This window comes from Monodon monoceros, unplaced genomic scaffold, assembly GCF_005190385.1.
Source record: "Monodon monoceros isolate NGI ecotype Baffin Bay Population unplaced genomic scaffold, NGI_Narwhal_1 Super_Scaffold_11, whole genome shotgun sequence".
NCBI classification, from domain to species: domain Eukaryota; kingdom Metazoa; phylum Chordata; class Mammalia; order Artiodactyla; family Monodontidae; genus Monodon; species Monodon monoceros.
The window spans coordinates 131,628,388-131,916,745 of NW_021703767.1; the positions used below are offsets into that span (position 1 = coordinate 131,628,388).

Sequence of the window (288,358 nt, forward strand, 5' to 3'; positions counted from 1 at the left end):
AGACTTGATCCCCTGTGTGTCAGTTCCAGAGTAGTGTGTCTCTTCTTGGTCATCATTACTGTTTTTTATAGGCTCTACTATAAATTCTGAAACTTGGCCCATCAGCTTGCTTTTGTCCAGTGTATATTATTTATTAAATGCATGAAAAGAGAAAAATAAAAAGATTAAGCTGTTAAAAACATGCCCCAAATTTATATTTTTAAAAGACCAAAATTTGGTCTCTACCACTAAAATAAACCCTTCAAAATTATCGATTATTGTTCACACAGGAACTTCTCATCCACATTTAATTGTCATCTGCTTGCAGAAGTGTTTATGGTGTTCAAAATATTTTAGTTTGAAATTAGCTATAGGAGTCTGTAAAACCAAGAAGTTGAACAGATAATCTGAGTCTAGGGAAAATACTTAATACTCCAAAAATTTAATTTGTATAATTACATAACTTAGTATGAGACATGACAGTTGCAGTGCATAGGATTCAACACACTTAGTGTTTAGACAAGTAAACAATAAAACTATCAGAAAACCCCATCATTCAGAGAGGTCCAGGTCAGGAGTGATGGACTCTGATGGGCTGGGGAGCTCAGTGGATCCATAGAATATGCAAATTTGACATTGGCGTTTTCATGTTGTAGTGCCTCTGTTTCCCTTAATGTGTGCTAAGACCATATTTATAGAGGTTCTAGCTACTAGGTCAGATTTAGAGTCTGCAGAGGTTGGGGGAAGTTTTTTGAGACATAAACTTGTTCTGAAAATGGGCCCCAAGCCTGGAGCCATTAGATAAGCCACAGACTGATAAACGTGGGGAATGCTGAGGGAAGAGATGGAGTATGCTGATGGAGCTGTAATCCTTTTCCCCTTATCTTCCTACCACTCATTCTCCCCACTTAAAAATCCTCCCCCCCCCCCAGCTTTATGAAGGTCATTTGGTTGAATTGTTACTGAGTATTACAATCTGACGCCACATTGAGTTTGCATTTCTTTTTGAATTCTAGGGGTTTTCTTTAACACGTTTGATTCATAGTTCAGTGCAGAGATAATAGAATAAATTGTCCTTTATAGTCAATTAATTTATAATTCTATATCAAGAACATCACTGCTTATTTGTGTGATTCTTGGTTTAAACAGGGTTTTGTTTAATTTACACTCAATTTATGGTACTTTCCCCTTTAAGAGGAAGAGGTAAATCATGGAAAATGCTAATATTAGCGATTAATATTTTTAAAAGGAACTTACTATTTACACTATGCTTCAGACCCCTCACCTACTAATGACTAAAACGATGACCCAAAATGCTAAAATAATCTCAATCACCAAGGAAATATTTGTTTGGTGTACTTTACTTAGCAATGCTGAAAAGATAGACAAATAACATTTTAAAAGTATTTCCAACAATAAACAGAAGAAAGGAATTTTTGCTTAATCCAGAGTTAACCAGAAAAATCCCTTTTATTAAAATACCTCTTAAATATTGCTCATCAATTTCCTGTACTTGAAACAAATTTTTCCTGAACTCCTAAGCACCATTTAGGATACATGAAGAAAGCTGATGTGCTTTATTCTTCTGTGTTACCTGAGTATGGATACAACCTTTTAACTCCTTGCTCTTTGGAGACATTGGGAGCTATTTCTATGGAGTTGCCTGGGTAAGGATGGCAGAAGTGATTTGTAAAAACACTGCAGATGGCTCTTCCTTCCCAGGTTTTATGAAGAAAGGTGTAGAAAAGAAAGTCAGATGATACCTGCTGGTATTTGGTGTCCATAACCCTGTGCCCCATGCATCCGCGCAGGGCCTCCCTCCTTTTCTGGAGAGTATGGCCATCTGTGCAGCCAGGCCACTACCACCAACTGTGGAGCCAGCTCTTAAAATTTGCCATTATGTCTAAATTAAGTATTGCTTCTTTGGTGTCTAGTTGTTGAAAACATTAGCCCTATCATAAGATTAAAAATCAGTTACGTGATCTGGGTGGGAGTGAGGAGAAAGAGCTACCAGAGATGCACTTTGAAGACCTTTCCTGGTTTCACTCTGATCTCTTTTCGCATCTCTGGCGCCCCCGCCCCCCCACCAATAAGGATTTGTAGATTAAGACATGGACACCTTTATCTTTTCCAAACTCGCTGTGCATTTAAGCTCTTTTTAGAGCTCTGCCCGTCCTCTTTGCTGCTGCTCACTATTTACTAAAGAGCTACCTGATGGGTAACTCAGAGCTTCACCCATGACATGTTGTGTCTTTACTATTCTTGTCTAAAGAATACATGGATTAGTAAAAGTAATAATAATAATAATAATAATGGGAAAGAAAGAATAAAAGTCTATCAAAATGGCCAGGCAGGAGGCTCTACATAATTTATGTTCTGGGGAAATATGAGTTTCTCAGTGAGTTAAGGAGGATTTGGAGCTGGGAAAAATTACCCTGTGTTTCTCACCTGTCCAAGCAAGCAAACAACTGCACAAGGTGGAGGAAAGCTTCCTGCACAAGCCCATTGGCGGTCCAGTCAGTCCAGACAGAGACCGGGGTGTGTTGAAATGGAGTCGTCGAGGAAGGTCAAATTTTCAAAGTTACGACATACAAACGGCATCAATTTCTAGGGTTAATGTTAGGATCTCCCAAAACATTAACCTTTGGTTAAATAGATGAGCATTAATCAGTCCTAAGCTGAGAAAGAAGGCTTGGTTTATAGAAAGTGGATTGGATGGAGACCTACAATTTAAAACTCAAGAGTGTTGGCCCATGTATATACACATATACACGTTATAACATTTAGCTTCAAATTACATCGCCATTAGACTTTTGAAAAGACTCCTTTTATTCTTCCATCTTTTAATGATAACAGTTCTTGAACATACCAGTCTCGGAATTATCAGGAATGGTCAAATAAATGGACAAGATATATCTTAATACCAGAGAGTGCAAGGGGTCAAGTTCTCTGATGACCCACCACTTGTGGCCACAAGGTCCTCCAAAGCGGACCTCGGATGCAGACAGACAGAAATCCAAGTAAAAGTCGTCCAACGTTGTGTTCATGAATTTAGTCATTTAAGCCCAGAGTCTTACCATGCTTCCTGAGGCTAAACTCTTCGAGCACCTTTATCATGTCGTTTGGGAGCCGTTTTTATCACTCCTTTCCCACTTTTAAAGGTATGGGATGTGTTTCTCGTAAAATTTTGAACAGTATCATCTCTGCTGCCTCTTGCTATTCTTGACAGATATTTTTTATGTTGAAAGAATTTTGCCTTCTGTAATACATCTTCTTTGAGGGTAGCTTTCTGTGGTCCAGGAAGGAAGCTATACAATGAAAGAAAAGAAACCCCATAGAAGATAAATACCATTTCAACTGTAACAGATTCTATGTTAACCCATCTTCCTAAATAATTGTGCACCCATACCTTGTTGCATCCTTCCTTCAGGGTAAGTTTATTGAGATGATTCAATTGGGGATTTACACTGAACAGGTATATTAGAAGCTGATGAATAAGATACCTTGTCAAAATATGCAAAAGTATAATTTTAATAGGGAAGTTTCTTCTTCATGGAGTATATTTCACTCAGAACTTCATATGGTTGGCTCCTGTTTATTCAGATGTTGGATCAGATGGTACCTCCTTAGAGACCACCAGATGTATAGTTTTCCCAGTCCCAGTCACGCAGCACAACATGCTCTTATATTTTTCCTAACACTTATCACTATCTGATTTTTATTTACTTGTAAACTTTGTGATTTGTTCCCCCTCTTCCACCATCCCAGACAGAAAGTGTCATGAGACCATGTCTTGTCACCATAGTAACCCCAGGAACCTAGAGGAGTGCTTAGCACATGGTAGATACAAGTATTTGTTTAGTGAAAGCATCAATGAATGCCCCTTCTTCCCTCCCTTCCTCCCATCCATCCATCCGTCCATCCAAATGTTCATGCTTTATGGAAGGCACTGTGTTAGGTACAGTGGGGGACGCAGAAATAGCGCCCAGTTTGGCAGGCACACAAGGCGTTTGGTTGGGAGTCGAGAGTAACCCAACAATAAAGGGAAGCTGGGGTCAGACTCTGGGAGGCCTTGAATGCCAGACTGATGGCAGGGAATCAGAAGCCAAGTGCTGACCAGAAGTCCTAGCCTGTTCAATCAAACTTTCTGTATTGATGGAAATGTCCTATGATCTGCACTGGCCAGTATGGCAGCCACTGGTCACATGCGGCTGCCGAGCACTTGAAACGTGGCTAGTGTGACCAAGAAGCTGAATTTTTAGTTTCATTTAGCTGAAAGCTAGTGGCTACTGTAGTGGACAGCACGGAAAGGGAGCCATTTCAGACCTCATCTCACAGGGAGGCAGTGGAAAGAGCCTTGGGTCCTGGAACATTCTTACATTCTAGGTCCTCTATTACTAGCTGAGCAGCTCTGAGCGGATCACTTAACTAGAGGGAACCTTGTTTCTTCAGGTGTAAAATGAGGATGACAACCACCAATGTTGCTGTGAGCGACAATCGAAGTCCCATGGTGTCTGCTGGTTACAGATGAGGAAACTGAGTGTGAGGCTGCAGGAGAGGCAGAGCTGAGGCTACAATCAACTCTTCTGAGAGTCCCGTGTGACTTCCACTCAACTAGGTTTTTATCCAGGACACTATAGAGACCTATCAAGATATTTGGAATAAGAAAGTGAAATGATAAATGTCATGCTGTCAGAAGCACCTGGATATGGGTGCAGAACCACAGGAGGGCAGGCGGCCTGGGGCAGAGGTTAAGAAGCTATGTGGAGCCTGGCACATAAGCTCTTCATAAAATTTTTAGAATAAGTGAGAGCCTGGTGGCATAAGAGAAACTAACTGAATTGTGGTCACGGGAAGAGTCATGAGAACTCCAAAATGTTGAGACCAGGAGGACAGTGGCAACATTCACCATATTCACCATGATCCATTCCTTTGCATTTGGATTTTTCTGCTTTATCCAGCTATAAATCTGATCTGTCTCACAAAAACATCACTATTTAGAAAATGAGTAAGTAGAGGATGTAAAAAGAATTTAAAGTTACTCTGCTTTCCCCTTTCTCTCTCTGTCTTTGTCTCTGTCTCACAAACACTCACTGCATATTCTTCTTTCGTGTATAATGAGAGCTGAGGGTAAGGGAGACATCAAACCAACCGAGAAGCCTAGCATTCACGTCACACAGACCCTGAGGCCTCCACACCTTATGTACTGTATGTCTGGGCTTCTGTCAGTGCTACCAGAGATGCACTACATTGATCAACAAACTCCTCCCAATCACCAAGAACAGCGGCCACGGCTAAATTCCAGTGCAAATACAATTTCCTTACACCTTCCCCATTTTGCTCTTCTCTATATTTTCTTGTTAATTTCCAGACTAAATATTACGAACTCAAATCCTCCAGAGTTGTAACTGTATGCACAAGCTACGGCCCCACAGATCGTGAGGGGACATTCTTTCAGGTCTGGAACATACTGTTTCCATGGCTTGAGTTTATCTTGTCTATACTGGTCTCTCTCCTCCACCCTCATTCTCTTTCCCTTTGCATTGGCTCCTTTTTATATTAAATTTAGTTAACTTTGTTGTCTTCCTCCCTCTTTGTTAAGAAGAAGTTGTTAAATTGGTAATTGCTTCTATAGCATTGTGTTGCTATTTTTTCCCCTCAAATATTTTTATTCTTAAAAGGGTTGAAGATGATAAACACCACATCTCTGAATTTTCACCTTTTCCACTGTGTCATACGTGGAGTTGGTATTGGAGAAGCATTTGATAAGAATCATTTGATTACTCTGGGAATCATACAGACTTTCTGCTTTTCTTTCTCTCATTCTATATTGTTCAGATACTTCTTTGCTGATGGGTAACTTCGACAATATGTAATCAAGATAAAGAAACAGGAGTGAAATACCGTCCATTCATTTTGCAACGTGTGCCCAGCACCAGTAAAGTTTCTAGAAAGAAAGATGTGTCAACTCGGTAAAATGTGGTGGGTGGAACTAATTGTAGATTTCAATCCTCTGTGATCACAGATTCCTTCAACCATGCAGACAACCAGGAGTCAGCCCAGCTGCATTTATTAGTTGACTGGATGCACTGGAGTGGAAAATGCAGACAAGAGTACTTTTATTTCGAGAATTCTTTTTATCTTAATATACATTTTTGTGTGTCTAGAAAACACACTTTGGAAAGCAGAATTACAACAGATGTATATTCATATGGCACTGGCGACTGTGTCCATTTTTACAATTCAATTGTTCCGGTTCTGGCCTGTCATCGCTTTCAAGTCTGGCACGAGTGCTTATCTGCCTGGATGAATAGGCAGGTGGCTTTCAGTCTTTCACTGTCTCTGAGTGGATCTAAGTGCTTACATAGAGGCTGCCCTGCAGTCTCTCCTTCGTGGGCATGTCTCTTGCTTGTGGTTTGGTTCAGTGTCTTTTACCAGAGAAGAACAAGCTTTTACCTGTATATCTCAGAATCTGACAGCGGAATGATCTAATTCTCACGTGGCAAGTCATCCTATGTCCAGGCCTCTTGCCTCTGCATCCCTTCTGTTGAAGAGCTCAGGCAGGCAGTTTCAGAAGAAGCTGTGTGCTTGTTACCTTTTATTATAGTCTTTGGTTACTTAGAGAAGGCCTGGGGAGTCCCAGCCTAACACATGGTCAGGGAGTCACTGATGGCAGTGTGGATTTCATGACTCAATTCCTTATGCCCCAGCATTTCCTGACATTTCACCATTCCAGGTATGTGGGAGAATCTGAGCCTCCAGTGTATCTTAGGGCAATGTGCAGAAGCGGGAAGAAACACAGGGCGGGAATGGTTTCCAAAAAAGTCTTTAATTTCTATAGGCTGGCTCCCGCACCTGCCCTTGCAATTATCTATAATATGTGGAGCCTGATCCACGTGCAAATTCGAAGCCTCTTTCCACGCTACCAGACACCTGCAGCAGGGGGAGCCCTGCTCCTCCTGGACTGACCGCACAGGCCGGTTTAGGCCTGACTTCAGAAGCATTTGCTGCTGGACAGTTCCCCTGCTTCCCAGCAAGGTGAGAGGCTTCTCGGAGCTTCTGAAGCTGGGGCTTCCGGGCCGGGGGGAGGGCCTTGGGCCCCATCACCACACAGGAATGCACACACTGCACAGTAGGAGGAGCCACACTGTCAGAAGCATCTGTCTAAGTGTGATTCTCAGGGGCTGGGGCACTCTGATTTCAGTCAGATGTGGGGCACGTATGCACGTGTTAGCATGATTTACGCTGAAACAAACAACCACCAAAAAAAACCCACTCTCCTAACTGATTTCAATTATTTTTAATTAAAAAATAAGTAATATTCATACATGCAAAGGCTATGATATATATGTATATTATTATTTTAAAATAACTTCTGCCTTTGTTGCTGATAAATTTTTTTTAATTAAGATATTTTAAAAAGTAAATTCTACTCTTATTCCATTCTTTGGGTATATTCTATTTTTTTCTATAACATTGCTTTAAAATATTTATTTTTTTAAATTAAAAAGCAGTTTTTACATCTTTAAATAAAATTGAAGTATAGTTAACTTACAATATTGTGTTAATTTCTGTTTTTTTAATTGTATTTTTTTATTGAAGTATTTAAAAAATTTTAGTATATATTTTTTTTCTATTACACCTTAAGAGCAATGTTTAGCTCATTAGCTTTTAGAGTTTAAAAAATTTCCCTAACGTACTATGGAAAACACTATGGAGGTTCCTCAAAAAATTAAAAATAGAACTGCTATATGATCCAGCAATTCCACTTCTGGGTATTTGCCTGAAGAAAATGAAAACACTAATTTGAAAAGATATATGCACCCCTATGTTCACTGCAGCAAAATTCACAATAACCAAGATATAGAAGCAAACTATGTATCCATCGACAGATGAATGGATAAAGAAGATGTGGTGGAATCTTGGAATACTACTCAGCCACAAAAAAGAATGAAATAATGCTATTTATAATATGGATGGACCTAGAGGGTATTATGCTAAGTGAAATATGTCAGACAAACACCATATGATTTCACTTATATGTGGAATCTAAAATAACAAACAAAACCTGCAGAAACAGATTCCTTGATACAGAGAACAAACTGGTGGTTGCTAGAGAGGAAGGGAAGGGAGGATGGGCGAAACAGGTGAAGGGGATTAAGAGGCGCACACTTCCAGTTATAAAATAAATAAGTCACGGGGATGAAATATATAGAATAAGCAATATAGTCAGTAACAGTGTAACAATTTTAAATGGGGACAGATGGTAACTAGACTTATGGTGATCATCTAGTAATGTATATAAATGTTGACTCACTATGTTGTACACTTGAAACTAATATAACATTGTATGCCAATTAAAAAAATTTCCCTAACATAAGAAATAAAACTATAAACTTTCCTAAACTATGAATTCTGAAGCATCCCACAAGTTTTGGCATGTAATATTTTGATTATTATACAGTTCTAAGTATTTTTAAGTTTTCACTATGATTTTTGTCTCATTAGTTATTTAGAAATGTGATTTTGATTAAAAAACATATGGGCTTAAAAAATATTGTTTGTATTAATTTCTAACTTAATTGCACTGTGATCAATTGGACTGTATGGGGCCAGTTCTTAGAAATTTGTTGACACTTGATTTATAAGCTAAAAACTGCACAGTGAACCCCTGTACACCCTCCACGCTGATGCAACAGTTGTTAATGTTCCGTGTGTTCAGAAGAATGTCTCATTCTTCTGTGCAGGATTCTATACGAGTCTATTAAATCAAGCTTGTTACTTATGATTAAATCTTTATATCTTTAATTTTTGTCTGCTTGACCTAACAGTATTCAAACTGATGTAGCGAAATCTCCAACTCTGATGATTTTTTTTTTTTTTTTTTGGCAGTACGCGGGCCTCTCACTGTTGTGGCCTCTCCCGTTGTGGAGCACAGGGTCCGGATGCGCAGGCTCAGCGGCCGTGGCTCACGGGCCCAGCCGCTCCGCGGCATAGGGGATCTTCCCAGACCGGGGCATGAACCTGTGTCCCCCACATCGGCAGGCGGACTCTCAACCACTGCGCCACCAGGGAAGCCCTCTGATGATATTTTAATGCCAATTTCTCCCTTTTCAATTTCCACATTGTATATTTCAAAATTATTTTATGACCCTCTTATAAATTTAGAATTGTTGTATCTTCTTCATGAATTAAATAAACACTTATCATCATGTGCTGATCTCTACAAAATGGTGTTGTTTAAGAGCATATTTTATAGGACTCACTTCACTTAGAAACTAATACAACATTGTAAATCAACTATACTTCAATAAAATAAAAAAATTAGGTATATTTTATCTGATATTAATATAGCTTTTCCAGTTTTCTTTTTAAAATATTTGCCTGTTACACTTTTTTCCCATGATTTTACTTTCAACTTTTCCATGTCCTCATTTTGTAGCTGTGTCTCTTGAAAACAGTTATACCTGGATTTTATTTTGTTTTCTTAAATCCGTCACTCTCTAACTGGAACTGGCATGCTTAGTCTGTACATTTTTGTTATAATTACTGAGATATAGAAGTGGATTGGATTCTGCTGTCTTACTTTGTGTCTATCACTTGTCCTTTTTTTCCTTTCTTGCTTTTTTATTAAAAAAATATTACGTTGTTGTTTGCTTTTATTCCATTTTCCCTTACTACATTTCGGGAAGTTAGCTACTTTTTATGTTTTTTCATGTGTGCCCCCCAAATTTTAATGTATTTTTTTAACATCTATATTGGAGTATAATTGTTTTACAATGGTGTATTCATTTCTGCTTTATAACAAAGAGAATCAGTTATACATATACATATATCGCCACATCTCTTCCCTCTTGCGTCTCCCTCTAACCCTCCCTAACCCACCCCTCTGGGTGGTCACAAAGCACCAAGCTGATCTCCCTGTGCTATGCGGCTGCTTCCCACTAGCTATCTATTTTACGTTTGGTAGTGTATATATGTCCATGCCACTCTCTCACTTTGTCCCAGCTTACTCTTCCCCCTCCCCATATCCTCAAGTCCATTCTCTAGTAGCTCTGTGTCTTTATTCCCATCTTACCCCAAGGTTCTTCATGACCTTTTTTTTTTTTTCTTAGATTCCATATATATGTGTTAGCATACGGTATTTGTTTTTCTCTTTCTGACTTACTTCACTCTGTATGACAGACTCTAGGTCCATCCACCTCACTACAAATAACTTAATTTCGTTTCTTTTTATGGCTGAGTAATATTCCATTGTATATCTGTGCCTCATCTTCTTTATCCATTCATCTGTTGATGGACACTTAGGTTGCTTCCATGTCTGGCTATTGTAAGTAGAGCTGCAATGAACATTGTGGTGCATGACTCTTTTTGAATTATGATTTTCTCAGGGTATATGCCCAGTAGTGGTATTGCTAGGTCATACGGTAGTTCTATTTTTAGTTTTTTGAGGAACCTCCATAATGTTCTCCATAGTGGCTGTATCAATTTACATTCCCACCAACAGTGCAAGAGGGTTCCCTTTTCTCCACACCCTCTCCAGCATTTATTGTTTGTAGACTTTTTGATGATGGCCATTCTGTCTGGTGTGAGGTGACACCTCATTGTAGTTTTGATTTGCATTTCTCTAAAGATTAGTGATGTTGAGCATCCTTTCATGTGTTTGTTGTCAATCTGTATATCTTCTTTGGAGAAATGTCTATTTAGGTCTTCTGCCCATTTTGGGTTTGGGATTTTTGTTTTTCTGATATTGAGCTGCATGAGCTGCTTGTAAATTTTGGAGATTAGTCCTTTGTCAGTTGCTTCCTTTGCAAATGTTTTCTCCCATTCTGAGGGTTGTCTTTTCACCTTGTTTATGTTTTTCTTTGCAAAAGCTTTTAAGTTTCATTAGGTCCCATTTGTTTATTTTTGTTTTTATTTCCATTTCTCTAGGAGGTGGGTCAGAAAGGATCTTGCTGTGATTTATGTCATAGAGTGTTCTGCCTATGTTATCCTCTAAGAGTCTGATAGTGTCTGGCCTTACATTTAGATCTTTAATCCATTTTGAGTTTTTTTCTATATGATGTTAGGGAGCGTTCTAACTTCATTCTTTTACATGTAGCTGTCCAGTTTTCCCAGCACAACTTATTGAAGAGGCTGTCTTTCTCCATTGTATATCCTTGCCTCCTTTATCAAAGATAAGGTGACCATATGTGCATGGGTTTATCTCTGTGCTTTTATCCTGTTCCATTGATCTATATTTCTGTTTTTGTGCCCGTACCATGCTGTCTTGATTACTTTAGCTCTGTATAATAGTCTGAAGTCTGGGAACCTGATTCCTCCAGCTCCGTTTTTCTTTCTCAAGATTGCTTTTTCTATTCGGGGTCTTTTATGTTTCCATACAACTTCTGAAATTTTTTGTTTTAGTTCTGTGGAAAATGCCATTGGTACTTTGATAGGGATTGCATTGAATCTGTAGGTTGCTCGGGGTAGTATAGTCATTTTCACAATATTGATTCTTTCAATCCAAGAACATGGTATATCTCTCCATCTGTTTGTATCATCTTTATTTTCTTTCATCAGTGTCTTATAGTTTTCTCCATACAGGTCTTTTGTGTCCTTAGGTAGGTTTATTCCTAGGTATTTTATTCTTTTGGTTGCAGTGGTAAATGGGAGTGTTTCCTTAATTTCTCTTTCAGATTGTTCATCATTAGTGTATAGGAATGCAAGAGATTTCTGTGCATTAATTTTGTATCCTGCTATTTTACCAGATTCATTGATTAGCTCTAGTAGTTTTCTGGTGGCATCTTTAGGATTCTCTATGTATAATATCATGTCATCTGCAAACAGTGACAGCTTTACTTCTTCTTTTCAGATTTGGATTCCTTTTGTTTCTTTTTCTTCTCTGATTGCTGTGGCTAAAACTTCCAAAACTATGTTGAATAAGAGTGGTGAGAGTGGGCAACCTTTTCTTGTTCCTGATCTTAGAGGAATTGGTTTCAGTTTCCACCATTGAGAACGATGTTGGCTGTGGGTTTGTCATATATGGCCTTTATTATGTTGAGGTAGCTTCCCTCTATGCCTGCTTTTTGGGGAGTTTTTTATCATAAATGGGTGTTGAATTTTGTCAAAAGCTTTTTCTGCATCTATTGAGATGATCATATGTTTTTTCACCTTCAGTTTGTTAATATGGTGTATCACATTGATTGATTTGCATATATTGAAGAATTCTTTCATTCCTGAGATAAATCCCACTTGATCATGGTGTATGATCCTTTTAATGTGCTGTTGGATTCTGTTTGCCAGTATTTTGTTGAGGATTTTTGCGTCTATGTTCATCAGTGATATCGGCCTGTAGTTTTCTTTTTTTGTGGCATCTTGGTCTGGTTTTGGTATCAGGGTGATGGTGGCCTCCTAGAATGCTTGGGAGAATTCCTCCCTCTGCTATATTTTGGAAGAATTTGAGAAGGATAGGTGTTAGCTCTTCTCTAAATGTTTGATAGAATTCGCCTGTGAAGTCATTTGGTCCTGGGCTTTTGTTTGTTGGAAGATTTTTAATCACAGTTTCAATTTCAGTGCTTGTGATTGGTCTGTTTATATTTTCTCTTTCTTCCTGGTTCAGTCCCGGAAGGTTGTGCTTTTCTAAGAATTTTTCCATTTCTTCCAAATTGTCCATTTTATTGGCATATAGTTGCTTATAGTAATCTCTCATGCCCCTTTGTATTTCTGCAGTGTCAGTTGTTACTTCTCCTTTGTTATTTCTAATTCTATTGGTTTGAGTCTTCTCCCTTTTTTTTTTGATCAGTCTGGCTAATGGTTTATCAATTTTGTTTATCTTCTCAAAGAACCACCTTTTAGTTTTATTAATCTTTGCTATTGTTTCCTTCATTTCTTTTTCAGTTATTTCTGATCTGATCTTTATGATTTTTTTCCTTCTGCTAAGTTTGGGGGTTTTTTGTCCTTCTTTCTCTAATTTTTTTAGGTGTAAGGTTAGGTTGTTTATTTGATATGTTTCTTGTTTCTTGGGTAGGCTTGTATTGCTGTACTTCCCTCTTAGAACTGCTTTTGCTGCGTCCCGTAGGTTTTCGGTTGCCGTGTTTTCATTGTCATTTGTTTCTGGGTATTTTTTGATTTCCTCTTTCATTTCTTCACTGATCCCTTGGTTATTTAGTAGTGTACTGTTTAGCCTTCATGTGTTTGTATTTTTTACAGAATTTTTCCTGTAACTGATATCTAGTCTCATAGAATTGTGGTCAAAAAAGATACTTGATATGATTTCAATTTTCTTAAATTTACCAAGGCTTGACTTGTGACCCAAGGTATGATCTATCCTGGTCAATGTTCCATGAGCACTTGAGAAGAAAGTGTATTCTATTGTTTTGGGATGGAATGTCCTGTAAATGTCAATTAAGTCCATCTTGTTTAATGTGTCATTTAAAGCTTGTGTTTCCTTATATATTTCATTTTGGAGGATCTGTCCATTGGTGAAAATGGGGTGTTAATGTCCCCTAGTACGATTGTGTTACTGTCGATTTCCCGTTTTATGGCTGTTTGCATTTGCCTTATGTGTTGAGGTGCTCTTATGTTGGGTGCATAAATATTTACAATTGTTATATATTCTTCTTGGATTGATCCCTTGATCATTATGTAGTGTCCTTCTTTGTCTCTTGTAATAGTCTTTATTTTAAAGTCTATTTTGTCTCATGAAAATTGCCACTCCAGCTTTCTTTTGATTTCCATTTTCATGAATATCTTTTCCATCCCCTCACTTTCAGTCTGTATGTGTCCCTAGGTCTGAAGGGCGTCTCTTGTAGACAGCATGTATACAGGTCTTGTTTTTGTATTTAGGTCTTGTATACAGGTCTTGTATTCAGCCAGTTTGTGTCTTTTGGTTAGATCATTTAATCCATTTACATTTAGGGTAGTTATCGATATGTATGTTCTTAATGTATTTTTAAAAGAGTCTTCAACAGCCTAACCACCAGCACAAACAACACAAATTCCTAGAACACTTTAAGTCCATTCATTTTCCATGACATATTATTGCCCCTTTTTTCAATGCTGTCTTTTTTCCCTTTAAAACTCAAGGCTTCATTTTTTAATAACAAAAGATAATTTTATTGTTCACTGTCTTTTCTCATGTTTAAATAATTAATACTTATTAATACTTATATTTATAGTCTTAGTACAACTTGTTTTTTCTGTTAAAGCCACCAAGGGCCAAATGTTTTATTTTCATAGCTTTTTAAACAAGTACAGCTTTTTGGTAACCCTACAAATTTGATATGACTATAATTTAAAAGTACAACACTTATTTAGATTTACCTAAATATTGACAATTTTTTTATCATCTACTATTCTTGCATCACAGTCCTTCCTTCTGTGGTCTTTATTTTCCTTAAAGTACTTTTTTTTTTTTAACCTGGGCCCCCTGCATTAGGAGTGCAGAGTCTTTTTAAAAATCAATTAATTAATTAGGCTGCGTTGGGTCTTAGTTGCGGCATGCGGGACCTTCGCTGTGGCGCCTGGGCTTCTCTCTAGTTGTGGTGCACGGGCTCCAGAGTGCATGGGCTCAGTAGTTGCGGTGTGTGGGCTTAGTTGCCCCATGGCCTGTGGGATCTTAGTTCCCCTACCAGGGATCTAACCCATGTCCTCTGCATTGGAAGGCAATTCTTAACCACTTGACCACCAGGGAAGTCCCTGAAGTACATACTTTAGAAGTTCCTTTAGCAAAGGTCTTTTTGTGATGAACTATTGTTTTTGTCTTTCTAAATTGTCTTTGTTTCACCATTTTTATTTTTTATAAATTTATTTATTTATTTTTGGCTGCATTGGGTCTTTGTTGCTGCATGCAGGCTTTCTTTAGTTGCAGTGAGCTGGGGCTACTCTTCGTTGTGGTGTGCAGGCTTCTCATTGTGGTGGCTTCTCTTATTGCAGTGCACGGGCTCTAGGTGCGAGGGCTTCAGTAGTTGTGGTGCATGGGCTCAGTAGTGGTGTGTGGGCTTAGTTTCTCCACAGCATGTGGGATCTTCCTGGACCAGGGCTCGAACCTGTGTCCCCTGCATTGGTAGGCAGATTCTTAACCACTGCACCACCAGGGAAACCCTCATTATTTTTGAAAGACAGTTTTTCTAAGTTGGCAAATTTTTTTTCCCACTATTTAAAATGTTCTCAATAGTTTTGTGGCTTCTACTACTGCTACTGATTATTCAGCTGCCAGCCTAATTATAGTTTCTCTGCAGATGTCCTACTCTTTATTTCTGGCTGCTTTTAAGTTTTCTTCATCCTGGTGTTCTGCATTCCCCTACACCATTCCAACTGCTGTTTCTTTCTATTTATCCTGACTGTTATACCTTGTCTTTTCTTCATCTTTTAATTCATGTCTCTAATAAGTTCTTGAAAATGATCTTCCCTTTATGTCTTTGAATACTGTCTCTGATTTGTTATTTCTATTTCATCTTTCTAGAATTCCACTTAGCTATAGGTTAGATCTTTCCAATCTGTTCTGTCTCTAAACTTCTTATATTTATTTATCTTCTTTGCATTCTGAGTAATTTCTTCAGCTTTATTTTTCCAGTTCATTATGTTTCTCTTCAGATGTGTCTATTGCTCTGTTTAATCCATCCACTGAGTTTTACAAGTTATCTTTTTACTTTGAAAATTGTCAAATTCACAGAATATTATAAAGATCAGAGAACCATGAATAAATACTGGTATATCTTTCATCTAGATCAGTGGTCCCCAGCCTTTCACCAGGGACTGGTTTTGTAGAAGACAATTTTTCCATGGACGGGGTGTGTGGGAGAATGGTTCAGGTGGTAATGCGGGCAATGGGGAGCAGCAGATGAAGCTTCGCTGGCTCTCCCGCTGCTCACCTCCTGCTGTGCAGCCCTGTTCCTAACAGGTGCTGGTCCTCGGCCCAGCGGTTAGGGACCCCTGATCTAGATGGTTCTCCACCTGTTACCATCTTGCTACTCTGTGTGAATGTACACATATATACATATATATATATCTATATACACACATATATACATATATATGCATATACACATATATACTTATATATGCATATACACACACTTTACTTCCTTTTAGGAAACCATCTGAAAGTAGGTTGCAGCCACCATGCATGTTACTCTTAAATACTTCAGCATACCTCTCTCAAGAAAAAAGACATTCTATTACACAAACATGATACTATTACCACACATAAGGAAATTCACATGAATCAATAATATTACCCAACATATTGTTCATACTCAAATTTCCCCAATTATCCCCCAGATGTCATTAATATAAGCTCTTTTTTCTAATCTAGGATCCAATCAAGGTTCACACCACTACATTTGGCTGTTATGTCTCTGTAGTTTCTCCAATTCTAGGACACTACCTCACGTCCCTCTGCTGTTCAAGACATTGAAACCTAGGGAGAATATAGGCCGGCTGTTCTGAAGAACATCCCATATTCTGGAATTGTCCAGTGGTTTCCTCATTATTAGACTTGGGTCAAACATCTTCAGCCAGAGTCCCACATGGGTGATACTGTATCTCCCCCTGCCTCCCTCATGAGACACATAGTGTCAGATCCTGGTTACAGTGGGTAGGGCCAGACCTCACCATGTAAAGGCACATTTCCCCTCTGTCATTAATAAATATGTGAGGGGTTCTGTGGGACTGTAAATAGCCTGCCCCCCAACTTGTCACCCACTGGTTTTAGCATTCCTTGATCCTTGCCTGACTCAGTTATTACAATAGGGATTACAAATTGGTAATTTTCTAATTCTACCACTTTTTCTATATTTATTAGCTAGCATACTTCTATAAAAAAGAAATTTTCCTCCCCTTCTCTCTTTTTGGGTCTCTAGATAGACTTGTGGATTTTTTTTGTGTGTGTGTGGTACGCAGTCCTCTCACTGTTGTGGCCTCTCCCGTTGCAGAGCACAGGCTCCGGACGCGCAGGCTCAGCGGCCATGGCTCACGGGCCCAGCCGCTCCGCGGCATGTGGGATCTTCCTGGACCGGGGCACGAACCCGTGTCCCCTGCATTGGCAGGCGGACCCTCAACCACTGCGCCACCAGGGAAGCCCAGACTTGTGGATTTTTAAACTTCAGTGTTGTAATCCATTACCATCATTAGTCTTTCTGATGTTCAAATTGTTCAAAATTGGGCCAGTGGGAACCCTTTCAAGACAACTCCTTTGTCCTTTTGACATGACAGTTTTTGCTACTTTCTTGCTTTCTGGCATAACAAATGTTCCAGGCTCACATTGTACTTTCCCTGTTACAGGTTAGGATTAGTTATTTCTCCAAGAAACCTGGTTCCTTTTAGTGGAGAATGATACTTAGAAACCAAGATCTGGTTATCAGGTCTGCTCATTGCCACTGGGGTGTCCCATTGGTTGTTTTAGTTCAACAATTAGATTTTCTATTTTAAAAAACTCTTATTTGATTGTTTTCAGATCAACCTGGTCATCTTTTTAGTATCTCTCGTTCCCTCAAATTATATTTTATTATCATGTAGTGGTAGATTTTGTCCAAATAGGATAAAGAAGGAGAAAAGGAGGAGGAAGGGGACACATTCATTTATCAAGTAATACCAAGCAGGTAATACCTTCGCAACTGGCGTGTGGGCTGCCGCAGATCTGCAGAGCTGAGTCTGTAGCACTTTGCTTTGATGTTTATTGGTGGATATTTGTTGATTGCACCTAGGAAGAAAAGAAATCTGTGAGGGGACTCTTATTCACAGCAATTAACATTACAGCAATCTGCTCTGCATGCAAAGTGTCCCTTCACTGTTTTCAACATCCATCAAAGGAAGACACCAACTAAGGTGGCCATATGAGATGAAAGCAGATTTCTCAGGGTGGTCTCTAAAATTGGGTTTAGAAAATGCATGACTGTCAAATTTATAAGTGGAAAAGTCAACTTACTTTTCAATAAGGTGCCCTTAGCTGCTAAAGTCCATCAAACATTAGAGGAGAAATCACAAGCCCATCCTAACAGTCTGGTCTCTGACATGAACTAATTAGAATAGTTATTTTTTACTTGCTCCTTTGGAATATTAAAATGCAAAGGGAAAAGGATATTTCCTTTATGGTCTCCATATCAATAACAACAACAGTAACCACAGTGCCATCTTGGGTTTAATTCATTATAATTCATTTCATCTGAAGTATATTAATTTTTCATAATATGAAAGCATGCCTCTTCCCACACCATTTAAACATTAAAAAAACATTTTTTGATGAGAAACTTTAAAAAATGCATTATTATTTCCGTGAAACAATTTGTGTGTTAAACACAATTAAATCTCTTCCTGATGGTCTCAGGTCGTCTAAGTAGCAAGTTGGTCCTGGGCTGTGATCCAGCACTACCTTCTGAGCTGCTATTGTAGACTGGGCTGTGTGTTTCTAGACTGAATGGCCAAGACTGTGATGTTTCCTTTATGTATATCTGATCTTTAATTATCTGTCTTAACTCTAAGGTTGTCAGTCAGTAGTTTTGCATAGAAAATATGTCGATTCTGATGTGAACTGTGTCTGATAGCCAATTCTGTCACAGCAGTGTGATAAAAAAGAGTCACTTAGAGAGGGAGCTGGACTGGGATGCCTAGGAGCGTGAGGACCACATCTGTTTTGGTCCCTGCTTGATACCCCATACCTCAACAGTGAGTGGCTCAGAGTAGGTACCTAATACATACATGTTAATGTTGAGGGGTGAGTGTGGGTCTGGGGGCCTGCTATTGAATGGAGCATGTAGGATTGAATATGATTATGTTAAAATCTTTTCAACTTTTTGTACTTTCACAGCTATCGTTTAAAGATTGGAGATTTCTAGATACTTAAAGTTTTAGAAAACTTTAAACACCAAGTAATTCTTCTTAAAACATCTCTTCCACTTCCCCTGGGTGATGGAGGTCGGTGTCATTTATCTAATCGTACAGTTTGACTAGTTACCATGAAACACCATTAAGAATTTTGCTGAGCTGGGGAAGGAAATTCCATCTTAACTTCCTTTCAACTTTCTGCCTCATAAGGAGTGTTTCTTTACAAGTTGCTGAGAGTCTTTCAAGGTGTTCTTTTGTTTCACCCTTACAAATGCCTTGTGATTTCTTTTTTCAGAATGACCCCTGGCCTTCATTTATTTTTTCCCTTATTTTTTTCCAGCTCCTCTTTCTGGATCCTATTCCAGAAACCATCCACACAAATTTCATTCTGGGAGCAACTGCTCCTATACCAGTGTCTCTCAAACTATAATGTACATATGAATCACATGGGGATCTTGATAAAATGCAGATTCATAACAAAATGTCTGGGGCAGGGCCTGTGATTCTGCATTTTTCACAAGCTCCCAGGTGATGCTGGGATGTTGGTCCTAGACTCACACCTAGAGTAGCAGAGGACCAGAGGACATGACATTAGCCCTGCCGACCATTTCCCAAGGCTCCTCAGATCTCACTGACCCTGACTAGTCAGTGTCTTTGCAGCCTTAACTGGTCTCACCATGAATGTCAGTGACAAGTTTGAGACACAGTCAGAATTTTCCTTAAGCTACACTGGGTGCCCTTTAGCCTGTGTGTTCACTTTCCTTTATCTGTACTCCAAAAGTAAATTCACCACAAAAATGATCAGAAATCTGACAGTGCTTTTCTTCAACCTCCAGAGTCATATCAGGACATAGCTTCTCTTAATCCATCCTGTTGCATTCAAAATGAATTGCATACTTTCAAGGCAAGCTCACTCCAAGAAATACAGCCCACGTTTCTTTTTCATGGGCACCAGTTACACTAATACTGGCATCATAAAAACTCATTAACAAAGCTAAGAAAGTTTTGCAGGGCTGTATCTTTTATTCTGACAGGTAAAATGGTATCTCCTAATACTTCAAACTCTGCCTTTGGAACTTGTAAAAGCAAAGCCAAGGATTGTTGAATTTTTCTCTGGCTCTCTCTTTTGGGGTGTTAACCAGTCAAACTTTCCATCAAAGGGCAGCGTGATAATGTTACATGCCAAGGGTTTCTACTTTGTAGCTAACAGTCCAGGCTGTGACTTCACACCCCCAGACTGTGCTGCTCCATGTAGACTGCAAGCAACTGCTTGTTATGATTGTTTCTCCATAGGAACCAGAAGCATAAAAAAGATGAGCCAGAAAATTCAATGCTTAGAAATCAGAGGCTTCCTCCCTCCACATCCATAATTACATATTTTCCTTGCTGAGCCTGCAGTGCCCTTGAAGACAGAGGTTTCCAAGAATCCATGTTAACTCATCAACCCTTCTTTGGGGAGTACCAAGAATACTCTTAAGGTGCAAGAAAGAACAGATTTTATGACTTACGCCTGACTGAGCTTATAAAGGCCTTCACAAACTTCACACCATATCTGTGGTCAGGCTTATGAATGCGGCCAAGCTGGACCAAGTGGTGATCCAAAGGGTAGCTGGCTAGATCTTCCAGTTCCTGGTCGTTCCAAGAAGGGCCAAGGGAAAACACAAATAAGGCATAACCTTGACACTTGGCTCTCAAGGATTCTTTCTTTAAGGTTTCCCTATCCAAGTGACTGGTTTCCCCAGCAGATATCACAAAAATGACTTTATTTCTTCTCAGATTGGGTGTACTCAAGAAGACATTGTTCAGAGTCCACTGTAAGGCATGACCAATAAAAGCATCTCCATTGAGCTGCTGAACTGATTCTTCCACGTGCCTCTTCATGAGGCGTTTACTCTTGTAGGTGGTAAGGTTGAATTCACTTCTAACGGGACTCCTCTGAGTGTTGGGTAGGAAGTGGGGGGGAGCATGGCTTAATAGGGCCACCCGGTCTCCAGTGACAGAGGTCTCAGGCTCTGGGGTGATGTCAAAGTGATCTAACAGTGCTCCCAGGAAGCCTCTTATGTCTTCAAATTCTGCACTTCCCACGTGCCGGGAGCCATCCAGAAGGAAAGCAGCGTCCATGTAAGATTGCACAGCTGGTGGTCTGGCTTGGTCGCAAGAAGCATCTGGCTTGCAGGCATCTGCAGACCAAAAGTCACTTAGGGTTACTAAACAGAAACGGACAGAAAAGGAAGAGATAGCATCTCAAACATTTCGACATTTGGAAGCTGCATAATCTTTGATGTTAAAGTAGTAACTAAATGATTTTGAGGTCAGCAACAGGAAGATTTCCTAGTACGTGGTTTGCATTTTGATCCCCAAAATACAGATTTTTATACACAGCCCGTGTCTTGAGTTCCATTCACTAATACTATCTGACTTTTTAAAATTAGGTTGTTTTCAACAGAAGTTTCATCTTGGCTCTGCTTTAAGTTTATAAAGATTGAAGTGGACAATTCATCTCATGATTGTACATGATATACTGTATCATGACATAAAAACTAATGATCTCTCTAACTGACAATATACAGGTTAAACCAATGGCCCCTATCATCCCACGCACACTGCTTTACTCTGAAAAGTAATCTGCTTAAAAAGTAAGAGTGAAAAAAGCAATGCATCTTTTATTTCAATTTAAATAAAGGTTTATAACTCTATCTATGTAGAGACATTAAGGACAAAACTACTGCTCATGTCTTATGTTCAAAGTACCTATTAGTTGAAAGCTCAGTATGTGTTTGTTAAATAAACGAATATAAATACTACATGTTAACGGACTTTCATAAAATATGAGGTCATTTTAATAATTATGCATATCTCATTTAAAAAAAGGTATAGTAATAAAAACAGTGCATTAATTTATTGAACCTGACCACAATGAATATTCAGAGGAATAAAATTAACTTTGGAATGAAAGGATCTTAGAGGTCACCTAATCTTCTAATTTTACTGAAGAGTCTGAGGGCGGGAGAATAGTTATTTTGCTAGAGGAGACACCAGCATCTCTAGAAGGGTCTGCGTATGAAGTCAGTGTGGTACTGTTTGAGGCAAGGCCACATAGTACAGCAGAGGGGAGGCCCCTTGGCCTGAGACCCAGGATGCCTGGGTTCTGGTCTAGCTGTCCCCAGTAACAAACATGCTGTGTGCCCCCATCCAAGCCAAGACTGGGCCTTAATTCTGCACAACTCGGTGCTTGGATTGGATTCACCCAGAGAGCCCTTTCAGGGTTGATATTCTGCAATCCTAGATTTCCAATAACAGTTGATGGTTAAGGATGAGCATTAAAGAGAATTTTCTCTTTAAAAACTAAAGAGAAATGGAAAAACACACGTGTGGACAGCCAGTACTTAGATATGGGCCTGGCCATGAACAAAAGCTGTCAGATGAAAGGTTAATAACCAGAGTGCAGATCCTTAGGGGATGGAGCAGACTTCAGAACTTCAGTCTTACTCATGGACTCAATAAAGATATAAGCTCTGAACAAGTTATGATTCCCTTCTTAAAATTCAATAAAATTTGATGACGCTGTTTAACAGTCAGATGATAGCACAGTCACCTGTGTGCAAGGCAGTTTCTAAAATCAGGGACAGTAGCCTGCCCATTTATTCAATTTTGTGGGGTTTCTTAATTGCAGGAAACAACAGCCAAAGTACCTTCCATTATATGCCTCAGAGACAAAACAAGGATTTAAGCTGAGAAATGGAGCCAAAATATATCCCCAGACACACACTGGCAACTTCTGACCATGCATCAGACCAGCACAATGCATCACTGATGTGTCTACGCACAGCTGAGAACTCTAGGGGGATGTATTTGCCCATGGTGTGGTGAGCTCTTCGGGAGGCAGGGGGAGGAAATGATCAGAGGGCAGCAGAGGGGAAGACAGAAGGAAGAGAGGGTTATTAGGAGAAATCCCACTTCTCCCTTGGAGTCGCCACCTCCCTATGAAGTCACTCACATGACCAGGATGAGCATCTCATTGACACACATGCAGAAGGAGAGGAATTAAGCATTTTCTTCAAGGCCAAATACAGAGTTTCAGGGAACAGCATAATAAGATCTGTGTTTCTCATAAATTGCAGGTGTCTTAACGCCAGCTTTCTCCGGTTTGATCTGGCTGTGAGCAAACTGTTTCATCTCATCTGTAAAATGGAGCTAATAACCTTTCAAACATTTTAGGGTGATTATAAGGATCAAATGAAACAATGAGAAGGGTGCTTAGAACACAATAAACCCAACAGCCTAAGCATTAAGTATCATCATCACCATCAGTGTTATATAGAGCAATTAGAACAGCGTGTGTCTAATAATGAATGTCTGATAACTGGAAGTTATCACACCCACCAGTAACCTCAGTGGGTCCCACTCTCTTTGTAATTATTAGAACATTCAAATTATTAGAATACTCAAATACAGGTCTGTCTGGTTCTCCAGCTAGACCTATAGATTGCGTATAAAACACAACCACAGACAAACCAGCATTGCACATCTTTCTGATGCTTAACATTTGGGAGTCTGAGAAAACCTCTTTCTGAATTTCTGCTAATTTCCACTCCCACTGTAAAGCATTTCTTTGGGGTTGTGAACATTTGAGATTTAGAAAACTCATAAATATACAGCATGAAAAAGTTGGCAATGGGACAGGCTAAGTTTTTCTAAAAATGATTCCTGTTTCCTAGAAGCTGCATGAGCTGAGAGGCTCCATCTGTGGATGAGGCTGTGTGGCGAGATGAGGCCGGAGCCCCAGAGAGATTCTCTCAAGGCCACTAGCGTCTCTGCTGCCAAGTTCTAGCCGCTCCTGCCAATGGTGACTCACTGCATTGCTTAACGGGCCTGATCAAGTTATGTTCTCCCTGTGGGTCTCACCGTAGCAGAAAGTGCACCGCTGGAGTCCCTCTAGTGCTGGTGAAGAGTCAATCCTGTGTGGAACCATGATGACTTGGAATCTGCCAGTGTCGTCAATCTGCAAGAAGCAGAAGCAAGAGGGAGAAGAGCTTCATGGGTGGGGCTGCAGGAACCTCCCAGGATGGTCCAGAGAGCTGAGATCTGCAGAGGGAAGTGGGGGGCCCTCCCTCTAAGAGGGTCCCAGGGAGGCTGAAGGGCAGAGGGGCTAAGAGCACTCTCTGGGTTTAACCCACGACTTTCTCTTTAGCTGGATGACAAGTGGTTTTGCCTCTGTTTCCACATCTGTGAACAGAATAGTCATACTACTCCCTAAGAGGGCTACCGTGGGCACTAAATGAATTCATAATTGAGAAGCACTTACTGGCACCAGGTAGGTGCCACGTGGGTCATCAGAGACAGCAAAGCACTTCCACTCACAGCCCAGTGAGTTCGTTCTTATGTTCATCATTCCCATTTTACAGACGAGGAAACTGAAGCTCAGAGAAAGGTTAAAGGACTGATCAAAAGACACTGGACATGGAAACCATTTAAGGAAAAGGACCAGAGACACCCCTCTTCCCAAGTCCAGACAAGTGTGTGAAATCACAGATATGCTTTAGAACTGGCTTTGAGTTCCCACCACGAACAAGGCATTGACCCTGGCTTTGAAGTGCAGAGCCAGATTCACGACCAGGCAGCTCTCCTCTGAACAACTTCCACCCTTTCCAATTTGGCCCTATTATTAGTAACCTCCCCGAGGAATTTGAGGCTGGAGAGAGGCAGACAATATGGAGGCTCCAAATAATGAAGAATAATTAGCTTGTCAGTTAACTGACTCAGAGATCACTGACAGTTGAAAGCGTATTGTGGGTGTGATCCTACCCAATGCCTCAGAGATGTGTCACACATTTAGTCTCTCCTGTGAACCCATCTGGCTAACCCCCTCCCCTCCTTCTCAGGGAAGCTTCCTTCCCATACTTGATCCACAGAGGTGCGACTCAGGCAGCTGTGTTGGTGTGGGGTGACCCCATCTCTCAGCAGAGCGGATTGCATCAGGGATGGACACCTGAGCCGATCAGAAACCCAGAACTGGGGTTCTGAGGGCAGTGCGTCTCCCCGTCTTAGTGCTGAGCACGGACAGGGCTGCAGGCTGGTCATCTTCTATGTTGTTCACTGAGGAGCAAGGGACATGGGAAGGGGTGGGTCGGGGCTTTCCTGAGAGTTATCTCTGTTTCTTCCCATCTTTTATTCTCCCGTGTATAAGAGATGGAGAAATCAGCACTCCCCTGAATTCCTCCTTGGGAGACCACTGTGTTTGCCTTCTTAAGCCATCTGGGTGAGAGGGGGAGGCTCGGAGGGAATAAGCGGTAACTGAAGCTTTTAGCTAAATTTCTAGGCACAAATGCATAGAGAAAGGAAGGTATGGTGTCTGACAAAGACTGAGAGGGAAGAAACAGAGTGAGAGTGAGCATCGTGTGGTTTAAGAGAAGAGAGAAATAGAAAATACCCTGTGATGAAATTCCACATATAAGCAAGTTTTAAAAAATGGTACAAATGAACTTATTTACAAAACAGAAGTAGAGTTACAGATGTGGAAAACAAACTTATAATTACCAAGGGGTAGGAGGGATAAACTGGGAGATTGGGATTTACATATACACATCACTGTATATAAAATAGATAACTAATAAGAACCTACTGTATAGCACAGGGAACTCTACTCAATACTCTGTAATGACCTATATGGGAAAAGAATCTAAAAAAGAGTGGATATATGTATATGTATAACTGATTCACTTTGCTGTACACCTGAAACTAACAACATTGTAAAGCAACTATACTCCAATAAAAATTAATTAAAAAAAGAAAAGACCCTGTGATAGTCGGGTGGCAGAAAAGGGACAGGTGGTGGGGACATAAATGGGGACAATTTGTGAATGGGGACCTGTAAACACAGTCTTGACTTTTGATTCTTGTCCACCAGAAGACACAATTAGCCTGAATTATTAACGGCTTTTAATAGGTGTCTGGGCAATATTTCCAGTGAATCATGCCATTGCTTCATCTGGACTGTGATGAGGGACCAGGAAACCAAATCCAGAGAGCATGGATCGGTCCATCTGATAGGGGCAAAGTAATTTCTTATTGCCAACTATCAGGGTCTGGGAAAAAAAAGTCACAGAAGGCTTGGGCTAGAAGAAATTTTAGAAGCCAATCCCACCATTTCATAGATGAGGAAAGTTAGCCCAGAGTGGGGAGGAATACAGATGCCTCCAGTTTAAACTTTGCCTCCTGCACTGTTGGTGGGAATGTAAATTGATACAGCCACTGTGGAGAACAGTATGGAGGTTCCTTAAAAAACTAAAAATAGAACTACCATATGACCCAGCAATCCCACTACTGGGCATATACCCTGAGAAAACCATAATTCAAAAAGAGTCATGTACCACAATGTTCATTGCAGCTCTATTTACAATAGCTAGGACATGGAAACAACCTAAGTGTCCATTGACAGATGAATGGATAAAGAAGATGTGGCACATATATACAATGGAATATTACTCAGCCATAAAAAGAAATGAAATTGAGTTATTTGTAGTGAGGTGGATGGATCTAGAGTCTGCCATACAGAGTGAAGTAAGTCAGAAAGAGAAAAACAAATACCGTATGCTAACACATATATATGGAATAAAAAAAAATGGTACTAATGAACCGAGTGGCAGGGCAGGAATAAAGGCACAGAGGTAGAGAATGGACTTGAGGACACAAGGGTTGGAAGGGGAAGCTTGGGTGAAGTGAGAGTAGCATCGACATATATACACTACCAAATGTAAAACAGATAGATAGTGGGAAGCAGCAACATAGCACAGGGAGATCAGCTCCATGCTTTGCGATGACCTAGAGGGGTGGGAAAGGGAGGGTGGGAGGGAGACGCAAGAGGGAGGAGATATGGGGATATATGTACACATATAGCTGATTCACTTTGTTGTAAACAGAAACTAACACAGTACTGTGAAGCAATTATACTCCAATAAAGGTGTATTAAAAAACAAAACAAAACAAAACAAAAACTTTGCTCTCCCCACATAAGACCTACCTTCCACCCTCTGCCTGAGCTACTTTGACTATAGTTTTGTATCAGGGGGTTCTAACTTGATTTGGAACAGTGTTCTCACCATGTCACCCAGAGATTGCTGCCCTTTGTTCACTAGTTTGTGTTCTGTGTGTCTACCACGTGGCAACTTCCATCCTTCTGGCAGTGGTACTAGTTGATAACTTAGGCTTCACATTTAACCGTGTATCAACATGTTGGTGTCAACCTAAAGCCATACTTTCCACTCATTGATTCTAGTGTGTCTTTTTTTTTTTTTTTTTTTACTGGGAGAGACCTCAGGGGGTCTGTTCTCTCCACTCCCCTTCCCCCAAGTAATTTCCTAATCAATAAAGTTTGGCAGATGTGGTCTTAGAGATCACTCATTCTACCACACGTCATTGGAGCAACTGTAATTACCATATCACAGAAAAATTCCCCAAGATGAATGTGAGTTGGGGATTTAAAATAAAAGGGTCCTATGGGTCACTTTTCTTATTGCTCACTTTCCTGTGGATTCAAAGATGCACCAGCTTGGATGATCCACAGATGGGTAAAATGAGCCTTCAGTACATCATTCTGGATGATATCCTGCTCTTTGCTTTCTCAACATCATGGGGCTCCATGAATTGGTGCATTCGAAAAAGACACCATTAACACTCTTTAGACAATTCTCTATTAACAAAGGAAATCCATATAAAAATAAAAGGGCAGGGTGCTCAGAGTGCTAAAGTTTCCCATTAACCTTCTCTCCCCCCAATTTCAGCTCTGTTTCATCACTAGAATAATCTGTAATGTCAACTATTACACCTAATGTTTCTCTCACCTGCAAAGCTAAACAGCAGAGTAAAGGGAAGAAAATAAGGCTAGCTATAAAGGACACATTTCTTATACATATATTAGAAAGGGAGACCCAGCCCACATTAGAATTCTTCACGGGCAGCAAATAAAATTTCACCAGAATTAAGAGGTAATTGCCCAACAAATTTAAAGGAAAAGCCCTACGGACAAAACAAAGCTGAGATTGAGGTTTTTCCAATCAAAAATGGTCTTCCATTCCAGAAGGATGAACAGCTCATCACTTGGCTTCAGACCATCATGAAAAATTTCCAAGATGGTGATCACACAACACGTTTGCTCAGAAACATAGGGAAATGAGCCCATGTTTTCAGAGCAGCTGCTTCTGAGACCTGCCACATGTGTCTACACAGGTTCCAAATTTCAGTTGGATTCTACTGAACTCTCAGATGAATCAAGATATAGAAAAGTCACAATGGTTATGAAACGAACAAGGGGCTTTGTGATATGGCCTCCAAATAAAAATTTATTGTGTCATTAAAACTTTGAGCTCTGTTCTTAAAGTACTAATAAATGACAGTTTAAGAGCAAGCAAAGAGATGGATAGAAGAAAGAAACAGAAGGGAAATGGAGAAGTAGTAACATCATCTCTCTTCTGCAATGTCAGGTATTGGGTTCTCATCAATTTGTTTTGAGCCCTTCTAGACAACCCTGCATAGCTCCATCCTCTAATAGGTGAGGTCTTTTGGTTTTCTACTTACTCTTTTGTCCTCAGAGCCTAGGATGGCACCTGGTATATATGAGCTGCTCACTCAACATCTGTTGGATGAATGAACCTTGGGACCAAGTCTGACTTCTGTCTGCAACTTTAACTCTTTTTCTACCCAAGGGATATTGGGGCCAATACTGCTCCAATCTGTGAGGGTCATTGTCAAGAATCTGAACCTTCATTGGTGCTCTTTTGAGATCAATTCCTTCAAGAAAGGAACAAGGAGTCTCTAGGTGATGTGGGTAGAATCTCTAAGTGGGACTGTTAACACTCTAAAGTTTAAAAGAAAAACTCTACAAAATATATTTTCTAAAGTTATACGCTATGCATATACCTTTGAGAGGGTAGGTGGAATTGCATCTGTTTAAATTTGTATCGCAAGTACCATCAATCATTTGTGTCAGGATATTAAGCTGTCTCCTATTTTGTGACTAAATAAAGCCAAGGAACAATGGTTGTTCCCAATAAACAGAGGGAATTAGGAGGACTCTGTGTGTAACCAAATCCACTTACAGAATCTTTGAGCCTCTGCCTCTCAAAGCAGCTTCATTAGCATAGGCGGGCCCCAGTCTTCTAATTTATGTGCATTTTCTTTTCTGAGCCTCATAGGTCAGGCTGCTCATTTGCATAATTCTGAGTTAGTTTCAATGATGCTAATAGCAGTTTCAGCTTCTTTACAACCCAGACTTTAATACAGTTAAACAGATTTTAGTTCACCATCAAGAAACTGATAACAATAATAATTAAAGCAAGAGCTACCATTCTTGAGTGTTTGCTATGTCCTAGGCACTGGTGCATGGAGTTACATCATTTCTTCTTCACACCAATGCTAGGAAACAAGCACCACTTTCTGCATTCTACAGAGGAGTACTATATTTCAATTCTGGTCTGCTTAGTTTAGCACTTTCACAGAAAATTAGGAAGCTGGAGAGGGTCTCAAAAAAGCCACTTAATCCTAGTTCTCCAGGAAAGACAGAAGTCACCTTTGCCAGGTGAGTGACCACCCCTACAAAAGGCCTTCAGAGAAAGGTGGTGTCTTGACCACCTACATTTAGCCATCTGGCCCATGGCAACGTTAAGTCAATCTTGCCTTCAGAAAGCTCTTACTCAAATCTAAACTGGAGTTTCCACGCTATGATTCCCAGTTTCTCTAATAAGAGATTTTGCTAACTTGGAGTTGGCTGGCTAGTTTTCTCCAGTAATAATCCTGCACACACCTGAAGGCAGTGACTCGGTCACTTCTCACTTTCCTTTCTCTACATGAATTAATTTTTAAACGCTTGTCCTTCTGGTTCAGGTTGCATTTTCCAATACCCTTTGCAGATGCATGGGGTCTCTCCTCATGGCTTCCCCATGAATGGAGAACAAAGCAGCATGTTGGGTGGTCACAGATGACGAGAAGAACACTCTGCCAGGTCCAGCAGGTGTTTTGTAAGGAACCCCTGCCACTGAGGCTCTATTGATAGAGTGTTTTAAAGGTTGCCGTGATCCTAGGTGGTTTATTTAGAAATGCTACACGTAAGATTTTTTTAAATTAATTAATTAATTAATTATTGGTTGCGTTGGGTCTTTGTTGCTGTGTGTGGTCTTTCTCTAGTTGCAGCGAGCAGGGGCTACTCTTTGCTGCGGTGCATGGGCTTCTCGTTGCTGTGGCTTGTCTTTGTTGTGGAGCACGGGCTCTAGAGCGCAGGCTTCAGTAGTTGTGGCGCACGTGCTTAGTTGCTCCGTGGCATGTGGGATCTTCCGGGAGCAGGGCTTGAACCCATGTCCCCTGTGTTGGCAGTTGGATTCTTAACCACTGTGCCACCCAGGATGTCCCCACAGTAAGATTTTAATCTTCAACCTAAGAAGCTATAACTGGAATGGCTTTTCCTTTATAAAGTATGGATATTTACATGATTGGTGAAGTTATAAAATCAGTCCGTTGGTTTCCATTCCATGACCACATCAGTGACATCCACGAATATTTACTGGCTACCCAGATTTAGTATCTTTAGATCTGGAGCCAACTCAGAGAGTCCCTTGGAGAAGCATTAGAATAGAGGCCTGGATTCAAGCCCTGACATTGCCACTTGTCAGCTATGTGAACCTGGGCATAGGGTCCACCCCTCCAGACTCAGTGTTCTTACCCGTACAATGGGAATAACAATGATTCCCATCTCATACACACTGCTTGTGGGAACTAAACAGGATGATGCCTATCAAGGGCTTGGCATGTTCCTGGTACATAGTAATAAACACTTAGTACAGCTCCATGCTTTCTTGTAAATGCCCCTGAATACAGGCAAAAAAGAGAGAGAAGAGTTATGAGGCAGCTTGCCTTTCTTACCACAAGCGAGCGCTCGATGGCGGGCACCTGGCCAAAGGCGATCACCACCAGGATGATGTCCAGGGCGCTGAACTCCAGGCCAGCCGTCGTGATGGTCTGGGCATCTGCAGATGGGCCGCCACTGAAGAACGTGGCGATTCTTCTGGCGTGAGCCCCTGGAAGCATCCGCTTGAAGACATTCCTGGAGACAAACCTCATGGCCTTGCCAATGTCCCTGCTGGACGTGGACTGCTCGTAAGGAAGGGCCTTGATCTCTCTGAGGAGTCTGTCCTTCCCGTAGGCGTCGGAGAAGCGGATGAGGAGCCTGGTGTGGGAGTCGTAGGCGAGCACGGCCACGCGCGCGCCCGCAGGGCAGTGGTTCTCCCGGACCCGGAGACCGCCCAACAGCGAGGTCATCATCTCCTTCATCCGTGCGAACTCTGGCTCCGTGACGCCCTGGGACTGGTCCAGCGCGAATACCAGCTCCGTGGGATGCACAGGGCACCGCGGGGCTCCTAAAAGGCCAGAACATGTGCCTTACCACAAGAACACTTGCTTAAAAATGAAAAAAAGATATGCACATAGAAGGCAAAGTAATTTAGATGTTAAATATTAAAATATGGAAACACAATCATTAAATATAAATAACTTAAATAGTAAAACAAACACTTAAATATTTAAATCTTTAATAATTAAAATGGTATTATAAAAACTGACTTTGATCTTTTAAATAAAGCAAAAGATGAACTCATTTATGAAACAGAAACAGACTCATAGACATAGAAAACAAGCTTATGGTTACCAAAGGGGATAGGGGTGGAGATATATTAGGAGTTTGGGATTAGCAGATACATATTATATATAGAATAGATAAACAAGGTCCTACTGTATAGCACAGGGAACTATATTCAATATCCTGTAATAAACCATAATGGAAAAGAATCTGAAAAAGAGTATGTGGGTGTGTGTGTGTTAATTTCTGCTGTACACCAGAAACTAACACAACATTGTAAATCAACTATACTTCAATTTAAAAAATACAAGAAAAGTCTATAATTCAATCTGAGTTTTAATGAAATTTGTAAGTTCATTACTAAAACTCCTAAATAATAAAGTGCTCATGGACATGCCCTTTTACCTACAGAGATTGGATGGATGGTATCATGTTTGTCCCTGAAACTTTGTTAAACAAACTAAAACATACATTCTTTACTTAATAAGGAAATTTAACAGGGGTTAAAAAGGGATGGATGTGAAAGCTCTGTTGATAATTTCAGACAGATTGGGATTTATCCTCTCTGTGCCTCAGTTTGCTCATCTGTAAAATGACAGTCCTAACCGCACCCACTGCCTAGGCCTGTGCTGGGGATTAAGTGAATCAACACAGGTAAAGAAAGCACTTAGGACCACAGTGCCTGGTACACAGCAGGTGCTCAACTAATTTTCACCATTACTTTTATTATTACAGACTTACTCATTGTGAAAAAGAACAGCTATATTACTTAAAAGAATGAGGAAACCTTCAACTGATAAATTTTTATTTAACAGTTAGAAATGCAAGTTTAACCAATAAATATGCCTTATTACTTAGAGAAACTCTGAATTAGGATGGTTAAACACGAATGTAAGTGTTAAGATTTATTCATTGATCCCAATTCACTCATTCTAATCCCAGTATCCTGCACTTATCACAGTCGGAGATTTATATATGTCTAATTATCTGATTAATGCTTGCCTCTCCCACTACTTTATGAAGTGTGGAGACAGGGATGATCTCTCTCTTGAATGCCAGATTCTTAGTCCCTGCCATATAGCTGGGATCTCATAAATGTTGAGTGAAAAAGAACCAAACAAAGGACAGTTCTTTGCAACAGGTACAGGAAAAACAGAATTTTCTGGATAGGTGAGATGCCTGGTGTTGAGATACATGCTGGTAAGAGGAAATCTGGCTGATGTGCTCCCCTTGGAGGGGGCTGTCTCCTCTCATTCAGAGGCCAGCAACTCAGCTCTTTCCAGGTGAGCTCAGGACTCAGACCCACCGGGACTGGCTAGGTTGGCCAGGCTGGCCCAGGAGGGGTCCCCCTCTCAGCTGGGCTTCATCACCTTAGTGCTAGATTATCATCTCCTCTGGTCCTAGACTCTGTGACCTTCACAGGCAAAAGGACCAGTAAGAATAAATGTTCAAACCCAATCAAACTGTGTATCTCAGTGGAGACAGGACAGGATTTATTAGCCTCTGAGTCTAATTTAGTGGGCTGAGCAGATATTAAAAAAATCAAGGTCACGTCAATTTTACAATAAAAAATGGGTAAAATTATGACCAAACATGACAGTGGTCTGCTAACTCTTTGTCTGGGCTGCTATTTCATATGGGAACAACAGCAGTGATAACAACAATGCAGCTTCAGCTGTAATTTAGAGGTAAGGGGAAAAAAAAGATATAAACACTGTTTTCTGGAAAAAAACACCTACGGGCTAACTCAGCTTGTTGCCAGGACCCCGAGGATCTTGAGGAAGGCTGGGCTGGACTGTGGAGGCACCGAGGAGGCCCCCCCTCAGACGTGGACCCCCCCATGGAGACCCAACTTACTGCCCGGAGCAGGTGACAATGAGTAATGAGGAAGGCAAACACAACACCCGCCACGTGACTACCACCCAGCAGTGGCGGCCCATCCAGGCCGCCGCCATATTTGCCTGGAATAGCTCCATGTGGCCCCCTCCCCCCAACACTAGCCCTCTGGCTTTTGTGCTTCTCCTCCCTACAATCCACTCTCCCACAATGGCCCAAATAAGCTTTAAAAAATTGTTCATCAGTTCACGTTTATACCTTCAATACTTTTAATAAGCTCTTTAATACCCTTCCATTCCAATCTGAATAAAATCTGGCCTCCTGATTATAACCTACAAAACTCAGTGCAATCTGGTCCCACTTCCTTCTCCATTTTTGCACATGCCATGACCCCTCCTCACCGTGTCTCAGTCACACTGGGCTTCCGTCAGCAGCTAGAAAACACCTGGGTCTGTTTTGTATCATGGCCTTTGCACTTGCAGGATTCCCTGCCTGGATCTTGCAAAGCTGGCTTCTTTTTATTCTTCAGCCAAACTTCAATGTCATTGTCTCAAAGAGGAGCCCTCCATTCAAAGGCATTTCTCCCCTCCCCTAGTGTCATTTTGTGACAGGACCTTCCATTATTTATCTCTTTCACAGCAACTAAAATATTCTGTAATTCTTTCCTTTGTTTACTTACTACCTGGATCCCTCCATTAAGATGGAAGCTTCTGAAGACAGGAATTATGTCCATCTTATTCAGCCCTCTGTCCCCAGTGTCTGGGACAGAGACTGGAACATAACAGGCTTCCAAAACACATTTGTTGAATGAGTGAACAAGCAATCAGAAGGCATGGATTGATGGATTTATACAAAAGGTATAAGGGTATAAAAGTATAAGAGGGTGATGATGGGTTTATACAGAAACATCATGTAATAAGCTTTTGTAATATTCCTGAAAGATGGCCCAGAAAGATATTAAGCCAACTTGGTAATTAACATCAGCCAAGTGCTCCACAGATTTTAGCACTATGTGAGCTGCACATGCAGCTTATTTGCTATCTGATCATCCCTACCTTTGTTCCACACACTTCTGCCCTTTGCATCTTAATCCCTAACCACAAGACTACAGAGACAGGATAACAAATGGAGAGAGAAAATGGAGGGAGGGAGAAATGTTTTTGAAATTACAAAAAAATCTCTTGGTAAGGTAAATGGTAATGTTAGTCATTAAAATATAAGTAATTAAAAAAATCAAACCACTTCGTTGGCAAAGAGCTATGAGATACAGCTTAAACTCAAGTGATTTATTGGAGGCAGAGGTGTGCTACCAGTATGAGGCAGCAAGGAAGTCCAGATAAAATTTTTATCATTTGGCAGGCAACACATTGTTCTAACTCATCTTTCCAGATGTACCACATTTTGGAGCTTGATTATAATATGCTATAAATAAAGATTACTCACCATGTCTGCCAGCTGGGGAAGAAGAACAAAGGAGGTTGGGTTATTATTTGGTAGGGTAACAGTGTTCTGTATTGTGTAAGAAATCAAGGCAGCCAAGGCTCCGCCTTGTGAGCTTTTTGTAGATGACTCAAAAACCAAGGCAACAAATAGGGTTTGGAGAAATGCAGACGGATCCAACATGTTGGTAAAAGCACAGGTCCTTCCATAGGGAACGGGATGGGAGAAATAGGAGGGCCATAAATCAGCGGCGTATAGCCAGCTGTCAGAGGGAAAGGATTTCTGCCTGGGAGGGAACATTATGTTGCAGAGAGGTGCAGTGAATTTAGAAAGTTAAAAGGTCCTAACCACTCTTTACTCTAGATTTTCCCCATGTAGATATCTATAGCTATCAATTACATATATGTATACATATATGTGTACATATATGTAATGTGTGTGTATATATACATATATATATATATATATATAAAAACATCAGAGATGGATTTAGTCATAAGTAAATGAAGCTTAAACTTTAGGACCGTACTGTCCAATATGAAAGCCACTAGCCTCATGTGACTATTTACATTTGAATCAATTAAAATTAAATGAGGGACTTCCCTGGTGGTCCAGTGGTTAAGAATCTGTCCTGAAATGCAGGGGACACCAGTTCGATCACTGTTTGGGGAACTAAGATCCCACGTGCTGCGGAGCAACTAAGCTTGCGCACCGCAACTACTGAGCCTGTGAGCCACAACTAGAGAGCCTGTGTGCTGCAACTACAGAGCCCACATGCTCTGGAGCCTGTGAGCTACAACTAGAGAGAAGCCCGTGCACAGCAACAAGAGATCCTGCATCCTGCAACGAAGACACGATGCATCCAAAAAAAAAAAATTAAAAAAAAGGAAATAAATTCAGCTTCTCAGTTACACTAACTATCTATCAAGGCTCAAAGTCCCATGTGGCTAGTGGCTACATATTTAATAGTGCAGTGGATACTTCCATCATTGCAGAGAGTTCTGGACAGCACTGCTCTTGACCTCTCACCCACGGGGCCCCTTGCAAGGCCTTGAGAAGGGCCTTAGCCACGTGTTCACATGATCATGTGATTTTATAATAGATGTCAGTGGTTGTGATTTCCTTTCTTGTCCTAAAGGACACTTTTGAAGTAGTTTTGTACCTACTTTTGGATTTATGATTTTGTATTGAACACCTCAAATTTTAAAAGATCAGGCTTCATCATACTTGGATTTATCCTTGAGTCATCGTAGTTCACACGGCTCCCATGTCAGAAGCCCACTCTGCTAATCCAGCCCCAGAGCAACCAGTCTTCATGACCCAATGCATAGATTTTGATTCCCACATACGGATGGCTCCGTTCTGCTACAAAAAGGCAGAGTAAGATCAGCACTGCATTCAAAGCTTTGAAAAGTCTGTGTCTTTGAGACTGATGCTCTCTACAGAAATGGGCTCTAATTTGTCTATCTTCTCCCTTCAAATACACTTTCATTTTAGAAAATTGAGATATTTCCAAAAAGCCTGGAGGGAACTGTGACATTCTTTTGAGTCCTAGTGTTTATCTGGGAAGTTGTTACGCATTTGTAGGTGAACATTAAATAGCCGACTCTCTCCTCACCTTGTCCGTGTCTTTTGATGCTGCTAACACGTATTTTGATAGAAGATGCTGCTATAAGGGTCTCAAAGCAAATTCAAAAGAGCCTTTGCCAAATCAAAACGCCTTTTTGCTTTTAAAATTTTGAGAGTAAAGAAAATACAGGCAGAATGAGTAATTTTAAAAGCAAATAAGTCTAACTCAAGGTAGTCAAGCACACCTTCTCAGGGAAGGAGTAACAAATGATAAACAGAAGTCAGGGCTCCCACCCACTAGGACACCCCTTTGGCATGGCTGGCTCTTTTACACCAGCTGAATTCAACACTTAGTTATTGTCAGGGGTTAATCATTTTAAAAACTTTAATGTGACTCCCCACTGATTGATTTCACCATCAGGGGAGTTCTGATCTTGTGTCTCCATTTTCCCCTGATTAAAAGCACCAGATATAGCCTGACTTAGTGCTTGGAAGCATTTCAATAGACATGCTGGCCGCCAGAGAGGGAGTCAATAGTCACCAGTGTATGCTGCCTCAAAATATACACAGTGACATCTCTAATTTTAAGAAATTGGCTGGTAAATTGTCTCAATTTTGAGTGCAGAATTTGCTGCTTTTCCTCTATGAATGCTGACACCCCGGGTGATCATTCTAAGTGGGGTACTTACGACTGTGGTCCTGCACATGCTGGATGAGCTCACATGTCTGCTCAAAAATAAAACAGAAGGAATTAACCAACAGACTTCAAGGTCCTAGAGTTGAGAAATAAATGTCACAGGGCGCTCAGGCTCCTTTGGAGTTAGCAGGTACGTACGGAGAAGGAAGGCAATCCTTTGGCCCCTTTCACACCCTAGAGAAACAAAAAGAGTGTGGTTTCAGGGCTTTGGACACACACATCAGGAACCAGAATGTGCATCAACATTACTCTAAGAAAAAAATCACTTCTTAACGTTTTTATTCTAAGTTCAAGGGAGAAAAGAATTCATGTAGGATACTCATCACCTAATTAACAATAACATTCTAAGGGGAAGAAACTGTAAGCAGCGAGCGTCCAATGGCCACTTTCCCCTAGCTGCATCTCTGGGTGATAAAGGTTGTCCAGAAGCTAAGGATGGAGCTGACAGTGAGACACTGGCAGGGAGACTCTGGAGCAGGTCCTCAGACTAGAACTAAATAAGCCTGAACCATCCCCTGTGCCTGCCCCTCCTTAAGGCAGAGGTATAGAGTTCCCCAATGCTTGGCCTTGGCCACTGGGCAGCCGCTGAGCAGAACCTAAATCTATTCCCGCCACTGGTTGGATGACAAAAGGACCAGACTCAAACTGAACTTCTGGAAAGGTAATCCCTATTGTCTTCCCAAAATGAATAGATATACCTCTTGGTTGGGGATAGAAAGAACAAAGTGGAATTGGTTTGAATTTCATGTGTTCAGTCTCATCTTTGGAACAGGAAGAGTCTGGCTGCTCTCACACAGAGACAGGGAAAAATGCGATGGCGCCCCTCCCAAACTCCCAAAGAAAATAAGTTCCATGTGAATGCAGCATTAGTAACTTATTTATTAATTTCCTCTCACTTTCTTTCATTCACTGATAACTTACTGACTGTGAGAAAAGGGTAAGGATTGGCCAGATAAATAAAATTCACTGATCATTGAGAAATCTCATTCTAGATGAAACGAGAAATCTCTTTTCATTTCCTCCTTCAATTCCCCCCACCACCCAAGAAATGGCAACTGATATTTAATCGGCATTTTATTCCCTCCTCTCTCTGAGCACATTAAAGGTGGAAAAATAGTGAAAATCGTTGCCAAACTGCAAAGACTGAAAGCACACACATTTGGATAATGAAGACTTCAGGCACTGACTTTTTATTTGGAAAAGGAGCTGATGTGATTTATGGGTTTTCAATTTACCTTGCGTCCAGGAGGTCCCAGCTCCCCAGGGGATCCCGGCTCTCCTGGAAGCCCAGCAGACACCTCAAAGCAGAATTTATTTACTTTAGAATTATACATACATGTTTGTGTGTTTGTGGGTGTGGGTGTTTTACATTTCAAAAGCAATACACTTTCATTTTAGAAAATTGAGAGATTTCCAAAAGGCACACAGAAGGAAAAAATCCTCAGCAACCTCTTCTCCCCCAAATAATCCTTGTTGACATTTTGGTGTCTTTTCCTCTGGTCTTTTATTTGTTTATCCTTTTTTTATTAATCTATGCATATTTTAATATATTTTTATACTTTTTCCTGTTGCCTTTTAAACTAAATATATACCTTGGGACATTTTCATGTTACTAAATATTCTTTCACAAAAATCACCTTTCATGGCTGCCATAGTATTCGATTACATGGATATACCATAATTTATTTAATCAGTCCATTATGGTTGGCATTTAAGTTTGCTGTTGTTGTAATAAGCATGCCACTATAAAGTCATATGCGCAATTCTGATTATTTCCTTAGGGAACATTGTTAGAACTAGAATTGCTGGGTCAAGGGAGAAATTTTTATCTAAATAAATTTTTATCTCAACTTATCTAAATTTAGTAGGTGACTAAACTGAAAAACAAACACATGAACAAAACCCCAGAAAAATAAAAATTTAAGTATAAAAACCTTTGAAGTAACTACAACAAAAATATATTTAGCCGTTGGCTGGAAATATTTGTAGTAAAATGGGGAATAACAGCAGTAAATAAAAAGAACATTTGTTGACTATTTATTCATGTGCATTCAACAGTATAATTTATCATAAAGAAAGCTAGAATTTAGTTTAAGAATTAGGAAAAATTCCTTTGCTCATTCACAATGTCATGTTTTTTATAAGAATAAAAAACAAATTTGGGGCTTCCCTGGTGGCGCAGTGGTTGGGAGCCCGCCTGCTGATGCAGGGGACGTGGGTTCGTGCCCCAGTCCGGGAAGATCCCGCATGCCGTGGAGCGGCTGGGCCCGTGAGCCATGGCGGCTGGGCCTGCGCGTCCGGAGCCTGTGCTCCACAGCGGGAGAGGCCACAGCAGTGAGAGGCCCGCGTACCGCAAAAAAAAAAAAAAACAAAAAAAAACAAAGTTGTCTAAAACCAACTTAATTTGTAAAAGCATTGCCTATGGAACAAAAAATAATTATTGATGTCCTTTGGATCTTCCAATGATATTTACAGCATGCTGGGTTGAGTAAAAATACAAAACAAAACAACAACCTTACTGATCATATTTTATTTAACCTCCAGGGTTAAATGTATTTAACCTCCAGGGCAAAAAAAAAGCAGATTGAACACTGGCATTTACTTTTGCTCCCTCCAGTGTCTACTAAAATAATAGTAAGCAGATTTTATTAAAAGGCAAAAATATGACAAGCATGGGGAGAATGAGAAAGGAGACAGCAGCCATCAAACTTCGGAGGCTGGAAAGCAGAAGTACCAGTGTTAAATGACTTAGAGCTGAAAAAGCTGAAGCCTAGGCCAGCAGCAGGGAAAGCCAAGAATCTGTGTGTTTTATAACACACTCTCAGAAGGTACCTCCAGAAGTGGAGGTAAAGGAGAGAGGGAGAGGCTTAATAAGGCAGATTGGTTGAAGATCATTTTAGGAATCCCCAAGCCTCCTCCCCATTCTCTACCGTTGGGTGAATGTCTCTTCTTCCTCCTCAGTGACAGAGGTAAAACCGAGGTGTCTGCACTAGGAAACCCCAGGCAGAGCTGAGGGCCAGTGGTACCATCCAGAAAATAGGGTGATCAAATGAAGATGTGGAATAGATGTGAGACCCCTAGAAAGCTGGGGTTCCCAGAAAGCTGGCAGCCAGAACTTCACCCTCAGGCAGGAGGTTGAAAGAATCTTCTCAGGGGAATCTGACTAGATTTGAGAAGAAAGACCCAAAGATGCTGATATTAGACGTTTGCTAAGTAACAGCTCAGATCACTCTGTGACACTTGTAGTTGACGAGCCCCACCCATCTCCTCGGGGTTTCCAATCGGAATTTTTGTCCTCAACTCTTCAATACAGAGTTAGCCCATTCCCTGGAAACACGAGAACTAGAGAGCAGGACAGAAAAAAACACACGGCAGGGAACAGACTATGTTGGGCAAAGAAGACTCCAAAAATACTAATTTATATCCTCAGGGAGATGAGATGTTTCAACCATAAAACAAGAGCAGGATAGTATAAAAAAGCAAAAAAAAAATGAGTGCTTGAAAATTAAACTATGAGAGAAGCATTGTAAGATAAAGTCAAAGAAATCTCCCAGAAAGTAGAGCAAAAAGACAACTTTCAGAGAAATCGGAGCTAAGTGGCAGAGGGATTGCCAGGTTTTCCTAACAAACCTTGTGAAATCAGTTGACTCTCTAAACAAGTAGTCCTTAACTGGGGCGGGGGGGGGGGGGATTTTGTGTCCCTCAACCCTGACTCCTGTGGGGACATTTGGTAATGTCTGGAGACATTGATGGCTGTCATAATGGTGGGGTAAATGTGGATGATGCTGACTCTAGTGGGTAGAGGCCAGGGATGCTGCTAAACATCCTGCAATGCACGGAGCAGCCCCACAGCAATTATCCAGCACAAAATGTCAGCAGTGCTGTGGCTGAGGAACCCTGCCTTGAAGTATGTGCATGTGTGTCAAGTTGATAAAAAGTATAAATAAATACAAACAAACCTCTATACCCAAAATAAGATAGGTTCAAAATCATGGCAAAATTTTTAAAACATCCTTCAGTTGGAGGAAAAAGGTGAAGATTTAGAAAACTGAAACTAGGAATGTAATCATTCCAAGAGAACTAAAGAGACACTCAAAGCTTTATCACTAAAACCTTCCAATGGGAACTTCTGATCTTTCAAAGGGAAAACCTGGAAGTTTTCAGTGTCTAAACTTCAAATTCAAAAATACAGAGATGTAGAGAAAGCAGCATGGCAGGTGAAATAAGCAAGTTAAGAAACAGTCATGAAGGGCTTCCCTGGTGGCGTAGTGGTTAAGAATCCACCTGCCAATGCAGGGGGCACGGGTTCAAGCCCTGGTCCAGGATGATCCCACATGCTGTGGAGCAACTAAGCTTGTGTGCCACAACTACTGAGCCTGCACTCTAGAGCTCGCGAGCCACAACTACAGAGCCTGTGTGTCACAACTACTGAGCCTGCGCTCTAGAGCCCACGAGCCAAAACTACTGAGCCTGAATGCCTAGAGACCGTGCTCTGCAACAAGAGAAGCCACTGCAATGAGAAGCATGCACACCGCAATGAAGAGTAGCTCCCACTCGCCGCAACTAGAGGAAGCCCGCACGCAGCAACAAAGACCCAATGCAGCCAAAAATAAATAAAAATAAAAAGTAAATTTATATTAAAAAAAAAACAGTGATGAATTGTCCAATGTGGGAAAAAAATTCAAGTAACCAAAGGCCAAGAGAAAAAGATGATATATTTATTCCCCATTAGTTTATTGCTTTTTAAAAATGATTAACGTGCCATTGGGCAGCAAGGGAACCCAAGAAACTGCTGACCATGTTTGCATGCCTCCAACGTTCAAGGGTAAACTACCTCATTAACAAGTAGAGGGAAAAGATCCAGAGATCTGGATTAATTTGAAAGTCTTTTCAAATTATCTTTCTTTTATTGGTCTTCTTCTTCTTCTTTTTTTTGAGAACAAAAATGTTAAAGGATAGTTATCCAAAAACATGTATGAAGAAAAGAATTATATCCAGGAAACAGTCCTCTTGGGAAAAGCAGGATGGATGGAAAGAAATTTCTTTATTTTGTACCCCTAAAACCCACATAAATAATCTCTTCACATAAAGTTTTTGTTATACTTTCCAGGAAAAAAACAGATCAGAGTAAAACTAACTATGGTGACAAAACTGAAAAATCACCTCAAATAATAGTTTTATCAGACTTTGTGTTTTTCTTGTCCAGCAATTGACATGGTATCAAGGTCAGTTTACCTGATCAGTGCTGTTCTGAAGAAAAGAGATAAAGATGGTCTCAGGAGATAATTGTCATAAGATTTTGTTTTTTATAAAGCCACCATCTCAGTTTTGCAGCTTATGATATAGAAAGAGTCAGCAAAGGCAAAATCCATTCTTAGCACACGAGAACCCAAGACAAGCTCGGGATGCTGATGCTTCTGAGGGTGCCGGAGATGGGTGTTTATTCTGAGTGGTCCAAAGCATTAGGCAACGTCTAGGTCCTCCAGGGAATAAAAAGGACGCATTCATTACAGTATATTATTTTACATAATAAATGGAAACTTTCTCCTAGAGCTCAAGAGATACTTTCTTGAGCTAAATTGGGAGAGGACCACCTCATTAAAGTAGTTTAACGAGACCTTAACAGGGGAGACAAGATGCCAGTGGGCATTATATTACACGAGATCTGCGGGGGGGATGGGATTAAACTGGCCATATTTTGTGGTGCAAAAACAGTTTTGACCACAAGGATTCCTTAAGAAACAACACACAACTTATTTCCAGTGTTAAGAATGGTACCTTGTCAACCAGATCAGGTGAACTTGGTCACTACGAGCCTTATTGCTGGCAATGAAGGATGAGTAAAATATCATTTCCCTTCCCCAAGTTTGCCTTAACAAAAACCACACGTTTTACAAGTCTTTGGGACCAAATGACAACTCAAATGACTGTAAAAGCATGAAAAAGGACTTCCCTGGTGGCGCAGTGGTTAAGAGTCTGCCTGCCAATGCAGGGCACACGGGTTCAAGCCCTGGTCCGGGAAGATCCCACATGCCACGGAGCAACAAAGTCCATGCGCTAAAACTACTGAGCCTGCGCTCTAGAGCCCGTGTGCCACAACTACTGAGCCCACGTGCCACATCTACTGAAGCCTGCATGCCTAGAGCCCGTGCTCTGCAACAAGAGAAGCCACCACAATGAGAAGCCTGAGCACTGCAACGAAGAGTAATGCCCGCTCACCGCAACTAGAGAAAGCCCGTGCACGGCAATGAAGACCCAACACAGCCAAAAATAATAAAATAAATAAATAAATAAATAAATAAACAAAAAAGGACTTCCCAAAGTAGCTGAGGTTGTAAGGCTTTGCAGCCTGAGAAACTTACCATCTTGCCTCTAGTGCCCTTGGGTCCAGTTTCTCCTGGACCACCAGGGTCCCCAACCTCACCCTAAATAAGTTCAGAGAAATAAAATAAAATGGTTAGTAAAATCAAAGGGATATATCTCATTGTATTTTTATACTGATTCCAACATGAAGACATTTTTCACATATATTTTTATTTTTAATAGTCTTCTTTGAAGTGCCTTCCCCCCAATAACCCCTCATTTTTAAATTCTCAACACAGTACACTGGAGCCTCACTATTTTATTTCTCTGTCTCTCCAGCCAGAACACTGCCTCCTTGGAGATATGAACTGTGCTTTTCATTTTGTCCCCTGATCCAATCACAGGACCTAGCATTTACTGAGCTCAGAATCTTTCCAGCAGAAGTGAAAGCCTTAAGGTAGAGGACAGCATCGCTAACTTATTATCTGAAGGTGCCTTATAAACACGTTGGGAGAATTGAGGCAGGTGAGATCAGGTAATTTTGGTTTTCCTTACATTTTACTTCCCTTTGAGCAAAGAGGAAAATATATATGGTAGAGGGGAAGGAGTACACGTGAGGAGAAAAATAAGGATGATTTCTTCCTTTACTTATGAATTAAAAACTAGAAATGAAATATTATTTTTAAAAGTCTGCTTCCTCCTTCTCCCCTTTCCCCATAAAGTTTTCTTTTTATTCATTTATAATTAACTATCCTTCTATTATCCTATAATACATTTCATAAGCCCAGGAGTATCTCTGATTGATCCCTAGTTAGTATGAAGTACACGGTACCTTAGGTCCAATTTCTCCAGGGAATCCTTCTTGCCCCTATAATCGACAGTGGAGAAAATTAATATATGCACATATCAGCAGGGTAGGCTTATATTGACTTTAATTTTGCCTGCTGCCTTATTTAGTTTAAGTGCCTCTGAACCAAGGAAGGGCCAGAACAATTGAAAATGAAACTGTATGGCACGATTTGAGAAACTAACTCCAATTTCTAAATTAAACTATTTACTGGTCTCACCAAAATATCATGACAACCTAAGACAAATGGGTAAATGCACACATCTGAGGAATTACACATCAGCTCTCCTTCAAATGTAGACATTCGACAGGATAGCTGGCCATCTGGCCAAGTGTTTCTGAAACAGTCTTCTCAAATGGATTTCAATTTTGGGGAAGAAATTGGGGAAGCCTGCCGTCTAAATTTGATCATTGGTTTTCTGGTCCTCTGTTTACCTTCTTTGGCCACAGACTATAGTTGAAGAGGTATGATAATCCTCATTTGATGAAAAACGTATTTTATTTAAGATAAAGTTTATTTTCTGATCATTAAAAGTAAGATCTCCTCAAATATATTTAAAATATAAAAGGATAGAAAGAAGAAAAATCACCCAAATCTCACTTCCCAGAACAGTTACTATAAATATTTTGTCATATTTTCTTTAATCTTTCTAAATGCATTTCTAAAATGCATTTTAGCACAATTGGGATAAATGTTTTTTCTTATTACATTCTGATTTTTACTTGACATTGTCACAGAAGTTCTATACAATTATGTATAAACATTTACATTCATTTTAAAGAGTGGCTAATATTTCAATGTTATAAGCTACTTAATAGTTCCATTTTTAACAAATATTAAGGTTGTTTTCAATTATTCTCTATTCTAATGAAAATTTCACTGGAAATCCTTCATTCATTAGGTTTTTTTTTAAAGAAATTTTAGCTGTTTGGGGTTTGTTTATTCTTCCAGACAGCCTCTTGCATCATTCCCATTGAGATTTCATTTAGAATTACATTGATCCTTTATAATGTTTTAGACTTTCCAACAGAACTTGGTATGTCTCCATTTATTGAAATTTTATATCTCAGTAATTTTGGTCATAGGTCTTGAACATTTTTGTAGAAAGGATGTTCTTAACTATATTATGTTTTTGTGGATGTTATTATGATTTCTAAGTGGTTATTGTTGGTATATAGCAATCACTGCTTTTGATAAATTTATCTTACTTCCAGACACTTAAATATTCAGTGACAATATAAAGTTATAATTCTGATATAAAGTTACAAGGTTTAATTTTGAAGTTACTGCTTGGCCCAATGCATTTGGAAAGACCCTGTAAAACTTCTCACTAATGATTAGAGTAAACATAGTCAGAGGACAAATTTTGGAATGCCTCCCTAAGGCTTTAGATTAGATGTAATGTTCAGGCTGGAACCAGTCAGGCCCTGGCTGTGCATCTCTGCAAAGAACAGAAAATTAATTTCAGGTTTCACTTGTTGCCTAGCCCTTAGGTTTAAGTTGTTTTCTTTTTTTCTACCATATTCCCCACAAGATATCAGCAAATAAATGATCAAAATCTATCTATGAAGGTCCAAGTTTACCTTGTTCACTACTTTCTTTTTTCTCTTAAATGTGGCCATAAAGAGCAATAAAAAATAAATGGAAAATGACCAGCTTTCAGTCGATGTGTCTTACCTTTGCTCCTTTACTTCCAATACTACCATAACCTGGGTTACCATCATCACCCTGTAAACAAAGCAATTATTTACAAACATCCCCTACTGCAGACAGAGGCAGGCTTATTCACAAGAGAACTAGACAGCCAGTTTTTTGGTTTGATTAGGAAAAATTAGGCAGCAGGATTCTCCCTCTGGGGCAGGCCACTGACATAGTGGCACTAAAGGAAACTCTCAATAACAGGCACAGAAAACGCACTGTCACTTAATCTCACTTGTCTCATCTGTAAAGACGAATAATAATTGTACCTGTTCATCATGTTATGAGGATTAAATGAGAAAATTTCAGGTGTATAATAATCTTAATAAAAGAAGGTAGAAGTGTTATCTCTCCTGGATAACATTTGTATTTTAATACCTTAGCTCTAAACCATTTTCAGTTTTCTGGATAAAAGTAAGATCTCCTAAATGTCTGGGCACTAGCTACTGTTGGATCCTTGTAGAGGTCTTAGTGAGAAGCCCTGAGCACTGGGGGAAATGTGGGCTTAGTTTCCCATGAACGGGTTTGGATGAGAGGAAAGAATGCAAGAAAGGTTATGGGGTTGTTAAACACAAGTTTTGTCCATTTTATCATTTGGCTTCAAGAGCATCCAGCCAGGATGCTTGGTACCTGGAAAGTTGCTACCTTGGAAAAGCTGGTCAAGATGAGAATGAAATCTCAATCACTAGAAAGCTCTACAGCTAGATTAGGATGTTATCTTCAACACGCTCTTCAGAGAACCACACCTGATATCTATTGAACTAAAAGGATTCCAAGAGCCAGATCAAAAGTAGGAATAAAATGCAAACCGGCAAGCCTCGAGGACCCCAAAGGCCAACGGCTCCCTTTTCTCCCACATCGCCAGGTTCTCCCTGTCAAACAGAACAATGAAATGTGTCCTTATTAGGTTGTTTTTGTAAAGGAAATTAGAAATGATGGCACTAAGACAAGAATTTTCAACTGCATCCATGTGTATCACAGTGACAATGAGTTTGTGGCCAGGACTGTGTCTGTAAGCAATACAAGAGGAACTGCTGTTGTTGGTGAGTGAAGTCTCCTCCATTGATAAATGAAGCCCCAGCAAGTCTGATGTATTGTTTAGTGCAAGCTGCCATCTTAGCAGCTCAGTGCTATGAGCCGCACCCTTGGAAATGTCTTACCATGAGTCAAAGAGGAGGCTCTGTACTGTCTTAAAAAATTAACAAAACAGTTTTCCATGATGATCCATGCAAATCTTCTGGCTGCTGCAGAAACAAGAGGCCTATTAATCTACTTTTAATCAAGATAGCCAAGGTAGCACGACATCCCTGGCAATAGTTTCTGACTTCTGACTAACAGAACACCTACTGTGGATTATAAATCAATCTCAGTGTTACGGTGAGGAAATCCAGCTACGTGGGAAAGTTAACATAGGTTTACAAAAGAAGGTTAACTCCTCTTCTTAAAAAAAAAAAAGCTTTTAAAGTTTAGATTTTAAATGTACAAAATGTTGTGAAGACAGTACAGAGAGTTCCTATACATTCCACATTTAGCCGCCTCTATTGTTAATATCACATTAGTTATATTAGTAGGAACATTTGTCACAGCAAATACATGGATATTAACTCATTAACTAAACCCCATACTTTATTCAGATTTCCTTAGCTTTTACCACTTAATCTCCTTTTCCTGTTCCAGGACCCCATGTCTCTGTAGGCCTCTAGATGGGGACAGTTTATCTGGTTTTCTGGTTTCTGATGACCTTGACAGTTTTGAAAAGCATTGACCAGATATTTTGTAGAATGTCCCTCAGTTGGAGTTTGATTGATGTTGTGCTCATGATTATGCTGTGTTTTATGAGTTTGGGGAGAAAAGACCACAGAGGTGAATTGCCCTTTTTATCACATTGTATCAAGATTATATCCTATCAACATGGCTGGCACTATTGATGGTAACCTTGACCATCTGACTGAGGGAGGCTTGGCTAAGTTTCTCCACTGTCTAGTTATTCCCCCTGCCCTTTCCACAAAGCTCTCTCTGGGAGAAAGAGTGTTGGAAGGGTGCCCAGCCCATGCTGAAGGAGTGGGAGTGGTTTACTCATTGTTAAGGACAGAATGACAACACAGTACATGTGAGGAGTCCAAATGAACAAATGTCCACCAGCACTGACTGACCCCGGGGGGCGGGCGGTGGGAAGAGATAGTGTTCCATGGAGAGGCAGAAGATCACCTGCCCTGAAGCCTTTCTTTCAGGGCGGTGTCCCCCACAGTGTGCTCTGGGGGCCACCTGCCTCCAAATTACCTGGGGTCCACGGGAAAAAGGAAATTCCAGGACCCCATCAGTATCAGTCTCTGGTGGTGGAGCCCAAGGATATGCCTTTATAAATAAGCTTCTCAGTGGATTCTTACGCACACTGAAATTTGAGAACATCTGCTTTAAGGCAGGAAGACAAGGGAAGCCATGAGGCTTGTCCAGGGTCAAACACTTTATTATTGGTTACAGCCAGATGTTGAGCTCAGTATTAATTGCTGGGTCGTTTGCCTCCCTGGGAACTTGAGCTTAATGGAGTAAGGCAGGAGTAAGTGTCTGGGACTCATCTCAGTTAATTATGAGTCTAGAAGACTTGGTCCACCTTGGGGCTGCCCAAAGGGTTTGGGTTTGCTTTGAGGGCACTTACCCCCCAAATTCTTGCCTGTCCCATTCAAAAGTCCCTCTTATTAATAATGATATTCTTTGGCACAACTACCCTGCTCCTGTCTATCTCCTTCCACACTTCTTTCTACACGCTCAGCTACATCCCCCTCTAGGCTCCCTCCATCCCTGTCTTGGTCCCTTCCAACACACCCTATGGAGTGCCTTCATTTCACATGCAAACCTTCACTATACACCCATGATGTCTGCTCACACACATCCTCACTGTAAGATAAACTGTGTTCTTACCAGTGACACCACTTCCCCTCGAGCCCTCTCCAGGACAAGAAGGCAGCAATGTATCTCCAAACTTTCCTTTCCAGACCATTATTTCTACACCACATGCTCTAGTAATCCCTTCCTTTTCGAGCTGATTATCCTTGTCATCCATGGATCGCATTTCATCCTGCAGTCAGCTGTCTTTGTAACACTCGGCTGCTGGCTCCATCATGTCCGCCCTTCTTAGCAGTTCTCCATTCCAATGCTCGCCCCTCTTCTTATGCCCTCAAGAAATTTCTCCATTAATTATCTACACTTTCTCACATCTTCAACTTCCTCCTTTCTCTCTGTTTTTCTTTTCTCTGTTTATAAAAGTAAACTACAGCCTCTTCTATCATTGAAAACAAATAAATAGCCTGCTCCAATCTGTTCTAGACCTTGCCAGTACTAGCAGTTAATGTCCCATCTCACCCCCAAAGCCTAGTTTCTCCAAAGAGTAGTTTACTGCCCAGCATCCATTTCCTCCTCATGAACACATTGTTCAGTCCTCCGCAGCCAGTCAATTGTTACATTTTGGAATCTATTCTTTGGCTCATTTAGCCATCAGATGTGGTGGCTTCTCCAGTCCTCTCTTTCTTACCTGCTCGATGCCAGCTGAGACTCCTGACCTCCCTTTCTAGGACTCTCCTTCTCAGCATCCAGTGTACTTTTCTGCTTCTTTCCCATCCTCCACTTACCCTTCTTACAAATGGTCATCACCAAGAGTCCTTTTAAACTCCAAATGATTCTGAAACCTCCATCTCCAACCAGTCCTAGACCCTCTCCTCTATTCCCCAAACCAAGCATTTTTCCTCACTCTTATTCCTCACTCTGACTTTCCCACTTCTATGATGGGGTTCCTGCTCATGCTGGAAGCCCAGAGCCATCCAGCCCTCTTCTCTCTGCCTCAGTTCCCTCTTGGGAGAGCCCTACAGAGTCATCATGGGTCCCTCCTGTCCTCACCCTGTTAAGTCATCCAATCACTGCTTGTCTTGGAGACTGTGAGAGGACACCAACCTGCCTCCTAGTTTCTAATCTCTCATCCTTCAAAATATTCCCACATTGAGTTGCCTATTTAAAACCTTCCAAAGTCTGGCTGTGCTTGTACACGCCAATCACAAATTGTAAATAACACTGTGCTGGCTACCTAGTCAAGTCAGTCACCACAGACTTTCTTGTTCTTTATGGTCCCCCAAACAGGATCATTTTTCATCCCCCAAATACCGGCTCATGGGTTTTTTTCCAGTCCTGTGTTTTCCTTCACATTATTTCTTCAACTTAAATTCCTCATGCCCCCTCTGCTTGCCAAATACTTCTTACCTTCCAAAGTCTACTCAAAATCTGCATCCTTATGATGCCTCTTTTCCCAGCCCAGAAATACTTCTATTAACACTATGTTTAAACCTCTGTTTCAGTCCACTATCCCTGACTAGTGTTTTATGTCACAGATTCTTGTCTTATTTATCATTACACAACCCAGAAATTCTTTCATGAAACAAATATTTTCTAAGCACTTATGACATGCCAGGTACTGTTCGAAGCTCTAGGGATACATCAGTGAGCAAAACAGACAAAGATCTCTGCTCTCCTGGAACTGACTTTAGTCCAGCTGAATGGCAGTGTAGTGTCTTGGTCTTTAAAGGTATTCAGCGAGAGTTTGTATTAATGGAGGAAAGAAATAAAGGAAGAATAAATGAAGAGAAGGAAGGGTGGAAGGTGGGGGAAAGAAAAGAAGGCCTGCCCTAGAACGGTCCCCCTTCCCTGAGATCCTCAGCTGAGATTGGGTGTAGCCCCTTGTGAGATGAGGCTGAGCTGGATTCCCTGACTTCATCTGGGTCCACACCCACGTCCTTAAATGCTGCTGGCTCTCTAAGAACCAAGCCAGGGTATAGGAGCAATGAGATATGTTCTCTTTTGTGTTGAAAGGGCTCTGGCTAATATAACCAGACACACTTCCCTTGAGGAGAAAACCTCAGCTTTGGTGTGTATAAAAGAATGTGACTTACTTTATTTCCTTGGCTTCCCACACGGCCTTGACTCCCTGCCTCTCCTGCTGGTCCTGGAAGCCCCTGGAACAAAACAAGGGTTGCAAGTATAGCTGAACATAAAGCAGCTTTCCTTGAAACATTCTGTGTCTCTTCTAAGAGGAAAATGAACCACAGAGGGAAAAGAGTTATGGCTTTGGAAAAAAGTGTCACAGCTTTCAAGTGAAGACTAGTAAATAAAAGAAAATTAATAAAGTAATTCAGGCCAGATGTTGCCTAAATGATTGTATTTCCCTGTGAGTCTTCTCTTCGAAAGAGATTTTAGTTTCTCACTGTTTTGCTGTTATAGCAGATGTTGCTAAAATGTCTAAAATTTGAAGAAGGCATTTCAGATGACGTTTGCCTTGGACTGTATTATTCCTGTTTCCTTGTTTTGAAAAAGCATGTTGTTGTTAAGGTCAGCTTATCTTTATTTGAAAATAATATGATTAATACAATAGAAAACTCAAGAAACTTTACTAAAAATAATTAGCACTCATAAGATATGTTCAGGTGGTACAAGATAAATATTCTGACATCATTTTCTCTTTCCTAGAAAAGTTAGAAAAGTAAATGTAAATAAATTTCCATTTATCAATATGAGAAGAAAACTGTAAAATACTCAGAATAAATTTAACAAGAAAGATAAAAGACCTACATAAAGAAAGTTTTAAGATTTTACTGAAGAACATAACAAAATTTAAACAAATGGATAAATATACCATGCATCAATATGGAAAGTCTATATGATATAATAGAAGTCTCTAATATTCTAGAAAGCATGCTTTCTTGGAACAGCTTTAGAGCTGAACATTAAAAAATTCCAATTCAGAGGCAGCCCAACTGCCTTCCTATGCTATTGACACTTGGGATCGGATTTTTTCTTTGGGATATCCAAACATATGGCAACAGATATCTCTTTTGGTTAAACTGTTTACAGTTACTTGTAAATAGTCCAAACACCAGTGAATTGAAATCATTTTCACATTTTTTTTGCCATGGTTACTATAATTTAAAAATAAATAAACCAAATCTGTGTAATAAGCATGATACTTAGTAAATTAATTTTATGAGAAAAAAATTAACATTAACCTTTTCATCTTTTAAAGAATTAAAGATGTAATAAGTTGGACATAAAAAATTTCCTAATAGGAAAGATTGTTGAACAATGAGTTAGCTACTAGGAAAGATAATAATGATCTTCCCACAACCTTCCATTTTCCCCTCTTCTTCATCTTAAAAAAGAAGTCTCAATTTCTTCATCCTCCAAAGCTCTTAACCCTTTCCCTTCTAACTTTTACTTCCATCACTGCATGGAGCTCCCATGACCTGCATGTTCAATGCAGTTGACTTTTTTTTGCTCTTACCTTACTTGAATTTGATCATGTGTTCTTTGAAGCTTTTCCATTAACTTCTGTAACACCAAGTTACCATGGTCTTCCTGGCCCCTTTCTGGTCTCTTCTCAGTAAACTTTGAAGATTCTCTGTCTTCTATTTGCCTCTTAAATCTCCATGTACCCCAGCGCTCCTCTAACCTTATTTTCTCACTTCATCCCCTCTTCCTGAGTGACACCACATATATTTTCACATACCACTTCCACAAAATGATTCCTAAATATATGACTCTGGTCCAAACCACTCAACTGAACAGCAGAATCATCTATTAAAATGCCTATTGGGTATTTCATAGGAACTGGTTACCAAAGAAAATCATATTTGCCTCCAGTCACACTCAGTCCTATTCTTTTCATAAGGAATGGTGCCACACTTTACTTCTCTTGAAACCCAATCCAGAAACCTAAGAATCATCCTAGACCCCTCCCTCTAGTTCATCTCTCAAAATCAATCAGCTACAAGTCCTACAGGTTCTATTCCCTTTCTGTATCCATCTCTCTTCCATTCCCATGGCCATCACCTACGTTCAGGCCCTTCTTGCATTCTTGCCTAAATTCCAGGCTTCCCTGAACGTAGCCTGGCCTCATTCTAATCCATTCTCCTTTCTTTTTCTCTTTTGATTTAAAATGTCAGGCTGATGATGCTATCGCTTTGTCTGAAATTCTGAATTCTGAGTAGATTTCAGAATAAAATTGAAGGTCTTTATTGATATGTAAAATCCCTCAAAATGTGGGTATTGCATGCCTCTGCAGTCATCAATCACTCTATGGTCATGCTCATCAAACCATCTGAAGTCCCCAAATTCTTCCCATTGTCTTATGTCTCCACACTTACACAAGATGTTCCCTTAGCTCTTCCATTTTCCCATCTAGGGAGAGGTACAGTCTCCCTTTCTTGAAAATCTTACTTTTAGCATCACTGTTTCAAGAAGAAGACCTGAACTCCCTGGCTGAGTTGGGCCACATAATTGTCCCACAGATTCTTCTACTCTGTAGGTAGTTGTTCATTTATTTCTCTCATCCACTAGATGCCAGCCTGTACACTCCTTGAAAGAAGGGGCACATCTTATTGACTTCATATCTCTGGAACTTAGTATTGTATGTAGAACCAATCAATCCACCCATCCATTTCTCTATCTATCCATCCACCTATCCAGGAATGGTCCCCAAGAGGGATGAAATAGTGTGTTTAGCTTGTTGGTCTTCCATATGAAATTTTCATGTACTTCACATGTACATGAAATGTACTTCTGAAGTAGAGAGATTTTAATTGTCCTTGACAATAAGAGGTATATTGGAAATCTTGCTTAAGAACTCACTTTTTGTGCTTCCTTCAGACATAATGAGTTCTATGAGATGAAGGAGATTTCTCAGAGATTACTTCCTGTATAGTCCCCACAAGCACACACAAGCACAATGAGAGATAATCCTGTTTGAAAGTCCTTCAAAATAAAAGATTTCTTAGATGGATGGATGGAAATGGACAGTCTTGTAATTAGAACATCAGAAAACCTGATCCTGTTTCCTGTGCAGAATCACACCAAGTACCAAACCAGGGTTTGTGACTGCTTGAATGGGGCTTAAACTTCAGTGAATTGTTACCCAGATATATTACCTCCTCAAATACAGCTGGTTGTAAAAGGGACTATGTTTGTAAAGGAAAGAAGGAAAATTCCCTGCCACCCCTAAGATACCAAGAGTCAAAAATTTGCCTGGATCTGAGATCAAGAGCAGTTGTGGAGTATAAAAAGGAGCTCAGGGCATCTAAAGGGAAAGAGAATTAGCCAAATCTCCATTGGCTTTGTTGTAATGACAGCCTTTTATTGAGCATTGATTTTGTGGAAGGCACCGTACTAAGAGGTATATATTTATATATAGGCGTCTTCAATCCTTACAACAACACAATGAGATACATATTCTTTTTTTTTTAACATCTTTATTGGAGTATAGCTGCTTCACAATGGTGTGTTAATTTCTGCTGTATAACAAAGTGAATCAGCTATACATATACATTTATACCTATTTCTCCTCCCTCTTGCATCTCCCTCCCACCCTCTCTATCCCACCCCTCTAGGTGGACACAAAGCACTGAGCCACGAGGCTGCTTCCCACTAGCTATCTATTTTACATTTGGTAGTTCAGATACATATTCTTAACACCATTTTACCACTCAAAAACAGGTTCTCAAAGCATTTAACCACAAATCAATCAGTTAATAAGAGGATGAGATGGGAACGCAACCTGATTCTGACTCTAAAGACTGAACTCCCAGCCACTCTGTCTGCTGTTCTGAGGCCCATGTCTGGGACAGGATTCCAAAACTCTTACCATCCGTGCACCAGCTGAGACTGGAGTTTTAAAAATGTGAATTGCCAAGCTTGATGCAGGAGGCTGGGGCCAGATCTAACCTCCAACATGGGGACTTGGGCTGGGGATCACGTTCCCTTTGAGACTCTGACACAGAGTCCTTGGCAATCACAACTGCTTAAGTGAGGATAGAAAGGTGTTTAGAGGAGGCGTAAATGTTTTAAAAATGTCCTCAGGTAGCATCTTATCACAAGGGATTGTAGGAGTTTGGGATAAATGGCCGGGGCACTGCCAAGAACACTTTGACTTTGGGTGAGATATGGCAGGGCAGGGGCAAGAGGTGTGGGTTCTTCCCATACTTAAAAGGAATCTGGATCAGTTTTATGGGGGTAAAATCTTTTCTACACTCACAACCAGCAAATATCATGCTGGGATGGAACAACTCAAGGAGATTAAATGCTCAGCTTCTGTAAGAGTCAGATATGAGCTAAGTCTGAGAAATAAAAATCAAAAGACCAGCAAGGGGTGAGCTAATGCAAGAGCAAACCCCAAGACACCTGTGAAGATGCTGCCCTGGATGGTGCTAGTGTAGGAGATGGCCCCCAACCTCAACTTCTGATCCTTTTGCATGCACCCTACACTCCATCCACATTGAACCATTTATGGTTTCCCAAACTCACCTTGATCTTTTTTCAGACAACCTGGTTCCTTTCCTGTGCCTGCTTCTCCCTTGGTCACCTGGAAAACACCTCCTTATCCTGCAAAAGCTAAGCCACTCTCTTCCTCCTTTAACTTCATCCATTCTCCCACCACTCTACCTTGGGTATAATTCTATTTTAACATTCAGTACGTCACATCTCAATTATTTGTTTGCATGAGTTTCCTTTATGAGACTGGGAGTACTTGAGGCTAGGGTCTATGTTTCATTCACCCTTTTATTTTACTACAGGGCCTGACACACAGGAAGTGCTCAGTACATGTTTGTCAAGTGAGTAAAATAAATGGTTGATGGATCATCCAATCTGGATTATGCAGAATGATGAAATTCAATGACTGCAATATAGATTATATATTGTTATAGTGTTACTATTATTATGGCCTTCCTTGGATTGGCATTAGCATGCTTTGGGCATAAAATGAGCCTGTTAACTTAGGTAATGTTGATGCAATATAGTAGTAAAAACATTTATATGATGCGTATTATATTGCAGGCACTGTTCTAAGCTCTTATATATATTAAACCATTTAATTTTCACAACAATTCAATGTGGTAGCTATTATTACTATTCTCAGTTTACAGCAGGGAAAACTGAGGCACAGAGAGGCTAAATAATTTGCCCAAGGCCACATGGCTAGGAAGATACAAACCTGGCAATCTAACCCAGGCAGGCTGGCTCCAGACTCTGTGCCCTTGACTACTATGCTATGCTTTAGAAAAATAACAACAGAAACTATACTTTGTATCCCAAATTTGCACTGAATAATTTCAACCTTTCTTGATATTTCATATGATGCTTGATATTTCATATGATATTTCTAAGTATTTAAAGAATAATTCCAGCTCTAACTGGAATTAGTATTTTACATCTTATTTTCCATTTCTTTTCTAAGCATTGGTTATATTAGTGTAGGACTTGAAGGTAAACCAAACAAGAAAGGAACAAAGGAAGGTACAAAAGAATATGCCATTCCTTTCAAAGTTCTTTCTTCTTTCTCATTGTATCATGGACTGTACTTCTTTTATCTCATAGCTATATACTTGGCTGGATTAGCACGTTTGATCTAAGCAGAATTCCCCAACAGTGCATAAATTAATAAGTCTTCAGAACACTGTCAACAGAAATCACATCCCTTTTTCTAAATGTACATCCTAAGAAACACTTTAAAGCCTGCAGTTAGAAAACACTCATGTAATTCCATTCAAGAGGCTGGTCCTTGTGCTGTAAAACATTATGAAGCCTACGTCAGTGAATTTATAGAGCCAATAAAGAATAATACTCTTTTGTCTATCTGATTGTGTTTGTCTCCCATGGTTTTCCTTTGAAAGCAACAATGTTGAGATCTAATTCATCACCTCCTAAGCACAGAAAATTCTATACATCTTTGAAATGGCACTTTCACTGTTTTGACAAGGGTATTTCCAGAAAAGCAATCAAAGAAAGAAACACATTTTCCAGCCAGTTAAACAGAAGAGCTGGGCTAGAGGGAAGTGGTGCCTTCTGACTAACTCTGGTGATGCCAAGAGGCTGGATGATTTATGACTATGACCATTCCTGCCAAGGTGAGATTAAAGGGGACCCTCTCATAGAAGTATGCTACAGGGCAAATGGAATACCTTATTTGAGTAATAGCCACTTGGATACAATTTTGGATTCTAGAGCAAGGGAATTACCGAGCTCTTTGGATTTCAAACCTTTTACATCTCAATATTTCATATAAACAGATGAGATAATCACCACATATATGTTTCCTTTGGCATTTACTGTTTTTTTTTTTTAAATCCCGATTTGTGGTGCCAGCAATGATTCAAGGTTGTGAATCCAAAATAGCTACATTTCATCAGTTTAGTCCTACGTGAAATTTTAAAGTTGTCATGCTTTTTGAAGGGGCACATTCATCAAAATTAGGAACAAATATCATTATGAGCAGGAATTAATATGCTTTAAAATATTGGGTCATGAGATACAAGTTTATGCAAATAGCTTCTAAAAAATTTTGATGATGAACATATCCACTTAAGCATTGGACCACTGCCCAGTTTAACTAATGGACACAGAGTAATGGATTCCCTTTACCTTCATGTTAGCCCAGAGCACAAGTCCCAACTGAGACTCATTCATTCATTTACTGATTAATTCATTATACAAATGTGTGTGGAAGCACTCTTATTCTGGGCTCTGGGACAAAGTCCTAGCCATCACAGAGCTTACAGTCTAGAAGGGAAGACACACAGCTAAACAAATAAGTATATTCTATGATAGCAGGTAGTCAAGGACCAGATCATGTACAGGGACTTGCTGCTCAGAGTGTGGTCTCAGGACCAGCAGCATCAGCATCACCTAGGAGCTTGATGGAAATGTAGCATCTCAAGCCCCATCCCACAACTACTCAATCAGAATCTGCATTAAAAAAAAAATAATTTTATTTATTTATTTATGGCCATGTTGGGTCTTCGTTGTGGTGTGTGGGCTTTTCATTGTGGTGGCTTCCCTTGTTGGGGAGCACGGCCCCCTAGGTGCATGGGCTTCAGCAGTTGTGGCTTGTGGGCTCTAGAGCGTAGGCTCAGTAGTTGTGGCACACGGGCTTAGTTGCTTTGCAGCATGTGGGATCTTCCCAGACCAGGGCTCGAACCCATGCCCCCTGCATTGGCAGGCGGATTCTTAACCACTGCGCCACCAGGGAAGTCCCCAGAATCTGCATTTTAACAAGTTCTCTATGTGATTATTATGCACTTTGAAGGTAGAGACGTGCTGATATTGGACAGTTCATTCCCAATGCTGGGTGTGTATATTAGAACCACCTGGAGAGAATTAAGATTTAAGTGGTCTGGGGAGAGTTCCAGGTGGTAGAGTATTTTACAGTCGTCCTGGGAGATTCTCATGTGTGGTTAGTTGAGAACCACTGAAGTAGGCTGTATTCTGGGTGCAAAGGGAAGCCCCTGAGGACGGGGATAAGGAAGTCACGTGACCTGATTTACATAGAGGAGGAATTCTTAACCTCATAGTAATGGCTGTGCTGCCATCTTCTACCTCTGTGTCTGATTCTGACATAACGACACCCACTCCGTAAGGTAGGGAACAGAATGTGATGTGGCCACCACATCGACCCCCAAAGTCAAACTTCATACACTTTGCTGGTTCACAGGCAGTAGATAACTCCATCTGCAGGAGGAAACCATAAGGACATCCACATTCAAGCCAAGATCAAAGCCAGATGCAGTCACTGTCTCTCATTACATACCTGGGGACCTTTACTTCCCAGACCTCCTTTTTCTCCTTTCATACCAGCCTCTCCTCTTGGGCCCTACAACAGAGAATTAAAGCATTATTCTCTCCCTAAAAGAGAATACTAGATTATTAACTTGAATATTAAAAATGGAAATGCGAAGTCAGTAACGTGGACAGAAATTGGAAAGAGAACTTCACTCATGGTTTTGGTTCTGTCTTGATCGGCCGAGCTCTCCCTCTCTGCAAGGATACAGGGTCCAACCTAGCCCTTAAATGGTTGGGCATTTGTAGTCAAAGTGAAGAAATACTGAACAGCCGAATTTTCCAGTATTGCTTTCTAATTATCCTAAGCATGTCTGTACTCAAAATAAATGTATTTCTTAAGTTAAAAAAATAATCCTTACTTATGTAAATCTGAAACTGGGATAATTAAGTGGATTTTCTATTTAATGACCACACTGAATACTGGTCATAAATAAGACATGGCACATGGTAAGATGAAATTTAGATAATTCTACTTCTGTAATATTATGTTGACTATTAACTTTGGCTTCATATGTTATGTGGAGGAACCTTCATGCTGTGCTTGGTTTTTGCATCTCCTTTTAAATTATGTCATAAAAAAGTAAGAGTCTATAAAATGGAAGAAGAGATGTAGTATTACTTGTTTAGTATGAAGTAAAGCCAGCCAATCTATTGAAATGCTTCCCCATGATCTCAGTGGCAAATATTTCTCACTTGAAGGTAAGAAAAGTGAACATTCCTCGGCTGCCAAGTAAGACAAAGAAAAGCCATTGAGTCAGAAAGAGACAGAGGTCCCAGGGGCAGACTGTTTACTGCTCTGAAATCTTGGTAAAATGTGGATTAAGTTTCTCCTCTGATGTCTAAGGATATTTTGCCCAACTTCAGTGCAGCAGGCTGTTAACATATAATAGTTACTTCAATTTTTTTAATCTACGTGAACTAAAACTTTGAAAAATTGCAGGACCATTGCTTATCCTGCATTTGCCAAAGAGCAAATTTACTTCTCAAGATTTCAAAAGTAAAAGTTTGGAGAGAAAAAAAAAATGTTCTAACTTTCTTATATCTGACCTTTCTTTCACCTCAGCATTTTTGAGGACTTCCCTTCCCTTCTCATGATTATTTTAGGCTACATTTTGCTCTTTCTGGCACATGCTTCTTTTCCCCTCATATAATCAGGGTAAGAGCCAACCATGGCTTGTTCCTTGCAAAGGAAAAAGTGCTTGAGGCAGCTCCCTGGAGAAGTGAGCTAGAAAGATGACTATAGATAACCCCACTGAAGATCTCAGCTCTATTTGGAACAATTCTTTCCTAGGCTAGAGTCACTTTTTCTACATCACAGGCATCCAGATATATAACACTGAGCTCTTACTGTGCTAAATTGACCAAAATTTCCAGTTTTGAGGCTCAGTATTTTCCTTGGTTTGTCTCCCTATGATACACTAGCCAGCCTGGACCCTGTCCTGGACTAGCCAGCACAGGGACCACTACCCAGCGTGTTCATTCCCTTTCCACCTCTTGACTGGGACAAAACTCAGATAAAGGAGACCAAATGCTGTACAAATCAAGACTGTGTTGCTTCCTTACTTTACTACCCTGAAAACACTTGAAACATCTGTACTTCTGCAAGGGGGTTGGAGGTATTCTATCAAGGCTTCAGATTCTCCTTTCCATTCTCAAAGCCTGACTAGTCTTTTTTTTTTTCTTTTTGAACATCATTATTGGAGTATAATTGCTTTAAAATGGTGTGTTAGTTTCTGCTGTATAACAAAGTGAATCAGCTATACATACATATATATCCCCATATCTCCTCCCTCTTGTGTCTCCCTCCCACACTCCCTATCCCACGCCTCTAGATGGTCACAAAGCACTGAGCTGATCTCCCTGTGCTATGCGGCTGCTTCCCACTAGCTATCCATTTTACATTTGGTAGTATATATATGTCCATGCCACTCTCTCACTTTGACCCATCTTACCCTTCCCCCTCCCCGTGTCCTCAAGTCCATTCTCTACGTCTGTGTCTTTATTCCTGTCTTGCCTCTAGGTTCTTCAGAACCATTTTTTCAAAGCCTGATTAGTCTTGATACGTACCTGAGGACCCTTAAGTCCCAGTGACCCTGCAAGTCCATCTGGGCCTGGGATGCCTGTTTTCCCCTGTGGGGAGAGAGAAATCAAACTGTTAACATTGTTTCCTGAGAAATTTTATCTTCTTTATGTGCAAGATTCTAAATATTTTTCCAATCACAATGTAAGTGCAGAATCTTTGCAAAAAATATGAAAAATAAAGGTAAATACAACAAGGGAAATAAAAATCTTCTAGGGGCTTCCCTGGTGGTGCAGTGGTTGAGTGTCCGCCTGCCGATGCAGGGGACATGGGTTCGTGCCCTGGTCCAGGAAGATCCCACATGCCGCGGAGCGGCTGGGCCTGTAAGCCATGGCTGCTGAGCCTGAATGTCTGGAGCCTGTGCTCCGCAACGGGAGAGGCCACAACAGTGAGAGGCCCGTGTACCGCAAAAAAAAAAAATCTTCTATAACCTCATCAAGCTGAGATAACCACAGCTAATATATTGGTGTATTTGCTTTCATTCTTTATACACATGCATGTGTGTGTGCGCACACACACACACACACACACACATCCCTTCTTTTCCTATAATACTTGTTATATACTGTATCAAACTTGGGTGTTGGCCTGAAAAAACTCACAATTTACTCCATATTTTCTTAAAAAATCTCCAGGCATCTTACACTGTATTTATATTCAAATAGATTGAATATCTAGGGACCAAAAGTTGAGCATTCCCTTCATATTGCCCTTGAACTCTGCCACAGATAAGAATTCCAAATAAGATTAAAAAGTTTAATTTAGACTATTGGATAGCTTAAGTTTACATCTCAGTTGTTACACAGTTAGATGAGATTAAATGTCCCTCACTGATGCTTTTCCTAGAAATCATAAAGAGGAAATTTCTCAACACTTTCTCTTCCCAATCTCATTTCATTCATTTCACGCCATTTTTCTGGATCCACTCTCCATCTTGTTGCAGTCTAACCTTGAAAAAAGTGTGTGCAAGTGTGTGTGTATGTGTGTGTGTGTGTAACATCTGTGGATGGTAAATTCTTAGTCTTTGTCTATCTGAAAATGTCTGTTTTACATTCATTCATAGTTTAACTAGGTATAAAACTCTAGGTTAACAGTTATTTTTCTTCTGCACCTGCAAAACATTACTTTGTTGTTTTTGGTATGTTTTATTGTTGAACAGAAGCCTGCTGCAATCTAATTGGTTATTCCTCTCATGGGTAAAAGTGTCTTTTCTCTCTGGTAGTGTTTAAGATGTTTTCTTAACATTCTGGAGTTTTACCATGATGTGATGTGAGTGAATTTGTTATTTATCCTCATTGTATTTTCAAGCTGAAGATGTGTGGTTCCTCAATTTTGTAAAATCTTAGTCACTGCTCTTTCAAAAATATTGCAGTTTCATGTATTTATTTATTAATTATTTATTCATGATACATTTATCACCAATATGTACAAAGGGGATATGATATGACAGTTGGTATGGTCAAATTTTGAACAAAACCTTCAGATTATCTAATTTGTATTAAGGTTTTACTGTACTCTCAGTTAAAAAGGGGTTTGTGCAAATTATAAGTAAGGTTAAGAGTTAACTGAACAAAAATCTAAAAGAAAGATCACTCACTGAATTACTAGAGTTTGTATCAATACTTGAAATCCAGACAAAGTTAAATTTAATGATAATTGGGCCAAGTATTGTCTCTTAACTTTAATTTTTAGAGTTTTTAATTAAAGTGCTCAAATTTTAATTTTCTTTTAAGGTTTGAATTCTTTAAATTGTAGCCTAAAAGTTTTCCAAAATTTGATTCCACAACCATTATTATCAAAAAGCGAAAGAAATTTCGGCTTGGAAAGACTTTCCAGAGTCTATTCAGGCTCCTTGACTAGACACAGAATATTTATCATTTACAGTTAAGAAAAAAAAAAAAATCACTGTACCTGTGGGCCTGTATGTCCCCTCTGGCCATGAACTGCCTACAATAGGGAAAAAAAAGGTAGATATCTTTAACTCTGAAAAAATGCTTTTTTATATTTAATTTAAATTAGTAATGGACACCTTAAGTCATTGACATTAAAAGAAAAATTCCCACATATTGCTTTAAATTATCCACTTCACCATGAAAGCAAAATGTTGCCAACTCTGAATTTCTATCCTCAGGCAATAGGTAATTAAGACTATAGATAATGTAAATCTATAAATACTTGTGAGAATAGACTGTGGTCAATAATTTATCCTCCACTAAACTACTACTAGAACTTGTCACAAGCACCAAAATTGGCTGATTTGAATTGTACTTTTCATTTTTCCAAAGTACTACCAAGTAAGCCAGAAATCAGGAGTAGAAGTGGTCAAAAGGCAGGAAGCCAGAGGAAACACTGCGAGAATTAACTTTATGAACTTTATTATAGATTAATTTCAGAAGCTAACGATAGCCAAACTAATTTTATCCCCCTCCCCTTCAAGAAGCCAAATATGCTTACCTGTCAAAAATGAAAGAATCATCTTAAGCAATCAAGAGTTACTCAATTCAATATGTTAATAAAATATTCAATCAAAAAAATGGATTTTTCCTACTACTCTCATATATAAGGTTAAGGTCTGAGTATATTCTAGATCAATATTTCATAAATCTGGGAATCAAGAGACAAAGATATTTTATTGTCTAACTTAGGATCTCTCAATAAGGTTATAACATCCAGGATTTACAAAAGTCAATAAATATCAGACAACATCTTCTTGATGGAAATTTGAGATATTCAGGTCAAATTTCTGTGTGAGGTCAGTATTGCAGACTTTAAATTCTTCTAATCATATTTCAGTCAAAATCTATTGTTTTTTCGGAAATAGACTATGTGTCTGGGGAAATGGTTGGAGGCCTATTTCTTTAAAACCTGAAGAGTTATCTTGAGATGAAAGTCTAAACCTCCCTATCAGAGAGATGAAGAGCAGCTCTCTCTACTCTTTTTACACAAGGGTTTATCTTTTCTAGTTCAATTCACTGCAGTTTCATTCAGAGAAATATATACCTAAGATCTACTATCTACAAAGCATAGAGGATGGGAACCATAGGAGCATAAATATGACACACAGTTCTTGACCTCAGAGGACCCTCACTCTCTGGGTTAGTGGGTAGGAGATAAATATTACAAATATTTATGAGGCAGAATATGTCAAACAGCATAAGAAAGGGGAAGACAGAATTATGGGTTTCTCCCAATCGAAAAATGGGCAGAAGATCAAAATAGACATTTCTCTAAAGAAGACATCCAGATGGCCAACAGGCACATGAAAAGATGCTCAACATTGTTAATTATTAGAGAATTCAAATAATTAGCAAATCTAAATTAAAATGAGGTACCACCTAACACTGGTCAGAAAGGCCATCATTAAAAAATCTACAAATAACAAATGCTGGAGAGGGTGTGGAGAAAAGGGTACCATCCTACACTGTTGGTGGGAATGTAAATTGGTGCAGCCCCTAGGAGAGGTTTCTCAAAAAACTAAAAATAGAGCTGTCATATGATCCAGCAATCACACTCCTGGGCATATATCCAGACAAAACTATAATTCAAAAAGATACATGCACCCCTAAGTTCATAGCAGTAATGTTCATAATAGCCAAGACATGGAAGCAACCTAAATGTCTATCAACAGATGAATGGATAAAGAAGCTGTGGCACATATATACGATGGAATATTACTCAGCCATAAAAAAGAATGAAATAATGCCATTTTCAGCAACATGGATGGACTTAGATATTATCATATTAAGTAAAGTAAGTCAGAAAGAGAAAGACAAATACCATATGATATCACATGTGGAATCTAAAATTGGAGACAAATGAACATATCTATGAAACAAGCAGACTCACAGACATAGAGAACAGACTTGTGGTTGCCAAGAGGGAGGGCAGGTGGGGGAAGGATGGATTGGAAGTTTGGGATTAGCAGACGCAAACTATTATATATCGAATTGATAGACAACAAGGTCCTACTGTATAGCATGGGGAACTATATTCAATATCCTGTTATAAACCATAAGGAAAAAGAACATATATATATGTATGTATATATATATGTATATATATATACACATATATGTATATATATCTGAATCACTTTTCTGCACAGCAGAAATTAACATAACATTGTAAATCAACTATACCTCAATAAAATAAATTATAAAACAAAGAAATATGGGTTTCAAAAAAAGCAATCATATCCACTTGGTCATTTCAGGAAAATCTTCCTAGAGAAAGAGATTTTTGAGATGGGTTTCACAGGATGTGTAGGAGTTTTACAGGTAGAGAATGAAAGAAGTCTTTCTAACAGAGACTACAGCCTAAGTAATGAAGCAGAGGCTGGAAACTAGGAAGAGTGTTTGATAGTCTGGGTCAAAGGTTGAGAGAAAAGGGGAGTAACAGGGTTACTAGGCTGAAAATAGTAAGCTGAAGGGTTCATACTCCATTTAACAGAAACCACGGGGCTTCTTGGAGCAGGAAGTATATGTGCTTAGACTTGGGCTTTAGGTGGATACATCCAGTTGTGGTAGGAGAAACCGAATGCAACCCTATATTCAGGCAAAGTAAGGGACGTGGAACTTGTTTTTACATCCAAAATCTTTCTCTGGTTCACTGTCACAGTGTTTGAAACACTATCAATAAACATTTGTTCTCTGTGTCTTTCACTTGTATTTAATAAAAGAAAAAACAAAACAAAGAATTGGAAATGTGAGGTGGTAATATTTCTTGACAGTAAGAGATATATAATTCTCAAAGAGGAAAGAATGATTATTAAAAAAAAATTAAAAATTAGGAGGTTAGGGTATGTTTGTGATACATATTTTAGCTTATGATGATGTTTAGACATTGACTCCCTGCAATGAAAGATGAGGACATAGTATTTTGGAACTTTCCCCATACCTTTTCCCACTTTTCTATTTGCAGATGGTTTTTAGATGGTCAAATGTATAACATTTACATTTTTTCCTGTAATCATTATTTCTATGGTTTAGTCTTATTTCTACACAAAGGATCATGGGGGTTATATTGCTTGAGTTTTTGAAGGCTTGATCATATTGATTACTTATATGCTTAAAGGACATCTTAGGTAGGTATAAAGATCTTGGACCACTTTATTTCCATCAGAACTCTGTAGCCATTGTACTGCTCCCTATTGGCCCTGAATGTTGAGAAGGCTGAAGACAGACTGAGTTTTCTATCTCTATTGCTTGGAAATCCTTGATTCTTCTTTTCCATAATAAGTTTGGGAATTTCACTGCAATGTGGCTCAGTGTTGATATTTTTGTATCAGTGTTTTTTGCTGAGTCAGAGTATGCCTTTTCTTTCTGCATATTTGAGTGTTTGTTTCAAGAAGTTATCTTTTATTACATTTTTGAAGATTTTTACATTACATTTGGTGTGTTTAATAACACAAATTGTACATTTATTGGCTCTCCATTGTCAGTATTCCATCTCTAGCACTGCTTTTGTGGCTTCCTGATTACCATATGCCTGGATATATTTTCAGTCATCCTTGTTCTAATTTTTTGTTGCTTCTAATATATCATAGTTCTACATGTATTTCCTTTTCCATTGCTCCCCAAGCACTACCAGTTTGCTTTCTTCACTTTCTATTGTCTTGTCAGATCTTTAGACTCTTAGAGCAATCATTTGTCTTAATTTTTTTGGAGAGCTATTTGCCAGTTATTCTTCCTTATCATTGAATACTTCCTCTTCTAATGAGGGTTTATCTGTCCTTTGCTCATATAGTTTTCCTCCTCTTCTCTTGCAATTTCTATGCATAGGTCCTGATTAATAATCATCCAATTAATTCATAATAAAGCCTATTAATATTTCTGATTATTAATCACTTTTGAATAGGGCTACCCATTTACTGAATAACTGTATGGGGTGTAGCCGGACTTGTGACAGTAAACTTGATACAGATATGTTGTTTCAAACACTTTGTCATTGTGAATTATTTCTTTTACTTATGGCTACCTCTTCCTTCAAATTTTGGCCTTTAAGAGACATGAACTCACACAAAGCCCCTTAAGTCATAGTTTCTTTGAGTTGTAACCGTTACTGTTTCTTCTGTCTTTGCAGCCTCCCTGGCCTAGGCTACTAAGTTGTAATTTTAAAAATGGGACAGTCTTCAGTTTCTCATTATTTCTGCCTCCTCTGCTAAACCGTATTTGTATCAGTATATTCCCATATCTTCTCAAAATCTACAGTATCCCTGGATTTTGTTCATCAGCTTTTTCAGGACTAGAGCAGCTATTTTTAGATACATCTGATCCCTGATTCAGGTTTGAGTTGGTATGCGTCAGCTTCCAAAGCCTGCCTTATTAGGATCCAGATTTTAAAACAGTTGGCCAAACATGAAAAGATGTTCAACAACACTAATCATTAGAGAAAGTCAAATCAAAACTACAATGATGTATCACCTCACACAGGTCAGAATGGCTATCATTAAAAAGTCTACAAATAACTAATGCTAAAGAGGGTGTGGAGAAAAGAGAACCCTCCTACACTGTTGGTGGGAATGTAAGTTGGTGCAGCCACTATGGAGAACAGTATGGAGGTTCCTCAGAAAATTAGAAATACAGTTGCCATATATGATCCAGCAATCTCGCTCCTGGGCATATATCCAGACAAAAGAAAAGACACATGCACCTCTATGTTCATAGCAGCACCATTCATAATAGCCAAGACATGGAAGCAACCTAAACATCCATCAACAGATGAATGGATAAAGAAGATGTTGTATATATGTACAATGGAATATTACTCAGCCATAAAAAAGAATGAAGTAATGCCATTTGCAGCTACATGGATGGACCTAGAGATTATCATATTAAGTAAAGTAAATCAGAAAGAGAAAAATACCATAGGGTATCACTTATATGTGGAATCTAAAATAGGACATAAATGAACTTATCTATGAAACAGAAACAGACTCAGACATAGAGAATAGACTTGTGATTGCTAAGTGGGAGGGTGGGTAGGGAAGGAATGGATTGGGAGTTTGGGGTTAGCAGATGCAAACTATTATATATAGAATGGGTAAACAACAAGGTGCTAATGTATAACACAGGGGACTATATCCAACATCCTGTAATAAACCATAATGGAAAAGAATATGAAAAAGAATGTGCATATGTGTATAACTGAATCACTTTGCTGTACAGCAGAAATTAACATAACATTGTAAGTCAACTATATTTCAGTAAAATAAAGTAAAATAAAACCTCTAAAAAATAAAATAAAATAGTTGGCCAATACCGTCACCATGCATGGCTTGAAGCTGTAGTCATTCTTTGTTAATTTATTTTAAATTTCTTTTGTTGTTTTTGGTGAGTTGCACAGAAGGGGAACAGTATTAAAAAAACCCTTGACTGTGCCATCTTTAGCTGGAATTTACTTTTACTCAATGACACTGCTGAATCTATAACCCAAGAAAGGGCCATATTTCTCAGGAGTTGTGTGATTTAAATAATACATGGTGTCACTGACTTAGCCTGTAGAGAGATTGTAGCCTCTATGAAACAAGAAAAGTATATCTCCCATGCCAGGATTTTTTGGATGATATTCCTTAAGTTCAAAATATTTTCCTGGGGTATGTAAACTGGCTACACCCTTTCAGAAAGTAAAATAAATAGCAAATGTATTTTTTAAATCTTTAGATGCATTAAAAAGGGCTTTCCCAACAATTAAATTCTACACATTTTAAACATAATCCCTGTTCTTATTTCCATTTTCTGTGCCTTGCAAAGAAGAATGTGTTCCAAGACAAAAAAATATTTTCCCGATGGAGTATAATATAGCTGGTTCTATGAACTTCTTCTTTGAAAATACAATGCATAATAAATGAAATGTATTAAACTACTCTTTATTTGTGCTCAGTTTTAAAACATTATATATATATATATTTTGGGAGTGGTGGAGGAAGTTGGAAAAGGCTGGATAACTAAATAAAGAATGGAAAGAAAATGTTGCACAATGAGAAGAGACAGGTCTAATTTAGAACCCAATGCAGGCATTTAAGTGTATTTTATTAAAGTTATCTCTTCTTAATGGATAAAGATTTTGTTTTATAATGTCAGTACTTTCCCAAGAAGTCAAGCACAGAATCTTTTTAAAAAAGTACTTAGTGGGGGCTTCCCTGGTGGCGCAGTGGTTGAGAATCTGCCTGCTAATGCAGGGGACACGGGTTCGAGCCCTGGTCTGGGAGGATCCCACATGCCGTGGAGCAACTAGGCCCATGAACCACAACTGCTGAGCCTGTGCGTCTGGAGCCTGTGCTCTGCAACAAGAGAGGCCGCGATAGTGAGAGGCCCACGCACCGCGATGAAGAGTGGCCCCCACTTGCCACAACTAGAGAAAGCCCTCACACAGAAACGAAGACCCAACACAGCAAAAATAAATAAATTAATTAATAAACTCCTACCCCCAACATCTTAAAAAAAAAAAGTACTTAGTGAAAAAAATAACAACAAATGAAAAAGACCCCAAAAGGTTTCGTAAGCAAGTGACTTAATTTTGCTCTCAGATATATTTTTATAGGCATACATTACATATAATCTTTTTAGCAGTATGGAGGTTCCTCAAAAAATTTAAACACAGAACTACCATATCATCCAGAAATTTCATTTCTGGGTATTTATCCAAAGAAACAAAAACACTAACTCAAAAAGATATATCCCCATGTTCATTGCAGCATTATTTACAATAGCCAAGACATGGGAGCAACCTAGGTCTCCACTGATGTATGAATGAAGAAAGAAAATGTGATACACACACACACAATGGAATATTATTCAGCCATTAAAAAGATGGAAATCTTGCCATTTGTGACAACATAGATGGACCTTGAAGGCATTATGCTAAGTGAAATAAGTCAGAGAAAGACAAATACCCTATGAGCTCACTTATATGTGGAATCTTAAAAAACCCAAAAAACCCCAAAAATCAAACTCATAGATACAGAGACTAGATTAGTGGTTGTCAGGCGTGAGGGATGGGGGTGGGGGTGAAATGGGTGGAAGGGGTCAAAAGGTATAAACTTCCAGTTATAAAATAAATGGTCATGGGATGGAATATACAGCATGGCAACTATAGTTAATAATACTATATTGTATATTTAAAAGTTGCTAAGAGAGTAGATCTTAAAAGGTTTTCATCACAAGAAAAAAAATTCGTAACAACATGTGGTGATGGATGTTAATTAGACTTACTAGCTGAATGGTGGTCATCTTTAATATATACATATATGGAATCATTATGTTGTACATCTGAAACTAATACAATATTATCTATCAATTATATCTCAGTAAAATATATATATTTTAAAATTTAGCACAAATAAAAACCAGTTTAATATATTGCATTTATTATGCATTCTATTTTCTGAGCAGGAGCTCACATAACCATATATTGTAGTCCACCCAAGAAACTATTTTTATATCTTGGAACACACTCTTCTTTGCGAGTCAGAGAAAATGGAAGTAAGAACAGAGGACTCACACCAGGACTGACCTAAGCAGTCATAAAACTGGGCAGAGGAATGGAGTCTTGGACTTTAAGCCTCAGCTGGCCTAGTGAATAGGCCAAACTTTGACCACTCTTCCCCTAGTCAGCTGCTCTTGTGTTCTCTTTGCCCAGGTCTTTCCTCTGATTGGTAACTTCCCCTGCAGCCAGCACCTTCCTGCCTCAGCTTCAGGGCCCTTCCAGAGTCCTTTGCCAGCTCTGTCCCAAGTCAATTTCCCTAAGGTAGTGAGTCCCAGTGGAACCATCCTGCCCACTCCCACCATCAACCATTTCATCCCAATACAGGCTCCTCTGCAGTGGGCTGACTTGTCTATGGGGGTTCTTACTGTCTTTCTTCTGGAGCCTGGGGTTCCAGGGGGGCCTGGCCAGCCTCTTCTTCCCTGTCAAAGGAACAGACAGATGTATGACAATAATGACACAACATTGACATGTGTGCTCCAACATTGACTTGTTGTGCTCCTGGGAGGGTGGATGGGGACACACCAATTAGAGTTATCCTCCCTATGGGATGTGGCCTTAATCCACTGGTCACAAATCATATCTCTCTGTGGGTATGACTTCATCTGTTCATCACCACTGTCTAACTTGTGTTTGGGCTATAAGTTAGAGTATTCAAATCAAACTGTCCATACTGTGTTGCCACAGAGTGGATAATTGAAGCATCCGTGTGTCAGCGATGGCTACAACTTGTTTGGATTTCTACCTTTGGACTCCTTGCTCTGTCTGGCTAAACTTTGTAGATTAACACCCTAACGTGAGTAAAATCTCACAATACACACAAGTCTTCCCAAGGTAGAAAAGGGGGGAATGACTATGAGTCTATAACAAGACTTACATTTATCCCTTAATAAAAATGGCAGGTAACATTTACTGAAGGTTTATGATGTAGCAGGGTCTGTCATCGAATTCCCACCATCCCCTTTAAAAGTAAGCTATTTGTCCTATTTTGAAGATGAGAAAATTGAGGTTTACAGAGAGTACCTTGAGGTCACAGAGCTGGTAAGGAACAGAGCATGAAATATGACCTAGGCCTTTTCCCAAACCAAAGATCTTTCTACCATATCAGACCTCTCCCACAGGTGGAGTCATCAAAGAACTTCCTTACCAAGAAGATCCAGAGACACACATTTTCCAGATAATTATTTTTTTAAATTCTGAAAAATCTCATATTTCATGAGATTAATAGATCTACCAGACCTTGTTCTTGTTCTTTTTTTTAAAGATTTAATTTTATTTATTTTTGGCTGTGTTGGGTCTTTGTTGCTTCACGTGCGCTTTCTCTAGTTGTGGCAAGGGGGGCTACTCTTTGTTGCGGTGCACAGGCTTCTCCTTGTGGTGGCTTCTCTTGTTGTGGAGCATGGGCTCTAGGCACATGGGCTTCAGTACTTGTGGCTCGCGGGGTCTAGAGTGCAGGCTCAGTAGTTGTGGCACACAGGCTTGGTTGCTTCGTGGCATGTGGGATCTTCCCAGGCCAGGGATCGAACCTGTGTCCCCTGCATTGGTGGGTGGATTCTTATCTATTGTGCCACCAGGGAAGTCCTGATCTTGTTCTTTTTTTATCATGTACTATGTATAACATGACATCTTTTTAGGCTATGTGTCCTCTGGATCCTGGGAAGGCCAAAAACTTTTTTGCTAGTGCTTTCTATCAGCTACCTTACAGTTTAAGTTAGAGTTTAGATGTTTGCATTCATAAATTGAGACCTCAGTGGTATGGCTTGGTGAAGAAAGTCACCCCAAATTCAGAAGAAGAGAATGTGTCTTAAATCCCAGGGTAGTAGATAAAGAGGAATAAAAGGTCATTCTGCTCCTAAAAATAGTTTTTCTGTATTAAGTATATTCACTCTGATTCCAAAATCTTTATATGCCTTTCGTATTCTACCACTAAAACTCTAAGCCCCACAGTTGTCACATCATCACATGTTTACTTCCAAAAGCCCACACTGTTACCAGTCTTCCGTGTTCCCCTTTCAAGCCATTGGGTCCTTCTATGCTATTGTCAAATCCAGGAACTCCCTAAAAAATAGAGAATAAAGAGAAAAATTGATAGGCTTTGAAATTTTTTCCTTAAAAATGTAATTTGTGTGTAATACACCTGGTCACCCCCCAAAAAGGTGACGAGAAGGTCAACCCATTTGAAAGCAGAAATAGGCTAAATTATAAATGGTTTACAAATGTTTTCTTTTCCTTCCATGCTTTGCATTATCAGAGGAGAGAGAAGACCTAAGATGAGTGCGTGGGGTTGAAGTGAGAGCTCATGATGGAAGGCAGAGCCCAGGGAAGCAAGGGTGACATGACTTGTGTTTAGGTATTTCTTTCTTGCTACTACCATCTTTCTCTTAACTTCTGGTCTTCTTTCTTGAGGCCTCGGCAAGTTTGTACTCGAAGGTTGGTAGATTTTACTCTCCCCAGCCCTTGGGAGAAGGCAAAGTTTTTTTGTTTCGTTTGCTTTTATTGAAGTATAGTTGATTTACAATGGTGTGTTAGTTTCAGGTGTACAGCAAAGTGATTCAGTTATATATACATATATATCTATTGTTTTTCAGATTCTTTTCCCTTATAGATTATTACAAAATATTGAGTTCTCTGTGCTATACAGTAGGTCTTTGTTGGTTATCTATTCTATATATAATAGTGTGTATATGTTAATCCCAAACTCTTAATTTGTCCGTCCCCCACCTTTCTCCTTTGGTAGCCATAAGTTTGTTTTCTATATCTGTGGGTCAAATGTAACTAAATTCATTTATATCATTTTTTTTAAGATTCCACATATAAGTGATATCATATGATATTTGTCTTCTCTTTCTGACTTACTTCACTTAGTATGATAATCTCTAGGTCCATCCATGTTGCTGCAAATGGCATTATTTTATTCTTTTTTGTGGCTGAGTAATACTGAAGGCAAAGGTCTGTAACGGGTTCCACCACAAGAACAAGAGGACCCTGAACAGCGCTGAGGACTGTACCTGCCGCCCACCCTCTCTTTCTCCTCCTGGGTCCTTGGCCGCCTTCTAACCTCATTTGCTCATTCCTACTTTTCTGGTTTTCAGAAAATCCTGTAATCTTGAGTTTTTCTCAATATTTATACAAATGTTCCAGCAGGAACTCATTGAAAACAGGCACACATTATGGGATGTTATCCTTGGCAGGCCAAACTGAAAGCTTTCTATCTTGGGTAGTTAGGACCACAAACAGAGCAGCCATGATGCCTGGACGATCAATTGAGCCAGTCAACTCGTCAAAGCTCTAGTAAATGGAGAGAGAATGGCAATTATCCAGTCCTGATGAGAGCCAGCTGCCTGGCTGTTTGGCTGATAGCAGATTAGATGACCTTCATCAATCAATAAGTAATTTGAGATCACCAACAGGGACACAGCATCATTCCAGATACATCAGAAACTTTTTAAACAAGCAGTTCCTACACTCACAGAGCTTATAGGCTAACAGAGTGAAAAAGATGGGCTTAGAATTTACTTTATAACTGACAGCACTAAAACTTACATGAATAAGTATTTCTCTCCCCCACATACCAAAGCCAAAGATTATTTTCTTATGTCTTCTGTTTTACCCTTAGGTTTAAATATTTGTTAAGTTTTCCAGGCAGGTATACCTAAATTACAATATTAAAGAATTGTATTTTCATGAGAAAAGTGAGGAAGAAAAAGGAAGGTAAAGTCCAAAATTTTCTTTCACTGGGTGTATACACTTCTTACTATAGTCCAACTCTGCACTATTTAATTGAAGAGATGACATAAAAAATCATATAGCAGCACATTGTACAGAACAGAATGTTTCACTTTCTATACGGACCAGCTGTGTGGTCAGTCTGAATATGATCTGGCCAATTTTATGAAATTGGACAAAAGAGCATCATCTAATACAAAGTTTTGATTAAACACGGGCTTCTAATAATAATATGCTTTAGAATTATGAACCTTACTAAGCTCTGTAGCTCAGACAAATGAGCTAGCTCAGTTTTCCCCCAAGATTACATGAGATTTAACCATACCAATGCTTTCTTAGGTCAGCTCCCAAGGCGATAGAAATAAAAGCAAAAGTAAACAAATGGGACCTAATCAAACTTATAAGCTTTTGCACAGCAAAGGAAACTATTGACAAAATGAGAAGAAAACCTACGGACTGGGAGAAAATATTTGCAAATGATGTGACTGACAAGGGCTTAATTTCCAAAATATATCAACAGCTCATACAACTCAATAACAAAGAAACAAACAACCCAATCAGGAAATGGGCAGAAGACCTAAATAGACATTTCTCCAAAGAAGACATACAGATGGCCAACAGGCACATGAAAAGATGTTCGACATTGCTAATTATTAGAGAAAGGCAAATCAAAACTACAATAAGGTATCACCTGACACTGGTCAGAATGACCATCATTAAAAAGTCTACAAATAACAAATGCTGGAGAGGGTGTGGAGAAAAGGGAACCCTCCTACACTGTTGGTGGACATGTAAACTGGTGCAGCCACTATGGAGAACAGTGTGGAGGCTCCACAGAAACTAAAAATACAGTTGCCATATGATCCTGAAATCCCACTCCTGGGCATAAATTAGGCATAATTCAAAAAGATACATGCACCCTAATGTTCATTGTGGCACACTTTTTAATAGCAAAGACGTGGAAGTAACCTAAATGTCTATCCACAGATGAATGGATAAAGAAGATGTAGGATATATACACACAATGGAATAACCACTCAGTCATAAAAGAGAATGAAATAATGCCATTTGCAGCAACATGGATAGACCTAGAGGTTATCATACTAAGTAAAGTAAGTCAGAAAGAAAAAGAGAAATATCATATGATACCACCTATATGTGGAATCTAAAATATGATACAAATGAACTTATCTATGAAACAGAAACAGACTCACAGACATAGAGAACAGACTTGTGCTTGCCAAGTGGCGGGGGGTGGGGTGGTGGTGCTGGGCGGGGGATGGAGTGGGAGTTTGGGATTAGCAGATGCAAACTATTATATACAGAATGGATAAACAACAGGATTCTACTGTCTAGCACAGGGAACTATATTCAATATCCTGTGACAAACCATAATGGAAAACAATATGAAAAAGAATGTGTGTGTGTGTGTGTGTGTAAATATATATATATATAATAATATATATATATAAATCATTTTTCTGTACAGCAGAAAGTAACACATTATAAATCAACTATAATTCAATAACATACATTTAAAAATACATTTAAAAATTTAGGTCAAAATGGGAAATTTCAAACAAACAAGCTAGCTTTTACGTGATCAAAAATTCTCTCTGAATAAGCACAGATTTTTAAGAATTTGTGCCATTTGTGCGTGTTCTATTGATTCTATCAGCCTTGTTGTCCCCAATTTTTTTCCGCAATGGTAACCCACCAAAAAACACACAGAAAAAAGCAGATTTGTCTTTGATTTGAGATATATATTCCCAAGTGTCTGGGAAGAGTTATTATGCATTGAAAAACCATCTGAAGTAAGTATATAGTGACAACACATCACAGGGAAGATACAGTGAGTTGAATTTTCAGCCATCTCAAAGTCATAGAACACTTCTCTTTAGATAAAAATACTTTTACAGGGCTTCCCTGGTGGCGCAGTGGTTGAGAGTCTGCCTGCTGATTCAGGGGACACGGGTTCGTGCCCCGGTCCGGGAAGATCCCACATGCCGCGGAGCGGCTGGGCCCGTGAGCCATGGCCGCTGAGCCTGCGCGTCCAGAGCCTGTGCTCCGCAACGGGAGAGGCCCCCGCAACGGGAGAGGCCCCCGCAACGGGAGAGGCCACAACAGTGAGAGGCCCACATACCGAAAAAAAAAAATGCTTTTACATTATTCAGATTCTTTTAAAGGTGTTACACAATCATCCAGACAACTAGGGGGAATTCTGATTAAAGTGAATTACAATTTTATGGCAATACTCCAAGTGAATTTTTAGCCATCATATACCAATGACTGAAATGACTTTATGTTTGAACTACTATTTCTTAATTATACTTATTTGTGGATAGATTTTTGTTTCTGATTAGACACTTTGAAGTTGTTTGAAACTCTCAGGTCACCAGATTATTATCAGATGTCATTTAGTAAACAATGTTGTCTTCAAGTGAAAATTCTTCTGCTTTTTAAACAAAGTTATCTTCAATGTATACATAACATTTATATTTGTCAATATATTTTGTACCAAATTCTTTCTCTGATCAACCCACTGTATACTGGAGGAGGAGTTATTAAAGACAAAGTCCTGTGACATTCCCAGTTGCCTTTCATCCTTATCAGCACTTGGTATTGTCAGTTTTATAAATTTTAGGCTTTCTAATGAGTGTGGTACACTGCTCTGGTACATTGATGGCGAGAGTGTAAATTAGTACAAAAATTTTGGAAAACTGTTTGGCTGTAAAGAAGCTGAACATAGGCGTACAAGTTATCATCCAGACGTTCTACTCTTAGAGTATAGACCCAACAGAAATGTGTACAAAAGACATGTACAAGAATGTTCATAGCAGCACTATTTATAAAAGCTATATCTGGAAACAACTCAAATATCTATCAATAGCATAATGGAGAAATAGATCACAATATATTCATACAATGGAATATTATACAGCAATGAGATTGAATGAACTACTGATATTCACAACATGGATTCATCTCACAAGCATATACTTGAGCAAAAGAAGCCAGAAACTGAAGAGTGTATCCTATATGATTCCACTGAAAAGTTCAATAGCAGGCAAAACTAATTTATGGTCCTGGGATAGTGATTACCTTAGGGAGGGCTGGTAGTGATTGGAGTAGACCTGAGAGGGTTTCTGGGATGCTCTACTGTTGTCTAATGTTCCATTTCTTTACCTGAGTGGTGAGTGCACAGGTGTATTTATATTCATTCAAGCTATGCATTTATAATTTGTGTACTTTTCTGATGCATGTTACAGCTTAACAATAAGTTTGAGAGATTTAACAAATAGCATGGTGATTATAGACAGCAATACTGTATCATATACTTCAAAGCTGCTAAAAGACTAGATCTGCCCATATCCTCAAGTCCATTCTCTAGTAGGTCTGTGTCTTTATGGAAGGGTAAGATGTGACAAAGTGAGAGAGTGGCATGGACATATATACACTACCAAACATAAAATAGATAGCTAGCAGCCACATAGCACAGGGAGATCAGCTCGGTGCTTTGTGACCACCTAGAGGGGTGGGATAGGGAGGGTGGGAGGGAGGAGACGCAAGAGGGAAGAGATATGGGAACATATGTATATGTATAACTGATTCACTTTGTTATAAAGCAGAAACTAACACCATTGTAAAGCAATTATACTCCAATAAAGATGTTAAAAAAATAAAAGACTAGATCTGGCATGTTCTCACCAGAAAAAAGAAATGATAATTATATGACATGCTAGAGGACTTAGCTAACACTATGGTGATAATCATAATATATAAATGTATCAAACCAACCCATTATATACTTAAACTTACACAATGTTATATGTATATAACATTGTACATGCAAATATATCTCAATTTCTAAAACTTTAATAAATGTTTTAAAAAACGCTAAATCCTAATTCATTGAGGTTTTGGAGACTGATGTGTGGGCATAGTGATCAAAGTCCTGTAGTACTGAGGTCTAATTGGACTCTGCATATCCCCTAGGTTGGCGTGGGTCCTGCTTCTTTTGGTGTAGGTCATGCCTACTCAACTGGGTTGCATCCCCATGACAGCAGGTGTTTCTGGGTCATAAGTTTTGCTTAATGTACTTTTAGTTGGCTTAGACTCAAGGAAATGAAGCTAATATTTTTAATTGAGAAAGACTCTTGGGGAATAGAAAAAAGAGATGGCTTTGTTTCTTTCATTCTGTCCATATTTCAAGATACCCAGAGGAAGATAATGGAATGGAGAATTCCTTCATAGCTCTGAAGCACAAGGACAGTTCTGAATATGTAGTCTCAAAAAATACATGTGCAAACAATGTGCAAGGTCTTCTCACTATCCATACTCATACTGTATATAAATAGGATCAGGCACAAGAAACCTACTTTTAAAATTCTAAACAGTTGTGCCCATGATGATTTCATTTCAGGACTGCTATTGTAGTACCTTCAAGTGGGCTCTCTTTCCCTATCAGAAGTGCTGATGGGAAACAAGCCCTGATGTGACGTTAGTTTGCAGCCCCCCAGTCCCAGCACTTACAGGGTCTCCGCACAGGCCCTTTGCTCCATGGTCACCAGGAATCCCTCTCTCTCCTGGGATTCCCTAAAGTTAACATAAATCAGAAAAAGGACAAGATAAGAATTTTAAATAACATTAATAAAAACGAAGAGCTTATCTTCTCCCTGATTTGAATTATTAAATATTTTCCTGCTAAAGTTACTTTGAAACTAGAAAGAGGAACAACTGATAGTTTCAGGCATCGTACAAATACTTTAAAAGTGACCTCAAGTATTTGCCACAGTGGTAAACGCTGTGTTCCAGACACATTTGTTGTCTTGTTCAGTTTTTACAACTACTTTATGTGGCAGGTATTGTTTTTTATCTTTCTTTTGATGAGGCAGCTGAGATTCAGAGAGATTATCCATTTTCCCCAAAGGGGTTGCATCAGCTAGAAAGTGGGTTCTTGACTCAGCTGTTCACACTCTCAAGACAGATAAAGTGGACGGCGGAAGCATGGCTGCTGCTGGGATTTGTTCCAGATGGAAAGGGGTGACAGACACCTTCAGCGTGCTGCCGATCCCAAGGCTCTCACAAACACCCTGTGACTGTTCTTAGTATGGTAGCTTCTTTTCAAGATTACCCCCAGTTCTTCACTCTTCTCTGTATCTATTCCCTTTGCCGTGAAACTCTACAGTGCCTTCCAACTGTGGTGGGGTAAGATTCCCTACCCCTGAGTTTGGCTGTGACTTGATCTGGCCAACAGAAAGAGATGCAAATGTCGCCATGAGAGCTCCAAGCCTAGGCCCCAAGAAGCCTTGAGAGAGCTTGTGTGTTTCTACTTGCTCCCTTGTTCTTCTGCCACAGCCATGAAAAGGTCATGGTCAACATGGCCAGGCAGCTCTCCAGTCCCAGAAAGAGGATAAGAGACAAGTGAAACAAAGCCCCCAGCCAACCTAGAGACACATGAGCGAAGGTCAGCCATACTCAGCCTTGATCAGCTGAACTTCTCAGACACAAAATAAATAAATGTTTACTGTTGCATGTGATTGAGGTCTTGTGATCATCACAAAGCAATTTTGTGGCCCTAGCTGACTGATATACCTGGGGTAGCTGTTTTACTGTTAATCACACCTTTAATTCCCAGCACAGTTTTCACGTTGTCCCTTTATTGAATACCTACCTGGGCTCCTTCATCTCCTTTTTCTCCTTTTGCTCCTGGAAGACCATTTTCACCCTAAAGACAGAGAAGAATAAACTCAAATTCCCATTTTCTTAGTGAGAAATAGCTCAGAACGGTTTTCATGGTACAAAGAGAAGGCTCTACCTGTTCTCCACTTAACCCATCAATTCCACTTTCCCCAGCTTCTCCCTGAAAATACAGATGCGATCAGAATAGAGTGCATTGCATTTATGTGGAAAGAAGCCAGACACCAAACAAAAAGTCTAATTTTGTGTTCCATATACAGGCTCTTTGGGGGCCCTGGGTTCTATCAAAGATTACTGAGTCACAGAAACTCAACAAATAATATACATTGCCTGCAATAAAAGGCAAGAGTAAACAAAATGAAATGGTTAGCAATAAAAAAGAAAGGTCAACAGAAACTTCATTTGTGCAATCTACTGGTCAATCATCTCAAAAATAAAAACATTTCTAGATAACAGATGGGAAGATAAATGATATTTGGTACGATACCTCCTGTCCATTTAGTCCCCTGTTTCCCTGAAAATAGAAATGACAGTAGGGGTTAGCGTAGGAAGAAGAAATTAATGTTGGGAAGACTTCACAGTGTCTTACGTGACCCTTACCTTAGGACCTTTGGCACCATAGCATCCTTTAGTACCTTGCTCTCCCATTGGTCCGGTGGCTCCTCTTTCCCCCTGAGAAAGAGCACATATTCAGGTAAGCTTTTTCTATTGTCATCTGGAATCTGTCTTGGAGATTTGACAGCTTTTGTGTTGGAAAAAAAATTTGCAACTACTCATGGTTTACAACCCAGAATTCATGCTTATAAAAACTGAGAATGCAAGTGAATCAGAGCCACTCTGATGACAGCTGTTTGTGTTGGATCCCACCTGGATACTTCCCAGGGTGGGGTAGTATCTAAATAAAACAGACATGCAAACAACTGGCTGCTAAAATGCATTCTCAAGGTTTCAGGAGATATTCCAGGAACAGATAATGAATAATTGGTGAGACATCAGAACAGGATGCTCTAGGTATGGTCTAAGCAAGAGGCAGATTTTTAGACCAAATTCCATCTCCCTTCTCTCTTTCTCCCTTAAACCAAGAACTGCTCCTGCAATCCTTGTCTTGGTAACCCCACCAGTCTGTGCAGTCTTGTGAGCCGGAAACAAAGATGTCATCCTCAGCATCTCTCTCTCCAAGTCGTCACCAAGTTACGTCCACTCAACCTCCTTAACATATCTATTCATACTGCCCTAAACTAAGATTGGGACCTCTTTGTCTTGCACCTACTACTGCAAGACTTCTACCTGTAATCCTTACCTTATCATCCTCCGTGATGTTGCCTGATCATGCTTTCTAAACCCATACCCTAACCATTTTTAGTCCTGTGCTTAACATCATTGAATTATGCCCATCAATTGGAAGACACCTTCTAAGTCTTCCACAGGGTATTCAAGACACCCAGTACTCTGGGTCTTGCTTGCCATACAACCTCCTCTCATGGTCCTGGGCTCTGGCCATGTTGACCATATGTTGTTCTGCAAATACACAGTTCTCAGTTACACACACTTGATCACACTATTCTCCCTGTAGTAGAATGTTCTTCCCACAAACTTTGCCTAGAGAAAGTTCTATCTGTGCTTCAGATGCCTGCCCAACCATCAACCCCTGTCTACAGTCTTCCTCTCCCAAGCCCTAACTGTCACCAGGGCTGTTACCTGACTCTGTTAGGTATTTGCACGGCCACACTCTATCACACTGCATCGCATTATATCTCTAGTAGAGTCCTTGTGTATAAGGACTGGAACTACTGTTGTCTCATTTGCCTTTCCACTACTCTGGAAATTACCTGAGATAGGAGCCATAGTTTTTTTTCTCTTTCTTTACTTTTATTTCTAGGGCCTGGCACATGGTAAGGCATCTTAATATATATTTGTTAAATGAATGATGAGTGCATTTATGAGTGAGGTCTTTGATAAATAATGTGGTAAATTGTAAGATACTTAATATACACTTGTTAAATGGATGGATGGATGGAAGGAAGGAAGGAAGGAAAGAAGGAAAGATAGATGGATGAACAGATGCAAGAAAGGGCGAAGTCTTTGACAAGCAGTGTGGTGAGTTGGTTTACGCAAGCAAAATGGATCAGAAAGGGGGAAATGGCAGTGATTTGACTCCCTCAGTGAAAAAGATAACTTTTGCATTGAGTTTATTATACAATGTTGGTGGATAGTCAAAGAGGAGACAGTAGGTTAATAAAACACTTGTGACCACCAGAAGCCTGATGAAGATTAGGAAAGACCTCAGACTTTGCCTACGAATCCTTAGAACTTGACTTTTCTTGCTTCCTTCTGAATTGACACAAAGATTTCATATTATAGATATGTTTTTAGGAATAAATGGAGCTGGAAAAAACCTTGACTTACAGCAATGCCCTCCTCTCCCAGGTAGCCTTCACTGCCTTTAAAACCTGGGGGTCCCTGGAAATAAGGAAAGGAAGGATACATTAGCACTCCATAGACCAAAACCCAGAGGTAATCAAGCAAAATTCTTCAACTTTACAGTTTTACTTTATGTAGAATAGTATGATTTTGAAAAAAACAGTTCCCCCTCCATAACCTAAGCTGCATTTATACACATAAAAATAAATGGAATTTTGAGACAAGTATCCAGATAACTCAAAGGGGTGTGTGTGTGTGTGTGTGTGTGTGTGTGTGTGCGCGTGTGTGTGTGAATCATAATATTTTCCATAACTCTCTCAGGTGTTATATATAGAGCTGGAGTTTTTTTTTCTAGACAAGCATTCAAATGAATACAGCTATAGTTGCTTCTGACAGACTAGAATTATCCTCTTTTCATTAAAAAGTTCTTTTTGAGGATTTATGCTACACATAAAATAGACCACACACATTTCTTTCCATTGTTTTTTACTGAGACCTGTTTTAAAAAAATTCTACCATTCTTGGGACTTCCCTGTTGGTGCAATGGGTAAGATGGTGTGCTCCCAATGCAGGGGGACCCGGGTTTGATCCCTGGTCAGGGAACTAGATCCCACATGCATGTCGCAACTAAGAGTCCGCATGCCACAGCTAAGGGGCCCACCTGCTGCAAATAAGACCCGGTGCAACGAAATGAATAAATATTAAATAAATAAATAATTTTAAAATTCTGTCATTCTCTTTACATGAAATCAAAGCATTCAGGAAATAATTAGCCCAAAAACTTTCTTCAGAGAGATAGCCATGGTGATTTGAAACTTATAGTGCTATCTATAAATTATTCAAAAAGCAAACACACATGTAAATAAGCAGTATTGAAATTGTTAAACATACTCATAGTATTTTTATACATATTTGAACATTTCCTCAAGCCCCAAATCATATTTTTACATACACGAATCTGTTGTTAGTTATTGTTTTTATGCTTGGCCTGTTTTACTTGGCAACATTTTGGTCTGGCTAGAGCTGAATGAAACATCTTAGTGTCTCTTGCTATGACAGGGTGATCTGATCTAGCTTTTCAGCAGGCTGTACAACCTCTTCCCTACTTTATTTAAATTCCTCTGCTTCCATTAAAAGTGGAAATTGAAATAACTCGTCAGTATTCAGGAGGTTTTCATTATTCAACATGAGAGATCACAGTTTATTTTTCTGCATCATGGTCATCACTGCCAGAACACGGGATAATCAATGATCTCTGCAGTTTTTCTCTTGATACTTGTATAGAAAGGTTTTTTAAAGTATTCAATTTAGAAAGCCAAGAAAAAGCTATCTAATTTGACATATAAGAAGAGGAGTATGACATATAAGAAGAGGAGCTTCTACCTAGAAGCTAAAAACATCCCTTATTTCTACCTAAACTTGGGTCTGAAAAACATATTGTATTCAAATAAAGTAAGCCATGATCGTAACTAAAATCACCTCTTTCCCTGCTGGTCCAGGGTCTCCCACTGTGCCATCTCCTCCAATGCACTTGCAGAATAAACAGCAGCATGTCCTTTCTGCAACACTGACCTTGGGGAAGGTAGGAATACATTACATTTGGTGGCATCGCTTCCCAAAATCACACACCACACAAGCTCAGGGATGTGATTTGAGAAGCCTGTTCACCACTCAAGTGACAGTGCTCTGGAGAGGATGCAGGAGACATTCTTTACCTTCCATCTTTCCTTCTGTGATCTGCACCATACGAGGAATTCAGAATCAACTCAAAGACGTTTTGTGTTCTCAAAAAGGCATCAGTTTAGCCACGGCCAATTCATTGCACACTGATTTATTAATGAGATCTCCTGTGCCCACACCATCCCAGCACTGACCATTGTATTGTTAATTACCCTATATAATTCTGCCCCTAATATTTTGTTCAATAGAATGAATACATGCTGTTTTCTCCTTTTCCTGTTTTATGAAATCTTTGTATGCCGGAGGATATAGACAGTGTCCAATGTCACACTGCTTGGCATGGAGTTCAATGATCAACACTTCCAGAACAGTTTGTGTGGGACAGGATTTCAAAGACACCAATTACATGTCCAACATTTCAGAAGCACTTGCTGTAGAGGGTGGGCACGTGAAGAGATTTTATACTCTGGTCACATTTTATAGTCTGGCCAAAACAAAATGTTTTTTTGGCAAAAAAATTTGAGTGAATTTCATCCTGCACCTAGTTAGTCATCCCCTAAAAAATGGACATATTCCATTGCATTTTTACAATTAACCCACAAGATTTATTTTTATGAAAATTCTGCTTGCAATAAATACTATGCTTTGCCTTAGTGGGGTAGAATCAATCTTTGTGCTGAGAAGTTTCCTATCAAAATTCTAGTGTGATGAAAAATGAAAATCTTTTGTTATAATCACTTAGCAACTTCCCCTCTTTAATTGTTTCTTATTATATAACGTTTCTTTTCTGACATTAGAAAACTCTCTGTTTTTTTCCCCTGAAAACCCAATAAAACTTTAAATGTGTGAAACCAAATAACAATAACAAAATGGATTCTGTGATTTCATGTTAGATGATATCAATTTTCTTTGCATCACTAAAATCCTACAGCATCAACTCTTTTACTATTAACATTAAAACTGGCTATTTCTAAAATTAAAATTTTCTTATACAGTGTTGCATTTATGTGATATCTAAAAAGTGATAGGCTTGTTTGAAGAATAACTTCCTCCCTCTATGGATTACCAATTTGAAATTACACATTTCAAAGAGTAGTAGACACAAAAATTTTTTTGTAAAGTAGACACCGTCTTCCCATGTAGAAAGGAATTACAACAAAAATTCCATATTCTCTAAGTAATTATTTTTACATAATTACTATACTGAACACACTGTCATATATCTATATACAAACTCTATAGGCAGAAAGTAGCAGGAGCTAGAACCTTATTGGAAAGTATCTTGATATGCTGATTACAGATTTTATAAATTATAAGCAAATTACAAATTATCAGCCATTCATTAAAGGTGAAAGTAGTGCTAGATATCTTGGTAATATTTCACCAAGCTAGTTGAATTCTTGTATGTTTCTGAAAGAAATAGGATTGCGATGCATCTTATCTAGGTGTTAGGTTCTAAAAATAGATCATAAAGCAAAAATCTCTGTCAGTCAAGACAACCTTTAAAAAACTTTTCATTCTAAAGTACATCATAGGAGGTCTGTCATCACATCACTCGTTTTTCTTCCAAGATTGGATGAGATGCTCTTTTCTTAGTTGAACTCTCAATGGATTTGGCTCTCGTTCACAGGTCATGTTGCAGAGAAAACACACATCTTTTTTTTTTTTTAATTTTTATTGGAGTATAGTTGATTTACAATGTTGTGTTAGTTTCAGGTGTACAGCAAAGTGAATCAGTTATACATATACATATATCCATTCCTTTTAAGATTCTTTTCCCATAGAAAAGAATCTTCAGAGTAGAGTTCCCTGTGCTATACAGCAGGCTCTTATTAGGTATCTATTTTATATAGAAAACACACATCTTAAACAGAAGAATGATATTCAGTGTGGTGAGTCATGGCACTAAGGATCTGCAAGGGATGTGAAAACTGGCTGGCTGAGGGAGCAGCCGAGTCACCCCTACTGGTCAGACACTCTTGGGCACTTATGTTTATTGACTGTAATTTGGGCAGGACTGTAGGTGCTATTTAGTTTCTTCTTCTTTTTTTTTTTTTTTTTTGCCAAGCATATAAATTAAACATGCTTTCAGACATAGGAAACCAACTTATGGTTACCAAAGGGGAAGGTGGGGGGAGGGAGGATAAATTATGAGTTTGAGATTAACATATACATACTATATATAAAATAGATAACCAACAAGGACCTACTGTATAGCACAGGGAACTATACTCAATACTTTGTAATAACCTATAAGGGAAAAGAATCTGAAAAGAATATATATATATATATATATATATATATATATATATATATATATATATAAATAAAACTGAATCACTTTGCTGTAACCTGAAATTAATACAACATTGTAAATAAACTATATTTCAATAAATAAATAAATAACAACAACAAAAAGAAACATGCTTTGACATCTGTCTACTATATTACATTTCTTTCAAAACACCCTCTTATTTGGGCTTTGCACGAAATCAGAAAAGCCTGACTTCACTCCCAAATGAACAAAATTATTTCAAATTCATAAGCCTAAATATGAAGCCTATATACAAAACAAATAGAAAGTTTAAACTCACCAGCTTTTTCTGAATAACTTACCAGGTGCTTTGACAGTCGGCTCCCAAGATCCCTCATCCCAAGAGTGAGCTGTGTCCTGTATTCAAATCCTTTCCCAAATTCAATGTAGAGAAGGTCAGCCAGGTCATTGGAATTGGTGGCTCCATCCAGAGCAACTGTGATGAGGGCATTCAGGCCTAGCCAACACAGTTGACAATTCTCCAGGTGAGGGGACTTTGGTTACTTTAATCTTTTTGCATAAGTATCTAAGTTGTTATTCCAGGAAACCAGTTGCAAGAGGAACACTCATTTTACTGTCCACTTCCCCCAACCACACACTGTAAAACTGTCAAGTGACAAGACCATCATCAGAGAACAAAATGAATTCCATTTTTCAAAATAAACTAAATTGGAGAATAATTTATATAATAAATTATAACAGATCCTTGAGTTCTCTGATGATATGAAGTAAGATAGTGAGTTTAAAAGAGTCCACAGAGAAAAGGGAACCCTCCTACAGTGTTGGTTGGAATGTACATTGATGCAGCCACTATGGAAAACAATATGGAGGTTCCTCAAAATACTAAAAATAGAGCTAACATATGATCCAACAATCCCACTCCTTGGCATATTTCTGGAGAAAACTCTAATTCAAAAAGATACATGCACCCCAATGTTCATAGCAGCACTATTCACAATAGCCAAGACATGGAAGCATGGAAGTAAATGTCCATCAACAGATGAATGGATATAAAGAAGATGTGGTACATATATATATATATATATATATATATATATACACACACACACACACACACACACACACAATGGAATATTATTCAGCCACAAAAAAGAATGAAGTAATGCCATTTGCAGCAACATGGATGGACCTAGAGATTATCATACTAAGTGAAGTCAGAAAGAGAAAGACAAATACCATATGCTATCACTTATATGTGGAATCTAAAATATGATACAAATGAACTTATTTACAAAACAGAAACAGACTCGCAGACATAGAAAACAAATTTATGGTTACCAAAAGGGAAAGGGTGTGGGGGAGGGATAAATTAGGAGTTTGGGATTAACAGATTAAAAACTTCTATATATAAAATAGATAAACATTAAGGTCCTACTGTATAGCACAGGGAATTATATCCAATATCCTGTAATAAACCATGACGGAAAAGAATCTGAAAAAGAATATATCTATATATATCTAAATCACTTTGCTGTACACCAGAGACTAACACATTGTAAATCAACTATACTTCAATAATAATAAAATAATAATGAAGAGTCCATAGAGCATGCTAAAGCACAGAGGAATTCATATGTCAAGAAAGGGAGTGTTCTAAATTTTTGCCACTTGAAGGGGAGATCCTTGGAGCAGCAGCACTGCCTTCACCCAGAAGCTCATCAGAAGTGCAGAATCTCAGGCCCCACTCTAGACCCACAGAATCAGAATCTGTATTTTAATAAAATCCCCAGGTGATTCACATGCACATTAAAGTTTGAGAAGCATAGCTCTAAATGACAATCCAGTTGGAATTATAGGTACAAGAGACAGTAAAGGACCCCTTGTCAGGCAATCAAGAACAAATGTCATATAAGCAACCAGAGCTGTGGCTCATAGGCTTGGAAGTTTATAGAATACTTCAAATAAAACTTTTAGAGACTAACAAAAGGTTGACTTATTTTGCAAAGTAAGGACATTAAATGATGATAGTAATAAACCTGGCAATCATTAGGGTGGAGGTAACCATGGCAACAACTGTGCTCTCATTTATTAATAATTACTATGTGCCTGGAAGTTGCCTAAGTGCTTTACATGCATTATCTTATTTGTAAGATACAAGCACAACATTATAGGTAAGTGCGATTACAGCTCTATTTTACAAACAAGCAAAGGTTTACCCCAGACAGCCTGACTCCAAAGCCTACACTCAGAGTGCATTTTAATAACAAAAATGTACCAAGGACATAATCATAAAGAGCAGTCCTAAAGTTGAATAAATTTAGTTTTATGAAAACATGACTATATTGGCATAACTTTTCTCATTTTATTAGGGATAGGTGAAGAATTCTTTGGATGGGACCTAAAAACCAATGGCTCAGAATAGATAAAGAATGTTCAAGGGCTTGGCAGAGTTAAGAGTGCGTTCTTATATGATAGAAGTATGATTCTGAGAGGAAGAGGAGAATGAAGAGAACACAGTTTCAGGGACAGAGTGGGAGGCTCAAGTTCTAAGAGATGCAAACAGTGTGGTTGCTGAAGTGGAATAAAGGAAGAATCACCAAAGAGTAAGGTGACCAACTTGTCCTGGTTGGCCCGAACTTTCCTGGTTTTAGTGCTGACAGTCTCTGACTTGTCTCAAGCAAACAAAGACAGCTTGTCACTCTTCCAAGAGTGAGAAGGATGGGGAGAAGGGCGATGAGGGCTGGGAGAGGCAATGAAGAATGCTGAGTTCATCAACTGGCGTTTAATGATGAAAAGAAGGCATGCCAGTGGGTCTATCTATAAGGGAAAAAGATCTCACATCTGATTTTTCTTATAAGTTCCAGGAAATGTAAAAGTTTAATAAGAGTTATGAGAACCATGGGATTGTTTATTTGCAGAAAATATGCATATAACTATAATTTGTAACTGCTTTTCTCAGGATGGAGGACTTGATCCTTTCAGACTCATCCAGTACATGAGTCATATGATCCTAAATAGTATCTTCAATTCCTAAAAAATGAATTAAGAAAGAAAAGATTTCAAAAATTGGGAGAATAAAGAATCACTGAGAAGATTCTAGAGTACTGGATTTTTTAAAATGAAGAAACTGGTTCATACCCCAATCCACATGGATTAAAGTGATATCCATCATTGAGGATACTTTTCTCCTGGTCTCCTCTTGTTCCACGGTGATGGCACAGTTTACATGTATAGATTCTGGGCCTCAAGTTAGAGAGGATCTCCTGGGTTAACAGGTCATAGGGCCCAGCATCAACTGAAATCGTCTATATTTAGATAAGGGAAGCCAGAGCCAGAGGTGCTCTTTGTTCCTATTGAGAGACATTCGACACTTTTCAAAGAACATTATGGCCCCCACCCCCTTATCTTTCCCATTCAAAGATTGTAGCTAGTGTGAGTCCTCCAACTTTTGCCTCTTTTTCAAAGTTGTTTCGGCTATTTTGGCTCCTTTGCATTTCCACATACATTTTGAACCAGCTTTTCTAGATCAACAAATATCCTGCTATGATTCTGACTGCGAGTTAACTGAATCTATAGATTTGTTTGGAGAAAATTGAAATTTAACCATATTGAGTCTTTATATCATTGTTTAGTAATTTCAGCAAACAAACAACTATATTTTGTTAAATGTATACCTCAGTATTTCACATTGTGTGTACATTGTAAATGGCTTTTTAAATTTTCTTTTCCAGTTTTTCGTTAGCATTTGGAAATATAATTGATTTTTGAATATTGAAAAAAAGATTCTAAATTTCTGAGGATATTCAAAATCTACCGTCTGAAGTTGAAACTCATTTACTAGTTTTTCCTTGGGAGTTGGAAGAAAGAAGATTGGTCTTAGAAATCTGGGTGTTCCGAGAGAAACTTCCTGGAGAAAACTCTGATGTTGTCTGTAAGAGAAACATCTTTCCCCCACAAAAGAAAAGCTGAAATTGAGAAAACCCTACCCACCCACTCTAGGGTCCCGTTCTCAGTCTTCATTAACATCTCCACCTCAGATCAGGAAAAAAGGCCAAGACTTGACAGAATAAAGGGAAGCAGATTTAGTAAATAAAATAAAAATTCTTACTCTTCAGTTGTGAATTCAGCAATTTGTTTAAGATGGAGGAAAGAGAACCAGACAGAAAAGACAAAATCTAATCAGCCTCTAATAGTTAACCTGGGAGACAGATGTCTTAGGCTAAGTTCCCTAGAAGCAGAGCCTGAGATAGCAATTTGGACACACACAATTTATTGAGGAAGCACTCTCTGAAAGAAGGGGACAAAGGTAAGCAGGGTAGGACTGGGGAAGGATCTGAGCAAGACAGTGTTTCAGCTAACATCTAGCGTCAACCTGATCCCTTGGGAACTCTGGAGCATGAGTTACACTACAAAACTGGCGCCACTTTGAGGCAAAGGTCCAAGTCTCTGAACTCTACCTGCTGCCCAGGTGTGGGATGGGGAGTAACATTCCAGGTAAGGTGGCTCCCACTGGCAAAGGGCAGTTCTTCAGAGAAAGGGGAACCTGTGGGTAATGTGTTAGCAGCTGGAGGATGGGGGAACCTGTCTGTAAAGGGGTCTGGGTGGAGTACCAATTACATCCACTTATAAGTATTTCTATTTTCAGTCAAAATGGAACATGTGAATGCATTTTTCTTCCACTGATCCATATTTTAGTATGAACTGACAATGAGTCAGAATAGGCATTGGTTTCTAAAGTCGAAAGCCTGGTGCCAGAGCTTTACAAACTCATAAACACCATAGTTGGTCCATCTGTTATCTGAAGGAAGGAACTGATTATGAAATCCCGAAACATGAGTAAACTTGTCCAACACTGCTTGTAACTCTGGAAACTTTAAGAGTGTTAGAAGAAAATAATCCAACTCTCCCATTCCTTAGTCAAGGAGAAATATACGTGGTTCACTTCTGCTGACACTAAAGACATAGCAATATTAGATAATGAGGGGCAAGGGAGACAGGAACATCTTCCAGGATAGCTTAGGAAGAAGAAATAAAGTAATATGAGAGAAAGGATAGGACACCGTATTCAGTGCTGTTTCATATGGGGAGAGGAAAACGTAGGTGCCAAAATGCTGTGAGAGCTCATTTGCTCTGCCAAGTGCATCCAGAGTGGAGAGGCTGGCAAATTCAGTGCTATTTGAGTGTTTGGAAATGTAAGAGTTAGAAATGAGTTTTGAGATTATAAAGTTCATCAACACTCCTTTCCCAGTCCTCCCCATGCTTGGTACCTTCTTTTCTAAGTTCATCAGATTTTTGTTCAAGTTTTTCAACATCATCATCCAATCCATCTGAAAATAAGAGAACCACCTAAGAAAGTATTCAAAAAAGAAAAATGAGTAAAAAGGAAGTCATTGCACCAAAGACCAATAAATAAAATAAAACCAAGTTACCTTTCCCTGAGCAGCTGATTTATTCTGAAATGCACCCCACAGAGAACTCAAGAGGTTTGCGTTGAGAAGAGATGGTCTTTTAACTGTTACATCCTTCAAGCTGTTCAGTATGCTTTCACTGTAGATCTCAAACTTGGGGGAATATTTTTCCATGGCATTGGTCACTTGAAAAGCCACACTAACCTGAGTCTCCGTGCCCACCTCACAGCTTACCCCACTGAGGGACCTGATGGCACGTAAGATGTCTTGAAGGTAAGTTTCCATCCAAGACTGACCTTCAAGCAAATTCTGCCCATTCTGCTGAGTTGAGATGTCAAATCCCACCACAATGTCCACAAAGCAATCTAGGATTCAAGGGAAAAGCATATCTTATTAGACTAACAAATAGCTTTATTTGACTTGGATGTCATATCTGAATCATGGGACTTGGAATTCTTGTTTCTGTCCCAGTTATAAAGTTGGAAAAAATGAAAGAGCATGAGTGAATAATGGAAGAGGCTCAGAATCACTCTTTCACAAGCTGTTAAAGTGTTACTTTTTTAGCATCTATAAAATCTAGATGATTCTATAATGAAGTTCTGAAAGATTTCATTGTGTCCATTGAGAAAGCTATGTAGTCCCTTAAACAGCTGAAATATGTTGTGGAAATGTTAACAGTCTAAAATAGGAAATTCATATCATGCTATTTATAACTGAGGTCATTCAACAAATATTAAATTATAATTATAAGGGAAATATATAAAACATTTGAATAGAGAAAGTAATTTAGAAAAAATAAATCACAAAAGACTCCTAAGGGAATGATTTTGATGATTTATCTTTCTGAAAAGAATCTTTGATTCCTCTTTTTGTCTCCTAACATCCACTCAGAAAAGAAAAAGTAGAAAGAAAAATAGAGACTCTGTGAGACCCTTTGAGATCTTGCTTGGTTGGAGTCCTTCAAGTGAAGAAACTGGGTACCGAATTACCCATATTCAACCGTGTCAAAGATGGCTTTGTGCCCAGAGCTCAGCCACTCAGGAAGCCAAAGCCACTGCTATTTTGGAGTTTAAGAAATACTTAGAGAAGCATTGCATTTAAAGTGCTTTGCTCTCATCCTTATTAACTCTAGAGACATTTAAGCACTGGAGAAACTACAAGGGCTTGAAATTTTAAGCTGAGCCTCCTAACAGGAAGATAATGAGAAGGGTAAAATCCTATGACATATACACTCTTTTTTCAAGAGCTTTTAGGTTGACTAGAAACTTCAACCTTTTCCAGCAAATTCCACACACACACAGCTTGCTTGATAAAATAAGGCATAGGGATGTTTATTTTTAATTTGCATTATTTAGAGAAGGCAGTTTTTCAGATATTTGTTGTGTAGACAAACGCCCGCCTTCCAGACACACTGGTCAGTTGGGCATTTGCAAGTCTTTGAAACCAAAACAACAGTTTCAGTTCTTAAAACAAGGGACAGGAACTTGATTCACTTTTAATGATAAAAGAGTTGGGTGAGGGAGAAGAAACCTTATTTGATAATCAATTTTCACCATGACATTCAAGGTAAATCAAAGTCATCAAAACATCTGAAAGGTGAGTTTTCTTATTTTACTGTACTTAATTGGAAAATGTCTTCTCCGATACTCAGAAAGTGAGATAAAAAGAAAGGAACTAGTCAGAAGGAAGCACTCGAATATGTCCCTTCCAAACTTCCTCTTAAATCTATATCCTTTCATTTCTATTTTGAGATTGAAAGTTTCACTCTTGGATGAACATTGCTTTAATCCCTGAACAGAAAACCATTCATTCACCAAAACACATTACTGCCTTCAAGGAAAACAGTCTCTTGTGAAAAAACAAACATTGGCAAATATGCCAAAATGTCATTGAGTGTTCCTGGGAACTGTCCCCTTTAAAAATAAAGTGTTTTAACTTTTTGTCTAGATTACTGAGATTATAAACTCTAGTAAACAAGTTCCTGGTGTTTGTTTAACTAATTCAAATTGACAAATGAGTCCATGATAATGTGATCAAAGGAACAGAATTTGGGGGACAAGTCCAGAGGTGGCAGTCATATGTCTACAATTACATACAATTAGAGAGAGTGGGCCATGCAAATCATGGAATGGCCTTGCAGACTCTGCAGGACATCTGCCCTCAACTCAAGAGGCCTTTGAAGAGGCAGGGATGATTTTGGAAGTGGGCTAGGAAAAAGGCTAAAAGTGGATTTCCAAAGAGAAATAATGAAGGATTGTAGTTATCAATAGGATAACAGGAGTGGGAATCAAAAGGGGGTAATAAATGCAAGGGAAATTAAGAAGGTAGTCCATGGGACTGGCTACAGAGGGTGATAAACACAAGTAAACTAGTACTCTGAGAATTTGCCAAATAGCAGTGTGGAACCCTGGATTGGGGAGGCAGAGTTTAGTTTTAGTCCTGTACAGGTCACTTCTGTGTTACTACCAAATAACTTCTGCCAAATCTCTTAACCTCTCCGGGCATTAATTTTCTTGTCTATAAAAATAAGAAGATTATATATTTCAAAATAAAAATACAAAAGAACAGAAAAAAAAAAGGATTGAACTAGACAGTAATGGTCTCCTGCTAAACCCCAAAGCTGATTTTAATTATCTGACTTATAAAGAAAGTCCTTAATTGGAGTTAATGATGGCAGACTTTTAGTATTAAGAAATACTGTCAAACAAATGAACATATTTATGAAACAGACTCACAGACACAGAGAACAAACTTATGGTTACCAAAGGGGGAACGGGATGGGGGAGGGATAAATTGGATTAGCAGATACAAACTACTATATATAAAGTAGATAAACAACAAGGACCTACTGTACAGCACACGGAACTATATTTAATGTCCTGTAATAAACCATAATGGAAAAGAATATGAAAAAGAATATATATATATATGTATGTATGACTGAATCACTTTGCTGTATAGCAGAAATTAACACAACATTGTAAAGCAACTATACTTCAATAAAAGTTTTAAGAAAAGAAAGAAATACTGTCAAGATGGTAGGGTATATTTTTAAGATTAGAAGACAGATTTTTGAGATTTTTTTCCCTTTTCTCAAAAGTTTTTGAGCAAAGGGCAAAGTCGGGCTGTTGACTGTTACTAGCTGGGTTAAGAGAAAAATTTCTTTGGAGATTTGAAAGAAGGGGATATCTTAGATGAAAAAAAGAGAAAGAACGATCTAGCAAATATAGTTAGGTGAAGACCTAGTTTATATACCTCCCAGATTGCTTCTGCCCTCCCCCTCCCTCGGTCCCGGCCGCGCACACACACACTCAGGAGTTGGACATTTGTCCACTGGAGAGCCTTGGCAGCCGCCATCGCTGGGTCTCCCACACTATGGGGGATGGGCAGGCTTTGACACGGCCTCCATCATTCTCACTGCTGTAGTTCCTCAATGACTCTGGTGCCCACGTCCAACCCAGCTAAACTCACGGGATCTCTGGCCCCTTCCACTACTTCAGCCACAGATACAACGCACTGCTGGCCCCGTATCTGGTTTTCCAAAGGGCTGATAGCACGATGCAGTAGGGTGGGAGAGTAAGTCTCCGTGGGGTGAACTCTGACCAGTGAGAGGCAGTAGATAGGAAGGAACCGGCAGATAACCAGCCTTTATTTCCCCTGATAGGCTGGTCTGTGCAGTGGTTCTGAGGCTTCCCTGGGTGATGTTCTGCAGGACCAACGCACCAGTGATGCTTTCTCAAAAGCTGTAGCTAGCTTGGTGATGTACATCTTGTATGTACTTTTCTCTTTTCTGTATCACTTCCCTCCACTCACTCTTGCTTCCCTGGGACTGTACTCCCACTGGAGTATTAGCACATAAACTGTGCTTTAAGCTCTGCTTTCTAGAGAATGCTATTAAGACAGGAACATAAAGAGATTCTTGTCAAGAAAAGTTGGAAATGACCATCTACTTTTTCCTTATATTTCCCACATTCCTTGAGTCAATTCCTGAGGGTGTGTCTACATCATCTTCATCAGACTGGCCTTTTGCTGAATCTCCTTTTTGACTCATCTTCCATGATGATGAAAAAGATGAGAGGTACTCTCGATTTTTTGCTACCCAGTCATGGCTCCACACCAGAAAAGGCAGCAAGTTCATACCCTGAAAACTGCCTGGGGTCTCCTTTGGGTGGTCAGAATAGGTAGACTCCAAAAAAATCAGGAGAATAAGCATGGATGAAGATAAGAAAACAGACTTTGGAGTTGTTTAGGGGAATGTGATGCATGTTGAGGCATTAAATTGGAATATGGCTCTGAAATGTTGCTAAACTACTAAAGTTCCTGAACCAAGGAACTCTTGGTACATTGTCCTTCTGTGAACTAAACTACTGCATCACTCCATGTACCTGTGTTAATGAGATCACTTCAAGATACCCTCTGTAATACGCTGTGAGAGTTACCAAGACATGCTGAACATTTATACACACTTCCCATGCATTCCTCATGTGTCCTTATGAAACACAGAATAAGTAGAAATGCTTCTAATTCTCATTTTGCAGAAGGGGAAGCTGTGACTTAGAGAAGCTGGCCTGAGGTCTCATAGTTATTATGGTGGATCTCGCACGTGGGAATCAGATCCAGGCATGTCTGGAGCTCCTATGCTGAACGACCTTATTTCACCACCTCCAGGGTATCCAGTGATGCCAGATCATGCAGGTTACAAGTGTTAGATTGTGCTGTTGGAAGTGACAGCTTAGCAGTCAGTGGCTTCCTTAGGGAGCAGCAGCTTTTGAGATATAAACTCATGATGTCTTGATAAGTTTCAGCTATTAATTGTTGAAGCACATCACTTATAATGTAAGCATCAGATAACCTAGACAGCGATTATATCAAGAGAACTGGCAGCTTATTTAACAACCCACAAATGGGTTGGAATCAGACAGACCTAGGTTTCAAAATTTGCTTACTTTGTTGCCTCCTGTATGATCTGGGTCAGGTTACCAATATTCCTTAGAGCCCCAGTTTCTCATTTATAAATGGGAATGAAACCAAACCACAGAGGGTTTGGGAGTTTAATGAGATAATGCATTTAAAACACTTTAAAATGCTTGACCCTACACAGATGTACAAGAAATACTGATTCTTCCCTCATATCTCCATGCAGCTGACCATCCTTTCCCATAAATTGAATCCTAAGTACAATCAGAGAAACAGAGATGATTTAACTGCACAAATGTGAAAAGAAAGGCGAGTGACCTCTCCAAAGTGGTGCATATTTTAATAAGAAGCAAAGCTGGATGTTCAGGCTCTGAATCTGGTTTGCTTTGAGACACACCAAGCTACTGTCTGATTTCCTTGATTTGGGGGTTTATCATTTAAGAGGAGCTAGTATCCTCTGCTATGTTTGCACAGGCGTTTGAAGCTTTATCAGCTTTATCATTCTAGCCTCATTATTCCTCAGCCCAGGCTTGGCTACAAAGGCCTCATACATTCTTGTTTGCTACAGTAATCACTTCAAGTTTACCTTTATAGGGTACTTTCCTTATTTGTTTATTTATTTATTTATTTATTTATTTATTTATACATTCATGACTGCTGTTTTGACTTTCCACATGGTCTTCTTTCATCCTCTCTAGGAAAGACTAGATGGTTCTGGGATCATTTTCTGCCTAATAATTGGAAATGGGTATTTCATGTGAAAAAGGAAAGTCATGTGGAAGGTTTGGCTGAGGTCACCAGGCACATTCCAAAGTATGGGGGGAAAGTAGAGTGGGATTTACAAAGGTGATAATTCCTGACAAATGACAGGACTCTTAACCTTTGGCTCACACACTGGGTCTTATAAAAGGTTTGAGCTTGGAGTTTAGAGGAGCACTTTTGGAGACAATGGTTGGTGTGCCATGAGGTCTCTCCCCGCAAGCACACACACACACAAGGAGAGGAGGTAACGTCCTCTTTAAGTCAAGAGAGAGGAGATTTGAGAGGTAACTTGGAGATGACACAGCCTAGAAATTCTAAGGAATGAGACAGGATGGCACGCTGCTCTCTGCAAAGGAGAGGCACCCACACCAGGGGGCTGGAACTTCCAGTATTTACTGGGGAAATTGACATGTAATTGTTTCCCATGGAGGTGATACGGCTGCATGTAAGAAAGAGCTGTGTTGGGCTCCTCTGACCTCCCATCCAAGAAGGCCACCTGGAGGGGCAAAGAGCTGGCAGCATATAAAGCTGGAGGCATCACTAGATGCCCGGTGGCTGAGAAAGGCATAAGGGAACATCTGGAATTGAGAGATGCTCACCATCCTCAGGGGAGCTATGGTGGAGAGACAGCGATGCTCTGACAAATGTGGTTTGGTAGGGGTGGAGGGGGTGGGGGGCAGGAGGGGAAGTCTTTGAAACATTCATGAATGGGCCTAGCTTTAGACATGGGCTACTGAGAAAACGAAGTCCTGAAAAGTGCCATCAAGTAGGAACTTTCCTGAATCTCTTTGGCTCCTCTCTCTTCCCCAGCCCATTCTGGAGAGGCCAGAAACCATGGTCAGTAAGAAGAGGGCAGGGCCTGGGAGAAGGAGGCAGAAGTGGGAGGTTGGGAACAATGGATAGAATGCCAACCGTGTGTAGTCGCTTCTGTCATGGTGAGTGGCCTGTGGCAGGGAAAGCACAGTAACCTTCACGCAGTAACCTTCACGTGAAATTTGAATAGTTCCACGGGGATGGACATATTCATCACCAAGAAGAGGTTCACTTATTTCCTGAAAGTGACTGAGGGCAAGGGAAGAGATGACCCCCATGAATAAACTGAATGGGTCAATGGTAGACAAGAGTGAAGTGACTTTATAATGGCATCCCATGTGTCATGTTTATTCAAAGTAACGTTACATATGCATTTTCTCATTTCATCTTCACAGTGACCTTCTGAACTAGGTGTTCTGTCGTTCACATTTTACAGAGGAGAAAATTTTAAACTTAGAAAAGTTAAGCCACTTGTCCAAGAAAAAATAGCCATGGAGTGGGGATTTGCAGCCCAGTTAACTGTCCATTTCCAGAGCTGCCTCTTAGCAACCCCGTAGCCTTCCTCTCCCAAGTGGAAATCCAGGGTTAGTTATAATCCACAGGTAGTTATACAGAATCACAGCTAACCCAGTCAGAACTTTTAGAAAAATAGAAAAAGCTATTTATCCTTGAAGACCTTTCTTTCCATCTATTGGAAAAATGTCAAAATGTGCTAATTTTTAAGAAGATATTTACCAACTTCCGCAGTGAAGTTTCATAACAAAGCTCTAAACCTCTACAGATGTTGCCTCCCTACCTGTGGCAGCACTTGGCAGCCCGGTTGCCAGGCAACCCAAGTCTGTCAAATAGTTCATTTCTTTGGGACACATTCCTCAGCCTCTATAACCAACCAGAGTGTAAACAACGGCCTTCTCCTCACACCTTCTGAAGCTGAGGCATTCCCATTCACAGAGGGGGCATGTACTCCCAGCAGAAGGGGAGAGAAAATGACAGAGTCTCTCCAATATCCTGTTTCTTAATCCACAAGTCACAAAAAATACTTGATAACTGAAAAGCTTAATTTGAAATCCGGAGGCACAAAGCTACGTTTTCCCACCAGCCCCAGGGAAGGAACAAACACGAAGGACACTTTCAATACTCACTGCTCTCACCCCCCGAGGTACAGATGTTGCGAACGATCCTCTTCTTGACCTTTTTCAGTTCATCAAAGTTGTGAACTGTCAGTTTTTTATCGGCGGTCCCGGTGATCTGAACGAGCTGCTGGTCATCCACATCCCCGATGCCCACGGAGTAAATGTTGATCCCTCTGTGTCTCAGCTCTTCAGCGGCCTGAGCCACTTCGTCTTGGGACTGGCCATCTGTGAGGACCAGCAGCACCTGCGGGGTACCTGTGTTGATCCGGCTGCCCATGTCCGGCTGGAAGTAGTGCCCTACCTGCCGGAGAGCAGAGCCAATGTGCGTGTATCCAAAGATCTGCTGGATGTTTTCAATCTGAAAGGAGATCTCCTTTTTGCCGATGAAAGTTCCCAGTGGAAACTCCGGCCGGTAGGTGTGGCTGAACTGGGCAGCTCCTATATGCACTCTGTTGACGCTGACATCGAAGTCTTGAACGACAGATGCCAAGAATTTCTTCATCTTCTTGAAGTCATCTGGATGAATGCTATTCGAACCATCCATGAGGAACACGAGGTCTACTTTTTCAATTTCACAATCTACAAAGTACACAGCAACAAAATCAGATTTTTATTCTTTCTCTAACCCAGCAGAAGTCAAACGTTTCCAGCTACAGAGAAATGCTATTTCTGAAGGTGGTTTCTTAGCTTAAGCCACCCTGTGGTCCCATTAACTGGAGAGGAAACAAAAACAAACAATTGGGCATAAAGGCAGCATGAGGCATATACAATTCCCACGTCCTTTTAGGCTTCTCTTGACTTTTCTGTTTGGTCTCACACCGAGATGTCAAAGAAATGGGTGTGGTGCCACAGAAATATTGTTCTCACCTGCAATCTAGCTTTAACTCTTCCAGAAAGCTCAGTGACAGTAGCAGCATAGCAAGAAAAAACACACCTCCATTTAGGGATGCAAACAGGAGACAGATGGTCTGTATTATTGGCTTGGCCTTGCTGGCCAGTTGAGCCAATAAGTGCTTTTCTAGTTTCTTAGGGCAAATTGAGCTTTGAGAATCATGACTTCCAGCCTGTATCTAGTCAGTTTGTTTCTTAATCAGCCCATTTTCTGGTGTATACAGGCAAAAATGTCTACTTCAGAAAAATGTTTTTGAACAACGCACTATGGCTTAGAGATGCTTCCCTTGTCTTAACACAGCAAACTAACAAAAAGAATGTGAAAGGCTGTTGCCAGTGAATGAGTTATGCTTGGCACGAGCTCATGTGTGTTCCTTAGCCTTCTGGAAAGCATTATCATTTCCTTGAATTCCCCAGAGAGGTTACCATTGAACTAACTTTATTAATTCTCATTTTAACCTCAGAAAATGTTAAAGGTGTCTGAGATTCCTGTAGCCGAGATAAGCAAGGAAGAGATAAAATATAGAGTAAACAGATCCTTCGGGAATTGGTTAGTTCATTAAATTCCTTTGTTTCAGTGCCCAAGGGAAAACTTCCAGTATAAAAATTCAGTTTCAACTTCTACAGTGGACTTGAAAGGGGCAGATTGATTTTTAGACATTGGCCAACAGAAAGTAAGAGATTCATCCTGGTTTTCAGTGAGATCCAGATGGAATTTTTTAGTTTTGTGAAAGAAAAAGACAGTAGCTGCATTCTCAGGAGGCAAGGCATATGAAAAACAGGAAAGTTAAATAAGTTTTAAAAGCAACTGCACCAAGATATTGAAATCCTTGATTAATATTAATTCATCTAATAAAAAATACTTGGTATTTTTGGTAAAACACATCCTGATAGAAATACTAAGGAATTTTAATAAACCACAATCTTCCTTTGAAACAAAAGTGTAAAGTGGCAGCTGAATGAATGAATGAATGAATGCATACATACATACATACATACGTACATACAGCAAAGCAATTTCCAGCTGCCAGAATAGAAACACAGCATCTAGGGCAAAAGAAGTCCTGCTCACAATCTTCTCTGGAAACATCTGAGGCTAAAACTGAGGGCTTAACATTGGGCTCCATATTGCAAATGAATTTGTGCCATAACAGAAACGGGTGAAGGCACAGGGGACTTCCAGAATGGAGGAGAGAGGACTTCAAGCAGTGGTTGCTGGTTCTTAGGAAGAGAGGGATTTGATTTCTTGTGTAAAGAACAGGAAGGAGAACTAGAGGGTGAAAGTGGCATGTAAACACAGTTGTGTTGCAATAAATAAAGCCTGTTTGAAATGGCAAATTTCCCATCATTGGAAGAGTTTAGGCAGAAGTGAGTGGGAATGTTGTGGAAGGCCAAATGGAACATCCTTGAGGTCTTTCCAATTTGAGATTCCACAGTGTGGGAACTTCTGCAGAACACTCAGTGCCCCTTCTCTTTGGTTTCTCCCTTATTTGGACCTCTGCTGATAATTAAAAACTTAATGGATGAATCTTACCTACTTTTGAAGAGTTACACACACTGGCGGACACATCTGAAAATATCCCCTTCAGGCCTCCAAAAGTTTCCACAAAGAAGTACTTGTCACTTGATCCTGCCATGGCCAGCAGCTCCACGGGGTTGGCACCAGCGATCCCCACGGCCAGGACAAGGATGCCCTTGTCCCGTAAGGCCTTGGCTGTGGCATTGAGCTTATCGGCATCATGGGATTCCCCATCGGTGATTACGATGAGGACCTGGGGGACCCCCTTGTGCAGGCGGCTGCCCCAGGCTTCAGTGAACATGTGGTCTGAGAAGTCCAGGGCCTCGGCGGTGTAAGTGTTGCCCCCCATGGGCTGGTCATTTTGGAGCACCGAGATCACCTCCCGTTTTGTGCCAAGGTTATCCAGATAAAACAGCACCTCTGGGTCATCTGCATACTTCAGAGCCCCAAACTGGACGTGATTCTTGCCCACATCAGCTTTTTTCACCAAGTCAATCATGAAGTCCTTCATGATATTATACTCATCATGGTCAATGCTGCCAGAGCTGTCAATTACAAACACGACATCTAAAACTTCAATGCGCTTGCATTCTGAAGGAGGAGAAAGGAAAACTGGATGAGATTAGCTTGCACATCATGCAGGACTCCCCTCCCCCACCTGTTTTTTAAATGCCAGTGTCTCGTCTCCATAGGATCAAGCTGTACATTGGAATGTCCTCTCCCTGGACAACAGACACAACACACATGCATTTGTGCTGCCAGTACATAGTAATGCTCATTTAGGTGGCTTTTAGGACAAGGCAAATGTGACGTGAAGCCTACTGCAGGGGTTAGGAAGGGGGTGGGAAGGTGGGTCACAGGATCATCAGGGATAAACAAGTCAAGTGCTTTTGGACCAAAAAAAAAAAAAATTCAAAATTCTGAGGAAATTTTCCTGTGTTTAAGTGGTACCTTCAACATGTGCTTTCACTTACACTAATTTGTTTATTTTTTTTAAGCCACAGGGACCATGAGATTTTATTCTTAAAATGAACCCTGGGGAAATGACCAGATGAAAATGAATTTGGCAACACTGCATATTTTTTCATGTTTAACTTTTCAAGGTTACATTTTCTCCCTTTTTGACTTTCTTAAGACATTATCTGTTTTCATGATTGGGCCTCGTCATAAAAATAAACCCATTTCACACCTGGACCAACCAAGTGGTCCTAGCATGACTTCTCGTTAACTTTTTAAATGTAGGGTCAATGCCATGGAAAAGTAAAGCAGGAAAGACCCAATTAGTCCATGTGTGTATCACATTCTAACTCAAGGTACAGAGTTCCAAACTCCAATTCTGGAGAAGTGGAATTGTAAGATGGTGAATGATTTAGTCTCTATGCAGCACCATCCCTCTACAGGCCTTAGGAAGGTGTGTTCCAAATGTTAACTCATCCATTCTGGAGAAATGGAACTGTGAGAAGATTCCCCCTGCCCCCTCCGAGGCTCACCACATTCCCTTCCTTGACAGTCACTTTATTGCTCCGTGGTAGGGCTGTTGCAAATCCTAAAGCCAATGCACTTCCCCCCCTAACTAGAGGCCATGTGTACAGAGCCGTAACCAAATTCTCCAGAAAGTCTGGGTCCTCACAAGGAGAAACTATGTCCCTCTGGCCTTTGGCTGCCCAGGGGACCTGCTTGGATTACCCAGGGGGCTGGGGGGTAGACTGCTCAGTGCTGGCACCCTTCAAAAAGGTCAGATTTGTTCTGGGTGGAGTTACCAGGACATGTAATCCAGGTGTATTCCTCTTGCCACAAAACATAGACCGCAGTCACCAAGACTTCTAGTGGGGGTTGACAAGAACTGTTATTTGAACAACAGAACAATGTCCCTCTTTTCCTTCAAAATTCCATTAAGATCCATCTCCTCCATAGAGGATTTTCAGAATGCCTCTGTCATCAAGTCCCATGGGTCGCAGTATAAATCAGCCCCTTATTTCTGCTGAACCTAAGTTTTATCACTTCCCTTACTCTGCATTCTCCTAGGAACATGTGGGTGACTACCCTATTTATTTCCTTGGAAGCATCCATTGCTCAAGTTCCTATATTATATTCCTCCTTTATAGGATTTAATAAATAACAACACGTTTTTATAAAGATTATCTCATTTTATGTAAGTATTGATTTTTAAAAATTGTAAAATGAACAAACATGTATAGCGGATATTAGGTCAAAGGGGAGACACCTTGCCCAGGACGTTATACCCCTCTATCACCTGTCTCAGTGGACCACACATAGCCCCCAAACTCAGATTATACAAGGCTGGGCCCCTGCCTCAAGGTGAAACCGACCCTGTGATGTAATTCATGCTCCAGTGCTCCCTGGAAGATGAGGCTGAAGCCAGACTCTAGCTGAGACCACCTCCTTGCTTAACTCTTACCCATGCCCTGTCCTGCCCTCCTTACTTCTCTTCTGAAAACACCTCCTCAATAAATCAAAAAGTCTACAAATAATGAATGCTGGAGAGGTGTGGAGAAAAGGGAACCCTCCTACATTGTTGGTGGCAATGTAAATTGGTGAAGCCACTATGGAGAACAGTATAGAGGTTCCTTAAAAAACTACAAATAGAGCTACTGTATGATGCTGCAATCCCACTCCTGGGCATAAATCCAGAGGTAACCATAATTCAAAAACATACATGCACCCCAATGTTCATAGCAGCACTGTTTACAATAGCTGAGGCAAGAAACAACCTAAATGTCCATATATATAACGGAATATTACTCAGCCATAAAAAGAATGAAATAATACCATTTGCAGCAACATGCATGGGCCTAGAGATTATCATACTAAGTGAAGTAAGCCAGATAGAGAAAGACAAATATAATATGATATCACTTATACTGTGGAATCTAAAAAGAAAAAGATACAAATGAACTTATTTACAAAACAAACTCAGAGACAGAAAACAAACTTATGGTCACCAAAGGGGAGGAGGGGGGGAAGGGATAAATTAGGAGGTTGGGATTAACATATATACACTACTATATATAAAATAGATAACCAACAAGGACCTACGGTATAGGACAGGGAACTCTACTCAATATTTTATAATAACCTATATGGGAAAAGAAACTGAAAAAGAACATATATATGTATGTATGTATAACTGAATCACTTTGCTGTACACCTGAAACTAACACGACATTAATCAACTATACTCCAATAAAATTTTTTAAAAAGGAAAAGCAATAGATAAATAAATAAATAAATCACTTCCACAAGAACTCCTGACTCAGCTTCTGCTTCTAGGGAACCAGACCTAAAATCCGGTACGATACTATTTTCCTTAGAGGATTCATCACCCTAGTGCTTTGTCTACGAAAGGGAAAGCATCTAGGTGGATCAGAATTGTTCCTTACTGTCTAATTTAACAGTTCTGTTGAGGAAACTTTCATTTCTATAAGCAAGTCAAAGCCACTAGGATACAATGTTCAAATAGTAGTCTGCTTAGTTCAAGAAACAATGACTAACATGTATTTGTGGCATTTGGATAATCCCCCTATAGTGAATATGCCCACGCCTACCTTCACGGGGGCTGCATATTCCAAAAACAAGGTCGTCTTCAATGTGTTGCAGAATGTCAAAATTCTCAACATAAAAAACCATCTCCGGCCTCCCACTGATCTCCTCAAGCTGGGTGACATTGGAGCCAAACACCCCCACGGAGTAGATAATTATGCCTTCTTGCCGAAGTGCCACTGCTGGGTCCTTGACTGTGTCCTGAGCCTCACCGTCCGTGATGAGAATGAGGAACTTCCTGACGTTGGGCCGGGCCCCCTTGGCAGGGCTGAAGTACTGAGACACGAAGGTCAGGGCGCTACCGGTCAAGGTAGTTTCTCCAATGTGAGCCATTCGGTCTATTGCATCTGAAATTTCCCCCTGGGACATATATCTGTTGAGCTGAAACTCCTCCTTATTGATGTCACTGAACTGGACTACACCGATTTGCACCCTATCTCCCCCAATCTGAGATTTTCTCACCAGGTTTTTCATAAATGTTTTCATTTTGATGAAGTTTTCAGGTCCTATACTGCCAGAACTGTCCACCAGAAACATGATGTCGGCCTTCTTCTCTTTGCAGGCTACACAAGAGAAAGGAGATGGGTTATTCAAGTTGGCTTCGTGTAAAAAGATTAAGAGTGAACAGAAAAACCCAAAACACAAATAATTCTATATGTAAGTTAAGCATGTACTTGGTAAGGGCTGTTATCAGGTAAATAATGCATTGAAGGCAATGAGAGGGAGCCTATTCTCTTTGTTATTTAGTAATTTGCTTTAATATGTAACTCAGGGTTTCTCAGCCTCAGCACTACTGACATTGTGGGCTGGAAAATTTGTATTGTGGAGGGCAATCCATGCACTGTAGGATACTGTAGGATGTTTAGCAGTATCCCTGCCCTCTACCTGTTAGATGCCAGTAGTGCTGCCCCAATTATGACCACCAAAAATGTCTCTAGACATTGCCAACTCTTCCCTAAGGGGGCAAAATCACCCCTGGTTGAAAACTATTGATCTAACTCTAGAAGATTTCATACATGTTTTATCAAAAAGCAATTTAAATAAACCTGTAGTACTCCTTAAAATCAGAAATCATTTGATCATATTACACAGGCAGTGTCTAATCATAGATCTATCCTCACAGGGATTTGTGGGGAGAAGCTAATTAATACTTATTAGAAGCTAATTAATTAACACTCCCCTAGTTATCACCACCAAAATTGTCTCTAGACATTGCCAACCATCCCCTGAGGGGGAAAAATCACCCCTAGTTGAAAATTACTTATCTAGCTCTAGAAGATTTCATACAAATTTTATTAAAAAGCAACTGAAATAAACCTGAAATATTCTTTTTATGCTTCAGGTAATAATAATTAGAGCAACACTATAATGGGCCCTTCATTTTGTTCTGGATAATAAACAGCTCCACGAGTCAATGAATCTCAGCTTGGTCATTTATGCTGTTTCTGCACACCTGCAGTGTCAAACACTGCAGAAAGCAGATGCAAATTGTTATGTATAGGATGGATAAAGAAAAAGGTCCTACTGTACAGCACAGGAAACTATATTCAATATCCTGTGATAAACCGTAATGGAAAAGAATATGAAAAAGAATGTGTATATATGTATAACTATACAGCAGAAGTTAACACAGCATTGTAAATCAACTATATTTCAATTAAAAAATGAAAAATAAATACTGCAGGAAAGCAATTTGGGAGCTGAAGTCCAAAGGCAAGGAGTCCTACCTTCTTCAGCACAGATTTCTTGAACAACCTGGTTTCTTATGTCTTTCAAGGCATCAAAGTCATGCACATAGTACACCCGCTTCTCCTCGCCTGCGATTTCTCGCAGCTGTGTCTCGTTGGCCTCCTTGACCCCAATGGCATAGACGTGGATGAGCTCCTCTCTCAGTCTGTTTGCAGGCCCCAAGATGCTGTCCTGGGACACACCGTTGGTCAGGACAACAAGATGGCTTGGCACTCTGTTTTCCCGCTGCCTCTTTGCTTTCTGCAGCAGCCCCAGGGTGAAGTTCAAGGCTGCGCCTGTGTTTGTGTTCCCGCCCAGCTGCCTGATGTTCTCAATGGCCTTTCCCACATCATGCTTGTTGGTGTATTTACTGATCTCAAATTCCAAGTCCCAGCGGTCAGCATACTGGACAGCCCCAACTCGCACCTTCTGGGGAGCGATGTTGAACATCCCTACAACCTCCGACAGGAAGGTCTTCATTTCCTGGAAGTCCGTGGCCTGGGTGCTCCCAGAGCCATCGATGAGCAGATAGATGTCTGCTTCCTCAGTGTCCACACAACCTAAAATGCAACACGAAAACTGAGTGTGGCATTGGGGCAAGTGGGACAGAGACACAGGGGCAGGTGGGAGGAAGGGCAAACACCAGCCTCGTCAGACAGAAAAATGGGAAACAGTTTCTCCATGTTAAAGACCCAAATGAATTATCTGTGACAGTTTGAGATGATTTGCATCAAGAATCAGAGTCAATCTGGATGTAGTAAAAGATTAGAAAGAAAACATGAAGATGCTTTTTACAAGTCACTTCTCTTAGCAGGGAGTAACTGCTTAGCAAAATGTTAAGTGGTGATTTGCGAGCTAGAGAAGGTAGCATTTAACTGGACATGGTGGACAAAGTGCTGTCTTTCTTGAAAGCTTGAACAAAGTATTTACTCTTCATCCACTCCTGGTCAGTTAACACAACCAGGGGTATTGTCAGTGGCCTTATTTATGCCAGGCAGTGACACTTCTGCAGTCGTCATGCTGTAAATATTTGTTGAAGGATGCAGATATATATACGTATTGCGTGCAAACACATAATTTATGAAAAATACATGTGTATGTATGAAATATATGAAATACATTGCTCTCTGTCTCTCTCTAAACTCACTGATACTAGAATAGTACCTCCCAATAAATTCATTACTCTGTCCTCAATCCAAATCATGCTTCCTGTTTATTCTCTAAATTGGAATTTGAGGCTGAGGGAAGAAGAGGAGGGAGAGAAAAGTACTCACACAAAAAAAAAGAAAGGAAAGAGCAAGGAAACATGAGAGGCAAAGGTGAGAAAGGAAAAAGTGCAGAGTGGGAAATAACAAAGGAAGGTATTCTGGAGTGTTGAGAAGTAACAAAGAATCCAAGTAAAGCTGTGCAAAAGAGCAAATAAAAAAAGAAATCCTTTCTTCCCATTCCAACACCTCAATAGCTTTTATTCTCCCCCAATTTACGTTTCCTATTATCAAGTTAAATTAAAAAGTCAGGAACTCACTCTCCCTCCCTACATCATGCCTGCCAAGCCCTTTTGTACACAGAACACCTGCAAGACAAGAAAAAGGCAAAACGATGGGAATAATCCTTCTCTCAGCAAAAGGCTTTACCAGATTTGAGGGTTTCAGTCCTTTCGGAAATGACAGAGACTGTGTGTGTGATCTGGTTCCGCAGTTTCTTTAGAAACGTCTGGTTGTGGGCAGCCAGGTCGGAGAAGGTTTTCAGTTTGGAGACATACTGCTTGGCAGGGTGAGATGCGATCTTCTCCAGCTGGGCGTCGCTGGCCCTGTCTATGCCCATGGTGAAGATGGTCACCCCCTGGCGCCGGAGGTTCACAGCAGCCTTGGTCACGTTGTCCTCAGACGGGCTGTGGGTCACCAGCACAGCTATCTGTGGCACCCCCTGATTCTTCCGACTGCCGTGCTGCACGCTGAAGACCTCCTTCCTGACCTTTCTCAAGGCAGCTCCAGTGTAGGCCTTCCCAGCCTGGGGAGAGAGGCTCTGTATATCCTGGAGAACCTCCGACTTGTTTATGCCACTGCTCAGTGGGTTAATCACCTTCGTCTCATTGCTATAGGCCACAAGGCCAACCCTCATGCAGTTTTCCTTGATGTCCAGAGCAGATACACTTTCTTCCAGGAATTCTTTAAGATAGTCAAAGTCCTCCCAGCTGCCGCTGATGGACATATCCAACAGGAACACAACATCTGCCACAGAAGGGCCTTGGCAAACTGTGGGCAAGGAATGAACAGGCAGAGTTTCAATTCAGCATCTCTGCTCAGCATTAAAAGACACGGAGAACTCAACCAGAACTTAGTTATGCCCTTAAAGATGGAAGGAGGTGTACAAAATGATTATGAAGCTGAGATCAGAGAGTCCTGGGTTCAAAGGTGGGAGCTTAGCTAACCTCCCAGCTCCAATTTCCACATCTGTAAAATATAGGTAACCATAACATTGATCTCATAGAGTTGTTATGGGGATTAAATGAGATCATGTGTTTAGCATGGGGCCTGGCACATAAAAGTCACTCGGTGAACAGAAGCTACTGCTATTGTATTAAAATCACTAATAAAATCAGTATTTATAGTCCAAACATTCTTAAAGCATGGTAATGGAATAGCAATTGACATTCCAATATTTTATTTGGGAAAGATGCTAGTAATAGGATTCCCATATTTTCATAGATTGCTACAAGAAAAGCAGCATTCTCCAGTATCAATAGACAGTTTTATATGTCATCTCACTCAAACTGACTTAACCAGACATAATGTGAGTTTCTTACATCACTTGTTTGGACTTGTACACTTTGAGCAAATTGTTTTTTTACTGGCTCTCTCCTGCCCCTCTCTTGGATGATGTTCATAAACTCTTGGCCATTCTTGCTAATAGGAGAACACAAGGGGACAGACCAGGACAGCAGGTTGGAGTTGGAGCAGAACACGGGGAAGCTAATTTAGAACAGAGCTGCAGGAAGGGGCAGCACGGGACTGAAACCACACAGGTGTGGCTCTGACTCCAGACTGCAGCCTCGTCCAGGGCCAGGTCACATCATCTCTAAGAAGGCCCGCAAGTACCTCTCTGTGGAACAGAGGTTTTGGACTTCCTGAAGTTGTTTCAAGCTCTAACATCCTGTGATGACATTATACGGCTTCTGGAGTCAAGGATTTTTTTAGGAGCAAATCGACCTTTTAAATGAACCAGGAATAAAACTACATAGCAACTGAAGCCCAGGAAGAAAGCTCAGGCAGCTGGGAGCAGGGTGGAGGCAGCCTGTGAATGATGAGCAATAAGTGAAGCATGGAAAACCAAGGCTCACCAAGTTCACTGGATTTAAAAAGGCCACAATCATTCCAGAATGATTTATGCAGAATTTAACATCTGAAAATGCAGCCCAGCTTTTGGGGAAGGGGATGTTCATAGAGTCTCCATCCTCTCCTCTTGTTGATCTTCCAAAAGCATTTTATCATCATCCCTACACACGCACCCTGAACCCACCTTCCACAAGAATGTCATTGACTGCTCCTTCCTTGTACTGAGCCGCATCCTTGAGAATCTGCGTCATGTTTTGGGAGAACGTGCTGAGGTCTCGGACCGTCCGGAGGCTGTAGTGGAACTGGCCTGTGGCCATGGCCTTCAGGGTCTCCTCGGACGCCCCCTGCATACCCACGGAGATGATCCTCACCCCGTCGTTGCGCAGCGCCTTGGAGGCCTCTTCCACGGCATCCTCAGACTCGGCTGAAGCCAGGACCACCAGGATCGGGGGAAACTGTCTCCTGTCCCTCCCGTTTGAGAAGTAGGTTGTGTGTACCTCCTGGAGAGTGTTACCAATCCTCAGGGAGCCACCCAGGAACCTGAAGTTCTTCTTGAGGTGGTTCAACATGGGGCCTCTGCTCTTGAAGGTGCTGAGCTGGAATTCTCTGTGGAGCCCATCGCTGTACTGGGCCAGGCCCACACGGTACTTGTGGGCCTCTATGGGGAGGCTGGTGATCATTTTGTTGATGAATGTCTTTACAAACGGGAAGGATTTAATTCCCATGTGGTCAGAGCTGTCCACCAGAAACACCACATCGGCATACTCAGGGCCTACAAACCCATAGACAAACAGAAACAAAGCAAACTTCAAAAATTTACTACCAAGTTTAATGCCAACCATATGGGAAAAACATTACTTCCCTCTTTTGTTTGTATTTGTAATATCTTTCCAATGCGCTGAAAATAATACACATTCTCTCAAGAAAAATATTGTTTCTTGGGCTGATTCTTTATACACCCTCTCATTTGAACTGATCATGAAATAAAGCATCACTTTTGCAAGGAATTAAGTAGAAATAGGTAAATGTAAACAAGTTAAAAATCATGGGTTTTTATATGTTTAGTGGATAATTTCCCCGTGTCTTATTTTCTTTCAGAATTTGACCTCAATTTATATCAACACGATAAACATTTTCATTGAGAATCTAATCAAATCAAATTTGAATGGAGAAATCTAAAAAATAGCCTTTCATTGTGATTTCCACTTAAGCAAAGCAACAAGTGATCTGATTAACTTATAAACATATTAGTTTTGTATTCAAAGTGTCAAATTGGTGAAGTTTAAAAAGAATCCTAAAAACCATAAATATGAGATTGCATTAATCTATCTTAAAGTTATTTACAATATTTTTTGATGAGTGGGCATTATAATTGATAAATTTATTCTCACAAATGTAAAATGTGATAGAAACATTAGCATTCCTACCTTAAGCTAGGAATAGGATTATACTTTTAATTTCTATTAAGAATATAATTTTTATAGAGAAATACAATACTTTACTGAGCTTTCAAGGCTTCATTTGATGCCAGATTCAATGCTAGGTATGTAAAATTATATTTTGATGTGATAGAGAGTTATTTGGTTCAAGCACAAAATATCATTTGCTCATGATCTGTCTGCTGGTTTGAATTCAGAGCTCTTACAACTGTTCTGTAAGCTCCATTTCTGGTCCAGGGAAGGGAGGGAAATATTTGTGTGTGTCTGGATGGTGTATGTTTAAGAAAATACAGTGTAATTGAACAAGCAATGTGAGTCCTGACTTTGTTATCAGCTAATTCTTCCAGCTCTGTCAAGCCATTCAATATACTTGGGCCTCAGTTTCCTCATATTTAAAATGAGTAGATTCAACTAGAAAATATCTCCTCACTCTGAGTTTCTGATTATCTGAAATAGTCACAAGATAAATTCTAATCAAATTAAAAGAACTTCAATCTTTTCTTGTCTACAACTGTGAGGAAATCAGCTTTGGCACCCCAGCATGTTACTTCATTCTCTTTAGAGCAGTCTGATCAAGGCATAGTGGATAAAATCATTCTTTCTTTTCTTCTAAACAACATGATTTCAACCAGTTTGAGATTTCTTTGATGATCATATAGCCAGCAGAATCTCAGGGGAAAAACTAATTGAGGGAATCAACATCTTCCTCCAAGAGAAGTCTGGAACCCCTCTGAGGACTGTCAGGTGAGTACTGCGTAGGATGGCTTGACTTGTGACCAAAAGTGACCTTTCTATTCATGGACAAATCCCCACATTTTGTATGGAGAAAAGAAATGTAGCCACTGGCACAGGAGGCATATTTAGGTTCTAACCAGGCCCATCACTATATGTGAACCACAGAACAACTGGGGAAAAAGCACTGTCTTTCTTTAAAAAGCTTAATAATAGGCCTAGTGAGACATCAAAGGAAGATGTTTTCAGGGCAAAGTCTAATCTGTCTCTCCAGAAAACTTGCTTCCAAGGTCAGAGTCCTTCAGAAAACTGTAAAAGCCAATCTAGGTGGCCCTGGACATGAAGCGACCAGTATAAGAACTGATTATTTAGGAGGTGGTAGAGGTTGTGAAGGCTTGGCCAGTATTTTGACTTCAAGTCCACTGGACATAGATTGCTGACAGTGGATGGCTCTGGAGCTCTCTCTTCAGAGTAAAAGCACTTTCTTTACAATAATCAGACACTCAGTTTAAATTGGAGCCAAATCTGGATGCTTAACCAAGACAAATGTTTTGGCACAAACGAATTAGGAAGATACATTTCAAATTTTCCAGGCCTGAAACTAATGTTAAAAGAGAATTTTCATGCAACCTCCCAGAAGACCTAGAAGTAGTTGAAACTGAGGACAAGAAAATAGTTCTCATATCTTCCTATTGTGAACAAGGAATAAGATCCAGAAACAAATGATCTTCAAAGGAACACAGGGTGACATCAAAAGAAACTGAGCTGCCACTCCCACCCTTACTATCATCAAAATCAAAACAAAGCAAAACAAAACACTTAACTTTTAAGCAAGTCAAACTCATATATTATTTTCCATAATGAAAATTAAGGAAAAGAATTCTTTTCATTTTTTTCCTTACCAGAATGTTGGTTGACAGAAACATGGGAACAAATTATCATAAGGAGCAAAGTGAGCAGCATTTTCATATTATAACCTGAAAAATCACCAACTTGAAATCTGAAAAGGCAAAAATATAAACATCTAAAATTGTTGTGGATATTATTTGGAAATCAAGACTCAAACACATATGAGCACACAAAATTATATAATAAATTGGGTGAAGACAAGGAATTTCTGAGGTTCCCTGACCTTTGGCTCTGTGAAGTACCTTGGAGAAAAATGAACCGTCAACATTTACAGAATCACAAAAGCTTCTCCTGGTCCCCAGACCCTGTAGAAACATGAGATTTTAGATTGTCAATGGAAGCAGCCAGATGCATTCTAGTTCCACCAATATTATGTGTCCCTACTAATCAATTTTCCTATAGCCTCATGTCACCCTCTGTCCACTCATTGCCAAGACAATTCAGAGTTCACAGTTTGGACACAGTCTAAGAGCTGATTTGCAATTTTTCCATCATGAACATGTAGGTGTGTTTCATACTTGAGAAGTATTTCTAGATGTGGTCAAAATTCTCTTTTCTCCTTTTCCTACGTGATTAGAAAGGTAACTATGTCCCTTTATTCTTAAATTTGAGAGAAGACATAAAGAAATAAGTAGTGACCCTCCATATTGCATACGATGTCTTGGTCCTCAGAATGACGCAATTGGTACCATTTTTCTTCCAACAACCTAGAACCACATGAAGCAAAGTTTTCCAATTCTGGTTTGGCCTAAAGCATTTTCAGCCACCTTGAATTATTCGTTTCATGGGATAAAATAGGATATTGAAGATATTGACAATAAATATTTCAATTAAACAGGTTGGGCTCATTCATTCACTCATTCATCCACTGAATAAAAAATGAATTGATCCGTGTTAATAAACTAGTATTTCTGTTTCTTGCTTAATTCGTAACCAAATGTGTATTTGATACAAATGGCTGTCTCATTCCTTGTCAGGCAGGCTCCTATTGTTTAATATTTCACCCTTTCAGAAAAGGGACCTTTGCCATGAAAAATTCCATCCCCACTCCCTCATCTACTCCATCATCCCTCTGACATTCTGGAATTTGGGACTCTGTTCTGTTCCTTCATAGGAAGACTAGATGATTTAAACTTTTCAGGCTGTGAGTCAATTTATCCATTCTATTTCAGAGGAAATCAATAAGCTGGAAGGGGCCTTTAAGAGGTTGTTTTTAGTCCAACCTTTCATTTTAGAGGAACTTTGGTCCCAAAGTGGATTGTCCAAAGTGAAAACCAAGTCATACTATGTGTACAAATTTTCTACTAATGTGTATAACAATAATAACAAAGTCTACCATTTGGTCAGTCTTGACCATGTTCCGTGTCCTGTGCTAGCAGCTTTATACTTGTTCTCCTGTTTCATATCGATAGGAAACCTAGAAGCAGGTCATATTATTGTTCCTATTTTGCAGATAAGGAAACAGATTCATAAAGGGGAATGTGATTCAAGGTCACACAGATAAAATGGGCCACAGTTCAGACTAGAGCCCACATATATCCAATTTTAAAATCTGGACTCTCAAACTTAGTTCCTCTGCATCCCAAACTCAGCATTATTTTTAAAATTTATTTTATTGAAGTATAGCTGATTTACAATGTTGTGTTAATTTCTGCTATATAACAAAGTGATTCAGTTATACATATATATTCTTTTTCTTATTCTTTTCCATTATGGTTTATTACAGGATATTGAATATATTTCCCTGTGCTATACAGTAGGACCTTGTTGTTTATCCATTCTATACATAATACCAAACTCAACATTATGAACACAAAAAGTGTCTCCAAGTTTTTTGGTTCTATGTCTCTTTTTCAAAGTATTAGGGGTTACTGGTACTTGTTTTCATGCCTTTTTATTTTTGCTTTTCAAACCAGGGCTTTACCCTCTTCACTTCTTTTCTGTCTATATTATGAACTTTATAAATGAGTGCTATCTTTAGGAGTTATGAGAGATAAGAGACTTTAGTTTACTCCATAGGATAAATGCCAAAGACTGGAAGAAATTAGTACTGAATGGAAGTTAAAACCTGGAGAGAAAAGTGAGGGTTACCTAAGGCCACAATAGTCTCAAACAGTATGCAGCATCTGGAAATTTCGCCATGCAGGTGGTCAATACTACTGATACATTAAAAGTTGAGTTCCTTGGGATAGCATTTTGTAAAACAATTTTCTTTTTTTAACATCTTTACTGGAGTATAATTGCTATACAATGGGGCGTTAGTTTCTGCTCTATAACAAAGTGAATCAGCTATACATATACATACATCCTCATATCCCCTCCCTCTTGCGTCTCCCTCCTACCCTCCCTATCCCACACCTCTAGTTGGTCAAAACGCACCGAGCTGATCTCCCTGTGCTATGCGGCTGCTTCCCACTAGCTATCTATTTTATATATGGTAGTGTATATATGTCCATACACTCTCTCACTTCGTCCCAGCTCCCTCTTCCCCCTCCCTGTGCCTCAAGTCCATCCTCTATGTCTGCGTCTTAGTTCCTGTCCTACCTCTAGGTTCTTCAGAACTTTTTTTTTTTAGATTCCGTATATAGGTGTTAGCCTACGGCATTTGTTTTGTGCTTTCTGACTTACTTCACTATGTATGACAGTCTCTAGGTCCACCCACCTCACTACAAAAAACTCAATTTCGTTTCTTTTTATGGCTGAGTAATATTCCATTGTATATATGTGCCACATCTTCTTTTTCTTTTTAATAATACTTTCTGTATTTAATTACTTATCAAATCCTATGTAGTTTTTTTAAACATCTTTATTGGAGTATAATTGCTTTAAAATAGTGTGTTAGTTTCTGCCTTATAGCAAAGTGAATCAGCTATGCATATACATATATACCCATATCTCCTCCCTCTTGCGTCTCCCTCCCACCTTCCCTAACCCACCCCTCTAGGTGGTCAAAAAGCACCGAGCTGATCTCCCTGTGCTATGCGGCTGCTTCCCACTAGCTATCTATTTTATATTTGGTAGTGTATATATGTCCATGCCACTCTCTCAATTCGTCCCAGCTTACCCTTCCCCCTCCCCGTGTCCTCAAGTCCATTCTCTACGTCTGCGTCTTTATTCCTGTCCTGCCCCTATGTTCTTCAGAACCATTTTTTTTTTTTAGATTCCACATATTTGTGTTAGCATACGGTATTTGTTTTTCTTTCTGACTTACTTCACTCTGTATGACAGATTCTAGGTCCATCCACCTCACTACAAATAACTCAGTTTCGTTTTTTATTATGGCTGAGTAGTATTCCATTGTATATATGTGCCACATCTTCCTTATCCATTCATCTGTTGATGGACACTTAGGTTGCTTCCATGTCCTGGCTATTGTAAATAGAGCTACAATGAAAAATGTGGTACATGACTTTTTTTGAATTATGGTTTTCTTAGGGTATATGCCCAGTAGTGGGATTGCTGGGTCATATGGTAGTTCTATTTTTAGTTTTTTGAGACACCTCCATAGTGTTCTCCATAGTGCCTGTATCAATTTATACTGCCACCAACAGTGCAAGAGGGTTCCCTTTTCTCCACACCCTCTCCAGCATTTATTATTTGTAGATTTTTGGATAATGGCCATTTTGACCAGTGTGAGGTGATACCTCATTGTAGTTGTGATGTGCATTTCTCTAAAGATTAGTGATGTTCAGCATCCTTTCATGTGTTTGTTGTCAATCTGTATATCTTCTTTGGAGAAATGTCTATTTAGGTCTTCTGCCCATTTTTGGATTGGGTTGTTTTTGTTTTTGATATTGAGCTGCTTGTAAGTTTTGGAGATTAATCCTTTGTTAGTTGCTTCATTTGCTAATATTTTTTCCCATTCTGAGGGTTGCCTTTTCGTCTTCTTTATGGTTTCCTTTGCTGTACAAAACGTTTTAAGTTTTATTAGGTCCCATTTGTTTATATTTCCATTTCTCTAGGAGGTGGGTCAAAAAGGATCTTTCTGTGATTTATGTGATGGAGTGTTCTGCCTATGTTTTCCTCTAAGAGTTTGACAGTGTCTGGCCTTAGATTTAGGTCTTTAATCCATTTTGAGTTTATTTTTGTGTATGGTGTTAGGGAGTGTTCTAATTTCATTCTTTTACCTGTAGCTGTCCAGTTTTCCCAGCACCACTTATTGAAGAGGTTGTCTTTTCTCCACTGTACATTCCTGCCTCCTTTATCAAAGATAAGGTGACCATATGTGCGTGGGTTTATCTCTGGGCTTTCTATCCTGTTCCATTGATCTATTTTTCTGTTTTTGTGCCAGTAACATACTGTCTTGATTACTGTAGCTTTGTAGTATAGTCTGAAGTGCAGGAGCTTGATTCCTCCAGCTCCGTTTTTCTTTCTCAGGATTGCTTTGGCTATTCAGGGTCCCTTGTGTTTCCATACAAATTGTGAAATGTTTTACTCTAGTTCTGTGAAAAATGCCATTGGTAGTTTGATAGGGATTGCATTGAATCTGTAGATTGCTTTGGGTAGTAGAGTCATTTTCACAATGTTGATAATCCAAGAACATGGTATATCTTTCCATCTGTTTGTATCATCTTTAATTTCTTTCATCAGTGTCTTATAGTTTTCTGCATAAAGGTCTTTTGACTCCTTAGGTAGGTTTATTCCTAGGCCTTTTATTCTTTTTGTTGTAATGGTAAATGGAAGTGTTTCCTTAGTTTCTCTTTCAGGTTTTTCATCATTAGTGTATAGGCATGCAAGAGATTTCTGTGCATAAATTTTGTAGGCTGCTACTTTACCAAATTCATTGATTAGCTCTAGTAGTTTCCTGGTAGCATCTTTAGGATTCTCTATGTATAGTATCATGTCAGCTGCAAACAGTGACAGGTTTACTTCTTCTATTCAAATTTGGATTCCTTTTATTTCTTCTCTGATTTCTGTGGCTAAAACTTCCAAAAATATGTTGAGTAACAGTGGTAAGAGTGGGAAACCTTGTCTTGTTCCTGATCTTAATGGAAATGGTTTCAGTTTCTCACCACTGAGAACGATGTTGGCTGTGGATCTGTCATATATGGTCTTTATTATGTTGAGGTAAGTTCCCACTATGCCTACTTTCTGGAGAGTTTTTATCATAAATGGGCATTGAATTTTGTTAAAAGCTTTTTCTGCATCTATTGAGATGACCATATGGTTTTTCTCCTTCAGTTTAATATGGTATATCACATTGATTTATTTGCATATATTGAAGAATCCTTGCATTCCTGGGATAAATCCCACTTGATCATTTTGTATGAATCTTTTAATGTGCTGTTGGATTCTGTTTCCTAGTATTTTGTTGAGGATTTTTGCATCTATGTTCAGCAGTGATATCAGCCTGTAGTTTCCTTTTTTTGTGGCATCTTTGTCTGGTTTTGGTATTAGGGTGATGGTGGCCTCATAGAATGAGTTTGGGAGTGTTCCTCCCTCTGCTATATTTTGGAAGAGTTTGAGAAGGATAGGTGTTAACTTTTCTCTAAATGTTTGATAGTCTTCACCTGTGAAGCCGTCTGATCCTGGGCTTTTGTTTGTTGGAAGATTTTTAATCACAGTTTCAATTTCAGTGCTTGTGATTGGTCTGTTTATATTTTCGGTTTCTTCCGGGTTCAGTCTTAGAAGGCTATGCTTTTCTAAGAATTTGTCCATTTTTTCCAGGTTGTCCATTTTATTGGCATATAGTAATATGCAGTTTCAGCTGTTACTTCTTTTTCATTTCTAATTCTATTGATTTGAGTGTTCTCCCTTTTATTCTGGATGAGTCTGGCTAATGGTTTATCAATTTTGTTTATCTTCTCAAAGAACAAGATTTTAGTTTTATTGGTCTTTGCTATTATTTCCTTCATTTCTTTTTCATTTACTTATTTCTGATCTGATCTTTATAATTTCTTTCCTTCTGCTAACTTTGTAAAACAATTTTCTTGAAGCCTTTAAATGGAATGCAAAATCTGGTGTGCTGTATGGCTATACAATGTGGAAGCCCAGTGGAAGGGGCTCTTGAAGTGCTTATGTGCCTTGTTTTGTGTGTGTGCCAAACCACACAAAGGACTAGTATGGAGAGAGGGGGCACTAAATCTCTTAGTTAATGCTGGGGAGGCTTTGGTTCATTTTTACCACATCAAAACATGGATGGATTGCCTATGGATTTACATACCAAAAATTTTAAAATATCTAAATATTTGAAATAAAAATTGTAAATACTCAGAGACATTAGGGGAGAATGAAGGAGATATATAAAGTAACAACATAAAACTTAAATTCATGGCACACCCCAGCTTAATATAGCAACAGTCAGATTGATTGCTTCTTTTTATAGAAACACTCTCACTCTCAATGGTACAGATCTGTTTAATCAGAATTTTTAGTACTCCATTCACTCTTTAATCAGAATTTTTAGTACTCCATTCATTCTGATTCAAGCAAGCTGAGGCTAATACACTTTTCCCAGAAGTTATACGCTATAAAAAGCCTTTAAAAATATTTGAATCTCTTAGCATAATACCCTCAAGGTCCATCCATGTTGTTGCAAATGTCAAGATTTCATTATTTTTTATGGCTTAGTAATATTTCATTGTGTATATACATCTTGTTTATCCATTCTTCTATGGATGGAATAAGACAGAGAAAAACAAATACTGTCTGATTTCACTTATATGTGGAATCTAAAGAACAAAACAAATGAAAAAACAAAACAAAATTGAAACAGACCCATAGGTACAGAGAGCAAACTGGTTATCGCCAGAGGAGACCTGGGGGATGGGGAATGGATGACACAGGTGAAGTAGATTAAGTGGTACAAACTTCCAGGGGTGTAATGTACACACACATAGGGTATATAGTCAATAATAGTGTAACAACTTTGGTACAGTGATGATCATTTCATAATGTATAAAAACATCAAATCACTATGTTGTACACCTGAAGCTAACATAATATTGTATGTTAATAATAATTCAATTAAAAAAAGAAAGTGAAAAATATCTGGATCTCTGTAAACTTTCTGTCAAGAAGGAAGAATGTTTCTAATTTAAGCTACAGCTGCAAAAGCAATACAGCCACCCAATACTTGGCTTCAAACCCAGAATGTTTAGAACTTGTGCAACACCTCTCTTAAGGCTATTAACAACCAGGGGCTTCGGGGAGACCTCTGCCCCATGAGCCAATTCATAATCTAGGACATGTCTTTGAAAAAATATTAAAAGCCCAGAAGGGATACAGAAAAGACCTCAGCAGAATTAAGATAAACGCTATTTCTTTCCTTTGAAATGAGCATGCAGGAAACATCATTTCTAAGCACCGATTTTACCTTGCTTCAGAAACATGAATATTGTCAGCTTTTGTATTGTAAGAAGCAACACGGGATCTGTGCCACAAAGTTCAAGATAAATGGTTGTTTGCTTAGTAAACCCCTCATCTCTTTACTGTTTCCCTTCCTCCCTTCACGGAAGTCAAAAGGTAAAAAGAAAAATGTTCAAAGTGAGACTTCATTTCATATTGAAATGCTGCAGGATAAATCCTTGGCACACAATGGTAACAAATAAAGATTGGATCAATGATGGTGAGCAAAACAAAACACATGAGCAAGCACTCGCCAGCCAAGCCAGTTTCATAATTTTACTGTTCATGTCACACTTTCCCCCAAATGCATTTTCTGGAACCACAAAAAGAGGCTGTATGGGGATCATATTTGAACAAGGTCATGCAGGTGACCTTGACACTGTAAAATGCACACTCTTCTGTGCTGAGGGGTGCTTGGCTCAGCAGGAAGAGCACAGGCTATACAGTCTCATGACCTGGCCTTCACGTGGTTCCTAAACTGTTGTGTGACTTTAGGTAACACCACTTCACTTCTGTATGATTCTCATCTGAAGCACAAGGACTACATTCTCTCTGAATTCTAGCAGCTCCACACAGTTAACAGTTCTGTGATCTAACAAATAGTACTAGAAGAAAAAAAAAAAAAAGAATAATTAAGCCAAGAGCACATTGAAATACTGAACTCACATTTTGAAACAACCCCCAGATAGAGTCCCTGCTGGTCCTTTGTGGGAGGGGCCCACACCAGCCACAGCAGGAGCCTGTCTTGACTATTGATCCTTTCCATGTCTGAAACTGCTGGAATCCTCCCAGAGCCAATGACATAAACTTAAGAGAACTAAAATTCCAACAAGGCAAATCCACTAGGAACGAAGTGCCCAACTTAAAAATTAGAAAAATTACAGAATAAATCTAAAAGTACTTTAGGGATACTGAAGTACTAAAACTTTGAGCAGAAATCAGCAAATTAAAAAACAAAGGTAAAATATTTTTGGGATCATTTGTATATTTCGCTATTAGACAAGTTTCTCTGAATGTGTAGAGCATCCAAAACCACAAGGAAGAGGTACAGCATTCTCTCCTGAGCATGAAGCCAGCTCTAGGTGTTGCAACTGCCATTAGCCAGTGATAATCCTTCTTCTCTTCCTTTGGGAGAGTAAGAGGGAGAGAATGCTGTCTGAGTGGTTTTGAATGAGAAAACAAACAAACAAAAAACAAAGATAAAGAGGGAGGGATAAATTAGGAGTTTGGGATTAACATAAACACACTACTATATATAAAATAAACAACAAGCACCAACTGTATAGCACAGGGAACTCTACTCAATATCTTGAAATAACCTATAATGGGAAAGAATCTGAAAAAGAAATATATACATATCTGAATCACTTTGCTGTACACCTGAAAAAAACACAACATTGTAAATGAACTATACTTCAATTAAAAAAAGAAAGATAAAGAAAATTAAGTTTTGAAAACACCAACCTCACAATAGACTGATCAAAAAAAAAAAAAGAGAGAGAGAAGACATAAGTTGGTAACTGTATAAAAGAAAACATAACTATACGTAAGGCAAAGACTCTTTAAAAAATTGAAGCATTAGTTTAAAATATTCACAGGAAGAAAACCCCAGGACAAGATGGATTTATTGGCAAGTTCCACCAAACTTTTAAGGAACAGATCATCTGAATCTTTTACAAATTATTTCAGAGACTAGAAAAAGATGAATATTAGCCTTTTCATTTATATGGAGCCAGTAAAATCTTGATAGGCAAACCAGTTAAGGACTGTATGAGAAAGGGAAATTAAAGGTCCATTTTACTCATGAATATAAATACAAAAAAATCCTAAATAAAACATTAGCAACTCAACTCCTTTAGTGTATAAAAAAGATAATACACCATTATCAAGTTGGGTTTATCTCAGGTATGCAAGGATTTTTTTTGTTTGTTTTGTTTTTTGCGGTACGCGGGCCTCTCACTGTTGTGGCCTCTCCCGTTGTGGAGGAGCACAGGCTCCGGATGCGCAGGCTCAGCGGCCATGGCTCACGGGCCCAGCCGCTCTGCGGCATGTAGGATCTTCCCGGACCGGGGCATGAACCCGTGTCCCCTGCATCGGCAGGCGGACTCTCAACTACTGCGCCACCTGGGAAGCCCTGCAAGGATGTTTTAAAATTAGAAAATATATTTTTCCAAAGAAGAAATGCAGATGGCCACCAGGCATATGAAAGGATGTTCAACATTGCTAATCATCAAGGAAATGCAAATCAAAACTACAATGATATATCACCTCACACTTGTTTAGAACAGCTATCATCAAAGAGAACACAAATAACAAATATTGGTGAGGATGTGGAGAAAAGGGAACCCTTGTACACTGTTAGTAGGAAGGTAAATTGGTTCAGCCACTATGGAAAAGAGTATGGAGGATTCTCAAAACACTATAAATAGAGCTACCATATGACTCAGCAATTCCAGTCCTGGATATATATCCAAAAAGCAAAAACAAAAACAAAAACCCCCAAAAAACACTAATTCAAAAAGATACACCCCAATGTTCATGGCAGAATTATTTACAATTGCCAAGACATGGAAGCGACCTAAGTGTCCATCAACAGATGAATGGATAAGGAAGATGTGGTGTATATGTACAATGGAATACTACTCAGCCATAAGAAAGAATGAAATTTTGCCATTTGTAGCAACATGGATGGACTTGGAGGGCATTATGATAAGTGAAATAAGTCAGACAGAGAAAGATAAGTACTGTATGATATCACTTGTATGTGGAATCTAAAAAATACAACAAACTAGTGAATATAACAAAAAAAGATGCAGACTCACAGAATAAACTAGTGGTTACCAGTGGTGGGGGGGCAATATATGGATGGGGGAGTGGGAGGCACAAGCTATTGGGTGTAAGACAGGCTCAAGGATGTGTTACACAACACGGGAATAGAGTCAATATTTTGTAATGACTGTAAATGAAAGTAACTTTTAAAATTGTATAAAAAATACAGTATTGAGGGAAAATAAATTTAAAGATTTAAAAAAATGAATATGGTCAGAAAAATTAGAAAATACATAAATATTACCACATCAACACACTAAAAGAGATATACTATAAATATGAAAGGAAAACCACTCCATTAATCCATAATTAAAAAAAAGAATTAGCAAACTAGGAGTAGAAGGAAACTTAACTTGATAAAGGATATATTTTTAAAATCTGAAATATATACCATCCTAATAGGAAAATATTAGAAGTGCTCTTTAAAATGAAGAATCAGAAAGGTGGTCCTCTTTCACTCCAAGGTTCTTGAAAAATTAAAGCCACAAGGATAAAAAAAAGAATAACAAGATGGCGGAAGAGTAAGACGCGGAGATCATCCTCCTCCCCACAGATACACCAGAAATACATCTACACATGGAACAGCTCCTACAGAACACCTACTGAACACTGGCAGAAGACCTCAGACCTCCCAAAAGGCAAGAATGAGCAGAGACAAAAGGATAGGGACGGGACCTGCACCAGTGGGAGAAAGCTGTGAAGGAGGAAAGGTTTCCACACGCTAGGAAGCCCCTTCTCGGGCAGAGACTGTGGGTGGCGCAGGGGGAAAGCTTCGGAGCCGCGGCAGAGAGCACAGCAACAGGGGTGCGGAGGGCAAAGCAGAGAGATTCCCGCACAGAGGATCAGGGCCGGCCAGCACTCACCAGCCCGAGAGGCTTGTCTCCTCACCCGCCAGGGCGAGCGGGGGTGGGAGCTGAGGCTCGGGATTGGGTCGGAGCGCAGGGAGAGGACTGGGGTTGGCGGCGTGAACACAGCCTGCAGGGGGTTAGTGCACCATGGCTAGCTGGGAGGGAGTCTGGGAAAAGGTCTGGAGCTGCCGAAGAGGCAAGAGACTTTTTCTTCCCTCTTTGTTTCCTGGTGCGCGAGGAGAGGGTTGATTAAGAGCGCTGCTTAAAGGAGCTCAAGAGACCGGCGCGAGCAGCGGCTAACAGCGCGGACCCCAGAGACGGGCACGAGAAGCCAGTGTGCAAGCACAGGTTACTATCCACACCCCCTTTCTGGGGAGCCTGTGCAGCCTGCCACGGCCAGGATCCCGGGATCCAGGTACAACTCCCCCGGGAGAACGCACGGCGCGCCTCAGGCTGCTGCAACGTCACGCTGACCTCTGTCGCCGCAGGCTCACCACGCACTCCGTGCCCCTCCCTCCCCGCGGCCTGAGTGAGCCAGAGCCCCCGAATCAGCGGCTCCTTTAACCCCGTCCTGTCTGAGCGAAGAGCAGACGCCTTCCGGCGACCTACATGCAGAGGCAGGGCCAAATCCAAAGCTGAGCCCCTGGGAGCTGTGAGAACAAAGAAGAGAAAGGGAAATGTCTCCCAGCAGCCTCAGAAGCCGCAGATTAAAGCTCCACAATCAACTTGAAGTACCCTGCATCTGTGGAATACATGAATAGACAACGAATCATCCCAAATTGAGGGGGTGGACTTTGAGAGCAAGATTTATGACTTTTTCCTCTTATCCTCTTTTTGTGAGTGTGTATGTGTATGCTTCTGTGTGGGATTTTGTCTGTATACCTTTGTGTCCACCATTTGTCCTAGGGTTCTATCCTTCCTTCCTTTTTTTTTTTTTTTAAATTTTTTTCCTTAATAATTATTTTTTATTTTAATAACTTCATTTTACTTTATCTTCTTTCTTTCTTTCTTTCTTTCTTTCTTTCTTTCTTTCTTTCTTTCTTTCTTTCTTTCTTTCCTTCCTTCCTTCCTTCCTTCCTTCCCTCCTTTAGACAACGAATCATCCCAAATTGAGGAGGTGGACTTTGAGAGCAACATTTATGATTTTTTTCCCCTTTTCCTCTTTTTGTGAGTGTGTATGTGTATGCTTCTGTGTGAGATTATGTCTGTACAGCTTTGCTTCCACCATTTCTCCTAGGGTTCTATCCGTCCATTTTTTGTGGTTTTTTTTCTTAATAATTTTTTTAAATTTTAATAATTTTATTATATTTTATCTTACTTTATTTTACTTTATCTTCTTTCTTACTTTTTTCTTCCTTCCTTCCTTCCTTCCTTCCTCCCTCCCTCCTTCCCTCTTTTCCTCCTTTCTTTCTTTCTTACGACTTCTACTAATTCTTTCTTTCTATTTTTTTCTCCCTTTTATTCTGAGCCATGTGGATGAAAGGCTCTTGGTGCTGCAGTCAGGAGTCAGTGCTGTGCCTCTGAGGTGGGAGAGCCAACTTCAGGACACTGGTGCACAAGAGACCTCCCAGCTCCACATAATATCAAACGGCAAAAATCTCCCAGAGATCTCCATCTCAACACCAGCACCCAGCTTCACTCAACGACCAGCAAGCTACAGTGCTGGACATCCTATGCCAAACAACTAGCAAGACAGGAACACAACCCCACCCATTAGCAGAGAGGCTGCCTAAAATCATAATAAGTCCAAAGACACCCCAAAACACACCACCAGATGTGGACCTTCCCACCAGAAAGACAAGATCCAGCCTCATCCACCAGAACACAGGCACTAGTCCCCTCCACCAGGAAGCCTACACAACCCACTGAACGAACCTTAGCCTCTGGGGACAGACACCAAAACAACGGGAACTATGAACCTGCAGCCTGCAAAAAGGAGACTCCAAACACAGTAAGATAAGCAAAATGAGAAGACAGAAAACACACAGAAGATGAAGGAGCAAGGTAAAAACACACCAGACCTAACAAATGAAGAGGAAATAGGCAGTCTACCTGAAAAAAAATTCAAAATAATGATAGTAAGGATGATCCAAAATCTTGGAAATAGAATGGAGAAAATACAAGAAACATTTAACAAGGATCTAGAAGAAATAAGAGCAAACAAACAGTGATGAACAACACAATAAATGAAAATAAAAATTCTCTAGAAGGGATCAATAGCAGAATAACTGAGGCAGAAGAACGGATAAGTGACCTGGAAGAAAAGACAGTGGAAAAAACTACTGCAGAGCAGAATAAAGAAAAAAGAACTGAGGACAGTCTCAGAGACCTCTGGGACAACATTGAACACACCAACATTCGAATTATAGGGGTCCCAGAAGAAGAAGGGAAAAAGAAAGGGACTGAGAAAGTATTTGAAGAGATTATAGTTGAAAACTTCCTTAATATGGGAAAGGAAGTAGTTAATCAAGTCCAGGAAGCACAGAGAGTCCCATACAGGATAAATCCAAGGAGAAACATGCCAAGATACATATTAATCGAACTATCAAAAGTTAAATACAAAGAAAATATATTAAAAGCAGCGAGGGAAAAACAACAAATAACATACAAGGGAATCCTCATAAGGGTAACAGCTGATTTTTCAGCAGAAACTCTTCAAACCAGAAGGGAGTGGCAGGATATATTTAAAGTGATGAAGGGGAAAAACCTACAACCAAGATTACTGTACCCAGCAAAGATCTTGGAGAAATTAAAAGCTTTACAGGCAAGGAAATGCTAAGAGAATTCAGCACCACCAAACAAGCTTTACAACAAATGCTAAAGGAACTTCTCTAGGCAGGAAACACAAGAGAAGGAAAAGACCTACAATAACAAACCCAAAACAATTAAGAAAATGGGAATAGGGACATACATATCGATAATTACTTCAAATGTAAATGGATTAAATGATCCAACCAAAAGACATAGACTGGCTGAATGGATACAAAAACAAGACTCGTATATATGCTGTCTATAAGAGACCCACTTCAGACCTAGCGACACATACAGACGCAAAGTGAGGGGATGGAAAAAGGCCTTCCATGCAAATGGAAATCAAAAGAAAGCTGGAGTAGCAATTCTCATATCAGAAAAAATAGACTTTAAAACAAAGACTATTACAAGAGACAAAGAAGGACATTACATAATGATCAAGGGATCAATCCAAAAAGAAGATCTAACAAGTGTAAATATTTATGCACCCAACATAGGAGCATCTCAATACATAAGGCAAACACTAACAGCCATAAAAGGGGAAATCGACAGTAACACAGTCATAGTAGGGGACTTTAACACCCCACTTTCACCAATGGACGGATCATCCAAAATGAAAATAAATAAGGAAACACAAGCTTTAATTGATACATTAAAGAAGATGGTCTTAATTGATATTTATAGGACATTCCAACCAAAAACAACAGAATACACTTTCTTCTCAAGTGCTCATGGAACATTCTCCAGGATAGATCATATCTTGGGTCACAAATCAAGCCTCGGTAAATTTAAGAAAATTGAAATCATATCAAGTATCTTTTCGAACTACAACGCTATGAGACTAGATATCAATTACAGGAAAAAAGTCTGTAAAAAATACAAACACATGGAGCCTAAACAATACACTACTTAATAACCAAGAGATCAGTGAATAAATCAAAGAGGAAATCAAAAAATACCTAGAAACAAATGACAATGAAAATACGATGACCCAAAACCCATGAGATGGAGCAAAAGCAGTTCTAACAGGGAAGTTTATAGCAATACTATCCTACCTTAAGAAACAAGAAACATGTCAAATAAACAACCTAACCTTACACCTAAAGCAATTAGAGAAAGAACAGAAAACCCAAAAGTTAGCAGAAGGAAAGAAATAATAAAGATCAGATCAGAAATAAATGGAAAAGAAATGAAGGAAACAATAGCAAAGATAAATAAAATTAAAAGCTGGTTCTTTGAGAAGATAAACAAAATTGATAAACCATTAGTCAGGCTCATCAAGAAAAAAAGGGAGAATACTCAAATCAATAGAATTAGAAATGAAAAAGGGGAAGTAACAACTGACACTGCAGAAATACAAAGGATCATGAGAGATTACTACAAGCAACTCTATGCCAATAAAATGGACAACCTGGAAGAAATGGAAAAATTCTTAGAAATGTACAACCTTCGGAAACTGAACCAGGAGGAAATAGAAAATATGAACAGACCAATCACAAGCACTGAAATTGAAATCGTGATTAAAAATATTCCAACAAACCAAAGCCCAGGACCAGATGGCTTCACAGGTGAATTTTATCAAACATTTAGAGAAGAGCTAACACCTATCCTTCTCAAACTCTTCCAAAATATAGCAGAGGGAGGAACACTCCCAAACTCTTTCTACAAGGCCACCATCACCCTGATACCAAAACCAAAGATGTCACGAAGAAAGAAAACTACAGGCCAATATCACTGATGAACATAGATGCAAAAATCCTCAACAAAATACTAGCAAACAGAATCCAACAGCACCTTCAAAGGATCATACACCATGATCAAGTGGAGTTTATTCCAGGAATGCAAGGATTCTTCAATATACGCAAATCAATCAATGTGATACACCATATTAACAAATTGAAGGAGAAAAACCATATGATCATCTCAATAGATGCAGAGAAAGCTTGCGACAAAATTCAACACCTATTTATGATAATAACCCTCCAGAAAGCAGGCATAGAGGGAACCTACCTCAACATAGTAAAGGTCATATATGACAAACCCACAGCCAACATCATTCTTAATGGTGAAAAACTGAAACCATTTCCACTAAGATCAGGAACAGGACAAGGTTGCCCACTCTCACCACTATTATTCAACATAGTTTTGGAAGTTTTATCCACAGCAATCAGAGAAGAAAAAGAAATAAAAGGAATCCAAATCAGAAAAGAAGAAGTAAAGCTGTCACTGTTTGCAGACGACATGATACTATACATAGAGAATCCTAAAGATACTACCAGAAAACTACTAGAGCTAATCAATGAATTTGGTAAACTAGCAGCCTACAAAATTTATGCACAGAAGTCTCTTGCATTCCTATACACTAATGATGAAAAATCTGAAAGTGAAATTAGGAAAACACCCCCATTTACCACTGCAAAAAAAAGAATAAAATATCTAGGAATAAACCTACATAAGGAGAAAAAAGAACTGTATGCAGAAAATTTTAAGACACTGATGAAAGAAATTAAAGATGATACAAATAGATGGAGAGATATACCATGTTCTTGGATGGGAAGAATCAACATTGTGAAAATGACTCTACTACCCAAAGCAATCTACAGATTCAGCGCAATCCCTATCAAACTACCAATGGCATTTTTCACAGAACTAGAACAAATAATTTCACAATTTGTATGGAAACACAAAAGACCCCAAATAGCCAAAGCAATCTTGAGAACGAAAAACGGAGCTGGAGGAATCAGGTTCCCTGACTTCAGGCTATAAGTAATCAAGACAGTATGGTACTGGCACAAAAACAGAAATATAGATCAATGGAACAGGACAGAAAGCCCAGAGATAAACCCACGCACATATGGTGACCTTATCTTTGATAAAGGAGGCAAGAATATACAATGGAGAAAAGACAACCTCTTCAATAAGTGGTGCTGGGAAAACTGGACAGCTACATGTAAAAGAATGAAATTAGAACACTCCCTAACACCATACACAAAAATAAACTCAAAATGGATTAAAGACCTAAATGTAAGGCCAGACACTGTCAAACTCTTAGAGGAAAACATAGGCAGAACACTCCATCACATAAATCACAGAAAGATCCTTTTTGACCCACCTCCTAGAGAAATGGAAATAAAAACAAAAATAAACAAATGGGACCTAATGAAACTTAAAACGTTTTGCACAGCAAAGGAGACCATAAACATAAACAAGACAAAATCCCCAAAATGGGAGAAAATATTAGCAAATGAAGCAACTAACAAAGGATTAATCTCCAAAATTTACAAGCAGTTCCATGTAGCTCAATATCAAAAACACAAGCAACCAAATCCAAAAATGGTCAGAAGACCTAAATAGACATTTCTCCAAAGAAGATATACAGATTGCCAACAAACACATGAAAGGATGCTGAACATCACTGATCTTTAGAGAAATGCAAAGCTCAACTACAATGAGGTATCACTTCACAGTGGTCAAAATGGCCATCATCCAAAAATCTACAAATAATAAATGCTGGAGAGGGTGTGGAGAAAAGGGTATCCTCTTGCACTGTTGGTGGGCATGTAAATAGATACAGCCACTATGGAGAACACTATGGAGATGTCTTAAAAAACTAAAAATAGAACTACCAGACGACCCAGCAATCCCACTACTGGGCATATACTCTGAGAAAACCATAATCCAAAAAGAGTCATGTAGCACAATGTTCATTACAGCTCTATTTACAATAGACAGGGTATGGAAGAAATCTAACTGTCCGTCAACAGATCAATGGATAAAGAAGATGTGGCACATATTATTACTCAGCCATAAAAAGAAACGAAATTGAGTTATTTGTAGTGAGGTGGATGGACCTAGAATATGTTATACAGAGTGAAGTAAGTGAGAAAGAGAAAAACAAATACCGTATGCTAACACATATACACGGAATCAAAAAAAAAAAAAAAGGTTATGAAGAACCTAGCAGCAGGACAGGAATAAAGTCGCAGATGTAGAGAATGGGCTTGAGGATACGGGGAGGAGGAAGAGTAGGCTGGGACAAAGTGAGAGAGTAGCATGGACATATATACACTACCAAATGTAAAATAGATAGCTAGTGGGAAGCAGCCACGTAGCACAGGTAGATCAGCTTGGTGCTTTTTGACCACCTAGAGGGGTGAGATAGGGAGGGTGGGAGGGAGGGAGACGCAAGAGATATGGGGATATATGTATATGTATAACTGATTCACTTTGTTATAAAGCAGAAACTAACACACCATTGTAAAGCAATTATAGTCCAATAAAGATGTTAAAAAAAAAGTCAGTTGCGGGTTTCCCTGGTGGCGCAGTGGTTGGGAGTCCGCCTGCCGGTGCAGGGGGGTGCGGTTTCATGCCCCGGTCCGGGGGGATCCTGCGTGCCACGGGGCGGCTGGCCCGTGGGCCCAGGCCTCTGGGCCTGCGCATCCGGAGCCTGTGCTCCGCAGCGGGGGAGGCCACAGCGGTGAGAGGCCCACGTATGGCAAAAAAGTCAGTTGCATTTCCATACATACACAATAAACAACTAGAAAACTTGACCATCTTCTTAGAAGAGTCACATTAACATAGCATCAACATGTCAAATACCAAAAAATAAACATTAAAATATGTAAAAGACTGATACCAAAATTTATAAAACTTTACTGAAGCACAATACGCCAAGGGAATGGAATAGACAGTCCAGAAATGCCCATGCATAGTTGTTATGGTAGACAAGTGGGTGGGAGGGGAATGGTTATTCACGTGGAAATAGGTGAAATTGGATCTCTCTTTAACACTGTACACAAAAGTCAACTACAGAGGGCTAAAGTTCTTAAATGTTAAAAGCAAAACTTTAAAATATTAAGTAAAATCCATAGGTGGATATATTTCCAACCTCAGTTAGGGTTAGGGAAGCATTTCTTAAACAAGACACAGAAAGTACCAAAAAAAAAAAAAAAAGAATAAATTTTATTACATTATTATGAGAACTTCTGATCAAAGATATCTGAAAGAAAAGGGAAAGATAGTTTACATATTGGAAAAAGATTTTCACAATACTGACAGAGAATTGGTATCAAAAATATATAATATTCCTAGAATTTCTAGGAATAAATAATCAAAAAGAAAATGGGCAAAAAACATGAATGAAAAACATAGAACTCAAAAACATATGGGCACTAACCATATGAAGAAATATTAAAATTCATTTGTGCTCAGGGAAATACAAATCAGGATCACATTGAGATATAATTTTACAATCAGCAAAAATTAAAAAGTCTGACAAAATCTAGTACCAAAGAGGATGTGGATGAGCAGGTCCTCAGTTTATACTGTTGGTGGAAGTGCAAATTGGTACTACCACTTTGGAAAACAGTTTGGCATTATCTTATAAAACTGAACATTCTCAAGCCCTGTAACCTTGCAATTCTACTCTTGGGGAAGCTCTTGCACATATGTGTGAGGTGATGTATTTAGAAACCATCAACAAAATGAAAAGGCAACTTACCCAATGGGAGAAAATATTTGTGAATCATGTATCTAATAAGGGGTTAATATCCAAAATATATAAAGAACTCATGCAACACCAAAAAACCAAACAATTCAGATTAAAAATGGTCAGAAGATCTGAATAGACATTTTTCCAAAGAAGACATACAGATAGCCAACAGGCATGTGAAAAGATGTTCAATATTATTAATTATCAGGGAAATGAAAATCAAAACCACAATGAGATCACCTCACTCCTGTCAGAACGGCTATTATCAAAAAGACAAGCAATGACAAATTGTTGATGTGGGGAAAAGGGAACCCTTGTGCACTGTTGGTGGGAATATAAATTGGTGTAGCCACTATGGAAAACAGTATGGAGGTTCCTCAAAACATTAAACATAGAACTACCATACAATCCAGCAATTCCACTTTTGGGTATTTAACTGAAGACAATGAAAACACTAACTTGAAAAGATATATGCACCCCCGTGTTCATTGCAGCACTATTCACAATAGCCAAGATATGGAAACAACCTAAGTGTCCACTGATGGATGAATGAATGATGAATTTTGGAGTACACACACACACACACACACACACACACAATGGAATATTATTCAGTCATAAAAAAGTAAAACCTTGCCATTTGCAGCAATAATATGGATGAAACTTGAGGGCATTATACTAAGTGAAAGAAGTCATATACAGACAGACAAATACTGTATGATCTCTCCTATATGAGGTATCTAAAAAAGCAAACAAACAAAAAACAACCAGCCAAACAAACAAACAAAACCCAAACAAAAAATAACCAACCTCATACAGAGAAAGATTGGTGGTTGCCAGAGTTCGGGGGTGGGGGTTTGGAGAAATGGGTATTATCTTTTAAGAATTTTAAAAGCTAATCAAAGATAAGAAAAGAAAATTTAAAATATAAATATTGGGAAGGAAGAAATCAACGGTCTTTGTTCATACATGACATAATCATCTATGTAGGAAATCTAAAAGAATCAACAAAACACTTCTGAAACTAATAAGCAATTATAGCAAGGTTGCAGGATACAAGGTTAATATACAAAAGTCACTTTCCTATATAACCAGCAACGAATAAGTGAACTTTGAAATTAAAAACATGATACCATTTACATTAGCACATCCTAAAATTAAATAGTAATAAGTCTAACAAAATATGTACAAGATCTGTATGAGGAAAATGTCAAAATTCTGATGAAAGAAATCTCAGAAGAACTAAATAAATGGAGAGATGTTTCATGTTCAGGGATAGGAAGATTCAATATTGTCAAGACATCAGTTCTTCCTAACTTGATTCATAAATTCAACACAGCCACAATCAAAACCCCAGCAAGTTATTTTGTGGATATTGACAAACTGATTCTAAAGTTTATATGGAAAGGCAAAAGATCCAGAACAGCCAATACAATACTGAAGGAGAAGAACAGAGTTACATGACTGACACCATCTGACTTCAAGACTTACTATAAACTACAATAATCAGAAAACATGGTACAGGTATACCTCAGAGATATCGTGTGTTCAATTCCAGACCACCACAATAAAGCGAATACCACAATAAAGAAAGTCACATAAATTTTCTGGTTTCCCAGTGCATATAAATGTTGTATTTACACTGTACTGTAGTCTGTAAAGTGTGCAATATGTCTAAAAAAACAATGTAAGTGCCTTAATAAAAACCACTTTATTGCTGAAAAATGCTAACCATCATCTGAACCTTCAGGGAGTCATAATCTTTTTGCTGCTGGAGGATTTGAAATATTGTGAGAATTATCACAATGTGACACAGAGACATGATGTGAGCAAACGCTCCTAGAAAAATAGCTGATGGGCTTGCTTGATGCAGGGTTGCCACAGACTTTCAAAATTTGTGAAAAACTTAGTATCTGTGACGTGAAATAAAGTGAAGTGCAACAAAATGAGGTTTGCCTATACTGGTGAAAAGATAAACAGATCTATGGCACAGAGTACAGAGCTCAGAAATAGACCCACATAAATATTGTCAACTGATCTCTAGCAAAGGATCAAAAGCAATACAATGGAGAAAAGATAATCTTTTTAACAAATGGTGCTGGAACAACTGGACATTCACACACACAAAAAAAGTTAAAAAAAATCTAGACATAGACTTTTTACCCTTCACCAAAAAGTAACTCAAAATGAATCACAAATTTACTTATTTATTTATTAACATCTTTATTGGAGTATAATTGCTTTACAATGTTGTGTTAGTTTCTGCTGTATAACAAAGTGAATCAGCTATATGCATACATATATCCCCATATCCCCACCCTCTTGCATCTCCCTCCCACCCTCCTTATCCCACCCCTCTAGGTGGTTGCAAAGCACCTAGCTGATCTCCCTATGCTATGCAGCTGCTTCCCACTAGCTATCTATTATACATTTGGTAGTGTATATATGTCAATGTTACTCTCTCATTTCATCCCATCTTACCCTTCTCCTTCCCTGTGTCCTCAAGTCCATTCTCTATGTCTGCGTCTTTATTCCTGTTCTGCCCCTAGGTTCATCAGAACCATTTTTTTTCCTTTTAGATTCCATATATATGTGTTAGCATACAGTATTTGTTTTTCTCTTTCTGACTTACTTCACTCTGTATGACAGACTCTAGGTGCATCCACCTCATTACAAATAACTCAATTTCGTTTCTTTTTATGGCTGAGTAATATTCCATTGTATATAAGTGCCACATCTTTATCCATTCATCTGTTGATGGACACTTAGGTTGCTTCCATGTCCTGGCAAATAGAGCTTCAATGAATATTGTGGTACATGACTCTTTTTGAATTATGGTTTTCTCAGGGTATATGCCCAGTAGTGGGGTTGCTGGGTTGTATGGTAGTTCTATTTTTAGTTTTTTAAGGAAACTCCATAGTGTTCTCCATAGTTGCTGTATCAATTTACATTCCCACCAGCAGTGCAAGAGGCTTCCCTTTTCTCCATGCCCTCTAGAGCATTTATTCTTTGTAGATTTTTTGATGATGGCCATTCTGACTGGTGTGAGGTGATATGGCATTGTAGTTTTGTGAATCACAAATTTAAATGTAAATGCAAAACTATAAAACACTAGAAGACAACACAGAATAAAATTGAGATGACCTTGGATTTGCCAGTGACTTATTAGATACAACACCAAAAGTATGACCCATGAAAGAAATAATGGAGAGGCTGGACATTCTTAGAATAAAAACTTCTGATCTGTGAAAGACAATATCAAGAGAATAAGACAAGCCGAAGACTGATAGAAAATATTTGATAAAGGACTGTCATCCAAAGTATACAAAGAACTCTTAAAACTCAACAGTAAGGAAACAAACAACTTGATTAAAAAGTAGTACAAAGACCTTAACAGACACCTCAAAGAAGATTTACAGATGACAAATAAGCATATGAAAAGATGTTCCCCATCACCTATCATTAGGGAATTGCAAATGAAAATAGCTAGATACTACTAGCTGTTTATTAAAATAGCCAAAATCCAAAACAGTGACAACATCAAATGCTGGTAAGGATGTGGAGCAGCAGGAACTCTCACAAACTGTAGTGGGAGTGCAAAATGGCACAGTCTCTTCGGAAGATGGTTTGGTGGTTTCTGACAAAGCTAAACATACCCTTACCAAACAATCCAGCAATCCTGTTCCTTGGTGTTTACCCAAAGGAATTGAAAACTTATGTCCATACAAAAACCTGCAAATGGATGTTTATAGCAGCTTTATTTATAATTACTATAACCTGGAAGCAACCAAGATGTCCATCAGCAGGTGAATGAATAAGTAAACTGTGGGACATCCAGACAATGGAATATCATTCAGCACTAAAAAGAATGAGCTATCAAGCCATGAAAAGCCATGGAGAAAACTTAGATACATATTATTAAGTGAATGAAGCCAATCTGAAATGGCTACATACTTTATGATTCCAACTATATAACATTCTGGAAAAGGCAAAACTATGAAGATGGTAAAAAGATTAGTGGTTGCCAAGGGGTAGGGGGGAAGAAGGGATGAATTGGCAGAGTACAGATGATTTTTAGGGCAGTGAAAATATTCTCTATGATACGATAATGGGGGATACCTGTCATTATAAATTTATCCAAATCCATAGAATGTTCAACATCAGAGTGAACCATAACATAAACTATAGACTTTGGGTGGTAATAAGGTGTCAATGTAGATTCATCAGTTGTAACCAATGTACCACTCTGGTCGGGGATGTTGATAATGGGAGAGCCTCTGTATGCGTGTGTGGCAGGGGCAGCGGGGAGCATATAAGAAATCTCTGTACCTTCTGCTCAATTTTGCTATGAATCTAAAACTCCTCTAAAAAAATAGTCTATTAAAAGAAAAAGCAAAGGAATAATAAACATAAGATCCAGGATAGTGGTTACATAGGATATGGGAGGAAGAGTAATGGGATTGACAGGGAACTTATTATAGATATGTTATTGTTAATATTCCAGTTTTCATATGCGTAGAGTTTCATGGGTTTGTTGTATTAACAGTAAGCAAGCAAATAAAGAGAAAGTCTTACAAGGAACCATGGATAAATGTGTGTAATGAACTACAGTTTAGAATTAATCTAATTCTGTGTATCTGAGGTCCAATAAATGTATAGAAAAAGAATAGCCAATTTTTAAAAATAAATAGAGGAAATAAAAAATTCAGGCAATTAAGCCAAGAGCCCAGTGACATGTTGAGGGCAGATATGGAACAGTTGCAGGAAGAAACTTCTCCCCCTGAGACTGTCATCTGTGATAAGTTTTATATTAGTGGTATGAGAAACAGGGAAACAAGAACATGTTTTGACCAAAAAACTTTCCCCAAATTCATAACTCCCCCTGGCATCCTGCAGGACCCAATTAAAGGAACTGAAATCAATAAACTTTCACCCATGATAAACCATCTAGCATCATCATGATTCTGGTAGCAGACACCTCTACCTGTTCACCAAGAATCTGTGCTGCCCGCTCTGCATTGCAGAGATGTCACCAAGCTATGGCTGCCTGTTGGGATCTGCGTGTCCCAGACTCATTTGCAGTAGCGAACGACGGAGTCCTGGCCGGTGGAATGCGAGCAGAAGTGACGTCACCAACTTCCAGCTGGCCTTATGCCTCCCACAGGGTGGCCCTCCGCCCCTTTTCCCCTTCCAGTCGGCTGGAATGGAGATGACCTCAAAGCCAAATGTTGAAGATGGCGGAGCTATGCTCAGCCCGGGGATGGAATGACTGTGTGCAGAGGGGCTGCCCCATGATTGTGTGTATCCACTTGCTTTTGTTACATCAGTAATAGTGTAACTTATCATTGTGTTTTCCAGTATACATTTTTGGGGTGTATTTGCTACAGCAGGTAGTATCACCCAAACCAATGCAGCCCCCAACACCTATTTCCTGTGTGCAGGAAAAAGCAGGGACAGGAGAGGCTGTGACCAGGGCATAGGAGGACGAGAACAAATTCCTGAGGCACAGAGGGACTCATGCCACTAAAGATGACTCAGCACCCCCAACACTGAGGTCACAGTCCAGTTACACCACGATTCAGCTATAGAATGTGTAGCCTAGTAGTTACACTTGCAGGTTCTGGCAACAGGCTGCTCGATTAAAATCCTGCTCGTGTGACCCACTAACTGCACGACAGGCAGGTAATAAATCCCTGTGAACCCGTTTCTCATCCATAAAACGGTGTTTGTAGCCACACCCACTTCAAGGAACTGTTGTTGCCCTTAAATGAACTGATAACGTGCAAAGGAGTTGGCGTAGCATTGCTTTGCTGTCGATATTAAATAAATGTTAGCTGTTGTCATTATTTTTACTCTTGTTATTGCCATCTTTACAATGGCTTGTAAGTAGAGCAATCTAGAAAAGACACTGGCTAAGGAATACCCTGGAAGGGAAATGTATTTACTTCCTCTCCCTTCTCCCCCCCATATTTTCAAATCTTAACACTTGTATAGGCTTGTATAGGTGTAACAATTGCTGAGGAATAATATTCTGCACCTTTTCAAGTCCTGTCATAGCCATTATCTCCATGAATCTTGATAGCAACCCCATGAGGTTGATAGGAATTATATTCCCACTTTACAAAGGAAACATCCCCAGGTGCCAGCCAGTCCCTGTGTTCTCAGTCCAGGACTTTTTCCACTACCTCACAGTGCTTTCCTTGAGGCAAAGCCTTGAATGCTATCCAGTTCTCTAAGGATGGAGGAATTTTATCTCGTGTGTTAGAATGTACCAGATCATCTGTTTGTAATTATTTTTTTACAAATTTCTTTAAATCATCTTCTTTCTCAATGAATATCAACTGCTGTGAATTTCTGCTGTTTACAGCTGATCCCATTAACTCTGAATAAGGGCTCTTCATCTCCAAGTTGCTGTTTTTCTCTCTTTGGCTAAAGCTGCAAAAGGGCAGCCACACTGACACAACTCACAAAAGCCAACAATGACATCAGCTAGTCGGAGATCTGTCCAGCAATACCCAGAAGGACCAGAGAGGCAATGAAATATATTGGGTCACTGATAAAATATTTTTATTCATTGCAGCTAAATCAAAAGCATACATGGCTTAGGATGGCAGGAAGTAGGAATTAGGCCTAACTGCTCCTCTTTAATATCCTAGCAGTTTGGACTTCCCTGGTGGCGCAGTGGTTAAGAATCCACTAATCCACTAACCTGCTAATGCAGGGGACACAGGTTTAAGCCCTGGTCCGGGAAGATTCCCACATGCCGTGGAGCAACTAAGCCCGTGTGCCACAACTACTGAGCCTGTGCTCTAGAGCCCGTGAGCCACAACTACTGAGCTTGTGTGCCGCAACTACTGAAGCCCGTGCGCCTAGAGCCCGTGCTCCACAAGAGAAGCCACCGCAATGAGAAGCCTGTGCACTGCAACAAAGAGTAGTCCCCGCCCGCCGCAACTAGAGAAAGCCCGCATGCAGCAACAAAGACCCAACGCAGCCAAAAATAAATGAATAAAATATATATATATCCTAGCAGTTAAATATCTATACATTTTTGGCCTCCTAAGTTTGAGGTTTTGAAAATCAAGAGGTAACCAAAGAGATTCAGACACAGTAACATTCTAAAGTTGGCATGGATTTTCTCTATCAGCTCTGCAAAATATTAGGTACCTTTGAAAAATATTCTGATCTTGCATTGAGCAAATACAGTAAAGGGTAACTCCTAAGATCCTGGTTTGACTGACTGTAGTTGGTGAGAGGATTCCCAAAATGAATAAGAAGAGCTAGTATTTACTGAGCACTTACTATGTGCCAGGCATTGTTCTAAGGGCTACACTTAACTCTCTCAATAACCCAATGAGCATCAATAAATACTACACTCATTTTACCGATGAGATTGAGTCAGAGGATTACGAAGCTTGCCAAAAGTCACACTGCTATCAACTAATCTATCAAATGTGAATACAGTATTTGCCTATGTTGAGGGACACAGGCCTACAATCTGATTGCTGAGCTCTAACAAGTACAATAATTAAAGAACAATTAACTGTTAAATGATGCACATTGACTATAGCTGCCATCTCTGTAAAGGGCACGACTTCCACAAAGTTGCCCAGGCTAGAACCATGGGAGTTATCATTGATTCCTCTCTTTCACACCCATAAGCAAGAGTGTTTTTATTTTAAAAAGTAGATCTCAGATCCAGCCATGTTTCAACACCGTTTTTACTTCTACCCTAATCTAAGATCCCATTGTCTCACCTGGATTATAGCAAAAGCCTCCTAATTGGATTCCCTGCTTCCACTTTTGCCCAACTACAGATTCTTCTAGAGTGATTTATTTTAAACTAAAAAATGAGATCACATCTACTCAAAATCCTTACCATGTCCATCAAGGTCCTACAGTGTCTGAGTCCTATAAATCCTTTGACCCCAACTCCTTCTTACCCCCTCTCCCCACACCAATCCAGCTGAAACAAACATTTCATGGTGTTAGTATTAAATCTGGGTCAGGAATATTTATTACATTATTCTTTTCTGTATATTTCAAAGAAATCACCAATAAGAAAGGAAAAAAGAATGCTTAACAATGGAATGTAGGAATTAAGAAGGAACCAGCAGGCTCTTGAAAAGGGACTGCTCATGTCTTATGAAAACCAATCTGGTAAGAAAATTTAGTATCCCAAAATAGTGAATAAATGAATTTCTATTTTCATTCCACTACAAAAGAAATCATTGCCAGGGACAAGAAACTGCACTTGTTAGAAACATGGTAGAATTCTTTGCTACTGCTCCCACTGACAGAGGGTTCTAATTTCCCTCCCCTTGAACCTGGGTTGGCCTTATGACTTATTTGATCAGTAGAATGTGGCAGAAGTGATGTCTTGAGACTTTCAGTATTGTGTCTACAAAGCCTGCAGCTTCCATCCAGGCTCATGGAGCTCTTGGAGAAGCAGCCGCCAATCACCATGTAAGAAGTTCTGCTGGGCTTCCCTGGTGGCGCAGTGGTTGAGAGTCCGCCTGCCGATGCAGGGAACACAGGTTCGCGCCCCGGTCCGGGAAGATCCCACATGCTGCGGAGCGGCTGGGCCCGTGAGCCATGGCCGCTGAGCCTGCGCGTCCGGAGCCTGTGCTCCGCAACGGGAGAGAGGCCACAACAGTGAGAGGCCCATGTACTGCAAAAAAAAAAAAAAAAAAAAGTTCTGCTAATCTGGGACCACCATGTTATGAGGAAGCCAAAGCTTGCCCCATGGAGGTGTTAAGTGGGGGAAAAAAAGAGACACCTGGCCAGCCCTCAGATGATCCAGCCCAGGTGTCAGATGTGTGATTGAAAAAGCTTTCTGATGGCTCTAGCCCCAACCACCACCTGACTGAGACTCTGAGCAAGAACTGCCCAGGAGAGCCCAGTCAACCCACAGAACGATGAGAGGTAAATTGTTGTTTTTAGGCCACAGTGTTTTGGAATGGTTTGTTTTGCAAAATTAAATAACTGGTTTAGGAAGGAAGATCTAGACTTAGCTTTTCTGAGAAGCTGAGCTGCCGTTGTCCACAAATCGTGGACGTGGAGACATCCTGCAGGCAGTGGGCACATGGTATTGGAGCCTAATGAGTCATCGTCATACACATGAGTGTGGTCACCTGCTTTGGCACACAGTGCACCAGCCCCTGGGAATGCATAATCCAGTAAGCGCAGCCTTCCACCTTGTGAGCTCATAGTCTGATAGGGGAAGCAGGGAGGCAGATCTGTGCTATGATGATGCAAGTGGGCAAGCCCCGAAGGCTGTGGGAAGTCAGAAAAGCATCATCTGGATGCCTTGGCAGGGGAGAAGGCTGAAGGGTGCAGAGATGATTTTTCTGGAAGAGGACTGCTTCAGTCATTCTGACGGACAAATATTTGGTCTCAAGTATGGGTGCTCCCTAAGGAAATAAAGACATAGACAATGGGGGTAGGTAGAATTATGGATGAACGCCCTCATTTCCAGGGACTTGAGGTCAATAACTAGGCAAATTGTATTGCCTTGGCAACTGCCCAATTAGGTAATTTATATATTAATCTCAGAAGGACACAGAAAGGACCCTGCCTACATTACTTTAAAAGCTATCAGAAGAAGAAAGTAAAACAAAAGCAAAATATGACATGCAAATTCATGTATTTATTTGTTCATTTAGCATTTTTCAAGGTCATATTTCATCCTAAACCCCCCTGAACTGGCTGTTTTCTTACAAAAAAAATATAAAAGCCATGGTTTTGCTTTTTTGATGGAAAAGCCTACATTTTTATAGTTCAAAAGTGCTTGTACTTTATAACTACTCTATGAAGACACTCAACTCTTCCAGTTTTATAGATACTAATACTGAAACTCAGGAAGAATGAGTAGCTATCCCAAGGTCATAAGGTGAGAAACAGCAGGATTTGGACTTGGATACAATTATTTACTCGTCTTACCAGGGCTGCCCCTTCCTTCGAGGAGGTTTGGTGGAAGTGGGCAAAGTACACATATATGAGGCTACGGAAAGACCACTGGAAAAAAGTGTGATCAAGTGAAATGTGCACAAGGGAAAGACAGGCACAGAAGTGGGATCTGCAGGAGGAGGGAGGACATTAGGCCCACCTTTGGTGGCAGTGGGTTTTGAGCCTGATTTTGTGGAAAGTGATTAACTTGTTTTGATGGCAGCTACATGGGCAACAGTGCAGCACTGGTTTAGTTGGAGCAATGGTGCCTGCATTTCACAGTTATTTATAGCAGTGGTTCTCAGCTGAAGGAGATTTTGTTGCCAGGGGACGCTTAGCCATGTCTAGAGAGATTTTTTCTTTTTACTGATAGGAGAGGGGGCAGTGCTTCTGGCATCTAGTGGGTAGAGGCTGGGGATACTGCTAAACATCCTACAATACACAGGATGGTCCTCCACAACGAAGAATCATCTGGCTCAAATGTCAATAGTTGAGAAACGATATAGGTTGAGAATTCCTGACCTACACATATATAACACATTGTATTAGAACTTTCAAAAGAAATACAACAAATAGGGTGTGTGTGTGTGTATCTGTATATCTAGAGAGAGAGAGAGAGAGAGAAGGAGAAGGAGAGAGATTGAGAGATGAAAAGAACAGGCTCTTTTGATTGTGAGGCAGGCTGGAGATTCTGGTTGCAGTTTTGAGACTGAAGGCAGTCTTCTCTGGAGACTTGGGAGACCTCAGTCCTGTCTTATAGTTACCAAATCCAAGCTCTGTCTGCTCGCCGCATGACAGACCAATAATCGGGAGATAGGTGTTGAGGCAACGAATAGTGATTTTATTCAGGACACGGGGCATCCGAGAAGATGGTGGACTAGCATGGTAGAGTCCCATCTTAAGGGGGTCTGGATGCCAGTTTCTTTTACAGAACAGAGGGGGAGGAGGTGAGGAAGTAAAGCAAAAAGCCCATAAGTTTTGCAAAATATCTCCTCATTTTGGCCAGCCTCAGGGAGGGATGTGTTTATTTTCTGTAGCCATTCACCTGTGGGCAGGGGCAGGGTGTTTCCCTGTGAGCTGAGTGAAGGCACTTTAGATTAACATTCAGGCAGAGGGGCAGGGTTACCCGAGGCAGGCCATTATGTATGCCTATAGCTATAGACAGAACAAAAGCAATGGAAAGCAAAGGTTAAAGTAAAAGAAACAGATCGAACATGGAGTCATATTTTGTTCTTCCCTGTTACATTATAGTCTTTAAGTGGCTGGATGAGGCCCCGCACATCATGGAGGGTGATCTGCTTTATTCAACGTCTACTGATTTAAATTCTAGTCACTTATTAAAAAATCCCTTCCCAGCAACATCTTGATTTGTTGGTTGTCCAAATAAAGGACACCATAGATCAGCCAAGTTGACACATACAATTCATCATGACAGACATTTAACTTTCAAAACCATGAGAGGCAAAGATTTTATTCTTACTTCAAAGATAAGGGAAGTAAAATTCAGAGAAGTTAATGAGTTTTCCCATGGTTGCACAGTTAACACTACTAACAGTTAACTTATTGGAGCACTTACTGTGAGCAGATGCTGTGTTAACAGCTCTATGTTGTTAATCCAATTGAGGCAGCTAACATTATTTTTATTATCTCCATTTTATAGATGAGAGCACTGAGACACAGAAAGGTATTGTAAATATCCCAGAGCCAAACAATTTTTAAGCAACAGAGCCAGAATTTGAAGCCAGGCAGGCTGCCTCGGAGCCCATACGCTAACCTGTGGTCCTCACACAGAATCATTAGGAGGGCTAACTGAAACCAATTGCTGGGCCCCATCTAGTAAGCTGGGGATGGGCCCAAGGATTTGCATTTCTAACAATCTCCCAGGTGATGCTAATGTGACAGGCCTGGGGACCACACTTTGGGAATCCATGCTCTAAACCACAGTGCTGCTCTCTGCTTCCAGCATCCATGAGCAGGACTGGCCCAAAGTGCATACATGCCAAGCACAGATATTCCTGAGCCCCTTCAATAAATCAGGCGTAGTGGTTCTAGTCACCGATTCTGGTGTGTCAGGGGTTCTACATCTCTAAACAATGATCTAACACCACTGGGTGGCCTACAATCCAACTCAGTTCTGACACCATCTAACTGTAGACGTGTCAGGTCCCACAGGTTAAGGGCTCAGTCCCTCAACCCCCTACTCTTACTTCAAAGCCCAACCACAATTCCAGGTTGTCACCTGTGCTTGTGACCGAACAGCTACAAATCAGAGGTTCTCACTACCCTCTCCTCAGGCTTGATGAATTTTCTAGAGTGGCAGAGTTCAGAGAAACATTTTACTTATTAGATGACTGGCCTATTATAAAAGTATATAACTCAGGAACAGCCAGATGGAAGAGATGCACAGGGCAAGGTGTAGAGAAAGGGTGTGGAGCTTCCATGTCTTCCCCAAGCATGTGCACACCACTCTCCCAGCATCTCCACCTGGTCACCAACCCGGAAGCTCTCCAAACCCTGGGGGTTTTTATGGAGGCTTCATTATACAGGCATGATGGATAAAGTCATTAGCCAGGGCTGATTGATTCAACCTCCAACCCCCTTTCCCCTCCCAGGAAATCAGGGAGTGGGACTGAAATTTCCAGCTCTCTATTTGCAGTTGGTTCCCCTGGCAACCAGCCCTCATCTCTAGGTGTTTTCCAAAAGTCACCTCATTAACGTAAACCCATTTGTGATGAAAAGGGGCTTATTATGAATAACACGACACCCATCTCACATTGATGGCTCCAAAGCCATTTCAGGAACTGAGGACCAGATACCAAATATTGTAACAAAAGATTCTCCCATTGATCTTATTTCTCAGGAAATTCCCAGAGTTTTGGTAGCTGTGAGCCAGGAACCATGGACCAAAATATATATCCATTATAAATCATAGTATCGCACCAGGTGATAGAGATAAAATGATGACCAGGCAGTCATGGTCCTGTCCTCATGAATTCTCCAGGGTATGGAGAATAAGTCTGTTAAAAAGAAAGAGACCACGTTGTGATGGGGAACCACTAGGGATGGTAGATGCTCCCAGCGGGGGCCCCTCCCCTGGGCATGGGCCAGGGAAGACACCCCAGAAGAGGCAGAGGGCTAAACTGGGACCTGAGGGAGAAGCAGGAATTAGACAGAGGATTCTAAGGAGGAGAGGAAGCATGTCCTGGGCAGGGAGACTACCAGGTACCCGCAAGGGCCCAGAGGGGAAGGAGAGGCTTCACATTTGGGGAACTGAAGGCAGTTCAGAAGCTGTCACAGTATTTTGCCTGTAGCTCCTTGGCACATCATCACACCATCTGCACAATACATCTTCAGGGGCCTCATCTTCCTTGTCTGAATAACAGGAATGAAAATACCATATTTCCTGGATTCAAACTGTACTTACCCCCTCCCCCCATTTTAACATTCGTATAATCAGGATGGGTGTTACTATAGATTTGTACTTTTCCTGCTGTTTTTTTTTTTCTCTTCCTTGAAAGCTATTGGGCAACTGATGGCGTTCCAGAATTAAGGACATTGAAATCATTTTTGCCTTACCTTTCTCCTAGGGTCACAAGAATATGGGACTATCAAATAAGCTTAAGGCCCATATTGGCTCTCAGAATCACCTTGGCAGCTTTTCAACTCTATCAGTTCCTTGGCTCTGTCCCCAGAGATTCTGATGTCATTGATCTGGAGGAGGAACCTGGTGGGATTTTTTTGGAAACCCAGGTGATTCTAATGCACAGCCAAGGTTGACAACTGATACCACCTGATCCTGCAGCAGGGGTCAGAGCTCTACCACCTGTGAGCCAAATCTGACTCTATTTTGCTAGATAAGGTTTTACTGAAACACAGCCACACCCATACATCTACATACTATCTATGGCTGCTTTTTCATCACAATGGTACAGTGGAGTAGTTGCAGCAGAGACAGTAGGACCCACAAAGTCTAACAATTTCATCGTCTGACTCTACAGAAAAACCTTGCCAAACTTTGCCAGATACTGTTGCTACTCAGTGTGGTTCTCAGCTCAGCACCTGCAGCACCAGCAGAGCACCATCAAAGCCTGCTGGAAATGCAGAATCCTCAGTCTTAGTGAATCAGCCTGTGACAAGATTTCTAGGCGGTGTGTGTGCACATCAAAGTTTGAGAAGTCCTGCCCGGTGCCCTCTGACCACTGCTATTCTCTCTGGACACTTTTTTTTTTCTTTTTTGCAGTACGTGGGCCTCTCACTGTTGTGGCCTCTCCCGTTGCGGAGCACAGGCTCCGGATGCGCAGGGTCAGCGGCCATGGCTCACGGGCCTAGCCGCTCCGCGGCATGTGGGATCCTCCCAGACCGGGGCACGAACCCGCGTCCCCTGCATCGGCTGGCGGACTCTCAACCACTGTGCCACCAGGGAAGCCCTCTCTGGCCACATTTTTGCCCTCTACCCTTCCTCCTGCTCAGTCCTCATCCTCCAGGTCTTTACTGCAATGCTCTTTTCTCAGGGAGGTCCTCTCCTGTCCTCATAAATTCGATTTTTCTCCCATGGCACCTTATTATTTTTCTTCATAGCATGTCACAAGTCTGTGATTAAATCTTCGTTTGAGTGTTTATCTCATTAATGTCTATCCCACCGCTAGACTAGAAGCTTCCCAAGGGTGGAGGCTGGGTCTCAGGGCATGAGAAAGAGCTCAGAAAGGTACAAATCACTCTGGGTGGTGGCAATGGAAAGAGGAATGCAGACAATGTTGGAAGTGACCTGGTGGGTGTAAACCAGAGGAATGTCACTCACCGTCTGGTTCTATAAGGGTTAAGCCGTTAGCCACTGCAGTTGCTGACCTACAGTACACTCTGAAAGGAGTTCAAGAACAAAGAATAGAATGAGGCACTCTGTGCTTTAGGAAAACAGGCCAAACAGGCCCTTAGATATTAGGTATATTTCAGGAGGAATTTTTATGAACCCAGATCCTTGCATCTTCCCATACTTCGAAAAGCACTAAGATCATTAACTGAAATATCTGTTCCTTGTGACTAGCAGTGACTTTCTACCAAAGTGCACGCTGGATCGTACATATTCTTTAGCCAAAATCACACATATACTGGCCTCCACCTCAACACTCACCTCTTCAAAGCAGTTCCTCAGAGCTATTGAGAGGCTACCTCCCAGGCTACAGTCCTCAGTAAGACACTGAATAAAACCCAACTCTCAGTTCTTACTGTGTGTGTGTGTGTGTGTGTGTGTATGTGTGTGTTTGTGTGTTGTGTGTATGTGTGTTTTTTCCAGTCAGCATGGAAACAGAACCAATCACTATGCAGATCAGGAAGGGTGCAGTGTAGAAGCTCTCAGATGATGAGCAGTTAGGTAGGATCTAATTTCCTCTTTTTGTATTCCAGGGTTAAATATTAGTATTCAATCACACAGAAACACTGAAGTGCTTTGGTAAAGCTCTGCAGAGTAAGGATCCAAATTTACCAGCTGTTCATTAAATCACACACACACACATATATATATATATATATATATATATAATCTCAGGAATTTAATTAGAAAGGCAGAGGTCCAAGCATGTCATCATTGCTTGAGAAAGTCACATTTCAGGCAGCTTCTCCCTTCCAAGTGAACCAAGGAAACGCTTAATTGCATTTTATTCTTTTTCTCCCTCTTAATCACAGCTTGCCTCAACTGATTTTTTTTTCCAAAATGCCCTTGGGGAGTGAACATTTTTGAATGGCAAACTTCTTGTATGAAGATTAAGCACACCAGCTGCTCTTGTCTGAAGCTGTAGCGTCTTTTAAAACAGAGCATAAATCAGATGGCTTAGGCTGACCTCCTTTGGGTCCTAGGCATAACACTCACCAACAGTGAGATAAAAAGATACAAATGAACTTATTTACAGAACAGAAATAGACTCGCAGACATAGAAAAGAAATTTGTGGTTACCAAAGGGGAAGGGGGGGGTAAATTAGGAAGTTGGGATGAACATACACACACCACTACATATAAAATAGGTAACCAACAAAGACCTACTGTATAGCCCAGGGAATTATACTCAATATTTTGTAATAACCTATAAGGGAAAAGAATCTGAAAATGAATATGCATACATATATCTGAATCACTTTGCTGTACACCTGAAACTAACACAACATTGTAAATCAACTATACTTCAATGAAAATAAAATAAATAAAAACAAAAAATAGTGAGATAAGATCAATGTTTTTTTCTGGAGAAGAAAACAAGCTCAAAGAAAGAAAGAAGAAATGTCACAGACTCAGGTTACCTCAACAGAGCCTCACCAAGGGGATTAGAACAATGCTGGCTGCTGTTTGTGTTGAGTCTCCCATTAGGAGTATTTGACGTACATTTTGGTAATCCCCTCCTCTCTCAAATAAATGAGGCTCCACTGCAAAAGGGAAAGTAGCTTGTATGAAGAGTGTGGAGACAAGGGTTCTAGTCCAGACTGAGAGGCCTTAGACCAATCTTTTAACTTAAATTCTCAGAGACTCATTTTCCTCACCCGTAAACTAGGTGGTTTTAAAATACGTATTTATCCATTCATATATTTATCTGAGGCCCTGTGTAGGCAGCAGGTGGGCGATGAAGAGTAAAACCAGATGTGGTCATTGTCCTTATGGATCTTCCAATCCACTGAGGGAGCAACATATTTTCGAAAGAATGACATCAATAAGTGTGACAATAAGCAGTGTCACAGGCTGTAAAGAAGAGGTTTCTCTAAGGCTCCCCAGGCCATCCATCAGTGAGTCTGGGCAACAGTACCTGCTAATCTAACCTCTTCTCACCACTTCCCACCCACGTCCACGCCACCACTGCCTCTTGCCTGGTTTATGCCACTAACAGATCTCCACGTTTTGACTCTTGCCCTTAATATATTCTTCAGGCATTAGTCAGACTGATCTTTGAAGACCATACATTAGATCAATATCCCCACGTTCAAAACCTCCAGTGACTTTCCATCAGGCTTAGATTAAATTCCCATATCGTGTGCATGGCCCACAAGCCTCTCTAGGCCACTGGCTGTGCCCCATGACCTGATCTCATCTTCTTTACACTCCCTCTCACTCCCCCACTCCAGCCATACTGGCCTCCTTGCTTTTCTCATGCCAACATTGCTCCTGCCTGGAAATGTCCTCTCCCCCCAAGCAGCCTCGTTTTGCTCCCAAGTTCACTCAGGTTTCTGCTCAAATGTCAGCTCCTCAGAAATGCCTTCCTGACCACTCCATCCAAAATAACTTCCCACTTCCTTATCATCAGCCACTACCCCATTAAATACCTCTGTATTTTCCCCTAGCATTTAACACACATTTGTTGACTTTATTATTTATGTCCTCCCTGGAGGTGGGAACTTTTCCCATCTTGTTTCCCAGCACCTAAAATAAGGCTTACACATAAAAAGATACTCAATAACTATTTGTTGAATTATTATATACTGGGATGACATGTAATACAGAGAACTGATTAACTCAGAGGTCAGGAAAGGTTCCCTTACGGGACTGTTATTTAAGGTGATATTTGGAGGAATGGTGAGAGTTAACCAGGCCAAAAGGAGTGTGGAGTGCCAGGAGGGAGGAGAGCTCTTGTCAAGGTCCTGTGGCAGGAAGGAGAGCAGAGTGGTCCTGGAAGCAAAGGAAGCCCAGTATGACTAGAACACAGAGCGAAGGGGAGCATGGCACTTGTTTAGGCTGGAAAAGAAGTAGCCAGGCCATGCATGGCTTTGCAGGATCTATTAATGATTTCTGTCTTTATTCCAAGACTAGTGGGAAGTCATTAAAAGATTTTAATTGTGGAGAAGGATGGGGGAAAGAATCAATCACTTTTGTTTATAAAACATACTTGAAATGATTCGTAAGACCCATTTTTGCTCTGAAATTCTTGAACCCTACAAAAAGTCAAACAGCAAAATGAGAATGAAAATTTGAAAATATTAATCAAAATCAATTTCAGTGACAGAGATTCAGTCCCTTGAGCTTTGTAGCGACTCCACATCACTACTTTGAGACTTTATGTTCATGTTGAGTTTAGCACTCTCTCTTTCTTCCCTCTCCCATATAATAGTGAGTCAAAATTTCCTTGTACTCTGAGAAACCGGACTTCTGTACAATTATTCTGACCATGCAGGATCTAAGTTGAGCGTCAGCATTAGAAGCTTCTAGGCTTTAGAAGCACATACTTTCTAGCTGACCCAAGCAGAATAGACAGGTAGCAGTGTCAAGGCCTGGGTTTTACCACATCATGAATTCAAATCCCCCACGGGCCAGCGGTGATTTTGAGCACTTGATGCATATTGAAACCTCAGACCCTCATCTGTGAAAAGGGGATAATGATAGTACCACTTTCCTCATTGGGTTGTTGTGGATTAAATGTGATGATATATATAAAGTGCTTAATAAGTGATGAGGTAATTGACATAGAGTATTGGAGTATTCAAAGATCCACTGTGTGAAAAAAATCTGGAGTCAACCATCTCTTTCTACCTGGGTGGTTCTAGCTCAGTCACCTATTGCTCCTGGCTGCAGCTGGTGGCATGGCTACCGCTCTGCACACAGGGCACAATCTCCTTTCTCAGTGGGGAGTTACAGATCTGCAAATATGGAATCACAACCTCTCCTTTGGTGTCCACTGTGCTACCCTACTCAATCCCTTTGATAGCTGCTGATTGAGGTGACAATGGAATATCTATTCCTAATTGCAACTTTCTCCATGAAGAAATTGAAAGAACTGATGGAGCAATAAACAAATAAAATAAATGAAGAGATAAATGAAAACCCTCAAGCTCTGGGGAGAAAAAAGTCATCTATCTAAAGTATTTTGCATCTAGGACTACATAACTATGGATTTATGAGGTGAGTCTCGAACATAGACAATGCTGTCAACTACCAATTTACCTATTTATATTAGTAAAATGATTGCTAATTACACATGACTAAGTGTGCCCAAATTTGGGGGATATGTAGAAACAAAGGGCAACAAACTTTGTGTATCAGAGTGGGGTGGGCATCCCTGGCCCAGTGAACTTGAAAACTGGATTGCCATAGACTTAGGTAGGTGTGCCAAAGCAGTAAGTTACCAAATAATACCTAAAAGTCTTTCCTAAAAAACTAAAAATATAGGTACCATAATATATATATATTGTTCAAATTATAGTTTTCTCCAAATATATGCCCAGGAGTGGGACTATAGGATCCCACTCCTGGGCATATATTTGGAGAAAACTGTAATTTGAAAAGATACATCACCCCTATGTTCATAGCACACTATTTACAATAGCCAAGATATGGAAGCAACCTAGATGTTAATCGATAGATGAATGGATAAAGAAGATGTGGTACATATATACAATGGAACACTATGCAGCCATAAAAAATAATGAAATAATGCCATTTGCAGCTACATGGATGGACCTAGAGATTATCATACTAAGTGAAGTAAGCCAGCCAAACACAAATATCGTATGATATTGCTTATATGTGGAATCTAAAACAATGATACAAATGAACTTATTTACAAAACAGAAATAAAGACATAGAAAACAAATGTATGGTTACCAAAGGGGAAAGTCAGGGGGGGGAGGGATAAATTAGGAGTTTGGGATTAAAATATACAAACTATATTTTTAAATAGATAAACAACAAGAACCTACTGTATAGCACAGGGAACTATACTCCATATCCTGTAGTAACCTATAATGGAAAAGAATCTAAAAATATCTATATATAGGCATGTATGACTGAATCACTTTGCTGTACACCTGAAACTAACACAACATTGTAAATCAACTATATTTCAATGAAAATTTAAAAAATTAAAAATAATAAAAATCTTGAACATGTGCAGACAGCTCTTGGAGGTGCTATTATCCTAATTTCCATCCAAATTATGTGCTTAACCTGCTCCTCATTACTAAAATCTAAAAAGTTTTTTGCCTTAATCATTGACCAGTACAGGTCTGTTAATTTGTTTAGTGCTTGCCTCCACCCAGTTAAATCACCTGCAAATGTGCCCCTGGGTTTGTCAGCATTTTCACGACAAGTTCCTGGAATCCCAAGAATGAGGTGCTTAATGGTGTGTTTCAGAATGATGACAGCAATCCTGGAGAAGGAGGGAAACTGAGGAGGAATTGCAGTTGAGAATAATTTAAGGCAAAACTCTTGGAAAAATCTCCTCAGTTTAGAAACTGGATTCATGGCATTAACCCAGGAAATGCAGATGTTGAAGCTGGAGGATTATTTGGAAGAAATTGTGTGAGAGAATTAGACACAATTATATGTTATTATATCACTTACATTTCCAAACACACACTCCACGCAAGGTTTGAAAGCAGGATACTTCTAGCTACATGGCACTTTCCTCCCTCTTGGTTCTGCCCAAAGTCCCTCTATTAGAGTGCCCTTTAAACTTAGACACCCTGGAATGTGGGCTTTACTATCTCATAATATCACAGGGTCAAGTCAAGCATAATACTCATCTTGATGACTCTAAAAGAAAAATCATTTATTCAGCACCAACTAACCAAAACCTCTCAATCTCTGTGTTTGGATATGATTTCTACTTCAGATGTGAAAATGAAAGTTCAGAGAGCTTATGTGACTTGCCCTTGGTCATCAGTTAGTAAGGAAGCTGATTTCAGTTCATTTATTCTACAGCAGATATTTATTGAGCATCTACTAAGTGGTTAGCACTGAAGATGCCTGGTGAACATGAAAGACAAAGCAACCACGCTTCAGTGGGAACTGTGGGAGCCCAGGGTACAGTGGGGACTCAGGGCAAATACCTTACCTAGTAGACAGGGCTCAGTAATAATTTCCCAAGGAATGGACATGTTAGCTGAGCCCTAAAGGGAGAGAAAGAGTCAGCCAGATTGAGAGTCCAGAGAATACTATTCTAGGTAGAGGAAATTCCAAATGCAAATGGCAGGAGGGAGAGGGCAAAGTCTGCTTAAAGACCCAAAGGATTGGCAGTGGTGGCAAAGAAATAGAAAAGCAGGAGAGGTGGATAAAGATTGGATGGTGGGAGGATTTTCAACCATGATAAGGATTTTGGATTTTACCCAAAGGCATTGGAGAATATTTAATTAATTAATTAATTAATTAACTTATGGCTGTGTTGGGTCTTTGTTGCTGTGCTCAGGCTTTCTCTAGTTGCGGTGAGTGGGGGCGACTCTTCATTGCAGTGCATGGGCTTCTCATTGTGGTGGCTTCTCTTGTTGCAGAGCTCTAGTCACGCGGGCTTCAGTATTTGTGGCACACGGGCTCAGTAGTTGTGGCTTGCAGGCTCTAGAGCGCAGGCTCAGTAGTTGCGGTGCATGGGCTTAGTTGCTCAGTGGCATGTGGGATCTTCCCAGACCAGGGCTCGAACCCGTGTCCTCTGCATTGGCAGGCAGATTCTTAACCACTATGCCACCTGGGAAGTCCCAGCATTGGAGAATTTTAAGCAGAGGAAAGTATGAGCAGACAGTTTTAGGGAACTCACTCAAAGCTGAACTATGGAAAATGCTAGAAGAGGAGCAAGACTAGAGCAGAAAGGTGGTCTAGGTTGCAGCTGTCGTCTGGGTGAAAAAGAGAATGGTGTTTGGGGACCAGGAGCAGAGATGATGGAGAGGAGTTTGCAGAAATCAGTAGGAAATATAATCATAGGATGTGGAGACCGATTAGATAGGATTCTTGATAAGGGCTGGGGAGGACAGGGCTTCAAGGCTACGTTGGTGGAAGATGTTCCGGTGCCTTGTGAGCAGTTAGATGTCTGGGTTTGAGTTCCGAGGAGAGGTCTGGTTTGGGGTGAGGGGTGGATTAGGAAGTAATTGGTAAATGTGATGGTAAATTTTATGTGTCAAATTGACTGAACTAAGGGGTGGTAAAACATTATTTCTGGGTGTGCCTGTGAGGGTGCCTGTTTGAATTGACAGAATGAATAAAGAAGATGACCTTCACCAAGGCAAGTAGGCATCATCCAATCCATTGATGGCCTGATTAGAGCACAAAGGCAAAGGAAAGGTGAATCTTCTTTCTCTGCTTAAGCTGGAAAGTCCGTTTGCTTCTGCCCTTTGAAACTGGGGTTTTGATTGTCAGGCCTTCAGACTCAGATTGATGACACCACTGGCTTTCCTGGTCCCCTGGCTTGCAAGCGGCAGATCAGAGGACTTCTCAGCCCCCATAATGATGTGAGCCAGTTCCTATAATAATATCCTCTTATACATATCTCTCTATAGCCTATTGGAGAACCCTACTACAGTAAAAGAAATTGTGACCAAAGCAGTGGGGGGATAGGAACATCCACCAGAAATATTGTGAGACTGGTTCCATCCTTACGGAGCATGTGTTTGAGCCACTTCTCATAACCTGCGGAAGGTGCTATTTCTCTAACGATGGAGTCATAACTGAGCCCTCCCCGATACCTCCCTCCCCTTCTTCCTGATACATTGTCAGAGAGCTGATGGGAATTCAGGATCAGGTCACAACCAACAAGCCAACTGACCCAGACACAAGTGAAACAGCACTGGCTGGGGACAAAATTCTGTTCTCCAGTGTGGAAAGCAAGAATTCCATTCTTGATTCACTTTTTGGCCAGAATGGAATCTACAGGATACTTAGAGCTAAAGCACTGCCTTAACTGAAATAGTTAACAAGCTCATGGTAGATTGGGTTCCCCCAAAGCAGACTCTAGACAAGAATTTGTGCAATCAGATTACTGAGGAGAGGATCCCTGGAAGCACTAGTAGAGCGTCAGGGGAGTGAGACAGGGAACCAGGTAGAATTGTTAATGAGCAAGTGGGTTAGCATTCTGGGCAGCTGGAGCTCATCCCCTTGGGCACCTCTGGAAAAATGTAAAGATGAGACCTCAAGAGTGGCCTTCCCCAAGGTGTGAGAAGTCTGAGGATACTTATTCACCGGCTTTCATCTGTTATTGGGCGAGGGGTTGCTCACAGTGGTGTTAACTCCCAGGGCCCTCTGGCCTACTCCACTTGAGTCTGCCATGCTCCCAAGGCCAGAGAAAGCCCTCAGGCCTCCACTGGTGCTTGAAGTAAGAAGCCTGCAGTGAGAACTGGAACTGAATGCAGAAGGGACGCAGACAGGGCTCTGATATCCTCTGGTAGCCAGCAGAGAAGAGAAAAGCCTGGGCATTAGGGAAATCTATTACAACATATAACACCATCTGCCCTGTATTATAGTCCCAGAGAAATATGTAAGTAAATGTTATTGATTATATCGTTATCCACACCTGCTGGCTTATGGTGAGTTAAGGGTACCAAAAGATGGTATATGGGCCATTTGATACATTGCGGAAATTTTTTCCACCAAACAAAAATAGCCAAATGTGACTCTGACTCGCTCATGATCTTCAGAGTTCTATTGTATTTGGACTCATGCAATGGAGAATTTCAGTCACAATGTCTTGTCAGACGTTAATCACGTTGTTTTTAAAGGACTCGATACGTGATTAACTTATGGGTTTTCAAGCCAACACAAATGCCTTTGCCAACTAACTCTGGCAAAATCTTTACCCTCTAAAGTTTAGGATACAGTACTTAAAGCATTACAAAAACATGTTCAAGTCAAATCAATACCCCATCCTTAATTATAAATGGTTAAGAAATGGTTAAATGTATATTTATTATCTCTTTGTGCCTTGAGGGGAATGCTGAGGCTTAAGATGGAGTTGTATGCTTTATTTTTCTTCCCTCCACTCCACCTTTTGAACATTTGGGGGAAAACTTTCTCTTCCTGGCAAAATTAAATCAGCAAATTTCCTGGGGCTTGTTATTTAGAATCATAAAAACTGTTAGCTTTTAGGGTTATCTCAGTCAATCAAGATGAGTCATAAAGGTAAGATTTAGAGTCTATTTCTTCCTTTAGCAAAAGCAAGCAAGAGGTGATATCACCTCTTTTATCTTGTCTGGATTTTCTAAGTACAACTGCTCCAGATTTACATGAAAAGCATACTTCAGCCAGAATTTTGCAATTTTAAGTCATTCATTTATCAAATATTTATTGAGTACCTACTAAGTGCCAGGTACTATGGGAAACACTAGGGATGCAAGAGCCACAGGAGGTCTTTTCTTCTGCACATGGTTTATGTTAGCCAAACAGTATCCATTTTTATTCATGGTAACCTTGTCCAAATTTTCCTGTCATTGCCTTGGGGTCACCCCAAGAAAAGACAAGTTTGGAAGGAGGGTGAGGAATCTGGAGAGCAAGTGACACCGAGTCTCTAACTACTACTATTTCTTCATTTAAAAAGTTTGGCCTTTACTGTTCTGTAAAGTATTCTCTATGCCTTCTAAATTCTCCATTCCCTTGAAGAACTGAAGTTTGCTTTGCGGGCCTTTATTTTAAAATTCTGAAAATATAAATCTATTACTTTTCTGCTGAAGGCAGAAAGATATTTTTGTTACCACAAAACCATTATACAAAGAAACTAAAACCCTGAGTGCACTTTTCAAAGCTTTTGACCTGAAGTAACCATTTGGCTTCTTTAGAATGAGAAGCACATTAGCACCAGTACAAAAACTCAGTAGGTACGTATTGTGATCATCGTGATCATAATGGACAGCACGTGTACAAAATATTCTCCCCAAACTGTAAAACAAAATATATGAAGAGACACAGAGTGAAATTAGAATAGCCATAACTCCCAAACATCTCTTCCAGGATGGCAGCATGCCTGAGTGATGGGTCTTTCCTTAAATGCCCTCCAGGAACTGGAACACTTGCAGGGGAAAAGGGAGATTACAACGTTGGGCGAGTTATACATTTCTTGGTATCATGTTCTACTCCATGGAGACAAGGTATTTCTTTCAGTGAGGTCAAAACATGGACTAAAATTGGACTCTATGATGGAGACCTTCAAGATGGCAAAGGAGTGAGACCTGGAGATTGCCTTCCTCCCCCAAAATACATCATAAATACATCTACACATGGAACAACTCCTACAGAACACCTACTGAATGCTGGCAGAAGACCTCAGACCTCCCAAAAGACAAGAAACTCCCCACATACCTGGGTAGGGCAAAAGAAAAAAGAAAAAACAGAGACAAAAGAATAGGGATGGGACCTGCACCAGTGGGAGGGAGCCGTGAAGGAGGAAAGGTTTCCACACACTAGGAAGGCCCTTCACGGGCAGAGACTGAGGGTGGCGGAGGGGGGAAGCTTCGGAGCCATGGAGGAGGGTGCAGCAACAGGGGTGGGGAGGGCAAAGCGGAGAGATTCCCGCACAGAGGATCGGTGCCAACCGTCACTCACCAGCCTGAGAGGCTTGTCTGCTCACCCGCCAGGGCGGGCGGGGGCTGGGAGCTGAGGCTCAGGCTTCGGTGGTCAGACCCCAGGGAGAGGACTGGGGTTGGCTGCGTGAACACAGCCTGAAGGGGGCTAGTGTGCCACGACTAGCTGGGAGGGAGTCCGGGAAAAAGTCTGCACCTGCCTAAGAGGCAAGAGACCATTGTTTCGGGGTGCACAAGGAGAGGGGATTCAGAGCACCGCCTAAACGAGCTCTAGAGATGGGCGCGAGCTGCAGCTATCAGCACGGACACCAGAGACAGGCATGAAATGCTAAGGCTGCTGCTGCAGCCACCAAGAAGCTTGTGTGCAAGCACAGGTCACTATCCACACCTCCCCTCCCGGGAGCCTGTGGAGCCCGCCACTGCCAGGGTCCCGGGATCCAGGGACAACTTCCCCGGGAGAACACACGGCACGCCTCAGGCTGGTGCAACGTCTTGCTGGCCTCTGCTGCCACAGGCTCGCCCAGCATCCAGACCCCTCCCTCCTCCTGGCCTGAGTGAGCCAGAGCCCCCTAATCAGCTGCTCCTTTAACCCCGTCCTGTCTGAGCGAAGAACAGACGCCCTCAGGCGCCCTACACACAGAGGCGGGGCCATATCCAAAGCTGAACCCCGGGAGCTGTGCGAACAAAGAAGAGAAAGGGAAATCTCTCTCAGCAGCCTCAGCAGCAGTAGATTAAAGCTCCACAATCAACTTGATGTATCCTGCATCTGTGGAATACCTGAATAGAAAATGAATCATCCCAAAATGGATGCGGTGGACTTCGGGAGCAACGATACATACATATTTTTCCTTTTTCTCTTGTTGTGAGTGTGTATGTGTATGCTTCTTTGTGTGATTTGTCTGCATAGCTTTGCTTTTACCATTTGTCCTAGGGTTCTGTCTGCCCATTTTTCTTTGTTTCTTTTTTCTTTGTATAGTTTTTAGCGCTTGTTATGATTGGTGGATTTGTTTTTTGGTGTGGTTGCTCTCTTCTTTCTTCCTTTTTTAAATTATTTTTTAATTGTTTTATTTTAATAATTATTATTTTAATAACTTTATTTTATTTTATTGTTTTCTTTCTTTCTTTTGTCTCCCTTTTCTTCTGAGCTGTGTGGCTGACAGGATCTTGGTGCTCTGGCCAGGTGTCAGGACTGTGCCTCTGAGGTGGGAGAGCCAACTTCAGGACATTGGTCCACCAGAGACCTCCCAGCTCCATGTAATATCAAATGGCAAAAGCTCTCCCAGAGATCTCCATCTCAACACTAGGACCCAGTTCCACTCAACGACCAGCAAGCTACAGTGCTGGACACCCTAGGCCAAACAACTAGCAAGGCAGGACCACAACCCCACCCGTTAGCAGAGAGGCGCCTAAAATCATAATAAGGTCACAGACACCCCAAAACACACCACCAGACGTGGTCCTGCCCACCAGAAAGACAAGATCCAGCTTCATCCACCAGAACACAGGCACTAGTCCCCTCCACCAGGAAGCCTACACAACCCACTGATCCAAACCTAGCCACTGGGGGCAGACACCAAAAAACAACGGGAACTACGAACCGGCAGCCTGCGAAAAGGAGACCTCAAACACAGTAAGTTAAGCAAAATGAGAAGACAGACAAATACATAGCAGATGAAGGAAAAAGGTAAAAACCCACCAGACCAAACAAATGACGAGGAAATAGGCAGTCTACCTGAAAAACAATTCAGAGTAATGATAGTAAAGATGATCCAAAGTCTTGGAAAGAGAATGTAGAAAATACAAGAAATGGTTAACAAGGACCTAGAAGAAGTAAAGAGCAAACAATGATGAACAACACAATAAATGAAATTAAAAATTCTCTAGAAGGAATCAACAGCAGTGTAACTGAGGCAGAAGAATGGATAAGTGACCTGGAAGATAAAATAGTGGAAATAACTACTGCAGAGCAGAATAAAGAAAAAAGAATGAAAAGAATTGAGGACAGTCTCAGAGACCTCTGGGACAACATTAAACACACCAAAATTCGAATTATAGGGGTCCCAGAAGAAGAAGAGAAAAACTAAGGGAATGAGAAAATATTTGAAAACATTATAATTGAAAACTTCCCTAACATGTGAAAGGATTAGTCAATCAAGTCCAGGAAGCACAGAGAATTCCATACAGGATAAATGCAAGGAGAAACACGAAAAGACACATATTAATCAAACTATCAAAAATTAAATACAAAGAAAAAATATTGAAAACACCAAGGAAAAAACAACAAATAATATACAAGGGAATCCCCATAAGGTTAACAGCTGATCTTTCAGCAGAAACTCTGCAAACCAGAAGGGAGTGGCAGGACATATTTAAGTGATGAAAGGGAAAAACCTAAAACCAAGATTATTCTACCCACCAAGGATCTCATTCAGATACGACAGAGAAATTAAAAGCTTTATGGATAAGCAAAAGCCAAGAGAATTCAGCATCACCAAACTAGCTCTACAACAAATGCTAAAGGAAGTTCCTTAGGTGGGAAACACAAGAGAAGGAAAAGACCTACAATAACAAACCCCAAACAATTAAGAAAATGGTAATAGGAACATACATATCGATAATTACCTTAAATGTAAATGGATTAAAAGCTCCAACCAAAAGACATAGACTGGCTGAATGGATACAAAAACAAGACCCGTATATGTCTACAAGAGACCCACTTTAGACCTAGGGACACATACAGACTGAAAATGAGGGGATGGAAAAAGATATGCAATGCAATGGAAATCGAAAGAAACCTGGAGTAGCAATTCTCATATCAGACAAAATAGGCTTTAAAATAAAGACTATTACAAGACAAAGAAGGACAGTATATAATGATCAAGGGATCAATCCAAGAAGAATAACTAACAATTGTAAATACTCTTGCACCCAACATAGGAGCACCTCAATACATAAGGCAAACGCTAACAGCCATAAAAGGGGAAATCAACAGTAACACAATCATAGCAGGAGACTTTAACACCCCACTTTCACCAATGGACAGATCATCCAAAATGAAAATAAATAAGGAAACACAAGCTTTAAATGATACATTACACAAGATGGACTTAATTGATATTTATAGGACATTCCATCCAAAAACAACAAAATACACTTTCTTCTCAAGTGCTCATGGAACATTCTCCAGGATAGATATATCTTGGGTCAAAAATCAAGCCTTGGTAAATTTAAGAAAATTGAAATCACATCAAGTATCTTTTCCAACCACAACACTATGAGACTAGATATCAATCACAGGAAAAAAATCTGTAAAAAATACAAACACATGGAGCCTAAATGATACACTACTTAATAAACAAGAGATCACTGAAGAAATCAAAGAGGAAATCAAAAAATACCTCGAAACAAATGAGAGTGAAAACACAATGACCCAAAACCTATGGGAAGCAGCAAAAGCAGTTCTAAAGGGAAGTTTATAGCAAAAAAATCCTACCTCAAGAAACAAGAAACATCTGAAATAAACAACCTCACCTTATACCTAAATCAATTAGGGAAAAAAGAACAAAAAAACCCCCAAAGTTAGCAGAAGGAAAGAAATCATAAAGATCAGATCAGAAATAAATGAGAAAAAGAGATGAAGGAAACAATAGCAAAGATAAACAAAACCAAAATCTGGCTCTTTGAGAAGATAAACAAAATTGATAAACCATTAGCCAAACTCATCAAGAAAAAAGGGAGAAGACTCAAATCAATAGAATTAGAAATCAAAAAGGAGAAGTAACAACTAACACTGCAGAAATACAAAGGATCATGAGACATTACTACAAGCAACTATATGCCAATAAAATGGAAACCCTGGAAGAAATGGACACGTTCTTAGAAAAATACAACCTTCCAAGACTGAACCAGGAAGAAATAGAAAATATAAACAGACCAATCACAAGCACTGAAATTGAGACTGTTATTAAAAATCTTCCAACAAACCAAAGCCCAGGACCAGATGGCTTCACAGGCAAATTCTATCAAACTTTAGATAAGAGCTAACACCTACCCTTCTCAAACTCTTCCAAAATAGAGCAGAGGAAGGAACACTCCCAAACTCATTCTATGAGGCTACCATCACCCTGATACCAAAACGAGACAAAGATGTCACCAAGAAAGAATACTACAGGCCAATATCACTGATGAACATAGATGCAAAAATCCTCAACAAAGTACTAGCAAACAGAATCCAACAGCACCTTCAAAGGATCATACATCATGATCAAGTGGGATTTATCCCAGGAATGTAAGGATTCTTCAATGTATGCAAATCAATCAATGTGATATACCATATTAACAAACTGAAGGATAAATACCATATGATCATCGCAATAGATGCAGAGAAAGCTTTTGACAAAATTCAACACCCATTTATGATAAAAACTCTCCAGAAAGTAGGCATAGAGGGAACTTACCTCAACATAATAAACACCATATATGACAAACCTACAGCCAACATACTTCTCAATGGTGAAAAACTGAAACCATTTCCACTAAGATCAGAAACAGGACAAGGCTGCCCACTCTCACCACTATCATTCAACATGGTTTTGGAAGTTTTAGCCACAGCAATCAGAGAAGAAAAAGAAATAAAGGAAGCTGAATTGGAAAAGAAGAAGTAAAGCTGTCACTGTTTGCAGATGACATGATACTGTACATAGAGAATTATAAAGATGCTACCAGAAAACTACTAGAGCTAGTCAATGAATCTGGTAAAGTAGCAGGATATAAAATTAATGAACAGAAATCTCTTGCATTCCTATACATTAATGATGAAAAATCTGAAAGAGAAATTAAGGAAATACTCCCATTTACCATTGCAACAAAAAGAATAAAATATCTAGGAATAAACCTACCTAAGGAGACAAAAGACCTGTATGCAGAAAATTATAAGACACTGATGAAAGAAATTAAAGATGATACAAATAGATGGAGAGATATACCATGTACTTGGATTGGAAGAATCAACATTGTGAAAATGACTCTACTACCCAAAGCAATCTACAGATTCAATGCAATCCCTATCAAACTACCAATGTCACTTTTCACAGAACTAGAACAAAAAATTTCACAATTTGTATGGAAACACAAAAGACCCCAAATAGCCAAAGCAATCTTGAGAAAGAAAAACGGAGCTGGAGGAATCAGGCTCCCTGACTTCAGATTACACTACAAAGCTACAGTAATCAAGACAGTATGGGATTGGCAAAAAAACAGAAATATAGGTCAATGGAACAGGATAGAAACCCCAGAGATAAACCCATGCACATATGGTCACCTTATCTTTGATAAAGGAGGGAAGAATATACAGTGGAGAAAAGATATCCTCTTCAATAAGTGGTGCTGGGAAAACTGGACAGCTACATGGAAAAGAAAGAAATTAGAACACTCCCTAACACCATTCATAAAAATAAACTCAAAATTGATTAAAGACTTAAATGTAAGGCCAGGCACTACCATACTCTTAGAGGAAAACATAGGCAGAACACTCTATGACATAAATCACAGCAAGAGCCTTTTTGACCCACCTCCTAGAGAAATGGAAATAAAAACAAAAATAAACAAATGGGACCTAATGTAAGTTAAAAGCTTTTTCACAGCAAAGGAAACCAGAAACAAGACGAAAATACAACCCTCAGAATGGGAGAGAATATTTGCAAATGAAGCAGCTGACAAAGGATTAATCTCCAAAATTTACAAGCAGCTCATGCAGCTCAATATCAAAAAAACAAACAACCCAATCCAAAAATGGGCAGAAGACCTAAATAGGCATTTCTCCAAAGAAGATATACAGATAGCCAACAAACACATGAAAGGATGGTCAACATCACTAATCATTAGAGAAATGCAAATCACAACTACAATGAGGCATCATCTCACACCAGACAGAATGGCCATCATCAAAAAATCTACAAACAATAAATGCTGGAGAGGGTGTGGAGATAAGGGAACCCTCTTGCATTGCTCGTGGGAATGTAAATTGATTCAGCCACTATGGAGAACACTATGGAGGTTCCTCTAAAAATTAAAAATAGAACTACCATACGACCCAGCAATCCCACTACTGGCATATACCCTGAGAAAACCATAATTTAAAAAGAGTCATGTACCACAATGTTCATTGCAGCTCTATTTACAATAGCCAGGACATGGAAGCAAACTAAGTGTCCATCAATAGATGAGTGGATAAAGAATATGTGGCAGATATATACAATGGAATATTAGCCATAAAAAGAAACGAAACTGAGTTATTTGTAGTGAGGTGGATGGACCTAGATACTGTCACACAGAGTGAAGTAAGTCAGAAAGAGATAAACAAATATCGTATGCTAACACATATATATGGAATTAAAAAAAAAGTTTATGAAGAACCTAGGGGCAGGACAGGAATAAAGTCACAGATGTAGAGAATGGGCTTGAGGACACGGGGAGGGGCAAGGGTAAGCTGGGACGAAGTGAGAAAGTGGCATAGACTAATATATACTACCAAATTTAAAATAGATAGCTAGTGGGACGCAGCCGCATAGCACAGGGAGATCAGCTGGGTGCTTTGTGATCAGCTAAAGGGGTGGAATGGGGAGCGTGGGAGGCAGATGCAAGAGGGAGGAGATATGGGGATATATGTATATGTATATTCACTTTGTTATAGAGCAGAAACTACCACGCCATTGTAAAGCAATTATACTCCAATAAAGATGTTTAAAAAAAAATTGGACTCTACGCTAAATGAATTTTGGGGAACACTTCTATGTGCCTTGACCCTTAAGAATTACCACCACCATGACTATCACCCTCGTTTATTGAGCACGTATGCCTGCCATTTTATAAGGATCTTATTTTTTCTCCCACATCCCTGTGAGGTAGGTAGGTACCACTGCTCCCTGTGACAGGTGAGAAAAGACTCAAGACAGGTTAAGCAAAAGTCCAAGCTCCTGTGTAATCTGACCTAGACCCATTTCAGAGCAAAGCTACCGGACTTCCTACTTTAAATAACAGTGACAACAAACAACTACAAAAAGGTCAGGACAGGAGATTTTGGCCAACTTTTGATCACTCTGGAGAAGTCATATTCATGACACTTATAAAAGTAGAAGTGTAGAAAATCTAATCTTCGTACTTATTTCTTGGGACTGTAAGAGTGAGTGATTTTTGGTTACAAATACACCATCATTAGTTGTGACCACTTTTCTTTATTTGCAGGTGGTATATCTGGCAATCAGATATTTTTGAGAAATTCCAGATACAGTAGGTATTTACTGACAGGGAAGATACTTTCAATCATTTTTAATACCATTATATTAGCAGGACTACATAGTATACTGTGTATATAGATGAATAAATAATGCACCAACTTTTATTCACAATGCTATAATCTGACCTTCGTTTGGTGACTTAATTAGCTGCTCTTGGCACTGTCCATGCAAATAGGTAAATAAAGAAATTCTTTCTTGATAAACATTCCAAGTACTCAAACTTTCCTGAAATTTGGACTATCTGAAGGGGATGTGAAAAGTGGAAGTTGCAAGTATATTATATTTAACAACGGTGTTTTTTGAGAATTGTTTCACAAAAAGATTTAGTAAAGGTAGATTTTTTTTAACATCTTTATTGGACTATAATTGCTTTACAATGGTGTGTTAGTTTCTGCTGTATAACAAAGTGAATCAGCTATACATAAAAAATATGGAACGCTTCACAAATTTGTGTGTCATCCTGGCACAGGGGCCATGCTAATCTCTGTATCGTTCCAATTTTAGTATATGTGCTGCCGAAGCGAGCACAGGTAGATGGTTTTTATTACTAAAAAAAGGCTAAAGATGATTCTCCAAGGAGTGGTTCCCATAAAGTCTTTTATGTACATCATAAAATTTGATTTCACATGTCCAAAACACATGGACTTTTGAGTGGAAGGTAAGCTTTCTTTTCAGGTTTCCCTCTGCACTTCTAATATTTTGGAATAAAATGAGGGAGGGTGGAGGGAGAAAGCTGATAACTTCTTTTATAAAGGAAAAACCTTTAAGGCCATCCATGTATTTTAAAACACTTTATTTAGATAAGGTCATACTGCAAAGTTTTATATTAAAAATAGTACTCATCAAATAGATCCTTCTTTTAAAAAGCAGTGTGATTGCAGATTCTGTAACTGTAGAAATTCTTAACAAAAGACTTCTAATATCCTTCCTATCTTAAGTCTTATGATTTTCATAGACATCTCAGTTATTCCCAATCAACATCACCACCCTTTTCCCCTATGGAAAATTTCCCCCCAACTGGCAAAGATCATCTTTAAAATCTCCATAGAGTAGACTTCTAAAAAGAGAAATGAGAAATCTTTATCACTAAAGGACACAGAAGAGAAGAAATCACTTCCTAGTGCCAGTTTTTTTTCCTCTTCCCACCGGCCTCCCCGGCTCATCGAAATTATTTGCACAGTTGACACTGAGCCAGGTAGCTGGGGTTCTACTCATTGCAGAAAATTACTGGGCATTCATAAAAGGGTGGATTTTTTCTGCCTTCTCCTCTCCCTTCAGCTAACAATAAAACTCCAACCATCTTTAATAAATTTGGGTGATTGCAGTAGCAAAAGTACAGGCTGGGTCTGGACCGGCCTGGCAGGGACTTTTCCTGACCCCGGCTGGTTAACCTCATTCATCCACTCCCCATGCCATCCTGGGTGCCTGCCACGCTCCAGGCCCTGTGCTGGGCATGGGGACACGGTGTTGAGTGAGGCACCTCTCAGCCTTCGAAGCTCTCAGGAGTGCAGTGGGGGACACGGAGCCCGGAGCAGAGAGTGACCAGAGTGTACTCTGGGCTCTCCAAGAGGAGAATGCGGGGAACTCACAGAAAGACACAGTGAGGTCAGCTAACCCTGCCTGGAGGAGTTGAAAAACAGAACGAGGCGGTTTTGAGATTTTGACATCCCTTCTTCCCTTTACCGGGATTCTCAAGCAGCCCCGTCCATCCGGCGCGTCCTTCCCGGGCAGTCACTCACCACTTGCAAACCTCGTTCTGGCTCTGGCCGGCCCAGCCAACAGCGGCTCTAGCACTTACCTCGGGGAAAAGTCCATGCGGCTCCCGGCCCCGCACTTCCGAAGCCCCCGGCGGGTCTCCTCGCAAAGCACGGATCAGAGCGCAGCGCAGCGCACCGCTGGGAGCGCAGCGCCGAGTGCCGCCGACCGGGGAGACCGTGGGGCCAAAGGGGACCGTGGGAGGGACGTGAGGCGGCGAGGGCAGCCTCTGGCTTCCTGGTGTCCTGCAGGCGGGCGGCAACTCCCAACCCTCCTCACCGCTATATAAACGCTTCTCCCCGCCCCGCGCCGACCCTTCCCCGCCCCGGCGGCCCCCCTCTCAGTGCGCGTCCCCCAGGAAGCGGTATGGGGGGTTCTTGGGGCTGTCACTGCCCTGCCAGCTTCTTCCCTACATGGAACCTGTGCCTACGGCTGCGGACTAGGGAGTAAAACTGAGGGCGGGGAAATTGGGGCGTTCGACGTGCGCGCTTTCTCTGCGCCCAACAGACGGGCAGCGTGCGCGCTCTGAGGCATAGCGAAGATCAAGCTGTGCTCCGACTGTTGGAACTGCAGTCTCTTGGTGGCTTTGTCTGTGTTCTAGAATCTTCGTGCAAGGGACCCCGAGAGTCCTCGGTGGTGGGAACTGCTCCCTCTTGCCTGTGAACACCCCAGGAACTGCACGCCTCAGGATGGAGGCCAAGCGCCATTGGGGTCCCCACTTGGAATTCAGGGTCCACAGGAAAGTATTCTTGGCTCTACCGTCTACTGACCTTTTTTCGCTGACTGTCCATTCATTTGTCTGTCCGTGTACTTGTTTCACAAATATTTGAGCACCTAGTATGTGCTACTAATTAGGTGCTTGGGATGCAAGTAGACCTCTCAGCTCGCAGTCTCATTCGGGAAACAAGTGGAAACAGGAACCAGGGTGGTAGTTGCGAGACGGGGTAAACGCGGCCATGAGAACATAGAAGAAGTTATCCTAATTCAACCTTGGAAAGCCAAAAGAAGCTTCCCTGAGGAAATTAAATTCAAACTAAAATCTAAAGAGTGAGATAGGCAGGAAAATGGGGAAAATGGAACAGACAGCTGCAAAGACTGGGAAGACAGAGGAAGCACTGTCCCTCTTCACGGGAACTGTTTGTTTTTAAAAACTTGCTATTTACTGTCATCCTAAGTAAAGGAAAAAAGTTTTAAATGCAAAGAAAGACAAACTTCTAACTGGTAGAATTAGGATTGAATGCAGGCAGTCTAGCCCAGGAGGGTGCTTTTACAGCATGGAGTGTCAACTTGGCAAGTTGACAAGTTCAAAACAGAGATGGTTCCCATAGAGTGGGGATTCCTCCGGAATCTGAGGCATAACTTCAAGACTCAGACCATCACCAACTGTAATTTTGGCCAGGTCGTTCATTTTAGTTTCTGCCCCAGTGGAATGTAAATAATAAAGACACTTCTTATGCCCCCCATTGAGTGTTCATGCTCTGGTCCATAGGCTTGGTACAGCAGGTGGCTTCAGAATGGTGACTGTTCTCTGGGTCCCTTGGCTTTGGTACAAGGGAAAGTGCGATAACATTGGAAGCCCGCCCCCCCCCCCATGCAAGCAAACTTTGGAATATCTTAAATTACTGCTTCTTTTACCTAAAATTACTAAGATTCAGTAATTCAACTTTTCATATTCTCATATAGCATTAATATTGTTTAAAATACTCTTCAAAACACAAAAATCATCCCAGGATCATTATTGAAAGAGGCAGATGTGATTCCAGCTAGCAGGGTTTCTAGCCAGCTGCTAGCTCACCCAAAGCTCATTGTAAAATGTACCACACATACAAACAGTACCCATTTTATTATAGCCTCGTAGGAAATACCAGTCTGATAGAATGGCTTCTGGGATTCATAAGCCTCTGACTTATGGCCCAGCCAGAACCAATGATCATGTCTGTTCAATAATGTGAAGACTTGATAGCATTGCCTTAACAAAAAGTCAAGTTCCCCCAACATATTGCTTTCGGGTATCTCAAAACACTATCTTATATCCTGGATCTTTTGATGCCCAAACCAGTTTTCACAACTGGATCAAACTTTGACCAGCACCCAAAGAATAAGGCTTCCTTTCACTTAGACTAGAGCAAAAAGACAGAGAAAGAAGAAAGGTCCTTGGATCTTGTCAATGCAAGTGGTTGCTGAAAATGACCCCAGTTTTTCCCATTGTGCAACCCTTGATTTCTGAACCAGAGAAATGATGGGCAAGTAGCCAGTGTTCTTTGCTGGATTTCCAGAGCTTTTTAAGTAACCTAAGTGGAAGTGTGGGTAGCATATGTGCTTGAATGGGTTTTTGGAACCCATGACAACTTCATCAAACTGGTCAGGAATTTCATTAGAAGACATGGACAACACTTCACCTAACCCACAGACTTGAGTGGTCTACCATGACAGTGCTGGGACCATGGGGACCTTGTCCATTTATAGTTCAGTCTTTGGGAGAAGGTCAACGACTTTCCCCTTAGCTTGGGAAGATCCTTGTGGACTTCTCACATGTCTCCAGAACTCAATCCAGCTAGACTTTCACAGCTTAAACCCTGAAGTACTAAAGTTGCCTTCTATTTAATCTTTCAAAGTCCAATCTTCTCCTTCACCACTCCACCCCATCCAATTCATGCCAATTCATCTTTTATTCTTCTGACAGAGGGATCTTTCTAAACCACACATCTGATCAATCACTGCTGACTTAACACCGTAAAGGGCTCCCCACTGCTTGCAGATCTGAACCCAAACTCAAGGCCCTTTATCTCTCTTCCTATTCTTCCTTCTGGCTTCCTCTCCTGCCCTCCTGCTCCACTCCCACCACTAACTAAGAACTTCGGTGCCCTAGAAATGATCCCCATTGCTTGATATCATGCTGCTTTCCTGTTTCCTTGCCATTGCCAAGGCTGTTTGCTCTGCATTTATTTCCCCATTCATTCAGCAAAATATGTATTGAATATTTACTATGGGTCAGGCACTGTGAAGGATTGGAATCAGTTTTGTAATGATAATCTATAGTTTTTCATCATACATTAAAATAATATACTTAATGCAGGCATCTTAGTTTACTAAGATCTATTTATTTATGAAACATTTTTTGTTTTTGTTTTGGGTTTTTTGTTTGTTTGTTTTTTGGCTGCACTGTGTGGCTTGTGGGATCTTAGTTCCCTGACCAGGGTTTGAACGTGGGCCCTTGGCAGTGAAAGCACAGAGGTCTAATCACTGGATCACCAGGGAATTCCCAAACATGTTTTAAATACCTACTATGTGGTAGATACTGTATTAGTCATCAGGAAGCAATTAGCCATGGTCTCCACACTTAGGACCTCAGAGCCTAGTATTGGAGATGAATAAGTAAGCTAATTATTAGTGTGATAGGGGTCTGTATGCACTGGACACTACAGGAGGAATCCTGGGAAGAAGGTGATACTTGGGATAAATGTTGGATCTGGGGTTGAGTGAGGAAGACTGAGGGAGCAGCATGTATGAAAGCACGGAAGTCAATGGTGGCTGGACAATGGAGGGGCCTGGTATGAAGTGAGGATGGAGAAGGAGGTGGGGCAGGTGATGGACTGGATATGAGTGACTGCACAAGGAGTCTAGGATAACTCTCAGGTTTCTGGCTTGCAAATATACGGGGTCAACACCATTTACTGAGATAGTAAACACAGGAGGAGGAGGAGGCTTGAGTGGGAGGGGGGGGAGAAAATAATTCTATTTTTGGTATTTTGAGTTTGAGATGCCTGAGAGCTGTCCCAGTGGTGATGCTCAATGGCCAGATGGATACATATAGGTCTGGGGCTTAGAAGTGAGGCCTCAACTGGAGACATGGATTTGGGTTCATCGTAAAATTGGTAGTTGAAGCCACAGGAGTGTATGAGGTGATATATGAACAGTTCATTCATTCATCACTCATTGCAGAAAGAGCCATTGAGTACCTATTATGTAGGAGGCCCTGTTCTACCTAAGGATACACCAGGGACCAAAGCAAAAAGATTCCTGCTGTCCTGGTGTTTGAGAAAAGAAGATTGGGAGCACTTTATTGGATGGCAGGGGAAGATTACAATTTTAATAAAGTCACCTACTTTGGGCCTTGAATGAAGATGAGAAATAAGTCCTGTGTGATATCTGAAGGAAGGGTGTTCCACACAGAAGGAACAGGCAATGCAGGAGCATTGGTTGGTGCAGGAGCATGGTTGGTGCATTGGAGCAAAGGGAAGGAACCAGTGTGGATGAAACAGGGTGAGTGAAAGGAGGAGAAGGAGGATGATGTCAGAAAGGTAATGGGAGGGGGACAGTTAGTGGGGAGCAATGGAGGGTTTTGAGCAGAGGAGTGACATAGTATAATGCCTGTTTATGAAGGATGATAGACTGTAAGGCTACAGGGATTGAGAGCAGAGCCCTGGGAAATAACTGACATTGAAGGGATAAGCAGAAGCAAAGGTTGTTTGGGGCAGTGAGAATGTTGTTGAAGGGTCAAATTCAGGTGAGCTTAAGGATGTTAAGATCTTAAGACTCTTCAGGAAAAGGTGACTAGTTGTGGAAGAATGGCCAGCAAGGCAAGAGGGGACCAGGGAGGAGCCCTGTCTCAAAGCCAGGGGAGGATAGCTGTGTAGGAAGAGACTTGTGGATGGTGCCGTGGGTCGCAGAGGTCAGGAAGGAGAAGGCATAGGAGCATCTCTGGGATTTGGCAGTGCAGGGAGCCCTGTGACTGCTGTCATAGCAACGCGGGTGGGAGTGGAGTCAGAACTCGGTGGCCCATAGAGTGAATGGGAGACAAGGGGTTGCAGGAGAGTGGAATCTTTCAAGAAGAAGGCGGCAAAAGAAGAGCTAGGGCAGTAACTTCCCCAAGGCCTGGTACTGAGGGGATGTTCATCTTGTTGATGGTAGCATGGCTTTTCTCACCTGGAGACAAGTGGAGGAGAATTTTTGTGTTCGTCAAAGGGACCAGGAATGGGATCACATTACAGGCATTTTGAGTCCACAGTTTTCAGAGTTTGCTACCTTTTTTTTTTTTTTAATCTTTCAAATGAAATCTAAGAATAAGCGCACACTTATTAGGCTTACAGCAAACAGTCAGGAAGTGGGGTGAATTCTAGGACAATCTCTAATTGTACCTCAGGGATTCTAAAGCTGTACAGTAAAACCCCAAGGGGGGTAGGCAATTTTGCTTCTATCATCACTGGTGACTAGCTCTTGTCCCCCACCCATCCTGACTCTCAGACAAGTGCAGGCTCAGATTCTCTTGATGGGGATGAGATGGAGGGAGAAGCCAGTTGGAAATGACTGTTTTGTGGTCACTGGGTTCCAGTTACATGGTCAGTTGAAAACAATATCATTTTCACTGTCTTTACTTTTGTGCCCTCTGAGACCACATAGAATGCCTAGAAACACTGGTTTTCATTAACTTCGCCATAATGTAACCCTGAATTTTATGCAGTTAGTTTTCAGACCCCACTTACCATGTCATGGCAGATGTTTACTGGTATGATTACTTACTTAGGGTGTGTGTTGAACCAGACAAAGAGATTTTTTTCCAAGCCTGGAGGTTTTGAATCAGCTGTGAAGTCACACTAGAGGAAGACTTTTCTCCTTATCCAGCCTCAATGCTTAGAAGCTGGAACCATTAATCCAGATTCTCTCATTGTTTGATTTCCTCCTCTGGTACAATTCTGTGAGACGTGATTTCACTCTTATAGGCCATTAGGATAGAAAAAGGATTCAGCAGAAATTTTCTAAATCCTCTTCCCAAGACTGAATGGTATGTTATACATCTTTAAAGGAATAGAAAACAAAACTCACAATGGAGGAAAATTTCTCTCATCTTCCTGAAGAAAACGCAGTAGCTCCTCTAATCAAGACAAACCATAATTCTCCAAGGATGGCAAGGGAGGAGCAGCTGGGCTTTGTGAATCTGACCACTGACCCCAACATTTATCTTGTGGCAACTTTCCCTTATAGATGTAGCTGTTACCAACAAGTGCCTCACATTAACCCTTTGACCCAGGAAGAGAGCCAAATTAATTTCTGGATCACATTCAAGAAAGGCCAAGACAGCCCTTCGGGGCTGTCTAAAGACTCAGGAGAAATAACATCAACAAGTAGTCAACCCCAGGTGGTAAGGATCTTTCACAGAGGGGGAGACAGACATGGAGAAGCAAGGCTTACTTGTGCAACTACAGATTGTTGAAGCCAAGACTGCAATTCAGGAAATGAACCAGGAAGTGAATTTGGGCACAATGTACAAACAACCAAGCAACCCAACATACGAGGTGTGGGGGTAGATTGTGTTTCTAAAGGTGGTTTCAGCCATACCTCTCACGTTTTTGTCTCTGCAATTCGAGTAAACACAATTGCACTGTCTCCTATGTGCAAGCATGAGTACTGTCCTGGTTTGCCCTCCTCCTTCCTCTCAAAAGCAGACCCCTGAGACAGGAATCATGTGCATGGTGTTTGTTTGGGAGATGATCCTGGGAAACAGTGCTAAGGGAGTGAGATGGGAAAGAGAAGGCCAAGTTTTGGCATACATTTTGAGTCTTTTAGTGTAAAGTATATAGCAATTCTATGTTTCTAGCAGTTTTTAATACCTTAATAATAGACTGGAATGAGATCCAGAAGGCAATTAGTAAATGGAGAACTTCAATGAACTTTGTTAGAGGAGCAACAGCAATTGACATTACTGCAACTGGTAATTTTTCTGTAAGAAAGAGTGAATAAATAAACATCGCAGTTTAAAATTTTTTTCAGCAAAGCTCTTTAAGGAATAATCTGCATTTCCCCCCAAAGTCTCACAAAATGCACTCCTTCTTGTATATTATTTCCATCCCAAGATCTCTTGTGTTAGATTTTGTTGTTATTAAACTTTGGATATGGTGTTCTTCTCTCCCTCTTTTCCCCCCAAATTTTGAAGAAGTTTAGATGTATTGTGATTAGTCACCCATTCTCTGGGTGCAGAATTACACATATTCATAGACACACACAAGTACACACACACACACGCACATGTACACACACACTCCCTGTAGAGATTCAGTTTTCAGAGGCTGCAGTTTCTCAGGACAAAACCAAAATTTCTCTCTTCAGTAGTTGCAGGAATGATGGGAGAAAAATAGTTATTGCCATATATAAAATTAAAATTTTCCTAAAGAAATGGAACACTCAGTAAATGCATCCAAAGTGCAAGATTTATTTCCTATGACTTAAACTTGGGGTTTATCTGGTCAGTATTTTGCCAAGAGCAGGGCCTCAGAAAACTATCTCTTCTTAATTAAAACTTTGAGAAGAGATGCAGAACTTGCGAGTGTAATTCCCTCCTACACACACACTATGCCCTTCTCCCCTTTTTAGCTGATCTCTTCAAGTTAAAATTAGGGAGGTGAGGAGGAAATGATATAGGTACATTTTTTTCTGTTGAAATTGTGGACGCTCATGAATTCTAAGCTGGGAGTGATTTTCTATTCCTTGGGGAGAATTCTAAACTATGTCTCTTCATTTATCAGTTTTAAAGTTCAGAGCAGTTTCTGTTACTGTTATTACTAAGGGAACACTACTCAAAGGTGGAAAAAATTCACAGTTCCCACTGTAACTGTCTTGAGGAGTGGATTGCTGAATAGAGGAGAATATTAATTAGCATTAATTAATGTGAGTATTAATTAGCATTAATTAATGACATTAATTAATTAATGGCATTATTTCCATTTTTTCCAGGAATGAAGTTTTTTCTATGTCTGTGCTCAGACTCACAGATGATGAAATTAAAAAAATACTTCGAGATTATCTAGTCCAACTTCTTCCTTTTCCTCGAGAAGTAATGGAGGTGCAGGGAAGGCATTCAAGGTCACATAGCATTTGGTGGCATAGCTAAGCCCCAACCTACTGTTCCCCTGATCTCTCCTCTATGATCTCCTGTTTCCTCACCTTCAGAAATGCCTGTGTCCATTTCTAAGCCTGGTTTCCAGCCTCCCATCAATTCTATGGGCCTCTAGGGAATTCCCTGGAGGTCCAGTGGTTAGGATTCCATGCTTCCACTGCAGGGGGCCCAGGTTTCATCCCTCGTCAGGGAACTAGGATCCCACAAGGCACGTGAGGTGGCCCCCACAAAATTCTAGGCTTCTAATGTCCTTCCTCTGCATTCTTCTTGATTTAACCCATCCAGGATTATTTTCTGTCATTTGCAATGAAAGAACACTCACCTATATACATGTTTGCTCACAACAGTAATGAAATCTATACTAAAGCATTGACACAATTTCACTTATTAAACTGGCAAAGATCTTTTGAAATGAATGGTACTACCCACTTTTGTTAAGATTTGGAAAAAATGACTGCTCATGATTGCTGGTGGGAGTGTAAATTGGTGAAATCCTTCTGGAAGACAAGGCAATATATATGAAAAAACTTATAAATGTTCACATTCCTTGATTGAGTCATTTAAAAATTCTGTATAAAGACTTAGCTGCTAGGATATTTATAAAAATGCCATTTATAATTGGGAAAAATTAGAAACAATATACATAACTTGGATGACCATAATGTATTATCCAAAAGGGGACAATTTTGAGTGAAAGAGGACACTATTACAATTATACCAAGGCAAGAGGCATAAACCAAGAGGCAAATCAGTATGATCATAGTCACCTTATCTATAACCAATGATCAGGGCAGGTAGTACCATGAGGGTATTCTACATCCACATAACAGAATTCAGGCAAGCTATTAAAAGTGATGGTATATTAAAATTACATAATTATTTAGATCTTTTTCTGGAACTTTGCTTCACTCCATTGATTCACTTTTGTCTTTTTGTACCCATTTAAAAATTTTATGGCTTTATAGTATGTTTTACTATATGGTAAACAAATCGCCCAATGTTAGTTTTCAGAACAATTATTCCAGATGAAATCCACAATAATTATTTCAAGTTCCTTGCCCACCCTTCCTACAATTTTAAATTATATAATACTTTGGGGAGAAATGACATTTTAACATATTCTGTATTTTAAGAATATAGAATGTATCTACTTTTGCTTTCTTTCTTATTGCTCAGTGAGATTTCATAGTTCCTCTATATTTCTTGTTATATTTATGCCTAGGTATTTTATACTGTTGTTGTTATTATAAATGTTATCCCCTCATTATTTGTATAAAAAAGGTTATAGATTTTTGTACTTCTGTATAACCAGTCATCCTACTGAACATCCTTTTCAATTTAATAGCATTACATTATATTTTTCTTGGGTTTTCTAGCTAGATAACCACATTATCTGAAAATAATAACAACTTTGCTTCTTCCTTTCTCATTTTGTTTTATTGGCCCATTGTATTTTTCAGTATTTCCTGAATGGAGTTTAGTAATAGTTTCATTTTCACATGGTACTGCCAGATGCTGCAGGAGAGCAGCCCTGCTCCCTTATGCTGCTTGTGTGGCCCAACAGTATCAGCAGGCACATGTAGCCTACACAGGGAATGCCCCTTGAGTGTTAGACTCAGGTGCCCAAAAGGGATTGCACTTCTGGGCACTATAAGTCTGAAACAATTAAAGGGGCTGTTCAAGAGACAACAAAGAACTAGGACGAGGTTAAATGACAAGGTTCATCTCCTACCTAGGGACACTCCTGGAAGACAGGGAGAGATAGATGCTTTGCATAATACATAGAAACAAATTCAGAGACTCAAACAAAATGAGGAAACAAAGAAACATGTTCCTAATGAAGAAAAAGGATAAAACCCCAGAAAAGGGACTTCCTTGGTGGTCCAGTGTTTACGACTCCATGCTTCCACTGCAGGGGGTGCATGTTCAATCCCTGGTCAGGGAACTAAGATCCTGCATGCTTCACAATGCAACCAAAAAGTTAAAAAAAAGAAAAACCTTAATGCAATGAAGATAAGTAGTTCACCTGTTAAAGAGTTCAAAATGGTCATAAAGATGCTCACTTGACTCAGGAGGAGGATGAATGAACAGAGTGAGAACTTCAACAAAGAGATAGAAAACATAAGAGAGTACCCAACAGAAGTCGCAGAACTGAAGAATACAATAACTGAACTGAAAAATACACTAGAAGGATTCAACAGCAGACTGGATGAAGCAGAAGAACAGATAAGCAACCTGAAAGACAGAGTAGTGGAAATCACCCAAATAGAACAGCAAAAAGAATAAAATAATTTAAAAAAATGATGATAGCTTAGGGGACCTGGGGAACAACAACAAGTGTACTAATTTGCATTACAGAGGTACCAGAATGGGAAGAGGAAGAGAAAGGGGCAGAACACATATTTGAAGAAATAATGGCTGAAAACTACCCTAACCTGGGAAAGAAAACACATCCAGGTCCAGGAAGCACAGAGAGTCCCAAACAAGATGAATCCAAGGAGAGCCACACCAAGACACATTATAAATGAAATGTCAAAAGTTAAAGATAGAGAACATTAAAAGCAGCAAGAAAAAAAGAGCTCATTATACACAAGGGAACACCCATAAGACTATGAGCTTATTTTTCAGCAGAAACTTTCCAGGCCAGAAGGGAGTGGTACAATTTATTCAAAAGTGCTGAAAGAAAAAACTTCCAACCCCAAATTCTCTATATGGCAGAGTTTTCTCTATCTCTCATTCAGAATTGAAGGAGAGATAGAGAGTTTTCCAGAGAAGCAAAAGCGAAAGGAGTTTATTACCACTAAGCCAGCCTTACAAGGAATGTTAAAGGGACTTCTTTAAGCTGAAAAGAAAAGGCCCTAAATAGAAATAAGAAAATATATGAAAGAAAAACTCACTGGTATTGGCAAATATATAGTAAAGGTAGAGGATCAACCACTTATAAAGCTAGTAAGAAGGCTAAAAGAGAAAGGTAGTAAAATTAACTGAAACTATAATAATTAGTTAAGGAATATACGATATAAAAAGATGTAAAATATGATGTTAGAAATGTAAAATATGGGAAAGGGGAGTAAAAGTTAGTGTTTTTAGAATGCGCTTGAACTTAAGTGATTATCAACTTAAAATAGACTGTTATATATATAGGCTGTTATATGTGAACCTCATAGTAATTGCAAAGCAAAAACCTATAATAGATACATAAAAATATATGGGAAAGAAATTTAAACATAACACTAGTGAAAATCATCAAATCACAAAGAAAGAGAAGAAAGAAACAGAGAGGAACTACAAAAACAACCAGAAAACAATTAACAAAATGGCAATAAATACATACTATCATGATTACTTTAAATGTAAATGGGCTAAATTCTCCAATCAAAAGACATAGGGTGGCTGAATGAATATAAGATCAAGATTCATCTATATATTGCCTACAAGAGACTTACTTCAGATCTAAAAACACACACAGGCTGAAAATGAAGCAATGGAAAAATATATTCCATATGAATGGAAACAGAAAGAAAGCTGGGGTAGCAATACTTATATCAGACAAAATAGACTTTGAAAGAAAGACTAACAAAAGACAAAGAAGGGGATTACATAATGATAAACAGGTCAATCCAACAAGAGGATATAACTTTTGTAAATATTTATGCACCCAACATAAGAGCACATAAATATATATGAAGCAAATATTAACAGAACTAAATGGAGAAATTAACAGCAATGCAATAATAGTAGGGGACTTTAATACCCCACTTGTATCAATGGATAGAGAATCCAGACAGAAAATTAGTAAGGAAACATTGACCTTAAATGACACTTTAGACCAGATGGACTTAATAGATATCTACAAAGCATTCCATCCAAAAGAAGCAACATACACATTCTTCTCAAGTGTACATTGAACATTCTCCAGGATAGATCAAATGTTAGGCCTCAAAAAAAGTCTCAGTGAATTTAGGGAGATTGAAATCATATCAAGAATCTTTTCCAACTACAATGGTATAAAACTAGAAATCAGTTATAAGAAGAAAACTGCAAAAATCAAAAACATGTGGAGAGTAAACAACATGCTACTAAACAACCAATGGATCAATAAAGAAATCAAAGCAGAAATCAAATAATACCTTGAGACAACAAAAATGGAAACATAGTATTACAAAAGCTATAGGATGCAACAAAAGCAGTTCTAAGAAGGAAATTCATAGCAATACCCCAAGAAAAAAACAAATTAAATATCTCAAACAGTCTAACTTTATACCTAAAGGACCTAGAAAAAGAACAAATGAAGTCCAAAGTTGTAGGAGGAAGAAATTATAAAAATCAGAGTGGAAATAAAGGAAATAGAGGCAAAAAAAAAAAAGAAAAGAAAAGATCAATGAAACTAGAGCTGGCTCTTTGGAAAGAAACAAAATTGACAAACCTTTAGTCAGACTCATCAAGAAAAAAATGAAGCCCAAATAAATAAAATTAGAAATGTAATAGAAGTTACCACTGATACCACAGAAGTACAAAGAGTCATAAGAGACTACATGAACAATTATATGTCAGCAAACTGGACAATCTAGAAGAAATAAATAATTCCTAGAAACACAGAACTAACTTTCTCTGTCTCTATGAAATTAGATGCAAAGTTATCTACCCCAGTCTTGAAGGTGTGTGCTTGTATGGGAGCATCCCTATACAGTGAGAGTGTGCTCTGGTAGGCTTGGTAGGAGAGCTAGAACTGAAGTGAGCACACGCTGTGTCTTTCTCCAAGTTGTGCTGGCAGCCACGGCCTTGGTAAGAGGTAGGGATGGCGTTCGAGGGGCTAGAACCAGAGCCAGGTGCAATCTGGGGTTTCTCTTATGCTCACTGGCCAACCCCATCCTATCAGGGGTGGAGTTGGGGCTCAAGGGGCTGGAACAGGAGCCCTGGAGCCCTGAGAGTTTTGGGCTTCTCCTGGGTGTGATGGTAATCTCTTCCTTGGCTTGGGGCATGACTGGGACCTGAGAGCTTGTGGCTGCACTTCTATGCTGCTTTTACTTTTTACCCCAGTGTGCAATCCTTAGTTAGAGACTGGGTTGTGGCCAGAGGTGTTGGTGCCACACCACCAAGTTGTCCCCACCCCCTCCCACATGTGCACAGGGACAGGCACTCTGAAGGTGACAGGCTCTACCCTGGAGCTAGTCTCTCCCTTCTGAGTATGTGCACCAAAATGCACACTGTAATGGCTGCCTTCACCCTGGTCAGAGGCAGGGCTGGGGTCCAAGTTGGCTCTGTTTCCTCCAACTGTGTGCATTCTTGTTGGCCATGGCAGCCTCTGCCTTAGTGGAGAGAAGTGCTGGAGCCAGATGGGCTGAGGCAGGAGTCTGGTGCAGGCTGAGGGGCAGGCTAGGGTGGTCCTGGCAAGCCAGCCAGAGCCCCAGGCAGTTTTCAGTCTGCTGCCTCCATGTTCTGACTGGTAATCAGTAAGTCTATGCAAGTGCTCTTCAACAGCACGGTCTTGGTCTCTTACAGTCCTCCAGCAAGGTCCACTGGTTTTCAAACCAGATTAGAGGGCTCATGTTCCTGATGTCAGACTCCAGGGCTGGGTTGCCCAATATGTGGCTTGAACCCCTCGCCCCCAGGGAGGATCCCTGAGCCTGTGATATCCCCTCCTCTTCTGCGTCCCCTGCTAGAAAAGTGGGTCCTGGCCAGGTTGCTTTTTCTCCCTTCCTACCAGACTCCATGTGGATCCTTCTTCACAGCCTTGGTTATAGAAGAGCCATACTGCCAGTTCCCAGGTCAGTTTTGGTGAGAGTCTCTCTATATGTATTGATAGTTGTAGTTTTGATGTGTTTGTGAGGGGAAGTGAGCCCAGTGTCTTCCTACTCTGACATCGTGATCTCCTCCTGTGTTGTGTGTGTTTGGACTGCTCCACCGACTAGCTGTTCCCCCACCTCTCTCCCTCTCTTTGGGCCTCCCGATTCCCTGAGACACAATAATACTGAATTTAGGCCTATTAATAACCCTATAATGGCTTCTAAGTGTTCGAGTGAAAGGGAGAATTGCACATCCCTCACTTTAAATCAAAAGCTAGAAATGATTTAGTTTAGTGAGGAAGGCATGTCAAAAGCTGAAATAGGCTGAAATCTAGGCCTGTTGTGGCAAACAGTAAGTCAAGTTGTGAATACAAAGGAAAAGTTCTTGAAAGAAATTAAAAGTGCTACTCCAGTGAAAACGCTGAAGATAAGAAAGTGAAACAGCCTTATTTCTGGTATGGAGAACTCTGAGTGGTCTGAATAGAGGATCAAACCAGTCACCACATTCCCTTAAGCCAAAGCTTAATCCAGAGTAAGGCTCTAACTCTCTTCAGACTGAGAGAACTGAAGAAGCAGCAGAAGAAAAGTTTGAAGCTAGCAGAAGTTGGTTTATGAGGTTTAAGGAAAGAAGCCACCTCCATACATAAAAGTGCAAAGTGAAGCAGCAAGTGCTGATGAAGAAATAGCAGCAAGTTATCCAGAAGATTTAGCTGAGATCGTTAATGAAAGTTAAACAACAGATTTTCAATGTAGATGAAACAGCCTTGTATTGGAAGAAGATGCCATCTAGGCCTTTCATAGCTAGAGAGGCGAAGTCAATGCTTGGCTTCAAAGCTTCAAAGGATGGGCTGACTCTCTTGTTTGAGGCTAATGCAGCTGGTGACTTGAAGTTGAAGCCAGTGTTAATTTACCATTCCTAAAATCCTAAGGCCCCTAAGAATTATGCAAATTTACTCTGCCTATGTTCTATAAATGGAAGAACAAAGCTTGGATGACAGCACATCTATTTGGTTTACTGAATATTTTTATCCCATTGTTGAGACCTATTGCTCAGAAGAAAAGATTCCTTTCAAAATATGACTGTACTTTGACAATGCACCTGATCATCCAAGAGCTCTGATGGAGATGTACAACAAGATTCATGTTGTTTTCATGACTACCAACACAACATTCATTCTGCAACCCATGAACCAAGGAGTAATTTTGACTTTCAAGTCTTATTCTTTTTTTTTTTCAAGTCTTATTCTTTAAGAAATACATTTTGTAAGGCTATAGCTGCCATAGATAGTGATTCCTCTGATGGATCTGGGTGAAGTAAATTGACAAATTTCTGGAAAGGATTCACGATTCTAGATGCCATGAAGCACATTTGTCATTCATGGGAAGAGGTCAAAATATCAACATTAACAGGAATTTGAATTCCAACCTTCATGGATGACCTTGGGGGGTTCAAGACTTCAGTGGAGGAAGTAACTGCAGTTGTGGTGGAAATAGCAAGGAAATTAGTATTAGAAGTGGAGCCTAAAGATGTGACTGAATTGCTGCAATCTCATGATAAAACTTGAATGGATGAGGAGTTGCTTCTTATGGATAACCAAAGAGGGTGATTTCTTGAGATGGAAACTACTCCTGGTGAACATGCTGTGAAGCTTGTTGAAATGGCAACAAAGGATTTAGAATATTAAGCTTAGTTGATAAAGCAGTGGCAGGGTTTGAGAAGATTGACTCCAATTTTGAAAGAAGTTCTACTGTGGGTAAAATGCTATCAGACAGCACTGCATGCTACAGAGGAATATTTCATGAAAGGAAGAGTCAGTTGATGTGTCAGACTTCATCGCTGGCTTATTTTAAGAAACTGCCACAGCCATCCCCGCCCTCAGCAGCCACGACACTGATCAGTCGGCAGCCATCAACATCGAGGCAAGATCCTCCACCAGCAAGAAAATTATGACTTGCCAGAGGCTCAGATGATGGTTAGCGTATTTTAGCAACAAGGTATTCTTAAATTATGGTATATATAAATATATATTTTAGGCATGATGCCATTGCACACTTAGGCGACAGTATAGCATAAACATAACTTTTAAATGCACTGGGAAATCAAATAATTTGTGTGACTCACTTTATTGAGATATTCACTTCATTGTGTTAGTCTAGAACCAAACCAACAATATCTATGAGGTGTGCCTGTACCACATTGTCTCACTTATTGTAGCTTTATAGTAAGTATAGTCTTGAAGTTGGATAGTGTCAGTCACCAGCTTTGCTCTTCTTATTTAATATTATGTTGGTTATTCTGGATCTTTTGCCTCTCCATATAAACTTTAGAATCAGTTTGTCAGTATCTACAAAACAACTTGCTGGGATTTTGATTGGAATTGTGTTGAACCTAAATCAAGTTAGGAAGAACTGATATGAAATTTATATGGGGAAATGCTCATCTGTGACATATCCACATCCCTACTCTTATCCCTATATCTATATATCTATGTACCTATTCTTCCATATCTGTGTTGTCCAATACAGTCACCACCAGCCACATGTGGCTTTCAAGACCTTCATATGTGGCTAGCAAGAATGAGAAACTGAATTTTTAATTTCATTTAACTTTAATTACTTTAAATTTAAATATAAAAAAAATCTGATCCAGGTATTAGAAAACTTTTACATGTTTGAAAAGAGTTGGGTATTTCTATCTCCCTTTTAAAAACTTAAGACTATCTTTTAGAGTAGTTTTAGGTTCACAGCAAAATTAATAGGAAGGTACATAGATTTCCCATTTGCCCTGCCCCATTCATGCATAGCCTCTCCCATTATCAGCATCCCTCACTAGAATGGCAATCGATGAACCTACACTGACACATCATAATCCCCTAAAATCCATAACTTACATTAGGGTTCAAATTTTTTTAAACATCTTTAATGGAGTGTAATTGCTTTACAATGGTGTGTTAGTTTCTGCTGTGTAATAAAGTGAATCAGCTATATGTATACATATATCACCATATCCCCTCCCTCTTGTGTCTCCCTCCCAACCCTCCCTATCCCACCCTCCCAGGCGGACACAAAACACCGAGCTGATCTCCCTGTGCTATGCGGCTGCTTCCCACTAGCTATCTATTTTACACTTGGTAGTGTATATATGTCCATGCCACTCTCTCACTTCGTCCCAATTTACCCTTCCCCTCTGCCGTGTCCTCAAGTCCATTCTCTATGTCTGCGTCTGTATTCCTGTCCTGTCCCTAGGTTCTTCAGAACTCTTTTTTTTTTAGATTCCATATATATACGGTTCATTCTTGATAATGTACATTCCATAGGTTTGGACAAATATATAATATGTATCCATCATTATGGTATCATACAAAATATTTTTGCTGCCCTAAAAATTCTCTCTTCTCCATCTATTCATCCCTCCCTGACTCAATATACTTTTTTTAACTTTGAATTTTATTAAATTTAAATACTTATAACTATTTTTAATGAAAATTGAGCGTCCAAATTGAGATAAGGTTTAACTGTAATGGCAGATTTTAGTGTAAATTGTTTTTTTAAAATTTTCTATAACGGTCACATTATTTTTATAATCAGAAAAATATTAGTTCAAAAAGAAAAAATGAAGTAATCTTTAGCAGCAAGAAATAATGAAAATATTTCCAATGTGCCTTTCAAGACATTCACAGTACAAATATTCTTTTTTCTTTTTAACATCTTTATTGGAGTATAATTGCTTTACAATGGTGTGTTAGTTCCTGCTGTGTAATAAAGTGAATCAGCTATATGTATACATATATCACCATATCCCCTCCCTCTTGTGTCTCCCTCCCAACCCTCCCTATCCCACCCTCCCAGGCGGACACAAAGCACCAAGCTGATCTCCCTGTGCTATGCGGCTGCTTCCCACTAGCTATCCATTTTACATTTGGTAGTGTATATATGTCCATGCCACTCTCTCACTTTGTCCCAGCTTACCCTTCCCCCTCCCTGTGTCCTCAAGTCTATTCTCTATGTCTGCGTCTTTATTCCTGTCCGGTCCCTAGGTTCTTCATAACCTTTTTTTTTTTTTTTTAGATTCCATATATATGTGTTAGCATACAGTATTTGTTTTTCTCTTTCTGACTTAACTTCACTCTGTATAACAGCCTCTAGGTCCATCCCCTTCACTACAAATAACTCAATTTCTTTTTATGGCTGAGTAATATTCCATTGTATATATGTGCCACATCTTCTTTATCCATTCATCTGTCTATGGACACTTAGGTTACTTCCATGTCCTGGCTATTGTAAATAGTGCTGCAATGAACATTGCGGCACATGACTCTTTTTGAATTATGGTTTTCTCAGGGTATATGCTCCGTAGTGGGATTGCTGGGTCGCATGGTAGTTCTATTTGTAGTTTTTTAAGGAACATCCATAGTGTTCTCCATAGTGGCTGTATCAATTTATACTGCCACCAACAGTGCAAGAGGGTTCCCTTTTCTCCACACCCTCTCCAGCCTTTATTGTTTGTAGATTTTTTGATGATGGCCAATCTGACCGGTATGAAGTGATACTTCATTGCAGTTTTGATTTGTATTTCTCTAATGATTAGTGATGTTGTGTATCCTTTCATGTGTTTGTTGACAATCTGTGTATCTTCTTTTGAGAAATGTCTATTTAGGTTTTCTGCCCATTTTTAGATTGGGTTGATTTTTTTTTGTATTGAGCTGCATGAGCGGCTTGTATCACAGTGCAAATATTCTACCTTTCAGGAATAAGAGCCTCTAGACTGTTGGTGGAGTAATACATCATCAGGCAGTACCTAAGTTTTGAGGAAATCAGTCTGGATGTACATGTGGGAATTTGAGAACATTTGTTAATATTTCAAATACAACTACACAACACATTTTGTTGTTAAACTCTTTTCTTGAGCCATGAATAATTTGTTACTATCTTTCTGAATTTTGGCTCTGAGTTAATGTTTTCTAATTCCTGAGAGATTTTATAGTTACATTTTGAAAAATATAAACTGTCACTGGAAACTATGTAAAAGACTAATTTTTCAGTCAGCCTTATTCTTGTGAAGAAGTCATATTTGGACCAAAAGAAGAGAGAGCTTACAATTTTCATTGACATTTTTCTTCCTTTCCTTTGCATTGTAACAGTTTGTGAATTATCTGTGAGGATTGCTCTCCATCATAAGGTTTCTGAGACAGGACGATTTTGTTATGTTAGTTAAACGATCACCCCCCATTGTCATTTTTTTTTTTTTTTGGTACGTGGGCCTCTCACTGTTGTGGCCTCTCCTGTTGTGGAGCACAGGCTCCGGACGCGCAGGCTCAGTGGCCATGGCTCACAGGCCTAGCCGTTCCGCGGCATGTGGGATCTTCCTGGACCGGGGCACGAACCCGTGTCCCCTGCATCGGCAGGCGGACTCTGAACCACTGTGCCACCAGGGAAGCCCCGTCATTCTTTTATTCCACACCGGGGGGTGGAGGGAATGCTGGGGGTCTGCAGGGATTGCAGGAATTAGCCTAAACTAATGGTGACTTTCTTCCTACTGGTGATCCCGTCAACTGTAAGTAATCTCCAAAGTGGAAATCATGAACACAATGCACTAGCATTGACTACTCATAGGAGGGTCTTGTCCATTTCTCTTCAAAGGCAAGGAAGCTGAGTTTCAGGAACATTAAGTGTGTAGTAAATATCAGAACTGGTATCTATTTATATCTGTCTAATTCCAATGCCAGTGTTCTAATTTAACTAGAGGTTTCTCACTAAATACAACATTATAATAGAAATATTTGCTGTGTGTTGTACATTAGAAAATGAACTTCTGGCTCATCATGGTGGATGAACACACACACACCTCTGTTCCTACAAACACTTTATATGAGAGAGAGAGAGAGAGAGAGAGAGAGAAAGAGAGAAAGAGAGAGTTGGTTGACAAGTCTCCCTCACAGCAAATTTCTAATCACTTAATTACTGCTGCACTCTTAAATACAAACAGACAGCCAAGGATCACTGGGCATCTGAGGGAAGTTCCCAGTATGACAAAGACTCAAACAAACAGAAAAAGCAACATGGAGAAAATAGAGGACATAAAGCCAAGGAAATCTCTAAGAAAGTAGAACTTGCTCTAAGAAAGCAGAGCAATTCCAAGTATTTCTTGGCTTATAGATGTATAAAGCCAAGAAAACCTCTAAGAGAAGTAGAGACTAGGAAATGGGATAAGAAATTTGGGGAGGTCAATCTGGAAGATTTTAATCTTCAACACATAGAGAAGAGGAAATTTGCAAAGAAATCACACAAGAAAATTCCCCAGGACTGAAGGACTTGACTTGCTAGATTGATAGGCTCGTCATGTACCCACTTCAATTAATTAAAAAAAGAAATACCTAAGAAAGATCTTTATGAATTTTAGGACACCATGGATAAAGAAACATCCTAAAAGCTTGTGGTCAGAGAACACTTACACATACAAAGAAATGGGAATTAAAGTGGCACTTGACTCCTTAAACCAATACTAGAAGTTATAATGCCATGGAATACTGCTGTCATAATTTGGAGGTAAATTGCGTTCAATTCTATGCTCAACATAGAATTTTACACCCAGATAAACCATGGATTAGTTTCCTAGTACTTCCATAACAAAGTACCACAAACTGGGTATCTTAAAACAATAGAAATTTATTCTCTCACAGTTATGGAGACCAGCTGTCCAAAATCAAGGTGTTGGCAGGTTGATTTCTTCTGGAGGCTCTGAGAGAGAAGTGTGTTCCATGTTTCTTTCCTGGCTTCCATGGTTGTCAGCAATCGCAAGTATTCCTTGGCCTATAGATGCATCTCTCCAGTCTCTGCCTCTGTCTTCACACGGACTTCTTTCCTCTGTGTGTGTTTTTGTTTCTTCCCATGACCTTCTTATAAGGACACCAGTCATTAGGTTTAGGGCACACTTTAATCCAGTATGACCTCATCTTAACTAATTACATGACATCTGTGAAGACCCTATTTCTAAATAGAGTCACATTCTGAGGTTCCAGGTGGACATGGACATGAACTTCGAGGGGGACACTTTTCAACCCAGTAAAAACCATGAACCAAGTATGAGGGCAGAATAAATACATTTGGGGTCACGTAAGGACTGAAAAATTGTATCTCCAGTGCATTAGTTCTTAGGGAAGTTACTGGAGGATGTGCTTTTTCAAAATCAGTAAGTAGACTAAGAAAGTAGAAGGCATGGAACCTGGTAAAAGGAAATCTAACAAGGAAAGCAGAATTAAGAGTCAACACACAGCAGAAGAATGGGGTACTCTGGGGTTGATGTCTCCCAGGGCAAGGAAAATAAAATGCTAAGTATGTGACATATTTGAGTATTTGTAAAATAAAATTGACAGTTTTTTGACAGCACTGAAAGTCTAAGATAAAACAGAAGTCAAGTAAGAAAGAGATATTCATGCTCCCTTCTTCGCTCAATACTAAGTGATCTTTACATAGTCATAAACTAACAATTCTAACTCTTTGTTTAACTTAAGGGACTATATGAAGAAGGTAAGGATGGATGATTATGTTGGATAAATTTCTAAATATTCATCAATCATTATAGGAAGTCAGCAGATAATGTCTAAAATCAATATGACAAACAGTTGCAGTATTAGCACATTATCTAGAAATAGGTAAAAAATAAAAGAAGAAAAATAAAAGTTTATATTGTAATCTCTGGGAAATGGATCTGGGCAGGGGAAAGAAAGTGATGGTTGACTTTAATTATGAATATTTTAGTGTTATTTGATTTTTTAAAAGTTTGAGCTAGTAATACTTTTGTAGCAACTCAAATTTAAAAAGTATAATACAACATGCATAAGAATCACCTAAAAATGTGTTAAAATGCAGCTTCTATGTTTACGCCCAGAGATTCCAAGTTAATAGAATTGAGGGAGCCTTGGAACTCTCTATTTTAACAAGACCTATGAAATTCTGATGGGAGTGGTCCTGGACCCCACTTAGAGAAGCACATGTCTGGAAAATAGCCACAATATTGCTGGGACATCAGCTCCAGCTGGTTTCTGGTAGAAACCAAGCAAATCTGATTCTATGTTAGTCATGTCCATCCCCTATTGGTTTTGGGGTTAAACTATGTTGCATGGTAAAAACCCCACTTGATTGAAAGTTATTCTAACTCCAGGAGTAAGTGATGAAACAAGAGCTCTAGACACCAAGGTCAGAACATGTTTTCAGGCAGTTGGAAAAAGTCTTCCAACCTGGCAGATTGCCAACACTGGCAGAAGCCCTGCAGACATTCCCTCCCATGTTTACAGGGGGCTGAACCAGCCTGCTGGGTACTATAAGGCACGTGTGAAAAAGAATGCCATGACTCTGCCCCAACACAGTTAGCCCACCGCTATGGAACAGCCATGAGTGTGAAGGTGTCTGAGGTCATATTCCAGCCTGTGTGGAGGAGAATTCTTAGAAATGTAGTGGGAATGGTGAAGTAAAAGTTGCTGTTGAAATATGCTACCTAAACAGTGACAGAAGTGTCACAGTGACAGCAAGTCAAATGTACTGCAAAAGGCTTAGAAAGTTATGATTAGCACTCTCCAAAGTTCTATACAGCCGTGTTCCCTGCTCTACCCTGACATCTATCACCAGCTTTCTAGATAGAGTCATTAGGATGGTTCCTAACTGCTATTGAGTAGCTACTGCAAACTGAACACTATCTAATGCACTGTATGCATACCACATCTCACAAAACCAGTTTCACAGATGAGAAAATTGGAGGTTCCAAGAAGTTAAGCCACAGGTCAAGCCCAGCGTACATAACCAGTATGTGGTAGAACAAGTCTTACTTTTCCCACGATTCCAAATTGCATACTGGATCATCTTCAAGCCTACAGGATATCAGAGAACAGAACAAGGTCATCAGCATCCAAGCTGTGGAGTGTGGTCCTTATATCACTGCACATGTGTCCAGAGGACAGAAATTCCGCTGGTCTGGCATCAGAGCTCTCACACACATGCTGTAGAGGGAGGTGAACACAGCAACTCAGCACAGTGGAGCCCCTGTGAGAGTCACCACAACACTGACCCAGGTCTATCGCAGCTATGGATGAAACACTCACAACTGGCTGGACATTCTGGGGAAGCTGGAGGAGTGGGAGGGTGACAGGTAGGGGCTGGCTGATTTTAGCAAATACCAATTCTTGAGATGAGGTCACTCATTGAAGGGTTTCAGAAAGAAGCTGCAAATACCAAAGACACCAGCAAATTCTTTAGCACAGAATTTATAAACTGAGGGTATTTTAGGGAAGATGAGCCCAGTCCCATCATTTTACTGTAAATAATTATAAAGAGGAGAAAGAGAATAAGAGTTAACTTTATCTATTTCCTATATGCCAGGCATTGTGCTAGGTATTTCATTTAATCCAGTGAGCTGGGTATTGTGTTGTTTTTTTTTTTTGAAAAGCAGGTTTTGCATCTCAATCCTACTTTACAATTTTTCTTTTATTGAGGTATAGTTAATTTACAATGTGGTGTTAGTTTCAAGTGTACAGCAAAGTAATTCATATATATATATTCTTTTGTAGATTCTTTTCCAGGTATTACAAGATACTGAGTATAGTTCTTTGTGCTATACAGTAGGTCTTTGCTGTTTACCTATTTTATATATAGTAGTGTGTTAATCCCAAACTCCTAATTTATCTCCCCCCCTTTCCCTTTGGCAACTATAAGTTTGTCTTCTATGTCTGTGAGTCCATTTCTGTTTTGTAAACAAGTTCATTTGTATAATTTTTTTTGATTCCACAAATAGTGGTATATTATTTGTATTTCTCTGATTTACTTCACTTAGTATTATGATAATCTCTAGGTTCATCCATGTTGCTGCAAATGGCATTATTTTATTCTTTTTTATGGATGAGTAATATTCCACTGTGTGTGTATGTGTGTGGTGTGTGTGTGTGTATATATATATATATATACATATACATATACACATCACATTTCTTTATTCATTCATCTGTCAATGGAGCTCTATCCGTCGATGGAACTAGGTACAGTTTTTATCCCCATTTTATTGATGAGGAAATCAAAGCCAAGGGATGCAGTGATTCACTCAAGGTGGCACAACTAGTTAGGGGTAGAGTTAGGGTTAGAATTCAAGCACCTGATATCTCATGGTGACTATTTTTCTCTGTACCTTATAGCTAATTTCTCTCCCCATGAGAATGCATGAAAAGAATATGGTCTTTGGAAGAACCAGGCAAATCCAGATCTATATCCCTCTTTATCTTTGACTGTGTGACCATTTCTTTCTGAGTCCTGGATCCCTCATTTATACAATGGAGATAATGATGTCTTACTTTTCCTTTTTTTGTCAGCATTAAATGAAATAATGTATATAAAGCACTGATCTGGTACACAGTAAGAACTCAACAAATGTGTGATTTTTTTCTTTTCTTTTCCCTCTTCCTCTTGCCTTAGGTTGGAAATAGTATCTATTTGATCTTTTCAGTATATTCCCTTTTGGATAGTAATCACCATATATCATATTGATCTTCCAAATGGATCAACTATATATTCCCACACAAATGAGGACACACATAATGAAGCATTTCAATACAGAATTCATATAGTCAACCCTCCTTCTCCATGCACACAATAGGGGGTATGGTTTAAACAAAAACCTATTTTAAGAACAAAGAGCCAGGAGAGATGATTACTTTTTGCTGGATTACTTACCTGATTTTACAGGAAAATAAGAATATTAGGAAATAATTTTAATAAATTTAAGAAGCACCAAAATGGCTCCGTTGTCTGTGTTCCAAATATGATTAAGTGGTATTTAGCTGGTATTCAGCTGCACAGTTGAATCACCTGGAGCTTTAAAAATGCCCAGTGTCCAGGCTGCACCTTGTACCAACTTAATCAGAATCCCCGGGGGTGAGGTTCAGGCGTCAGTAGTTTAAAAAAACTCTGCGGGTGTTCCCAAGGAGCAAAGGCAAGAACCATTGAGCTGTGCTTGAGCAGTGGTTCTGAAAGTGTGGTCCCAGGACAAGCAGCATCAGTATGGGCTGAAAACCTGTTAGAAATGCACATTCTTAGGCCCCACCCCAGACTTGTTGAATCAAAAACCCTGGGAGGGGAGTGGCACCTTCTGGGGATTCTTCTGCTCAGTCAAGTCTGAGAAACACTGTTTTTGATACCCAGCCCTCTCTCTCTTGTTCTCTGTTACAACTAGACAATTATCATGTCCTGCTCATCTTACCTTTTAGATATTTTTCTTCCATGCCCACTCATTTCCAACCTGAGCAGCACTGTCCACTCTTGCTTGGATATCTACCTGATTATGCTATGCCTGGTTCTTCTCCCCTCCAATTCCCTCTTCCCTCAGCAGCCAGGACCAGCCATAATAAAAGTTCAACCACATCCCTCCTCTGGTGCCTCCAGAACAGAATCTAAACATGGTCCACATGGTTCTCTGTGGCTGGCCTGTATTCACCTCTCCATCCTCATCTCCATCACTCCTAAACCCAGTTAGCAACATGGAATCCATATAGTCAATCCTCCTTCCCCAGGAACACAATGGGGTTTATGGTTTAGACAAAAACCTATTTTAAGGACAAAGAGCTGGGAGAGACAATTTACTTTCTGTTGGATTACTTACCTGATTTTTGCCTGGCTAAGTTGTATTCATTTTCTTCCATATCAACGGACAGCTTCTTGATGAAAACTTCTCTGGGTCCCTAGTCTGGAGTAAGGAGTCCTCCATATTCCCACAGTTCTTTCTGCACACCTTCACCTTAGTACTACTACATGAAATCAAAGTGATCTCTTTTTGACTCAGTCTTTCCAGCTAGACCATGAGCCCAAAAGATCACCCTTATTTACCTTTACATTCCCTATTTCTGGCAAAATGCATGCTACGTGGTAGATCTCCAAAATACGATGTCAACAAGCTGAACTGAAAAATTAGCAAAATGCATCTACTCATTTGCAGAGCTTCAAGCAAGTGAATTCTAGGCCAGCACTTCACAGACTTAGATGTGCCCAGGAATCACCTGGAGATGTTGTTTAAAATGTAGATTCTGATCCAATTGTCTCAGGGCCAAACCCAGGAATTCTGCATTTCCAACAAGCTCCCAGGTTATGCTGATGATGCTGGTTTGTGGGCCATCAGCTATACTTATAGCACTTTGGATTGTGGTCCTCCAACACCATGAAACACAGGGCACTTGTAGATCAATTTATATCATACTAGGAACAGCTGTTTTACTTTGCAGGTGTGCTAGTAACTAAAAGAATTTATGGGGGGGAGAGGGATAAATTAGGAGTTTGGGATTAACATACACACACTACTATATATATAAAATAGATAAACAACAAAGACCTACAGTATAGCACGGGGAACTTTACTCAATATTTTGTAATAACCTATATGGGAAAATAATCTGAAAAAGAATATATATATATATATATATATATATATATATATATATAAAACTGAATCACCTTGCTGTACACCTAAAACTAACACAACATTGTAAATCAACTATACTTCAATTTAAAAAAAGATGACTTACACTGTTTACTCATCTATTCTTATAATATCCATGAGCCTGGAGTCTTAGATACACTACTGTAAGAGATTGCAAACAGTCATCTTGTGAGCCAGGCCCCCACACAGCTGTTGTACTCATCACAGGAGGCGAGAGCTTCCTTCTCAGCAGCATTTGTGTAGAGGACAGCTTCTAGCCCTTATTAGACTTTTTCTCAACACAGAATTCAAATTCAGTTTGGGAAGTAGAAGCCAGGGAAAAGAGAGGGAGGCCAGTAGGAAATTAGCTAGGCTCAGCAAGACAGCTTATTCATTCATCCCTTCCTGCACAAGGAAAAATAGTTATGGAGCACATATTAAGATCCTAGCATATGAGGGGAGAGGTGCAAGCATGGTCAAGGTGGATGACGTGGGGCTGGAGGAGAAATTTAAAAGGAAATCCCAGAGTTCTGGGTCAGAGATGGAAAGAGGTTCCAATTGAGGGAGTCCCACAGGGGCTGCACAAATTTTCAACTATGACTATTCAAATTCTCAACCCCACTGCTCACGCTCAGATAAGAGTTAGGAATCAGATTTAAAATATCATATGAAGTTTTCCAGAAATATCACAGGATTCTTTGTCATCTGTAATTCTGACTAGCTATTCAGCAATGCATGATCCATGACATGGAAGTCTGCGGTGGCTCAGCTAGAGGTCTTTTCTGCACAGAACCCCTGCGAAAATGTGGGCTTAATGCATGTGCCATGGCTCCTTTCCGAGGACATGTAATTTTGCTTATAGAACACTCCAAATTCAAATAGGTTGGCTACTGGGGAGTGGTTCAAACTAAACTTTTAAAGAGGCTTGCTGGGTTTTTTTTTAAGCTTTAAAAAAAACTCTTTTCAGCAATTCACTACACTTGCTGTGGCTTCAGCTGCCACTAGTCCCCAGATTTCTAATCCAGCCATACTGGCTCCCTTACAAACTCTGTTCACATACCCCCAGTTTCCCCACTCACTTCAGTGCACAAACACACACACTTTTGTTTTGTTTTGGCTTTTATTTCCTTGTCATTGTTCATGCCAATCACCCCCTCCCCCCATCAAACTAAACCACATTTCTCTTTCAAGATGAGTTTGTTCATTCATTCAGTCTTTATTGGGTGCCTTTTAAGTGCCAGGCACCATCCTGGGTGTTGGGGATACAGTGATGAACAAATAGGGATGCTCACTTCAGTGTCCCTTGAGGACATAGACAAGTGAATGGGTGGAGTCAGTATAACCTTCCCTGGTGAGGACCCAGAGGGAGAGATCCTGGACTGGGAGAAAAAATGGTGGGTGTTGGGGTGGGTTACCCTGCCCAGCTTCAGGAATTTATGGAAGGCGTTCCCAAGCAGATGAGAGCCAACTAGAGGATGAATAGGAGGTAGGGAGTGGAAGAGATTCCTTGCAGTGGAGAAGGATTAGGCTGGAAAAGTGATTTTGCAGGATCTTTTAAGGCATGGAAGGAGTTTGTACTGTTATCTTAAAGAACTGGAAGGAGGGACCTGGTGTGAATTCTATTTCTTCTTTGAAGTTTCTCCAGTATTTAAATTCCAAGTGATATTTTTCCTTCTTTGATTTCCAAGGCAATTACTGGCTCTACTTAGCAGCTTTACTCTGAATTCATGCATGGTATTTTTATCAACCTGTGGTCATTCTCTGATGTTTGTTCTCAACTTTTTTGTGCCCACAGCACACATTCAAGTATTATATTTTTGACTTGAATGTCCAAAACACATAACACGTCTATTTAAAAGCTCCCAGTGTAATTGTTCCTCCCATGAAACAATGTCATTTAATATCACCCTTCTTACCTCTTATATGCATCAAATTGTGACCACTCAGATATAAAATTCACATCAAAATTGAATGTATACTCAATGGTAACAAAAACTAATTTTATACATTGATTCAAATTCTGTGGCATACCAATGAAGGAGACAAGTTTCCCTGATGCTTGGTGTTAAAGGTGTGTTGTGTTTTGTATAAAAAACTATCCTTGCCCCCGAGGAGTTTGCATTAAGTCAAGGTTGCTAGAATATATATAAGTATATATTCTCTATATAAGATATATAGACTATATATATGTATTAATTCCTCACAATCTTATCATGGTTCTAGATGTAGCATAGGCTCTACTTGAATTCTACATTTATTTCCATGACTTGGTATTCACTTTTTTAATCATGAAATATGTCAGATATCCAAAAATGTATAAAAAATAATATAAGGAACACCCACTTTCCACCACCCAGCTTAAGAAATAAACATTATAATGACAATTGGACCTCAGCTTTACCCCTGCCCACTGAAAGATAACCATTGCCTTGAATTTGGTGTTTGTCATTCTCACATATGCTCTAACTCCAGTTCTGGGTACTCATAAACAATGTGTGGTATTGCTTCTCAGATTTTAGAATGTTGTATGAATGATGTCATAATGTATCCTTCTGCAACTCTTTTTGGCTCAGTACTGTCTTTGAGATTTGTCAATGTTTATAGGTACAGCTCTAGTTTATCAATTTAACTGCTGTATCGTATTCCATTCTATGAACATTTAGGGCATTTTGGTTGGTTTCAGGTCTTCACTAAAACACAGTGCTGCAGTGAACGTGTTTGTATTTGGTTCCTTGTGTACCTGTGTGAGAGCTCCTGTAGGCATGTAGATCTAGTGTGGAGTTGCTGGATTGTAGGACATGTGCATCATCGACCTAACTAGACATGGCTAAGGATGCTGTTCAGAGGCAGGACAATTCACACTCCCATCAGCAGAGTGTGAGTTTCTCTGGCCTTGTTCTATATTTTTTTAGTTAAAGTATAGTTGAGTTACAATGTTGTGTTAGTTTCAGTTGTATAGCAAAATAATTCAGTTATACATACATGTATATATGTACATATGTATGTATCTATGTATGTATATATACTCTTTCATATTCTTTTCCTTTATAGGTTACTATAAAATATTGAGTATAGTTCCCTGTGCCATACAGTAGGTCCTTGTTTGTTAACTATTTTATATACAGTAGTGTGTACCTGTTAATCCCAAACTTCTAATTTATCCCTCTCTCTCCCTTTCCCCTTTGGTAGCCATAAGTTTGTTTTCTATGTCTGTGGGTCTGTTTCTGTTTTGTATGTAAGTTCATGTGTATCATTTTTTTAAGATTCTACATATAAGTGAGTAGTATTCCACTGTATTTATATATCACATCTCCTTTATCCATTTATCTGTTGACGGACATTTAAGTTGATTCCACATCCTGGTTATTGTAAACAGTGCTGCTATGAACATTGGGGTGCATGCGTCATTTTGAATTATGGTTTTCTCCAGATATATGCCAAGAGTGGGATTACTGGACCATATGGTAGCTTATTTTTAGTTTTTGAAGGAACCTCTATACTGTTCTCCAGAGTTGGCCTCACATTCTTGATAATCCATGTTACTTTCAGATTTAGGGATCTGATGTACTCTTAGGGTAAAACAAAACTTTATTAAATGAGTAGAGTTTGCTTTAGAACTTCCCAGAGAGCAATAAATGGCTACCATAAAATTTTTGACAACCTAGAATTAGTTGATTGGATTATTTAAAAAATATTCAAACACAAGAGTAATGTTAAGGAGAATTATAGAAAAAGCCTTTAGTATTACCCCCTTAACATAGTCACTTTTAAAATATACAACATATATTCATTGACTTGGTAATTACTTGTTGTCTTAACCAAACTGAATAATTTTTAAAACCAACTCACTATTGGCTTATTTTACATTTTATGTATTTTTTCCAAATATGTTTACTCCTGTATTGCTGTTCTAATGGGTCTGAGTTGACTACAGTTAAGTAAAATGAATAGAACAAGTGCCCACATCAGACTTGCCTTTATTTTAGAACTTGTCTCTTGCTAACATTGTAATTCCCAAGAACAGTTCTGGTCAGATAGAGTATTCATGCTTTTCCATAATGTTTTGTTTTGTTTGAAGCAAAAATCAAGTACACACAGAGCAAAGCATGCTAAAGCATAAAACAGATGATCACAGCACAAAATAGCAGTTTATAAAATTAGCCTCATCTCACTTTTTCTTTCTTACAAATTCCATTGTTTTGTAAATGTCCTGGAAAGAGCAAGCATTGCCTATAATGATGGGTTTCTATTTCTCCAAATAGATAGAAGACATTCTTAGGAAATTCTAATTCTAAATTCTTTTTACTCAAGTCCAATTTGAGATATAGATGTGATAAAAAAATTATGGCAAAAATATCCTTTAGGCAGGTACATCATCACAATTGATGCCTCATGCAGAGTTGTCAAAGAAAGGATTCAGTTAATTCTTCAAGGTCAGTTGTCCCAATTCTCAGGAGAAATGAAATCATTCCTAGTTTCTTGGTTTGCTCATTGATGTCTTCACTCAGAAGTTTTTCCCTCAGATTTGAAACAGATCAAATTTATCATGTTATTAGACAACTGTTTTCATGAAAAATTCCTGCCACTTAACATTCCACCTCTAATAGATGATTTATGCTTCCTGGTTAGAACCACATAGAATTACTCATGCCAATGGACCTATGTTCTTTTCTCCTATGATAATCTTGTGTCCTCACCATCTGCAAAACAAAAATATGTGTTGCTCTTAATGTCACTGGATTTGTTTAAAATGTTCTCTTTAGAGACTACTCCTTTTTATGCCACATAAGAAAAAAACATGCATAGTTTTGTCATTTTCAATAGTTATAATAAAAGAGTGATGTGATAACAGATATAAATGAACAACATGTAAGTAGAACTGTAGATATACTTCTTCCTGGGAAAATACTGGTACACTGATGATCTGAAATTTGATGCTTAGCATATTTAGTGGCTGGTATCACTGATTCAGAGCTAGAAGGAATGTGCAGAGATAGGAAGACTATGCCCAGAATTCTTCTGATTTTTCTTTTTTTTTAGCATTAATTTCTAGGACAACATTCCTTCCCCTCCTATCCCTCTTCCCCACTCCTCCCCAATCACCCCCGTGTGAGCTTTGGCTTCCAACATCTGCACATATTATTCTTTGGAGGGCTGATGTCCAGCTACTAGAGTGGCTTTAACCACATAGAGTGTATCTGGGAGTTCAAGGCAGCACTTGACCAATCAATGATCTATGAAGGAGTAAGAAAGCCTTTGGTCAGGACGACTCTGCAGCACAACTCACACGCCTGAGTGACTGGAAGGAGCGAGCTAAAGCTGCCCTCTGTGGCACTTTCCTGAGATGGCACCCTTGTTTGCTTCTACCCCTTCCCTGTCTTGCTGCCTCCCTTTCCTTCTGATTCTCCCCTGAGTGAGTGCCATCTCCATAAGTCACATTCATGTGAATCCACATCTCAGGGTTGGCTCTGGGGAAGCCGGCTCAAAACAGGATCTGAAAGACAATCTCGCTTACTTGTCTTCACACACTTTTGCTTACATACCCACCTCAAAGGAAAATAAACATGTACTCTTGCCTTGCATATTTTAAAGTGTACATCTATTTGTTTTTAAATTATGAGTTTAAGTAGTTGGAAAGGATGTAATTTGTAACATATTGTAAAAACTGACATTTAAAAATAAAAATTCCACATTTCTCCTCTTTTAATTTACCCAATGGAATCTAAACATCAGAGTGATCTGATACCACCATTATTCATTTAAATATACCATATGATTTCACTTATATGTGGAATCTAAAAAAAACCGAAGAAATGAACAAACATAATAAAACAGAAACAGACTCATAGATACAGAGAATAAACTAGTGGTTCTTGGGGCAGGGTGGGAGAAATAGGTGAAGGAGATTAAATGGTACAAACCTCCAGTTATAAAATACATAAGAGAGGTGTGGCCAAGATGGTGGAGTAGGAAGACCCTGAGCTCACCTACCCCCTGGGTACACCAATATTACAACTATTTATAGAGCGACTATCTGTGAAAACGACCTGAAGACTAGCAGAAAAGATTTTTCACAACCATGAGACCAGAATAACCTGAATACCAAAACCAGACAGACAAAGATGACACAGAAAAGATATTACAGACCAACATCACTGATAACACAGATGCAAAAATCCTCAACAAAATACTAGCGAACCAAATTGAAAAATGCATAAAAAGGATCATACACGATGATAAAGTGGAATTGACCCCTGGGATGCAAAGATGGTTCAGCATTCGTGAATCAATTAATGTGATACAACAGATTAACAACTGAAGAATAAAAATCATATGATCATTTCAAGCAATGCAGAAAAGGTTTCTGACAAAATTTGACATCCATTTATGATAAAAACTCTCCAGAAAGAGAACATATATCAACATAATAAAAGAAATATATGATAAACCTACAGCCAACATCATATTCAACAGTCAAAAACTGAGAACTTTTCCTCTAAGATCAGGAAAAACACAAGGATGCACACTCTTGCCACTTCTATTCAACATAGTAATGGAAATCCTAGTCATAGCAATCAGATAAGAAAAATAAATAAAAGGCATCCAAATTGGAAAGGAAAAAGTAAAACTGTAACCACTTGCAAATGATATGATATGACATATAGAAACCCTTAAAAAACCACACACACACACAAAAACAACTATTTGAACCAATAAATGAATTCAGTAAAGTTGCAGGATACAAAATTAATATTCAGAAATTTGTTGCATTTCTATACACTAGTAAACTATCAGAAAGAGAAATTTAAAAAAATATCCCATTTACAATTGCATCAAAAAAAAGTGCCTAGGAATGAACTTAAGCAGTGAGGTAAAAGTCTTGTACTCAGTAAACTATAAGACATTGATGAAAGAAATTGAAGATGATGCAAATAGGTGGAAAGATATACCATGCTTATAGATTAAAGGAATTAATATTATTAAAATGACTAAATTCCATAAAGCAATCTACAGATCCAATGCAATCTCTATCAAAATACCAATGGCAGTTTTCACAGAATGAAAACAAATAATTCTAAAATTTGTATGGAAACCCAAAAGGCCCTGAATAGGCAAAACAATCTTGAGAAAGAAGAACAAAGCTGGAGGTACCATGCTCTCTGATTTCAAACTATCTTACAAAGCTACAGTAATAAAAATAGTATGGTACTTGCAGAAAACAGACATATAGATCAATGGAACAGAATAGAGAACCCAGTAACAAATCTACACCTGTATGGTCAATTGATCTACAATGAAGGAGACACCTCAAAGCCCTCTCTTTGGGAAAACAAAAGCAAAGCAGTGTAAAGGCTGATCATTCTTCACAATAGATTTTTATTTTTAATTGTCAAACATATTACCAGACAGATAATTCATAGAGGGATAAGGCTTTTTGGTTATGTGCCCAACACAGTATATTCTGAGCTTCGTAGGTAGCATTTCCAACCTTTCAACAATGCAGAGATAGGTTTTATTATCTCCTTTTCAAGTTTTAAGGTGAAGTTGTGTTCTATAAACATAATTATAGAGTATGAAACATTGTGACAAACAGTATTGGATTAGGTGCTGTGAATGTTCTTTGGGAAGACACTTCAGATGTCTGCAGCTTCCATTTCCTTATCTGTGAAAAGATACAGTACAACTCAGAGATTTCTAAAGCCATTCCAATTTTCAAATTCTAACCTCCCATAATTCTAAGAAGAAAGCCAAACTGAGATTTTCTGAAAAGACTCAGACTGACTTCAAGGAGCAGGGCTGTCCAAGTCACCAAATCAAGCTGTCAGCTAGAACTCTCTGAGGGAAATGATTAAAGATATCATCCACTTCTATATGTATGATATATAATTAAATAGAAAAACAGGGAAACCTTTTGAAGGAGAAAATTATGAGAAATGATAATAAACAAGAAAGGTATTGGTAATGCTCACTTGATAATAATTATAGTATATACCATTTATAACAATATAGTATATACCATATATATTATTTTATATATCTAAAAAATGTATGTATATTATATATAATGTATGTATACATATACATATTTACAATGTATATTGTATGCTATATATTATATATACTATATATATTAGATATGGGTATAATTGTAGATATAGATAGCATATAGAATATAATAAAATCAGCAAAATTATGGAAAACAAGAGATGAGGAAAGAGGAAATATGAAAAATATAGACAAAGAGGATAGAGAAGATAAGATGTAAGAAAAGGAAAAATAAATATAAATATGATGAAACATATGGTCTGGTCAAGAAGAACTAAGCTTACTTTGGCCTCAGGATGGAGTGAGCCCATGCTGTCTCTCTCTTCCACTGATTGCAACTGAAAGCTTGACAAAACACAAAAAGCAACTACTTAAGAACTCTGAAAAGTAAATAGAAGCAGATATTGTAAAGGAGCATGGGTTTCCCATTTTCTTTTCTGGCCTTGTGCAGAGCCCCAGTCCTGGAGCTCCATGGTGGCCATGGAGCAGGTGGCTTAAACTTGATAAAATCCCCATATTTCTGGCCAGAAGAACTAGGAAAAGGGCTCCCTGTGTGTCAAAGATCATAGAAGAAATCTCCATTTTTTTCTTCTTTTCTCTCATGGTTTTTCTCTAAAGGTGGGCTCCAGTTTGGAGCTGAGTAGAATGCTAGATAGCTAAAATTAAAGAGAAATTACTCTGTCTCCTATCTTTGGGGGCAGAGTAACCAAGAAAAGAGGACCTGTTGGTCAGCATGTGGGGGTAGCCTCAGAGAAGAGAGCTGGAGAAAGGGGTTCTCTAATTTTAATGATGGGAACTACATAAGTCCCAGGTTCTCCCCTAAGCTATACATGGATGTGAAAGACTCAAAAACAGGATAGCAAAGGCTTTGGACACTAAACTGAGATTGGAACCACTGCCCACAGAAAGTGAGACACTGACACTTCTGAACCTAGCACATTGATTGTCCACTGAAAAAATTAAAGTTCTACAGAGAATTATAATAGATTTAGAGTCTACAAAATGTAATATTTGAAGAAGATGTGGAGTATATATACAATGGAATATTACTCAGCCATAAAAAGAATGAAATAATGTCATTTGCAGCAAATGGTTGGACATGGAGATTATTATACTAAGTGAAGTAAGCCAGACCGAGAAAGACAAATATCATATGATATCACTTATATGTGGAATCTTAAAAAAAATTCAAGTGAACTTACTTACAAAACAGAAACAGACCCACAGACATAGAAAACAAACTTACAGTTACCAAAGGGGAAAGGGACAGGGAGTGATAAATTAGGAGTTTGGGATTAACATATACACACTACTATATATAAAATAGATAACCAACAAGGGTCTACTGTATAGCACAGAGAACTATACTCAATATTTTGTAATAACTTATAAGGTAAAAAATCTGAAAAAGAATATATTTATATACATATATGCATATATGTATATTTATGTATGTATATATAACTGAATCATTGTGATGTACACCTGAAATTAACACATTGTAAATCAACTATACTTCAATAAAAACTATATGTCTGTTTTAAAAACCAAGATGCTTCAACGTAAAAAAAATTTTTTTTCAAGATACAATCCAAAATTATGTAACATAACAGAGAACAAGTAGATGTGAATGGTATTCAAAGGATAAGACAATGGAGGCCAACTTTCTAATTGACTCAGATCTTGCAATTATCAGACAAAGACATTAAAGAAGCTATTATAACTGTGCTCCATGAGATAAAGGGAAACAACTTGAACAGAAGGATATTCTCAGCAGTGACATAGAGATTACAAAAAAGAACCAAAAAGAAGTTTTAGAAGTAAAAATTACAGTATCTGAAATTTTTTTAATTCCCTGGATGAACTCAGTAGCAGAGTGAGGATGACAGAGGAAAGAGTCAGTGAATTTCAGGGTAGATTAATTACATGATCTGAAGAGACAAAGGAAATTGAAAACAATGAACAGAGCCTTGGAGACTTAATGAACAATATCAAAAGGGTCCAGCATTTGTTTCACTGGGATTCTAGAAGGAAAGTAGAAGGAGATTCATTCAGAAAAAAAAATTGAGGAAATAATGGCCAAAACTTCCCAAATTGGTAAAAGACATAATATTACAGATTTTAAAAGCTCAAAGAAAAACCCACTCAGACATATCATAATCAAACTGCTGAAAACAAAAGATAAAGAAACAATCTGGAAGCAGCTAGAGAAAAAGTACATGTTACAAAAGAAAGGAACAATTATTGAAATGTCTGTAGATTTCTTATCAGAAGCCATGGAAGCCAAATAACAGTAGAACACCATTTTTCTTTAAAGTGCTGAGTGAAAAGAACTGTGAACACAGAATTTTATACCCAATGAAAATAGCTGTCCAGAGTCAAGACAAAATAAATACATTTCCAGATAAAGGAAAACTAAGAGAATTTGTTGCCAACGTATCTATTATAAAGGACAACTCTGATAGGAGGAAATTGGAGTGAGGTCAAGTGACTGGTGACTGGATGGGGGAGAGGATGCACTGGGAAGGTGACACTGAGGAAGGGACACAAGTGAGAAATCAAGTAGGGGGGTGGAAGGGAATAAGGGAAAGTTGAGTTGAGTAGGGGAAAGTGGCAGGTACTGATGTAGTTCATCCAGGCACAGAGCTCCACGTTTATACGGCAATCTCATAAACATGACCTCATTGGTTCCACTCCAAAAGCAGGAGACAGGAATTAATAGCCTTCCTATGCAGATGGAGAAACTGAAGCTTAGAGAGGTTTAGTGCTGTACTTGGACATGTCCCTGGTCTAGCAACTCCTGATTCAGTGTGCTTTCCCAACCCTGGGAGGAAGGACTCAGGGTAAATCAGAGGCAGAGTGGGTGGGTGTAAGAGAGAATGTCTTAGCTCAGATTGCCATAACATATACCATAGACTGGGTGGTTTGAACAGCAGTAATTTATTTTCTCACAGTTCCGGAGGCTGGGAAGTCTGAGATGAGGGAACCAGCCAATTTGGTTCATGGTGAGAGCTCTCTTCCTGGCTTGCAGACAGCCACCTCCTTTTTGTGTTCTCACATGCTGGAGAGTCCTGGTATCTCTTCCTCTTATAATTACACCACTTCCATCAGACCAGGCCTCCACCCTTATGACTTCACTTAGCCTTAATCACCTCCTTAAAGGCCCTACCTCCAATACAGCCATATGGCGGGGCGGGGGGGGGGATGTTAGGGCTTCAACATATGAATTTGGGGCACACAATCTAGTCCATAGCAGGGGATATAATTAACAGTGTAAGCACAGGAAGGAGCCTTATAAATCTGCATTTCTCAAACGTGTCTATACATTATAATCAGCTGGATATTTGCTGACAATTCCATAGTCCACCCAACACTCCACATCAATTAAATCACATTATCTGGGGTTGAGACACAGGCATCCATATTTTTTAGAAGCTGCACAGGTGATTCTAATGTGCATACAAGTTTGGAAAACACTACTATAAATCCTGATTGAATCAGTTCTGTTAGATATTTCAAGGTAGTTTTTGGCTGAAAATGATAAGCTTAGTAGAATCAAAAGGATTATTATATTATTAATATAATATTATTATATTATATTAATATAGGATATACCATATATAACATAAGATACACTATATATATGTATATATATATGGAGTATACATACATATATAATATTTTACATACATACTGCATACATATATAGTGTTTTATTGCATAATTATACCAACATTTATCATATGTGCAGTGGGCATTTTTGTTCCCACTTTAAGGCCACTACAAATAGTTCTGTTATGAACATTCTAGTACCTGACCCTTAGCGAATATATATTTTTCTGTTATATACATTGGGATATATACATTGGGGTAACATTGTTGGGTCATAGGATATGCACATTTTCAGTGTTAGTAGACACCCAGGAATATTTATTTTAAAATAACTTCTCCCATGATTTTGATACATAGCAGAGACTGTGAACAGCTGCCCTCGAACTGACTATGCCTGCCTCTTCTCCATCTCCTATTTTCTCTTTATCTATACGTCCACGGCCACTTCCCCACACAGCCTAATAAGCACACACAGAGATCTCAGAACCATAGAAGCCTTGTCCTCTCCAGGTTCCACTGTGCTGGGGCTCGGCCAGGAGCCTAGATCTCAGACAAGGAAAGCCCTGGTCATCAAGGGAGAAAGCAGACCCTGAGTCTTCAAATTCTGGAGGCCTGCCGCTCAGTTCATTTCCTATCCCATCTCCACAAGAATGCAGGGTTCCTCCTGCTCCCCCAGAACCTGTGGTCCTTACTCTTCTCCCTCTTACGTTTCTATTCCTTGGCCCACCCCAGGCATTTATATCTAGTTCTGGTTTTGTCAAGGCCAGTGGCTTCTTTTTTTGCCCTCCTAGAGTTTTATCTCCCTTGCCCCCTTGTTTTGGGGACCCTTGTAGCCCTAGTTAATAAGCCCCTCTATTCTACAATCTCTATTCGTCTCCATGAGTTCTCATTGCTCATCTTCTACCAGGGAAAATCCAAACAAACAAGGGTATTTCAGAGCTGTCAACTCTAAAGCACTCAGGTTACATTTTTCATCTTGTCTGACATTTGCTGGAGCTGTAATTTCTTCTGAATGTGCCTCTTCCCTGTCTTTCATCATCAGAAAAGTTGAAAAGAGCATGTATAACCTCTGGATCAAATCAGTGGTGGTCCCAGAACTGTTACTCTGACTGTTCCCTAATTCAAAGAAATGCTGCTGCTGGGAATCTAATTCACCCAAAGGCTCACTGGGTGAGCCCTCTATTTGGGCTCATCCAAATAGAGATGGAGATGTTCTCCATCTCTATTTCATATACCTCAGGAAGAAGGCTGAAGTGACAGAGAAAAACGATGAAAAATATGTTAACCAAGTCCCTTTCAGTATTCAGTGTAGATACAGACAGATAATATAACAGAAATCAATTTTATGCATGTTATTGGAATAGTCCAAATGCAGTTTGTGGATGAAATTTGACTAAGGGGCAACTTTTTAATTCCAAAGGGAAATTAGACATTTGTGCCCATGGTTTAGGGCTCCAAACCAGTATTATTTTCATCACTGAATATTTACTGAGAACTTAGGGTTGGACTTTGCGAAATCAAACTTAAACGAATTCTTCCTGCCAGTCTCCATATGGGTTCTGTTTTTGAAACAGCAAACATTTTTGTTGCCGCTTTGTGAGTTTTTCTTTTTCATCTTTTTCTTCTGCTCTAAAGCTATTACATCTAACCTTTGATATTATATGTTTTCTGTTTTAACAGTACCCAATATTTGAATGATAGTATATAGTTACTAATAAGGCATTAATAGGGGTCTCTTTTTTCATAAAAGCTACAAAATTGGAAACTTGGTTCTTTCGAATATGGATCATATTCTATGTACTATTAACACCAGATCTGTGATGTTGTCACAAATCAGGAACATTTAAAACACCCTCCCCACACACACACCCATACACCCCACAACCAAACTTGCATCCTGAAAACTAAAATGCCATTTCTTTCAAATTATTTTCTTAAGGACTGTTTCCAGTGGTAGTATTACCCAAATTGTGAATTTGTCAACTCACAATACAATGTTTTCTGTGCCACCATTCTCTGGGTTGGGAGAGGTGATGTTAACACATTTGGGTCTCATATCTGCAGGGGGATATTTGTTGATGGCACCTGGAGAGAGAGTGGGTGGTTAGTCTAAATTTTACCCTTTCACATTCTATCACCCAAAGTCAGTTCATCTTTTCCTGTGGTTGGAGGTGTTTCCAAGAGCAAGTTAATTTTATAAGGGACTCAGCAAAATATGAACCTTCTGACTTTGCAATACCTTGTTGGCAAAGTCAGTGAGATATAGCAGTGATTGAGTCAAAAATTTTCATGCTCTGTGTGTCACAGGCTTGCAATATAATTCAAAGATATCTCTTAATCCCTTATGACATCTGGCTCTCTCACTCTAAAAGGAAGATATTTCTAGAAGACAGTATTAACTATTGAAATTGGCTGCCCTATTTATCTTGAGTTTGGAAGAAGGCTTCATTTTTTTGCAAGTGAAAAGCTTGCCACTAAATATAAATCCTGAGTGCCAAGATGCTGACGGTTCCATGAGCCCTGGGCTTTATGAGTGCCAGAAAATCTGCATCTCTCTGATTCCCCATTAAACTTGCAGGAGCTACAGACAACCATTCAGGGTGGCCTCTGTCACACTCCTAATTCCCGGCACAGGCCCGGACTTGCTTGATGCTACAAGCTCTTAGGTTTGCTACTATAATCATGTCTGGAATTACAGCACATGGACAGAGACTGGGAAGCCTCTCTCAAAAGCCTACTGTGAAAAGACTCCCTTAAACCCCTTGCCTGGCTGTCCCTGAGCCAGCTGTCTGAGACAGAGGCTCTAGAAGAGATTTGTCCCCATGGCTCTTAAGAATTCAAGTCAGAAGCAAAGTTGATTTACAGTGACAAGATGAAACAGAAGTCCTTGGAGTGGGTGGAGGGTGGTGGCAGTGGGGTATTATTTATTACAGTGATACCACTGTAATACTTTATTAAAGCTTTAGTAATTGATGTATCATTTAATGGATAAGAGCACAGCTCTGGGGTCAGAATGCATAGGATTGAGTCTAGAATTTGCCAACTATTAACTGTCAGATTTTGAGCAGTTGATTTAATGTCTGTGAACCTCAGTTTTCTCACTTGTAAAATGGGGATACTACTACTTTCCTTAGAGGGCTGTCCTGAGGATTAAATGATACAATCCTTTAAAAAACTTGGCACATAGTAAACACAGATTAGAGTTAAAAGACACTTTTCACTTTCTGGCAAAGACCCTGACAGTGGGACAGCAGAGCTCAAGGTCACTAGGACCTGGGATTTTCTCTGTGGTTTTCTCATTGCCTCCTACTGACACCTAGACTCCACCACTCTTGACTGAAGTGAGAATCATGTTACCAAGTCAACTGGTGGATTGTGCAAAGAGGTATCTATTGGAAAAGCAACAGAAGAGAAAAACTTTAATGACTTACGTCTGATTGAATGAACAAATGGCTTGACAAATTTGACGATATAGTTCAAATCTGGCTTGTGGGTTCGGCCAAGCTGGACTAAGTGATGATCCAGTGGGTGGCTGGCTAAATCTTCTAATTCCTTGTCATTGTGTAGAGGACCGAAGGAAAACACAAATATGGAGTAGCCCTGACACTTGGCTCTCAGAGATACATTTCTTAAGACTCCCCTGTCTAAAGGGTTGGTTTCACCAGCAGATATAACGAAGATAACTCTGTTTTTCCTCAGGTTGGGGGTTCCTACAAAGACATTGTCAATTGTCCACTGTAGGGCATGGCCAATAAAAACATCTCCATTGAGCTGTTGAAGGGAGTCTTGGAGATGACGTTTCATTTGGTGTATATTGTTATAAGTAACCAAATCAAATTCTAGGTAGATGGGGCTTTCTTCTGTGTTGGGCATATAGCCTGGAGGAGAGTAGGTCAGGACTGCCACTCTGTCTCCCAAGGTGGAGATCAGTGGATCTGGGGCCAAGTGAAAGTAATCAAGCACTGAGGTTATAAAAGCCTTCACTTCCTTAAACTCATCATTTCCTATTCTTTGGGAAGCATCTATGAGAAAAGCCACATCCATGTAATATTCTTGAAGAGAGGCATCTCTGAGTTCATAAGTAAGACCTGGTTCTTCTTTTCTGCCATGGCTTTCCTGTCCTGCAATAGAATAACTCAAGTCACTACTTTTAGTAGAAGGGAAATCTTGAAACTCCTAGCCAAGAATGGCAATACACAGCATGAGGTGTTGTCATACTTCATTCTCACACCCATGGCATACGTTACTAATCAATATCAGTACTTGTTCCCAGATGCATTCTCTAAGTACATCTCTACACAGTATGCGGAGAGCCATTACCACTTGACAGGTATTCTCACATGTGAAGAAACCTATTTGCTACCCCATCTCTGATCTTTGTCAAAGGATTGATGGATCCTCCAGCTATTTTTGTATGCAAGGTGAAAAACATACAGTGATTTTTAGTGCACGCCACATGGTTACAAAATTTGGAGTACATACTGCATGAGATTTCATTATATGTAATGACCCCAAGAGAGAAGTAAATATGTCAAAGTCACATTTATTGATGACATCTTTATATACATGCTTAAAATACGCACCATAGTATGATGTCATGAGAAGTAGTATAAATGCTGACTTTAGAATCCAAATTCTGTGTAAGACATGACATACTTTAAGACCTTGGTACTCAAAGTACCAGTCCTCAAACAGCTTATTGGCCCATGACAAGATAAGAAACTTGCACCATGATATAAGTCAACTACATCACTAAGCACACAAATTATTTCATCTGATTTTATTTTATTTATTTATTTTTTGTATCAAGACCTTCTCAAGGAAGGAAACAGTGCCCCAGTTACACTCTGATGCTACCTTCTTATCTTGCTGGAGGCCAGCACTTCAAGTGGCTCTGCTCCAAAGGGTCATGAAGCCATGTCTACAATCATAGGGATGATGGCTGGTTGGTGAGGTCACAACAGGAAATGCCAGCTCAGAAAGACAGGAGGACATGGTCAATGTTCATTTTTTTCTATGAAAGAAGTATGTTTGTGAACCTAATCAAGCAAGAAGTAGATTCCTAACTGGCAAAAACTTATTACTGTCCAATTGTGCTTGGCCCATTATTCATGCTTTGCATCTATTACTTTATTTAATCCTCACAGCAACCACACTCACAAATGAATTGATTAACCAGTATAAATGCCACAAAAGTTTAATATTGAAATAGAATGCAGAAAAACAACACCACGGATAATGTTATTAACAAGGCAAATACTATCAGATGACTTCTGAATGCTCAATGATCTCTGCATTCCTGGGGTCAACTCCACATTATCTTTTTTTACCTATTGTAGGATTTTCTTCTGACAAATAAATTTTTTATATATTTAAAGTGTACAACGTTCTTCAAAAAGTATACAAATAAGAAATGCTAGAGAGGGTGTGGAGAAAAAGGAACCCTCCCACATTGTCAGTGGGAATGTAAATGGGTGCAGCCATTATGGAGAACAGTATGGAAGTTCTTTAAAAAACTAAACATAGAAATACCATATGATCCAGTGATCCTACTCCTGGGCATATATCTGGAGAAAACTATAATTTAAAAGGATACATGCACCCCAATGTTCATAGCGGCACTATTTACAGTAACCAAGACATGGAAGCAAACTAAGTGTCCACTGACGGATGGATAAAGAAGATATGTTATATATACACAATAGAACAATAATCAGCCATGAAAAAAGAATAAAATAATGCCACTTGCAGCAACATGGATGGATCTAGAGATGATCATACTTAGTGAAGTAAGTCAGACAGAGAAAGACAAACATAATATGATATTGCTTATATGTGGAATCTAAAAAAATGATACAAATGAACTTATTTACAAAAACAGAAATAGACTCACAGACACGGAAAAGAAACTTATGGTTACCAAAGGGGAAAGGGAGGGGGGAGGGATAAATTAGGAGTTTGGGATTAACATATACACACTACTATATGTAAAATAGATAACCAACAAGGCCTACTGTATAGCACAGTGAACTATACTCAATATCTTGTAATAACCTATACTAGAAAAGGATTTTTAAAAGAATATATAGATATACATATATATGTATGTATAACTGAATTACTTTGATGTACACCTGAAGCTAACACAACATTGTGAATCAACTATATTCCAATAAAAAATTTTAAAAATTGAATAAAATAATTAATAACAAAGTGTACAATGTTTTGATATAAGTATACCTTGTATAATGATTGCCACATCAAGCTAATATTGTTGGATTTGATTTGCTAACATTTTGTTTAGAATTTCTGCATTTATGTTCTCAAGGAATGTTGGTCTGTAGGTTCCTTTTCTTGTAATGTATTTGTCTGGTTTTGGCCTCAAAGAATGAGTTTGGAAGCATTCCTTCCTATTTAATATTCTGGAAGAGTTTATGCAGAATTCGTATTATTTCTTCCTTAAATGTTTTGTTGAAGCCACCAGTGAAGTCATCTGGGCTTGGAGTTTTCTTTATGGAAAGTTTTGAACTACAAATTCAATTTCTTTAATAGGTTTAGGAATATTTAGGTTACTTCTCCTTGAGTGAGGCTTGGTAATTCATGCATTGCAACTAATTTGCCTATTCCACCTAAAATGTCTAACTTATAGGCAAAAACTGTTTATAATATTCCCTGATTGTCCTTTTAATATCTGTAGAATATTTCTCCTCTCTCATTCCTGATATTGGTGATTTGTGTTTTCTCTTTTTTACTGGTGAGTTTGACTATGGGTTTATCAATTTAATTGATCTTATCAAAAAAACACTTCTGGTTTTATTGATTTTCTCTTTTCTATTTCATTGAGTTCTGCTTTAATTTTATTACTTCCTTTCTTCTCCTTACCTTAGGTTTAACTTGTTCTTCTTTTTCTAATTTCTTAAGATGAAAGTTGAGGTCATTGATTTGAAACCTTTCTTCTTTATCAGTATAGGCATTTAATGCTATGAATGACATCCTAAGTACTGCTTTAGAGGAATCTTACAAATTCTAGTATATTGTGATTTTATTTTCATTCATTTCAAAATACTTGCTAATTTCCCCTTTGGTTTTTTTCTTTGACCATGGATTATTTAGAAGTGCTTTATTTAGTTTCCAAATACTTGGGGATTTTTCAAAGATCTTCTTACTATTGATTTCAACTTAATTCTGTTTTGGTCAGAGGATATATTTGGAATGATTTGAAACCTTTCAAATTTTGAGAATTGTTTTATGGTCTACAGTATGATCTATCTTGGTAAATGTTTCACATGTACTTGAAAAGAATGTGTATTTGCTATTTTGTGTACAGTGTTCTATTAATATCAATTAGGTCAAATTAACTGATGCTGTTGTTCAGGCCTATGATATTCCTGCTGATTTTCTGTCTATTCTTTTGTCAGTTATTGAGAGAGGTACTGAAACCCACTGAGGGTCTTTTTTTTTTTTTTAAGTCTTTATTCTCCTTGAGTTTTATTTTGGGTAATTTCTATGGCTATATCTTCAAGGTCACTAGTTTTTTCTTTTACCAAATCTAATATCCCATTAATCCCATCCAGTGTATTGTTCATCCTAGGCACTGCAGCTTTCATCTCTACAAATTCTACTTAATTTTTTTTTTTTTTACATTTTCCATGTCTCAACTTTTTAACATATGGAGTATAGTTACAATAACTGTTTTAATTTCTTTGTTAATTCTAACATCTTTGTCAGTTCTGATTTGGTTTCCAGTGATTGTACTTTTTTGATGATGGGTTCTTTCTGCTTTTTATGCCAGACATTATGAAATTTGCCTTGTTGGATATGGGATAGTTTTATATTCTTATAAATATCCATATGATTTGTTTTGGGAGGTAGTCAAGTTACATGAAAATGGTTTGATCTTTTTGGGACTTGCTGTTATGATTTGTTAGGTATGTCCAGAGTGTTACTTAATTTAAGGATATTTATTCCGCACTACTGAAGCAAGATCTTCCTGAATTTTCTTCCCAGTACTCTATGAATTATGAGTTTTTCCAGTCTCTCTGGTGGTAACAGGCACTATCCCTGGCCCTGTGAGCAATGGGTATTATCCTCTAATCCTTTCAGAAGAATGTTCCCCCATGCTCGGGTCATTTCCTCAATGCTCATGCTATCAGCACTCTGATGAATGATGAAGAGGCATCCTCTTCAGAGCTCTGGGTGTTTCTCTCTGCACAGCTCTCTCCTCTCTGGTGTTCTGTCCTGTGAATTCTTACCACCTTGGTCTTCCTGGACTCTCAGCTCTGTTTCCTCATTTCAAGGAGTGCGCTGGGTTCCACCTGAATTCCCCTTCCTGAACCATGGCCCGGAAACTCTCTCTTGGCAGTAAGCAGGAGAAATCACAGGGTTCATCTCATTGGTTTCTCATCCCTCAGGGATCATTTTATTTCCTGAAGTCCAGTGTCCTGACAATTGTTGTTCCATTTCATATATATATATATTTTTTTTTTCTTTCAGTTATTTCAATTGGTAGGTAAATCCAGTTCCTCTTACTTCACCTTGGGCATTTCTAATACATGAGAACTAGCCATCTTGTTTGAGATATTCCTATGTTCTCTCCCTTCTTACAAAGGACTAAGAACTGGTCATTAATGTACCAGACTTTTCCTTTATCAATACATTCATAGTTATTGAACAGGATGTTACATTTCATGAGCTGTTTGAAATCTAAGCACCTCCAATCCTCCACCAAGAACCTAGTTTCAAATTCTTAGAAGTTTTGATAAATATCAAGATTCTTAATTGCTAAATATAAAACTGGAAGTGCAGACAAAAGCATAAATATATTTGTCTATGCAATGGGTGCTATATAATATACTTTAGCCCTAAAATACTGCCCAAACCTCTTCTAGAGTTCTTGGCAATAGTGTAACAGGATGTGTGAAGATTAGTTAAATGGACATTTCTTTCCTTTTGAGTTTACAATCCTGGAATTTATTAATCATTACCTGCTCTGCCACCAGGATCTCCATTTTGGCTTTTTAAAAAAGGCCAATCAACACACTTTGTTAAAACATAGGAAAAGCATTTCATAAATGTTCTGGTAGAAGAGGAAGGGGTATAAATGAAAAAAGAGAAATTACAACTGATATCACAGAGATACAAAACATCATAAGATTCTACAATCAATAGTTACATGTCATACATAATACTATATATAAAATAGATAACTAATAAATACCTACTATATCACACAGGGAACTCTACTCAATACTCTGAAATGACCTATATGGAAAAAGAATCTAAAAAAAGAGTGGATATATGTATATGTATAACTGATTCACTTTGCTGTACAGAAGAAAGTAACACAACATTGTAAATCAACTATACTCCTATAAAAATTAAAGAAAAAACCCAGTTATATGTCAACAAATTAGACAACATAGAAGAAATGGATAAATTTCTAGAAACATACAATCTTCCAAGACAGAATCAGAAAAAAATATACAGTCTGAACAGAGTGGTCACTAGTAGTAAAATTGAATTAGTAATCAAAAAGCTCCCAGCAAACAAATGTCAGAACTGATTAGGTTCATGGGGGAATTCTACCAAACATACAACAAAGTGCTAATACCTATCCTTCTCAAACTATTCCAAAAAATTGAAGAGGAGGGAACACTCCCAAATTCATTCCAGGAGACCAAAACTACCCTGATACCAAAGCCAGAAAAAGACACTACAAAAAAAAGAGAACTACAGGTCAATATCTCTGATGAATATACATGCAAAAATCCTCAACAAAATAGTAGCAAACCTAATTCAACAATATATAAAAAGGATCATACACCAATGATCAAGTGGAATTTATGCCAGGAATGCAACAATGGCTCAATATTCACAAATTAATCAGTGTGATACACCACATTAACAAAAGGAAGGACAAAAATCACATGATCACCTCAATAGATGCAGAAAAAGCATTTGACAAAATTCAACATACACTCATGATAAAAACTTTATAGCACAGGGAACTATCAATATTTTGTAATAACCTATATGGGAAAAGAATCTGAAAAAATCAATATATATGTATACAACACACACACACACACACACACACACAAACATACGTGAATCAGTTTGATCTACACCTGAAAATAACACAACATTGTAAATCAACTATACTTCAATTAAAAAAAATAAATTAAAAGCAAACAAAACAAAACAAAGCAAAAAATGTGGGTATGCAGGAAACATATCTTAACATAATAAAGGTCATTTATGACAAACCCACAGCTAACATCATATGCAACGATGAAAAGCTGAAAGGTTTTACTCTAAATTCAGGAACAAGACAAGGATACCCACTATTGCCACTTCTATTTAACATAGTATTGGAAATCCTAGTGACAGTAATCAGACAAGAAAAAGAAATAAAAGGCATCCAAATTGGAAGGGAAGAAGTAAAATTATCTCAGTTTGTAGATGACAATATACTATATATGGAAAACTCTAAAGTCTCCACCAAAAAGCCATTAGAATTAATAAATGAATTCAGTAAAGTTGCATGATACAAGATTAATAAACAGAAATCTGTTGCTTTTCTATACACTAATAATGAACTATCAGAAAGAGAAAGCAAGAAACAATCATGTTTAAAATCACATCAAAAAGAACAAAATACCTAGGAATAAACTTAACCATGGAGGTGAAAGACCTATACCTTGAAAACTATAAAACATTGTTGAATGAAGGAAATTAAAGATGATACAAATAAATGGAAAGATAGCCCATGTTCGTGGATTAGAAGAATTAATATTGTTAAAATGTCCACACTATCCAAAGCAATCTATGGATTTAATGCAATCTCTACCAAAATATCTATGACATTTTTCACAAAACTAGAACAAATAATCCTAAAATTATGTGAAACCACAAAAGATCCTGAAGAGCCAAAGCAATATTGAGGAAAAAAGGACAAAGCTGGAGATACCACCATCCCAGACTTCAGACTATACTACAAAGCTACAATAATCAAAACAGCAAGCTACTGGCACAAAAACAGACACATAGATCAATGGAACAGAATAGAGAGCCCAGAAATAAGCCCACATACTTATGGCTAATTAATCTACAAGAGAGGAGGCAAGAATATACAATGGAGAAAAGAGCCTCTTCAATAAGTGGTACTGGGAAAACTGGACAGCTACATGTAAAGCAATGAAATTAGAAAATTTCCTCATACCATATACTAAAATAAACTCAAAATGGATTAAACACTTCAATGTAAGACAGAAACCACAAAATTCCTACAAGAGAACATAGGCAAAACACTCTTTGACATAAATTGTAGCAATAATTTTTTGGATCTGGCTCCTAAGGCAAAGAAAAAAGAAAGCAAAAATAAAGAAATGGGACCTAATGAAACTTAAAAGCTTTTGCACAGCAAAGGAAACCATTGACAAAACAAAAATACAACTTACTGAATGGGAGAAAATATTTGCAAATGATATGACTGATAAGAGGTTAATATTCAACATATATAAAGGGCTTGTAGAACTTGTTATCAAAAAAACAACCCAATGGAAAAAAGAGCAGAAGACCCGAAGAGACCTTTTTACAAAGAAGACATACAGATGGCCAACAGGCACATGAAAAGATGATCAACTTTGCTAATCATCAGAGAAATACAGATCAAAACCACAGTGAGATATCACTTCACACCTCTCATAATAGCCATCATCAAAAAGTCACAAATAACAAATGCTGGTGAGGATGTGAAGAAAAGAGAACCCTCCTACATTGTTGGTGGGAATGTAAATTGGTGCAGCCACTATGGAAAATGGTATGGAGGTTCCACACACAAAAGAACTAGAAACTGAACTACCATATTATCCAGCAATCCCACTCCTGGGTATGTACCTGAGGAAAGTGAAGACACTAATTTGAAAAGATACATTAGATTTTGTATGATACATGAGATTTTGTACACACCTCTCCATTTCACACTGCCAACCCAGGCCTGTCTGGTGAGGCCACTGGCCCAATGTTCATAGCAGCATTATTTACAATAGCCAAGATATGGAAGCAACTTAAGTGTCCACCATCTGATGAATGGATAAAGAAGATATTATACACACACACACACACACACACACACACACACACACACACACACACAATGAAATTTGAATGAAATTTTGCCATTTGCAACAACATAGATGAACATGGAGGATACCATGCTTAGTGAAATAAGTCATACAAAGACAAATATTGTATGTTTTTACTTTTATGTGGAATCTAAAAAATAAAACAAATAAATGAATGTAATGAAACAAACTCACAGATTCAGAGAACAAACCAGTGGTTACCAGTGAAGAGAGGGAAGGGGGGAGGGGCAAGACAGAGGTAGGGGATTAAGAGGTACAAACTACTATGTATAAAGTAAATAAGCTACAAGGATAGATTGTACAGCACAGGGAACATAGCAAATATTTTATAATAACGTTAAATGACATATAATCTATAAAAATATTGAACCACTCTGTTGTACAACTGAAACTAATATAATATTGTAAATAAACTATACTTCATTAAAATAAGAGGAAGGGTTGACTTACCATGTTAGTAGAATATTTTTTCATACATTTCCCACACCAGAAATAGTACTCTTTTTTTTCCAATTTTCTCTTTATAAATGAGCAAAATCTCAATCCTTTTCCAAAGTACCCAGCAGAACTATTTTCTAAAGAGGCATATTTTACCTCTAAAATCTCTAAAAATAGGTTCTCTACCTATTACAGGATTAGAATGAGAATCAAAGAAGTTAAATGCTAAACTTTAAAATTCAGTCAAACACTAAATAATCACCTATGATTATTCTGCTTTGAGTCTAAATTATCTTATTAGGAAAGATTGGGCCTTTAAAAACATTTTCCTTCAAGAAAATCTGGCAGAAGTGTGGATAAAGGTTACCCACAGCTCAGAGCAATGCTGTGTATTTCCTGGAAATGTCACCATGCCAAATTCTTATCTCCAACTCTGTGGGAGAATTTTCTCAGAATGGCAGAGGAGGAAGGGCTTGCTCACTTGTTATGACTTGAAGGGAATGAGGGATGCAGCTGGATTTCCAGGGAAGTGCCCCAGGGATTAGCCTAATTTCGGCTGAGATTTAAGCCACAGGGCCATGTGTGCTCCAGTAACTTTTGGGAGAAGCGGAGGTGGAGAGGGAGTTGAGGGAGATTGAGCCATCTGGACTGGGATTGCATATGCTGTGGAGCTATGGTATTTGTGGGAAATCTCAAGATATGCATGAGCTATCTTGTGGTCTGCCTTGGAATTTGTACAGGGGCCAAAATTAGCCATGTGTTCTCTATAGACAAGCTACATGGACAAATGTGGCTACTTTATATGTACATTTCTGTCCACAAGGACTGCAGCAGATATTTTTCAAGTTAACCTTTTTTATAAGACTTCCTATGAGTCTCGCAATGCTTTCTTTTTCAATTTTTCCATTTTCTCAGTATTGAATTGAGCATCCAGGATGTTTCAGGTCTTGTGCTCAGCTCCATGCCTATCTCCTCTCATTTAATATTCCACATAGCACTATAAGGATGAAATTATCATTGTGCCCATTTTACAGATGAGCAAGCTGAGGCTTGGAGGGGGCAAATGACTTGGTCAAGAAAAGACAGCCTTTAAGTGGTAGAGGCAGGATTTGTACCCAGCTCTGTGTAACACCTTCAGAAGAACTGCTCATCAGATTTGAGGGTGGAACAGACACATTAAGGGACACATTAGCCACCTTGCCAAAGGCCCAGGACCTGGTTTGAAGAACAAGGTTCTCAGTCAATGTTATTCTTAGTGATTGAAGCTACTAAGAAAGTTTTCTTCCAAAAGTAGGCAGTTAAATAAAATTTGCAGTATTTTCTTCTCTAGGCATTATGGAACAGTGGTTATGAACAGAACCTTAGGAGTCTGAGGTGAGTCTATACCATTTGTTAGCTCTGTGATTCTGAGTCTCTCCCATGCCTCTGTTACATTATCTAAAAAATTATAAAATTGTTATAATAAACTATAATCTTATAAGGTTTCTGAGAGAATTAAATAAAAATTTCACAGTGCCTAGCATATCCTAAGCACTCTAAAATTATATTTTTTAGAAGGAAAAAAACTGAGAAAAGTCTCAGATATCTGAAAATCCTACCCATGATACTATATTCTGTAAACCAGAATTTCCAAAAAATGCAAAGTCCCCTGATATTAGTGGAACACAATGGACATGCGTACAAGCTCATTCTGTTGCATTTACGCATACTTTAACTGCAGAGGAGTTGGAATGACTTACACACCTCTCCATTTCACACTGCCAACCCAGGCCTGTCTGGTGAGGCCACTGGTCAAGCTCTAGGCTGGGGCACAAGTCTCTTATGGTCTCTTATGTGTCTCTGACTGTGTGTCATTGATTTTATGCCAAAGGGAAATAGAGACATATTTTTCAATCTCTTGTTTTGTTAGATGCGTTCCTCTCTCCACTGCTTGCCTGAACAAGTAGGAGTCACTGTTTAAAATCGACTTCATCATTTTCCCCAAAAACAGAATAAATATCTTTCTTGGCCTAGACTTTTCTAGGTGGCACTTGGTCCAAACGACTCACTCTTGCCATCTATGTCACACTCTGAAACAACAATCTACAGAAAGGTACCAGCACACTGAGAAAAGTGATGCATGCCTTAGGAGTTATTTATACCCAGACCACATGGATCTTTGTTTTCTTAAAATTTTTATTGAAATGTAGATGATTTACAGTGTTGTGTTAATTTCAGGTGTACAGCAAAGTGATTCAGTTATACATATATATATTCTTTTTTAGATTCTTTTCCATTGTAGGTTATTACAAGATATTGAGTGTAGTTCGTTGTGCTATACGGAAAGCCCTTGGTGTATATCTATTTTATATATAGCAGTGTGTATATTTTAATCACAAACTACTAATTTATCCCTCCCACTTTGGTAACCATAAGTTTGTTATCTGTGTGTGTGAGTCTGTTTCTGTTTCATAAATATCATTTGTGTTGTATTTTAGAATCTATATATGTGATATCATATAATATTTGTCTTTCTCAGACTTGTTTCACTTAGTATGATAATTTCTAGGTCCATCCATGTTGCTGCAAATGGCATTATTTCATTATTTTTTATGGCTGAGCAATATTCCATTGTATATATACATCACATCTTCTTTATCCATTTATCTGTTGATGGACATTTAGGTTGTTTCCATGTCTTGGCTATTGTAAATAGTGGTATTTTGGTTTTAATGGTGTTAGTTTTTGCTCTGGACTCTGGATGAGTTTATAAGCAATTTATAAGGCCAATCTATTCTGGCCTTATGTCCTCTACATGAGTTATAAGCAGGAATTTCTAAAAATTAAATTAAAGAGACCTTCAATATGGCAGAGGAGTAAGATGTGGAGATCACCTTTCTCCCCACAAATACATCAAAAATACATCTACATGTGGAACAACTCCTACAGAACACCTACTGAATGCTGGCAGAAGACCTCAGACCTTGCAAAAGGCAAGAAACTCCCCACGTACCTGGGTAGGGCAAAAGAAAAAAGAATAAACAGAGACAAAAGAATAGGGACGGGACCTGCACCTCTGGGAGGGAGCTGTGAAGGAGGAAAAGTTGCCACACACTAGGAAGACCCTTCACTGGCAGAGATGGGGGGTGGGCAGGGGGGAAGCTTCAGAGCCACAGAGGAGAGCGCAGCAACAGGGGTGCAGGGGGCAAAGTGGGGAGATTCCTACACAGAGGATTGGTGCCGACCAGCACTCACCAGCCTGAGAGGCTTGTCTGCTCACCCGCCAGGGCGGGCGGGGGCTGGGAGCTGAGGCTCAGGCTTAGGAGGTCCGACCCCGGGGAGAGGATTGGGGTTGGCTGCGTGAACACAGCCTGAAGGGGACTAGTGTGCCACAGCTATCCAGGAGGGAGTCCGGGAAAATGTCTGGAGCTGCTGGATAGGCAAGAGACCATTGTTTTGGGGTGCGTGAGGAGAGGGACTTCCTGTGCTCTTCCCATAGATGGCAGAGCACGACCTAAGTGAGTTCCAGAGCCAGACATGAGCTGCGGCTATCATCTCGGACCCCAGAGACGGGCATGGACTGCTAATGCTGCTGCTGCTGTCACCAAAAATCCTGTATGCAAGCACAGGTCACACTACCACACACCCTCGGGAGCCTGTGCAGCACACCACTGCCAGGGACCTGTGAGCCAGGGACAATTTCCACAGAAGAACACATGGTGTGCCTCAGGCTGTTGCAATATCATGCCAGCCTCTGCCGCTGCAGGCTTGCCCCGCATTCCAATTATGGCTATGGTGCCCCTCCCTCTCCCTGGCCTGAGTGAGCAAAAGAGACCTAACAGCCACTGCTTTGACCCCCTCATGACTAGGTGGGGAATAGACACTTGAGGGTGGCCTACATGCTGAGGTGGGGCCAAAACCAAAGCTGAACCCCAGGAGCTGTGCAAACAAAGAAGAGAAAGGGAAATTTCTCTGTGCAGCCTCAGGAGGAGCAGATTAAATCCCTGCAATCAACTTGATAAAGTCTACATCTGTGGAATAACTGAATAGACAACGAATGTTACCAAAATTGAGACAGTGGACTTTGGGAGCAAATGTAGACTTGGGATTTGCTTTCTGTGTCTGATTTGTTTTTGGTTTCATGTTTATCTTAGTTTAGTTTTTAGTGCTTGTTATCACTGGTGTGTTTATTTATTGGTTTGGTTGTTCTTTTCCTTTTTTCTTTTCTTCTCTTTTTGTGAGTGTGTGTGTGCATGTTTCTTTGTGTGAGTTTGTCTGTTTAGATTTGTTTTACCATTAGTTTGGAGGTTCTATCTGTTCGTTTTTTTTTTTTTTTCCTTTTCTCCCAAGCCGTGTGGCTGGTAGACTCCTGGTGCTCCAGCCGGGTGTCAGGCCTGGGCCTCTGAGGTGGGAGAGTCGAATCCAGGATATTGGTCCACCAGAGCCCTCCTGGCCCCATGTAATATTAATCAGTGAGAGCTCTCCCAGACATCTGTCTCAACACTAAGACCCAGCTCCACCCAACGTCCAGCAAGCTCCAGTGCTAGACACCTCATGAGAAACAACTAGCAAGATAGGAACACAAACCCACCCATTAGCAGAGAGGCTGCCTAAAGTCATACTAAGTTCACAGACACTCCAAAACACACCACTGGATTCGGCCCTGCCCACAAGAAGGACAAGATCCAGCCCCACCCACCAGAGCACAGGTACCAGTCCCCCCCCCCCCCCCGCAACATGGGAGCCTACACAAGCCACTGAACCAACCTCAATCACTGGGGGCAGACACCAAAAATAATATGAACTATGAACTTGCAGCCTGTGAAAAGGCAACCCCAAACACATTAACTTAAACAAAATGAGAACACATAGAAATATGCAGCAGATGAAGAAGAAGGTAAAAACCTACCAGACCAAACAAATGAAGAGGAAATAGGCAGTCTACCTGAAAAATAATTCAGAATAATGATAGTAAACATGATCCAAAATCTCGGAAATATAATGGAGAAAATACAAGAAACTTTTAACAAGGACTTAGAAGAACTAAAGAGCAAACAAACAATGATGAACAACACAATAAATGAAATTAAACATACTCTAGAAGGAATCAGTAACAGAATAACTGAGGCAAAAGAATGGATAAGTGACCTGGAAGATAGAAGAGTCGAAACAACTGCAGCAGAGCAGAATAAAGAAAGAGAATGAAAAGAATTGAGGACAGTGTCAGAGACCTCTGGGACAACATTAAATGCACCAACATTCGAATGATAGGAATCCCTAGAGAAGAAGAGAAAAAGAAAAGGTCCGAGAAAATATTTGAAGAGATTATAGTTGAAAACTTCTCTAATATGAGAAATAGTAATATTAATCAAACTATCAAAAATTAAACTCAAAGAAAAAATACTAAAAGCAGCAAGGGAAAAGCAACAAATAACACACAAAGGAATCCCCATAAGGTTAACAGCTGATCTTTCAGCAGAAATTCTGCAAGACAGAAGGGAGTGGCAGGAAATATTAAAAGTGATGAAAGGGAAGAACCTACAACAAAGATTACTTTACCCAGCAAGGATCTCATTCAGATGTGACAGAGAAATTAAAACCTTTACAGACAAGCAAAAGCCAAGAGAATTCAGCGTCACCAAACCAGCTCTACAACAAACGCTAAAGGAAGTTCTCTAGGTGGGAGACACAGGAGAAGGAAAACACCTACAAAATAAAAAACAAAACAATTAAGAAAATGGTAATAGGAACATACACATCGATAATTACCTTAAATGTAAATGGATTAAATGCCCCAAACAAAAGACATAGACTGGCTGAATGGATACAAAAACAAGGGCCGTATATATGCTGTCTACAAGAGACCCACTTCAGACCCAGAGACACATGCAGATTGAAAGAGAGGGGATGGAAAAAGATATTCCATGAAAATGGAAATCAAAAGAAAGCTGGAGTAGCAATTCTCATATAACACAAAATAGACTTTAAAATAAAGACTATTACAAGAGACAAAGAAGGACAAAACATAAGGATCAAGGGATCAATACCAGAAGAAGATATGACAATTGTAAATATTTACGCACCCAACATAAGGCAAATGCTAAGAGCCATAAAAAGGGAAATCAACAGTAACACAAGAATAGTAGGGGACTTTAACACCCCACTTTCACCAATGGACAGATAATCCAAATTGAAAATAAATAAGGAAACACAAGCTTTAAATGACACAGTAGACCAGGTGGACTTAATTGATACTTAAAGGACATTCCATCCCAAAACAACAGAATACACTTTCCTCTCAAGTGCACATGGAACATTCTCCAGGATAGATCACATCTTGGGTCATAAATAAAGCCTCAGTAAATTTAAGAAAATTGAAATCGTATAAAATATCTTTTCTGACAACAACATTATGAGACTAGATATCAAGTACAGGTAAAAAAACTGTAAAAAATACAAACACTTGGTGACTAAACAATATGCTACTAAATAACCAGGTGATCACTGAAGAAATCAAAGAGGAAATCAAAAAATACCTAGAGACAAATGACAATGAACACATGATGATCCAAAACCTATGGAATGCAGCAAAAGCAGTTCTAATAGGGAAGTTTCTAGCAATACAATCCTACCTCAAGAAACAAGAAACACCTCAAATAAACAACCTAACTTTATACCTAAGGCAATTAGAGAAAGAAGAAGAAGAAGAACAACAACAACAAAAAGTTGGCAGAAGAAAAGATACCATAAAGATCAGATCAGATATAAATGAAAAAGAAATGAAGGAAACAATAGCAAAGGTTAATAAAACTAAAAGCTGGTTCTTTGAGAAGATAAACAAAATTGATAAGCCATTAGCCAGACTCATCAAGAAAAAAATGGAGAGGACTCAAATCAACAGAATTAGAAATGAAAATGGAGATGTAACAACTGACACTGCAGAAATACAAAGGATCAGAGAGACTACCACAAGCAACTCTATGCAAATAAAATGGACAACCTGGAAGAAATGGACAAATTCATAGAAAGTACAACCTACCAAGACTGAACCAGGAAGGAACAGAAAATATGAACAGACCAATCACAAGAAATGAAATTGAAACTGTGATTAAGAATCTTCCAACAAACAAAAGCCTAGGACCAGATGGCTTCACAGGTGAATTTTATGAAATATTTAGAGAAGAACTAAGACCTATCCTTCTCAAACTCTTCCAAAATATAGCAGAGGGAGTAACACTCCCAAACTCATTCTACGAGGCCACCATCACCCTAATAACAAACCAGACAAAGATGTCACAAAGAAAGAAAACTACACTGACGAACATAGATGCAAACATCCTCAACAAAATACTACCAAACAGAATCCAAAAGCACACTAAAAGGATCATACACCATGATCAAGTGAGGTTTATTCGAGGGATGCAAGGATTCTTCAATGTATGCAAATCAATCAATGTGATAAACCATATTAACAAACTGAAGGATAAGAACCGTATGATAACCTCAGTAGATACAGAAAAGGCTTTTGACAAAATTCAACACCCATTTATGATAAAAAGCCCTCCAGAAAGTAGGCATAGCGGGAACTTACCTCAACATAATAAAGGCCATATATGACAAACCCACAGTCAACATCATTCTCAATGGTGAAAAACTGAAACCATTTCCTCTAAGATCAGGAAGAAGACAAGGGTGCCCACCTTCACCACTATTATTCAAGACAACTTTGGAAGTTTTAGCCATGGTAATTAGAGAAGAAAAAGAAATAAATGGAATCCAAATTGGAAAGAGAAGTAAAATTGTCAGTGTTTGCAGATGACATGATACTTTACATAGAGAATCCTAAAGATGCTACCAGAAAGCTCCTAGAGCTAATTAATGAATTTGGTAAAATAGCAGGATACAAAATTAATGCACAGAAATATCTTGTATTTCTATACATTAATGATGAAAAGTCAGAAAGAGAAATTAAGGAAACACTCCCATTTACCATTTCAACAAAAATAATAAAATGCCTAGGAATAAACCTACCTAAGGAAACAAAAGACCTGTATGCAAAAAATTATGACACTGATGAAAGAAATTAAAGATGATACAAACAGATGGAGAGATATACCATGTTCTTGGATTGGAAGAATCAACATTGTGAAAATGACTATACTACCCAAAGCAATCTACAGATTCAGTGCAATCCCTATCAAAGTACCAATGGCATTTTTTCACAGAACTGGAATAAAAATTTTCACAATTTCTACGGAAACACAAAAGACCCCAAATAGCCAAAGCAATCTTCAGAAAGAAAAACGGAGCTGGAGGAATCAAGCTCCCTGACTTCCTATACTACAAAGCTACAGTAATCAAGACTGGCACAAAGACAGAAATATAGATCAATGGAACAGGATAGAAAGCCCAGAGATAAACCCACGCACATATGGTCACCTTAGTTTTGATAAAGGAGGCAAGAATATACAATGGAGAAAAGACAGTCTCTTCCATAAGCGGTGCTGGGAAAACTGGATAGCTACATGTCAAAGAAAGAAATTAGAACACTCCATAACACTACACACAAAAATAAACTCAAAATGGATTAAAGACCTAAATATAAGGCCAGACAATATAAAACTCTTAGAGGAAAACATAGGCAGAACACTCTGTGGCATAAATCACTGCAAGATGCTTTTTGACCCACCTCCTAGAGAAATGAAAATAAAAACAAAAATAAACAAATGGGACCTAATGAAACTTAAAAGCTTTTGCAGAACAAAGGAAACCATAAACAAGATGAAAATACAGCCATCAGAAGGGGAGAAAATATTGGCAAATGAAGCAACTGACAAAGGATTAATCTCCAAAATCTATAAGCAGCTCATGCAGCTCAATATCAGAAAAACAAACAACCCAATTCAAAAATGGGTGGAAAACCTAAATGGATATTTCTCCAAAGAAGACATACAGATGGCTAACAGGCACATGAAAAGATGCTTAATATCACTAACCACGAGAGAAATGCAAATCAAAACCACAATGAGGTATCACCTCACACCGGACAGAATGGCCATCATCAAAAAATCTAGAAAGAATAAGTGCTGGAGAGGGTGTGGAGAAAAGGGAACCCTCTTGCACTGTTGGTGGGAATGTAAACTGAGACAGCCAGTATGGAGGTTCCTCAAGAAACTAAAATAGAACTACCATATGACCCAGCAATCCCCCTACTGGGCATATACCCTGAGAAAACCATAATTCAAAAAGAGTCATGTACCACAGTGTTCATTGCAGCACTAGTTACAACAAGCAGGACATGGAAGCAACCTAAGTGTCCATCAACAGATGAATGGATAAAGAAGATGTGGCACATATATACAATGGAATATTACTCAGCCATAAAAAGGAACAAAACTGAGTTATTTGTAGTGAGGTGGATGGACCTAGAGTCTGTCATACAGAGTGAAGTAAGTCAGAAAGAGAAAAATAAATACCATATGCTAACACATATGTATGGAATCTAAAAAAAAAAAAAAAGAAAGAAAAATTGGTCATGAAGAACCTAGGGGCATGACAGGAATAAAGACGCAGACCTACTAGAGAATGGACTTGAAGACACGGGGAGGGGGAAGGGTAAGCTGTGACAAAGTGAGAGAGTGGCATGGACATATATACACTACCAAATGTAAAACAGATAGCCAGTGGGAAGCAGTCACATAGCACAGGGAGATCAGCTCAGTGCTTTGTGACTAGCTAGAAGGGTGGGAGAGGGAGGGTGGGAGGGAGGGAGACGCAAGAGGGAAGAGATATGGGGATATATGTATATGTATAACTGATTCACTTTGTTATAAAGCAGAAACTAACACTCCATTGTAAAGCAATTATACTCCAGTAAAAACGTTAAAAGAAAAAAAAAGATGTGGCACATATATACAATGGAATATCAGTCATGAAAAGAAATGAAATTGTGTTAATTTGTAATGAGGTGGCTGGACCTTGAGTCTGTCATAGACAGTGAAGTACGTCAGAAGGAGAAAAACAAATACCATATGCTAACATATGTATATGGAATCTAAATAAAATAAATGGTTCTGATGAACCGGTGGGCAGGGCAGGAATAAAGACGCAGATGCAGAGAATAGACTTGAGGACACAGGGAGGGTGAAGGGTAACCTGGGACGAAGTGAGAGAGTGGCATGGACATATACACACTACCAAATATAAAATAGATAGCTAGTGGGAAGTAGTTGCATAGCACAGGGAGATCAGCTCGGTGCTTTGTGACCACCTAGAGGGGTGGGATGGGGGGGTGAGATAGGGAGGGTGGAAGGGAGATCAAAGAGGGAGGGGATATGGGTTTATAAGTATCCGTATAGTTGATTCACTTTGTTATACAGCAGAAACTAACACAACATTTTAAGGCAATTATACTCCAATAAAGATGTGAAAAAAAGAATAAATATTTATGGCTTTATTCATGTATGGTTTATAAAAAAGCATGAGAGAAAAATAATTAAATTAAAATTTAAAAATTGAATTGTACCACCAAAATTGTTTTAAAAATAGGGCTTCCCTGGTGGCACAGTGGTTGGGAGTCCGCCTGCCGATGCAGGGGACACGGGTTCGTGCCCCGGTCCGGGAGGATCCCACATGCCGCGGAGCGGCTGGGCCATGAGCCGTGGCAGCTGCTCCTGGACGTCCGGAGCCTGTGCTCCACGACGGGAGAGGCCACAACAGTGAGAGGCCCACGTACCGCAAACAAACAAACAAACAAACAAAAAAACCAACTCTCCCACTGATGACATGATGATCGTCAAATTTGGCGCTGGATATATTTCGTCATTTGAAAATGCAGACAATGCCCTTGCCAGACAACACAGCCTACATTGTTAAGTTAACGTTTTTGTGGAAATGGGCATGGATTTGAATCCTGGCTCTGCCACTTACAAGCTGTGTGATGTTGCTTGAGGATCTTAACCTTTGCATCAGTGTCCTCATCTGTAATATGTAATAGTCATTATAATAATAATAATAGATTTTCGTGGTAAGGATTAAGTTAAATCATGTATATAAAGTGCCATAGTTGCACTAAATAAGTGGTAGCTTCTGTGATTACTATTATTTCTCATGCATTGTTTGATCATCAAGTGAGACAGTGAATACAATGCTGAGATGAATACTGGTTCCCAAAGCATTCCACCTGCACTTTTTTTTTTTAACATCTTTATTGGAGTATAATTGCTTTACAATGGTGTGTTAGTTTCTGTTTTATAACAAAGTGAATCAGTTATACATATACATATGTTCCCATATCTCTTCCCTCTTGAGTCTCCCTCCCTCCAACCCTCCCTATCCCACCCCTCTAGGTGGTCACAAACCACCGAGCTGATCTCCCTGCACTTTTTATTAAACTGAATTCTTTCTTACTTGTATTAAGCTTTCTTTTTTTTACTCAGAGTATACTCTGATTATCAGACTACAAGCTCCTTGAAGACAGGGCCTCTGTCTGAATCTTTTTTTTTTTTTTAAATCTCTCTAACCCCCCAAAAGACTAGCATGGGGCTTAATTCAGAACAGGAGTTAATTACATATTTGCTGCATGGATATTCATGGGAAAATCCATGTAAATGCTTGGCAGAGTCCTTTCCTATAGGAAGCCCTCAACGAGGGCTGCCACTGTTTTGTCGATTGCCACCACCACCATCACCCAATTATCACTTCAACTATCTATATTTTATTCCACTAGCAAAGGGTCCCCATGAAAAAAAGTGTTGCTAACACTATAGAACATTGCTTTAGTAATTCCAACAAATGATTGCATGAGACCTACAGAAGCAGCCTCCATGAAGTCAAATCATCCACATCCCCTGAACTCACAGTTCACATTAGCTCTGCCGCATGCAAAATCTTCAAGGAAGACACCCAAAGTATAATAACTATACAATAAATTCTCAAGCAAAAGTGAATGTCACAACCTCAGTCCACAGCTTAAAATGAACAGGAGACTCAGTTTATCCCCCAAAGAGCATCCAGATGGTTGGGATTTTCTAAAGCATTCATGAAACATGTCATTACAATTCAGACACGATCCCAATTCTATCACTGACCTCTTTAGCATGTGTACAGATATGAAAGTAGGACATTCAGCTGGGGGACTGCTCCACTGGGTGACTCAGAAGCCAGTTCTGCTGCATTTAATTCCAGTACAGATTTAAATGTAGCAGAAGATATATGTCTTCAAGTTCAACACGTGACAGCAAAAACTGGAAGCAAGCTAAGTGTTCAACAACAGATAAATAGTTAAATACATTCATTCATTGAAAGTAACATTATGAGAACACAAAAAAATCAGTATGAAGCTTGCAGCAATATGTAAAATGTACAACATATGTGAAAAGCAGGATATGAAATTGAATAAAACTATGTAAACCTATATGCCTGTGGAAAAACCAAAGACTGTACTCCACACCACAAATAGCTCAGTCTGCTAAATTGTGTGATTTGTGACTCTGTATTAAAATGTTATATGGTATGATAGTACTTTTACAATTTTTAAAAAATTAGCAGGATCCTGAGGGTGTACTGGGAAACAGTGGACAGGGTGTAGAAATCTTGAGTCCTTACACTGAATTTTTTAGTTCCCTGATCTTGGGGGCTTGAAGTTTCTTCTAAAACAGGGTTTCTTTCAATATTGACAGTCTGATTGGATAATTCTTTGTTGTGAGAGGATGTCCTGTGTGCATTGTAGGATGTTTAGCAGCATCTGTGGCCTCTAGATGCCAGTAGTACCCTCCAGTTATGACAACTAAAAATGTCTCCAGACATTGCAATATGTCTCCTAGGGTAGAGTAGGGTGGAATCATCCCCAGGTGAATTTGCAAAAGCTAATCACTAAATACCTTTCCAGCTCTAATACCTTATGATTGATTCAAAATCAAAATATACATTGGCTTAAAAAAACAAAACTGATGGGCTTCCCTGGTGGCGCAGTGGTTGAGAGTCCGCCTGCCGATGCAGGGGACGCGGGTTCGTGCCCCGGTCCGGGAAGATCCCACATGCCGCGGAGCGGCTGGGCCCGTGAGCCATGGCCGCTGAGCCTGCGCGTCCGGAGCCTGTGCTCCACAACGGGAGAGGCCGCAACAGTGAGAGGCCCGCGTACCGCAAAAAAAAAAAAAAAAAAAAAAAACTGATTGTAGATCACAATCAAAATTATCAAAATAAAAATGTAAAACAAAATCTATGCAAATTCCCTTGAGCACAACTCCAGCCTAGTTTGAAGAAAGAAGTGTTGCCTCTTAGTTCTTAATAAAGTTCATTGAAAAGAACATCAGCTGAAATTATCTTAAGGCCAGGGAGTGCTTAAAGCTATGAGTGTGCCCTAGGCTGAGTTTGGGTTGGCATTTAACATTCATTAAAAATTATCCTGTGCCGCTTTAATCTTGACAATAGACTAACTGTATCTTAAGTATTAGTTAACATAGCATCTTTGATGAAAGTGTTAGGCTCACAATTGGGTCAACAGTTGCAATTTAATTAGAATTAAACCACCCATTTTTATTACATAATTCCAAAGAACTATGTGTATTCCATTGGTGAGTAATTAAGAGCAACTGAATTTTCCAAGGAATTTTTATATTGTGGATGTGTGGTCAAAATGCATAATAGTATTTCTAGATAACCCCTACATATTTGGATCTTAAAATGTCTTGTTAGATAGATCTTGGATGACTAGGTGGGTGGATGAATGTTCAGTGTTCTTGGATGAGTAAAATAAAATTATAATCCAGTTTACCTGGATCCCTTTGACAATAGGAATTCTTCTGTGATACTAGTTACTCAATTGCTTTTAGCTGAGAACACAGAGCAAATCAGGAAGTACACCAAAGTGGTAGCATGCACAGTAGTTCTTAAACTTCAGCCTGGATCAGATTTTTTGCTTGTTAAAAATCAGATGGTTGAGCCCCACCTCCAGTTTCTGCTTCAGTAGGTTCAGGATCAGTGCATTTCTAATGAGTTCCCAGGTGATGCTGATGCTTCTGGTTTAGGGACACACTTTTTGAGAATCACTGGGATAGTGGATCTGAAAAATGAGGACCTACAAAAATCACCTATGGTGGTTTTAAAGCTTGTGGCTTTTTCCTGGGCACTCACACCCCTAAATATGAAGCAGTAGTACTGAGAAGGGCTTAGGAATCTATGCTTGTGAAGGGCTTCCAGGTGATCCTGATACAAATTGTCTTTGAGCTGCTGTAAGGAGTGGAGAGGGCCAGGAAAGGTGATGCAATTAAGGATGAACTTGGAAACTGGAGTAGGGAGGAAGAAGCAAGGGAGAGGCCTAGGTAGAGAGATAGTGGTTGTGTTTCTTGTGAAAGAGAGTGATACACAACTCATTGCCAGCCCACAGTACTCTGGGAACTCTAAAAATTTCTTAAATGGTTAAGATTCTTGACTTCTCCAGGACTCTCCATTCAAGGGCACAAAAATCAGCCCTTGGCCATAAGAATCACATTATAAATGAGTAATAAGCATAGCATGTGGAAGTTCTTATGGAAGTTATCAATCTTTTTATTTGTGCAATACATCTGGAACGTGTATCAAAGCTCATCTCTTAGCGACTGGATAAAATATCTGAACTACAATTTACTCTCCTTGAGGATGGCACATTATACAGAAAGTTCTCAGCGGCTTTTGACAACTAGCTAGCAATGATTTTAAAAAGAAAAGAAAAGAAAGAAAGGAATAGTATGAAGTCCCTAGACAACACTGATGATCTGAGACTCAGATTTATTGTAAAGGATAAAAATATATATATATTATCCTTAGATCTGAGACTCTGTTTCCAGGCAATCACAACTCAACATAATCCTCCACAGAACTCCCAACACTTCAATCCACTGCAAGAGAAATTGGGTGTGGTGGGTGTAACAGCAAATTGACATTTTTTTCCTATAGAGCCATGCAACAATTATTTCTGCAGCCAAATTGAACCTTAAACTGGTTATGAGTATCTTGATATCCAGACATCTGAAAAACCAAATGAAAAGTATTTCTATTGCTATTGAACAATGGTCATTAAAGATGGCTGCAAAGATGAGTTTCTCCTTTGTTCCCTTAAATATCCAATTAATTCAGTCTTTCTTGAAAAGTTTCACACTTCTAAATTATTAGACTTTAAAATGCTTACTACTAACAATACTGTCACAAATGACAATTTGGTATTCCAACTCTGCCAAAATAACTTCTCTTTTTCTTTTCTTTTTCTTCCAAAACCAAACCATAATAAATTCCTATGCCTTGAGGGCTATTGTAATTCCCATATCGTTAAAATGAATACCTGAAATTAATTGCATCCATTAAGAAGAACAAATGTTGTATTTTCTTCTTTAAGCTATGTCTATATAATGATAAAAACCTGTTTTAAATAAGAAATCACACATTTGAATGCCTTAATGCCAAGGAACTACATACATCCAGGTTTACTTCATTACTTTTTTTTTACTAAAAAAAAGTCTTATTTTTCAACTAATGATTAATTGACTCTTTAATTCTCAAGTCTAGCTTCTATAAAGGAAAGTTTAACTGCTTTAAAGACAAAATTCAAACATGTATATTTCAGAAATGGGGGGAATATGGGGACATCAGTGTTGAACCCAAGGAAAAGAACATTTATTTATCCAAGGAAATTACTAAGAATGAATATTATGAGATTGGCCGCCTTTTCTTTCAAACTTGCATATTCTAACATCACACATGATACTTACGACATAATGCTTTAAATGCTGGCATTCTGGCCAAATGAGCATTTTGGGAGACTCTAGATACATAGATGGAATACCTGAATAGTCTGTTTAGAATGCTCACCCTTTCAAATGAAAATACCGCCAAAATTCTATGATCTGATTTGTTTGAAACTATTAAATCCTGACAAAAAGCATTACTGCTTTGCCATTAAAATGTATAGAGTGGGGTAGTTTATTTTATTTCCAGTTAAAAAACCTTACACCTTCTCATGCAATCACAAATTCTGGGGCACTGGTCAGGCCAACTTTTAAAAGTTCCTCCTTTGCTATGTTATTCTCTGTAGTACCTCCTTCTACATCACACTAACCTAAATTGTGGTTTCTAGAGAAACCTTAAGTTTGGTGAGCATATCAGTGACATTTCTTAGAGCTTATCAGTGATTTCCAGAGTGGTACCTGTGACCATTTAAATCTTCAGATCAAATAAAAGCTGCAGTTGTAGCCACCATCTTGAACTTGAAAAAAGTTGCTTTTTATACCCACTTTATTTATCTGATTCTCTATTAGTGTTAAAAGATGAGGATCCAGTTATTTTTAAATTACCACTATAACTTTTCATTTCCTTACCAGCAGTGAGACTTGCAATTTCTTCAGAATCCTGATCTTTTTCATATTTAGTTGTTAATTTCTGTGGCATAAACATTTGGCTTGGAATGTAAGCCAGATGGTCACTTCCGCTGTCTTCCAACACAAAAGATGAATCTCTGCCCACACTCAATTCCTGACCAACGAAGCTGTTCTCTCCTGAAGACATCTCTTGTGGCTCAGGGGTAAATCTAGAAGATAAAAGGGAAAGTTTTAGGTGAACCTATATAACTTTGGGAAATACAACTAAAATATCACAAAAATTTAATATAGTTAATTATTTCTTAGAAGAAAGACAATTGGGTGATAAAAATTTATTTCAATCAAATAATTTATTATACTACAGGGGAATTCTACTAAACATGTAAAGAAGAACTAATACCTATCCTTCTCAAACTATTCCAAAAAGTTCAAGAGGACGGAACACTCCCAAATTCATTCTACAAGGCCACCAGTACCCTGAAACCAAAACCAGACAAAGACACTACAAAGAAAGAAAATTACATGTCAATATCTTAGATGAGTACAGATGCAAAAATCCTCAACAAAATATTAGCAAAATGAATCCAACAGTATATAAGAGGATCATACACTGTGCCAAGTTGGATTTATTCCAGGGACACAAGAATGGTTCAACATACACAAATCAATCAGTGTGATATGCCACATTAACAAAAGGAAGGACAAAAATTACATGATCATCTCAATAGATGCAGAAAAAGCATTTGACAAAATTCAACCTCCATTCGTGATAAAAACTCTCATCAAAGTGGGTACAGAAGGAACATATCTCAACATAATTAAAGACAATTTATGGCAAATCCACAGCTAACATATGCAGTGGTGGAAAGCTGAAAGGTTTTCCTCTAAATTTAGGGACAAGATAAGGCTATTTAACCACTTCTATTTAACAGTTTTGGAAGTCCTAGCCACAGAAATCAGATAAGAAAAAGAAATAAAAGGCATTCAAATTGGAAGGGAAGAAATAAAACTGTCCTTATTTGCAGATGGCATGATACTTTATATAGATACCCTAAAGTCTCTACCCAAAAACTATTAGAACCAATAAATGAATTAAGCAAAGTCACAGGACACAAGATTAATATACAGAAATCTGTTGCTTTTCTCTACACTAATAATGAGCTATCAGAAAGAGAGAGTGAAAAACCAATCCCATTTAAAATCTCTTCGTGGGCTTCCCTGGTGGTGCAGTGGTTGAGAATCTGCCTGCCAATGCAGGGGATATGGGTTCGAGCCCTGGTCTGGGAAGATCCCACATGCCATGGAGCAACTGGGCCCATGAGCCACAACTACTGAGCCTGCGCGTCTGGAGCCTGTGCTCCACAACAAGAGAGGCCACAACAGTGAGAGGCCCGCCCACCGCGATAAAGAGTGGCCCCCGCTTGCCACAACTAGAGAAAGCCCTCACACAGAAACGAAGACCCAACACAGCCAAAAGTAAATAAATAAATAAATTTATTAAAAAACAAATCACTTCAAAAAGAATAAAATACCAAGGAGGTAAAAGACCCATACTCTGAAAACAATAAAACATTGATAAAGGAAATTAAAGATGATACAAAGAAATAGAAAGATATCCTGTGCCCTTAGATTGAAAGAATTAATATTGCTAAAATGACCATACTACCCAAAGGAGATCTAATGCAATTCCTAACAAAATACCCATGAAATTTTTCACAGAACTAGAACAAATAATCCTAAGATTCATATGAAACCACAAAAGATGCTGAATTGCCAAAGCAAGGTTGAAAAAAAGAACAAAGCTGGAGATACCATCCTCCCAGACTTCAGGCTATACTACAGAGCTACAGTAATCAAAACAGCAAGGTACTGGCACAAAAACAGATACAGAGATCAATGGAACAGAATAGAAAGCCCGGAAATAAGCCCACACAATTATGGTCACTTAATCTAGCTATGACAAAAGAGGCAAGAATATGCAATGGAGAAAAGACAGTCTCTCCAATAAGTGGTGCTGGGAAAACTGGACAGCTACATGTAAAACAATGAAATTAGAACACTTTCTCACACCATATACACAAATAAACTCAAAATAGATTAAAGACCTAAATGTAAGACCAGAAGCCACAAAATTCCTACAAGAGAATATAGGCAAAACATTCTCTGACATAAATTGCAAGCAATATTTTTTTTGTCTCTGCCTCCTAAAGCAAAAGAAATAAAAGCAAAAATAAAGAAATGGGACCTATTAAACTTAAAAGCTTTTGCACAGCAAAGGAAACAATTGAAAAAACTAAAAGACAACCTATGGTGTGGGAGAAAATATTTGCAAATGATATGACTGATAAGGGGTTAATATTCAAAAGAGATAAATAGCTCATACAACTCAATATAAAAAAAAACAAAAAATGGGCAAAAGAGCTAAATAGAAATTTCTCCAAAGAAGACATACAAATGGCCAGCAGGCACATGGAAAGATGCTCAGCATTGCTAATTATCAGAGAAATACAAACCAAAACCACAATGAGATAGCTCCTCACACCTGTCAGAATGGCTATCATCAAAAAGTCTACAAATAACTAATGTTGGTGAGGATGTGGAGAAAAGGGAACCCTGTACACTGTTGGCACGAATGTAAATTGGTGCAGCGATTATGGAAAACAGTATGGATGTTCCTTTAAAAACTAAAAATAGAGCTACCATATGATCCAGCAATTCGCATCCTGGGCATACATCCGAAGAAACACAAACACTAATTTGAAAAAATATGTGAACCCCAATGTTCATAGCAGCACTATTTACAATAGCCAATACATGGAAGCAACCCAAGTGTCCATCAACAGATGACTGGCTTAAGAAGATGTGGTATATATACAATAGAATATTACTCAGCCATAAAAAAGAATGAATTATTGCCATTTGCAGCAACATGGATGGACCTAGAGAATATTACACTTAGTTAAGTAAGTCAGAGAGAGAAAGACAAATACTGTATGATATCACTTATATGTGGAATCTAAAAAATAATACAAATGAATGTATAGAGCAAAACAGAAACAGACTCACAGATACAGAGAACAGACTAGTGGTTACCAGAGGGGAGAGGGTGCGGGAGGAGGAGCAGGTTAGGGGTAAGGGATTAAGAAATATAAACTACTGTGTATAAAATAGATAAGCAACAAGGATATTTTGTATAGCACAGGGACTTATAGCCATTATCTTGTAATAACTTTTAATTGAGTATAATCTATAAAAGTACTGAATCATTCTGCTGTACTCCTGAAACTCATATAATATTGTAAATCAACTATACTTCATTTTTTAAAAAAAGCATATACTGATACATTTGTGTAAATTCCCATTTATCCTTCCCTTTCTTGCCATCTGCTTATAGCCTATGAAACACTACTTTGGAATAAATCAAGTCTGATTTGTCACAGAGTTTTAGATAAATGACAAGAAACTCATAGGTTACTTGGGACAAGCAAATAATGTGTCTCAGTTTGATATCAATCTCCACAGAAAATGTAGAAAATAGTCATTTAATCTACCATCAACTTCTCTGAGAAGAATAAAACTATATAAAATATATCTCATTGACACCATGCTTCCTGAAATGGTGTCTACATTTGTATTCTTTGGAGTAAGAATGATAGTTTGAAAATATTGTGTTTTTATTTAGGTGAATGTAAAAAACATATTCAATATAAGTTTATTCTTATTCTATTAATCCACCTTTATGCAATTTCAAGTCCATGTTTATGTTTGCATTGATACTGTTGTTTGGCACCTGGTGGTACTACTTTAACTGTTGAGAGTTAATGAGGAAAGGAAATAAAGTCAGACATAATATTATCAACAATACATTCACACCAAGCAAAAGCCAAATGATACAATGACTAGAGTGGGAATGATCGTTTTGCAGTAGTGCAGGGGAACAAGTGCTGGGGAATCAAGCACTCACAGGACTGAGTGGGCAAGCTGAGAGCAGAGGTGACTCTGCAGCATGCATCATGTTTTACACATTTTACCAATATGCACCATATTATTAAAAAAAATTTTATTGAAGCATAGTTAATTTACAATGTTCTGTTAGCTTCAGGTATACAGTAAAGCGATTCATTTATACATACATATTTATGTGTATATATACACATATATATGTATATTTTTCAGATTCTTTTCCGTTTTAGGTTATTACAAGATATTGAATATAGTTCTCTGTGTAGTCCTTGTAGTTTACCTATTTTATATATAGTAGTATGTATATGTGAATCCCAAACTCCTAATTTATCCCCCTCCCCTGAACCTTTCCCCTTTGGTAACTGTAAGTTTATTTTCTAAGTCTGTGAGTCTATTTCTCTTTTGTAAATAAGTTCATTTGTATCATTTTTTTAGATTACACATATAAGCGATATCATATGATATTTGTCTTTCTCTGTCTGACTTACTTCACTTAGTATGATAATCTCTAGGTCCATCCATGTTGCTGCAAATGACATTATTTCATTTTTTATGGCTGAGTACCATTCATCTGTTGATGGACATTTAGGTTGTTTACATGCTTGGCTATAAAATTTCTTTTTTAGTTTTTAGGAATTCTATTTTGGCAAAGCAGAATCATCTAATACATTAAATTACTGTTTTAAATTTGTGCCTTACTGAGTTTCCTTGGGTTTGATGTACGAATTTATTTTTGTTTGATAGTTGCATAGGAACTATACACATATGGTATTTGCAGCTAGATTTGTGTTTGTACATGTTAAAATATTATATTAAAATGTAGCCCTGTAAGAATCAATTTTCCTTTAAATAAGAGTATTGTTTATTCCATGTTGGGAAACACTGCTTCACAGGACATCAGTGCCATATTGTCCTTCAGAAGGTGTGAGCTGCTGGACGCTTCCTTGTTAAACTACTAAGTATAAATGAAACCTGACATGAGAGGAACATGTATTTGCATGAATTCTGAGGAACACTTCATCTTGCCATTTTGGATATATGGGATTTATGGGAAAGACCGCATCTATTTTGAGAAGCTCTTTGCTTAATTGCAATCTGATGGGACAGAGCCATTATGGGCTAACTCTGGGCTTTCACAGGCTGTAGTCAGGGATCCAAGCTTGGTGAAATAGAGAGAAAAGCACAGAGCAACCAAATGGGCCATTCTCGTTCTGTTTGAGGTTCAAGTCCATTCAGATTAATTATTTATATTTTCACTCAAGATAAAATTTTAAAGAAAATTATTTACATGTGCAATGATATTGTGGGGTCTTTCATTCTGTTTTGGGAATGAAACAATGGAACCCCATACTTCAGTAAGACAAGACATTGGGATAAACTGTAATAAGTGCCTCAGCAGAGGTGTAAAAAGTTATTAAAAAAGGAAAAACTGTGGATTTTGACTGAGTGTAAAGATGGGCTTTGAAGAGGAGACAGGTTTAATCAGGGCCATGAAGGATGGGTAGGATTTCACTGGAAGAAACAGGATCCCAGGCAGTGTGACAAGAGGTCCAGGAGGGTGAACTCCTGGACCTCTGATCACACAAGGCAGACAAGAGTCCAGTGTGGCCAGAACTCAGAGCTTATGATGGGGAGAGATGAGAAGTAAGGTTGAGGTGGGTTGATACTGAATTCTGGGGTAAATTTCAGTATGGAAATTTCTGAGAAAACCATGAATTTTAAAGCAAAATTATAATAAGCTCATGAGGATGTTATAAAAACATCAATCCTGAAAGCATTCTTGTGTGCAACTTCTGCTACAGAAAATGGAATACATGAAGAGCCTTTCCTTCAGGGACCTTATCTGCCATCAGGCAGTTACACACCCCTCAGTCAATCCATAGTCACTTGTAAATATCAGAGCTTTCTAACTCACAGGAGATTGATACTTTGATTATCCTCTTCCTTTGAATTGATGAGTCTGCAGATGTTCTCAAGCATCAGTGGTGGGTACTGATTGAATCCTCCTATTGAGAGAGGAAAATTATAGTTAGATTTTTAAACTAGAAATTGTATTTGCTAGGGAAAGAGAACTCCAACAGGAATCTTCTTGAAGCAATAAATGTCACTAAAGTATTTCAGCACAATTTGGCTTGGGTGAGAACAGAAAATAGTAGCAACTAGAAATAGCATTCAGAATTTGATTTTAGAACATTTTGCAGCCAAAAAATTACTGGGGTCATGGAAACAGACCTCCTCAAATTGTTCATTTAAGGGTTAATTGTGATGCAGAGACACGATTTCCATATGTCCAGGCTAACATAATTTTATTCTGATCCTATAATACTTTTTCACTCAGACTTATGCTAATAGAAAAAGTAATATTTTATTACATCATGCTATTTCTGTGCTTCTGCACCAATTAACACTGATTTCCTAGGAGGAAAATAATCACAGGAAAGATTTTAGCTAACTGACCTAAATAATATGTTCCTTTACCTCTTTCTATTGTTCTATAAACTGTGGAATACTGAGAAATATATAATTTTCCCCTCATTCAGGAAAATAAATAGGTTTTAGTGAAAGGAAATCTTTGACCATTGAATGATCGAAGACTCTGTGAAAATATCTCACAGAATGTTTATGGTTTTATAATAATCATATTTCTCTTGTTCTAAGATGAGCATTTTTTTCTATTTCTCTGAAATGAGACTATGTCTTCTAATCAATTGCAGTTGACAGTTGCTATTGGTGAGGAAGGAATCGTGATGCCATTGTTATTGCCTGTACATGTGGGAACAACAAACGTGCCAGCACCAAAACTTGTAGAATTGGGGTCAGCAGTTTAGAAGAAATTTCCGGAAGTATTAGTAAAGGAGACTTTTAACCTCTACAAACTAAGTGGTTATGGGAAGACAGTGAATTGGATGTGCTTAACAACATTGCTCAGATGGAAATCAAAAGTAAGCTAGCTCTAATAATTGCAAAGCCTAATTTAAGAGCCTAGCAAGACCAGTTTTGTGTTATTTCATAGAGTCTTTTTAAAGTACTGCTCCATTGGGGTGCATTGACATATACACACTACTATACATAAAATGGATAACTAATAAGGACCTACTGTATAGCACAGGGAACTCTTCTCAATACTCTGTGATGACCTATATGGGAAAAGAATCTTAAAAAGAGTGGATTTATTATATGTATGGCTGATTCACTTTGCTGTGCAGCAGGAGCTGGCACGGCATTTTAAATCAACTATACACCAACAAAAATTAAATTAAGAAAAGATTTTCTTAAAAAATCCATCATCGATCTTGATGGTATAAAGAAAAATATTGCATGGGAAAAGATGGGTATCAATGACTCTGAGTCAAGAAAGAGCTCACAAAAGTCACATTTTGACTAGAAGAAGTTTTAGGAATGCCTTAACCAAGTCTATTTTACATATATTCCCTTTTTATGTACGCACAAGAGTGACATATCATAGTCTGTCTAAAAGAACTCTTTTGAAGACTATAAAATAAAAAAAAACTCTAACAGGGATGTCAGTATCAACATTTAACTGGAAGCACTTTTTCTTTCATTTTTCATAATACAATGGTGCATTATACAATGGAAGGCATTTAGAGTTAAAGAAATAACATGATATTCCCAAAGGGGTAATTACTGGATTCTTCAGTTGAATATGAGTCACAGGAGAAAGGGGAAGCTCCTTCTGCAATGAAGAGTGAACTTCCAAGTGAACTTGGAAGAGTGAACTTCCCAGACGTTGTCACTATGGTGGTATTGAAGATTCCTTGGTGGAATCTTCCTAGGGTGGAAGACACCTATGGTGGTGGGATTGGTTCCAACAGAACCTAACTCTACACTTGTCAGATTCCCAGAAAGAAAAGGTTCAGCTCTGATTCCATGGGATCCTCTAGAGCAGGATTTTTCAACCTCAATGCTATTGACATTTTGGGCTGGATTGTTCTTTGCTGTGGGGGGCACCCTGTGCATTGTAGGATATTTAGCAGCATCCTTGGTCTCTACCCACTAAATACCAGTAGTATCCTCTCTCTTAGTTCTGACAACCAAAATTGTCTCCAGACATTTCCAAATGTCATCTGGGGGGCAAAATCATCTCCAGTTGAGAACCACCTCTATAGAAAGAGCATTTCTCACACCACTTGTGGTGAAGGACAAGGTATTTTTATTTCTAGCCTTTTGCAGACTGATACTTTTGGTTTATACCTTGTTCAATGAGACAATGTCCACTGTTTATACACTTGTATAATGTGGCAATGTCACATTGCTTTAAAAGTTTCTAGATGCTTATTCTCAGTTTCTTTCTTTACTCATCAGTTTATGGACTAACATGGTCCAATGGGTAACAATTTGTAGTGCATTGGCCTAGAACCTTTCTACTCAAAGTGTGATCTGTGACCAACAGCATTGACATCACTGAAGAACCTGTTAGAAATGCAGAATATTAGGCTCCATCCTACACATACTGAATCAGAACCTCCATTTTAACAAGATTCCTGTGTGGTCTGTATGCTCAGACCCTTTGGGAGCAGCACTCTCACACAGATCTCCAGGGTACTCCAAGGTTGGAAATAAACCAGGTGTAGCAGGGAAAACTTTTATTTAAATGCTCAACCTGGAGACCACCTAAGAGCTGCTAGAACTTCTTTACATTGAGCAAGTGAAGTTCAGGAGATCTCCAGTCACTCTGTTCCTTCTAGTGCTGAGATTTTGGCTAAGAGACATTATATCATGAAAAAGGTCTCACCGCATTATGACCAAAGCATAAACAGGGTATAACCAAGATGTGTCCTATTCCTGTCCCCTTTTCACCATCTAATTCACATATTTTGGTTAGCTATAGATACAGAGGTATGTTAGTTTATCAATACTACTAACAAACACTAATTTATTAAAACAAAGAGAAAACAAAATAGTGACTTACGTCTAACTGAGTACACAAATGGCTTTAAAAACTTTACAACGTAATCCAGGTCTGGTTTATGAATTCTCCCAAGCTGTATCAGATGGTGATCAAGTGGGTGGCTGGCTAGCTCTTCCATGTCCTCCTTATGTGTAAAGCCCAGAGAAATCACAAATATGACATAGCCTTGACACTTGGCCTTCAGAGCCATCTTCTTTAAGTATTCCTTTCCCTCATGATTTCCTCCAGCAGAGACTACAAAGATGACTCTATGTTTTCTCAGTTTGGGTGTTCCTGGGAAGAGATACTCCACAGTCCACAGTAGGGCACGGCCAATGGTGGATGCTCCATTTAGCTGTTGGAGGTAAGTCTGAATGTGCCTCTTCATTAGAGCTTGATTGTCATAAGTTGTAAACTCAAACTCTGTTTTTACCGCATCCTTCTTCCTCCTATCCCAAGGAGAGTAGCTCAACAAGGCAATCCTATCACCAGAGTCTGAGGTTACAGGGTCTGAGGCAATATCAAAGTTGTCAAGCATTGAGCTCACCAAGGCTTTGACATCCTTAAACTCATCACTTGTTATATTCCTAGAATTGTCTAAGAGGAAGGCGACATCCATGTATGAATTTTCAGGTAAGAAAATCTCTTTCTTGCAAGTATTTGGAAAACATTTATCTGAAAACACATAGAGACTTATCATTGGTTCAATGTTGGCACAAGAAGACACTGTTGTTTGAGATCTTCAAGCGAATAAGGGACTGATTACCAAAAATTAATCATCTGATCAATACCTCTTCAATCTCACCTCATTTAAATTAATAAGGAATTTTCAACGTCCCCATAATTTCTGTGGCCACTAGCAGACAATTTGGGAATGTCTTTGTTGAAAGCAGATGTAAGTAAGATGTATACTTAAAGTCTATAAGACATGTCCAAACTCTTTTAGAAAATATTTTAAATATTTTAGAAGCTTTTGATACAAACTATCAAATTGTCCCCAGGAAAAGCCGAATCAATTGGGATAATCTTCTAAACCAATTTTCACATTCTATGGAAACTTCAAACATTACAGAGATTGAAACTCTGACATATGGTGTTGAAAGATTGGAAAACTTAGAATCTACCATCAAAAATATAATTCTTTGATAAAGGTAGATTTAATAACTCACCCAGAAGGCATTTAAGTGTTTCAGCACAATAAATTCTTCTCATTAGTCTTACCATAGCAAAGAGTACAGTGCCGAAGTCTTTCTAATGGTTCATATTCCCCATTTGGAGGAACAGGAAGCACCTGAAATGTTCCCGTGTTGTCAAACTGCATTGAAAAAGAAGTATATGCTTACTTGCTCATTTTCTTTAGTCATCTTCAGCAATACACTGCGCACACACTTTAAGAGTTTGAAAAACACCTAACTAATCACCATCACCTTGCATTGTAGCCCATTGCTCTATTCAGTGCATCTTTATGCATACACACACACACACACACACACACACACACACACACACACACTATCCCCCCTTGATCCTGAACATAACCCAAGGAAGCATATAGAACAGGTATGAGCAACCCAATTTTATGATGAGGAAACTGCCACAAGTTAACCACAAGATTCACCCACTGGGGTAGATATTAATATCTCATTCTTATCTCCAAACCTGCAATTCTGCACTGAATTTTCACACACTTCTGATTATGCACCAGCTGTTTATGTACTATACATCAGTTTCTGGGGTTGGGTCTTGCAGAAATTTTACATTCACAAGTTTCCTTTAGCCTCTTTAAGTAGTGATTCCAACTATTTCCAACCAATCACACTATCTAGAAGAAGGCATATCTTTCAGATGTCAAGTGGATTTCTCCAATCACAAATTCCAATCAAAAGTTTATTCCATATTACTCAGCCATAAAATAAGTGAAATAATGCCATTTGCAGCAACATGGATGGGCCTAGAGATTATCATACTAAGTGAAGTAAGTCAGAAAGAGAAACACAAATACCATACAACATCACTTACATGTGGAATCTAAAATAAGACACAAATGAACATATCTACAAAACAGAAATAGACTCCCAGACATAGAGAACAGACTTGTGATTGCCAAGGGGGTGGGAGGGGAGGGATGGATTGGGAATTTGGGATTAGAAGGTGCAAACTATTATATATAGAATGGATAAACAACAAGGTCCTACTGTATAGCAAAGGGAACCATATTCAATATCCTGTGGTAAACCATAATGGAAAAGTATATAAAAGAGAATGTATATGTATGCCTATATATATGTGTGTGTGTATGTGTGTGTATACATATATATATAACTGAATCACGTTCTGTACAGCAGAAATTAACACAGCATGTAAATCAACTATACTTCAATTTTTAAAAGTTCCATTCCAAAAGGATATAGACAGAGGACACTAAGTCTATTCAAAATTCTTGGTAGTACACTGCCTGATTTTGTCTGTTTCTTGATTATATTTTGCTTTGATACTCACTGAAATGGGCAATATATAGCATTCATTCATTCAGACTCAATAACTATATATTGGGCATTTACTCTGTATGAGGCACCATGCAATACAGACAATTTAATTATAATAATAGAAATCTACAATTCCCAGGTGATGAGGGGATCTCTCAATCAACAGAGATGCTCATGCTTTTGTTCTTTCTCCCTTGTGAAATTAAAAGGTAGAAAAACCACCCCCTCTGTTTTTCTGTAAAGTGCTGACTGAGCATTTGGTAATATTTATTATCATTCCAGCCTTATAGTTAGAAAGTAGCTACTACATTCCTACTCTCTAGTTTTTATGAAACTGGATACTTTGGGTGTCATTTTGTGTTTGACCTTGTTGGTCCCCCATGTAAAGATTAACTGCAACCTTGGTAATCAAGGAAGTTTATTCACAGGAGTCAACCACATGCTCTTCATTCATCCATGCATTCATTCAACAAATATTTATTGAATGGCTACAATGTTAAATAAGTAATATTCTAGGTGCTGGAGATACAGAAATGAACAAAGCAGATAAAATCTCTATCCTACATTCTAGTGGGGGGACATATACCATAACAAAACCAATAAATAAATTATCTATGTTGGGAAGTAATTATTTTTATAGAAACTACTTCAAATTCCTACAATCCTTTCTGTCAGGAACTATTCTCCCTATGACTCCTATTTCCAAAATATTCATGGATATCTTACGATTATTGACTCTCTTCATGTTATAGAGGGCTTTTCTTTTTATAGTAGACATGTGTATTTGTGTAAAAATAGACCTTTATAGGGCTTCCCTGGTGGCTCAGTGGTTGAGAGTCTGCCTGCCAATGCAGGGGACACGGGTTCGTGCCCTGGTCCGGGAAGATCCCACATGCTGCAGAGAGGCTGGGCCCGTGAGCCATGGCCGCTGAGCCTGCATGTCCGGAGCCTGTGCTCCGCAACGGGAGAAGCCACAACAGTGAGAGGCCGCGTACCACAGAAAAAAAAAAAAAAAAAAAAAAAGACCTTTATAACCTCTTGGATGACATAATGATTCCACCCAGGTCCAGGAGCATGTATTTCATGGATAATGAGTAGATTTTAAAATAGTTGAACAGTAGATGGAGAAGTTCTTCAGTTTGCGGGGAGAAAGAGGGAAGCACAGATCCCATGAGAATCTGTGAATCCAAAAGTGATGGAACCTCTCTTGGGAAAAAGGGTTCATACCCATCAAAGTTTTACACATTAAGGGTGTTCAAAAACCCCATAAACTTCACCCATTACAGGTTAAGACCAGCTGTTCAATGAGATACAGCTAGCAGATGACAGATTTGAGAAACACCAGGTTGGCAGAGGGCTGGTAAAGCATTATATTGATAGCCCTATTTCAAATCTTGATTTAGCCACTTAATAGCTGTACAAAATTGAAGAAGTCACTCAAACTCTCTGGGCCTCAGTTTCCTGATTTTTAAATGGAGATAACGTGCATTTACTTCAGAGGGTTGGCGAATGCCTGAGTGTGTATGTAAAGCTCTAGGGACAGTGCCTGGTGCCCAGCAGGACCTGAACAAAGGTGGCTGCTATCATTGGCTGCTGTGCTTATTAAAAATTGGATTTCATGGACCCTGGCAACAATACAGCTGTGAAAATTGCAAAGGGGTCAAGAGGCCACATCTGTCCCCCTACTCCCCAGTATTCCTGTCCTACCAGTACTAATATCTTAAAAATAAATACGTTGACCAGGGAAGTACTTACCTCAAAAGCCTCCTCAAGGGAAACTCTTTCATTGAAAGCAAAGACTGCAGGGCTGATATCCAAGGCACTAAACTCCATGGTGGCTGTGATGATGGATGACCTACTGGCAGATTGTCCATTGCTAAAAAACACAGCGACTCTCTGCACATTGGCTCCTGCTAACATCCGCTTGAAGATGTTCCGAGCCACAAACTTCATCGAGTTACCAATGTCTCGGACTTCTCCAGAGTTTTGATATTTAATTTGGGAAAGAAGCTGAAGGAGTTGCTTCTTACTATGGTAGTCAGACCCACGGATGAGGTAGTTGGTGTCTAAGTCGAAGGAAACCACGACAACTCTTGCTCCCACAGGGCAATTATTTTCCCTGATGTGAAGGTCATTGACAATAGAAATGATGATGTCCCTCGTTTCATTAAATCTCTGCTCTGTGATATCGTAGGACTGGTCCAGGGCAAATACTAGCTCTGTTGGATACACTGGACACTTTTCTACAAAAATGAGAAGCAAAAGTATTAAGTTATTTCACTGGGTCAAAAGCCTTTCCCATTCCCTTTACTCCAGTGAGATAGGTTGACACTGAGGTCTGGGAAAATGCAAGTGTCACGTAAACCCTAGAACCAGAGGTACCCACATGTAAAGGGAGGAAAAGACTCTCCTTTGTTAGCTTGAAGGTGTTACCTAAATACAGAGCAGTGATATTTTGCTATATAATGCTGACTTCACTGCCCACCATCAGTTTACTATTTAAAAAGAAATTGGTAGGAGTATTTGAGCTGATGGAACTTGCTGTATCTTGATTGTGGTGGTGATTACATGAATCTATGCATGTGTAAAAACTGAACAAAAGAGTGAATTTTACTGTATGGAAAATTTTTAAAGGAAACTATGGCTTATCAGAAAATCTGAAGGTAAGGTAACCCTCTTGCACTGTTGGTGGGAATGTAAATTCATACAGCCACTATGGAGAACTGTATGGAGGTTCCTTAAAAAACTAAAAATAGAATTATCATATGACCCAGAAATCCCACTACTGGGAATATACCCAGAGAAAACCATAATTCAAAAAGAATCATGTAACACAATGTTCACTGCAGCTCTATTTACAATAGCCAGGACATGCAAGCAACCTAAATGCCCATCAACAGATGAATGGATAAAGAAGATGTGGTACATATATACACTGGAATATTACTCAGCCATAAAAAGGAACAAAATTGGGTCATTTGTAGAGACGTGGATGGATCTGGAGACTGTGATACAGAGTGAAGTAAATCAGAAAGAGAAAAACAAATATTGTATATTAACGCATATATGTGGAACCTAGAAAAATGGTACAGATGACCAGTTTGCAGGGCAGAAATAGAGACACAGATGTAGAGAACAAACATATGGACACCAAGTGGGGAAAGTGGTGGTGGGGGGTGGTGGTGGTGTGATGAATTGGGGGATTGGGATTGACATGTATATACTAATATGTATAAAATGGATAACTAATAAGAACCTGCTGTATAAAAAAAATAAAATTCAAAAAAAATCTGAAAGTTTATTCTCTTCAAAAATCTTCAGAAATGGGGCTTCCCTGCTGGCGCAGTGGTTGAGAGTCCGCCTGCTGATGCAGGGGTCACATGTTCATGCACCAGTCCAGGAAGATCCCACACGCCACGGAGAGGATGGGCCCGTGAGCCATGGCCGCTGAGCCTGCGTGTCTGGAGCCTGTGCTCCGCAACGGGAGAGGCCACAACAGTGAGAGGCCTACGTACCGCAAAAAAAAAAAAAAAAAAAAAACTTCAGAAATGATCTACTAATAATGATAAAGTCAGCTGGAAGACTTTCATCCACTTATGTGCAAACATTTATTGAGTATCCACCATGTGAAATGCAGGGTAACATGTGCTGTGAGATACATACGAAGCTGAACAAATCCAAGTTTGCCCTCGAGGAACTTGTCTGGGGAAGATCATGATATTGAAAGGTAGAGAGTGATTATTATTCTTCACAGGAATTCAGAGGACAAAGAGGCTGTTTCCAGAGAGAGAGGATTTCAGGGGCTTTGGGATGACAGCGAGGGTGGCAGGAGGAAGGGGGCAGCACAGTGGACCATGGCAGGCTTTCAACAAGCTATTATAAAGATGGGACTGTCTGTAATCTCCAACTCAATCCTAATAGTTTTATGATGACTGCACTTTGGGAATTTCATAGGTAATCTGCCCTATGTATCAAACCAAACTTTTCAAAGTCCTTGTTAAAGTCTGAACACAGGAAGAGAAAATGAAATTATTTAAAAATTAAGCACCCCCTCATCTACATCTACTCTCCCCAATCTGGCTAACTATCAAAATGCATAAAACTCAAAATATAGCATCTCCCCACCATTGTTACCAGTAACAGAAATAGAAGAGGAAGTGTTGATTTTGAGATGTATTTTGAATCAAGACATTTTGCTGCGAAGAAATTTTTAAAATATGCAAGCCAATAATGAACAAGAAAATGAGAAAAATGGACTATGCCTTATTTTTTAGCCCTATACTAAAAATGATTATTGAAGTGGTAGATAGCATCTTCAGAGCTGACCTATCATCACAGATTTTCCTAGAAGGCAGCACCAGTTTCCATTTATTTTTAATCTCTCCCTTTCTTAGTGCCCAGTAGGGTACCTGATAAATTTAATTCAAACCCCTGATGTTTTACTGAGTGTTTAGATTTACTAAGATTTTTTTTTTTTTTTTGGAATAAAGTGAATGGTGCCAAACTTTGGGATGAGCTCAAAGATCTGGTGGATCTATGTCAGCAGGCCTCTAGGAGACCAGGAGCTCTTGGAGTTGACTTAACCGGCTCAGAGGTGACATCATCCGAGGGGTCTAAGGCAACACAGAACACCGACTGTAGTCTAGGCCCCAAGAAGACCATCCTCCATCCTCTGGGTCAGGCTGATGAGTGGTGGGCACATGGAGGTGAAAGGTGTGAATGGAGGTCAGAGAGAGGAAAGGAAACATCGCCCGTCCAAGGAGCCAGTGTCCACGGACTCAGCAGCAGATGGAACAACAGAATGGGTCAGGCAGCGAGCAGCCCTGCACTGAATTGCCCAGCAACACAGGACCTACCCCGTGAAGAAAATTAGTTGGAAACTGGCAGGACCTGGAAAGAACAGCAATGTGAAAGATCTGGGAGCTGGCAGTCAGCATTTTATAGTTAAGTCCAAACATGACACTTAAAATTATAGTCATAATAAGTGTCTGCACAGAAGGAAGAAGTCTCTTTTCCCATGGGGATGAGAGTTTCTTATTTTTTCTTTGTGAAGTGTTTATTCAAATATTTTGCCCATTTACTTTTATTTTTTTTATTTATTGAAGTATAGTTGATTTACAGTGTTGTGTTAGTTACAACAAAGTGATTCAGTTAGACATACGTATATATATATCTTTTTTTTCCCAATTCTTTTCCCTTATAGGTTGTTATAAACTATTGAGTATAGTTCCTTGTGCTATACAGTAGATCCTTGTTGGTTATCTATTTTATATATAGTAGTGTGTATATGGTCTTGTCAGAATGCAAGAATTATTTCAGCAAGCTGCATAATATGGTAAGAATACTCACCTTTCCAACAAGCTATAAAGAGGAGAGAGAGAGAAAGAGTCTGTTACACTTTTGGAATGCTGACTAAAATTAATCCAAAAAATAAAATTTCAACAAAGTTTAATATTCTGTTTAACTCTAATTGCAAATGGGGCTAGTTTCTAGTAACAGGAAGCCAAGGTTAAAGGATGGAGGAGGGTGGACACAGAAGTTTATTATTTTGTGGATCTTCCTGACCTTTCCTTCTTGTGAGCTGTGGCCAGCAGACATTAGCAGAATTCTGGTTGAAATTTGAATCACTGATCACTTGTTTTAGAAACAGAACAGACGAGCCTCTGATTAAAAGGTAAGATAGCTAAAATTCAATTTGTTTTGTCTCTATTTTACAGCCTTCTGAGAGCCATTCAACAAGGCAGGACTAAAATACGGGGTCTTATTTTCTTCCCTGATGAGCACCTTGGGAACCTCTATTTTTCTGCAGAGCTGTGGAGATTTCCAAATGAACTTCGTCTCTGCTAAAAAAAAATACAGCTCCTGTGTTTGTGTGATCTTGTATCCAGACTGAGGGAACCCCCTGCTTTCTCCCGAGCATCTGGTTTCTCCAAGTGATTTACCTGGTAAGCAGGAGATGTAACAGGGGGAAATATTGGCAAATCTTGAAGAAAGCACAGGCCTGACAATTTCCATGTTCATTTTACTCAATTCCTAGGAAGCAAATGAATCACTCCGAGACAATAAAAGATTTTACTAGCCCTGGCAACAAACTGGTCATCCATCCTGCTGGCCCACAGCCCACAAACACCCTCACATCAACCCTAGGAACATTTTTGTTTGTCTTCATCCTACAGTTGCTGAGATGCTGACTGCCAACAGAGAGCACACAGAACTCACGGCCTCCTCTGCATCTCAAGGCCTGAAATAGATCTCTCTTCCTGAGAAGTCCCATTTGTTAACCTCTAGCCCAGCTGTGAGGCCAGAAGAACAAACTAGAATTAGGTGCATTTGTCTGAGTTTCAGTCTGGGGAAACCACTTGACCTCTTTTAGGGTGTTTCTTTTTTAAAATTTAGCTTTTCCTGAAAATTCTCTTTCTTATGTCTCTCCTTCTAAGACTCCAATTACTTGGGCCCTCCTGTTTTATTCCCAACCTCGCTTTCTCTCTCCTTTCTCCCCAGCTTCCTAGATCTCTTACTTTATTCTGGGGGAAGTTCCCACCCACCATCCCAGGGCCCTCATGCCAGTGTGGCTGGAGCTGCTGTAGGGCTGAAGAACAAACATGGTGCAGAAGGAGTCCAACCTTGCAGGGCATCTGAATTAGCTCCAAAGGCCTGTCACCCAAACCCCTATCTCAGTTCTGCATTCTAGAGTTCCATGCTCTCTGATCAGCACCCTGTCTGGTTATAGACTCTGCCCACTCCCCAACAACCCCTTAACTTCTTGGCTAACTCCTTTCATGCAGTGTTGGAAAATGCCCTCACACCCCAAATCCTCCAAGATAGGTATTCACCTCCCTGCCCCTTCCACCCCTTGGGTCTTCCTTGATTTAGATCACACACTCCTCTCCCTACAATAGCTCTCCCCTTGTCCTCTCCCTGTGCCCCAGGCTGGTTCTCACCCCCTCCCTGTGCTGAAGAGCCTTTCAGCTCTCAAGTGACATCTTTGACATGGGTTCCCCCACTCAACCTTGGAGTTTTCTCCACTGGCTGCTTCTTGCCTCTTTCCAAGTTGCCCACACTTGGGACTTCCTCATCTCTGCAGTGCCATTTTTTCTGGTGTTGGGCCCACTCTTTTTGCTAATGGATCTCCCTAGGTTCAATCCTTGGAATTCCATTTCTGTCTCTCTAGTTTCACATCCTTTGGAAGCTCATTCATCCCTGCGGCTCTAAGGACGTTAGTAACTCCAGCTTCCATTCTGCCTGTAGATCATTTCACTTTAGGGTCTACACAGCATTCCTCTGCCTCTAAAATGTTTAAACTCATCACTTCTTCCTACCAATAGATTTTCTTCACAATTCTTCCTCTGTCTTCTCATCCTCAGTGGTACCAAACCTCTCCCGCTGTGGCCTTAGAGTTTTTATTTATTTTTTATTTTATTTTAATTATTTATTTTTTTATACAGCAGGTTGTTTGTTATCTATTTTATACATATTAGTGTATACATGTCAATCCCAATCTCCCAATTCATCCCACCCCACTTCCTCCCCCCGGCTTTCCTCCCTTGGTGTCCATACGTTTGTTCTCTACATCTGTGTCTCTATTTCTGCCTTGCAAACTGGTTCTTCTGTACCATTTTACCAGATTCCACATATATGCATTAATATACGATATTTGTTTTTCTCTTTCTGACTTACTTCACTCCATATGACAGCCTCTGGGTACAATCATGTCTCTACAAATGACCCAATTTCATTCCTGTTTATGGCTGAGTAATATTCCATTGTATATATGTACTACATCTTCTTTAGCCATTCATCTGTCAGTGGACATTTAGGTTGCTTCCATGACCTGGTTATTGTAAATAGTGCTGAAATGAACATTGGGGTGCATGCATCTTTTTGAATTATGGTTTTCTCAGGGTATATGCCCAGTTGTGGGATTGCTGGGTCATATGGTAATTCTATTTTTAGTATTTTAAGGAACCTCCATACTGTTCTCCATAGGGGCTGTATCAATTTACATTCCCACCAAGAGTGCAAGACGGTCCCACTTTTTCCACACCCTCTCCAGCATTTATAGTTTGTAGAGTTTGCCATGACGACCATTCTGACTGGTGTGAGGTGATAACTCATTGTGGTTTTGATTTGCATTTCTCTAATGATTAGTTATGTTGAGCATCTTTTCATGTGCTTCTTGGCCATCTGTATGTCTTCTCTGGAGAAATGTCCATTTAGGTCTTCTGCCCATTTTTGGATTGGGTTGTTTGTTTTGTTAATATTGAGCTACATGAGCTGTTTATATAATTTGGAGATTAACCTTTTGTCCGTTGATTCATTTGCAAATATTTTCTCCCATTCTGAGGGTTTTCTTTTCATCTCATTTATAGTTTCCTTTATTGTGCAAAAGCTTTTAAATTTCATTAGGTCCCATTTGTTTATTTTTGTTTTCATTTCCATTACTCTAGGAGGTGGGTCAGAAAAGATCTTGCTGTGATTTATGTCAAAGAGTGTTCTTCCTATGTTTTCCTCTAAGAGTTTTATAGTGTATGGCCTTATATTTAGGTCTTTAGTCCATTTTGAGTTTATTTTTGTGTATGGTGTTAGGAAGAGTTCTAATTTCATTCTTTTACATGTAGCTGTTCAGTTTTCCCAGCAGCACTTATTGAAGAGACTGTTTTTTCTCCATTGTTTATCCTTGCCTCCTTTGTCACAGGTTAATTGACCATAGGTGCGTGGATGTATCTCTAGGCTTTCTATCCTGTTCCATTGATCTATATGTCTGTCTTTGTGCCAGTACCATACTGTCTGATTACTGTAGCTTTGTAGTATAGTCTGAAGTCAGGGAGCCTGATTCCTCCAGCTCTGTTTTTTCTTAAGATTGCTTTGGCTATTTGGGGTCTTTTGTGTCTCCATACAAATTTTAAGATTTTTTGTTCTAGCTCTGTAAAAAAATGTCACTGGTAATTTGAGAGGGATTGCATTGTATCTGTAGATGGCTTTGGGTAGTACAGTCGTTTTCACAATATTGATTCTTCCAATCCAAGAACATGGTATATCTCTCCATCTGTTTGTGTTATCTTTGATTTCTTTCATCAGTGTCTTATGGTTTTCTGAGTACAGGTCTTTTACCTCCTTCAGGAGGTTTATTCCTAGGTATTTTATTCTTTTTGTTGTGATGGTGAATGGGATTGTTTCCATAACTTCTTTTTCTGATCTTTCATTGTTAGTGTATAGGAATGCCAGAGATTTCTGTGCATTAATTTTGTATCCTGCAACTTTATCAAATTCATTGATTAGCTCTAGTAGTTTTCTGGTGGCATCTTTAAGATTATCTATGTATAGCATCATGTCATCTGTAAACAGTGACAGTTTTACTTCTTCTTTTCCAATATGTATTCCTTTTTCTTCTCTGATAGCGGTGGCTAGGGCTTCCAAAACTATGTTGAATAATAGTGGTGAGAGTGTACATCCTTGTCTTGTTCCTGGTCTTAGAGGAAATGCTTTCCGTGTTTCACCATCGAGAATGATGTTTGCTGTGGGTTTGTTGGATATAGCCTTTATCATGTTGAGGTAGGTTCCCTCTATACCCACTTTCTGGAGAGTTTTTATCATAAATGGGTGTTGAATTTTGTCAAAAGCTTTTTCTGCATCTACTGAGGTTATCATATGGTTCTTATCCTTCAGTTTGTTAATATGGTATATCACATTGATTGATTTGTGTATATTGAAGAATCCTTGCATCCCTGGATAAATCCCACTTGATCATGGTGTATGATCCTTTTAATGTGTTGTTGGATTCTGTTTGCTAGCATTTTGTTGAGGACTTTTGCATCTATATTCATCAGTGATATTGGTCTGTAATTTTCTTTTTCTGTAGTATCTTTGTCTGGTTTTGGTATCAGGCTGATGGTGGCCTCATAGAATGAGTTTGGGAGTGTTTCTTCCTCTGCAATTATTTGGAAGAGTTCAAGACGGTTGGGTGTTAGCTCTTCTCTAAATGTTTGATAGAATTCACCCGGGAAGCCATCTGGTACTGGACTTTTGTTTGTTGGAAGATTTTTAATCGCAGTTTCAATTTCATTACTTGTGATTGGTCTGTTCATATTTTCTATTTCTTCCTAGCTCAGTCTTAGAAGGTTATACCTTTCTAAGAATTTGTCCATTTCTTCCTGGTTGTCCATTTTATTGGCATAGACTTGCTTGTAGTAGTCTCTTAGGGTGCTGTGTATTTCTGTGGTGTCTGTTGTAACTTCTCCTTTTTCATTTCTAATTTTATTGATTTGAGTCCTCTCCCTCTTTTTCTTGATGAGTCTGGCTAATGCTTTATCAATTTTGTTTACCTTTTCAAAGAACCAGCTTTTAGTTTTATTGATCTTTGCTATTGTTTTGTTTCTATTTCATTTATTTCTGCTCTGATCTTCATGATTTCTTTCCTTCTGCTAACTTTGGGTTTTGTTTGTTCTTCTTTGCCTAGTTCCTTTAGGTGTAAGGTTAGATTGTTTACTTGAGATTTTTCTTGTTTCTTGAGGTAGGCTTGTATTGCTATAAACTTTCCTCTTAGAACTGCTCTTGTTGCATCCCATAGGTTTTGGATCACTGTGTTTTTGTTGTAATTTGTCTCTAGGTGTTTTTTGATTTCCTCTTTGATTTCTTCAGTGATCTCTTAGTTATTTAGTAACTCATTGTTTAGCCTCCATGGGTTTGTATTTTTTACGTTTTTTTTCCCTGTAATTCATTTCGAATCTTATAGCGTTGTGGTTGGAAAAGATGTTTGATATGATTTCAGTTTTCTTAAATTTACCAAGGCTGATTTTTGACCCAAGATATGATTTATCCTGGAGAATGTTCCATGTGCACTGGAGAAGAAAGTGTGATCTGCTGTTTTTGGATGGAATGTCCTATAAATATCAATTAAATACATCTGGTCTATTGTGTCATTTAAAGCTTGTGTTTCCTTATTAATTTTCTCTCTGTATGATATGTCCATTGGTATAAGTGAGGTGTTAAAGTCCCCCACTATTATTGTGTTACTGTCGATTTCCTGTTTTATAGCTGTTAGCATTTGCCTTATGTATTGAGGTGCTCCTATGTTGGGTGCATATATATTTATAATTGTTATATCTTCTTGGATTGAACCCTTGATCATTATGTAGTGTCCTTCCTTGTCTCTTGTAACATTCTTTAAAGTCTGTTTTATCTGATATGAGTATTGTTACTCCAGCTTTCTTTTGATTTCCATTTGCATGGAATATCTTTTTCCATCCCCTCACTTTCAGTCTGTATGTGTCCCTTGGACTGAAGTGGGTCTCTTGTAGACAGCATATATATATATATATATATATATATATATATATCTTGGTTTTGTATCCATTCACTAAGCCTGTGTCTTTTGGTTGGAGCATTTAATCCATTAACATTTGAGGTAATTATTAATATGTATGTTCCTATTACCATTTTCTTAATTGTTTTGGGTTTGCTTTTGTAGGTCCTTTACTTCTCTTGTGTTTCTCACTTAGAGAAGTTCCTTTAGCATTTGTTGTAGAGCTGGTTTGGTGGTGCTGAATTCTTTTAGCTTTTGCTTGTCTGTAAAGCTTTTGATTTCTCCATTGTATCTGAATGAGTTCCTTGCTGGGTAGAGTAATCTTGGTTGTAGGTTTTTCCCTTTCATCACTCTAAATATATCATGCCACTCCTCTCTGGCTTGTAGAGTTTCTGCTGAGCAATCAGCTGTTAACCTTATGGGGGTTCCCTTATATGTTACTTGTTGTTTTTCCCTTGTTGCTTTTAATAATTTTTCTTTGTCTTTAATTTTTGTAAATTTGATTACTATGTGTCTCGGTGTGTTTCTCCTTGGGTTTATCCTGTCTGGGACTCTCTGTGCTTCCTGGACTTGGGCAGCTATTTCCTTTCCCATGTTAGGGAAGTTTTCAACTATAATCTCTTCAAATATTTTCTGAGATCCTTTCTCTCTCTCTTCTTCTGGGACTGGTATAATGCAAATATTGGTCCGTTTAATGTTGTCCCAGAGGTCTCTTAGGGTGTCTTCATTTATTTTCATTCTTTTTTTCTTTATTCTGTTCCATGGCAGTGAATTCCACCATTCTGTCTTCTTCCAGGTCAGTTATCCATTCTTCTGCCTCAGTTATTCTGCTATTGATTCCTTCTAGTGTATTTTTCATTTCAGTTATTGTATTGTTCATCTCTGTTTGTTTGTTCTTTAATTCTTCTAGGTCTTTGTTAAACATTTTTGCATCTTCTCAATCTTTGCCTCCATTCTTTTTCCAAGGTCCTGGATCATCTTCACTATCAATATTCTGAATTCTTTTTCTGGAAGGTTGCCTATCTCCACTTCATTTAATTGTTTTTCTGGGGTTTTATCTTGTTCCTTCATCTGGTACATAGCCCTCTGCCTTTTCATTTTGTCTGTCTTTCTGTGAATGTGGTTTTTTTTCCACAGGCTTCAGGATTGTAGTTCTTGTTTCTATAGTATTCCCTCTGGTAGATGAGGCTATCTAAGAGGCTTGTGCAAGCTTCCTGATGGGACGGACTGGTGATGGGTAGAGCTGGGTGTTGCTCAGGTGGGCAGAGCTCAGTAAAACTTTAATCTACTTGTCTGGTGATGGGTGGGGGTGAGTGCCCTCCCTACTCGTTGTTTGGCCTGAGGTGACCCAGCACTTGAGGCTACAGGCTCTTTAGTGGTGCTAATCATGGACTCCAGGAGCACTCATGCCAAGGAGTACATCCCAGAACTTCTGCTGCCAGTGTCCATTTCCCTGCGGTGAGCCACAGCCACCCTCCACCTCTGCAGGAGACCCTCCAACACTAGCAGGTAGGTTTCATTCAGTCTCCTATGAGGTCACTGCTCCTTCTCCCTGGGTCCTGATACACACACTACTTTGTGTTTGCCCTCCAAGAGTGGAATCTCTGTTTCCCCCAGTCCTGTTTAAGTTCTGCAATTAAGTCCTGCTAGCCTTCAAAGTCTAATTCTCTGGGAATTCCTCCTCCTGTTGCTGGACCCCCAGGCTGGGAAGCCTGACATGGGTCTCAGAACCTTCAATCCAGTGGGTGGACTTCTGTGGTATAATTGTTCTCCATTTTGTGAGCCACCCACTCACCAGTTATGAGATTTGATTTTATTGTGATTGCACCCCCTCCTACCATCTCATTGTAGTTTCTCCTTTGTCTTTGGATGTGACGTATCTTTTTTAGTGAGTTCCAGTGTCTTCCTATCAATGATTGTTCAGCAGTTACTTGTGATTCTGGTGCTCTTGTAAGAGGGAGTCCTTACAGTTGTTTTAAACTTGTTTTTGTTGTTGGTCTTTCCTGGCCATACACTTGCAATGACTACATTTTTATCCAGTCTCTTATAATAAGTCTTTCTGATTTTCCCATTTTCCATTCTTCTGATTGTGATTGTATAGGCATGATTAAAATTGAAATGGAAACATGAAGAAAGACAAATCACCTAGAATTCTACCACCCTAACACAATACATGGTTACATTTTCCCAATTCCTCTTCTAGTATTTGTTTCTATGTATATATATTTACCTATATGTAAAAATGAAGAGTCAATTTAATTTTCTAGTTTTTAATGACAATATTTTTCATATTTGTGTGAGTCTTCATAAAAATCATATCTGCTTAATATTTTATCAGAGCATGATGGACTATAACCCAATTATTCTATAAGTATAAACAGTCTACTTATATAGTCATTTTTCTCTAATGAATAATATTTCAACAACCTCTGTACCTATAATTTTTTTCCCCTTTATTTCCTTAGCATAAATTTCCAGAAATGAGATCACTGGGTTTCTTTCTACCTCATATTCTCCTTGATCATAACGAAAGACAACCTCTCTCTTTGTTGACCCTGCTTTATTCCTTTGCTGAAACTACTATTTTTTTAAAAAAATTATTTTATTGAAGCATAGTTGATTTACAATGTTGTGTTAAATTCTCCTGTACAGATAAGTGATTCAGTTATTCATATATATACATATACACATTATTTTCCATTATGGTTTATCTCAGGATAGTGAATATGCTTCCCTGTGCTACACAGTAGGACCTTGTTGTTTACCCTTTCTATATGTAATAGTTTGCACCTGCTAATCCCAAACTCCCAATCAATCCCTCCCCACCCCCCACCCCCCACCCCCTTGGCAACCACAAGTCTGTTGTCTATGTCTCTGAGTCTGTGAAACTATTCTCTTGCTGCTTCCCATCACTTCCTATAACCAGATTCAATGACTTCCATTCAAGCAGCCTTCATTAATTAAGTAGCCAAACAACCCGAGATCCCCATGTCTATCCCTTTAACACCATGCCCTCCAGGCCTTTGTACATAATTGTTATACTAGTGTGAGCTGAGTCACACACCTTTTGGGTTGGTCACTGATTGTTTCCCACAGGCATGTTTTCTCTCCCTCTAGGAAGCACACCTCTGAGCTAAGGCATGTGCCTTTTCCTTCCTCCTTTGTTGTGAGCTGTTCCCACAGCAGGCACTCACAGCAAGCCTGCTGCCAAGGACATATGGTTTCTCCACCAGTGAGTTCAGCCTACTGATTCCACATCCCCACATTGCTTTCATCCTAAGTGCCCTCACTAATCAATGATGCTCTACAACACACAGATACTCACGACTATGGTCCTGCATGAACTGGATTAGATCACATTGCTGTACATGAAAAAGGAGAGAGAAAATAAGAAACATGAACGCAGTGAATTCCAAGTGGCCATATTCATTTCCCAGTGAACAGGTTGCATTTTTGTGTGTGTGAATAAGGCGATACATACAGAATATACCCGCTGCCCTGCCATGCCTTTAGGGCCCTAGGAAAACAAAAACAGAGCAAGTTATTGGTATGTGAATTGGAGTCTTCAGTGCTTTTCCCCCACACACTGAGAGTATAAACCTTTCCGTTTCAGTGATCAATTAAGCTAATGTCTACCTAGAATGAACTGAATAACTTTTCTAGGACAAGAAGGAAAGAAACAAAAGTACTTTTTAAAAGTACTTGTACTGCAGATAGAACATTTAGAAGGCATTTCTCATAATAATACTTAAAATTATAAACAGCAGGCTTCCCAAAGAGTAGCATGAAGGAGAGACATTTACTGAAGTATATTTAAAACACTGGCAGCAGCACACAGCCTCAACATATGTGAAAAAAGAGACAATTACATAGCCAAATGGACATTACACAGAAGGAGAGCATACACACTAAGCTCATAAATGCTGAAGGTGATGGAGGAAAGGAATACAGATAATTGGGTGAGATGAGTCAGGGAAGGCGCTAAACACAGTCAGCTGCCTTTCTTGACAAGTGTGAGCTTTTCTCATTTTCCTTTTAATTCCTTTTTATCAGGATCAGCCTTCTTCTTGGCAGTTGGTTCTTAATGTGTTTGCACATATGAATCCCTTTGGGCAGCTTTTAAGTATTATTATGAGAAATGCCTTCTAAATGTTCTATCTGCAGTACAAGTATCTTTAAAAAGTACTTTTGTTTCTTTCCTTCTTGTCGTCCTAGAAAAACCATTCAGTTCAGTCTAGGTAGACATTAGCTTAATTGATCAAACACTGAAAGCTAGGATGTTTGCTGGCTTCAGAAAATGCTGTCACATGCTCATGATTGCTGTATGATTTCACTGACCCCTCAGAAGCTCATCCATGAATGTCAGTGTAAGAACCTCTGTTCTAAATGACAACTGGGCATCTGTCCATCCATCCATCTATCCATCTATCCATCCATTCATCCATCCATTGAACAGTTAAGTGTCTGCTGAATGCTGATGTGGCCCACTGTGTGCTGCTGGTATTAACCAGAACTGTCATGGCATCCATGATTCTACCCACTGGGGGCATATTTTCTTCCTAACCCAAATCAAGAAATATGCATCTCACTAAAAGATTCAGAGTCTTATTTTTCCATTTACAAGTGACAGCAGAAAACAGAAAAAAAATGCACAGCCATTTAAACAGAGAGAGGAAGAGTTTCCAGCTAATGAATAGAGTAGGCAGCCCACATCCTACAGAAGATCAGAACTGTGGAGAGTAGGTTCCAAAAGACTGAGTTTAAGAATAACTTAGAGCAACTCCTTAAGGAGCGACTGAGGACCACAGGCATGAGACAGAGAAACCATGGTATACCAGACCAGCATGGCCAAACACAAGAGCAGGAGGATATGGGACCTCCAGGGAGAGCTCCAGAATCTGGAAAGGAGGCAAATCCAGACCAGTCCAGATTGACTCAGAGACCAGATTCTCACCCACATGACTAAGAATAGTCACCAGTTCCTTAATTCAAAAGAAAGAAAAGATTGTACCAGAGTATCCTTTACAGTGAGTTGATTACCATTCTACTACAGATTCAGTTTTCCACAAAACATCCACGTTTTTGTTTTCTTTATAAAGTTGCAAGTTAAAGAACCCCTCCAGGTAGTCAGAAAACAATCACAATACACAAAACAAGAGAAGCAGTTTCTCCTGTCCTTACACAATGCTTCCTGCACCTCACACACAAAACACAGATGCTGGCAACATTTAGTTCTTATTTGACTGCTCTCTTTAGGGGAGAGAGACATGTTAATGTCATCACAATGACACATAAGGCACTAAAATAGAGATATGGATATCTTGTCAGTGGGAGATGTGCCTGGCTCTGTCCAGGAATGCTTCTAGAGGTGCCATTTCTTTTGTAATTGAATCACAGTGGAAAGTTGCAATTTTATTTCCAAATCTCCCCAGCGTCTATATCGTGAGGTCAGGAAGGCAAAAAAAGTGGTTTGGGAAATCCTATCAACCTGTCAGGACACCTTAATGAAGCTTATGCATTCTCATCCCTATTTTTTTCCTTCAGTAAAAATTAACAGTCACAGCTCATATTTGCATTGAACTTTACAGTTTATGAAGAGCATTCACATTTGACTATCTGATCCTCACAGCTACCTTTTGAGGTGTTTCCAACAGGACATGTCATTCCCATTTTAGAAGGAAATTGAGAGACCCAGGGACTAGTCCAAGTGCACCCAGGTAGCAAGAAGCAGAGTCTAGACTTGAACCAGTGATTCTGACTTTAAATTCTGTGCTCATTCCAGTGGGCACCCTAGGAAGCAGCACATGACCCTTAGTTCTCATGAGTGTACTTACTCTCCGTCCAGGAGGGCCTTGAGGTCCTTGAGAGCCTTCCTCACCTTTCAAACCTACAGTGAGCTGCAGGTAGAAATATACATGAGTTTCCACATCCTCTATCCATGGAGACTACCTCAGCCTTAATGTGACTTTATAATTAAAAAAAAAATTTTTAGCAAAAGCAACTATTAATTCAAGTTAAGCAAATTCCTTATGTGTAATATAAATAGCCATTCTTTTTTCCCACAGAACTCACAGAAAAATTAATTTTTCCAATAGTTCATTGTTAGTGTATAGAAACACAACTGACTTTTATATATTGATTTTGTATCTTGAAACTTTACTGAATTTGTTTATTACTTCTAACAGTTTTTAATGAAGTCTTTAAGATTTTCTATCTATAAGATCATATCATCTGCAAACAGACACTTTTACTTCTTCCTTTCCAATTTGCATGACTTTTATTTCTTTTTCTTGCCTAATTGCTCTAGCTAGGACTTCCAGTATTATGTTGAAAAGGAGTAGTGAGAGTGGACACCTATGTCTTGTTCCTGGTCTTCGCAGGAAAGCTTTCAGCCTTTCATTGTTGGGTGTGATGTTAGTTGTGGATTTTTCAAATATGGCTTTTATTATGTTGAGGTAATTTCCTTCTATACCCAATTTGTTAAGAGTTTTTATATTGAAAGGATGTTGAATTTTGTCAAATGTTTTTTCAGCATTTATTGAGATGATCATATGATTTTTATCTTTCTTCCTAAATAGTAATTCTTAATTATTGGTAAACATCCATTTCCCTCTTAGCCTCTTCATTTAGTGATATCCTTTGCTCTGGCACTGGCTGTGCATTTAAATCTAAATTAGTCATAAGCTAGAACTGGCTCTTTAAACAAGTGGATACACTAGAGCACACGGAGATCTAATAAAAAGCTGCCATCTGCAAAGAATCAAATAAGAAAAATAATTCCCCACATATATAAGGACATGGGTTGGCTGTATCATTCCCATAACTCAAGGTGATGGATATAGATACTAATGAAATTTGTCCAGTCAGATGTAAAATATCTGTTGAATTGCATCTCTTTCATGCTGGTAATGACCTTTGATATTACACTGAAACTTTAAAATGAAAGGATGCTTGTCTTGGCATTTTGGTTTTTTAATAAGTATAACACTCTACTCTGCACTTTGCTATTTAGAACATCTCAACAGCCTTCCTTAAAATGAATACACCAGGTGACCTTGGTTCTGGGGACTGGAACTGTCAGAAAACGCTCCAGGACACAGTAGGAAGATGTCAGCTTCATTTCCACTCACAGGGTTAATATTCTGCGCTTTAATATGTGCCCTAGAAAAGACTGGAAGACACTGACACTTTTTAGAATAGCCTGTTATCAATCTGTAAATACTTAAAATAGTTGAGATTCATGGAAACATAGAATTTTAGAGCTGAAAGTAGCTTTTGTGTCATTAAGTTTAACTCCCATGTTATAGAAATAGAGAACTTGAAAAGATGTGTTGAAGATCACACAGCTAGGAAGTGGCATTTCAGATGACCCTGGGTTGGATTGACAATCCACATTAATAATTACAACATAAAAGCCAGAATCTTCCAAAGAAACATTTATTATTTCTGGAATTATAGGTCACTTACTGTTAGTCCCCTAAATCCTTTGGGTCCAGGCCCCCCAGGAATTCCAGGGTCACCAACAACACCCTAAAGATTCAGATATAAGAAATCAAGATATTAAAATACTTGCTATGAAAGAATAAAAATAATTCTCTCCAAACCAAAATCTAATTGATCTTATAATTATATCATATATTAAATATTAAATGTCATTTCTTCTTGTCATTTAGAACTAAGCCATTGATACACCTAGATATTCTCCAAACTATTTTAATTTTTTGAGAATACAAATATTTATGCATCAATATCAATACAATGGCTATCCAATCAGTTACTAAAAATACCTAAAGAAAAATGCTTGAAAATCAAGGAAAACATATGGGGTATTGACTACATAAAGTACTAACTAATGAATTACTTCCTAAATTCATGAATCATTCCTCAAAAAGTTGAAGGTAAAAAGAAATTTATTCTGACTTTGGTGGAAAACTAATTTAACACTTATCAATATGCTAATTTACCATTTATCTGTAAATTGAAATATGCTAATTTTCTCTCTTTATCAGCAAATTAGAAAATTGGTCCTTTACAATGAGAACTCCTATCCTAACAGTTATTTATATAGTCCCTTCTTGAACCCTTCTCCACCTAAGGAAAGAATCTCTTTTGGTAATTCATCAATTAAAAGCACTCTTAAGGGAATCAAAAATTGGCTATTTTCCTATACTGTAGTTGATTCAATTTACTTAGACATTCTATTTTTTAATCCATATTTTCTATTTTAGTTTGAGCATCAATGATTGGAAGATATACAAGATACTTTTATGTAATTAATTTTTATTGATGTATAATTGATTTACAGTGTTAGTTTCAAGTGTACAGCAAAATGACTCAGTTATACACACACACATATATAATATATATATATTCTTTTTCAAATTCTTTTCTTTTATAGTTTTTTACAAAATATTGAGTGTAGTTCCCTGTGCTATACATACAGTAGGTCCTTGTTGTTTATCTATTTTATATATAGTAGTGTATGTATGTTAATCTCGAACTCCTAATTTATCCCTCCCCCCTTCCCCTTTGGTAATCATAAGTTTGTTTTCTATGTCTGTGGGTCTATTTCTGTTTTGTAAATAAGTTCATTTTTAAGGATGCTTTTTTTTTTTAGATAAATCTTATTACAGAATTCCAGTGTATAAAACAGATATAACCTGAGCTACTCCGGTTGAAATGGAAGGAATGTCTTGTCGTAGAGCTTGGAGGTGAATTTCAGGCTGGTAGGCAATGAGGAATTCTAGAAGATGTTTGACCAAGAGAGTAACATAACTAAGTTATACTTTGGGAAAAATCAAGAGAGTAGTGTTTGGGATTAACTGAAGCAGGTTAAAGTTGCAAGTAGGAGACTAATGAGAATATGGTAATCTTTCAGGTAAGAGGAAGTGAAAGCCACAATAATGAAGGGCAAGGTACAATAGCAGAAGGCAAGAGTTTTGCATGAGATCACCAGGGTAGAGAAATCAAGAAAAGGACTAAGGACTAAACTTGAGAGGGTACCTAGAGGTAGGGTTTCAAGACAAGGGACATCAGGCAGTGAAGGACAAATTTTCCAATTTAAAGGTTCATAGGAGTTAAGTATGGTCCTTTCTTCATGAAGCTCAGGCAAACCGATTGTCTTGCTTTTTTTTTTTCCTGTTTCATTCAGATCCACAGACTGATCTTAATTCTCAAGTAGAAGGTCAAGATCATGGTAACTTTGACAAGTTATATGCACAATACCTTTTGACCCATATCTCCAAGGAATCCTCTGTGGCCCTACGATTTTCAGCAGAGAACATAAATAAATCAACACACCATTTAATTGATTCACCAATTAAAGAAATAATTGTTTTCCATATTTACCTTTGCTCCTTTTCGTCCCATAGGACCATAGCCCGGAATGCCATAATCACCCTGTGAATATATCAGTTCATTTCAATTTCTCAAGAGTGGAAATTAATTGTAATCTATACTGGGGAGATTATGGTGTCAGGATAAAAGCACCGGGGACTTCCAGGTGGAGGGGGCCTGATGAACTTGAACTCTGGGAATATTCATGCCGTTTAGTTTTCCACACTTCCTGGTATATGCCCTGGTAATTCTTTGCTCAGCTCCACTGTGCAGACATGACAGGAGGCAGAGGGTTGGTCATTTAAGACTAGTGGAGTCAGTGGCAGTTACTTGCCTGGAAAATTAGGAGCTGGTCCAAAGAACACTGGGTGAGGAATTTCCCAAAAAGGAATTGTAAATAGACAATAAACATAATGAAAAATGTTATCCTCACTAGTAACCAAAGAAATGCAATTTGAAACAGTAATGAGACATCATTTTTGGTCAGTAAAATTGGTAAAGATGAAATAAAAGAAAGTGACAATACCCATTGTTGGTGTATATGCCCTGAAGTGAGCACTCTTCCTGCACAACACAAGGGTACATACGTCCTTGGAATTTTCCTAAGGACACTTTGCAATAGAGTTCAAAGCCTTAATTAAACATGTACATATTCCTTGAACCAGCTATGCTACTTCTAGAAATTTCTATGTAGAAATTAATTATGGTTTTATCCAAAAACTTAGTTACATACAAGAATATTCATTGCTGTGCTATTTTAAGACAGTGAAAAACTGAAAGCAAACTAAATATCCAGTAATAAGAAGTTGGTCAAGTGAACTAAGGTATATACAGTCGGTAGAATATTTTGAAGCTATTGAAAGTAACTTTGAGGGAAAAATGTAATGACATGGAAGTATGCCCATGATACATTGTTAATAGGGAAAAATAATTTTTTTTCTACCTCCAGGATATTAATAATAAATATTTCAAAATGGTGGGATTATGGGTAATTTTTCTTTCCCATTTCCCATGTTTTATGCTTAGTCAATTTTCTACAATATCTATGCCTAATATTTGTAATAAACATTATTTTTGAAAAGAAATTAATTTTTTTCCTATTTTTTTCTTATATTGACTGCTTTATGAACTGAGACTCTGGTACAGCCAGAGCAACTAGAACAGATACCCTGTTTCTTGATCCTACTACCCTCTTGTCACTCTGGAGTTTTACAAGAAGTCACCTGATTTTCAACTGACATGGCCATATAGGTTGTTAAAATACTGAGCTCATCCATTATTCTCTCTGCATCCTCCTTTCCCTCTTGCTGTTCTCCCTTTGTTTTAGCAGACAGACTAGCTATAGAATGAGTGCTTCAGGGAGCAGGAGGAATGTCCCTACATCTTCCTAGGAGGTCCCAAAATACCTTCAGGACCCCAGGTGCTTAAGCTAATGGTGTCAGCCCCCTTCTCTTTACTGAGCCCTTGGAGCTGCTAAAGGGTAAGAGTCCTAAAACCTCATACTTGCTTTCCTTGCCGTCCAGCTTGCCCCAGTGGCCCTGGATCTCCAGGAATTCCAGGTTCTCCCTAGTGAGACAAGGAGAGCTTCAGATCAGTAAAAATCAAACCTGGCTCCCACCATAGGACGTTCTGTCCACTAGTTGGGGACACTCAGGGTTCTCAGTGAGGGTTCAATGCTCAGCAAGCTAGGGAGTGTAGGAAACAAATAACGATCTTCCGAAAGGCAAGCAGGAAATACCAGCACAGCCCAAAGCTGCACCCAGTACCGCTTTCCCAGTGCTATAGAAGAACTAAAGGAGAAGAGAAAGAGTGGAAAATTTACTCCAGGGAAAGTGGATTCATTTGCTGATTTATTCACCCATCCAACAGTTATTTATTGTCCTGGAAAAGGAACAGTTGAACATGACCGATGTGGTCCTGCCCTCACCAAGAATACTCTGGTTAGAATGAGAGACAATTAGGCAATTCTACACTGTGTGATAAAGTTCAGGGTGCTGTGGCAGTGGAGAGAAGGGGACTCTTAAGTCAGATTTGGTGGGGCAGGCAGGCTGGCTGCCTGAAGGAAGGGAGCAGGGATGCTGAGGCTTAAAGGATAAGTTGTGTGAGCTGGAAGAAGGACCGAGGGAGGAGTGAGAATGGAGGAGGAAGGCACAGTGAGAAGCCTGGGCAGGCACACAGGAGGGAGATGAGCTAGGAAGCCTTAGAATTAAACAGGGTCAAAGGGTCTTCTAAGCTACTGGAAAATTTGGAGATTTTCTTAAGGGTCATCCAAAGGTAAGACCAGTGACATGATCTGTGGGACTCAAATGAAATCATGGGCCCTTAACTCAAAAGCAAACTTTTCAGACTATGATAGCAGAGCTTGAGGCCAAGTAGGGGCGCCTTCTAAGCGAGGGCCCCTGTGTGACTGAACGGGTCCCAGGTCCACGAAGCTGGCCCTGCGGGAGGGAGCTGCTGAAAGGTTTTGAGCAGGGCAGTGAGATTCTGAACAGGCCAACAGTCTGTTCTCTAACGATCTCCAATAAGGACATTCCTGAGAAGGTAGGTTGAGTTAGACCTAGAACTGCATGCATGAACAGATCTGAGTTCTGACATCCCCCATGCCCCTGGCCGACTCTACCACCAAGTACCTTGACGCATTCAGGAAACCAGCGAGTTGAGTTTATCAGAGTTGTTTCATGATAGGTGAATAAACTTTGTCTCTCCCAGTGAAATGGGGCAGTTTCAGAGAGGAAGGAAAAGAATATTGGCAGAAAGCTGGTGAGTGGTTGATTGTGCCTGGATCATGTGAAGAATTAACATGAAAATCAAGGGGAAAAAATGGAGCTACTCTTTCCTCAGTATCTGAAATCTGTAGGAGATAACACTTACCTTTTTCCCCAAAAGTCCAGGCCTTCCAACACTCCCTTTATCTCCCACTGGCCCAGGAGCACCCTGAAAGAATATAGGAAACACAGATGTTGGTGCTACAGCAATTTGTACAAAACCTGTTAGATTAGTTTTGCTTTTCTTCGTGTCATTTGTAACAATTTCTTGATGCCTCCTTAACAAGAAACCCAGCCTGAAACCAGGTGACTCAGGCTACAGTCCTGGTTAGAGGACCCCAAGTCTTCATTGGCAGGGACATCGCTAGTCCAAATGGGGACATAGTGAGAAATAAAAAAGGCACTCTTGACACAACACATGTTATTTCGTTAGAACAAGACATTGTGCTGTCATTGTCACTTTTGTGCTCTGTGTCATCCACACATATAACATGGGATGTCAAATGTGTTTCAGTTTCTCGATCTGCAAAGGGGCAAAACGGTCTTTCACAAATATGCTGGGAAGATAACTGAGCAAACATGGGTATCGCTTGCCTTCTAAACTCTCACTATCTGAGCTGAAAAACTGAATAGATTCAGAAAATTTTTTTTTTTTTTTTGCGGTACGCGGGCCCCTCACTGTTGTGGCCTCTCCTGTTGCGGAGCACAGGCTCCGGACGTGCAGGCTCAGTGGCCCTGGCTCACGGGCCCAGCCACTCTGTGGCATGTGGAATCTTCCTGGACCAGGGCACGAACCCGTGTCCCCTGCATCGGCAGGCGGGCTCTCAACAACTGCGCTACCAGGGAAGCCCAAGATTCAGAACATTTTTAATATGAATCTCTCACCATCCAAACTCTCATTACTTACTGTCAGAAACTTGGGAATCAAGTAGTTTCAGATGGTGAATTCAAAGCTGAACTTAAGAATCAAATAAATTTGGGTAGCGAGGGATCTATGCAGACTCCATTTCAAATATCTATAGTCAATGGAGATAGGCATGGCACCGATAATTTTTAAAAGTTAGAAAAAGCAGAATAATGTATCAGGTTTTGAAATGTTCATGAGTCAGCAAGATGTGCATTCTTCTAAAGGCTTCCTTCAGGCAGATAAAGTGGGTTTGTGCTTTCCAAGTCAAACCCCCGGGAAGGAGAAAGGCGAATGTACAAGGAATCTGAGCTGTGCTAAAGATTGGCCCCAAGTTAATCCCCAAATGAAATACTCCATACTAGATAATATAAAATAAACTCTACGTGAAGACGTCTTTGAAGCAAGAGGAAAATGAAGGTTGGAGACCATTGAGGTACCATCTGAGTCACGCACCTGAGGTCCTTTGTGCCCCTCGTTTCCCTTCTCTCCTTTCCTGCCACGAAGTCCATTTGACCCCTTTGGTGGTAACAAAAGAAACACAATGCAATGAAGTAAATGACAACTGACTTTCTTTTTGGGCCTCTCACTGTTGTGGCCTCTCCTGTTGTGGAGCACAGGCTCCAGGCACACAGGCTCAGCGGCCATGGCTCACGGGCCCAGCCGCTCCGCGGCATGTGGGATCTTCCCAGACCAGGGCACGAACCCGTGTCCCCTGCATCGGCAGGCGGACTCTCAACCACTGCGCCACCAGGGAAGCCCAAAAACTGACTTTCTTCATTAGTGCTTTTGAAACACCTGCACGGAAAAGCATCTATCCAGCCCTTCAAGCAGCTTTAACACTGCGATTAAGCATGTTTCAGAAGAGGAGTTGAAAGGAGACCCAGACGCAGTGGAGCAGATCTTATGAAGGAATATCCTGCCTGGGTGTAAGACCTCATCCCTCTGTGGCAGGGAGAAATGGAAAAGAGACTAAAAGGAGAAATAAAGCCCATAGAAGAAGGAAGTGAGACATAAACAATAGGCAGATGGATTCCTTTGATGGGGCAGGTTACCTGGGCCAAAGTGCATCAATGTGTAAAAGAGAAAGCAAGTTAGCACAAAAGGACATTTTAGCAGCAGATCCCTATGAGAGGAATTAAAGCATATAATTTTTTGTCATATTTCCCATCAAATGCATGGTTCTCATATGGCTCTCTCACACAGAAAGAAAAGCTAGAGGTGCTGGTATTGTTTCTCATCACCAAAGCAGCAGCTGTAAGATGTCCTGGTTGCCCAGTGCAAATGGTGGTTACAGCCCCTGGGCTGGACTTGTTTCACAGCCTGAGCATCAAAGGGACCCTGGAGTGGCTGAGGTAATGTCACCCCTCTCCCGACAAAGTCTGTGGATGGATTTAGGTTGGTCCCATGGTTACTCATTCTAGAGGACACCAGAACCACTCAAGAGAATTCCAAATTCAGGCTTAGTATGAAGAATCTAGAACTTTCTAGAAGAAAAATGAACTCCTGGAAAGGTCTTAGGATGGACACATCTATGTAGGCAGGTCCTTCCAGACAAGTTCAGGCTTAAAGTAGCCTCCGTCAGGTGACTATGTACCCATGTGTTGCAAACCATTCTCTAGGATGACCCTGGCATATTTCTGACATGGAAAAGAAACAGAGATGTCCTAATTCCAGTGCCCATCTCACTAATGATATGACCAAGAAAAAATGCAGATGACTCACATAGAGCCCTATCGGTGATATTCCAGAGCACTGTCACCCCCTACAGAGTCAGCTTTGGAAGAGGTGAGTAATAGTTGCCAATTCCTAACTTTCCTTCATTGGAGTCTGTGTGCAGAACCTCACTTAAGAAAAATCAGTTTGTTGATCTGGATACTGATTACTAACATAGTATTAAGGTCTCAATAATTCACTATGACTAAAAGGCAGACATGATGCCAGGTATACGCAAGAGCAAGGCTTTCTTCTATCAGTGAGCTGCAAATTTTGACAGAGCAAAATCACCCACCCTCAATGGGAAATGTAGAATCCCAGAGAAATGTACCATGGAGGAGGGCGGGGGCAGCTTCAAATTGTCTCAGTTATTTATTTTTATACAGAACTACATCTTCCCATCAGAATAACAACATTATCAGTATTACAAATATTCCAACATACCTGTGAGCCTTGTAATCCTTTGGCTCCTGATGCACCTTTAAGTCCAGGGTTCCCTGGTTCCCCCTGATGGATGAGTTTTCAGTGTTAAGATTCTCTTCACATGGTTTCCATATACGTTTTCTCTTCATAGTACCTAGTGCTTCAGGGCTTCAGGGCATGGTACCCAGGAACTATCTTGTCTGACTCTTGGCTCATGCCCTACTTGGCCTAGGATTGTACTCTTCCAAACTGTCTGAGAATTGAACTCCAGGTAATTTCTTACTCTAAGACAGAATTTCACTCCCTTGCAGTCAATGCCCAGGGTGTGTGAATAGCACAGCCTTCAGGGCTGCACAGGTCCCCTGTCTCTGAAGTGTCTGTGAAGGAGGCTTGCCTTAGGTCAGGCCTGTCCTGTGTCTGGCAGTCTAACTGATCCCCCAGTCAGTGGGGCTCATGTCCAGTGCCCAGCCCTTCCTACAGCAGCCGCATCAAACGCTAACTCATTGGCAGTACCATCTGCCTGTGGGACATCTCCTTGGCCTCACCTCCCACAGAGGACGTGGGGGAAAGGATACTCACCGAGGCACCCTGGACACCCCTCTGGCCTTCTCTTTCCTGGATCAGAAAAGACAAACTGTTAGTGTGTGAGTGTCTGGATGGAGACTCCTTAGAGGCAACCCGACCTGTCTTGTCCCTGACAGACAGAATAACGAGCAGCTCGCAGAAATGGTTTCCCCGAATCGCTCTCCAAGGACAAGTTTACACACTGGGCATTTAATTACCAACTAACATTTGGAGGATTGATCGCAAACCAATCCAAAAGTCATTACAGACCTAGCTCCAGTCTGACAACCCTGACAATTATCCGGGAGGCTGTTTGGAGAATGAAATCATCCTGAAGCACCTGTCTGATACCTCCCCTCACCAGCAAATCCTACAAAGTACTGTCTGCTGATCAGAGGTTTCCTGCGTGAGAACAAGCTGTGCCATATCCATCTCTCTCTGTCCTGGGTCCTTGATCGTATCTTAGGGGGGAGTACAAACTCGTTATACACAGTGCTTCCCATGAGCCCACTGGGGTTAGACTCCATGGAATTCTCCAAGGAGGAAATGGCTGATGGGGTCAGGTCAGCTCTGTGCTGGTCCAAATGCCACCAGAAAAGCTGGTCTGAAGCTAAAATCTGGCAGCACCTCTCCAGAAGCTACCTCAAATTGCCAGTGCAGGCTCTCCACCTAGTGGCTGTCTCTGCTTTCCAGAGGGTAGCCAAGCGGGAAGAAGACCTAAGCCCCAGATCCTAACTTTCTCCCTAAATAGCAATGATGAGTCTACTCTCACCCCTTACCTCCCACCTCTGCCTCGTTGAGAGAGCCGCAGAACATCTCATCCGTTGATCTACTTGGTGTGGTGATAAACAACTATGATTATTTTATGTACAAAACAAATACTTAAAACGTTTTCCTACGTTCACTTGGAAAGGTAGCCATGGAAATGATTTCAGAGCAGCTGTTTTCTTTCAACTGCCCAGCTTCTGAACCTCCTTAGAATAAAACGCCTGACCAAATATCACCTCCACCAGTTTGGTTGATGATTAGAATTCTTCCACGGAGGTTCTACCCCTCGATTCAGGTACTCTTTGCTTTTAAAGTGCAAATACCCTTTGGGAGAAGTTACCCATTGTAACTTGTCAGCTGTTTGTACATTGATGTGACTCACAGAACTCTTGACAGATGAAAGAAGAGCAGAAACAGTACAGTTTGAAGCCACTGTTTCCATGATGTCATAATTCTGTCTACATTAAAAAGCAAGGACAAAATAGCATTCCTATTTTAGTAGCACAATGGTTAGGGACGTGTCATCAGAAGTCAGACAGCCTTGAGCTCACCCCTGCCCTGTAAAGCCTGGGTGGCACAGAGCAGTTGCACAATAGGTCTGAGCCTGGCTGATTAGGAGTGAGACTCCCTGGGTTCAAACCCCAGCTCTACCATTTACCTATCCTGATCCTGGGCAACTTGTCCAAGGTTTCTTGCTTTTTCTCATCTGTAAAATGGATATAATAATAGTATCTACCTGATAGATTTGTTATGAGGATTAAACAAAGTAATATTTGAAAGTGATTTGATCGGGACCTGGCACAAAATATGTGCTCTAGAAGTATAAATACTATTATTTATATGTATTCCTTGTGCCTGACAGGCCAAAGGCAATGGGCCTGGAACATGGTTTCAAATGCTCTGGTTCTTAGTACATGGATCCGTTGCTTTGTCAATAGCTGGGGCAACAATTAATTTACACAGGTTGAAATTCTGTCATGTGGGAGGAGATGTCTTAGGTTTGCTTGTGTTTTTAGAATTTGTCATCCATTTAAGATCCTCTGACCATCATAGAGAATTCTAGCCTTCACTGGAAAGGTGAAGGAGGGGGTAGAAAAGCCATTGTTTTATATCCATCCATATTGATTTGTTTAATTACAAAGGAGGAGATGGGCAGGAAAGTGGGTGAGGATGGGGGAGGGAGGCTGAGAGCCTCCTGTGCATGGAGTGGCTTAACGTCATTGGCTGGTTTGTCCAAGTAATAATCCCCTACCCCACCCCACTCTTTTTTAAAAAGTGCCTGATGGATGATGACAGCTATAAAGCTATTTCAAACTAAAAGTATTTTCTCTTAAACCAACAAAACTACATATTTATCTTTAAAATTTATAGCATTTAGTTCATCTTGCTGCTCTCCTACTTCCTCTGATTAATTTTAATTCTCTTGTATGGAGAGGTGGGCAAAGTCCCAAAGAACTTCACCAGAAGCACTGGGAGGCCTAAGTCATCCAACTGCAGACCCTTTCCCTTAAGAACTATGAGTCAAGATAGACAAAGGCAAGAGGAACTAAAACATTCATCCGCTATCTCTCCCAGAGGGGGAGGCAATCAGCCACAGCTTTCAAAGTGGAGAGAAGATTCCAAGTTTGTGACAGAAAAGGAAGCCATGTATTTTCAGTGTCCTCGTGAACAAAACTCAGGGCCAAATCTACATTTGGACATTATTCTCTTTTGACGATCTCCGTTCTGAGTGCATGATGAAAGGGTTTCTAACACATTGTAAATATCCTCTCTAACTTTGGTAGTCCACAAAGGGAAAAGTGATTTCTTGGTTGTTCCTTAAAAAGAAGCAGAAATCCAACATTTCTGTTTCAGGCTTGATATCACATGGGATGCTGTAAAATTACCACAGCATCTTCAGGTTGCCACTGGTTTGACCCTAATCGCCAATGTTTTGGTTTATTCAGGAAGAATTTATCTGTAATTCTTCTTTCCCTTTGGCGACATATGAGGAGGAAGAGAGCACATTTACCTATTTCTTAATATTCTACAGAAGCTCAAATATGCTAAGCTACTGGAGGAAGGTTTTTATGTGAAAACCACTGGCTCTATTCAAAGACATTTAAAAGTCTCTGGAGGGTGGAAAGGGAAAGGCAGACTGTCACAGCGGTTCTCAACCAGGGGCAATTTGCCTCACCACCGCATCCCCATTACCCCCGACTGACATTTGGCAAGATCTGCAGGCATTTTTGGACCTCACAACTGGGGAGGAGTGGGTGCTACTGACATCTAGTGGGTAGAGACCAGGGATGCTGCAAAACATCCTATAATGCACAGGCTAGCCCGTCACAACAAAGAATTACCTGGCCCCAAAAGACAACAGTGTCAGTGTATCTGCCCTGGATCAGCTAACTGCAGCGACACATATTCTGAATGCCTCTTGGCATCTCCAGGTGATAAGGAGGGGAAATAAACGTCCACGGAAATACTTACACTGCTCCCTCTGGAACTAGGACTGCCTGGTGTCCCTTTCGGGCCGGTTCTACCCTAGAAGCACAATTGTTCCCCCAAGATCATAAGGCAAAAGATTCTGAGTAAATGACAAAGACATCAGCATAAAAATCTCAAGCACTATTAAAAAGAACAAATGTGTCATGCCAGAATGTTTCTGCATATTAACCCTATTGGGTATATATCCATTAAAGAGGAAAATGGTATAGCAACACGCACTGCTAATGACCAATTTCCCCATATAATAATATCACCTGCTAGAAACTTAATAACTTTGCCGATTGAGGTGTAACCTACTACAGGCATACCTTATTTTAAGAAAATAAGGCTCTCTTAAATGGGAAATTAGGGGTGATTGTTCAGTTAGAAAAACTGTTATGTATTTGTCTAAATAATTTAGACTTTAGGAAAGCCTCAGCTCGATAACAGAATTAATCAACTCATATATGTAAAATAGATCCAGTTACTTGTCTTCCTTGTTTTCCTTTGGAGCCCTTTTGTCCTTTGATGTTACTGCTTTGTCCTGGATTACCCTAGGGGAAGATTTAAATAAAAAGTACTTTAGAATCAAGAAATATCAGCTTTTTTTTTCTCTCAAAATGGTACAATATTAAGAACTAAACTAATTTGGGTTAAGTAACGAGAGGTGTGAGAAAATTCTCCATATTTGAAACTCACAAATTAAAAAAAAAAAAAGAAACAATATTTCTCCAAGTCTGAAGGAGGCTTAGTGATAAATGAAGAATTAAAAGAGTGCTTGCTGAAGCTATGGCAATTTTCCCTTCTCTGTACTAGCAGCTTCACTGATGCACTCATCCAAGCATGCTTATGCCAGTCTCTCAAAGGCATAGTAAGATTCCCCTACAATTGAATCTTCAAATAGGGAATCAATAATGTTAGAAACCCAATAACAAAATTATGGAAATTTCATTCCCAAAGGAACTTGAAAGTCTCAAGATACATAAGGATGAATTAGATGGAATTTTAGTTCCCATCTCTGAATTTTTGACATAATCAGCCCAAATCAGATGCAGGTTTTCCCAAACCAATAAGCCTCAGTCAACACCTACCACCCCCTCCCAAGACATGCCTTTGCCTACAGGTTAGCAGGAGACACAAGAAGTGTGGAGTAAACTACACAATTAAGAGCCACTTGGGCCCCAGTAACTTACAGGATCCCCTGGGAAGCCCTTCTCCCCATATCCCCCAGGAGGGCCTCTGGAACCTGGGCTGCCCTGAAAAAAATAAAATGAGCTTCTGAGTTAGCTTGTAGGAGAGTGTTAAAATGTCAAGGGTCGTGGTGTTTGGAGGGGAGAAAATCAATCCGACAAAATGATCCACGTTCCTCTATCCCAGCCAGATTCCCTTTGACCTCTCAAGCAGTACGAGGTCCAGTTTTAAGCCTATAGTCAGGATTATTTATAAAAAGGCTGGGAAAAGGGAAAACTTCTCATGGTCTAGCAGAGTACTGCCCAGCAGAACTTTCTGCAGAGATGGAAATGTTCTCCATCTGCACTGCCCAATATGGTAACCACTGGCCATTGTTGGCTGTCGAGCACACAAAATGCGGCTAATACAACTGAGAGCAGAATTTTTCATTTTAGTTAATTTGAATTTAAGTAGTCACATATTGCTAGTGGGTATCGTATTGGACATCCCAGCCAGTCTAGCAACTTCTGACATCTGTAATTAAATTGTCCACTGGAAACCACCACTGGGATGTTCCATTGTCATCTCAAACTCAACTGTTCCCAACTAAACTTTTCCAAGCTGGGATCCTTGCAGGCATTTTGACTGGCTTCTCATTCCCTGCTTCTTTGGTTACCTGGAGATCTGATATCCCGGAGTCAGAACTAGGGTGAGAAAAACAAGGTATCTAGGGTGCAAAATTTAGGCAGGTACTCACACTTTGCTTCACTCTGAGAATGAGTGCTTCCTTAAATTTTGCACACTAGGTCCTCACTCCAGCCTGGACCCTGTTACAACCTTCATGGGTCTTGGGTCTCTTGCTTTACTTGAAGGCTTCATCACTTCTCACCTTGATTATTACAGATCTGCCTCTCATATTTGCCTTGCATCTATGTCATCCCCAATGCATCCTCCACACTACTGTCACGGAATATTTCTAAAATGCAAATTCGATTGTGACCCCCCTACTTACAATTTTTCTAACGCTCCCCATTCCTTAATGGCTAAAATCCAGACTCCTCCTCCATGGCTCACCAGTACCTTCACCAGCTCTTCCCACCCGCTCTTGAACCTCACCTCCCTCCACCTGTACCCTAAAGCTCACACCAAGCAGAACAACTTGCAGGGCCCCCAAGCCTCCAGGTCTTTGCTTATGCTATTCCCTCTGTCTGGACTGCCGTTTCTCCACGTCTTACTAATTCCTATTCATCTTCAGCTCAGGGATCATTTCCTCTGGGAAGGTTTCCTGCACTCACTCCCCACCCTGCAGAGTTAGGTGCCCTTCTCTGGGCTCCCACCTAGTTACCTATAACATGACCCCCAACCACATACTGTGTCATCATTAGCTATTGATATGTCTGTCTCTCCAACTACACTAGGGGATCCTTGAAGACAAGGACAGTGTGGTTCATCTCTGAGTCGTTAGCACATAACTCAGTGCCTGACACATGCCAGGTATTCAGAAGTATTTGATAAATAAGTGAATCAGAACATAAAAGGAGAGCCGCTTGAAACCAAGGAGGCACACATTAATGAGTGTCAAAATGAATTGAAAATAAAATATTTTTCTCTGTGATTTGCTACACCAAGGCCACCAAAATAATTTTGTCTCTTTCTCTTGCTTTTTATTTTTTTCTGATACAATAAAGAGAAGAAGTAAGCTGCTAACAGGCAAATGCATTCATTTGCAGACTTCTGGAAAACATGCTCATAGAATATCCTTGCAAGTCTTGAATCTTTCTAGCTGGAAATTCTTGAAAACTGCATAGTTACCCACTTGCCCCAAATGGGGATGTAGCATCTATTCGGTGGTAATAGGCTTCATTACTGTCAACTTTATTCCTCATAACCTGTGACACACAACAATGAAGACTATCTCTAACACCAAATTCTCCTTCTTTGATGTACTGAAAAGTGTTACCTGGGACCCTGGATCACCCTTTTCTCCCTTTTTCCCAGGAAGTCCATGAAAGCCCTAAAAGAAGACAAGGCAAACAAAATTCCCATTAAAGAAATACATCAACCTCATGACGATTTTATGGTACTTGAGGAAAAATGGCTTTACCTCTTCCCCATAGAATCCATCAATCCCATCGTCTCCATGTTCTCCCTGAAAGACAAAGATGGGCAGCAATCAGGTCAAGGGAGATCTCTGCCACGTGCTTATCAGTAAACTAAGCCCATTAGGAAGTGAAATTTGACTGAAGAAGTAACTACAGTACCTTATATCCAGCAAATCCTTTGGCTCCCTGTAAAAGATTAAATATCTCTCACTGGCATGTCAAGGAGAATGTGGATTCACAGTCTATTGGGGCAGGAAGGGGCTGCCTCCGTTAAGAGAGTGATTTTGTATTTCTTTAGTAGCTTCTGGGTTTCCAACCACAAAGAGGTTACAGGTGGAATTTAATAATGCTCAAATTTTCTTGGGATGACTAAATAGACTTACTCTGCAGAAGAGGAAACTAACATGTAATTGGAGAAAGGGAAAGTAGGAGGGGGGATGGAAGAGAGATCACAGAAGAGGGAGGGGATGGAGGAGAGACGGAGAGGATGCCATAGAGAATTTAAAATACAATATTTACCTTTTGACCCCGCTCCCCTGGACATCCTTCAATCCCTCTATTTCCTTGGGGTCCAGTGTCTCCTTGTCTTCCCTAAGAAAAGGTACCCAAACAGGTATCCAAAGTGACTCTTTTGCCAGAAGCTGCCAGCAGTTTACTTTTCAAGAGTGAAGCCAGAGCAGCTGGACACTCTGAGTTCTAGACAAAGCAAACTCTCCTGCAAATTCATTAATTAACTCTGGTTTTCCCTTCCATTCAAGCATTTTCCCTTCAGGGCTTTCTTACAGATCCAAGATCACACAAAGGTGCGGGATGGGCTCAGTTGCTTCCCTGCCCTTATCAGAAAGCACAGCCAAAGGTTTAAAGTCACTTCACTTTGCAGCCACATTCCCAATGCTCCACTGATACATCTTGGCCCTAACATCTTGCCCAGGCCCTAATGCTGGCCTGAAAAACTCAAAATTGCTCATGGCAGAGAAGCAAGTTTGTGTCAGGGGACCAGAACTGAGCAGAAGCAGTTGATAGGAAATGACATTGCCCCACGCCAGCGCTCACGGGAAGGACCACCAGGTTAAAGATCCCCAAAGTTAGAGCATCCACACAGGGAAGAGCACTCAAGGTCAATGACATGTGCCTCTCCCGTTAGTCTGCCTTCTCCCAGGAAATATTTAAATACAGGTAAGGGCTAGAATAAAAGAGTCTCAAGAGAAGAACAATATTGTATTTCCTGAGAGCAGGAACCCCCAACTGTCTCTTCTCCCGTTGTGTCCCTGGTGCCTGGCTCAGATCTGGGTGCACAGAAGGTGCTAATGGTTGGCTGTGTGGATAAATACTCATCTAGCAATTAACTTAGTTCTTTCTTTCCTGGTAGGTGAGGGGAGAGGTGATTTTCCTTTTGCTGCTTTGCTTTCTTTATCCTGAGGATTGTTCCCAGTAAAAGCAGGAGGCCTCACCTATGGCCACAGTTGCTGAGAGCCAGCTGTGGGCTCACAGTCAGGCATTGGGTGACACTTCTCCTCACTCAAACCCTAGCTGGCTCAGTAGGCTCCATGACCCCTCTGCAGGTACAGGGTGGGTAAATTACAGTCTTAGAGGAATTTATAAGTGTTTACAGATGAGGAAACTGAAGGTCAAGAAGTTACATATCTTGTTAAGGTTTCACGTCTAGATCAGCCCTTGACTGTCTGATTTGGGACAGTCAATAAATAAAATACATTTATTTACATTTATTTATTTTCAGATCTCAAAAATGATTTTATTATTCTTTTTCTTGAATTTTAGAATTTTATTTATTTTTTTATACAGCAGGTTCTTATTAGTTATCCATTTTATACATATTAGTGTATATATGTCAATGCTAAACTGGGAGCCTATATATATATATTTTTTTTTTGGTACACGGGCCTCTCACTGTTGTGGCCTCTCCCGTTGCGGAGCACAGGCTCCGGACGCGCAGGCTCAGCAGCCATGGCTCACGGGCCCAGCAGCTCCGCGGCATGTGGGATCTTCCCGGACCGGGGCACGAACCCGTGTCCCCTGCATTGGCAGGCGGACTCTCAACCACTGGGCAACCAGGGAAGCCCTGGGAGCCTATACTTTTAATCACAAATTGCTGTGCAGATAAGGATTCTAAGGGGATGGAGATGCAGGCTGGATGTCTCCTAAGCTTTTCTTATCCCAATGGAGCCACCTAAGTGGTTTCAGTTCCTCCAAATCCATTTTTATAATTTGGTGAACCAAGTGAGAGTTCTGGTTTGGGGGTCAAAGATTGAGATTCGAAAACCACATGTGGCTTGGGACCACAACACCATGTTTAGGGGGTGCTTTGCCGGCTTCTATTTCCATGTCCGAAGCACTGGGCTGCAGGTCCAGAGAGAGCCCCTCGCAAATAATCCAGCTTCACCCTGCACAGGGGCAGGAAAGAGGATGCCCAGCTCCCTGCCACCCACAAAACTGTGCCAGGCAAAATGTAGGTGAGCCTGCTCCCCCCTTCTCCCAAAAAGTAGGTTTAGCAAGTGCCTCATGATTAAGACAAGGAAAAGGAAAAAAAAAGAAAAGCAACCCATTCCCCCTCCCCCCAAACTACAAAAAATATATAAACAAAACCCCATTATCCCTTCTGAAAAATAAAGCTTCTTTTATGAAAAAAGGAAATCAGTAAGTATGGTAGGCAGTGGGTCACAAAAACTTACAGGGTCTCCTTCCTCTCCCCTGTGTCCTCTGTTGCCTTTCAGACCTGGAAGACCCTGGGAGGAAAGAGAGAAAATTCAATCTTAGTCATCTTCCATCAACTCAAACTTGGTACATTAGGCATTTTAGGCAAGACCCTCCCTCCAACCTGGTTGTGGTTTTTGCAGGTGTGGCTGTGACTGTGAAGAGAGTCGGACAAGTTCTAGGGCTGGCTTTTGTCCTTGTTATTGGCTCTGAAGCCCTCTGCAGAGGTGGCCTCCTGATGCCTACAGGAGGCTGAGTTTGGAACCCAGTACAGCTCAGGGCTTCAGGGTCAGCCCTGTGCCGGGGGGGTTGCATGGAGGACAGTGGTGGCCACCAGGACCCTTTCAGCAGGCAAATTGATAACATTTCCAAAGAGATCATTTTACTTTCTTCTGCTTTTTTGAGAGCTTAAAAAAGAATAAGCCCTTCAACAACAAGGTTACGCATATTTAAGTTGCTATCATCTCTCCCTCTGCGTTTAACTGCCTCGTGGTTTCTTTGTGGCAAGGATTTCCTTTAAGGTTTGCTTTCCTCACCCTCTAACACAGGTCCGCACTGTCTGCTCAGTATACTGGGGAGTTTTGCTCTTGGAATAGAATTCTAGTACCAAGCAACATAATAAGAGACGAAACTGTGCTAAACAAAACACTGTAACTTAGTAAAAAGTCAAGGGGAGGGATAAATTAGGAGTTTGGGATTAACATATACACACTACTGTGTATAAAACAGATAAACAACAAGGACCTAAAGGGAGGTCCTTGATCAATTATCCTTTCACAAGGATGGACAATGCAGCACTGAGGAGCAAGAATTGTGTTTGAGTTCTTAAAATAAAATAGCCCAGACTCCTTTTCATTGTGATATCTAAAATGCATTTGAAAAGTGCATAAAAGTAAATAAAATATAAAGGTACAGCTTAATTATTATGAAGTGAACATCTGTGTCATCACCGCCCAGGCCAAGAAATAGGACATGGCTGGTACCCAGATACAGCAGCTACCCCAATCACAAACAACTCCTCACTCCTCCCCTGGGAACACACTCCTGCTTTTATGATAATATTTCCTGGACTTAAAAAAAAATACTTCACTACTTAATCATTCATCCCTAGACACTATGGGTTAGTTTTGCCTCTTTTCAAACTTTTTGTAAATGAAATCATACCATACGTACTTTTCTGTGTTTTGCTTTTTTTGGCCATTATTGTGTTTGTAAAATTTATCCCTGTTGTTATGTGTAGCTGTAGTTCATTCATTTTCACTACCTTAGAGCATTCTACTGAATTAAAATACCACGATATATTTATCTATGCTATTGCTGTGTAATTGACCTTTCATAATCTTTTTTTATGGGCTATTAATCTGCAGTGCTATGTTCTTTTTGAAGTTCAATCACATATCATTGCTGATGAAGCACAACTTTCCCCACCATTTCTAACACCTCTCGACACCTTTCAAACTGTCTAATGTGCAAAAGTGTAAACTGCAAAGCCAAGGAGCAACAACACCAAGGATACATAAGAGAAAAGGGAATCATTCTTTTTTTTTTTTTAAAGTTTTAAGCCATTTATTAACTCAACAAATATTTTTTCAGTTATATGCCAGGCAATAAATCCATCCAACGTGTCACAGAGTTAGGGAGTCAGCAGTGTCTAAATTCAAACCCATCTGAGTGATCTGTCTACATTGTAGCAGGAAGAATACACATGGGGAGACATTAAGTTCTGTTTAGAAGTCACTGTGGATCCTTGTGGGTGGGCAAATTGTCTTGAAATGGATCTATCAATTATCAACTTTCCTAAAATGGTTTCAGCCATTTTGAATTACCCAAATGATTGATTCCTTTTCATTCAAAATTTTATTCAAATTAACTTTACGGATGCAATATAAATTGTAATCTGAGGCATCATCACCCACCAGCTAGCTTCTTCATTTCCCTGAGCTTTGGTTTGCTCATTTCTTTTTTTTTTTTTAAAGAAGATGTTGGGGGTAGGAGTTTATTTATTTATTTATTTATTTATTTATTTATTTATTTATTTATTTTTTAAACATCTTTATTGGGGTATAATTGCTTTACAATGGTGTGTTAGTTTCTGCTTTATAACAAAGTGAATCAGTTATACATATACATATGTTCCCATATGTCTTCCCTCTTGCGTCTCCCTCCCTCCCACTCTCCCTATCCCACCCCTCCAGGCTGTCACAAAGCACCGAGCTAATATCCCTGTGCCTTGCGGCTGCTTCCCACTAGCTATCTACCTTACTACGTTTGTTAGTGTGTATATGTCCATGACTCTCTCTCGCCCTGTCAAAGCTCACCCTTCCCCCTCCCCATATCCTCAAGTCCGTTCTCCAGTAGGTCTGCGTCTTTATTCCTGTCTTACCCCTAGGTTCTTCATGACATTTTTTTTTTCCCCTTAAATTCCATATATATGTGTTAGCATACGGTATTTGTCTTTTTCTTTCTGACTTACTTCACTCTGTATGACAGACTCTAGGTCTATCCATCTCATTACAAATAGCTCAATTTCATTTCTTTTTAAGGCTGAGTAATATTCCATTGTATATATGTGCCACATCTTCTTTATCCATTCATCCGATGATGGACACTTAGGTTGTTTCCATCTCCAGGCTATTGTAAATAGAGCTGCAATGAACATTTTGGTACATGACTCTTTTTGAATTTTGGTTTTCTCAGGGTATATGCCCAGTAGTGGGATTGCTGGGTCATATGGTAATTCTATTTGTAGTTTTTTAAGGAACCTCCATACTGTTCTCCATAGTGGCTGAACCAATTCACATTCCCACCAGCAGTGCAAGAGTGTTCCCTTTTCTCCACACCCTCTCCAGCATTTATTGTTTCTAGATTTTTTGATGATGGCCATTGTGACTGGTGTGAGATGATATCTCATTGTAGTTTTGATTTGCATTTCTCTAATGATTAATGATGTTGAGCATTCTTTCATGTGTTTGTTGGCATTCTGTATATCTTCTTTGGAGAAATGTCTATTTAGGTCTTCTGCCCATTTTTGGATTGGGTTGTTTGTTTTTTTGTTATTGAGCTGCATGAGCTGCTTGTAAATTTTGGAGATTAATCCTTTGTCAGTTGCTTCATTTGCAAATATTTTCTGGGAATCATTCTTAATAGTAGCATCAAAAGTGAGCCTTCTGAACCCTCCTACACGGTTGATGGGAATGTAAATTGGTGCAGCCACTATGGAAAACTGCATGGAGGTTCCTCAAAAAACTAAAAATAGAGTTGCCATATGATTCTGCAATCCCACTCCTGGGCATATATTTGAAAATACTCTAATTCAAAAAGACACATGCACCCCAATATTCACAGCAGTACTATTCACAATAGCCAAGACATGGAAGCAAACTAAAAGCCCATCAACAGAGCAGTGGATAAAGAATATGTGGTATATTTATACAATGGAATATTACTCAGCCATAAAAAATGAAATAATGCCATTTGCAGCAACATGGACGGACCCAGAGATTATCAGACCAAGTGAAGTAACTCAAAGACAAATATCATATGATATCACTTATACATGGAATCTAAGAAATGATACATATGAACTTATTTACAAAACAGAAATAGACTCAGACATAGAAAACAAACTTATACTACCAAAGGGGAAGGAGGTAAAGGATAAATTAAGAGTTTGGGATTAGCTTATACACACTACTCTGTATGACATAGAGAAACAACAAGGTCCTACTATATAGTACAGGGAACTATATTCAATATCCCATGAAAAACCATAATAGAAAAGAATATGAAAAAGAATGTGTATATATGTATAACTGAATCACTTTGCTGTATTGTAGAAATTAACACAACATTGTAAATTAATACTTCAATAAAATATATATTTTTAAAAATGTGAGCCCTTCTGATCTGGCTCCTACACCATAGAAGTCACACAAATGGCCCAAAGTAATTACATCAGTATCAAGCAAAGGTTGCAAACCCAACTACTCAATCTCAGCTCCACCTACACCAAATCAAAGCCCATTAGGTAAAAGCATGTCACAACTCAATGGCACCTTTAAGGCTTGTGGTCCTCGGATCCCTTGAGGTCCTGGAGTCTGTGAACATTTGCAAAACGTACAGCAGCAAGTCCTCTCTGCAATGTTTCCCTGGGAAAAAGAAAAAATGAGTGAGCAACTATGGTGAGGAACTTCATCACATAAGAACTGAATTGACATAAATCATAATTCACCACCTACAGCCTGTCCTCTCTAATTGGGTGAGGGGCTGCGGAGAACAAGAGGTGCTTTTTGACTTAACCCTGAAGAGAGAGCACCAGATCAGCAACTGCACTGGCGACATACCTTTTCCAAGGAAATGACCTCTATTTATAGAAGAGGCACTCACTACACAGATGGCCACAGGCCAAGTGTGCACAAGACTGGTTGGTTCCTAGTTGACAGCTTTTGTTTCCTGGGATTTCTGCAGCATAAACTGTTGGGGGCTTTTGATTTGATTAGGGGTTGGTTGGATTTTAGCTTCCTCTGCATTCATTTGGCGAGATGACAACGGATGAAAGGGCATGGCGAAGCAAAAAACAATGCTCTGGGCTTTCACAGTTTTTCATATGCTAAAGACCATGTAACTGAATTTAGGGCAAACAAGGAAATCTTTGGGAATACTCATCAGGATTCCAATTCCAATTCCAATGTTCCCAGGGCATTTTAAATAATGTTTTTTTTTTCTTCAGCAACTCACCAGATACTGTGATAACATATTGCCCAATTCTTTCATTCCAATGGTCAGGTGAATCCTGTAATCAAATCCTTTTCCAAATTCAAAGCTGGAAAACTCATCATGAGAGGTCGAGTTTAGGGAAACCACCAGCAAAGCGTCAAGTCCTAGGCAGTAAATACAACAGATATAAAACCCCAGGAATTGTACACAAAAAAGAAGGAAAGCCCATCTTATTTCCATTCAGTGAACATGAATGAAAGAATCAAAAAGGGGTGAAAAATAAGAGAAAGGAGTGTTCTTGATACTGAAGAACCCAACAGCTCTTTGTCTGCATCTTCAGTACACACGAGGCAATGGTTCCTGACCTCAGCATGAAATCTAAGAAAACTTACAGAAAAACACTAGCAGAAAACTGTGTTTAATTCCTCACCACCAATCTTAATGCAGTTCTGGGGCATTTGAAAGCAATTTTTTAAGAAAGGATATTGTTCATCTTCACAGTTCTTCTGAATTTTTTTTTAACATGGTAGTTAGTAACTTTTTTAAATTTATTTTTTACACCATTTTTAAAAATTGAAGTATAGTTAGTTTACAATGTTGTGTTAGTTTCAGGGGCACAGCAGAGTCATTCAGTTATATATATATATATATATATATATATATATATAAAACAGAATATATATATATTTTGCATTATAGGTTATTATAAGATATTGAATATAGATCAATATCTGTGCTATATAGTAAGTCCTTGTTGCTTATCTATTTTATACATAGTTGTATGTATGTGTTAATCTCAAACTCCTAATTTATCTCCCCCACCACTATCCCCTTTGATAACCATAAGTTTGTTTTCTATGTCTGTGAGTCTATTCGTATTTTGTAAATAAGTTCATTTGTATCATTTTTTTAGATTCCGCATAAAAGTGCTATCATATGATATTTGTCTTTCTCTGTCTGATCTCCTTCACTTAGTATGATCATCTCCAGGTCCATCCATGTTGCTGCAAATGGCATTATTTCATTCTTTTTTGTGGCTGAGTACTATTCCATTGTATATATGTACCACATCTTCTTTATCCATTCATCTGTTGATGGACATTTAGGTTGTTTCCATGTCTTGGCTATTGTAAGTAGTGCTGCTATGAACTATGAATTTTTCTGAATGTAAATTAATTACATTAATTTGTAAATTAATTACAAAATTTGTAAATAGGGTGCAAATAGCTCTCAAATCATCTCCACTGCCAAACACCCTGGCAGCTGGGTGGGCCCTGGAAGCTTGAGGAATGCCCAGGGTGATTCCAGTTTCAACTGAACTCCTGGCCATACCCAGGAATTCATTTATTCATTTATTCACCCATTCACTCACTCATTAATTCATTCGCTGGTCCATTTACTCTTTCTCTCCTTTCATTAAACAAATATTTGCTTATTAGGAGCCTATTATGTATTAATCATTGTACCAGGGAGAGGGTCAGGATGCTACAAAAGTCTGAAGAAGAAGCTCCTAACTCGGTTTTGGAAGGTCACACAAGGTTTCTGCAAAGAAGTGATGTCTAGACTGATCCTGAAGGATGAATGGAAGTTGGTCAAGGGAAAGAACCAGAGAAGGGAGGTGGTGAGAAGAACTTGGGGGAAGCTGAGAGTGGGGAGAGTCCCAGGCAGAAGGAAAGAGGACATGCAAGGGTGGGGAGGGTGTGGTTGAAAAGGACATTGGAGGGAGAATGGAAAAAGTTCTGATGCTGGAACAGAGTGTGAGCAGCCAGGTAAAGCTGAGTGGGAAGTGGGGCCAGATCCTGTAAAGCCTCACAGGCCATATGAAGGAATTTGATATTCTAAGAACAGTGGGAATGTATAGTAGGGATTCAAGAAGGGAAGGTGACACAACCAGGACATTTATGGCCCCTGGGAGTTTCCATGGAAGCTGAACACTGGAAGCCACGAGGGCTACACCAAGGAAGCCTCCAAGAACATGCCCCACCTGCCGGTCACCTGCCTGCCTCCTGTCTCTGTATGTGACGCTTCGCTTCTGCACTTAGCTCCCAGTTCTTCTGAAACTATGACATGGACAGGGGAGGTATAGTGAGAAGTGCTTTTCAAAATCCATGTTGCAATCTTTCCCATGGAAAATCAGACACAGTAGGAAGTGTCTTAGGTTCCCTAGAAGCAGAATCTGAGACAGGAATCTGTGTGTAAGTGGCTTACAGAGGGAGAGAGAGAAGCAGGAAAGGGAAGGGGAGGTTGTGAGCAAGGATGTGTCTCAGTAAAGTCCTCACCTGGGTCTGATTCCTGAGGGTCCCTGGAGTGTAGGCTATACCAGAGTTGACCCACTTCAACCAAGAGTGTTGGGTTTCTGTATCCCTCTGCAATAATTACCCCTGCTCCCATCCCTCAGGTGGGATGTGTGACCCCAACCCCCATTCCAAGCATCAGGTCACTGTTGGGTTCAGTCAAGGGCACACATCTATAGAAGGTCACAGGTATAAGAACTTGGCTGTAGCTTTTGCAGCATTTGGGGGATAAGTGGGCAGCTGGTCAAGGGGGTCTGGGCAGGACACCAGCAGCAGTTGCTTCAAGTGGCCAGGCAAATCCCAAGTTCCAGAGCTCCCTAGTAGGTACAGATTTGTTCAGCAGATTCCATGCTTCATCATTTACTTTTTCAATTTCAACTTTACCTGCTTCTCTGAGCCTGTCCGATGTATCTTCAAGCATTATTTTGCTTTCACCCCCAAGACCATCTGAAAAGATGAGTAATACCTAGAGAAAGAGGAAAGCATAGAATGGGATGACATGAGAACAAAACATATAACTGGGAGGGAGAAACCAATACAAGGGCATGGAGATGGGAGCTAGAATGTGACACGGATACCTGTCCTCGGGATGCAGACGTATCCTTAAATG

The 288,358-nt window shown here is 39.5% G+C and overlaps 2 protein-coding genes and 2 non-coding genes across 6 annotated transcripts in view; 1 reads left to right on the forward strand and 3 right to left on the reverse strand.

Moving 5' to 3' along the window:
• Nucleotides 1-2,790: 2,790 nt before the first annotated feature.
• Nucleotides 2,791-166,638, reverse strand: COL6A6 (collagen type VI alpha 6 chain). 3 transcript variants are annotated; one of them, XM_029214230.1, is made up of 37 exons: nucleotides 166,498-166,638; nucleotides 112,947-113,044; nucleotides 110,058-110,645; nucleotides 108,173-108,793; nucleotides 106,538-107,098; nucleotides 104,816-105,373; nucleotides 101,265-101,840; nucleotides 98,849-99,418; nucleotides 91,236-91,579; nucleotides 91,074-91,152; nucleotides 86,148-86,302; nucleotides 83,331-83,423; nucleotides 81,837-81,890; nucleotides 80,031-80,102; nucleotides 79,918-79,944; nucleotides 79,549-79,593; nucleotides 79,405-79,458; nucleotides 78,264-78,326; nucleotides 71,997-72,062; nucleotides 70,373-70,426; nucleotides 62,433-62,468; nucleotides 60,509-60,571; nucleotides 58,410-58,472; nucleotides 50,731-50,793; nucleotides 46,606-46,668; nucleotides 45,776-45,826; nucleotides 44,083-44,118; nucleotides 43,310-43,372; nucleotides 38,183-38,245; nucleotides 37,086-37,121; nucleotides 36,940-36,976; nucleotides 34,685-34,696; nucleotides 30,694-31,187; nucleotides 23,689-23,785; nucleotides 20,292-20,963; nucleotides 17,569-17,662; nucleotides 2,791-3,287 (listed from the first exon to the last, which is right to left on the reverse strand). In XM_029214230.1, the coding sequence occupies exons 1-37, from the start codon at nucleotides 166,512-166,514 to the stop codon at nucleotides 3,071-3,073; spliced, it is 6,855 nt and encodes a 2,284-aa protein (XP_029070063.1). In that variant the 5' UTR covers nucleotides 166,515-166,638; the 3' UTR covers nucleotides 2,791-3,070. The 3 variants fall into 3 exon arrangements, with proteins under 3 accessions (XP_029070063.1, XP_029070064.1, XP_029070065.1); XM_029214231.1 differs by lacking the exon at nucleotides 71,997-72,062; XM_029214232.1 differs by lacking the exons at nucleotides 2,791-3,287; nucleotides 17,569-17,662; nucleotides 20,292-20,963; ... (1 more) ...; nucleotides 30,694-31,187; nucleotides 34,685-34,696 and adding an exon at nucleotides 36,348-36,408.
• Nucleotides 121,261-121,465, forward strand: LOC114891362. Its single transcript, XR_003792474.1, has one exon. It is a non-coding gene; the product is annotated as a small nucleolar RNA U3 (small nucleolar RNA).
• On the reverse strand, nucleotides 165,124-165,227 carry LOC114891395. Its single transcript, XR_003792502.1, has one exon. It is a non-coding gene; the product is annotated as a U6 spliceosomal RNA (small nuclear RNA).
• Nucleotides 166,639-206,221: 39,583 nt separating the features above from the next.
• Nucleotides 206,222-288,358, reverse strand: part of COL6A5 (collagen type VI alpha 5 chain) — a 156,388-nt gene continuing 74,251 nt past the window's right edge. Inside the window, exons 9-40 of the mRNA XM_029214229.1 lie at nucleotides 288,327-288,358; nucleotides 288,133-288,214; nucleotides 285,476-285,618; nucleotides 284,794-284,886; nucleotides 280,717-280,770; nucleotides 278,546-278,617; nucleotides 278,186-278,212; nucleotides 278,029-278,073; nucleotides 277,885-277,938; nucleotides 275,948-276,010; nucleotides 275,243-275,308; nucleotides 274,758-274,811; nucleotides 271,533-271,568; nucleotides 270,975-271,037; nucleotides 269,271-269,333; nucleotides 268,017-268,079; nucleotides 266,649-266,711; nucleotides 265,158-265,208; nucleotides 265,035-265,070; nucleotides 263,277-263,339; nucleotides 261,644-261,706; nucleotides 259,291-259,326; nucleotides 259,135-259,171; nucleotides 249,857-249,868; nucleotides 246,263-246,750; nucleotides 243,243-243,336; nucleotides 242,043-242,696; nucleotides 239,041-239,118; nucleotides 236,356-236,368; nucleotides 233,150-233,358; nucleotides 207,669-208,358; nucleotides 206,222-206,322 (exon numbers count right to left, since the gene is read on the reverse strand). The exon at nucleotides 288,327-288,358 is cut by the window's right edge and continues 309 nt beyond it. Coding sequence (XP_029070062.1) covers nucleotides 206,222-206,322; nucleotides 207,669-208,358; nucleotides 233,150-233,358; nucleotides 236,356-236,368; nucleotides 239,041-239,118; nucleotides 242,043-242,696; nucleotides 243,243-243,336; nucleotides 246,263-246,750; nucleotides 249,857-249,868; nucleotides 259,135-259,171; nucleotides 259,291-259,326; nucleotides 261,644-261,706; nucleotides 263,277-263,339; nucleotides 265,035-265,070; nucleotides 265,158-265,208; nucleotides 266,649-266,711; nucleotides 268,017-268,079; nucleotides 269,271-269,333; nucleotides 270,975-271,037; nucleotides 271,533-271,568; nucleotides 274,758-274,811; nucleotides 275,243-275,308; nucleotides 275,948-276,010; nucleotides 277,885-277,938; nucleotides 278,029-278,073; nucleotides 278,186-278,212; nucleotides 278,546-278,617; nucleotides 280,717-280,770; nucleotides 284,794-284,886; nucleotides 285,476-285,618; nucleotides 288,133-288,214; nucleotides 288,327-288,358 — 3,698 coding nt within the window. The remainder of the gene's footprint in view (nucleotides 206,323-207,668; nucleotides 208,359-233,149; nucleotides 233,359-236,355; nucleotides 236,369-239,040; nucleotides 239,119-242,042; nucleotides 242,697-243,242; nucleotides 243,337-246,262; nucleotides 246,751-249,856; nucleotides 249,869-259,134; nucleotides 259,172-259,290; nucleotides 259,327-261,643; nucleotides 261,707-263,276; nucleotides 263,340-265,034; nucleotides 265,071-265,157; nucleotides 265,209-266,648; nucleotides 266,712-268,016; nucleotides 268,080-269,270; nucleotides 269,334-270,974; nucleotides 271,038-271,532; nucleotides 271,569-274,757; nucleotides 274,812-275,242; nucleotides 275,309-275,947; nucleotides 276,011-277,884; nucleotides 277,939-278,028; nucleotides 278,074-278,185; nucleotides 278,213-278,545; nucleotides 278,618-280,716; nucleotides 280,771-284,793; nucleotides 284,887-285,475; nucleotides 285,619-288,132; nucleotides 288,215-288,326) is intronic.

What these genes read in the sequence shown, in the direction of transcription:
- COL6A6 (XM_029214230.1), bottom strand. An exon ending in CTGGAGAAATTGGACCTAAG is followed by an intron (nt 43,373 to 44,082) that starts GTACCGTGTACT and finishes GAACTTATTTAG; the next exon opens with GGTGAGGTTGGGGACCCTGG. An exon ending in AAGGATTGCCTTCCTTCTCC is followed by an intron (nt 36,977 to 37,085) that starts GTACGTACCTGC and finishes ATTTTTGAGCAG; the next exon opens with ACATGTGAGCTCATCCAGCA.